The sequence below is a fragment of the Kogia breviceps genome, chromosome 6 (assembly GCF_026419965.1).
Source record: "Kogia breviceps isolate mKogBre1 chromosome 6, mKogBre1 haplotype 1, whole genome shotgun sequence".
In the NCBI taxonomy this organism is placed as follows: Eukaryota; Metazoa; Chordata; class Mammalia; order Artiodactyla; family Physeteridae; genus Kogia; species Kogia breviceps.
This window is the reverse complement of record NC_081315.1, coordinates 145,977,988-146,249,741: the sequence shown is the minus strand read 5'-3', so window position 1 is coordinate 146,249,741 and position 271,754 is coordinate 145,977,988. Positions and strand designations below refer to the sequence as shown.

The 271,754-nt window shown below is 59.1% G+C and overlaps 11 protein-coding genes, 1 long non-coding RNA gene and 3 other non-coding genes across 41 annotated transcripts in view; 9 read left to right on the top strand and 6 right to left on the bottom strand.

The window, feature by feature from the left end:
* SLBP (stem-loop histone mRNA binding protein) overlaps window positions 1-3,663 on the bottom strand; it is a 10,943-nt gene extending 7,280 nt beyond the window's left edge. Inside the window, exons 1-3 of the mRNA XM_059066055.2 lie at window positions 3,495-3,663; window positions 3,273-3,389; window positions 554-658 (exon numbers count right to left, since the gene is read on the bottom strand). Of these exons, the coding sequence (XP_058922038.1) occupies window positions 554-658; window positions 3,273-3,389; window positions 3,495-3,553 (281 nt within the window). The 5' untranslated portion in view covers window positions 3,554-3,663. The remainder of the gene's footprint in view (window positions 1-553; window positions 659-3,272; window positions 3,390-3,494) is intronic.
* Window positions 3,664-4,900: 1,237 nt separating this feature from the next.
* Window positions 4,901-10,458, bottom strand: TMEM129 (transmembrane protein 129, E3 ubiquitin ligase). 2 transcript variants are annotated; one of them, XM_059066045.2, is made up of 4 exons: window positions 9,710-10,453; window positions 7,470-7,944; window positions 6,624-6,783; window positions 4,901-6,504 (listed from the first exon to the last, which is right to left on the bottom strand). In XM_059066045.2, the coding sequence occupies exons 1-4, from the start codon at window positions 9,912-9,914 to the stop codon at window positions 6,256-6,258; spliced, it is 1,089 nt and encodes a 362-aa protein (XP_058922028.1). In that variant the 5' UTR covers window positions 9,915-10,453; the 3' UTR covers window positions 4,901-6,255. The 2 variants fall into 2 exon arrangements, with proteins under 2 accessions (XP_058922028.1, XP_058922033.1); XM_059066050.2 differs by lacking the exon at window positions 6,624-6,783 and having other exon boundaries at window positions 9,710-10,458.
* On the top strand, window positions 10,140-22,127 carry TACC3 (transforming acidic coiled-coil containing protein 3). Of its 5 annotated transcripts, none has more exons than XM_067036839.1 (17): window positions 10,147-10,612; window positions 12,632-12,794; window positions 12,956-13,098; window positions 14,584-15,495; window positions 16,040-16,115; window positions 16,285-16,438; window positions 18,092-18,241; window positions 18,416-18,468; window positions 18,714-18,817; window positions 19,075-19,162; window positions 19,355-19,459; window positions 20,034-20,110; window positions 20,186-20,229; window positions 20,712-20,872; window positions 21,503-21,609; window positions 21,696-21,816; window positions 21,915-22,127. In XM_067036839.1, the coding sequence occupies exons 2-17, from the start codon at window positions 12,633-12,635 to the stop codon at window positions 21,978-21,980; spliced, it is 2,523 nt and encodes an 840-aa protein (XP_066892940.1). In that variant the 5' UTR covers window positions 10,147-10,612; window position 12,632; the 3' UTR covers window positions 21,981-22,127. The 5 variants fall into 5 exon arrangements, with proteins under 5 accessions (XP_058921997.1, XP_066892940.1, XP_066892943.1 ...); XM_067036840.1 differs by lacking the exon at window positions 10,147-10,612 and adding an exon at window positions 12,522-12,548; XM_059066014.2 differs by lacking the exon at window positions 18,092-18,241 and having other exon boundaries at window positions 10,140-10,612.
* Window positions 22,128-22,905: 778 nt separating this feature from the next.
* On the top strand, window positions 22,906-39,627 carry LOC136794386 (collagen alpha-1(I) chain-like). The gene is made up of 16 exons (XM_067036259.1): window positions 22,906-22,998; window positions 23,262-23,411; window positions 24,053-24,120; window positions 25,550-25,866; window positions 26,387-26,469; window positions 26,650-26,739; window positions 29,535-29,653; window positions 29,777-30,074; window positions 31,938-32,453; window positions 33,097-33,336; window positions 33,436-33,717; window positions 35,347-35,417; window positions 36,218-36,344; window positions 36,399-36,467; window positions 38,775-38,927; window positions 39,613-39,627. The coding sequence occupies exons 1-16, from the start codon at window positions 22,906-22,908 to the stop codon at window positions 39,625-39,627; spliced, it is 2,691 nt and encodes an 896-aa protein (XP_066892360.1).
* A 26,869-nt stretch (window positions 39,628-66,496) lies between these two features.
* Window positions 66,497-82,000, top strand: FGFR3 (fibroblast growth factor receptor 3). Of its 2 annotated transcripts, none has more exons than XM_059066005.2 (18): window positions 66,497-66,563; window positions 66,936-67,146; window positions 72,574-72,840; window positions 72,999-73,052; window positions 74,643-74,815; window positions 74,899-75,022; window positions 75,100-75,290; window positions 76,963-77,107; window positions 77,557-77,747; window positions 78,099-78,244; window positions 78,594-78,715; window positions 78,790-78,900; window positions 78,988-79,178; window positions 79,260-79,382; window positions 79,462-79,532; window positions 79,743-79,880; window positions 80,038-80,143; window positions 80,264-82,000. In XM_059066005.2, exons 2-18 carry the CDS (start codon window positions 67,035-67,037, stop codon window positions 80,408-80,410), a joined length of 2,412 nt encoding a protein of 803 aa, XP_058921988.1. In that variant the 5' UTR covers window positions 66,497-66,563; window positions 66,936-67,034; the 3' UTR covers window positions 80,411-82,000. The 2 variants fall into 2 exon arrangements, with proteins under 2 accessions (XP_058921988.1, XP_066892939.1); XM_067036838.1 differs by having other exon boundaries at window positions 78,096-78,244.
* A 3,823-nt stretch (window positions 82,001-85,823) lies between these two features.
* Window positions 85,824-117,059, bottom strand: LETM1 (leucine zipper and EF-hand containing transmembrane protein 1). Of its 7 annotated transcripts, none has more exons than XM_059066015.2 (14): window positions 116,656-117,059; window positions 112,650-112,710; window positions 106,579-106,990; window positions 103,649-103,792; window positions 102,838-102,975; window positions 101,985-102,188; window positions 96,745-96,864; window positions 95,236-95,367; window positions 94,784-94,927; window positions 94,272-94,406; window positions 91,226-91,357; window positions 90,142-90,332; window positions 89,254-89,392; window positions 85,824-88,278 (listed from the first exon to the last, which is right to left on the bottom strand). In XM_059066015.2, exons 1-14 carry the CDS (start codon window positions 116,732-116,734, stop codon window positions 88,129-88,131), a joined length of 2,181 nt encoding a protein of 726 aa, XP_058921998.1. In that variant the 5' UTR covers window positions 116,735-117,059; the 3' UTR covers window positions 85,824-88,128. The 7 variants fall into 7 exon arrangements, with proteins under 7 accessions (XP_058921998.1, XP_058921999.1, XP_058922000.1 ...); XM_059066016.2 differs by having other exon boundaries at window positions 94,272-94,403; window positions 116,656-117,042; XM_059066017.2 differs by having other exon boundaries at window positions 90,142-90,323; window positions 116,656-117,004.
* A 5,908-nt stretch (window positions 117,060-122,967) lies between these two features.
* LOC131758234 (small ribosomal subunit protein uS12-like) lies at window positions 122,968-123,480 on the bottom strand. The gene has a single exon (XM_059066149.1). It carries the CDS (start codon window positions 123,478-123,480, stop codon window positions 122,968-122,970), a length of 513 nt encoding a protein of 170 aa, XP_058922132.1.
* Window positions 123,481-131,970: 8,490 nt separating this feature from the next.
* NSD2 (nuclear receptor binding SET domain protein 2) lies at window positions 131,971-206,936 on the top strand. 3 transcript variants are annotated; one of them, XM_059065990.2, is made up of 22 exons: window positions 131,977-132,128; window positions 155,328-155,953; window positions 158,294-158,456; window positions 166,252-166,418; window positions 166,918-167,400; window positions 176,014-176,158; window positions 178,483-178,601; window positions 180,832-180,913; window positions 181,990-182,114; window positions 191,902-192,033; window positions 192,189-192,312; window positions 192,724-192,924; window positions 193,755-193,934; window positions 194,274-194,430; window positions 194,562-194,767; window positions 195,684-195,787; window positions 197,118-197,387; window positions 198,255-198,371; window positions 203,667-203,808; window positions 204,099-204,205; window positions 205,056-205,260; window positions 206,018-206,936. In XM_059065990.2, exons 2-22 carry the CDS (start codon window positions 155,357-155,359, stop codon window positions 206,269-206,271), a joined length of 4,080 nt encoding a protein of 1,359 aa, XP_058921973.1. In that variant the 5' UTR covers window positions 131,977-132,128; window positions 155,328-155,356; the 3' UTR covers window positions 206,272-206,936. The 3 variants fall into 3 exon arrangements, with proteins under 3 accessions (XP_058921974.1, XP_058921973.1, XP_058921975.1); XM_059065991.2 differs by lacking the exons at window positions 191,902-192,033; window positions 192,189-192,312; window positions 192,724-192,924; ... (8 more) ...; window positions 205,056-205,260; window positions 206,018-206,936 and adding an exon at window positions 184,500-190,126 and having other exon boundaries at window positions 131,971-132,128; XM_059065992.2 differs by lacking the exons at window positions 191,902-192,033; window positions 192,189-192,312; window positions 192,724-192,924; ... (8 more) ...; window positions 205,056-205,260; window positions 206,018-206,936 and adding an exon at window positions 182,540-182,721.
* On the bottom strand, window positions 145,143-145,216 carry TRNAR-UCU (transfer RNA arginine (anticodon UCU)). Its single transcript has one exon. It is a non-coding gene; the product is annotated as a tRNA-Arg (tRNA).
* Window positions 203,436-203,560, top strand: LOC131759035 (small Cajal body-specific RNA 23). Its single transcript, XR_009336369.1, has one exon. It is a non-coding gene; the product is annotated as a small Cajal body-specific RNA 23 (non-coding RNA).
* A 3,029-nt stretch (window positions 206,937-209,965) lies between the features above and the next one.
* On the bottom strand, window positions 209,966-236,462 carry NELFA (negative elongation factor complex member A). 7 transcript variants are annotated; one of them, XM_067036829.1, is made up of 13 exons: window positions 235,185-235,514; window positions 224,795-224,877; window positions 222,553-222,611; window positions 218,905-219,076; window positions 217,440-217,601; window positions 215,691-215,780; window positions 214,096-214,226; window positions 213,929-213,998; window positions 213,659-213,747; window positions 212,804-212,915; window positions 211,758-212,041; window positions 210,765-210,864; window positions 209,966-210,653 (listed from the first exon to the last, which is right to left on the bottom strand). In XM_067036829.1, exons 4-13 carry the CDS (start codon window positions 219,074-219,076, stop codon window positions 210,469-210,471), a joined length of 1,395 nt encoding a protein of 464 aa, XP_066892930.1. In that variant the 5' UTR covers window positions 222,553-222,611; window positions 224,795-224,877; window positions 235,185-235,514; the 3' UTR covers window positions 209,966-210,468. The 7 variants fall into 7 exon arrangements, with proteins under 7 accessions (XP_066892930.1, XP_066892928.1, XP_066892929.1 ...); XM_067036827.1 differs by lacking the exon at window positions 224,795-224,877 and adding an exon at window positions 222,327-222,432 and having other exon boundaries at window positions 235,185-235,257; XM_067036828.1 differs by lacking the exon at window positions 235,185-235,514 and adding an exon at window positions 222,327-222,432 and having other exon boundaries at window positions 224,795-224,868.
* TRNAE-CUC (transfer RNA glutamic acid (anticodon CUC)) lies at window positions 232,062-232,134 on the top strand. The gene has a single exon. It is a non-coding gene; the product is annotated as a tRNA-Glu (tRNA).
* Window positions 235,111-243,734, top strand: LOC131758116 (uncharacterized). Of its 6 annotated transcripts, XR_010841171.1 has the most exons (5): window positions 235,731-236,190; window positions 236,436-236,543; window positions 236,789-237,007; window positions 237,215-237,301; window positions 237,740-237,853. It is a non-coding gene; the product is annotated as an uncharacterized lncRNA (long non-coding RNA). The 6 variants fall into 6 exon arrangements; XR_010841170.1 differs by lacking the exons at window positions 236,436-236,543; window positions 236,789-237,007; window positions 237,740-237,853 and adding exons at window positions 239,162-239,400; window positions 243,233-243,734 and having other exon boundaries at window positions 235,111-236,190; XR_010841167.1 differs by lacking the exon at window positions 236,436-236,543 and having other exon boundaries at window positions 235,111-236,190.
* A 9,990-nt stretch (window positions 243,735-253,724) lies between these two features.
* On the top strand, window positions 253,725-255,565 carry NICOL1 (NELL2 interacting cell ontogeny regulator 1). 2 transcript variants are annotated; one of them, XM_067036831.1, is made up of 4 exons: window positions 253,725-253,824; window positions 254,081-254,239; window positions 254,418-254,506; window positions 255,452-255,565. In XM_067036831.1, the coding sequence occupies exons 2-4, from the start codon at window positions 254,107-254,109 to the stop codon at window positions 255,515-255,517; spliced, it is 288 nt and encodes a 95-aa protein (XP_066892932.1). In that variant the 5' UTR covers window positions 253,725-253,824; window positions 254,081-254,106; the 3' UTR covers window positions 255,518-255,565. The 2 variants fall into 2 exon arrangements, with proteins under 2 accessions (XP_066892932.1, XP_058922046.1); XM_059066063.2 differs by having other exon boundaries at window positions 253,732-253,834.
* A 6,457-nt stretch (window positions 255,566-262,022) lies between these two features.
* Window positions 262,023-270,763, top strand: NAT8L (N-acetyltransferase 8 like). The gene is made up of 3 exons (XM_059066054.2): window positions 262,023-262,479; window positions 263,804-263,968; window positions 265,978-270,763. Exons 1-3 carry the CDS (start codon window positions 262,104-262,106, stop codon window positions 266,343-266,345), a joined length of 909 nt encoding a protein of 302 aa, XP_058922037.1. The 5' UTR covers window positions 262,023-262,103; the 3' UTR covers window positions 266,346-270,763.
* Window positions 270,764-271,754: the final 991 nt, after the last annotated feature.

Below are 271,754 nucleotides of genomic sequence, written 5' to 3'. Positions count from 1 at the left end.
CAACGTTCATTCCCTGGGTTGGATGGCATCTATCATAGGGAAGAAAGGCCCCCAAATACCAGGGAGAACGTAATCCAGGGGGGTGAGCAGTGGTGGAGGGTGCCTCATCTGAACTGTAATGAGCTGAGGAAGAGGAAGTGGCTTGGGGTTGAACCTGAACACACAGTTCTGGGTACGACTGCAAGGGGTTCACAGAGCCCAAGTCAGGGACCCGTCCCCGCACGCACTCTGGCATTTCTGAGCTGTTAGCAGCGCCGCCTCCCACTTACCGCCACCCTGGAAGGATAGCCCCGAGACACCGGCTCTCCAATTTCAGGGAGCAGACTCCTCTGAAGGGCTTTAAGCCAGGGCTGGGCCCCACCCAGTTTCCCATCCGGCAGGCCTGGGGTGGGGCCTGAAAACCTGCATTTCTAACAAGTTCCCGGGAGCTGCTGACGTGGCTGGTCTGGGGCCCACCAGACTTTTAAAAGCCACCACTCTAAGATATGCCTCAAATTTAATATATAATTAAAAACACCAGGGATAACATTTCAAACTGGTCTGAAATGCATACCTTGCGATTTCTTTGTTAACTCTAGTCCTCATTTCATCTTCTTCAACTGCACTTGCCCAGTCTGAACATCTAGAACGGGGCTTAGGGCCTTCGGGAGTGGTAAAGCTGCAAAAAAATGAAAACGCACATTTGGACCACGACACAACTTTCGGTTTCCTTTCAAATAGTGCATCAGGAAATGTTCTGAGGTTGTTTGGAGAGTGCCAAGAAAACGAGCTCCAGAGTAATCTCTGCTCCGTAACTTACTATCTCACCGATTTCAGGCAATTCGTCTGAAGCCTCCTGGGCTCTGTTTGTTAAACAACTTCTGGGCGCTCCCTATGTGCCAGTGCAGGGGAAAGGCAGACAAAGTCAACAGTTATCATCGGCACCAAGAAGTATACCTACCTAGTACAACTTCTTTTATTTCCAAAAAGAGGGAGTTTTTTTAGGATTTTAAAAAAGATTTCAGCTAATACATTTTTAGAGCTAAACAGTGACCAGCACCTAATAAATGTGGCCACAATTTACTTCTGGATGCACACAACTAATGCTTCAGGATGTATCACATCATAATTGAAATGGGGGGGGGATAAAAATGTACTTCAGAGTTCTTACTACATTAGAACTTAGTCTACAGGTAAAGGTGCCCCCCGCCTAGAGTTGGATTAAATTTAATCTAGAAGTTCAGTCCTGTCTAGAGCTCAAAGAAATCTTTAGTGAAGTTCAGGCAATTTGAACTTGATGCCAAGAACTCCGGCAGTTAGAACTGTTGCTACATCTGTTAGTTAAAGATAAGATGTAAACTTACATTTTAACTTTTCCTCCTCAACTTTCTACTGGCCATCACTGGCATATCAAAAGTGGAAACTAGGCTTCCCTGCTGGCACAGTGGTTGAGAGTCCGCCTGCCGATGCAGGGGACACGGGTTCGTGCCCCGGTCCGGGAAGATCCCACATGCCGCGGAGCGGCCGGGCCCGTGAGCCATGGCCGCTGGGCCTGTGCGTCCGGAGCCTGTGCTCCGCAGCGGGAGAGGCCACGACAGTGAGAGGCCCGCGTACCGCAAAAAAAAAAAAAAAAAAAAAAGTGGAAACTAACTCCAACTGCATCAATAAGCGACTTCATACATTCTAGCTGAAAACCCAATGGCATGCTTTGAAAATGCAACAGGAATAAACAAGTAACCTCTTTATGTAATTACCATTTCTCTCCTTATAATTACTCCACCCACAGAAACTCAAATTGGAACCGTAAAAATAAATTCCCACGGTCTAAATATGGTTGGCAGGGTCTGAAATCAAATTAATGGAAAAATTAAAATGACTCAATGACTGTGCCGCACATGCGCGGAACGAATAGCAGGGGGCAATGTGTCTAGGACAGGAGCATTCCCGTCAGAACAAGGAGACCTGCGGGGTTGCTGGGAGCCAGAGGAGCACCCACAGGACACAAAGGAATGTAAAGATTTAACACCTTGTCTTCAGCTAAAACAGACCACTGCAGGGTTCAGAACAGGATCTCAAAGGCAGCATTCGATTACCTGTTCTTCACATCTAGCCCTAGGGCTGTCAGGGCCTCTTCTCCATTCACATCTTTTCCCAGGTAATCTCAAATCTCAAGTCTTTTTTTTTTTTTTTTTTCTTTTGCGGTACGCGGGCCTCTCACTGCTGTGGCCTCTCCCATCGCGGAGCGCAGGCTCCGGACGCGCAGGCGCAGCGGCCACGGCTCACGGGCCCAGCCGCTCCGCGGCACGTGGGATCCTCCCGGACCGGGGCACGAACCCGCGTCCCCTGCCTCGGCAGGCGGACTCTCAACCGCTGCGCCACCAGGGAAGCCCTCAAATCCCAAATCTTTAAAAGCCATGCTATGCTAACTCAACCCCTGTGCCTCCCCGACCGGACTGAGAGATCCCGCCTGCTATTTCCTCCTCAACGTCTTCTCTTTACTCATCTGAAAAGCTTCTTAAGCCGCATCACCAGCTCCGACAGAGGCCTCCCCCGGCCACGCTGGCCGTCACCGGCCGCCCCGTCTCTGACACGCCCCATCTGACTCGCTGGCCCGCCGGTCACCGTGTCAGGGCGCAAGCAGAACGAGAAGGCGACCTGGCTGACACGGTGTCTTGGCCTCCCCGCCGCGCTGCTCAGCAGGCGTGCGAACACGTAAACGCTGCGGCCAAGGCTCGTCAGGGCGGAAGCGCCTGGGAGCACCAGGGTGGAGGAGGGTCGGAGCTTCAGCCCCGGTCTGCATCCTGGCACCCCCTTCTGTGGCTCTGCTGCTGACACCCGACTTTTCTGAGCTGACTCTTAAGGGTTAACCTGATTGCTCTGGAAAGTTCTAAGTTCGTGGTGGCCCCCAACGCCATCCCCGGAACACAGCAGGGCTCGGTGACTGAGACTGAGCCCACTTTCTGTGGACCCCCGTCACCGAGACACCTCACCGGATCCTCAGGAACCTCACCGTCGTAGGGTGATGACTGGTCGGGGGTGGCGACCCAAGGGCGTCCCGACGAGTCAGGGGTAGTGAGGCAAGGCACGCCGACTAGTCAAGGGTGGTGCCCCAAGGGCATCCCCACTAACCACGGGTAGTGAGACAAAGGCACCCTGACTAACCGGGGTGGTGACCCAAGGACGCCCCGGCTAGTCGAGGGTTGTTGGTGACCCACGGGCACCCCCTAGTCAGTCAGGTGCGGGGACCCCACCCCCCCCCCCGCTCCGGCCCCCGACGGCCGCGCCGGGCCCACCTGTCAGGTCTGCGGTCGCCCGGCGGCCTCGAGGGGCCCTCGGCGTCCTCGGGCTTCCGGCGCCTCCCGTCGGCCGTGCGCTTGCGTCCGAGGCTCCATCTTGCGGCGGGCGGCGGGCTGGCGACAAGACACCACGTCAGGGCGGGGCGGCCCGGGACCCCCGCCTGGACCCCGCCCGCCGCTCTCCAGCCCGGGAGCCCTCCGCGCGCGACCCGGCCTCACCTGGCGTCGCCGTCGCGGCGGCTCCCGCACCTGGGGGGACTTCGCAGCCGGCAGGCCATGGCGACGCGGCGGGCAGGATCGTGGGGGCCTGGGGTCCGGCGGTGGCGACGACGACGGCGGCCTCCTTTCCTCGCGACGCTCACTGACTGCGCGCGCCCCGCCCCCAACAGCCTTTATGGGCCGCCGCCCCGCCCCCCGGGCTCCCGCGCGCGCCGAGCCGGTCGAGACCATAGGGCCCGCGCCGGGGGGAGCCGCTCGGAGGCGCGCGCCTCGCAGGCCGCCCAGGCCGGGGCGGGAGCCGCGAAACAGCTGCCCCGCGTGCTTCCATCCGGGAGGCGAAGGGGCGCCGCCGGGTTGACTGGGGCGAGGCCCTCAAAAAAGGTTACCCCCTCCGCCTTGGAGGCGGCCGGGCCGCCGCGACCCTCGGACGCTGATTGGCCGCACCTTCGCGGGCGGGGATAGGGGTATTGGCGGGAGATTCGGACGCTGGCGACGTGGGCGCGCCAAGGGAACAAGGGACGCGTCTCCGATTGGCCCGGCCCCGGTTTCGGGCGCTCTCCGATTGGTCGGCTCGGCGGGGACTGTGTCCGCCCTGGCGGGAACCCGGAACCCGGAAGGGGTGGCAGCAGAGCAACATCGGGCTGCAGTCTTTAGGCACGGAGAAGCCTGGGGTAACTCGCTGCCCGCGACTGATGCCCGGCGCCGCGAGCCTATGTGAAGTTCCCGCCGCTGAGCTCACTTCTGCCTCTTTCAGAGCCGCCTGCTGCGCTAACTGCTCCCCCACCCCGCGCACAGCGCACGGGCCCTCCGTGACCCCCACCGGGTACCCTACCCGGCGGGGCCCTGGGCCAGTCTCCGCGCGTTAAGTGGTGATGCTGTGCGCAAAAGAGAAGGACTGAAGTCGAAAGAACATCAAAGATCTCTGGGATGTAGAAAATTCGAGACCACCGGTGTTTTTTAAAAGGGTTCCATGTACCACTTTCTAAAAACGTTGGGGGGGCCAGCACCAATATGAGAGCAGGAAGCACGTGCCGCTGAGGAGCTCCCCGACCCGAGCTGCTATCCTGGGCCACCAAGGAATCCCATGGGACACAGCGGAGAGCTCAAGGTTGGAGGCCTTGACCAGCAGGGCCCACCACCTTGGGCCATCCGTGTCCCCTGTGCCTGGAGGGCCTGCATGCTGACCCCCCTACAACCCCCAGGACCCGTCAACGACGGTGCCCTGGAAATGGGCTTTCTGACCCCAGCTGGGAAATGAGAGGAAGATTCCTGCATAGTCTGCCTCTCTTCTCTTATTCTGAGCAAAACGTGCACATTAAAGCTGCCACTTCTAAGATGGCATCTCCCCAATTGTTACCAGAGCTTGAATATCAGGAAAAACAAAATATTCCAATCGAGAAAATCTATAAACTCATAGTAACATTTTATTAAATAGTGTATCACTTCACTACAATACGTTTATAAAACTAAGTAAGTTTCTTTTGTAGAAAAGAGAACCCCAGGCCTGGCTCTCCCTTGCCGAGGTTTGAAACTCCAAGCTGAGGCTGGGCATGGCTCCCGCCTGACCCTCTGATGGCCTTCATCTGTGGGCACCCCCGAGGGCCGCAAAGCTGGGCTTCTTGCTCCCAAATCCCTGGCTTTGGTGCAGCCTTGGGTGAGTCGGGCCAGCTGAGTACATCTGCCCTGCTTAGAATGAGCAGGTTTAGGGGGCTCAGGGCCCCTCCAACAGCCCCATCTGTCAGAGCTGTAGCCAGGGACCTGGCACTTGCCTCCCTACTCCCCTCCTGCGCCAGCAGGAATTGGGCAGACGGCTGCCATTGCCTTGACTGCTGGGCACTTCCCTTCCTAAGTGGGCGGCCCCTGCGGGGCTATGGCCAGCCTTGTGCTGAGTCCCAACAAGCTTGTCTTCCGGATGCAGGGCGTTGCTGTGGAGCATGGTCTTCAACTCGGTGCCCTCGCTACCAGGGGTCTGAAACTTGCTCCTTTCCCTGGATTCGCAGCAGCAGCAGCGGCAGCAGCAGGCACGTGGTTACAAGCCCCTCCCAGGGACGGGGCAGCCCCCACAAGCACGGGCTGCAGAATGGCAGCTGGAAGCAGCCAGCCCCCGATGGGAAGCCCAGGGTGTCCCTGGGCAGGGAGCAGGCAGGGGCCACCCCCCCCACCAGGAGTGGGCCCTTGGCTGCCCACAATCACCAGGAGCCCCTGGGCAGTGCTCTCACCCTCCACCAATGAGCTCTGCGCCAGTTCCTCAGAGCAGCCTCCGTGGGGGGAGTGGAGGGTGCCGATGCCACAGGGCCAGCAGCTGGCTTGGGGACAGGAGTAGGACAGACTGCAGCTCGGGCAAATCCGAGTCTGTCGTGTAACTGACAAGCAGTTAAGGTTTATGTGCCCCATACGTTTAAGGCAAGTGGCTTAAGTTAGGGCCATCTGGGGCAGACGACGGGGTCTCCCAGAACACAGCTCAGGGGGCCCCAGAATGCTCTGGAGATGGACCCGACACCACGTTCTGTGTGCCCAGCATCTACCCCTAATCGGAAGCACGAAGAGTGGGGGAGACAAAGGCACTGAAGACCCATCCCGCTGCTGCAGACAGAACTTCAACAGAAAACTTCTTTTTAAAACAAAACCCCAGCCCTACTGCAGCCTCAGCCCTTCTGCAGCGGTGAGTCGCCACACGGGGATGAGCCACCCATGACAGCCCAAACCAGGGCCCAGAGGCCCAACTACTCCCCAAGGCAGTGGCGGGGTCCCTCTGGCGGGCTCAGCGCACGGCACACACGTCCAGGATGCAGAAGCGCGCACGGCAGGTGGGGCAGGGCACACGGCTGGCCAGCCAGGTGTCGGGGCGCTGCGGGTCCTGGCGGCTGGCGAACCACTTGCCCATGCAGGTGAGACACCACATGGGGCGGCAACAGCACTGCTGGCACTCGCCCTCGTCCGCCTCCTGGCAGGTCTTCACCAGCCTCACGCTGGCCCGGGTCTGCATGCAGCCGATGCACGCCTCCAGGTCCTGCAGGCAGCCCAGGCGATCAGAGGGAGCCCTGCCAGGCTGCCCTGGGGCCCCACCGCAGGAGACGCGGTCCATGGGGGCCCAGCTGGGGAACCCGCCACCCCTGCCCAGCCCCCCACCTGGCTGCTGGGGACCGAGTAGGCCGGATTGACCTCCACCAAGGAGGCGAAGGTCTCCAGGAACAGGTCGCCCAAGCTCTGGTGGATGACCACGTCGGCCGCACTGCGGATGGGTGCCCGGAGCTTCTCACACAGCTCACCGTACTCCGTGGAGTGCAGCCTGCACGAGGTGTTTGCTGCTGGGTGGGGACCACCGGGCGCGTCTGCAGGGCAGGGCTGTGGTTCCCAGCGGACTGGCAAGGTCCCCGGGGCGGGCAGAGAGGCCAAAGCTGCGCCCCAGTGCCCAGGGCGCCCATGACCACACAGACGTGGCGGCTCAGGCATAGCCCAGCACCCAGCAGAGAGGACTCTGGGGCCGGAGCCCACAGACCCAAAGCTGCCCACTGGCCCCCCACAACGTGGGAGGGCAGGGGGGCGAGAGGACTGTAGCTGAGAAACAGAGAGCCTAGCCGTCGGCAGGTTCAGGCCCAGGGCGTGTCCCAGGAGGGGCAGCCGCAGCCTGAACTAGACGGGGACACCTGGGCTCGGGCCCAGGCCTCAGAGCCGAGGGAGCCACCGAGCCTCCGTGCTACACGGCGGCCCCTAAACATCCCCCGTGTGCCCCCCCGACATGCTGCGGAAGGCGGCTTGGAGCAGGGTGTGCAGAAAGGCGAAGCGGAGAGTACCTGAGGGGGGCCGGGGGGGTGGGGGCGCTGAGGGAGGGGCATGCTGGAGAGGCGGCTGATAGGACCAGCTCCCACCATCGTCACCTCCTGGAGCGACTCAAAGACCACAACTCGGGCGCTGGCTGGCCACACCCACCCCGGCAAGCCCAGCGTCACCCCCACCAGCCGCAGGCCCGCCTACCGGATGTCGAAAGCCGGCACGGCAGGGTCGGCACTGGCCACGCGGATGGTGAGGAGCTGTACGGGCAGGTTCGAGTCTGGGGAGAGGTCGCGCTGCTGGGACTCCGTCACGGTCAGGTGCACGTCCTGCTGCTGGGCCACGCGCACACGGTACGTGGTCACCTTCAGCACCCACGTGTCCGTCACGATCACACGGGCACCCGGCGCCCCCGTGGCAAACTTGTCGATCCGCCGGAACTCGGTGTCCACGGAGGAAGCGACGGCCCGCCAGCCTGACTGCGGGAGGGCGTAGCGGGCCAGGGTGCGGGCCAGTGGGTGGTGGGCCCACCGGTCCCGGGACCAATAGTAGATCAGGGCGCAGGCGATGGCGGGCAGTGTCAATGCCAGCAGGAGAAAGACCCGCCAGGTCTCCGGGGCCTGGCTGGGGAAGTAGAGCCGCTTTTCTGAGGCTGCGAAGCACATGCCCACGTAGTAGCCTAAAAGGGACAGGGCAAGCCTCAGCAGAGGTGGGGCTCATCCTCCTCAGGTGGTACCCACCAAGGTCCACAGTGCTGTCCCTGACCCTCCGGGGGCAGGGGGGGCACACTTCCTTTAGTCCCCAGCCCTGGGCATGGCCCTCTGCCCTAGTCGGCTCCCAGAGCAAGACCATGGTACCCCAAGGCAGGTGGACCTTGCCCGCCTCTACAGCTGACTCACCTCAGTCCTCGCCCTGTCCGCATAAAACATTTTTATCTTACTACTTTAGTTTTGTACAAATGACATATAACTACCAGAAATAAAACGAGAAAAACCTAGAAAAGCAAAATTAAACACAAGGATCTGGCGTCACCCAATGCAGAGCTGCCCACTGGCCCTCCTGGGGCCGGATCTTGGCCTCTGGACCCCACCTACTCTGAGAAGGCAGATCAGAGCATGGCCCATCCCAGAACTGGGATGTCCTGCGCCAGACAGTAAGCAAAGAATGACAGGAGCATGTCACAAGAACACAGGAGCCAGCTCCAGGGCTCCTGCTGGCCAGACGGGGGCCGATTTGCATGTCGAAATTGATGAACTAGACAGCGACCTGCAGCACAGATTTGAAATTGCAAAAATAATAATAAATATTGTTGATCAAGTTGATATGCTTTAAGTAACTCATCGTGTGGAAATAACACATCTCTAAAGATTCAAAAATATTTCAAAACAAACTAAAAAAAAAAAAAAAAAAAGGACTCCTTGCCTGACCACAAGGCCAGGCTCCACCTTATTTCCTGCTCGAGTGGCCCCATAAGTCACTCGGCTCACCTTCCAGTTTCCCTGTCCATCACGGGATGGTGGTGGCCCAGCCCCCCACAGCCTGGTGGGAAGATGCAGTTAGAGGCTCCGTAAAGCTGCAGAGATCCTTAGTTCCCAGCGCGGAAACCCAACACACGACCCTCAGGAGAACCCAAACTCCTCGTGTGGGAAGCCGGCTGGCGGGCATTCCTGCCTCCCTGGGGGCTCAGCAGAGCTCCCAGCTCACCACGTCGGCCCCGCCTCTACGCTGGCGTGGGCTCTCCTCTGCCACCTTCCACACAAGGCAGGCAGCTCCCACGCACAGGCCAGCCTCAGCCCAGCGCCCTCCTGGCCACTTTCCACGCCCTGCTGCCAGCTGGAAACCCCTCCCTGTGTCCACCGAGCTGCACATGCTGCTGGCCACCGCCACCGCCCTCCCAGACCTACTTCTGACCCCAAGTCCTCAAGAGAACCCCACCTAGTACCCCATCCAACCAGCCAGCCTCCCAGAAGCCAGCTAGCAAGCACCTGGATCACTACCCAGCACAGCCCCTGACAACGTCTGAGCGTCCACCCCCTCCACCCCACCCCCACACACGCCTTCCCTGGTCTCTGCACCTGTGACATTCCCAACTGGCGTCACCCTCTCTGCCTGCCTTTCCCGCACCCACCGTCCAAGGACTGGGGCGGGTCACCCCTATTTGCATCAGTTAGCTCATGCCCCTCTCCTGGGAGCTGCCCCCCCCATGTGACAGCTCACCACCCGCCCCAGTGAGCAAAGCATCCCTTCCCCCTGGGTTGAGCCCGCCTTTCTACCAGGTACCTGCAAGAGGCAGCTGCCGCCAGCAGCGTTCTCCCCACTCCCGGGAGCACACGGGTGCTTGGCCCGCAGCCTCGGCTCTCCCGCACGGGCGCCCTCCGCCGTCCCTCCCCCCTCTGGGGTCCCGGAGCTCGGTCTCGAGCGCCGCCCACGCCCGCCGAGCTCACCCAGCGGCAACAGCGAGTGGCACAGCAGCGTGGCGGCCGTGCGGCGCAGGTGATAGGGCACGAAGGCGGCGTCCTCGCTGCCCAGCCAGCCCGACAGCAGGTTCTGCACCGTGAGCCCGGCAGAGTGGAACTCGGTGGGGGTGAACACGAAGCACACGGCGAACACCACGTAGGCCAGCGTGAAGGTGACCTCGGGGCTGTCCATCGCGCCGCCGTCACCTCCGGGACGCCGTCCCGGCGATGCCCACTGCCCCAGCGAGGAGAGCAGGCCGCGGCGTCCGGGTCCGGAAGACGCGGGGCACTCTGGGAAATGGAGTCCCCACCCTCAGGCCTCTCACGAGGCGCTCTGGGAGATGGCGTCCTGCGGGGTACTCTGGGAAATGAAGTTCCCGGTCCCCTCGCTCGGCCAGAAGTTGTGAGCTGCCGCGACAGTCCTCGCGAGGGTTTGGATGCTCCTCAGGACCCGCCTTGGTGGCGGTGCTGTACTTGGCCCCACTGCACAGCTGGGGAAACTGAGACTCGGGCGAGCGGCTCTCAGGCCCTGACCTTTCCGCGAAGCCCAGGCGCATCCGCAGCACAGCCCGAGATACCCGGGCGACTACGGGCCCCGCAGTCAGTGCCCGCCCGCGAACGGCCTTTCCCCTACGCCCGCCTGGCGAGCTGCGGTTACCGAGAATTCTGGCCTCCGCCGCGCCCAGCGCGCCGTCACCCCGGAAGCGGAACCTCCTCGTGGGCGTGACCTGTGACTCGACCTCCCATTGGCTGGCGATGCCAGTTCATCCCGCCCCATCCATGCGCTGATTGGCCGCGCGCGCCAACCGTCGGTATTTGAATCGGCAGCGGGCAGAGGGGCTCCCGGACTCCTCGCCTCCCGCTCCCTCGGTTCCGCGCGGCGGCCGACAGGTAAGGCGGCGGTGGGGTCCGGGCTCGGGGCTCCGGTCCCGCCTCTGGCCTGGCCTCGGATCTCTGCCTGCCGTGCTGGCGGCCACCCTGGACGTGGGCCTACGCCCTATCCGGCTCGTCCCGCAGCTCCGCCCTGCCCGCCGTCTGGGCCCCTCCTCGGGGTCCCCTCTTGCCTGCCCTCATCCCGCCCGCCCGGGCGCAAACGGAAGCGGAGCCCATGGGCTCCCGCCCCTGCCTCCCGAGACGCCAGGTGGCTCCTATGTCGCCCTCCAGGAGACCCCGGTGGCCCGCTGTGCCGGCCTCTCCTCTTTCTATCCCGGTGACCTCGTCCAGCCGCAAACCACCTGTGGCTGTGACCTGCAGAGACACGTCTCCGCCTCTGAATACCCGCGGGCTTGCAGCTCTGCGCCCAAGGCTGGCCTCCTAATTCCGGCCCCTCCTCTGGGCGCAGCCCCACCTGAGCGCCTTCACCGACTCCTGCAGCACCTGACTCCTGACGCACCTGCTGTGGAAACCTGGGTTCCACACTCCCCGCCCCGCTGCTTCCGGAGAACCCGCTTGCCCCCGGCCACCAGCCCTCCTCCCCGCCTGGCCGGGCTCTCTGCTCAGGAGCCCCCTCCGTGGCCCCATCATTATAGAAGCCAAACACCTAAAGGCTGTCATTGTTCTCCCACCTTCCCCAGGCGAAGGGGGTCTTCCGGCAAGATGCCTCCCTTCTGTGTCCTGCAGCCATCCAGCCCCCTTCCCCGTTTTACCCCGTTGCTCAGGCCAAATCTGATAGTGACCCTTGGCTTAGGCTTATCTTTCCCGCCTCCACACGGCAGGTGCGGGCTGCTGCCGAGCCAGGGCAGACCACTCCACCCCGGTCCAGTGCCAGAGCTCTGACTGCCCCCTTCCCTCCGAGTCCTCCACACGCAGCGCCCTACCCCCGCGCCCTTCAAGGTGGCTTGTCACCCTGACCTCCCACGCTGAGCTCACCTCTTTTCAGGCCACCCTTTCTCTCCCTGCCCCAGCCATCTGGCCTCTCCCAGCCCCAGTCCCCACGGCCCCCACCGCCAGCAAGGACCTGTAGTGCCTCCAAGCAGGTTAATGCCCAGTGCTCTGGTGTCTCCCAAGTTGGGAACGCCACGGTGCTGACCATTATGAGGGCTTCAGAAGGAGGAATGGGATTGTTCTAGAACCTCCTGGGCCCCACTGGAGGCCCCTGCTGCAGAAGCTCCTCGACTCCCCCCAAGTGACTCTGCACCTGCTGCTTGTTACTTTCTCTAGCTCCTCCTCTGAGCCTCGGCCCTCCTGACGCCCTAGTCCAGTCCCTGTTTCCCAGCCCCGCGGGTGGAGAGCAAGCTGCTGTGCCCTCTTCTGCTTTTCTTTTTAAAATATTCTTTCTTCTTCCTTCTCCTCTCTTTTTAAATTTTTTTTTGAAGTAGCATCTTACTGCATTATTTATTCATTTTTCATTTATTTACCTGGGCTGTGCCCGGTCTTAGTCGCGGCACGCAAACTCTTAGTTGCGGCTTGCATGCAGGATCTAGTTCCCCGACCAGGGATCGAACACAGGCCCCCTGCATTGGGAGCGCGGAGTCTTACCCACCGGGCCACGAGGGAGGCGCCCTTCTGCTTCTGTTATGCACTAGCTTGGCAGCTGCCCCACCTCTGATGCCGAGGCCTGTGTGGAGGCCCAGGCTTCCTCTGCCCCCTGCAGTTTTGCCACAGATCAGCCCTTATCTGTCTCCCAACTTTTACCCACAACGTTTGAGTTATTTCGAGCACTTGGGTCTTCCTCCTTGCCCTGTGAGCTGAAAGCCCCTCTAGCTCTTGCTCCTGGGAGGTGGCAGCTCCCCCAGAGCAGGATGGGGACTGCCTGGCAGAGGACACACTGCCTGAGGTGTGACCCACCTGTGCAGGAAGGCGGACGTCCTCCTTGCAGCACTGTGGGGTCAGCTGTCACTTTCACATATGTGCGTCTAGACAACGTGGTGTCACTGCCCTACTCCTGACACAAGACTATCTGCTTTTCAGGATGAGTCTGCACATCTTCAGTGACGAGAATGTCACTGGTGACAAAAGTACACAAAACTGCGACTTCCTGTTTTCACCACCGGAACTTACCGGAAAATCATCTGTTCTCCGTCTGTCACAGAAAGAAAACGTACCACCTAAGAGCACAGCCAAAGCTATGAAGGTAAGCACATCTTGCCTCTGTGTACTATCTACCATGCGTCACACATGAGGTCACCTGCTTTCCCGGTGACTTACTGAGCTGGCAGGGCAGGGCCCGGTGCTGCCAGCGTGGTGCTTGAAGACTTGAATTATTTAACAGGTGCCCTCCTCCCTCCCCGACAGGTTACTTTTCAGACACCTCTGCGGGATCCACAGACACACAGGATTTTAAGTCCCAGCACAGGCAGCAAGCTTGAAGCTTGTTTTGCTCTGGGCGACACCGTTGGATTAGAAAACTGTCATCAAGTCTGGACCCAGAAAGAGAAGTAAGTGCTGGCACTGTTTGAGGTACTGCAGTTTGTAACCTCTCCGACGGAGTTGGCAGGAAAATTCTGTTTCATCCGCCACATCCGGTTGGGCTCCTCCTGGTCTCTGCTCTGGGTTTGTGTAGCGTGCGGCCCAGAGCACCTCCGAAGTCATCTGTTGTTGGAGAAGTGAATAGTAAAACAGGAAGTTTAAATTTCACATTCTGTTCCTCTGTTGTGCTCTTGCCAACAAATTGGCCTTGGTTTTGTTTCTCTAACTTCATGAAATGTCCTGGCCGAATCTCCAAGGAGGGACGCTCTGTGGCTTTGCTTCTTTTTTAGCATTCCACTGGGGTCTCCTGCTTGCAGGTCTGTCTCCTGTCCTCGGGAGCAAGCTCTGGAGAAAGCTTACAGACAGCTCTTACTGCTAAAGGCAGAGGAGCCCGTCTGTTGTGTAATCTGACCAGAACACGTTGTGGCCTCTGATGAAGCAGATTTGAAACACTTGACTTTAACCAGCAGAAGCTTCTTTGCAGCCTCGCCCGGCATTAGGTGGTTAGCGTGCGTGACGTGGTCGACAATGTGAACGCCAGGGCTTTTCCTGCCTCTGTGTGGAGACGAGGACCCTGGTGGTGGCTCTTCACCCCCAGATGAGGCTGAGTTAACCCGGATGGCGCCCCCAGGGGCCCTCTGCATCCAGAGTGGGAAGGGGCCTCGCTGGCATATTTCATTCTGACTTTCGCCGACTTAAGCTGTTTAAAACTTGCTTTTTCTTTTAAACGGATTTCAGATGTGCAGAGAAAGGTATAAAAGCAAAAGGTTACTAACATACCCTTCACCTCGCTCCAGTGAAATGTCCTTGGGCCGAGTATCTCCCCATGGCTGGAAACTCCTCAAACCGGAATCTCCCCCTCTCCCCAGGTTTCCTTGCTACTTTTCAACTTCAATTTTTTTTAGTTTTCATTTTGAGATTCAACTGAATGAGATTAGAGTGACTCAAATACTGTTTTTTGGTAACAATCCTCATGAGGGAAGGGAAACCCAGCCGTTCAGATGCTGCCTCCTGGCCCCCGGGTCTGAGCTGCTCCAGCCACAGAGCAGGGGCATGGAGGGGCCAGGAGGAACCAGAAGCTGGGCCCTGCTCCTTGTGAAGTCAGCGTCCTTGACCTGGCCTTTCCCTCTCCAGCGGGAAGCCTGACGCTGGTGTGCCCTGACTGTCCCTGGCCGTGTAGCTGGTGGTCCCCAACCAAAGGGGGAAAATAGGCCGGCATGGAGGACCTCCACCTTGGCTGTTGTCAGTCAGGTTTCTCCTCTCTCTCAGTCACCTGTGTCTCTAGGTGGCCGCCAGCATTGACGTGTGGGAATGTACTTGTGAAGGTTAATCCTGAGGAGAGGGTTAACCAAATGCTCTTTTTTCCCCTGTATTTAGCTAATGTTTTCACGTGGACTAAAATCTAACTAAAAACCTAACTGATTCCGTAGTGTTAACTAAGTCTTTCCAAAAAGCCAACAGTTCACCAAGGAAACAGACACTAGAACAACCAATGGAGTTCTCCAGAAACCAGCAGTGGCCGATGCCAACCCCCCTTCAGAGGACATGAGACCAGCCTCTGACGACAGGCATTGCAGCGGGCCCTCCTTGGCTCCCCTGGCCTGCCTGGATCCTGCAAGCTCTTCCCAGATGTCCGAACGTGTTGAAGACCCAGAGGCATCTCCAGGACAAACGTCGGGCAGCCCTGAGCACACCCAGGAAGAACACATCCACCCTCATTCCTTAGGGGAAAGTGCTACCTCTAGCTGCACAATTCTAGAAGACCCTCCCGGGGTGGCGCCCCAGGACAGAGCAGAGGACCCGCCGAGAGCCACAGGGGACAACTCGACCGGGGTCCCTGGCCCCTCTGCCGGGGCCCCTTCGGCTCCTAGCACCCACCCCGGGGGACCCCGCGGAGCAGAGCCCCTCGTGGGCCTGCCTCACGAGGCCCCGGCGGGCTCCAGGGTCACTCCCGGCCGCGCGGACACCGCCCCAGCTGGCCCCGTGGAGGCTGGAGGCGCCACGTTCCCCAGTCCTCAGAGGGAGGGGGCTGAAGGCCAAACGGCCGACTCTTTGAGGAGTGAGCCCGTAAGGCTGGAATTTGACTTCTCTGACGCCACCAGCAAAAGGCCGCCCCCACTGAGGAAACGAGGGACCATCCCGGCTCTCAGACCTCCGTCGAGGAGACCAGAGGCGAGGCAGGAAAAGGAGGAAAAGGCCCTCATGGAGGCGGGCGAGGGTCCCGATCCCCGACCCCGCGGGTCCAACAGCCTGGACCGGGACAAGCTAGACGACCCGGACTGTAACCCCGCCGGAGGTGACGGAGAGGCCCGGCCCCCAGAGCACCCCAAGAGCGGGCCGGCCACAGAGGCCTCGTCTCCAAGCCGGTGAGCGCGGGGTGGCAGTGGTGGGCGCGAGACCACAGATGCCACCTGCAGCCCTGAGCGGGGGCCCCGGGCCGGCTGCCACCGCTCTTGGGGAATAGCGGGGAGGGGGCGCCCGCGCTGTCTGAGGTGCGTTGCCTGTGACGCATCCGGAAGGTCTGGCAGGCACCTAGCCGAGAGCCCCAGGATTCCCGCGGCGCGGCTCGGGCAGCCGTCTCCCGGCGTGAGCCCCGCCCCAGGCCTGTCCCCGCTCCCCGGGGACGCCGCTCAGTGGCCGGGGGTGCGCCCGGCTGTCCAGCACCGGCTTCTGTTGCAGCTCCCTGGTAAAAAGGACCCATGGGTCCTTGCTTTTCTTGAGTTGAGATGACCTCAGAGTGCCTTGTCTGCCTCTGAGGAGCGATTCTCTCGCAGGTGAGGGGGGGGGTGGCTTTGCGGGGCCACCCGGCTGGGCCTCGAGCCTGGCTCCTGGGGGAGGGCCGGTGGCAGCTCGGTGCGGGACGGGGGGGCGTGGGGCACGGGCCACGCTGACCTGACCCCGTCTCTTTAGGCAGGTGCCCTTGGCCTCGGCGGCTGACACACCGGGGGCGCAGACCGCGGCAGGGACCGCAGACGCGGCGGGCGAGGTACGGGGGGGGCGGGCGTCCTCCTGCCGTTGCCGCGTCTGCAGATCGTCGTGGGGCAGAGGCGGGCCGGCGGTGCCCGGGGCTGGGCGCTGGGACACGCCGCTCCCCCCGCTCCCCCCACGCCCCTCGTCTTGACGGGCCCCTGCGGTGACCCCGACCTCCCTTCCAGGAGGGGACCGCAGACACTTCGGGGGCACCGGCTCCCACCAGCAGCCCGGGCAGCAAGCCGCCGACGGTGCCCGCTGACCCCACACCCCCGACGCCCCGGGGGCCGGAGCCCAGCCCGAACCTGAGCGGGGAGCACTTCTGGGACGCCGCCGAGGGTACGTCATTCACCCGTCCTCGAGGCCGGGGTGCTAGAACCGTGTTCCGTGGCGCCCGCGGGTGGTCATCTTGAAGGCAACCCCGTCCCCTGACTTTAGCGATTCACACGGAAACTTCTGGCTTATCAAATGATGGGCATTTTCAGGAGAACAGGACTAATATCTGTGATATTTAAAAAAAAAAAAATTTTAGGCCAACTTAGAAAAACAGACAGCAGACCTGATTGACTCAGGCGGTACAGATACAGACACAGGAGGCAGCAGGAACTCGCTGAATCGAAGTGCTGTTTGAAAGGAGGCCCCGTAGAGATAAAAGGAGAAGCCCTGCCCGTCCACGCACCCGGGACGGGGAGGTGGAAGAGTCGTGGGTCTGAGCTGCCTTCAGGGAGGACTTCCAGCTGAGGCGCTCTACAGGACAGGAGGCAGCTCGCCAGGGTCTCCGTTTTGGTTACTTAAAACCCCCAGGCCTAGAGAAGCCAGGAGAGGAGTGTAGGGTTTCTGTGTGGCAGGGCCATCGTGGGGTCCTCCCCGTGTGGGCGGGACCAGGAACCGTGGATCAGCTCCATGGGGCAGCCTGCTCCCCCCACCAGGGACCCTGGAGACACGTGACTCGGGGTTTGTGTCCTGTGATGTTTCCAAGTCCCTCGTGTCACATTGTGTGAGGACTTCCTTTTATGGCCAAGTGATATCCCCCGTCTGGATAGACCGCATCTTGTTTCTTCTTTTACCAGTTGATTTCCACTCTGGCTCGTAGGAAGGAGGCTGCTGGGGACACTCACATGCGTGTCTTGTGTGAGCGCACGTTCCCCGTCTCTTTGGGGCAGACGTACCCTGAGGGGGACGTGGTAACACTGTGTAACTGTTCGAGGAGCCGCCCAGCTGTTCCCCCCGGGGTCCGCACCCTCTACTCTGCCCCCGCGTTGTTTGAAGGTCCAGGTCTGCACCCCACCGTCCCGGTGGGGGTGCAGTGCGGTCTCGGCGTGTCCTGGTCTGTTTCCCTGCTGACTGGCGTTGACCGTTCATGTCTCTTCTTTGGAGAAGCATCTGCTTGGATCCTTTGCCTGTTTTTTAGTTGAGGGTTTTTTTTTATTGAGTTGTAAAGATTTGTTGTATAATCTAGGTAAGAATTCTTTGGGGACGTGACTCACAAAAGCTCTCCCTCTGCTCTCTTTATGGGGCTCGTCGGGTCTTCGTTGCAGTACTCGGGGTCTTCATTCGGGCGCCCGGGCTCTGTAGTTGCGGCGCGCGGGCTTAGTTGCTCCGCGGCATGCGGGATCCTAGTTCCCCAACCAGGGATCGAACCCACGTCCCCTGCATTGGAAGGCAGATTCCTAACCACTGGACCACCAGGGAAGCCCCTCTCTTCACTTCCCCGATGGTGTCCTGGAAGCACAAATGTTAGCTTTCCAGCCCAATGTGTTCTATCGCTGCTTGTGCTTTGGTGTCAATTCTAAGAAATCATTGCCAAATCCAATGTCGTGGACATTTGCCCTCACGTTTCCTTCTAAGAATTTTATGGTTTTAGCTTATATATTTAGGTCTTTGATCCATTTTGAGTTAATTTTTGTCTATGGTGTGAGTTACCCTTAGGTTTTTTAAGCAAAGGTCATGTTATCAGAAATTACAGGGCCCTTTTCGGGTGGTTCTACACAGTGGTTCTCAACCAGGGCGATTTGGACGCCTGGGAACGCTTTTGCTTGTCACGCCCCCGGGGGTGCTGTCAACAGCCTGCGGGACACGGCTCGGCCCCAAGGAACCATCCGGCCCCAGGCGTCCTGAGCCTGAGGGCAGCAACCCCGCTCTGTATGTAGCAAAGGGCCGTCAGGCACGGGTGGACGGGGAGGGGGGCCGCTCCGCGTGCACAGCCCGAGTGCTGGCGGTGGGGTGCCGAGCTGGCCTTGGTTCCCCCGAGCACCCGGGCCCGGGGCGAGGGGGCGGCCCGTGGGATGCGGCTGGCAGCTGGCGCCTCCCTTTCAGTTCTAGGCACGGGGGCCGAGGTGGATTACCTGGAGCAGTTCGGGGCGTCCTCGGTAAGCTCCCGGGCGCCTTCGCGGCGGCCTTTCCTCAAGTGCGAGTCTCTAAGGGGGCTCTTCCTCGAACAGCCCCGGGCCGCGATGCCTCAACCGCGAGCGGTGTCCCCGTCTGACCGGACGTGGTGGGCGGCCCGGCTGCTTCCGCGCTCTTCCCCGCAAGCCACTCGGGTCAGGGCGGATCCCGGCGGGACGTGGAGGCTGTCGTGTCGGGGGCACCGGTGACCCTGCTTCCTCCCCTGCAGTTTAAGGAGTCGGCCCTGAGGAAGCAGTCCTTGTACCTTAAGTTTGACCCGCTCCTGCAGGACAGCCCCCGGGGGCCGGCGCCTGTGGCCCCGGAGCCCAGCAGGTGCGCTGGGGTGGGCGGGAATCCGATCCACGCCGGCCGTGTGACGATGGGAGCGCCCAGCCGCAGGGAGGGGGGCAGAGACAGTGGCCGGGCCCCAGCTGCCCTGGCCGAGCTTGTAAACAAGTGTGTAAGCGGGTCTGTGCTCTTCTGCGCCCGTGCGGCCCCTCCGACAGCAGAGGTGACCCCGTGGCCCTGGGGGAGAGTCTGGGCCGACCCCTACGCACACAGACAGCACGCGTGTTCTCTTCTGGTCTCAGTGCACGGGGCACAGACGCGCATTCCTCGGGGAGCCCCCTGGAGGCCCAGCTGCTGGACCTGGACTTCGCAGGAGCCCCGGACATTCCCGTAAGTGGTTCGTCCCCTCTGTGGTGTAAAGAGACACCTGTTCTAAGGGCCCGGCTTTCACGTGCTGTGGATCTGAAGGCTTAAGGGGTCCATTGGGCCGAGGGGGGCCGCGCTGTGCCATCTGGGGAGCCGACGGGGCGGAGAGGAGTGCCAGGGGAGCTTGCGGCCCAGCCGGTCTCTGTCGCCCTGCAGACGCTCGGCCCGGCTCCTCGTGACACCGGGCCCAGCGCTCCGCTGCTGCCCGTGGGGCCCATCGTGGACGTGCTGCAGTACAGCCAGAAGGACCTGGACGCTGCGGTGAGGGGGAGGGGAGGGGCTGGCTGCAGCCCCGGGGCTGGCGCCTGCGGGCTGCTCTGAAGAGCCTCGGGGAGCTGGGGGTGGCAGCCCTGTGCGCTGGCCTCGCTCACGCCGCGCGGGCAGGACCGCAGGCACCCACTCGCCGACCCCCGAGCCAGGCGCCCAGGCGGCCGAGGGTCCTGCGTCTCCACCCAGTGTCTCTCGCAGAAGCTGCTTGCAAGCAAGGGTCTGGGTGTCCGCTCTGAGCCGCCCAGGGGGTAGCGGCCCCCAAGTCCCCTTGCTGCCTTGGTGATGCCCTGGGTGGCGTCCGGCTGGTCCCCTCTCAGGGAGGCCTGTGCGCCGGACCGCGCTGGGCCCGGCAGCTCCCGGCACCCGCCTGCCGTCTTCGGGCGGGGTCCCCTCTGCCGCGGGGCTCTCTCCCGCACGCTGCTCTCCTGCCCCTTCTGTGTCGGGAGGTGTCTCACCCGCGCACGCACCGCACGCCGACCCCCCAGCACTGCGACGTCTTCTGAGTGGGGTGGGAGACCCCAGCACGGGAGGACACTGGCGCAACTCGGGTGTGTGGTCTGCACAGGTCGGGGCGATGCAGAAGGAGAACGAGGCGCTTAGGGGCAGGTGCGCGGCGCTGCAGGAGAGGATCCTGGAGATGGGGTGAGTGTGCGCGCTGGCTGCCCGGGGCCCCGCGATGCGCTCTCGGGGCTCACGGCGTCTGCCCTCCCCCCACAGGAAAATCATGGACGGGTTTGAGGGGACCGTGTACCAGGCGATGGGTGAGTGCCGGGCGCCCGCGGGCCCCTGGGCTGGGGCAGCAGGCAGTCGGGGAGGCTGGGGGGCGCCGGGCCGCGGGGGCTTATCAGCCCTCAGGTTGGCTGGGCCCCGAGTTGGCATCCGGGGCCGTGGCGGCGGACAGATTGGGTCCCTCCACTGGGCGCTGCACCCGCGGTCTGACCCCCGCCCCGGGGGCCGCGTGACCAGCTGCAGTCCCCGTGGGGGCTGGAGGGCCCCGAACGTGGGGTAGGTGTGGCCTGGGCTCTTGAGTCAGGCCCGGGGTTCATCGTCCGCTGCCTCGGCTTCCGGGTGGAGCTGGTGTTGAGGAAACGGCTGTTTTCTGGGCACTTGGGGCCCCGAGGTCCTGTCCTGGAAGGTCGCAGGGAGGGGCTGGTCGGCGCCCCAGGGGGACCTCCTGACACTGGTCGCCTGTGGCGCCACCTGCTGGCCTCCCGCTAATCCCGAGTGCTGGTCTTCCTTTAAGAGGAGGCTCAGAAACAGAAGGAACTTGCCAAAGCCGAGATCCAGAAGGTTCTGAGGGAGAAGGACCAGCTGACCTCAGACCTGCACTCCATGGAGAAGTCGTTCTCCGACCTCTTCAAGCGGTTTGAGAAACAGAAGGACGTGATCGAAGGCTACCGCACGGTGGGTGCCCGGCGGCGAGAGGCCCCGGGGACGGCGGGGTCGGCCTTGTTGCCGCTGGGACAGCGTGACAGGCATGACGGGGGGAGGCTGGGGGCCCTGCAGGAAGAGGGGGTGAGCTGAGCTTGGTGGTGAAGGAAGGAGAGGCCCCCCGGGGGTGTGGGCCCCAGGCTTAGCCCTCCCCCTACCTGCACTCTCAGCGCTCGGCTTTGTCGCCCGCTGCCGGACGTGAGTGCCCGCGAGGCTGTCCCTGTGTGGCCTGCGCGGAGACTGCTGCGTCCAGATGTTCCCTGCCGCCGCCGTCTCCCTCCTGGGGCAGCAGGGGACCCGGCCCCCAAAGCACAGGGCTGGGGGCAGGAGGGCAGGGGCCGTTCTGTGGACCTGGGGCCCGGCCTGCTTTCCCCTGAGGTGCCTGGACATAGGCACGGGGACCGAGCAGGAGGGCTGTGTGCCAGGCAGGGTCCCCGGGGGGGCGGGGGGACCGCGGGGTGAGGTGGCCCGGGGCTGTGTGAGTGCTGGCCGTCCCCGGACGGAAACGGGAGGAGCTCTTCCCCTGTAGCCTGGTCCCCACCGCTGCTCCACGAGTGACCCAGAGGGCCGGGCCCGGCGCTCGGCGTCTGCTCCTCTTTGCAGAACGAGGAGTCGCTGAAGAAGTGCGTCGAGGACTACATAGGGAGGATCGAGAAGGAGGGCCAGAGGTACCAGGCGCTGAAGGCCCACGCGGAGGAGAAGCTGCAGCTGTGGGTGTCGGGGCTCGGCGGGCGGGGGGCTCCCTCGGGAGGGGTCTGGTCCCCCGTGGGCTCAGCCCAGCCCTGTGCCGCTCCAGGGCGAACGAGGAGATCACCCAGGTCCGGAGCAAGGCCCAAGCGGAGGCCCTGGCGCTGCAGGCAGTCCTGAGGAAGGAGCAGATGCGCGTCCACTCGCTGGAGAAGGTGGTCGAGCAGAAGGTGGGCACGGGACCCGTGGGTCCAGGCGGAGCGGGGGAGGAGCAGCCCTCCCGCTTCTAGAAGCGCTGGGAGCAATCCAGGCATTTTTCCTCCTTCAGGCTAGAGAAAACGATGAACTGACCCGAATCTGTGACGACCTCATTTCCAAGATGGAGAGGATCTGATGTAGCAGTCCCGACCTGTGCCGTCTTCCCCCGTCTGTCTGTGTGCCTGTCTGTCTGTCTGGGCTTTTCTTCTCTGTTAACCTCAACTCGTTTTTAAACTTGGTTGCTTTAGGAAGAATAAATAAAGTTTCCCTTAAGTTCAAGCAATAGAGCTCTCCTGGTCGTCATCAAAGGGACACTTTCCGGCTGAACCGACCACAGCTGCCGTCCCCTCTGTGCCTTTGGCCCTTCCCTGCCCCGCACCTCACAGCTGCCCGAGGGGTAGGTGGGTGGCCGGGCAGGCGGGCAGCCCCTCCTGGGGGTCAGCCGAGTGGGCGCCAGCCCCAGCCCATCTGCCCGGTCGGCTCTGTGGTCGGGGGTGGAGGCCGTGTCTCTGCCTCGGCCGCAGGTCAGAACCCAGACAGACTCCAGTCTCCGAGTAAGGAAGCAAACCAAGGCAGCCACGGCGGCAGCTGGCTTTGTGTCACCCGGCAAGGCCGCAGCCCCGGTAGTCGAACACTCACCGAGGTGCTGCAGGGTGTCTGTAGCCGTGCCGAGTTCACGGCCGCCGTGCTAGCACCGAGCTGTCCCCAGCAGTGTGGAGGCCTCCTCCAGCCGAGGGAGGCGGGGTCCGTCTCGGGACCAGCAACTCCCGCCTGGGTTTCCAGCCTGCCGGCCTGCCCCGCAGCAGGACCCCCCAGTCTCCCGAGAGAGACCCGAGAAGACAGAGGGGGTGAAATATCCGAGGGCAGATGGGTCTCCTCTGGCTGTCTCTCTGGAGAGCCCTCCCTGGACAGACATTCGAAAAGCTCCTGACAAAAGTTCTGCGTCCAAAAGCTCAGAGGTAAGAACGTCTCAGAGTAGCGGGTCCAAGTCTACACCCCCAGCCCCAGTGGGCTGCGTCTCAGACCCTCAGGGCCTGCTCCAGAGGAGTGGTCCGCAGTACATGCGCACCGGACCCGTGGACACTGGCCGGAGCACTGTCCTTGTCTTGATCCCTTGCTCACTGAAGGCGGGGGGGGATGCTCGGAGAGTGGAGGTGAGGCCCTGGCACGGGCGCAGTGGGCGCCAGACAGCCCCCGGGAGCCCCTCTGACCTGGGCAGGTCCCAGCCTGCAGGGCATCAGGGGACCCTGGACACAGGCGGGCAGAGAGCTGGCCAGAGACGGGTTGGTCTCTGAAACTCTGAGCCCCGGAGCCATTCCTGGCTCTGCATGTCCACCCTATTCCTGGGCGGTGCTGGAGCAGGCAGAGGACACCAGCCCCGAGCGGAGCCTCCGACACAAGGGCGCTTTCCCCTCAGGGAGCCCCCATGCCAACCACCGCCTCCACCCCAGCCCTGTACCAGGGCCTGGCTGAGGCCCGCCACCACCCCCCCGCATCCCGCCCCCCCCCCCCCCCCCGCATCCCAGCATCCGGCCCCTGCATCCCGCCCCCCGCATCCTGCCGTCAAGTGAGGGACGGACCGAGGTGGGCCACAGCGACATGCCGGCCACCACCAGGGGTCGCTGCCGGCCATGGGCTGCAGCACGGGGACGGAAACCTGATGACAGTCCCACTGAGGGAAGCCCCGCCTCCGTGGGCCCCCACAGGCACACAGAGCATTGGTCCTCAGCACGTCAGAGTGACAAGAGGCCAGGCAGGAGCCCAGGCTCCAGGCCCCCCACGGCCGCCTGTGCTCCAGCCCCACCATCTCCCCTGTCCCTGGGGCGCCTCCTGCCCGGCCTCCTGGGACCCCTCTGGGTCCCCCAAGTGCCCCCATTCTCAGTACAACTGCCAGAGGGTCATCTTCTAACCAGAGTCACACGCGGTCCTCCTGTGCTCAAGCACGTGTCGTGGCTCCCGGCTCCTGGTGTCAGGGCCAAGCCCCTGGGTGGGCCAGCAGGACCTTGCCCCAGGGCCGTCACCTCTCTGCCTAAAAGCCCCCACTTGGAGGAGCATCCTTGACACCCCCGACCCAGCCAGGTGTGGCTGGGGCACTGGCTCTGGGGGCCCTCCCACCAGCCCCGCCCAGGCCAGCCCCAGGACTGGGCCCTCCGGAGGAGGAGGCTGGAGGCCCTCGAGGCCTTAAGCGAACGTGCTCTTCTTATGTAGAGGCCAGCCCTCAGCCTCCTGCAGGCAGGCCCGCTGCCCGAGACGACGGGCTTCTCTGCCCGGGGCGCGTGCGGGCCCCTCCCCAGACTGACAGGCTCCTGCTCTCCGTGGGCCGCCCCCAAACCCTGGAGCCCCTTCCCCACTCCCACCCCGTCCCCCGCCTCCCTGCACAGGAAGCTCCGTTTCACCCGCTGCCTCAGCACAGGGGCCCCCACCCCGCTCCCGGATAGGCACCCCCCGTCTCACCACCACCCCAGACAGAAGTGGGGCACGCTCCCACCCGGGAGGAGTTGAGAAGCTGAGGGGCCTCCAAAGCCTGCGGAGGCCGTTTCACAGATAAGGACGCTCAGGTCACGGGGACCAGTGGCCAGCGGCAGCATGCAGGCGTGGGCAGCACCTCTCTGCCTGGGGGGCGGGGGAGCCAGAGGGGCCTGGCTGGGCGAGGGGCAGGACAGGGCCCGCAGCTCCCGGGCCCACCCGCCGCCCCGCTGCAGCTCCTCGGCGTGCTTACGTCCCTCGGGTGTGCCTGGCCACGTGGCTACAGGGACACACTGCTGTTTGGGGGGTCAGGGCTGCTCTGACAGGGTTGGGGGGCAATCTCCGCACCCAGCTCAGCCCGCCCGGCCTCTCTGGCCACTCCAAGGGCCGCCCAGGGCCCCGTCCCCAGCTGGGGCCTCTGAGCCAGGCCAGGCGTCTGCCCAGAGAAGGCCACAAGGGGCGGCTGGCCACGCTGAGGACACGGGCCGCCGGGCAGCGTCCTGGGCCAGGAGCCTCGTCCTGGACAAAGGGGCCTTGTGTGGCTGAATGGGTGTTTATCCTGGAGCCCGAGTCGACTTAGGGCTGTGAGGCCGGGTGGGGGCCCTGGCACTGGGCTCCCGAGGGTAAACATGACCTGAGCCGGGCACGCAGCCGCGGCCTGGGCTTCCGCACCCCTGCGCCCCTGCACATCGTCGCCGCGGGCCAAGGGGCCTCCTGCCAGGGCGGGGACGGCAGAAACGGAGCTGCCCTGGGGCCCCCTTGCTGAGCGGGAGGGAAGAGCTATCAGACACAGGGTCAGCGAGCCCCTCCCCGCAGTGTGGTGGGGACCTGGAACCCCACTGCTAAGGAACAGATGTTTGTGTCCCCCCAAAGTTCACACGTGGAAGCACTAACCCCAAGGCGATGGAATCAGGAGGTGGGGGAAGATCAGGGCTGGTCCCCGTGATGGGGCCAGTGTCCTGACACGAAGAGGAAGAGACCAGACCTCTCCGCCCACACTGTGAGGGCCCGGCGAGAAGGCGGCCGTCTGTAGGCCAGAGAGCAGAGCCCCGCCCAGAGCAAACGCTGCCACCCTGATCTTGAACCTCCAGCCTCCAGGACTATGAGGAAACAAAGGTCTGTTGTTTCAGACCCCCAGCGTGCGGTATTTTGCCGTGGCGGCAGAGCAGACCGAGACCCCCACCACCACTGGGGTCGCCCAGCCTGAGGCCCCCCACTGCCCGCCTGTCCTCGGGGCAGGTGTGGCCGCCCCCACCGCGAGCTGGCGCCCCACCTCATGGAGAAACCCAGGCCTGCGGGGCATCACCGCCCACCCCTACGCCCTGAGAGGGCCCACCTGGGACCGCCCTGGTGGGTCTCGGCCCTTTCAGTGGGCTTCGCCCGGGTCCTCTGTGGCCGGGTGCTGCCAGCCACGCGGCTGAGTCCCGGGGGCGATGGGAGCGTGGGAGACTGGCCAGGGCAGGCTGACCACCAGGCTGCCCCCCGAGCCCCACCCTCCGTGCCGCCGCCTTCTGGTCCCCTGGGCTCTCTCCAGCCACGGCCTCCCCTAAAGTCAGGTGACGCCTCCACTCAGTGACCCCCAGCCGAGGCTGAACCCCAAACTCCCCTCGGCCCTTCCCAGTCCCAGCGAATAGGGCTGCGGCACGGCCAGGGGGGCGCAGGAGGTCTTCCTCAGGCCAGCCACCCCGCCCTCTGGGAAGGACCCACAGGTGGCATCCGTGCCCGTGTGTGCCTTTGTGACCCGGGCACGCAGACCCAGAGCCTCCCAACTGGCCCCTTGGGCCGCCCTGGGTGTGCCGGGCTCATCCTATGGGGGGCTCCCAGAGGGGATGGCCCAGCAGAGCCGGGGCCACTCGGGAGGCAGAGCATGCTGGGGAGCAGCCGGGCCGCAGGGGCTGCGCGGGGCCGGAGCAGGGGCGCCCTGACCCAGCTGAGGCTCTCCGGGGCTGCGCTGGGCCGCGTCCGCAAGGCGGATGGCACACCTGCGGGGCTGGGTGTCTGGGGACAGGCATTCACTTCCCGGCGCCGGATCCCAGGCCCCCTGGGCTGCCCTGGCCCGGCTCTCCTGACCCCCAGGTGCCACGACGCCCCCAAACCCCGACCCAGGCTGCCGTGGCCGCCTGGGAGCCGTTGAGCGCAGGCGGCCGGCAGGGGGCGCCGTGGGGCCGGCCTGAGACTCGGGACTAGCACCGACCACGTCGTCGGCTCCGTCCAGCCTGGCCGCCTGCGCCCGGGTCTCCCGGACCCTCACCGTGGGGAGTCGAGGGGCCGCCTCCTTATCGCCCTGCCCAGCTTTGGGGGGGCACCGGTCCTCCCTCCCCCCCCCCTCTGTCCTTCAGACCCGTGTGCCTGGCCCAGCCCTCAAGTTTGTGGAGAGCAAGCCCAGCCACTACAGAGGGGCCGGCGGGCAGGGCCCCGGCCCAGGGCAGGTGGGGGGCCGGCCACCCCAGGCAGCATCGCCGCTGGGGGTCTGGGCAAGCCCGGGTGGGGCCGCGAAAACGTCTATGGCAGGACCTGCCCCCGCTGCCCTCCTCCCCAGCCCAGCCCCTGTCCGATGATTCTTCTGGGCTACGCCACGGTGGGGTGGACGCCGCACCCACCAGCCAGGCACACGGAGCGCCAGACTCATGGCCCTCACGTGCCTCGCGCTCCGGGATGGGCCAGACTCCACGGGGAGACTGCCCTCACCCCAGACCTGGTGGTGGCACCAGCTACACAGCACTCGGGTGTCGGCAGAGAGGACGTGTGCACGCACGGGCGCCCAGGGCCTCCCCCCGCTTCCCTGGCTCCAGGGCAGGGCCGGGGGGAGCGTCAGGGCTCCCGCCCCCCGCGGACGGAACGACGAGACGTGCGCACGAGCAGTGGAGGAGTGAATAAACGCGCAAGTGAGCGGGGAGGCTGCGCCCGGCGTGGCGGCAGCCAGGTCCCCGCGGGTGGTGTCCTCTGAGCGCCCCGTCGTGCTGGGGGACCATCCCTCTCCTGTCCCGCTCTCGCGCCCTGGCTCCCCTCCGTCCACCCCTGGTGTCCACTCCTGAGTGGGGCTTAGGGGCGCTGACCAGGCCCACCTGGCTCGGGGCGGAGATGGGGGCCGGGGGGCTGTGTGGAGGGGCACCCCCAGGTATCCTGATGGGGGCGCAGGCATGAGACCCGGAGCCCGGGCTGGACCTGGCAGGACGTGCCCGCGTGTGGGGCAGGGGCTGCCTTGGCTGTCCGCGGGTGGGCGGCTGGGACACCGCCTGGCCTGCCGTCCGCCCCCCCGGGCCTGCCTGAGGGCGGGTTCCGGCAGGAGCCCCTGCCGGGGGCAGAGTCCAGGGAGGGGTCTGCGGCAGGGAGGGTGCGGGTCCTGCAGAGCGCCGGGGTCACAGCGAGCAGAGGCAGCCCACCAGAGGGCGCCCTTTCCTGGAGGGCCTGGCCTGGCGGGGGGAGGGCCAGGCAAGGACAGCGCCCCTGGCTGGGCTGCAGTGTCTGGGGCGCCCACCGGGGCGCCTCGTGACCTGCCCAGGGCCCAGGGGGAGAGGTGGGGCAGGGGCCGCGGCCGTCAGCTCCGGGTAGACCCCCGTCCAGACCCCTACGAGCCACCAAGCCCGTCATGGCCAGCAGTCAGTGAGGGGGGGACCCCGAGACTCAAAGGCTGCTTCACACTCTTGGCCGTTCGTTCCTTTATTCACGTGACAAACACGTGCTGAGCACCTTCTCTGTCCCAAGCACGCTTCCAGGCCTGGGGGGCAGCCGGGGCCAGACCGGTGCGGTCCCTGCCCTGGTGGAGCCGATCTTCGGGCTGGGCCGGGGTGGGGGGAGCACCGCGATGGAATAGACAAGCAGGTAGGCGACGTGTCGGGGGAGGGGGGGACTGTGCCGCGGCGGGGGACAGAGTAGTGGGAAGGGGGGTAGCGGCGTTGTGGCGGGAGGGGGTTCCGGGCGCCCCAGCAGCCGGTGAGATCCGGCCGCTTCTTCACAGCGGCCCCTGCCCCGTCCCTACTCACCTCTGTCAGGCTTCCCGGCCTGGGGGGCTTGCTCTCCACGCGGGCCGGCGGACAGAGGGTCCCGGGTGTGTCCAAGGCCGGAGCGGCAGGTGGCACAGGAGAGGGACCGGGGTGGGCTCACCTCCACCTGGTGTGGGGTGGGAGGCTGGCCAGGCTCGACCGCAGGGCGCAGGCCCCCCCCACCCCAGCTGGCCCAGCAGCTCCTGTGTCCTGGAGGGCGGTTGGACTGGCACGGCACTGCCCCTCGCCCTCTCCGCACTGCACGGAGGTCATGGGCCAACGACCTGCAGGCTCCTTGGGCCTGGAAGCCGTCCTCACGCCCGGGTGCGGCCACCGAAGACCCCGCAGGACAAGGCCCGGGAGGCGGGCTTAGGGGCTCCCTTCACCGCCCACGAGCAGCTCGTGAGGAACGCGGAGGCTCCCTCCGGGGCGGCCGCCCTGCGCTGCCTAAGAGGCCCAGGACGGCCACTCAGCCCTCCTCTCGCCGGGCGCCCCGCTGTGGGCCCGCCCAGTGTCTGGGGGCTTCCCGGAGGGGCGGGTGTGCCAGGCAGGGACCTGTCTGCCAAAGGAGGTATCTGAAGGCCCACCTGCCCACCTCCAGGAGGGTGGCCGCATCCCCTGGGGAGGCCGCGCCCAGCCCCAGGGCCACCGGGCCAGGCGGGTGCGGCTGGGTGCGCGCCCGCCCCGACGTGCCCACCGCGCCAGGTGCTGGCTCGCCTGCCAGGAGAGTGATCTCATCTCCCCCACGGGGGACGAGACTTGCCCGAGGTCGCGTGGCCACGTCCCCACCCTGCCCCATCATCCCGCCTTCTTCCACTTCCTGAGGGGTCCCGAGCCCACGTGTCCTCACGCGTGGACGGTGACAACCCAAGCAGGGCCCTGACCGAGGAGCTGAGGGCGGTGGGGCGGTTGGCGGGCACGGAGGGCGGGAGTACAGGCTCCGTGGCACCCGAGGACGCAGCGCCCAGCAGTGCCGGGGGCAGGGGACCCGGGGGGCTGCCTTGTCCGGTCCGGATCCCGGAGGGGAGGCCACCCTGAGCCCTGGGCGGAGGGAGGGCCAGGAGGGCGGGCACTTACTGTTGTTGCTGTTGCCGTGTGTCCTCCTGCTAAGCAGGAAGCGCCAGGGGCTCTCCCCGCGGGCTTCTGGCCAGGCCTCCTGGGCGCTTCTGGGAACCCCCTCTCCACAGGCTAGGAAAGCAGGAATGTGCCCTCGCCCTGAGCCCGGGCTTGTCTGGCCCCAGGTGCCCCACCGGGCCCGGCTGACACGCCTCTCTCCCGGCCAGGGACAGCCGAGTGAGGCCAACTTCCTGGAGGAGGCGCCCTGGGACTTGCCAGATGCCCGGCCAGGGGGAGGCTGCGGGCGAGGACTCGGTGGGGGCTGAGCTTGGGCAGAGCGGGAGGCGGAGGGTGCCGGGAACCGGCGACATAGCTCTGGGGCCCAGGCCGGGGCTTCTCCCTCCAGCCGTCCCCTCCTCCATGCCAGGCTCTGGGCCCTCACGCTGAAGTCCGCAGGCTCCTGGCCTCCGCCTGCGGGAGGCCTCGTGTGGTCCCTCCAGGCCAGCGATGGTGACAGGGACGAGCGCCGGGCAGGCCAGCCGAGCCCCCTCTCCTGCCTCCGGTCCCTGCGCGCAGACCCCGTGCCCACACCCCCTCACCGAGCCCTCACCTGCCGGGGACTCTCAGGGGAGCCCCCCCCCCGCCGCCCAGAAACGCTCAAGCGCTTCCTGCTCAGGAGCCCCCGACAGCCCGAGAAACTCGTCCCCACTTGCCAGGGAGGCCCGGTGTGGGCTGAGCGGCCAAGACAGTGCCCTCCGGGCCCGGCCCGTGGAGATGCTGGGAGGGCAGCGGGGACCCCGGCGCAGGGCTGGGGCACGCGGGCTGGGAGCAAGATGGGTGCCAGGGACTGAGGGTCTCCGAGCCCGCACGACCCCAGGTCAGGGGCCGGGTGGCACGGCCACACGGGCCGCGCGCGCTGCCCCACCCCAAACCTGGAGAGACTGCCCGTCCGGGCGGCGTCCAGCCCGCGCTGCCTGGACGAGGGCCAGCGTGCTACCTGCCCCCAGGGCTTCTTCCCGACAGGAAGAGCCTCGGGGCAGGAGGGCAGGGGCCACAGCCAGGCCACAGCCTGTCGCCCATTCTGCGGCTGAGCAGGCAGCTGCCCGGCCTGGGCTCCGGCACCGGCAGTCCAGGGCCAGGTTTCGGGGGGGCCCGGAGCTGGGCCACCTCTCCGGCCCTTGCTGCTCTTCCCCGCGCCCTGAGGGGCTGTGACGGCGGAGCCTGCACAGTGACAGGGCCAGCATAGGCTTTGGGCGGGGCTCTCCAGCATCCTCAGGGTCACCTGCACAGTGACAGGGCCAGCACAGGCTTTGGGCGGGGCTCTCCAGCATCTCGGGGTCACCTGCACAGTGACAGGGCCAGCACAGGCTTTGGGCAGGGCTCTCCAGCATCTCGGGGTCACCCCCATCGCCAGGCCAGGGGGGAGGCAGGCGGAGACAGGGCCTGTGGCTACCTTGAGCCCCCGAGGGGAGCCAGCCTGAGGGAGGGGCAGGGAGGGCTCCCCGGAGGAGGAGGAGCCCCCCAGGGCCCAGCCCACACCTACCCCTCGGGCTCCACCAGCAGGAGCCACCACTACTCGAGGGTTCATCGGGCACTCCTCAGCCCCCGGATCCCTGGAGCCCAGGGGTTTAGCTGACCCACTGGGCTGGGGAAGCAGCCGGCCTCGGCCAGACAGGCCCAGCTCTGAGGGCTCCTCTCACCCCAAATCCACCCTGGGCCACACCAGCCTTGGGGCCAAGATGAGCCTAGAATCTCCCAGATGGGTCGCTTCCCGGGTGGGGGGCGAAGCCTGGCGGATGAAGAAGCAGGAGGGAAAGGTGCTCCCAGGGCGGGGGGGACAGGATGGAGCTGGGGTCTCACTCCACCACTCAGCGGGACACCCCGTCGGGGAGGGCAGGCTCCTCGCCTGGGGCCTGGGAGCAGCCGGTACAGAAGACGCCCTCACGTGAACAGGACCCCTCGGGACAAGGGGCAGGGTCCCAGTGAAGCCCTGGCCTGGAGGGCCTCAGAGAATCCCCCTGTGGGCTCTGCTTCGGGAGCAGCACAGCCTGATGCTCCGGGCCCGACGTCAGAGCGATCCGGTTTCATAACCCGCCTGGATTCCTCCCCAGACTAGGAAGGAGCATAAAAACCCAATATATTTTAATTATATCGCTGAGGGCCACGAGCACAATCGTTTCCAGATGGGGACCCCGTTGGCAGCCGCCCTGCGCTGGGTCTGGGGTGGGGGGAGGAGGGAGGGAGGGCCAGGCCCCTCTGGGGTGACGGTGGCCCCGGTGGCACGGGGCTCACTGCCCGTTCACTGCCCGGATGGATGGGAGCAGCCATCGTCGGTCATGATTTCCTTTCTGTAGATGGGGAAACGGGGGCTTGGACCCGCCGGGCGCAAAGCCTGACCCTGGGGGGTCGGTACCCTGACCCGGGGGCCCTTCCCAGCTGGGAGCCGCAGGGGTGGGTGGACCCAGAGCCCGGAGCGGGGGTGCCAGCAGAAGCCCAGCGCGTCGGGGCCGTGGGCCGCTCACCAAGGCCCGGGGTCGGGGGGGGGGCCTGGACCACACTGCCCAGGAAAGGCCATCTCCTGGCCCCAGAGCGGCACGGGCCTTGCACTTGTCTCCAGCTCCAGCCAGCAGCCTCCTCGGCGGGGAGCGAGAACCAGGGGCCCGGGCAAGGAGCAGGCTGGCCAGGACCTGGCCGAGGGCACTGACGGGCAGCAAGCGGCCCCGCCCCCAAGGGCAGCGCGCGCAGGGCGGGCCGCGGAGGAGGCAGGTCGCTGGGCGCTCAGCGAGGGGGCTTCGGAAGTCTACCAGCTGATGAGATTTGCCCGCTCAGGCTTCCTGGCACTTCCTGTGGAGATGGCGGCCAGTGTCTGCCCGGAGCTCGCCCCACTTTCTCCTGTCTGGCTGCATCGCCCACCCCAGCTCGGCCCTGCCTCAGTGGGCAGGGCAGCCCCGGCCCCGGCTCTCGTGCGGCGATCAGGGGATGCGCAGGGTGCCGAGGGGCCTCAGGGGGCTGAGATTTCACTTCTGCCTCTGTGCCTGCCTGTGGACCCCGGCCTCACCTGCACCCGGCCGGTGGAGGCCAGCGGCTCTGGGGTAGCGGTGGCGGTGAGGGGGTGCGAGGCGGGCGGCCCCCACCCTCCAGGGTGTTGGAGATGGCCAGGCTGGCCCACGCTGGGAGGCAGTCAGCCCATCAAACCAGGGGCTCTGGAGCAGGAGCCGTGGGTAGGCAGTCCCTGGCCCTACCAGTGCCCGGCCTGTAAAACGGGCACCAGGCAGAGGGTCCCTCCCAGAGTGTCAAGGAAGGTACAGAGGGCTTGCTGTGGGACCCTGGCATTCTGGGCACCCAGCTCCGCCGCCTCTGGCCCTGCTCTGGGGGAGGCTCCGCCCTGACCCCCCACCTTCCGCCGCAGCCCGTGCCCCGAGAGGCGACCCAGCCTGGCCCGACGCCTCACACGCCCCCCCAGAGGCCCAGAGTGGGAGACAGGCTTGGCCAGGGCCTCGGGAAAACCGGGTGAGGCTGCCCAAGGAAACGGTGCCCTGCCTGCTCAGTGATGCTGGGGCAACCTGAGTGAGCGGAGGCTGGCGGGGTCGAGGCGGGGACCCTGGGCTGTGCGCCTGCGGCCGGACCCCGGGGCACCCCCTCAGCACACGTGGCGTTATCCTGGGGCCCCGCGCTGGCTTGAGCGGGCACGGCAGGGGCCTCCTCGGGGCCCACTGAGGCCCACTCATCCACGCTGGGCTCCCCCAGGCTGATGACTCGCCCCCTCCCTGCCCCAACTCTGCTCCAGGCTGGGGACTCTGGCGGGGACTCCGGCCTTCTGGCGCTTCCGTCCCCGGGACCCCCGCCCTCACGCCGGTGGCCGCCTCCCAGCGCAAGGCCCGCCCGGCCCAGGCAGGGGCCGCGGCCATGCTCTCCACACTCTGGGCGGATCAGGCCAAGCCTGTCTTCCCCTGGGACTCTCGCACCTTCCTGACAGCTCAGAACACCGTATGCGCTCATCCTCCAGAGATTCGACCTTCCGCCTTCCGTCCACGACCCACCCCCCCCTCCGGGTGCCACCGGCCGCTCCCGCCTCCTCCCCTGCAGCGTGCACTCAGCCACGTGCGCCCCACGCGGCTGCACAGACCTACAGACTCACCAGGCGCCCACGTCCCGCTCCTCTGGCCTCCACTCCTTCACCCCGCAGCCTCCCACCCCGCCACCGGACCCACCGCCCACCGAGGGGTTCCCGGTTCCGTCTGTCCACTTGACAAACACTGGCTGACCGTGCCCGCGGTCCCGGGCACAGCTGGGCACCAGAGTTTCCGCCCTGCGGGGGAGTCGGGCAGGGGGCTTCCGCGGGCAGACAGCGCAGACGGCAGGAGTCAGGTGAGAGCTGGGCCAGGAGCAGGGCGGGAGGCCTGAGGAGGAAGTGGTGAGAACCAGTCCCGGGACAGAGGTGGTGAGCGCCTGCTGCGTACTGGGAGAGTCTGGGACCCGCAGGGAGGTGCCGAGTGAGGGCCCGCCTTGGAACGGCTGGGCCTGGGCTGAGGGAAGGGGACGGTGTTCCTCTCTGCTGGGGGGCCCCGGGCAGGCCTGAGAGGCCCCCCACGGCCTGTGCCTGCCTCCGGCCCCAGCGCGGGGTGGGGGACCCCACGGGAGGCCCCGGCTGCAACGAGGGCAGGCGGCACAGACCCCCGGGCCAGCGCTGCAGCCTCAGGTTCTGGGAAGGCCCGGGCGAGGGCCCGCACGCCCCCTCCCATCCCGCTCCGCCCACGAACGCGAGGACTGACATCTTTATCCACCACCACCACCACCACCCCCACCACCACCGCCCCCCCCGCCTCCCCCTGCCCTGAGCCGCGGGCCTCAGGCCCTCGTTCAGCCCTGCCATCTCTCCCTGCCTGGAACCTGGCCCCCCGGCCCCGAGCTGGAGCCCATTCCCAGAGCCACCTTTCAGGCCGCGCACAGAGGCGAGATTCAGCTTGAAGGGGTCCCCCGAGAAATGGATTTCGAGGGTGCTGGCTGAGGAAAGCTCCCTCCCCTCGGCAGAGCTAAGCGGCCCGGGCGGTAGGCGGTGGACGCCGGGGGCCCTCCCCGTGGCGCACCCGGGCCGGAGCTGCCAACTCGCGCGACCTCGGGGCGCACGCGTGGCTGCCAGGTGGACACGCGGCGGCGTTCGAGGCAGAGGTGGGGTGAGGAGGCCCTTCTCGGGCTTCCTCTGCTCCCAGGCCCGCGTGAGGAGCGGGGAAGAGGGTTAAAGCAAGGACAGCTCGGGAACGCCCCCGGCCTGAGCCGGGACGGGGCCACGTCCCCGGGGACGCGGGCTAACCCGCAAGTTCCTGAGACGGGAAGCGGGGTCCCGGCGAGACCCGGCCGACCCCCGGGCCCGCTCCCCTCCCCTCGTGAGCACGGGGAAGCCCCCTCTCCCACGTTGTCCCCCCCAGGCCGCAGAGCAGCTCCCTGGGGAGAAGGGGGCCCTGCGACCCTCCTGGCCGTCTGGCCCTGCAGGGGCTATGCAGGGGGCTGCCGGCCTTTGGAGCCCACCAGCCTTTTCACCCCTGGGGAGGGCTGAGGCCTGAGAAGGAAGGGCCCGTCCGGGACCCGCCCCGCCCCACCCCAGCCAGGACCAGGACGCTGCCGTGCCCCTCTCCCCGGGCGGAGATAACGCGTGACTGAGGCACAGATAAACGTCCCCGCCCAGGGCCCTGACTACCGGCAAATCCCAGGAAGTCCCCGCCCCGTCCTGAAACCCCATCTGCAGCCTGGCTCAGGCCTGCGGTGGTCCCACCCATCCGGGGCAGGCCGGGCCCCAGAGGCCACCTCCACTGGCATGCCCAGCGCCCTTCCCCGAGGCCCCAGCCCTCCCCGCCCAGAGGGTGTCATGGCCGCTTCGGGGACCAGGAGACATCCCGCAGGGTCCGGGGGCCAACCCCTCCTCCACGGGCCTTCCCCACCCCAAGGTCGCTCTAAAACAAGTGAAAGCCCCCCTGGGGCCACCTGTTCTTTGGAGACCAGAGGGGGTCCGAGATCCTGCAGCAGCTGAGCCAGGGCCCCGTGAATGCCCAGGGAGCTACCGGGCTCCCGCGGTGAGGGGCCGGTGAGGAAGCCGGCTCCTGGTTTCTCGTGTCCTCAGACTCTCCCCGTCTCAGCCGGGGGCCCCGCACCCCAAGGCCCCCACCAGGCTGGACTCGTCCCTTGGGGTGGTGGGGGGCTGTGCAGGGAGGTCCCACGTGGCCCTGCAGATAGAGACGGGGAGGCCCCTCCCCTCGGGGGGGCGCGACGGGCAGAGACCAGCCCACCCGGAAGGCGCCCAGCAGGAGGCGGCGGCCCCTGGGGGATGGCACGGGGGGAGACATCGGGGCCGGCCTTGGGGACAGTAAGACTGGCAGCTGGGGGGCACGTGGACCTCCCCACTTCCTTCCTTTAAGCAAGGCGGCCCACCCACCCATCCCGGCCAGTTCCTAGGGCAGCACCCCCAGCTCAGACCAAGGCTCAGGGTGTGGGGCTGGAAGAGGGTCGGGGGCTTATATGGGCACAGTGCAGCCCTGGCACCGGGCTGTAGGACACATGGGGACACTGAGGCCGAGCGGCCTCGGCTGTGGTCACCTGGGGGTCAGGAGCAGACCTGGGAGGAAGCCACCGGCGCCTGCGCAGTAGAGGCCCCACGGCAGGGTGGGATGGGCTGGGCCAGGCACCCCCGACCATGGCGGGGGACCCCGAGCCTGGCCGGGGGGCAGGGGGCTGGTTGGGCTGCGGTGGCCGCAGGGCGTGGCCGGAGCAGCCCTCAGCTGACCAGGGGACGTGCGTGGCGCCAACGGGCAGATGACTTAATCACAGGCTGGCTCTGTCCACGGGCATCCGCCCCCCTGCCCGGGTCCTCCGCCAGCCGCACGCCCCCACCCCCGTCCAGCTCCTATAGCAACCTTCAGCGGAGCGTGGGCAAACGCGAGGGGGCCGGGGCTCCCCGCCACGGGCCTGGGAACAGCCCAGGGGTGGCCGGGGGTGCGGCCCGGGTGGGTCTGTTCCAGGCCAGGCTTGGGGGACGCCTGCCCATGCCAACCCCCTAGGAGGGCGTCCTGGGCGTGGCTGCGGCTGGCACCCTGGCAGAGGAGGCTCCAGGCAGGGCCGGAGGCTTTGTACGCTGTGCACCCACCCCCTTTCCTGGGCCCCCACCCGACCGATCCTGTCAGAGCCTTAGAAAGTGAGACAAAGGCCCGGGAGGCCCTGGGAGGGCTGGGACCCAAGCAGGAGATGGGGTATTAATGACCCAACTATCACGGTGGGAGTGGAGACAGCTCCTTAACCCTGTCGGACCCTTGCCCGGGGCCACCCACACTGGCCAGGCCCCCATCACTGACCCCATGAGACTGGGAGCAAAGTAAAAAAAAATCTTCTCTCCAAAGAGACCCGAGTCACAGATGCCGCCTGCCTGGGCGACCCGTGCCCAGGCCCCTGCCAGTGGCTCTGGGTGAGACGGAGGCCCCGGACAGCACCAGACAGTAGCCGGCAACGCCCTCCGTCTGAGCTTTCAGCTTTCCTGCTGCCTGACCTCGGATGAGGGGCCGAACCCCAGCCGGGTGTCGCCTGGAGCGTGGGGACTGCCCTCCTCCCACGTGACACCCCTCCAGCGCACACAGGTGGAGGGAGGTGGAGCCCTTCGTGGACCAGAGCCGTGGCGTGACACAGTCGAGATGCCGGCTACCAGCTCATTCCGCGCCACTCAGGGGCCTCTTCGCCACCCCCGCCTCGGTTTCCCCACCTCTACAATGGGCACGTGAGCGGGGAGGAGGCTGGGTGTGGATGGCTGTCTCCGACACTCCTTGGCGAGTGACGGGCTGGGGTCCTGGGGACACCCTGACGACCCTGCCTGTTGTCCTGCCTAGCAGAGCGTGGCCTACCCACGTCTCCCCGGGGCTCCGCCACTGAATAGACCGCGGGGGCCAGGGGGACACAGGGAGAGCGGCCACGCGGTGGCCCGGGAGAGCGTGGAGGGGGCCAGCCGGGGGCCCTGGTGGCTAGAGGGTGACCAGACTCTAAGAGGACACAGGGTCGGGCCTGAGAGCTGGGACGGGAGCCAGGGCCTGAGCTGGGCAGGGCTTGGGGTCAGGAGCTGGGTGTGACACTGACAGGTTCAGGGTGCCCGATCTAGCTGTCCGCTGCAGGCCCAAGTGCAGACACGAGCAGGGGCACATCCGTCTACGTCCACGTGCCTGTCCGTGTGTCCTTCTGTGCACACGCCATGCATGCACGCCCGTGGGCCTGTGTGTGCCGAGCCAGAGCCGGGCCTGGGCCCCCAGACGCCACCATGGGAGGTCTGTGTGGCAGAAGTATGTGTCCGTGCGTCGGGGCAGCAGCCCCCTTTGAGAGAACCGGTCACAGCTCAGGTCCTCCAGGAGAGCCCCTGAGTTCTGCCCACTATAGCATGCCCTGTCGCCAGGTCCTGAGCTTCAGCCTGTCTCTAGGGCCCCCCGATCCCTCTCGAGGGGGGGCCTGGCCCCGTACGGGCACCCTCACCCCTTCCTCCTTGGGCTGGGGGTCCTGGAATGGGCGGGGGGCCTGCACAAACCAGCCATTCAACGAACACACCATGAGTGAAGCCGTGTCCCGGCCGCGGGCAAGCAGGCCCCGGACCTGGAAGCTTCCAAACAGGACAACGTTACCGGGACGTGATCAAGTCCCTCTCCTCCAGGCAGTCCGTATTCCCAGGAGGAAACTGAAGCCCGGCTGAACAGAGCAGTGATGCTGCCCTCACAGTGGCTGCCTGGGCCTCCTCACCCATGGACGGGGCGGGCCGAGGGGTCTCGCCGTCCGGGCGGTGGCCGCGGGCACCCAGAGGCACAAACAGCCCGGCTTGTTTTCACCCCGGGGTTCCGCCGGGTTTCCACACATCTCAACGGGGAAGGCGGCTGGGCGGGGGGGGGTGGGGATAAATGGCCCCAGTCATGCAGCAGCGGCCCAGCGCGAGAGCGCGAAGTCGAAGCTATAAATTACCCAGCCGGGCCAGCGCCACCGCAGCGGGCGGGCAGGGGGGTGCGGCGCTCCGTAAATCGGCCCTTTCACCACTGGAGGCCGCGCACGAAAGAAAAACTTTGTTTTATTAAAGCAACATCAGCGTTGTGGCCGCCCGGCCAGGAGGCGCCGACAGCCAGGCTGGGCACTGGGCGGGTGGGGGGGTTCCGCCGCACCCCGAGCCTTGGAGAAAGGCCCCTTCAGGAGGGACCTCCAACTGGGGGTCCATGCGGCGGCTCCCCGGGCAGCCTCGCCCGCCCTCTCCCCCCAAGCCCTGAGACACGGCCCGGGGCCCCTGTGGTTCCCTGAGCTGGCCCGCGCCCAGCCCGAGGGGTCTGCGCCCAGAGCAGGGGTCCCGGGCAAGCCGCCTCTCGGGGTCCGGGCCGGGTGAGGGCGGAAGGGGAGACACTGGCCCTGTGCTCGGCCCCTGGCAGGGTCAGGCCCCGCTCAGCGGCATGGCAGCACCCGCGGGGACCACGACCACAGGCCCTCGGGTGTCCCCAGGCCCTCGGGTGTCCCCCGACCCCCGCGAGGCCTCCGCCCGCTCCTGGCTGCTCCAGCTCCGGGATGGGGGGAGCCAGGAGGCTGTGGGAGCCGCCTGGAATAATATTTAGACAGTTTAAGTGGAAATGAATGGGAACTCGGGGCTTATCTCCATTCCCTGCACGGCCAGGAGGCACGGGCTCCCACAGACCCTGGCAATGGTGGGCAATCGGAGACCCGGGGGCCGTGAGCGGGGGCTTCTGCTATCACAGTCACCCCTCGAAGGGGGCCCTTGGTGGCCTATGGCCCTGCCACCTCAGGTAGCTTGCCCCTGCAGGGGCTCCCCCCCTACTGTGCTCCCAGGCTCCTCCAGAGCCCCCCAGGGCACCTGTAGCCCCAAGAGCCACACTGGGGACTGCAGCCTGAGGCCCAGCCTCCCCCCGCCTCTCTGCACCGCTGCCGGATGACAGGGCTGAGCTGCCTCTCCTGTCGCTGAGCCCCCACGCAGGACAGCGCCTGGCTCGTCCGGGGTGAGGGGTGGCAGCATCTCTGGTGAAGGGGCCGCTGGTTTTGGTCCGTGCCCTCTGGGCTTTCCAGATACCTCGGCTGAAAACAGGGCCTGGTGGGCTTCCATGTAAGCTGAAGCCCACCTCTCTCCAGAGTCCCGGTCAGGCTGCAGGGACGTCCTCCTGCTTCAGCCAGACGCCCGCCCTCTGCACCACAGGCCTGGCCTAGGACCATCCCAAATCTTGTCACCTCTGGCTTCCCTGACCCCTCTCGTCCTTGCAGCCGGCGGCCTCCTGACCCCCAGCCCCGGCTCTCAGGTGAGTGCACGTTCTCAGGGGCACAGAGAGCTGGATGAAGACGGGGCCCTGCAGGAGGAGGGGCTGCCGGGACCAAAACACGTGCCAGGCAGCTCCTCACCTCCAGGAGCCCCGGAGAGGGCCGGGCAAAGCCCCAGGGACAACCCAGGGTCCCCGAGCCCACCTGCCAGGCTTGGTTCACACTGCCCCCTCCTCTCACCCTCACACCCAGCCCAGAGGAAGCCCCCCTGAATTGACCAGGCCAGAATGGGGCACCGAGGCTCATACTGACCACAGCCCCCCTCTGGGCCTTGTCCCCCCACCCTGCCTTTGGGGGGATGGCAGAGGGGAGGTTCCCTGCAGGCAAACCCCACGGTGGGCCTGGGTGCGGTCCCCATGTCGCAGCCCCACTGTCCTGACCTAGGCCTGCATGGGGCAGCCCGGTGCCCGAATGAGCCCTCGTGGGCCTGGCTCACTAGGGCCTCACTTATTCTCTGTGGGGATTGGGAAATGGGGGGGTGGGCTGCCCAGGGGTCACGCAGCCCTTTGCAGATGCCAGCCCCATGGGGCACCAACAACTGACATCTGCCCTCCTCCTCTGGGTGGGTGGGGGTCCCAGGAATGAGACTGGCTGGGGCCGGGGCCGGCTCCCCAATGGAGACGAACCACAGCGAGTGAGAAGACCCCACGTGAGTACAGCTTCAGGTGGTGATGTGAGGGCAATGAGGGGTCAGGAAGGGCATCCTGGGGAGGGCACTTTCGGGCTGAGCCCTGAATGACGAGGAGGAACCAGGCCTGAGTGCCCGGAGGTGCCGCGGGAGCTTTGGGGCACAGGGCTCCAGGGACCCTGGCCTCACGGGCGCTACAAGGACTTGGCTTTGACTCAGAGGCCCCAGGAGCCACTGCCGACACGGAGGACAGAACCAGGGCTGGGCAGGGGGGCCAAGTCCTAGCAGGGTGCCGGGGGAAGGGCCTGGGGGGTGGCCGCACCCCCGGGACCATCCAGCCCCCAGCCTGCCACCCAGGAGATGAAAGGCCTTTGCCCGTGCAGGCCCCACAGTGCCCTTTGAAGGCTGTGGGAATGCCCTCAGGGCAGTCAGGTGCCAGGCACTGGGGGGGGGGGGGGCTGCTGGTGCTGTGGCCGTGACCCAAAAGGCCTCCTGGCTGAGCCCTGGCCACCGTCCCGAGGCCACACTATCATGCCCTTGTCCTGCCTGAGATGCCAGCAGGCAAAGGGGGTCAGGATGTACCACCCTCCTTGGCCCAGCCGCCAAGAGCAATCCCTATGATCAGCGCCTCGGTCTCCGCATCTGGAATGCCAGGAGAGACAGAGGTTGCAGGAGCTCAAGGGGCAGGCGGGGAACAAGACTGCTCGCCACACAGCCCCGCAGGGCGGGCCGGCCTCGCTGACCACTGGGCCAGGAGAAGGCGGCCCGTGAGGCCCCTCCCTAACCTGCACTCTCAGGTCCAGCGTCCAAGCACGCGTCCCAGGGCCACCACCACCACCAACACACCACTTGGCGGTCACCACAGAAACTCCAGCCAGAACTGGGGGGCTGAGCCTGTCCCCTGCCCTCTCGGAGACAGGCCCTGTGACCCGCGAGGGGATGCCCTGCCCCGCGAGGGTGGGCAGCCTCCACCCTCACTCTGCTCTGACGCCCCGAGGGCCTGACCCAGGCTGCCACCGGGGATGCCGGGCAGACGCCTGGGACCTGTGGGAAGAGGCGGGGCCTGTTGCTCTCCAGGGCTGGGCCAGGGTTGGAATGTTTGCCCGAGGGGGGTGCCCGCGGCCCCTCCTGGGGCACCCCTCCCCTCGCCTCGCCTGGGGGCCCAGGCAGGCCCAGCTGAATCTACAGCTCAGGTCAGCTGGGGAGGAGGAGGGACCCTCTGGCTCAGATGGGGAATGCCAGGCCGGCCCCGATACAAAAGGGTCCTCCTGCCTTCGGCCTGTCTCCTCGCCACCTCCAGGCCCCTTCCGTCCCGTGGACGGGGAGACCCCAGCCCAGAGAGCTGCTCAGCCGTCTCCTCCCCCCGCCCGGGGCTTCCCAGCCCGGCTCGGAGATTATGCAAATCCCCGCCGGCTCCTTAATTAAATCCCTAACGAGGCGCTGGGGCCGGGCCAGGGGCGGCGCTGAAAGCCGGGGTCACGCTCCGGAGGGGCCCGGCCCGTCTGCGACGTGAGGCACCCGCGCCCCTCCCGGGCCTGGGAACCGCCGCGCCGCCGGAGGGGGCGGACCGGCCAGCCCTCCCCGCGCCCGGCCAGCCCCTCTCCCCCGCGCGCCCCCGCCTCGGTCTCCCCAGCGGGTACGGGGCGGCCCGGGACGGCCCTTCTCCCCCGGCGTGCGAGGGCTCCGGGGGCGCGGACGCACCTGCGCCCCGTCTTGCGGGCTCGGGGTCCCGGGGCCGCCGGGGTCGGGGGCGGGGCGGCCGGGGCAGCGGCCCCCGCGCCCCCCTTTCAAACTCCCGTTGTTGGGCCAACAGCCGGAGCCGAGGCCGCCTGAAAGGCCGGGATTAGCGAACATTAGCGGCCCTTTGAGCGGCGCCCTGGGCGCCCCTTCCGCCAGCCCCGCCCCCGCGCAAGCCGGACCGCGGGCCGGAGAAGGGGCGGGGGGCGGGGAAGAATTGGGGGAGGGACGCGGCGAGATGGGGGAGGGGCGGAAGCGGGGGAGAAATGGGGGAGGGGCGGGGAGGGGCGGAGCCGCCCCCGCCGGAGCCCGCGGGCCGCCAGCTCGCCCGCGTTCCCCCTCCCGGCGTCCGGCCTCGGTCAGGGCTCCGGCCTGGTTTGGAGCCGAGGGGCTGCCGGGGCAAGACGCGGACCTGGGTGCCCACCTCGCGGAGCCGCAGCTCCTGCTCAGCGCTGGGGCAGGTGTCGCCGACGGGGAGGGTCCCCCCTTATCCTCCGTGGCTACCAGGGGTCGACGCGGGGAGAGCCCCAGCCACCTTCCAGCCCCAAGCAAAGCCTCTGGATGGTAGAAGGGCCAGGCTGGGCTGGCCTCAGTCCCCACGGAGCTAGGTAGAACTACCGCAGGGCCGTTCCCACGCCCACCTCCAGGCTCTGGCTTCCAAGGTACCCCCACCAGCCCAACATTGCCTCTCCCAGTCGCCTGCCTGGATTTTCCGGGGCAGAGCTCCCCGCCCCTGGGTCCCTGAATGAAACCTTCTCCTACTGGAGTTCCTGCCTCCGCCATCACATGGCTGGGGTGGGCACCCATCTGGGCTCTCAGGCTTTGCTCTGAAAAGAATTCTTGGACCCTGGGGCCAGTGACTCCCGAGGGGCCAGAGAGGAGGCTTCAGAGTAGAGAGGACACTGTCCCCAGATGGAACTCGGGGAGGACACAGTGGCTGAGTGCCATCTATCTGCTAAACCTTATGCCGGACACCTGACTCAGCTTAAAGTACAAGGAGGTGTTACTGTTGTCCCCACTTTACAGATGAGGACACCGAGGTGCAGGGTGGGGAAGCAGCCCCAGGCCACACTGTGGAGCGGGGCACTTGCCCCTCAGCCCCCTCACCCAGGGTCTCCTCCCCGTGCTTACCCAGCCACCTGCCCAGCATGGTGGGGGCCTGGGATGGGGGTCCTGCCGCCCCGGGGTGTGGCCTGGACTGGGCCTCCCCTCTCTGAGCCTCAGTTCCTGCTCATTGCTGGGGGCCAGCTAAAACCCTACCTGCTTCCCGGGACCTGAGCACTGGGGCCCGCAGAGGTACGCACGCACACGCACGCACACACAGGCACGCACACACAGGCACACACGTGAACACGCAGGCACATGTGCGGCAGCGAGCACCCCCGCCCTGGGAAGAGTAAACATTTTCGCAGAGGAAGCAACGGGCCTGTCTCCGGAGAGAAAAAATGTGGCCAAACCAGACCCGGGCGGCCTGTAGGCCCCACTCTTGCCACCAACCCCGAGTCAGGATGGCCTCTCGAGTCTGGCGGTAAAACACTGACGGCCCTCCACCCCCACCCCGCGACGGGCCAAGCACCCACATGGGCGGCTATGGGGCAGACCGTGTCGCTGGGGAGGCGGGCACGGCAGGTGCTGGGGTCCGAGCGTGCCCTGCACGTGGGCCACTGTGAGTCCCTCCCTGACCCTGCTCCTCGAGGGCTGACTCTTGGGGCCTATAGGACCCCCAGGGCCGCCCCGTCTGCTCCTGGGATCCTGCGTGAGAGAAGACCCGGCCACCGGCATCGTGGGCCCACAGCTCTGCTGCTGTGTCTCCCTGGGCGCCCCCCGTGCTGGGCTCCGGGCCCCAGATGGCTCAGAACCAGCTTCGGGCAGGCGTGGGGCCCGTGAGGCTTTATGGGGCGCCCTGAGCTGCGGAGGCCCAAGACAGAAGCTCCCCGGGTCCCGGGCCCCGCTGGGATGCGGCTGAGTCCAGCAGTCCCGCCTTTGCCGCAGAGGTTTCTGACCGGCCCTGAGCCCTTGGCCTCTGGAAAGGCAGGAGGGAGGCAGCCCCCACCCCCCAGGCCAGGACAAGGACGGGCCTGGCCAGATCCTATGACTCTGGAGAAACCACACGGAGCCTGGGGTTTGCAGCGAGAAACCCGATCAAGTAATGACAGGGTTGGCGCGGGGGTGACCGGCCGAGGGGGAGCCACTGCACCACGGGCCCGTCAGCAGCAGAGGACCCCCGGGCCCTCCTCTTCCCACGGGCAGCGGACGCCAGAAGCCAGGCCCCAAGGCCTCAGACACCAGCCCCCCTCCGCCGCCTTTGCCCTCCTTGTGCCCTCCAGCCTCTCAGCCTGACCACCTGCCCGCCTGGGCCAGCCCATAGCAGGGTCCCCCAGGAACCTTCTGGAACTTCTGGAACGGCTCTTACGGCGTCCACCCCAGGGGGGTTGTCCGGCAGAGGGGAAGACGTACCCCTGCGTTGTCACCTGCACCCCTCCTTGGGCCGGTGAGGCCCCTCTATCCCGGCCTGAGCGGCCTCCAGGCCCCAAGGCTCCGAGGTGAGGGCCTGGGACAGAAGGAAACCCAGGCGAGGTCCAGAGAAACCCAGGTCGTGGTGTCCTGCAGCCGCCAGCCCCGCTGGGAGGCACCCCAGCAGCCCAGCCTGGTGCACACATGCACAGGGACCCACGGGGACACGTGCGGGCTCAGGCCAGGCTGAGCCTCAGGGTCTGGTGTCCAGCCGCCTAGCCAGGCCTTTGGGCAGCTGCTGGGAGGCCCGGGGCGGGTCCCCGGCGGGTGCTGGAGCGGCTGGCAGCTCACTCCGGGCTCAGAAGCCAGATCTACTCACGACCCTTGCCTTCCCCGCCACCCTGTGGGAGACCACGTCAGCCCACCTTCCAGACGGGGACACCGAGGCGGGCCCCAGCGTGCAGCCACTCCCCAGCCCTGGGCGCTGGGCACGGGGCGCCCACTACGCTCTGCGGCCGGGCGGGCGGGCGGGCGGGCGGCTTTAATTACCGCTGGCTGCGCCCATTGAGCCGCGCTAATCCGGGCCGCCGCTGCGGGCGGCTCGGGCGGGCGCCCCCTCCCCCCGCGGCCCGGGCACGGGGTCCCCGGGTTCTCACGTCCTGCCGGCCCCAATTAAAGCGAGCTTGGCGGGGCTGCCGCTGTGCTAATGAGCTCCGCGGCCGCTGGGCTTCGCGCCAGGGGGGCGCAGGGGCGGGGGGGGGAGGGGCGGAGCTGGCTTGGGTGGGGTGACTTGGGACCATTCCGAGGAGAGGCCGGGGACTCCCTATCTGTGCCCACCTGCCGAGTGGAGTTCAATGGCCCCCCCGCGAAGGAGAAACACCTGACTGCGGGATGGCGTCCTCCTGGGGCCAAGCCCCCAAGCCCCTGACTCGCTGCCCCCGCACTCGCCGCGCCCCCCCCCCCCCGCCCCCAGCCCACAGCCCGTGGGAAACGCACTCAGAAGTCAGGATGCCCAAGTGCCGGGCAGGGGCAGGGGTGCACAGGGATTAGTGGTGGGGTTGGTGGCCTGACCGGGTCATACTGCCCTGACAGCTCTACCCTTCACCTCCTGGACAGCAGCCTGGGGCAGAGGTGACGGAGGTGCCCACCCCGGCATCTGGCTGACGTCTGACGCCTTGTGCGGCTCAGCCACGGGGGGTGCCACCTCCCTGCATTTCACCCAGAGGAGCGGCCTGGGGCCTGGGGGCAAGGGGCCAAAGGGTCCAAGGCCCTGGCGCTCCACGCTCTGCAGCCCAGGGGAACTAGAGGGGCAGCGTGGCAGGACCAAGGGAATTTGCCAGAAACTTCCAAGGCCCATCTAGGGTGCACGGCTCAGACTGGGTAGGGTGGCCCTGGGAGGTCCCTGGGGGCTCTGTGGGTTTTGCAAACCTCCTCCCACCCAGGGCTTCAGGTCACTCGGGAGCGCTGGTCCAAGCACGGCCCTGGCTCAGAGCTGAGGCCCTCCCCTGGGTGATGGGGGTCCTGGTACGGCACGCGGCTGGGGGGATGGGGTAGTCCCTGGCCAGACTGAGCGCCGGTGGACCGTGAGAGACGGCTGGGGAGTCGCCACCCCGTTTGCCCCCCACCCCGGCGTGCTGTGTGACCTGGGAGGGGCAGCCCCTCTCTGGAGGCCAGGCTGGCTCTGTAGGGAGCCTGAGGTCTGGGGCTGCAGGCCGGGAGCTCTCCTCCCTGTCCCCAGCCTGCCAGATAAGGGGGATCTCAGTGCTGGGGCCTCGCGGCCTGGCTCGCCGTGCAGCCCGCACTCCCTCTCCCGCCCCAGCCAGCTGCGGACCACGGCTGCAGGGCCCAGACTTTGCAGGGGGGTGAACGGGGCCTTGGCAGGCAGAGGCCCCATCTCAGCCCACAGAGGCCCAGAGAGGAGCGACAGGCAGCGCGCGGGGTTGGTTAGGAGCACGGGCCCCGCTTCCCGGCGGCCAGCAACCCGACCCTGCTGACCCAGCCGCTGAGGGTGGCCCTGGGGCCCAGAGCCCGATCAGCAAGTCCTACCAGCGCTGCAGCCTGCTCCCTCTGTGCTCACGGGCGCGCAGGCACACGGGGGTGTGCGTGTGTGAGCTTGGGGCCCCTGGGCAGGCAGAGGCCCGGGGCAGGGTCGTCGGGGCTCAGTGGAGGGTCGCATGCAGCCGTGGAGGAGCCCGAGAGCCTGTGCAGAGGGCTCTGGAGGCCGTACGAGGCCCCCGTTTGCTGGGGGCGCCAGAGCCAGGCAGAGAGCCCAGGATGGGCCCGGGCACCAGGGCGTTGCCAGAGCCAGTTCTAGGCCATGCTGAGCGTGGGCACCCAGATGCACGTGCCAAAGGCAACGATGGTGGGACCCGCAGGGAGAGGCCGGCCCGTCTCACAGGGCGGGAGACTGAGGCTATGGGGGTGCCGCAGCCACTAAAAGGGTCCCGTGGTCCCCTGCTCGCAGGGCCGAGCTGGCGTCACGAGAGCCAGATCGGGGGGCCGGGCCGGGCCCAGGCGCTGCCCACCGGGGGGCCGTGCTGTAGCTGGGCTGGGCACCCCTAGCCTCTCCTCCAGCCTTCTCTCTCCAGCCACTTCATCTAATCTGGGTTTGGGGCCAGCCGGGTGCAGGGATGGTGCGTGTCCTGTAGACGGGGCGACACCCTTGGACCCCCTGCCCCTCCAGGAGGGCCCCTCCCTGCGGTCCCCTCGGGGCGCTGGCATTCGGGGCTCGCCACTCGTGGACCAGAAGCGGCTGAGCCCCTGAGCGGAGGTGATGGGAAGGCGGCAGGCTTCCCATCCCGCACCGCCCCTCCCTGGGGCCCTGGCCCTCTGTGTCCACCTCCCTGCCCAGCTGGGCCCCGGTGCCAGCCCTTGTTCCCCAGACAGCCGGTGAGCGCGGGAGGTGCTATCTGTGACAGCAGCAGAATGGGCCCGTCGCACCCAGGGCAGGTGTCGGCGCCTGGGAGGGGGCCAACTGGAAATCCAACCCCGCCCACCCCCCCACCTGCTGCAAACCTGGCCGGCGGTCCCCGGAGACCAGACTAGCAGGACCCTCGTCCCGGCCCCGCCCGGGTCGATCTGTCCCAGATCCAGGCCGGGGCTGGGCCCAGGGGGCCTCGAGTCAATTGCAGGGTTGGGTGTGGGCTGGGGAGGGGAGGGGCTCTCGGGTCTCGGTCCGCCGTCTGCATGGAGGGGCCCCCACTCTCAGTACCCAAGTTGGGGGGGCCAGCTCACATCCCAGCGCCCTTCCTGCTCAGATGGCAGCGAGATCTGGGTCAGGACGGGGGCCAGGAACAGTGGGGCACAGAGGTGTGGGCTTACTGCTCTCACGCCTGCCCCCCCCCGGCACCCCAGGCCCAGACCGTCCCCGGGGGTGACCGCGACAGGCCAGCTCGCGCTCTGCCTGCCGGGCCGTGGCCTCCGCCTGGGGCCCTCCTCTGTCTTGTATCACCCCTGCTGCCCACCCAGGCCCCGCCCCTTCGCCGACCGTACGCACCCTCGCTTCTGAGACCCCGGCCCGGCTGTGGCCGGCTCTGAACCCCGGACGCCAGGCCCTCCCTCTCTGGCCCGACCTCCCAGGCCTCACTGCGCGTCATGGGGGCTCCCGCGGAAGGCGGCTCCACCTCGGGGTCCCGTGCGTGGGGAGAGTGAGGGCCGTGGGGTGGCGGGCCCGGGGATGGGGTGAGGCGTGCCTGGCGAGGGGCCCCGGCCCACGGGGCTTGTCTTCGTGGAGCCTCCCAACCTGCCCGGCGCCTCCGTCCCCAGGGGCGGCCTCCCCGGGCCGGGCTAGAATGCTCGCACCTCGCCCTGCGTCCGCAGCCCTGCTGCCGGCCCCTGGGTCCGGCCACCCCCCCGGCCACCTGGGTGGCGTGTCAGAGTCTTCCGCTTCTCCGCACCCCGCAGCCGATGAGGGGACGGCCCTCCGTGGGGTCCTGCAGCCCCAGCTGAGTCTTCTGCTTGGGGAGCTGCTCCCATGCCTCCTCTTCGTCCCCAAATGTCACCCCCAACTCAGGCCACGCACCCAGTGGGGGCTTTAGGGATACTGCCCGCCGGGTTGACCAAAGGTCTCCCCTGGGCTCAGCTGACTCTCCCGGACCTGCCCCCCAGGACCCAGGGCAGCGCCACGTGGGGGGCCCCACTGGCTGTCAGCCATTTCTAGGCCCAGGGGACACCCACCTGTGGCCTACAGTTCAGCGCCCTCATCCCCGAGAGCCCCGGCCCACTTGGGCTCTGGGCCTGGATGCCGGCCTGAGCACAGCAAAACCACCCGGCTTTGGTTTTATGAAGGCGCCTCCCGGGCCAAGTCAGGGGATGGGCTGAGGCTGCGCCTGAAGGGGGCAGCCTGGGGCTCCGGGGGCTCCGGAGGGTAGAGGTCATGGCAGGACAGGGCCACCTGGGACCCTCTGGAGGTCACCCAAGGGACGGTGCCCACATTTCCCCCATGGCCCCTGGGGTCTGAGATGGGTTTCTTGGCTACACCATAGCCAGCAGCCAGGCCCTGGGGTGGACGCAGGGCTGACCATCGCTGAAGGGAACAGCTGCGCACGTCAGCGCACCACACGGGAGCAGACACCCTCGGAGAGAGAGCGACCGGGAGCGGGCGGGTCCAGGGGACGCTGGTGCGCGAGGGCTCACCCCCGGAGGTCCTCGGACGGGCCCATCAGCCTCGGCGTCCGCGGGGGTGCAGGGGTGCTCCAAGGCAGCTGACCTCTGGGACTTAACTGGGGGCTCTGGCCTCCGGCAGGGCAGCCCAGCAGGGTCCGAGTCCCGAGCTGTGCCCGCGCCGAGGGCGGTCAGCACCCCCTGCGAGACGGCCGCCTCTACAGGAGCAGGTCCAGCCAGGGACCTAGGGCCTCTTTCCCTGTCCTCCTCCTGCCACCTCCATGCCGCCTGCCCATCCGGAGGACACGGTCACGGCGGCCGAGGTCGAGGCTGGAGTCCAGCCACCCTGCGCCAGCCGGGCCCAGACGACCCACCATGGACAGGATGGACAGGTGGACCCTGGACCGACGTCCCAGGCCCACACCGCTGCCCTCACCCTCTGCCAGGCCAGCCGGTGACGCTGATGCCGCCTGACTCCTGGCCTCTGCTGCCCGTGAATGGGCCGTGTTTGTGACTGGGTGGGAGCAGTGCCTGGGGTGAGGTGGCCAGTGCTGGGTCAGCATCGCAGGCTGCCCTGGGGCAGGCAGGGGGCCCCTCCCACCCCTTCCACCCCTTCCCCACCCACTCTGGGCCACGGGCCCGGGCCCAGCCCGGGAGGCAACACGCCACCCACCCCAGCCTGGCAGCCGTGTTTCTCCATCCAGCCACAGACGCCTCCACCAGGAAGCTCTCCGGGAAGAAGGTGGCCTCAGTGTCCCAGCTTCGTCCGGCGGTCTCCAAGGCCCTCACCTGACGTCAGTCCTGAATCTGAGCAGGCACCGTACGGGGGCGGGTCCTGGCTGAGAGACTCCATTCCACCGGGCAGCCGGGAGGCTGGCAGTGAGGGCTCAGCCAGCCTGCACCCCTCCCCTCCCCTTCTCCCAAACGTGCTCCCATCTCTCTGACACCCCCAGCTAAGCTGGCAGCACTGGGCTCTGCCTTCAAGACGGTCCAGGATCTAACGCCTCTCACTCTCCGAGCCGCCTCCTGATCCAAGACTCCTTCCCCTCCCGCCGGAGCCGTGCACTCACCTCCTCCCGGGCCCCAGAAGCCTCTCCTCCCCACAGAACCCCAGGGCTCCCGTCTCTCCCCAGTGAAAGTCATTACAGTAACCCCGGGCCGCCGCCTGCCCTCCCTGCGCCGGCCGGGCCCCAGCCTCGGGGCCCTGGCAGTCTCCCTGCACACCAGGGTCGTGCAACTAGCGGTCGGTCAGGGGCCGGCCGGGGGCCCTTTGCTCAGTGTCTGCTCTCCCGCCCTCAGCTGGGAAGGTGCAGGCGGCGTGGCTGGCTGGCCCGTGAGCACAGCGGCCACGGGCACGAGGGTTTTGGTCTTCACTATTCTCCCTGGGCCTGTGTCCCCCGCTCGCGGGCGTCTGCCCCGCTCAGAGGGCGCGCGGCCAGGCCTGGGGTGCGAACGCTCGGGGTCCCCCCGCAGGCTCGGCTCTGGCCGCGTGCCCCGCCCCCCGCCCCGGCTGGACCACTCCCCCACAAACACACACTAGACTTTCCTCAAACACAACTTCATTTCCATTCGTGCCATCGATTGTCTGCGTGGACAAAGGCCCCTTTCAGGCACGTCAGAGGTTCAGCAAATAAATAAATGAATGAAGTCTCAGCGGAGGAAGAGGTGGTGAGAAGGGGCTGGGGGGCAAGCCAGCATCCTCCGTCAGCCGGCCCCGCCCTTGGAGGGAGCCCAGGCTGGGGACAGAGAGGATGGTCGGCCGTGCCGGGAGACATGCCCGCCCAGCCTGGGGGCCTTGGGCTGCGTTTGGGAGGGCTGGGGGTACAAGACCGAGGAATCAGGGGTGTCTCACACGGGGGACTCCACAAAGGCTAGGGGCTGGCTCGGTCTGGAGATTGGGGTGTCCTGTGGGTAGGACAGGATTGGAGGCCCCAGGCCCGGGTGATGAGAGTTGCAGGCCTGCATGTGGTCCCCTACGCGTTCCCACGTGCCACCCTTGACTGTGTACCTTCCTGGGGTCCCAGCTTGGACCCGGAGACAACCCTTAGCGCAGAGGAGAGACTCGGCTGGTGGATCTGAGCTTCGTGATTCGGGGCCCCTCACACGCTGCCTTCCAGGGTGGGAGACCGGAGAGGCGTCCCTAATCCTGGGAGTGCCCTCCTCCCCACCCACCGTAAATCCGGAGCCCACGGGACATGTGACTACGCACCACGATGCTGCCAGAAGGGGACTTGTGCACAGAAAGCTGCACCAACTGAGAGCGTGGCCCTGAGCCCTTCTGCCCTCCCGCCGGGACCCCTGAAGCCCCTGGAGTGGGGCCCCGGAAGGGCGAGAGCTGTGTTTCACAGAGGGGCCTGGCTCAGCTGGTCTGGGAGAAAGCAGCCTGTGCGTGAGGCTCCCCGAGGCCAGTAGATGCCACAGTCAGGTCCCAGCACTGGCAGGGACGCTGTAGGGGGTCCTGCTGTCCTGCACCCCAGGACAGACCGAATTGGAGCTGGGCGGCAGGTAGAGAGGGCTAGAGGGGTCCAGGAGGGCTGCCTGGAGGAGAGGGTAAGGAAAAGGGCTGCAGGAGAGAAGGGGCTGGCCTGCTCGGTGGGCTGCTGCTCCAGTCCAGGCCGGGTCCGGGGCCCAGGGCAGCGCTGACTCCTGGCCATTCTGGGGCCGACAATGGCCAACATTTAAATTCCAATTGAGTCGGCCTGAGTGGCCGCGGGCGTGAGAACGGGAGCCCCCACCCCCAGCCTGAGCCCCGCCCGCCGCATTCCTGCCTCCCCGGAGATGGCGGTGGCCGGCCGTCGCCAGGGGGCCGGAACGCAGCACTCAATGGCCGGGGACAAGGGGCCATTGAGCGGTGACGGGCGGGATTGAGCCGTCAGCACCCCTCCACTCGGGACCCCCCTCCTCCGTCCCAGCCCCCTCCCAGCGCCACCGACGTCAGCTGCTGGGATGGACCCCGCTCACGCCCTCCTGGCCAGAACGGGAGTGGGCCTGGGACCCGCTGACCGCACGGCCTTGGTCCCCTCACCCCCTCCCGCCAGTCAGAGAGCCAGCATCTTAATCGGATCATGTCACGCCCCTTCCTAGGGCCTCGGGGCCGCCCTGTGCCCCAGGGAGCAAAGGCCAACTCCTCCTCCATCCACAGGCCAGCTGACCGCCCGCCCCCCGCCTCCACCCCTTTCGCTGCCTGGAAGCACCCAGTAGGCCTCCCCTGCCCACCCGGCCTGTCACCTGCTCTCTTCCTGCCCTGCCATTTCCCTTGTGTGTGCGGACCCGGTTCACGTCTGCCAGCCCCGCAGGTGCTCTGTGCCCAGCACCTGTCCCCGGCCCGGCCCTCGGGGTGTCCACACGCATGTGAGGAATCCAGTTTTCAGTGCACACGGGCTGCCGGCCATGTTCCCAGGACCCCAGACGGGGCACGGTGCCCTCGTGCAGCCCTGCGGAGGGGAGGGCGCAGAGGGCACGCTGGCGGCCCTGGGTGCTGAGGGCTGAGGCCCATCCCGTCAGGCAGCCCGAGGCTCCCAGGAACCTGATCCCATCCCCTCCTTGGATCTGCCACCTGCCCGCGGAGGCGCAGAGGCCAGGTGCTGGCCGAGCGGTGCCCGTCGGCGTCCGTCTCCGGCCAGACAGGGTCACCAGACGGGGCCCCGGTCCCCGCTGTCCTCTGTGGCTGGGCACAGCCTTGCCTCCCTCCAGGCTGTGCCAGGGGCCTTGTCTCAGGCCAGGGCGGGAGGATGTCAGGCAGGATGCCAGGGAACCTGAGCCCAGGAGGGGTGGTCCCAGGGGGCGTGGGTGACCGGGAGGCACAAAGCGCTGGCTGCCGGGCCCCCGCCTCGAGGGGATTTGGGAGCCGGAGAGAGGCTGGCGCGGTGCCACGGGCAGCACGGTGCGGACGCCTCCTTCCGCCCTGCTTGGGAAGATGAGCTCACCCGCCTGTCTCCGTGGTGTGGGGGAGCGGCCGGGGCTCCAGAGAGAGTGTCGGTACCCTTGGCCAGGATGGGCGGCCCGCCAGGCCTGGCGCGTGTCCCACGTGGGTACGGGGAACCCCTCCCACAGACAGGTGTCCGGGGGCCCCAGGCAAGCAAGGTGTGACGGTTCAGGGGGCAGGGTCTGGGCTTCGTGGGCGCCTCCAGGGAGGTACGGAGGGGAGGGTTCCAGGCAGGCACCCCCTCAGGCCCTGGCCACACGGACCACCACCCCTGGGGCTCCCCAGAGTGGCCTGACCACGCCATCCACAGCCTCCAGGCCTGATCCAGGGCCGAAGAGCCGAAGACGGGATAAGGAACCCTGCTGCTGAGGACCGCTGCCTGGGTCACCGCTGGCCCCCCTGCACCACGCATCCAGAATGCAGCCCTCACCCCAAAAAGGCCCTTCCGGCCTCCAGCCTCTGCCCTTGCCCTGAGACCACCCGTCAGCCCCTCCTCAGCTCTAGACGTCCCCACGGCTGCCATCCTGCTGGAAAGAAGCCAACTCCCCGGCTTCCTGGGCCCGCCACTGCCCTGGCCCTGCCCCGCCGCACCAGGGCCCCGGGCCCCCGGCCCCCGGCCCTGCGTCGGTCCCGCTGCGTGGACCTCTGCTCCCCACCTGCGGGCATCCGTGGTCAGCACCGTGTGTCGACCTTCCTTTCAGGCTGCAGCCAGAGCCCCACTCTGCCCTCAGCACCCCGGGGCTCATCCTGCAACTTGCCACCCATGTGACTGTCCATCCCTGCGGGGCGGGCCTTGGTCTGCGTCGCTTGTGTGAACCCCCAGGGCCGTACGCAGTGCTGGGCACACAGGACGTGCTCCGGGGGTAGATGAAGAATGAACGAACGGCTCCTAGTTCACGAGTCTGGAGCTGAGGCTGAGGCAGGAAGTGGCAGGGAGTGGGACAGAGCGGGCAGCTCTCAGTGCCGCCTGGGAGTCCAGGCCTGACCCGTCGCTGCCCCATTGTGCGGGGGGCACCAAGGCCCGCAGCGGTCGCCTCTGCCCTCACCCCGCACAGGCGGCCCAGCTGGCCTCACGGGCCTCACACGGCCAGGGACCCCTCACCAGCTTTTGTTGTTGTTTTTAAATACATATATTTATTAATTTTTAAAATATTTATTTATTTATTGATGGCTCCGTTGGGTCTCCGTTGCTGCGCGCCGGCTTTCTCTAGTTGCGGCGAGCGGGGGCTACTCTTCGTTGCGGTGCGTGGGCTTCTCACTGCGGTGGCTTCTCTTGTAGAGCACAGGCTCTAGACACGTGGGCTTCAGTAGTTGTGGCGCGTGGGCTCAGTAGTTGTGGCTCACGGGCTCTAGAGCACAGTCTCAGTAGTTGTGGCTCACGGGCTTAGTTGCTCCGCGGCACGTGGGATCTTCCCTGACCAGGGCTCGAACCAGTGTCCCCTGCATTGGCAGGCGGATTCTTTTTTTTTTGTCATTTTATTATTTTGTTTTTAATTTTTTTTTTTTTTTTTTTTGCGGCGCGCGGGCCTCTCGCTGTCGCGGCCTCTCCCGTTGCGGAGCGCAGGCTCCGGACGTGCAGGCGCAGCGGCCACGGCTCACGGGCCCAGCGGCTCCGCGGCACGTGGGATCCTCCCGGACCGGGGCACGAACCCGCGTCCCCTGCGTCCGCAGGCGGACTCTCAACCACTGCGCCACCAGGGAAGCCCCGTTTATAATTTTTATCAGAGCATAGTTGCTTTACAATGTTGTGTTAGTTTCTGCTGTACAGCAAAGTGAATCAGCTCTACGTATGCATACATTCCCCGTTTTTGATTTCCTTCCCATTTAGGTCACCGCAGAGCACTGAGTAGAGTTCCCTGAGCTCTACAGCAGGTTCTCCAACGGTTCATTTTAGTTTTTAGGTTTGAGCAGGCAGACTCTTAACCACCGCGCCACCAGGGAAGCCCCTCCAGCTTTGTTTTGGCCGGGAAGCCCTGGACCAGCTGGGCCAGCGGAGTGGGGGTGTGGAGCCCCCAGGAGCCGCTGCCCAGGGGCCCCTGCAGGCCTCCGTCTCTCACACCTCATCGGGCAGGCGGCCGCAGGGGTGGCGGCCGGGTCTCGGCAGTCTGTCGAGGGCGAGGTGGAGGTCGAGGATGGGCTGCCCGCCCCGAGGGGCCCCGGCCTGGTGGGCCTCGTCCTGGGAGCCCAGCAGCCCAAGGCCCATCCGCTGCTCGGGCACCTCAGGATCGAGCCAGGCTCCTTATTGCCAGCCTCTCACCCCTCCTCCCTCCCTCCCCTCGGGGCCACCCCACACCCCCCACACCTCAAGCCCTGCGTCCAGGCTCGGGGGGCAGGGTTAGGGGGCTCTCAGCCCCAAGGTCCAGATAAGGACCCAAGCTCCCCCAGCCCCAGCAGAGCCACTGTGCAGTCCTGGCGCAGTCCTGGCCCTCATCCAGCTGGGCTGGGGGCAGGGCAGCTCTGAGCCATGCCGTGTTCTTCAAGCCCGGCCAGCCCCCAAGCCCCAGGTCAGGCCACCGGCCTGCACAGCTAAGGACCTAGGGGCTTACCTGAGCCCTGAGCTGCCCCCTAGGAAGCGGTGTTCCGTGCAGCGGTGAGCTCCCTGCTCCTGAAGGCTTCGAGTCGAGGCCACCGGCGTCCGAGACATCAGCAGAGCTGCAATGCCGACTGCTGGGCCCGGTGAAGTGTCCCGCCCCGAGGGTGGTGGCCCTGACGCCTGGCATCCCACAGCTCTAGCTGAGGTCCGCCCTGCCTGGGTGCCCCCGGAGGGCAGGGCCCTGGGTTTGAGGGGGCTGGCTGGGGGCTCGGTGGGCCCGGGGCCTGACAGGCGTCCCAGGGAAGATGGCTGCGCTCAGGCCACCGTCAATGGGCCGTTGTGCTCCACTAATCCTGCCCACCTGGTAGGACAGATGTGCCCTTGCCGGCCCACTCCAGCTCCAGCTGGCAGCAGCTGGCAGCCGCACACGGCCGGCCGGGGGGCGGCTGGTGCGCACCCTGGGGGCTCTGGGAGCCCCCCCCAAGCAGAGAGTGAGCCCCGCACTCTGCCTCCCCTGCACCCGCCAGCTGTCCTCAAGGCCACACTCCCAGCCCCGGCGGGAGGGCAGGCAGCGGCTGACTGTAGCCTCACAGCTGCTCCTGGCCTGGGCAGCCCCTGCCTTTTCCTGGGTCTGCAGGTCCTGATTCTCTGGGGCCAGAGCTCTCCTGTCCCCGGTTGAAATCCCCTCCAACGGCCCCAGAGCACCTCCACAAATGCTGGGTTGGGCAGGGGCTTGGGAGACTTGGCCAGTCCCTGGCCCCCTGGCACCCTGAGCTCCCCACCTTGGATAAGGGGGTCCCAGTAGTCTGGGACTGAGGAGAGAGCCCTGGGGGGCAGCCCTAAAGACCTGGGGGTGGGGGCGGGGTGGGGTGGTAGAGGAGGGACTGGCTGAGATCCCCGGAGCAGGACAGACCCTCTTCCAGGGCTGGTCTTGGTAGCTGAACCCACACTTGGCCACAGGTTTCCAGTCCATGGGTGGGTCAGCCATGTGGAGAAGGACAGGGGCCAAGACCACAGCTATGGCAGCATGACTAGTAATGTCTGCCAGGGAACAGGCTGGCACACAGGGGTGGCACGCATGCCATATAACTGCTACCCCCGGGATGGTTTCTCATTCCCCAGACCTAACCCTCTAGGGTCACAGATACACACCCCTGAGACCTCAAAGGCTCTGTCCCAAGGGCCCCTGCCCAGATTCTCCCTGGCCAGGGTCTCTGAGTCAGCCCACCTCATTCTGGGGGAGCCAGCTCTGGGCTGAGGGACGTCCAGGGGTCTCTGGCAGAGGACAGTGTGCGGGGTTTGACCCCACGGGAGCGATCTCTCCAGGGCTGAACTGCAGGGGGTGCAGGAAGGGTCTGAGGCCAGCCCCTGCCCTGCGCGTCCGGTCACTTCGACCTATGGGTCGCCCCTTTACTGTCCCCGTTTCATAAACATGCTTGAGGCCACTCACCAAGTGCCAGCAGAGCACCAGCTCCAGGACGGGAAGGGTGGGGCTGTGGGTGACCAGAGGCGGCGATGCGATGCCGCCGGGGGGCCGGGGCGGGGCCAACGCGCGCGCGGCAACGCGTGCGCATGCGCGGCGACATTCAGAGGTCTGCAGGAGAGCGGCAGGTGGTCACGGCCCGGCTCCCTGCTCCTGGGGGCCATCTCGGGGCTGGGGAGCACTGAGCGGAGAGGCCCCGTCGAGTCTCCACCTGCCCAACCAGCCGGATTTCTGGCACTACCAGTTCTGTGAGCTCAAAGTAGCCTGGAATCCTTTAAGCAATTTACGAGGAGAACGGTGCCTGGGCCCCGTGCGTGTGTGTGAGCGCACGTGTCTGTGTGTGTGTGCGGGTGAACACGTCTTAGGGGAAGGAGCGCCGCTCTGGGCCCCCAGGTCCTGCAACGCCGGGCGGCCAGGGGCCTCCCGGGAGTAGTGAGGGCGCTGCAGAGTCGCAGGGGGCCTGGGCAGGGTCAGCCTGCGAGCGGAGCTGGACGGTGGCCCTGCCGCCCGCCTGGGATCCCTGGAGGGGCTGCCTTAGCTTGCGGGCTGGACAGGGTGAGGGCAGTTGAGGCTACAGCAACTCTTGGTTTTGAAGATTTGCCGCTTTCCCCACCCTCAGCGGGATGGATGCGGCGAGGGTGCGAGAAACCGGAGGGCCGGGCCAAGCACGCGGGGCTGCAGCCACCCCAGCGGGGTTTACAGACAGCCCCCGCCCCTGGCCAGCCGTGGTGAAGTCTGTCCCCCAGCCCCACGTGGCTGTGAGGGCAGGAAGTGTGGGGCCCCAAGTCAGGGAGCAGGGGTGGCACCCCGCAGGGCAGCGGCCGCAGCTCTTCTCCTTCTGCGATCTGGGGCCCAGGACTCTTCACCCAGGTGGGGCTGGCCTCAGGGGCGGGCACCTGGACCTCAGCCCTGACGAGCCTGTGATACTACACCTGCAGCCCTCGCCCCCGGGGGAGAACCCTTGAGCACCAAGGCGAGCCCCAAGGCCAAAGCCCTGGGGACTTCGCTGAGGGCAAGCGTTATCAGAGTGGAATCGGGCAGTGCAGGTCAGGGCAGGGAGTCTGGGAGGAGCAGGAAGTCATGGCCACAGGCATGCAGAGGAGCGGCCCTTCTGGATCTGCTGTGTGCCCCAGGGTGGGTTGCTGCCCTCTCCGAACCTAGTAGATTCCCTCTACCTGAGATCATTCATCTCCTTAGCCCCAGAGATCCAAGGGGCCGGGGGGTGGGGTGGGGGGGATGGCGGGGAGGTCTTTCCCGAACTGGCCGGGTTGGCCACCCTTTGTGGGCTAGTCTGGAGTCTAGCCCACGGGAGCGATCTCTCCAGGGCTGAACTGCAGGGGGTGCAGGAAGGGTCTGAGGCCAGCCCCTCCCCTGCGCGTCCAGTCACGATGGAGCGCACCTATGGCTGAACTGAGCCAGCCTGGAGTCTGCAGCGGCCAAAGGCTGTCCTTGGCCGGGTCGGGGGCCTGTGGGCATAAGGGCACCCAGAGCCCTGAGCCGAGGCTGTCAGCTAAAGCAGAAGACCCAGATCATGCCCCCAGGGCACGCACACGCGGGAGTGCATACATACGTGTAGACACATGTGCGCCAGGCTCGGCCTGGGTCCAGGCTGTGCTGGGATCTGGAGCCCCTGCCCTCGCTGGGTGCGTGCTCGGGCAGGTGTGGGGAGCCTGCCCAGCCTTGCTCTGATCCAGTCTCCCAGGCTTGGCCTGGCCCTCGGGGCCCGGGCAGGCCAACACATAGAGGCCCAGGGCCCACGGGAGCTTGACGGGGGCACCCCTGGCTCGATGGGTTGGGGGCTCAGATCCAGGCTGCTCTCTGGGGAGCCGCGCGCGCACATGCGCGCACACACACGTGCTCGCATGCAGACGTGTGCGAGCGTCCGTATGCATGTGTGAAAAGCCCTGAAGGCTCCAGGCCACAGGGGGAGGACCCGTGTGGTAGGGGACGCCCCTGCCTCACTCAGGCCGCCTCCAGGCCCACCTGTGTCCTACCCTTGCGCCTCGGCCTCCTGCTGTGGTCACCCGCCGTGCTGCCCAGCCGGTCTTCCAGCTGGGGATGAACCGACCCGTGGTCCAAAGATCAAGCCCTGTGGCCCTCCACGACTGACGACTGACGTCGCAGGGTGCTTCCCGGCCACCCGCTCCTGGAGGCTACCCGTGGCCTAGCCAGAGACGGGGACCCTAGGGGGTCGTGGATTTGGGGCTAAGCCAGAGAGCCACAGGGGCTAGGAAGGCCTCCAAAGATGTCCCCGAGGAGGGGCGGGGGAGGGAGGGGCGGATGGACAGGTAGGCGGCAGCAGCAAAGAGGGCTGGGGGCCGGGGTGGGGGGGGTGGGGAATGGCGGCGTGGGAAGGGAGCCCTGGCCCGATAAGGCCCCTTGATCCGCGCTGAGGCAACACAGACCCTCGTGCTGAGATAACCAGGGCCTGGGTAACCTTTCACCCCCAGCCCACCCCCAGGCCTGGGGACCCTGGGGCTCCAGCTTCTGGAGGGCTCCCCTCCCCCACCCACTCTGGCGCTGGGCTGACCCCGGCCCAGAAGGTGACTGTCCTCAGGGCAGGGAGCCCGTGCAGTGGGCCTGGCAGCGGGGACGGGAGCCCGGGCTGTCCCCCCCCCCACCTCAGAGCCTCCTGCTCCTCACGTGGCCCACGAGGCCACCCCCACCCTGACCTCAGGGGACCCAGCCCTCTCTGGCCCCGCCTCTTGCTCAGCTCCACCACTTTCACCCTGAGCCTGCTGGGTGGTCCTGTCTGACCTGGGTTACAGACCGGGGTGGGCACAGGTGTGGACACGGCTCTGTGGGGGGGGCGGTGGTCAGTGTCCCCCGAGTCTCGGGAGCTATCCCGACCATGGGCTCGGTCCCCGCAGGGCAGGCCAGCCGGACAATAAAGCTGTCAGCGGCCTTGGCTCTGGGGCAGACATGCAGGGGAGGGGGGCTTCGGGAGGCCCCTCAAAGACGTCTCTATTAGGGGCCGCAGACCCTGCCCTGCCCGGGGCCCCCGAGAGCTGGCAGGAGTGGACCAACACGGGCACAGGTGGCCCTCAGGCTCAGGGCAGACGGGGGCTCACCGCCCACCAGGGCCCCTGTCGGATCCTAGGAGGGCGGGCCCATTAGGCAGAGGAGCGAATGGAGGCCGGGGCCTGGGTGCTGACTAGGTGTCAGGGCACCTGCTCTCCCTGCCCTGAAAGACCTCCCTCGGAGGGGGACCGCCCTCGGCGCCACCCCGGCCCAGGCGCTGAGCAAACGCTCGGCAGGCAGTGCTGGGATCGGCCCCTCGCGAGGACGCTGTGCCCCAGTGTCCCCGTCTGCGAGACAGGGCGATGCTGACGGCCTGGGCGACTTTGGGGCTGACATCCACATGCCACCCCAGTGCCCACGTGTGCCCAGGCTTCCGGGCATCAGGGTTTGGGGAAGCTCGGGGCCTGGGGGTACCCAGAGAAGCGCCAATGTGCCGGGAGGACGGGACTGGAGCAGCCTTCCTGCAGGACTGCGGTCTCGGGCCACCACTCTGCACGTGCTACCCAAGACCCCGCACGAGCTACAGTCTCTCTCCTTAAAGCCCCAGCAGCTGGGCTCGGGGAGAGGTCCCCAGGGACCGGCCACCCCCCATCTCTCCTGCCAGGGGGCTGGAGGTGGGAGATGGGGTAACACGGGGGTCCGGGATAAGGCCCAGCAGAGGCCAGCCAAGGCCTTCTCTCCCAGATGCCCCAGAGCCAAGCACCCCCCTCTGGGATGCCCAGGAACCCCACGGGCCCCACCCCCACCCCCAGGCCCCCGCTGAGCACTTTCCCAGCACCCCTCCCTCCTTCCAGCCACCCTGGGAGCGGACACTATTAGTGTCCCTGGACAGATGGGAGACCCAGGCCCTGGGTGAGTGGCCACTTGCCCGAGACCGTAGAACTGGGCTGCGGGGCTGCTGGGCCTGGTCCAGGATTCTGCCCCAGACACCAGGCTTTGACCTTTCACCCCCAGCCCACCCCCAGGCCCAGAGCGGCTACAGCCTCCAGCCCGACTGCCCAGCGTCCGTGGTGTCAGCTGGGCCTTGGGGCAGCCTGCAGTGGCCACCAGGCTGTGTCCTCCTGAGCAGGGGGCCCGGCGGGCGGCGGTGGAGGGATCGTGGCTCGTGGCGGGCCTGGCTGAGGGGTGCACACGGAGGGTGGGACCCCTGACGGTGGCTGCTCGGGGAGCCGGTGGTCTCTGCTCGGCGTCAGCAAGTTCGCGCTGCAAACAGCGCCTCCTCCACGCAGCTCTGCGCAGCCTGTGGGCCGGCCCTCCCGACGGCTGCGGGGCGCCTGCCTGAGGCCGGAGGGTCCAGCCTGCTCTCTGGGTGCCCTACACACTGCCGAGAACACCCACCCTTCCCAAGCTCAGCAGAAACCTCCTCAGGACAGGGCAGCTGCTCCTGGTCACAGTGTCCCTGGGCAGGCCGTGTGCCTCGGCGTCCCCACGTGTCACACAGGGCCGATGACGGGGCTGGTGTGAGGATCCGGCCCTGGCGGGGTTCTGTCAGGAGCCGCCGTCACCTGAAAAGTCAGTCTTTCTGTTCCCAGACCCGCAGGATGTGGGTCGCCCCAACCCGAGCCTTGGGGGGACGCCCTGGCCCCAGCCTGGGCTGGATGGTGTCTCCAGCCTCCAGCCGGCAGACGCTGAGGCCCCCACCATCCACTGGACCCTGCTGGCCGCTCTGACCTCGCAGGCTCTGGCTGGGAGCATGGCTGAGCTTTGTCCACGGGTGACCTGTGCGGGGTCTAGCAGGGGCAAAGCGCAGGGGCTCGGGGCCCCGGGGAGGGCATCTGGCTGAGGCTCGGGGCAGAGCTCGCTGGGGTTCCTGGAGCAGGGGACACCCACCCGGAAGGGTCAGCAGGACCCAGAGGAAGGGGCATTCCAAGAAGGGTAAAAGGCTGCTCAGAGGCGGGGAGGAGGGCATGACGCGGGGTTGGCCTGGTGGCCTAGGCCTGGATTCCTGATTCAGCCGGAGCCTGTGGAGTCAGCCTTGTTTATTCTTGGCAGGAAGGCTGGTGCTGAGGGGCGGGGATGGGGGGGGGCGGGTAAAGCCTTTTCAAAAAATAATAATCATAAAAACGCTCATTTAGAAGGCTCCCGAGATGTGCTGAACTCCAAAAGGGTCCTGGAAAAAATGCTGAGAAGGTTTAAGTGTAAATGGACCCAAAACACCATAATTAAATTTCCCTTAAATTTACCAAAGTTTGGGGTCAAAGAAAAAATAAAACTTAGGGAAAATACACTTGAGGTTTCAGGCAAATGCCAAGTGCTTAGGAAAATAGATTTCTGAGCTGCTCAGCGGCTACCGGCCTGGCCCCCGCCAGCCCCGGGAGCTGTAGAGGCCTTAACCCCTCCCTGGCCAGCGGTGGCCGCCTCTCCACTGCCCTCATTCCCAGGCCCACCCCCTTGGGGGTCTCCCCCACACCCTGGCTGGCCCTCCCCACCCAGACTCTCCCCCCACCAGCACCTCCTGCCCTTCTGCACTGAGGAGAAGCCCTCTGTGCCAGGCTCCAGGCCGGGAGGTGGGCCCCCTCCCCCCAGCCTGGGGTGGTGCCCAGGAGAAGCCTGAGCTTTCACCCCCACCTCCCCCACACCACCACGCTCCCGTGTCTACAGACAGCACTGGTCTCCTTTTTTGGCTCATCTGGGAGCCGCCACATTTTCCAAACCTAAAGTCAGGATTTGAGGTCTAGCGATCCGAGTGAACCAAGGGGCAAAAAGGCCAAAACGTTTGGACTGGGGCTGTCAGAGCACATCTGAGAAGACAGGCTCCTGACAGCACATGATTCATTCAAAAAGGTCTTGCCCTTTTTGCTCAGCCTGCCAGGAAGCTCAGAGCTAAAATTAAGGATCTTGTACAGCAGTTAGTATTGGCCAACGGACCTTGGACTATTTTCTCTTCTCCATGTTCTTTAAAATTTCTGTTATAATGAGCAGATCAATTGTGCTTTTTCATTTAATCCTCCTCAGATTTTCTGAGAATGAATCTAAAAAGCGGAAATTACCCACAATCCACAACAGCCACGGTGTCTCTCAAATCTGCTCATTCTTCTTTGGGGGGAGGGGGCTGCCAGCTCAGCCCAGTTCAGCCGGGTGTCCTCTTCCTCCATCCCTTGGTGACCTGCCCTGGTCCCTGGGGCCCAACCCCTGGACCCTGACAGTAGGCAGGAGTAGCAGTGGTTTCCAGAGAAGGTGGGGACATGGGGTGTTGGGAGAAGGTGTTGGGAGATGGGGAGCTCCAGGAAGACCAAGCAGCCCCCACTGTGGGTCCCAAGAGCCTTCTGGAGAAGTGGACTGGGCACAGGAGAACTGAAGCCCCCTTGGGGCCTGAGTCTCCCCCATCTCTACACTGAGCCTTGTGGCAGGGCCGGGAGAAGCTCCCACCAGCGGCCCCTCCCTGGGCCAGGCACTCCATCCTGAGTCCCTGGGGGGGGTGGGCTGAGCAGGAAGCTCTGGCCAGGGCTCCCCCTGCCCCGGTTCCCAGGCCTGGCTCTGGCCTCGACGGGCACCTCTCGGGCACCGTGGCAGCCGCAGCCTGCCAGGAGTGCTGAGGATGGCAGGCGGGGTGGGGACTCAAGTTCACACCGAGAACATCCCCATTGCTGAGCGCACCTCACTGCCGTGATCCCAGCATCAGCCCAGGCCTGGAAGGGGAGGTAAGGAGGGGCATTTGCAGGGCTGGCTGTTGACAGCCTGCTGTGATCCCAGAGCCCAGGGCACACAGCAGCCCGCTCACCAGCACAAGCCCCAGCAAGCCGGGCCACCCCGCTCTGACTCACCGACCAGGCTGGGCTGGGCGGGGCTGCCTGTCAGACCCCCACTCTGGCCTTGCCCTCAGCCTCACCTTCACTCCCCGTGCTGCGGTCCTTGGGAGATGGGGTGGGAGTTCGGGGGGGAGTGGGGGGGGGTGTCAACACCATACCTCGGGCTCCAGTGGGCCCGAGGAGTGCCTACCGCACCGGGGTGCCAGGAGGACTGAGCCAGGCCATTCCAGAAGGGTCTTGGGGGAAGTGCTCTGTCAAGAGGGCCATGATGAAATAGTGGCTACTAACGGCTCCTTTAGAGGAAGCTTGGCCCAGCTCTGGGAAACAGGGCGCAGGCGCACTGAACGACGGCTCGCCCCGCGTCTGGGGAAGGCCCCGCAGAACAACTGGCTCCAGCTGAACGGGCTGACTTGGAAACAATAATTGTGAACAATAAAATTATTTTGTCAAGAATAATAAAACTGCCTTCAAGCGGTTCCCTCCCCCCGGTGGCGAGGGTGGGACAAAATGGGCTGTGACTCCTCCGGGGTTCACAAGAGGCAGTGCTCAGACCCTCTGGAAGCAATTGGGCAGAGTCAGCAGCCAAGAGCCGTGCAAATGCTCCTGAACTTTGACCTAAATGCCACCAGACAGTGCCACTGGAAACAGGTCATAGTGAAGGGACCACTTCAAACTGTGGGCGGCTCCAAAGAAATCAGCTGCTGTGGGGTGTATGAAGGGCAGGATGGGGCCTCCGAAAGGGAGATGCATGTCCTGACCCCTGGAACCTGGGACTGTGACCTTATTTGGAAAAAGAGTCTTTTGCAGTCATTATATTGAGCTCTTGGGATCAGGAGATCAGCTTGGATTATCTGGGTGGCCCTGCATCTGATGACAAGTGTCCTTATAAAACAGCAGAGAAGCCATGTGACTATGGGGGCAGAGATTGGAGCGACGCAGCCACAAGCCAAGGAATCCAGGAACCACAAGAGGCGGGAAGGATCCTCTCCTAGAGCCTGGGGCGGAGCCGGGGGGCGGAGCCGGGGGGCGGAGCCGGGGGGCGGGGGAGCAGGTGGGAGGAATGGCCCCACCTTGATTTCAGACTGCGGGCCTCAGAACGCGGAAAGACTAAATTTCAGGCAACTAGTTCGTGGGAATTTGTGACGGCAGCCCTAGGGAAGGAATCCAGGGTGTCTAGTACCCAGGGGTCAACCGAGGCCTGTCACTGGAGGAAGAGGGGGCTCACGCCCACCCTTCAGGAACAGTGGAAGTGCCCGTCTCCCTCTCCTGCTAGCGCTGCCCATTGGCCAGACCCACACCGAAGCTGATGGCGCCACTCGCCAGTCTGGGGGACATGGGTTTGACCAGAGCAGGCAACGAGAGCAGCGTACAGCAGAGGCGCTCCTCTGCTGGGTGGGCACAGAGGAGTGGGACCTTCCAGGGTCCTGAGGTCTAGCCTCAGAGGCTGGGGTGTCTCCACGCTGCACCTGGAGCTGTGGGATGGCAGGAGCAGCAGTTCACAGAGGGGCTTTCGTTGTCCATTTCCCTGATGAGCAAACTGAGTCCAAGAAGCCACAAGCCAGGTGGGCCAGAGGCAGTTGGCTGGGGCAGTCCAGAGCCAAGCCAGGTCACCCTCTCCCCTGTCTGGCTGCTGCAGGTCCCCGCCCTCCTAGGCTTGCCTGAAAGTGGGTGAAGAGCTCTCTTCCTTGTGAAGGGGGACACAGAAGCCAGAGCCACATTGGGTCCTCCTGCCCTGCAGTGCCCCAGGACCCCACACATCCCTGGCAGCTCAGGCTCTGCCACCAGCTCCCCCCTCGGCCTTCCTCCGAGCCCTACAGTTGGCATCCCCCACCCAGGGCCCCCCAGCGCTGCTCTCCATTCTAAGGTCTGGCGAGTACCCCATCTCCAAACGCTTTCCTCCTGGGGTAGTGGGGGTAAGTGAGCCTCTCTGGCGAGGCACTCACGCAGCTGAGCTCCGCGTGTGCAACAGGCGCTTAATAAACAGAGGGGCGAGCCCGCATCTCCCGGAGTCCCCTAGCGTTTCAACCCCAGGCGGGCAGGCAGAAGTGTCCTTCGCCCCCAGGTTTTCTGTGCTGCTCAAGCCTCCGGGCTCAGCCTGTGCAGCTCCTTCTCTGTGAAGCGGCCCCCTGACACGTTTCACCCACAGAGACCACCTCTCTCTACACCGCCCCCTCCCTCCCGGCCTTCCGGGGCCTTGAGCCCCTGGTGGGCGGCCGGGTGCTAACCGGGACTGCGCGCTGTGCAAATAGAAGCCTGCGCTCGGGCTCTCTGTGCGCCCGCCCCGCGCAGGGCCGCCCTCAGCCCAGGGCCCAGCGGTGCAACTGGAGGCCTCGCCGCGGAGCCGGGCTCCCACGCCCTCCGAGACCGCCGGGCGCCCCCGTCCCGCCCCGCCCCCTCTAATCCCCTCCGCGGGCAGAGGCGAGGCAAGCCGCCGCGGCCCCGCCCCCGGACCGCCCCAGGGGAGGGGCGTGTCCCCGCGCCCGAGCGGGCCAGAGCGGGCGTGGCCGGGGCGGGGTGGGGCGGGGCGGGGCGGGCGCAGGCCGGCCCCCACTGGCTGCCGCGCGCCGGGCAGCCCGGGCTCAGTGCGCGGTGGCGGCGGCGGCGGCGGCGGCGCGGGCAGCTGGCGCCGCGCGGTCCAGCTCGGCCGGGCGCACGGACGCACCGCCGAGCCGACGGCCGGAGGGACGGGGCGCAGGCGCTGGGCCGGCGGGCAGCGAGCGCGAGCCAGAGCCGCGCTCAGTGAGTCGGGCGCCCGCGGCTGCCAGGTCGGTGCGTGGGGACCCGGCGGGCGCGAGGGGTCCAGGCGGGCGCGAGGCAGGTCTAGAGCGCGCGGCGGGCTCGGATCCCGAGCGGTCTCTGCGGCAGGGCCCGGCCGGGGCGCGGGCTTCCAGCTCTGGAAAGTTTGCAGCCGCCGCCGCCGCCGCCGCCCTGGGAGGGCTCTGCAGCAGCCAGGGAGGGAAGGGGGAGGGAGGGACCGCGGCGGGGAGGCGGCGGCCGGCGCCAGGCGGCCCGGGAGCCCTGGGCGGCGGCGGCGGGCGGGGCGGACGGGGATCGGAGGGGCCAGGGCGCAGGAGCCCTGCCACCGCCGCCTCTGCTCCTGCGCGCCCGAGTAACGAGTTGCCTGACTCCTCCAACAGACTCCCGAGTGGCGCCCTCCCGCCGGGGCCAGAACCGGGCCATGGGGGGCAGCATGCTGGCGCGCGCCGCCTGAGGACGTCGTAACACCCGCCCCAGCCATGGGCGCCCCGGCGTGCGCCCTCGCGTTCTTTGTGGCCGTGGCAGTCGCGATGACCGGCGCCGTCTCCGGGTCCCCGGGCATGGAGCAGCGCGTCGTGCGGAGAGCAGCAGGTACGGAAGGACCCGACGGGTACTGGGGAGGGGCACGGGGCCCCGGCAAGCAGAAGCGTCGGGGCCGGGGAACGGGCGTCTGGGTGGGTGTGGGGCGCCGGAGATCTGAGTGGGCCCCAGGGCTTGCTCTGGGCTGGCATAGCGGGGCCAGCGTCCGGGTTTCTGCCGCCCTCCCTCCCCGGGGATCGGGGCCAGAGCTGGCGCGGCAGTTTGTGGGGCGCCTGGAGCCGCAGGGCTGCCACCCAAGTGCGAGGCTGCGGCGGCGAGCCGGGCACCGCGGTGGCGTCCGCAACCCCCGCCCCCAGCAGTTCCCCAGTGGGGCGCAGCCTGCGCCCGGGCGCTGTCGGGAGAGCTCGGGGACTGCGTTTCCACGATTCCCATTGTTCCGCGGGTCCTGCACTGACGGACAGTTTCTGCTGTTGGTGCCTCTGCCCTAGCTCCCTTCGGGCCCCAGTTCGTGGCCAGCTTCAGCCAAAGCGAGAGGTTGGACTTTGGAGGGAGGGTATGAGAGTGCGTCAGCCCGGGGCCGGGGCCCCAGCCCCTCAGTGACCTGCATGACCAGGTGACACCTAGTGCCTCCGTTTCCCCCCACCCAGATCTCATGCCCTCTGAGTTAAGACGACTGCCCCCAGGGGTGCGCAGCGAACTCCAGCAGGGGGCCGGGCGGTGAGAGGGCGAATGTCCGAGCGCTGTGGAGCCGCGGAACCCCGCTGGCGGTCAAGGTCCAGCGGGACGTCGAGGGTCAGCGAGGAGGGCCCGTGTAGAGGCTGGGCAGGGGCGGGGCGGGAGCGCGTCTTGGCACCGGGCCCTGCCCCGCACACGCACAGGGCCCTCGAGGTGCAGCGCTCGCTGCCCCACGCTGCGCCCGCCCGAGCGCTCCGGGTGCCCACGCCCCGCACACGCGCTGCCAGGCTCGCGGCGGCGGCCGGGCGGAGAGGGGAGGCCGGGTAGGAGGCCGTAGGGAGCCTGCCCCCTGGAGACCGCCAACTCCGGGCGCCGACGAGGACCGGCGAGGGCGAGGGGGCTGCGCGCACCCCGGTCCCCAGCCCGGCGGCCGCGCGGAGGGAGGCCTTCGCCCGGTGAGCTCACGCCCCACCCGGGCGAGATCCGAACAGCCGCTCCTTTGTACCTCGGCGCGGCCACAGACCGCGCATTGATGGCGGCCGGGCCTCGCGGGGAGGTGTGAGTCGAACGGCTGCGGGCGCGCAGTGCCAGGGAGGCGGCGGCCGCGGACTGGACGGAGGCAGATGGCGGCCCGCCCCTCCCTGCGTCCCCCGCGCCCCTTCCTCCGGCGGCGGCGGCTGCGGCCTCCAGGAACAATGTCATTTTTTTATGAATGAAAGTGGGCCCGGCGCTTGAATGTGCGTGTCATTCAGCGGCGTGACAGAGGCCGTCGGGAGGTCAGGGCGCGCTTTTAGCGCTTGCTAGGGCGGCCCCCGCTTCCAGGGGCGCAGAATAGGCGGCCGCGGGGGGAGCCCCGAATTAGCATTCGCATTCAGATAAAGATATTACTCCCTACGGCCGGGGAATGTCAACTAGCCCCGGGGGAGGGGGCGGCGGGCGGAGCTCCAGACCTCCCGGACCCCCTGCGGCGCGGAGGGCCCCCTCCTTCCCCGCCTCGGGGAACTGGCAGCGCCCCCACCAGATGCGGGCCTGGGGTAGAGCGTCCTGAGGACCCCCCCAGGGGCTGGGGTGCCCGCGCACCGGGGCCCCTGTCCCCGCAGTAGAGTTGGTGAAACAGGTAGTGAGTTGATAGGTCAATAAACCTAATCCGGTTCCTGAAGGAGCTGGGCCACCGGCCAGGCAGTATAAATACAAAGGCCTCGTGAAATTTACAAAGGTCCCAGCCTGGCACTTTCCTGGGGAACATAAATAACGTAGCCGGAGCTGGCAGGGGTCACGGACACTGGGGAAGGTGTCCGCTGCTGGACGGCTCTGGTCACCCCAGGCCCCGCCAGGGCTGCCTCCATCTCCACACGAAGCCGCTGGTGGGGACCCCTATCAGGCAGGAAGGTTGATGGGGACCCACCCAGCCAGGAGGGGTCTCTGGGTGGGTGCAGGGCACTTCCCAGGAAGGCACTGGCTGCACCCTCCCCCACCTGCTCCTCAGCAGGGCTGGACTTTGAGCCCCACGGGCCTCTGGGTGGTTCATTAACCTGGGCTGAGCCTGAGGCTGGACTTCTGGCCTCTGAGCCCCTGCATTGAGCCAAGGATGCCCCCGCCACCCCCAGGCCCTCAAGTCCCACTTGGGGCCCTATCTGGGGCCTGGTGCGCCCCATTTTACAGTTGAACCTGGAGAGGAGCTAGGGGTGTCCCCTTGTGCAGGTAGGCCGGGCGTCTGCCCAGGCACCGGTTTGGGGGAGCGGGTGGCCAGGCCGGCCTTAGTAATTTACAAGTTACAAGCGAACGAAGGGTGAGGAGCCTCTTCAGGCTGGGGGACCGGGGGGCTCCCTGACCCCAGGCCCTGCTGGGCCCGAGACTGCTGCCTGCCCACCCCGGTTCTGGTTGCTTTCCTGCAGCCTCAGTTTCCTTGCCTGTGCAGGATAACGGAAGGGTTGTTGGAGGATTAGGCTGGATAATCCTGTAAGCCCTCATTAGCCCGCCAGGCCTCCGGATCCCACCCCTTTCTTTTTCTCACTTTGTTACGAAACTTTTTATATTGTTTCCGGGTGGGGAGGTGACTGGGGAGGCAGGGAGGCCATGACTTCAGGGTCCCGTTGGGGCGCGCCTCCCGGCTCTTTAAAGCATGTGCCTGGCATCAGAGAGCTTCAGGCACTTCCAGAACCAGAGGGCTTTGCTCTTCCTCTGTCGTTAGCTCCAGGCGGCTCCTTTGAATCGGGTCTGGATTTGATGCTTGTTCCCTGGGGTCTCCTCCAGGCCCCTCTCATGGAGTGTGGCCTGACCCCCGCACACCCCTCGTGAGTGGGTCTCAACTGTAGTGACCCCAGACCGGGAGTGAGTTTCCCCCAGCAGGGGTTGCGGCCCTCCGGAGCAGACTGGCTCCGCTCCGGCTATGGCCTGGTGGACATCAATCCTGGGATGTAGCCCCAGGGCGCGGGGGGGGGGGTCTCGCGCCCCCTATTTTCACCGGCTCCAGTGCTTTAACTGCTTGTGGTGGCCCCCCTCCCTGGCCCGCCAGTGGGGGAAACTGAGTCACGGGGCCCGTGAGTGGCAGTCAGGAGGATTCTGGGCCTGGGACACGTGCCCGAAGGCCCGGCTCGGCCCCTCCAGGACACAGTACCCCTTGGCGGCCCCCTCACCGAGCTCAGGCCTTTGGCGGGGGTGCAGGCCGGAACAGGTGCTGTGGAACTCACAGGGGCGGACATTCCGCCTCTGCTCACCCCCGCATGGCACGTGGGCACCCTCCATGGCACAGAGAACATTTGTCTTCTGACGTGTGTGGCGCCACTGCCCGTGTGGGTGTGGACGGGCCCCCTCTTGTTGATCAAGAGAGCCTCCTTGCTGAGGCCATTGTGGTGGGAGCTGAGTAGCCCACAGCATGTGCCCCCACCGCCCCTGGGCAGAGTGGCCCCTCGGGCCCTGCCCGTCGCTCTGTGTCCCCCCGCCTGATGCCACCGCCGCCCCCCCCTTCGTGTTGCCTGGTCTCCCCCGGGCCCTCCGTGGCACAGAGTGGATTGGATCTGCAGAAGTGGAGGTGCTACTGCCGTCCCTGCCCTGGTCTGGAGGTCCCTGGCCTCTACGGCCACCTAGTGGGGCAGGGCGCTGGGCAGGTCAGGGGCCAGCCCTCGGCGGAGTGCAGGGCCCTCTGCGCCCCAACACCGGCCAGTGGCTGCCGGCCATGGCTGGCCCGGGGGCCGTGCTGGGTCCTCCCAGCCCCTTGCTGGACCAGATTGAAGCGAATACTTGTGCGGATGGCTTGACCTGCCTTCGCCACCCAGACCAAACCGGAACCAACCACTGTTGCCCTTGGGCCGGGGCCTGGGGCTGAGGCGGCCACCGCCAGCCAGTTCTCGGCCTTCTGGGGGGCCTCAGCCGGCTCCCGGCACTGGGTGGTCCCCGCATAACACCGTGGCCAGGACTGGGGGTCTGGAAGTCAGGCCAGGAGCCCCCTGAGGATGCAGACCCCATGGGCACTTCAGGGGCCCTTCTGGTGGGCGCCGAGCTTATGGGACCTCCTGAGGTGGGGGGCCCGTCAGAGGAGCCAGGGACTGGCGTGGCCAGAACGGGCAGCTGGGCCCTCGAATCTAGGCCGCGCGTCGGCAGAATGACAAGTAACGGTGTGACCAACCCAGCTGGGTCTGCGCGGTGGGACCACCCACCCCTGTCCCGGGCCCAAAGCCCAGGCGGCCTGCCTGCGCCCTGCATTGTCCGGCTCTGGCAGGGAGACCTGGGGGGCCGGTCAGCCCCTGGGTCCCAGGCCTTGTTGGCCCCTTGGGATCTGGGCAGCCTCTGGTCAGGGGAGGGGCGCGGGGGCCACAGTGGACACCGCCCTCGGCAAGGACGCTCCAGCCCGACTTCTCGGCACCTGCGGGGAGAGGTGGGCCGGGCCTCCTCAGCCCGGCCGGACGGTCCCCGCTCTGGCCTCGCCGCCAGCCGAGTCTGCAGTCTTCCTCTCCTCACCTGTGTCCTCACCTGTAAGATGAGGGGTCCTAGGTCCCCTCACCCCACTGGCCTGTGAGGCCCCACTGGCCAGAACTGGCACCGCGTCTATGTATTTCCAGCCTCCTTCTGGGTCTAATTCACTGCTGAGGTGTCGTCCGAGTCGGTCAGGCTGTTCATGCCCCTGAGGGCCTCCACTCTGCGCTGGCCTTGCCTGCGTCGGCTTGGAGCTGTTCTGCAAGGCTTGGGGGTGTTGTCTGTCTGCGACGCTCCCTTCTGGTGCTGGGCAGGTCTCGAACTGGTTTTGGTGACAGCCAAGATGAGGGGTGGGTGGCACCAAGTGGGCACCTCCTCCTGGGATGAATTAGCTTGCAATTACCCCGGTCACTCCGCCCTCTGAGCCTCTGTTGTAGCTGAGGTCGGCCAAACACAGCACGCCCCCCTCCTGCCTTGCTGCTGCCCGTGAGGTCGGAGCAGATGTTGCATTTCTGAATCACTGAAAAGAATCAAAGGAAAATTGGACACTCTGAAACGGGAGCGTTCCGTGTCCACAGACAGTGCTGGACCGGAGCGGCCCCGCCCGTTTCCTCGCGTGTTCTCTACGTAAGCGCTACCACGGCAGGGCCATCCTCGGGACGGAGACCCGTTGGCGCTGGGAACAGTGCCCGCGCCCCGGCCCTGTGGGACAGCCGGCAGGACCACAGGCTCTCCCCTCGCCCGGGCCCACCTCAGCGCCGCCCCCAGGCCCCGCACGGCCCCCGGCTGCAGCCTCCCCCGGCGCGTGCGGTGCCACAGTGCGGGGTGCCGAGCACCCGGCGCCCCTGGTTTGGGGGGCGCCCGCCTCATGAGCCCCCATCTTGCCCGCAGAGGTCCCGGGCCCTGAGCCTGGCCACCAGGAGCTGGTCTTTGGAAGCGGGGACACCGTGGAGCTGAGCTGCCCCTTGCCCTTGGGGGCTCCCTCAGGGCCCACGGTCTGGGTGAAGGACGGCGTGGCGCTGGCGCCCTCAGACCGCATCCTGGTGGGGCCGCGGCGGCTGCAGGTGTTCAACGCCTCCCACGAGGACGCCGGGGCCTACAGCTGCCGCCAGCGCCCCTCGCAGAGCGTCCTGTGCCGCTTCGCCGTGCGCGTGACAGGTAGGGCCTGCTGGGGCCCACGACGCTCCCAGGCGGCACTGCGCCCGAGGGTCCTGGTGGTCCTGGGGAGAGGAGGCCCCGGGAGGCGCCGTCGGAGCGAGGGCCGCCTGCCCGCTTGCAGGGCCACCTCCCACATTTCCCTCTCGCCTGCGCCACAGACGCTCCGTCCTCGGGAGACGACGAAGAGGGGGAGGACGAGGCTGAAGACACAGGTGAGACCCGGTCCCAGGCCCGCGGGGCTGCCCAGGGCTGGGGCCGACCTCCCGCCTGGGGTCCACCCACCGGGCAGGGCAGAGACCGAGGTCTGGGGGCCACCTCCGCGGGCTCCCCTTAGTGTAGGGCGGCGGCGATGCGTGCCCAGGGCTCCCGGGGGGGCGGGTGGGATGGGGCACCGTGCTGTGGGGAGGGGCCCGGGGCTCCAGGAGCAGCCGCGGGGCCGGGGTGGCCAGGGCTGGGGCAGTGAGGCCTGCGGGCGAGGTGGCCCGTCCCACGTGTGGCTGAGACAGGGCCGGCGGCAGCGGACAGAGGGGTCGGGGCCAGTGGGGGGCGACGGAGACAGCGCGGGTGGGCGAGGAGGGTGGCGCTGAGCACCAGGGGCGGCAGGCCCGGGCGTATCCGCTGTGAAGGGGCTGCCGGCGCTGCTTCCCGGTGGCAGCTGAGGGTGACAGCGCCCGGGTACCTGGCCCGGAACCGTGACTGAGCAGCAGCTGGGTTCTGCCCAGCGTGGGGGCCGGTTCGGGGAGGCGGCATCTGGTTCTGGAGGAGCTGAGTCTGAGATGCCCCGAGATGCGGGACGGGGTGAGGGCCCCCGCGGGTGCCCCGCCGCCTCCCACCTGTCCCCTGGGTGCCCCGCTCAGTCCGGCCGTCCAGGCAGGGGGCTGGCGTCCTTCTTCCCGAGTGGGCTCGGGAACCCTGAGCAGGGTTGCCGGCAGAGCTGCCTTCCTGATGGCATCGCCGTCTCCAGTCCCAGGGACTGCTGGGCTTTGTTCCCTGCTGGGCTCCCTGGGCCACCCTGGGGTCTCTGACACCGGCCCCCGGAGCTCTGGTGGCGCCTCCCCCCGGCGCCTGCCCACACCGCCTCCCACCCGGGCTTCAGCGCCCTCTCGGAGACGGCTGCACGGATGGCAGCAGGGTCGTGGGAAAGGGCCCCCCCCCTCCTGGGGGACACCCACCCAGCCTCCCCGCCGTGGGAATGCAGCCTCACCCCAGCCCCAAGGGAGAGAAGCCAGCTGGGCTGTGAGGGTCGGGAGTGGGGGACGGTCCTGGAGAACAGGATGGGGGAGCAGCGCCTCCCAGACACCGTCACCGCGTCCCCGCCTGGGGCCAGGGTGTGGAGGGCGGTCCAGGGTCTCGCAGATCCCAGCGGCTCCTGCCTGGCCTCAAGGCTGCAGGTTCTGCGGGAGGCTGGGTCTTGCCTCCTGGTAAGCTCCCAAGGCCTGGCCCTGCCTGTGCATCCAGCCGGGCTCCCTCTGCGGGCTGCGTCTCCCCTCTGGTGGGCCTGCCTGGGTGGGTGGGTGCTCCCCTGGGAGGACACGTTTGCGTCGTGAACGTTCCTGGGCCGTGGTGTGGCGCCAGGGCCCTCTCGGCTGGAGTAGGCGCTTGAGGGACGTGGACAGGAAGGGAGGGGACCTGGCTTGTGAATGCCGGGAGGTGGCACCGAGGCCACCGAAGGCTCGTCCAGCCCAGGCAGGGGTCTTCAAAAGGCCGACGTTTGCTACACAGGAGGGGGGACTGAGGCTGGAGCGGGGCGGGCAGGCCTCTACCCCCACCCCGGTCACAGCCTTCCCATGCCCCTCTGCCAGCCGGGGCCCCTTACTGGACGCGGCCCGAGCGGATGGACAAGAAGCTGCTGGCGGTGCCGGCGGCCAACACGGTTCGCTTCCGCTGCCCAGCCGCCGGCAACCCCACCCCGTCCATCTCCTGGCTGAAGAACGGCAAGGAGTTCCGAGGCGAGCACCGCATCGGGGGCATCAAGGTGGGCCCGGCGGGGGGCGCTGGGGCCTCAGCGCCGGCCAGCGGGGCACAGCCCGCCGTCCGCTCACCCGTGTCCACCTGCAGCTGCGGCACCAGCAGTGGAGCCTGGTCATGGAGAGCGTGGTGCCTTCGGACCGCGGCAACTACACGTGCGTCGTGGAGAACAAGTTCGGCAGCATCCGGCAGACGTACACCCTGGACGTGCTGGGTGAGGCCCGGGCTGGCGGGTGCGGGCGGCAAGTGGGCGCGGGTCAGGCGGCCTCTGAGCGCCCCCCTGCCCCGCAGAGCGCTCCCCGCACCGGCCCATCCTGCAGGCGGGGCTGCCCGCCAACCAGACGGCGGTGCTGGGCAGCGACGTGGAATTCCACTGCAAGGTGTACAGCGACGCGCAGCCCCACATCCAGTGGCTCAAGCACGTGGAGGTGAACGGCAGCAAAGTGGGGCCCGACGGCACGCCCTACGTCACGGTGCTCAAGGTGGGCCCCGCTGCTGGCTGGGCGGGGCAGGTGGACTGGTGGTGGCGGCGTGGGGGGTTGGGGGTGGCTCCTTGCAGGTGAGCCGTCGGGCCCGGCCCCACGGGGGCCCCCTTCGCCGGCGACAGGGAGGGCATCCCAGGCAGGAGGCCTGTCGTGTTTAAGGGATGGGGGTCGGGGTACAGGCTTTGGACCTGCGGGGAGAAGCAGCGGGGGGTTGCCTCGGGAGGTGGGGCCCGGCCCGGCATGCCAGGACCTACAGTGAGTCCTGTGTCCTTGCGCCCTCGTCTGCCTTCACACGGCCACCCGCCCACCTCGCTGGGCCCTCAGGGCAGGACCGCCTGAGCTTTGTTCCCACGGCCCCGGGGGTGGCGGCCCCCTGAGTTGGGGTGATTGCAACACTTGCAGCCCAAAAAGAAACATCTGTTTAGAGACGAGATGGGCCTTTGGGGCGGGAGCAGGAGTCCAGACTAGCCGTGGGGTGGCGCCGGGTGCTCTCGGCCCAGCGGTGTCGCAGCCGGGGCCCCCGTGGCGGGCAGCTCGAGTGCCCTGGGAGGGCCTCTCTGAGCGCCACCAGCCAGGGCTGCGCTCCGGGCTGTTGGGGTGGATGAGGGGAAGGCGCATCCGCTGAGACGACAGCCGCCGCTGTGAGGTGCCTGCACGCCGCCTCCAGGCAGCCTTCCTAGCCGGCACAGCCTAGTCCGCCCATCCGTTCCTTGGGGGCCTCAGAGCCTGGGGTCTAGACAGGCCCGCCCCTGCGCGGCCACTTCCATGCCCGGCGGGGCTTCTGCGCCTGAGCCGGGTCTCTTGTCCCTGCAGTCGTGGATCAGTGAGAGTGTGGAGGCTGACGCGCGCCTCCGCCTGGCCAATGTGTCCGAGCGCGACGGGGGCGAGTACCTCTGTCGAGCCTCCAATTTCATAGGCGTGGCTGAGAAGGCCTTTTGGCTGCGTGTTCACGGGCCCCAAGCAGGTAACAACTCTGTCCCACGCCTGCCTGGCACGCCGAGCTCCAGCTCCGACGCCCTGGCCCTGCGCCCACCTGCACGCCCCGCCGCTCGTGCCCCGTCCCCGGCTCACACTCTGCTCCTGGCGTGGCCACATCTGCGCCACCTCTGCACCGCCGCCCCTCCGGCCTCCGCTGCGACCGCCTGCTTTGAGCCCCGGGGCGTGTGCTGAGCCGCCTGCAGCCCCGTGCGCACTCCTCCCCGCCCCCGCCCCAGAGGGCCTGAGCCGCGAGGCGGGGCCCTGAGAGCCCGTCCTCCACGGCGCGCGCACGCGCTCTCCGTGCGTGTGGGTGCGTGTGCGTGTGCGCGTGCGCGCGTGCGTGTGTCTCTCTCTCTCTGGCCCCGGCTCCCCGTGTGCTGCTCGCTTCCCGCCGTCTCTCTGTCGCCTGCCCGCCTGCCCGCCCCCTCCTGGTGCGCGCTCACTCCTCCTGCCGTGCTGCTGGTCGCACGCCTGGCTCACCTGGGACAGAGGACTTGCCGGTGGAGGGACTGGCTTCGGGCTCGGTGTGGACGCACGAGGCAGAGGGCCCTCGGCCGCCGTGGCCGTGGCCGTGGTGGCGGTGGCGGCGTTTTCCTTGCAGCCTGGCTGGATCGTCGCCGCGTGGACTCTGGCTGCGGTGCCCGCGGGAGGTGCTGGCGCTCTCCTATCGCGCTCTGTTCTCTCTTTGTAGACGGCGGGCGCTAACACCACCGACAAGGAGCTAGAGGTTCTGTCCTTGCGCAATGTCACCTTTGAGGACGCGGGGGAGTACACGTGTCTGGCGGGCAATTCTATCGGGTTTTCCCATCACTCTGCGTGGCTGGCGGTGCTGCCAGGTACCGGCTCCTGCTGCCCCCGCTCTGCGCCTGTCCTCTCGGGGCCGCAGCTCGGGACACGCCAACGCCGCTGCGGACACGCAGGGGCCTGTGGAGCCCTCGAGCCGGGCCCTGTGCCTGGTATGCGGGCAGAGCTCACAGGGCCTGTCTTGGCCCAGAGGGCCTCCCTCGGGCGCCCCATCCCAACGGGGTCCCCAGCAGCCGATACGGTGGCTTTGGTGTCTCCCGGGTGGCGGGTGAGGGTGCCGCTGGCTCCGCTGGGCTCTTCTCTGTCCTGGGTCTGCCCCTCCTGGCCCAGGCATTTCTGGCTGCTGGACCTTCAACGAGTAGGCCCTTCAGGCCTCAGCACCCGCACCAGGGGAGCTGAGCCCCCGGCCCGGCCCGGCCCAGGGCGGCCCGCGGGGGCTCCTGAGAGGCTGGCCAGGCCCCCAATGCCCGTGTCTTTGCAGCTGAGGAGGAGCTGGTGGAGGCTGGTGAGGCTGGCAGTGTGTATGCAGGTGTCCTCAGCTACGGGGTGGGCTTCCTCCTCTTCATCCTGGTGGTGGCCGCTGTGACCCTCTGCCGCCTGCGCAGCCCCCCCAAGAAGGGCCTGGGCTCGCCCACCGTGCACAAGGTCTCCCGCTTCCCGCTCAAGCGACAGGTAACAGAAAGTAGATACCAGGTTCCGAGCCGCCCGTGCCCCTGCCCCGGCCTCCCAGGCTCCCACGCTCAGTCCCCTTCCTAGTGTCGGGGCCTGCGGCCTGGGGCCTGCCCGGGGACAGCCCTTTGGCCGTGGGGGACTCCGGGCCCTCCCTGGTCTCCGTGGTCACCGCACAGAGCCGGGTCACTCTGAGCACAGAACATTTTAGAAGTCTTCGCTCAGTGCTGCACAGGAGTCGGGCAGCCATCCCAGGCCCGGCCTCGGCCTCCGGTCCGAGGGGGCCGCACCCCCACCCCCGCGCCCCAGTCGTGCGGCCCCGCGGCACCAACCTGCCCCTGCTGACCCAAGCAGGTGTCCTTGGAGTCCAGCTCGTCCATGAGCTCCAACACGCCGCTGGTGCGGATCGCCCGGCTGTCCTCGGGGGAGGGCCCCGCGCTGGCCAACGTCTCTGAGCTCGAGCTGCCCGCCGACCCCAAATGGGAGCTGTCCCGGGCCCGGTCAGTGGTGTGCGAAGGCCTGGGGCCCTGGCCTGGGGGGGCGGGGGGCGCACGCACGGTGGGGGTCAGTGGCGGGGAGGGGCCCCACTCAGATCCGGCCGCATTCAGAGGGGAATCAGGTAGGCCGCTGCCGGAGATGGGGCTGGGGTGCGGTGGGGAAGACCCACCCCGGGAAAAGTGCTCCCACCAGCCCAGAGGCGGGGGGGGCAAGGTCCTCCACCAGCACGAGCAGGGTCACCGGGGCGAGGGTGGCGGGCTTCCTGGAGGCGGTGGCACCACACCTCAGGCTGCCTGGGACAGGGCCTTGAGCGGGCGGGCGAGCTCATCGCTTCTCTGCTTTTGCCGCCAGGCTGACTCTGGGCAAGCCTCTCGGGGAGGGCTGCTTCGGCCAGGTGGTCATGGCGGAGGCCATCGGCATCGACAAGGACCGGGCTGCCAAGCCCGTCACGGTGGCGGTGAAGATGCTGAAAGGTGAGGGGGGGCGTGGCGAGGGGAGCCTGGGCCAGGCGGGGCGGCCCAGCCTGACGAAGCCCCTCCCCACACAGATGACGCCACGGATAAGGACCTGTCGGACCTGGTGTCCGAGATGGAGATGATGAAGATGATCGGGAAACACAAGAACATCATCAACCTGCTGGGCGCCTGCACGCAGGGCGGTGGGTGCCGGGCGGGCGGCGGGCGGCGGGCGGCGGGTCCGCGGCGGGCGGCCTCAGGGCAGCCCCCTGAGACCCCGGTGCTTGCAGGGCCCCTGTACGTGCTGGTGGAGTACGCGGCCAAGGGCAACCTGCGGGAGTACCTGCGGGCGCGGCGGCCCCCGGGCACGGACTACTCCTTCGACACTTGCCGGCTGCCCGAGGAGCAGCTCACCTTCAAGGACCTGGTCTCCTGCGCCTACCAGGTGGCGCGGGGCATGGAGTACCTCGCCTCGCAGAAGGTGAGCTCCGGCGGGCCCGGGCCGGGCGGGGGGCGGAGCGAACGGCCGGGGAGACCGCCTCAACCCCGGTCCCGTCCCCAGTGCATCCACAGGGACCTGGCCGCCCGCAACGTGCTGGTGACCGAGGACAACGTGATGAAGATCGCGGACTTCGGCCTGGCCCGCGACGTGCACAACCTCGACTACTACAAAAAGACCACCAACGTGAGCCCGGCCCCGGGAGGGTGGGGGACTCCAGCCGGGAGGGCGCCTGGCCGTCAACAAGCCCCCTTCCTCCTCCCAGGGCCGCCTGCCCGTGAAGTGGATGGCGCCCGAGGCCTTGTTTGACCGCGTCTACACCCATCAGAGTGACGTGTATGCGGCCCCCAGACGCGGGCGGGGGTGGGGTGGGGAGCTGGGCGGGGCACAGGCCACACCAGGGCAGGGGCCGGGGAGATGTGGGGCAGAGCCGGGCACCATCGTAGCCCCCTGCGCCCCGCTGGGGTCTGTTCTGGGGCTTGCACGTGCACGGGGGACCGCGGGCGGAAGAGCGGGCTGACGGTGCCGCGCCCCCGCCGCCCACAGCTGGTCCTTCGGGGTCCTGCTCTGGGAGATCTTCACGCTGGGGGGCTCGCCGTACCCCGGCATCCCCGTGGAGGAGCTCTTCAAGCTGCTGAAGGAAGGCCACCGCATGGACAAGCCGGCCAACTGCACGCACGACCTGTGAGTGCGCGCGGCCGCCTGTCACCCCGGGACCCCGCTGGGCCCCCACTGAGCCCCGCCCCCCGGGCAGGGGGAGGGCCGGCCTCGAGGCTGATCCCGAGGGAGGGGGACTGGCGCCGGTGTGCGGGCGCAGGGCCCACCTGAGTGCCGCCCCCAGGTACATGATCATGCGCGAGTGCTGGCACGCCGTGCCCTCCCAGAGGCCCACCTTCAAGCAGCTGGTGGAAGACCTGGACCGCGTGCTCACCGTTACATCCACCGACGTGAGTGCGGGCCCCGCTGCCCCCCTCCCTCTCGCCGCCCCGCCCCGCCCCGGGCCTGGACGTCTCAGGGCGGCGTTGGAGGTGGCGTGGCACTGACCACACCCCCCGGCCCGCCCACAGGAGTACCTCGACCTATCGGTGCCCTTTGAGCAGTACTCGCCGGGCGGCCAGGACACCCCCAGCTCTGGCTCCTCAGGGGACGACTCCGTGTTCGCCCATGACCTGCTGCCCCCGGCCCCACCAGGCAGCGGGGGCTCGCGGACGTGAAGGGCCACGGCTTGCGGGCCGAGCCCCCTTCAACGTGAGAGTGGACCCCAGCCCGCCGTGCTGCCGCTGGTGTGACCAACGCGTCTCACCGGCCTGGGCTCAAGACCTGGAACTGGTGGACAGATGGACAGACAACTTCCGCGTGTGTGCACGCGTGTGCACGCGTGTGCGTGTGTGCACGCGTGTGCGCTCTGGGGTCCCCGGCGTGCCCACCCTGCTGTACGGTGACCTCCTGGCCACCTGGGCCGGCAGCGCCGGTGGACCGGATGTAGAATGTAAGGGGTCCTCCCGTGGGGCCCCCCTCCCCAGGCTCCCCTGACCCCTGCTGCCTCCCCACAGGGAGCAAAGGGGCGGGCCGGGCTCCGGTGTCCAGGGTGGGCTGAGGCCCCCCCTCCAAGTGCCCAAGCTGAGCCTACAGGGAAGCCCCCGTGTGGCACACCTCCCACCCAAGTGGGATGAGTGTTAGGGGCTCCCCACCTCCAGGCCTCCCCGCGTCCCACCCTGCCCCTCAGAGACTGAAATTACGGGTACCTGAAGGCGGGAGCCTTTAACTTCTATCCGAAAGGTTTATTCCAGAAATGAGTGTACGTTTATATAAATAGATGCTGTGTATATGACATACACATACATATATATATAAATATCTATATGGAAGAAGGAAGGCTGGTACAGCTGAGGCACGGGACCCTGAGGGTGCAGGGGCGGGGGTGCCCTAGTCGAGGGAGGCCCCCTGGGGGGCTCGCTGTGGAGACACACACAAAACCCAGCAGCAGAGGTCGGAGGGCTTTTTTGGCACCACAGTTTTGTTTTAAAAATTGTTCCTGGACCTGTACGTTTGTAAAGCTATTTATCGACCCCCAGAGCCCGGGTCCCCGTCACTCCCCGGGCTCCTGTGTTCAGCCAGCTGCACGGCAGAGGTTTAAGTTTTAACTTATTAACAGTGAGATGGTTCATGCTTTGTTTAGGGGCACTGCTGAGGGTGTGTCCAGCCCACGCCCCAAGGCCAGAGCCAGCCCCCTGGCACCCCAAAGGGTCGTTAATAGTTTGAGATGATTCCGTGAGGCTATTTTATTTCCTTTGGCCTTCTTTTGCAGGAGAAGTAGATTTCTATAGGATTTTTCTTTAGGAGATTTATTTTTTTAGACTTCAAAGCAAGCTGGTATTTTCATATAGGTTCTTCTAATTGCCATGTGTTCCAGGCGGGGAGGCAGTTTCGGCGGTAGGGGGCGGCCAGCCCTGCATGCAGGTTCAGATGTTATTAGATGTTACAAGTTTATATATATCTATATATATATAATTTATTGAGTTTCTACAAGATGTATTTGCTGTAGATTTAACACTTCTTACGCAATGCTTCTAGATTTTTGTAGCTCGGACTGCTACCTTTCAAAGCTTGGGAGAGAAAGCCACAAATTCAGTTTTGTTACTTTTTGTGCTGTTAACGGCCCCGAGTTTGGGCGGCTCTTCTCTGCTTGTCAGTGGGCTCAGGGTGGTCTCGGTTCTCAGGGCCCCCAGCCTTGTGGGGGCCAAAGGTGTCGGCCTAAACCAGCAGACGTGCTTTCCAAAAAATAAACAGACAGCTGGTTCCGATCCATGCTTTCTTGTCTCCTGGAGCCCCAGGCAGCTCCCGGGTGCTCAGGGCCCACCTGGGACAAGTCCTGTCATCTGTCCCCCGAGGAGGGAGGGGTCGCTGGTTGCTGCTGGAGCAACAGCTGCAGGGGTGGGGGCCCCAGACTAGACTGGCTGCCTGCGTCTTGCACTCTCCAAGGCTTTCCAGCCCAGGTCTTTGGCTCAGAGAGGATGTGTCCTGGGCAGAGCCAGGGTGAGGGTGATCCGGTGTGCCCAGCTACACGGGGGCCCGACGCTGGCAGGGCGGAACCTCAGGGTCACCAGTGGTCTTCACTGCCTTGGTCGGGGATCTCCACGGGCAGGGAATGCAGGTGATGTGTTTGTCGGAGGGGGCATTGGGGAAATGCTCTGGTCCTGCCCCTCCCCCATCTGCCCCCAGCTCGCGCAGTTCAGGGGCCCTGAGGGTCCCGTCCAGGTACCTGTTGCTGGTTCCAAGCCCCCCCCCCCCACCCTGCCCCCTGGTGTCTGCCTATCCTGTCAGCTGGGGAGGGGACGTTTCTAGGTGGGCCCCCCCCCATGGAGCCCCATGGGGACAAAGCCCTCACCTGGCGCCCTGATTCAACAGCCTGCACTCCTGGCCACCCCTGCTCCCGGCTGGCTTCCCACCCCCTCCCAGGCCTTGCAGCCGCCTTGGGCCCCACCTCTGCCCCCTGCGCTCCGCCGCCGCCGCCACTCCTTCAACTTTGAGCGGGTGCTGCGTGCTGATGCGGCTCGTTGGGGTGCTGAGGGCCCAGCGACAGCATCTGGGCCCATCTACTGCACAGTTCACAGCCTGAGGGAGAGGGAAGACGGGGCAGGGCACCCACCCAGCGGTGGTGGGAGTAAGCCTGGGAAGGCTTCGCGGAGGAGGCAGCAGTGCCCAGGCCAAGTGGGGGACCAGGGTGGATTCAGGGACAGGTGGCTATGCAGACTCATGTCCTCCCTGGGACCCAGCGCTGCCCAGGGCTGGCTGTCGTCCCCGCCCCCCGCCCCGCCAGCCCCTGCTTTGCCACCCGGTGCCCCTCCCTCTGTCCCTCGTGCCTCAGGGTCTTGAGGGACTAACCAGCCTCTGCACGGTGTGAACTTTTACTCTGGCTTCTAAGAAACTCGCTCCACTTATTGCTGTGTCCAACTCACCTTCCAACTGAGGGGGTTTCTGGGGCCTCTTTCTGGAGAGGAGGAGAGGTCGCTAAGGGCTTGGTTCTGCATAACGATGCCACCCAATACCTGACCCCACTCGGGAAAGCGCTCCCGGCCCCCAAGCCCCTCCAGCCTGCCAGAGACCCCCGTGCTTGTGTCCAGCGCTCGGGAGACACGCGGCGGTAGTGACAGGGATGGCAAGGCGGCCAGCGAAGGCCAGAGCCTGGAGGGAGGCCAAGGCCGGGAGGCGGGGAGGCGGCGAGGCGGCGAGGCGCGCGCAGTGCGGGCGTGGTGCGGGGCCCTCTAGCGCCGGCCGGGCCGAGCCCCAGCTCTGCCCCCGGCCTCTCTCCTGCCTGGCCCCGGCTGGGCTCCGGGTGCGCGCTCTGGAGACGGAGGGGACTGGCTCCCGACGAGGCGTGGCTTTCCGGGACACCGGACGGGGACCCGGGGCGGGGCGCTGGCCGGAGAGGGACGGGCCCAGGTGGGCAGGTTGGAGCGCCCGACAGGGGAGCTGCTCAGTCCTCCCCGGAACCTCCCCGCCCCTCCTCATCACTGCCCCGCCCCTCCTCATCACTGCCCCGCCCCTCCTCATCACTGCCCCGCCCCTCCTCATCACTGCCCCGCCCCTCCTCATCACTGCCCCGCCCCTCCTCATCACTGCCCCGCCCCTCCTCATCACTGCCCCGCCCCTCCTCATCACTGCCCCGCCCCTCACCTCGGCCCCGCCTCCACCCGCGGCCCAGCGTCTTCTCTGAACCCCGGGGCCGGTGGGGTCCGACCCAGGCCCGGGGGCGGGCTGCTGCGGGGCTTAGGGAGCAAGGCGCCGACACCCCGCCCACCCTCAGAGGGTCCGGAGCCCGCATTCTCGGACCTCTAGGTCCGGCCTTGCCCTCTGCGTTCCCCTCGCGGCCTGGGGTGACTCACCTGGTGAGTGCGTCTGCACCTCCGTCCTGGCCCCCTGGCCTCCAGAATCTTGTTCCCACCCTGTAGTGTCGCCAGGCTGGACCGCGACTTCTCGGTGTCCTCTTCCCCAGGCGGGTGCCTGAATACACTCGCACGCAGCTGTCTTACCTCTCGGCCCCATGCTCTTCATGGGGGCGCATCACCACGTGTAAAAACAAGTGCCACCACCCGGAACGGAACGTCCCCAGTCGCCCCCCCACCACAGTTGACGCAGGTTTTAAAGGTTTCAAATCAGGACCCCATCTGGCTGTCCCTCCTCCCCCTGCGTGTGGCTTTTGGAGGGGGACGGCCACGGACACGCCTCCCCGGCTGGGTGTCTGGGGCAGTGCCTGGGGCACACAGCCAGTGGCCCCGCACACCCAGCTCCCCGCCCCCGTGACCCCAGGGCAGCCATCTGGGTGGGTTCCAGCGTTTCTCCCGACCGTCCACCAGCTGGAATTCTCCCTGAAGAGCTTCCTGGGATGGGCTCTATTTCCTCCTGAGAAGACAGGGTGGTCCCCAATTCTCTCCTGCCACCTGTTCTTGCTGTTTAAGAAGCTCCATCAGCGGGGGCTTTCCTGAGATCAGCTGGGTGTGGGGATTTTTGTTTATGATCGATTTTGTCTTTGCTGTTTCTACTACTCATTCTGTCCTCGCTTTGGCCGGAAGTGTCCCTTCAGGTTGGCTGTGGTGTCCCTGGACTATATGTAGCCACCCCCTCCCGCCCCCGCCCTGGGTCAGCCTTGCCGGAGCCCTTGGTGACCCTCGATGTGACCTTCTGAACCACAGAAGTGAGAAGCCTCGAATCCTGGGGCACCGGCTTGCACCTGAAGACTCGCGCGGCCCCGACCCCGGCCACCTTCTCCCGGGGCCCGGCCTGTGGAGGGTCCAAGTGCAGTGGACACAGTCGGTCCTCAGCATGGGGGCGCTGGGTGCCTGCCGGGGCCGAGATGAACCTGGACAGGAGCCACTGAGGCCCAGCAGCCCCCTGCCCGTGCCTGCCCGTGCCTGCCCCGGGAACGGTCTCTCTTCCACACGGGTCACACCCACGCGCGAGCCCGCAGAACCCCTGGGGCAGACTGTGGCCAAGGCCAGGCCCGGGGAGAGATGGGGTACAGGTGAGGACGTCCCTGGGCAGGGGGTCGGGGCTCAGCAAGGGTAGAAGGAGCCCCCACGGGACCTGGGGCCGGTGCAGGGGTGAGGCCGCCTGAGGCAGGCTGGACATCCCAGCTCACGGGGGGCGGTCTGTCCACACTGGGAGGATGGGGAGGTAGGACGCTGTGCCTGCCCTGCTGCTCGGACCCTCTGCCTGGCGGCCCTCGCAGCTGGGCCTCAGCTCTCTGCCCAGGGTAGCCCCCCACCCGCCCCCTGGAGCCCAGAGATGAGGGCCGGGGAGGCAGTGGGCGAAGGGGGGTGGCGCTGCGGGCTGGCCCCCGGTCCACACACCCCATCGGCTCTCTGGGCCCTGCCCCAGTGTCGGGGAGCCCGCAGCTCGTCAGGCCCCCTCAGACAGTGGAGGGCACGGCCCTTAGGCAGTGCTGTCCCTGATCCCAGGGGCCCTCAGTCTCTCAGAACAGAATTCCACCCCCCAGTGCCGGCCAGGGTCCCAGCCCCGCCCACCAGGGACCACCCCCCACCCCAGGGCGACTGAGGGTCGGGGAGAGGAGAGCCTGGCCAGGCGGTGGCTGCCTCGCCGACCTGACAGACAGACCATCACAGGGCAGACAGGCCGCCACGACAGCGCTTTATTCCACCTTCTCCTTACATCAACTCGAGTGCCTGGTCACCAGCACAGTCGGAGGGGACGGGCAGGGCACGCGGTCACAGCACAAGGGGACCCCAGAGGCCAGGGCCAGAGCGCCGGGAGGCCCTCTCGTCACACTCTCCTGCCGCGAGGCTGGGACCCGACGCTCAGACAGCTCTGCCGTGTCCCGCCCTGACTGCCGGTGGGCCACGCAGTTCACAAGTCTGGCTTTGAGCTGTTGCAGGAACACGAATTCGATATTTTAATAAAAACACTATTTCTAAAAAAGGTGTTTCCACACAGCCCGAGGTGGCGGCCCCGGGCCCGCGGCGGACACGGAGACAGAGCCGCCAGAGGCCCAGGGCCCGCTGTGAGGATCAGCGCCTGCAGGTTCTTCTTTGCAAATGACGAGGCGCCCTTCCTTTTTAGAGACTGGATTCTGATATTCCACAACGACTCTGGAAGCCACGTGCCAATTTCCTGAACCCCTAATGAAAAACCGGCTGTTTAGGTGGAGCGAAGGAAGAACTCCCATTCGGCGTCACAGATCCCGAGGACGCAGGCGCGCCCTTTGAGGAAGCTCGGGGAGGCCGGGCGCAGGCACCGGGCACTCAGTCAACACACGGCGGCCCTGATGCCTCGCCTGTCACACACGACTCTCGCTCCCAGAGCCGCGTTCCTTACACCTGCACCCGGGCACCCCTCTCGGCGGCAATAAATAAAGTTCAGGGCGGTCAAAACAAGCAGCGCGCAGGGGGAAGCCTGCAGCGGATCGTGGCCCGCGGTACGAACGGCAGCGGAAGGTCCGCTGCACTGGGGGCGCAGACACGCACGATCCGGGAGGGCGGGGGCGGCGGGGGTGTGCGACGGCAGCGAGGTGAGGACGGAGGCGGCACGCCGGCCGCCACGACGCCCACGAGCAGGCACGCGCCCGCAGCGGAAGAGCAGGCCGCTCAAACACGCGGGAGACAGCTCATAAATACCAGTTAAGCGCGGGGAATGTGCCTCCGGAATAACGGAACTAGGAACCCTTTAGAACCCACCGTCCCTGTACGAAGGTTTACATCCGAGAACACAGAATCTTAATTTTGCCTAGTTTCTTCTTCAGCGGCTGGGTAAAAAGTTTCAAGTAACTTGGAAGCTGTCATCCCGTCGTCGTCATCCTCCCTCAGCTCACCTGGCCACTCTAGGCCCACGTCTTCCGATTCCTGTTTGTTTTCCCCCAAAGAGCGTTCTCGCCATACCTGACCCGGCCTTCGTGGGAGCAGCCAGCCAGAGCTGGGGCCACAGGCTGCCCAGCGCCTCCCCGACCCTCCCGCCACGGAGCACCGGCCTCCCCCAGCTGCCGGATGTGGACCCGGCACCGCACGCGCGGCGAAACCCACTCCGAACACCCACGGGGGCGGTGAGGTGCTAACACCCCAAATGAGGAAACTTTCTAAAAGCACAACAAATTACTGCACGTGAGATGCTTCACTTTCCAGGGCTTCATTAGCACCTCTCCTGGCGTAATACGGCGGATTTACCCAGGTGGGCAGGCTGTCACGTGAGGAAATTCCGTACCAGTTAAGTGGTTAGGGTTAGGTGAGAATCAAAGGGAACTCGAGAAAGAGCTCGGATACACACGTAAGAGCGAACTTGCAGGAGACCGGACATCCCCGTCAGAGAACGCGGCCCTCCAGAGGCCACGGAGACGACGGGCGTGTTCGCTCACCCGCTACAGGTGTGCGCTTGGGAGCACGCACGAGTGGCTCCTAGTCACACTGATCTGTGGGAATCCACGCCCACGACTCACGAAGCGTCTTCTCCAGGCCGAGGCGGCTGTGTCTGCACGGCTCCAATCCCACGCCTGGGGCCCCACGGGCACGGGGCGTCCACGCGGCCGGTCCTCTCTCCTCCCACAGCAGACACCGCCAGGGGACACGCAGGGAGGCCCGAGCCGCCTCAGGAGCCCAGGGGGCTGTGCAGGGCCACGGCGCCCCGCCGCCGGCAGGCCGCACGCTTGCCTGCCACAACAGCCGGGGCCACGACAGCTGGGGCCACGACGGCACTGGGCCACCGCGTGAATCCAGAGCAGACTCCCTGGAGGGGCTCAGGGATTCCAGACTGACTGAATCTTCGTGGAATGATAAAAATTTAAAATTACTGATTACGAAGTTTCTGATTTATTCCAGACAAAATATTAGATGTCTCTAAGAATCACTTCAAAGCAATCACCGTCACGTTAGGACCGCTGCGGCAGACGCACGAAGGGCCACCAAGGCACCTGAGAGCCGGGCGGGCCCTAATTCTTCACTTCTGCGGCCTCCTTCTCGGCTTTCTCCTTGGCCTTCTCCTTCTCCTCCACCTTCTCCTCCTTTTCCAGCATGGCCATGATCTCAGCCACCTGGCTGGTGGAGATGTGAATGTCTTCTTTGTCCACCAGCTCGATCACCTGCACACACGGGAAGGGGCAAGGGCCTCAGAGGTGGCTCTGCCCTTTCACAGCATGAAACCTCCCCTTAGGACACGGAGGGCAGACGGCACACGGCCACCAGGCTGGGATGGCCTTTGGCACCCGTATGCCACGCTGTCCCGCTGGGGGCCCTGGGTCCTCCACCTGCCCAGGTCTTCTGAGGGCCGACCCCCACCCGCACAGAGCCAACGGGCTCCACATCCCCAGGCCAGGCTGTGAGCCGCCAGGGAGCGGGGCTCGGAGAGCAGGAGGCCCACGGTCCGCGGGCCCAGGCGAGGGCGCCGGCTGTGCCTCCCTCAGCTCCCAGGGCTGCAGGAAGGTGGGACGGACGACACAGAGAGGCTGCCAGGCTGGGCCCTGCTGGGGCAGAGCGCTGTGAGCGCCAAGGAGGGGCCCCAGATGACGGGCCCCGCCCAGCCACTGCTGCCGCTGAGGTGACGGCGCTCGGTCCATGAACGGGGAAGGCCGTGCTCCCGACCAAAGTGACGTCTGCTGACATTCTGGGTAGACGTTTGAGTGGAAAGTCCCCGACGGGCTGGAGACGCTGGAGCCATGAGAGCCACCGGCGAAGGCGTGCTCGCCACAGCAACGCCAGAGCCCACAGCCATCCTTGTGAACGCGGGGCCCCGTGCAGGCCTCCTGGGCTGCCCGAGCTCCCGGCACCCTCTCAGGCCTCCGCGGCCCCCAGGGATCCCGAGGCCCAGCCCCGAGGACCACACGCGTTCCCTCCGGGCTGCCACGGCCCAGCCACCCCAACACCGTGCTCCGCAGACCCGGCCAGGGCTGGGCCAGGGGAGGCCAGGCATCCAGGCAAGAGCAGGTGGCCTGCTCCGGACGGACGGCCTCACGCCCTGACTCCACTCCGTGTTTGCGGCGAGGGCGAGACCAGCCCCAGGGGCCTCTCGGGTGGACGCACAGGTGGAAAAGGCTCCCGGCAAGACCCCCATGACCCACCTTGACAAGGTCGTCGATGTTGACCTTGCCATCCTTATTTTCGTCCAGTGCCGAGGCCAAGCTGATGAGCTTGTTTTCAGGAATGTGCTTGATTTGCTTCATGGCACTGATGAGCTCAGCGACGCTGATGACGGTCTCCCTGGGGGACACAGCCCGCGTGCGGCACAGCTGGAGCCCCCTACAGCCTCACTGGGGCCCCGTGGGTCAGACCTGCCCCGGACGGCCCCTCCCTCCAGGGCTCCCTTGCCCCGGCCTCTGGGAACACCCAGCCCACTTGGACACAGAAACAGAAACCACCGCCCCATCCAGGGTCTCCTGTGCGTGCGCAGCCGCCCAGCGAGCCCGGCCTCTCCAGTGGGTCCCTCGGGCCTGCCTGCGCCCTGGTCAGGGTGGGAGGGGCTGAGTGTGGCCACACTGCCCTCCGACCAGTGAGGGCAGGTGGGCCCGCACAGCACAGCAGGTCGATCCAAGAGGGGACACTGGCCTCGCCCGGGGGGGAAGGGCCGCTGACCTGAGCACGGCAGGGGCCCTGCAGCCAGCCTGCCCGCCTGCCCCCCGGAGACGCTGGCGCTCGCGGTGCGGTGCCTGGTCCATGGGAGCGCCGAGCGTCAGCCGCTGACGCCTGGGGGGGTTTCATTCGCCCGGCAGCCACTCACACGACGCTGGCCCCCGCCGGCCACCGTGTGTGCGTGTGCCTGTGTGTGTGAGCACGCGCGCGTGCAGGGAAGACCCAGCTTGGGGCCACCTCAGCGACAGTGTCACGGAGAAGAGGGGACACCTGGGTTCTGGCTGCAGCCGCAGGTCAGAGGGGCGGGGCGGCTGGTCAGCAAAGCTGAGAAACGCGCTCCGGTCAGAACGGCCCCCGGCGGCCGCGTCGCGCACACTCACCCCGCAGGCGAGCCCTCGGCGGCCGGGCCCAGCTTGCCAGCCTTCTGGTCGGCCTCCAGCTGCGCGAGCAGGCTGTCGATCTGCCCGATCATCTGCTGTACCCGCTTCGTCAGCCTCCTGCTGGCTTTGGACTCTTCCACGTAGATTTCCTTGCCAGTCTTTGAGAGTTCCTTCTTGATCTCCTGCAAGTCCTAACAAAATTATTTGGTTGTAAAAAACTGCCTTAAAACTAAAAAGGAACCTTAAGTTCACCCTGTAGAAGTAACTGGATTAACCCAGACTCCATCATCAAGGTGCAAAGGTCTAGGCTGTGCGCGGAGCAGCCCCGTTAACCCGAGCCACAAAGCAGCGGGCTTACTGCTCTCTATCGTGCAAATTGGTTCTTAGCCTTGCAAACTCAAGCACTGTTTTTGTAGCAAAGGAAATGAACTCTGTCCTGAACCCCGACCTTCTTCCTGATGGTGAAAGAATCCTGGAATGGTGAGGGCCTTCTTAAATTCCAACTTGTGGTTCTCCCTATGAGCAAGCGTTACAGGGAAGAACGGGAGGTGAGGTGGGGACCAGAGAACCCACATGAGAGGGCTGCCATGACAAAGTTCTGAAAACAACAGATTTTTACCAATCTTAAAATAAATAAATAAATAAATAACTTGTATGTAAGAAAGAAGTCTCTTTTGGGGAATCAGGAACAAAAGTAAGATTTCGTATACCAAGTGACCAGACTGTTCATGGGATACCTTCACGTGTTTAGAAACTAAAAAGATACATGCGTGTCACCGACAAGGGTGAACGGCCAGCACTCCAGGGGAAAGTGACCACGTGGGATGACTGGAAAAACTACTGAATAAGATTTACTTAAATTCCGTTTTCTCTCCAAAGACCATTTGGCCAGCTTATCCCTTCTCTGATGGAGGCGTCACTGAATACTCCGGGGCCCAATGCAGCCTGGGTTTACTCTGTCTGCAGCCTCAGCCCCGACCCCGCCGTCCCCGCCGACCCCGCCGACCCCGCCGACCCCGCCGTCCCCGCCGTCCCCGCCGTCCCCGCTGTCCCCGCCGTCCCCGCTGTTCCCGCCCTGCCGCACCTCGCTGTAGTCCTGGACGTCCTCCTTCAGCAGCTCCAGCTCCTCCTTCTCTTTCGTCAGGGACTTCTGGCCCTTCAGTTTCGAGCAGGCATCGCTAAGTATGTCAATTTCCTCCTGAGTTATTTCCTCTTCCTGGAAAGAAAATAAACAAGCAAACCAAAACCCTACATGAAGGGGAGTAACTGGCCTTCCCCCGAAGGCTCGGCCACTTTTCCATCCGCGTCCCGTGTCCACATTGCGCTTGCCGGTCTTGGGCTCTGGGCGAGGCGACAGGCACGTGCAGTCGCCGTCTTCGCCCTCCGGGGGGCCTCCTGCACCCTCTTGCACACCTGTGCAAACGTGTCCGGCAGACGTGCATACCCGCAGAGCCACCACCACCCGACAGAGAAGTGTCGTCACCCTGAAGGTTTCCTCGTGCCCACGTCCCCACCCCCACTGGCCTGCCTCCTGCCACGACCGCCCTCGTCTGCTGGAATTCTGACCAACGGTGTCACACGACTCGAGCTCCACCACCCTGAGATTCACCCACGTGACGGCGTGTTCCTTCTGACCGCCGTGTACGATTCCCTCCGCAGATACACCAAATCTGCTTCTCTCCATCGTCGTGGCTATTCTGGGTCCTCTGAATTTCCATATATGTTTTAGAGTAAGTGTGTCAATGTCAACAAAGCCTGCTGGGATTTTGATGGTGTTGAACCCACAGACCGGCTGGGGAGAATTAACATCCTACCAACACCGCGTCCTCACTTCCACGAGTGCAGTGAAGCCCTCCATTTCCTTACCGCTTTAATCCGCCTCAGCGACATTTTACAGCGTCCTGTACAGGTCTTCACGTCTACTTGCAAATTTATCCCTAAGTAGTTCCCTTTCTGGATACTGTTGTGTGGTACGCTTCTCAGAACTTCAACTTGATTGTTCATTACTAGTACAAAGAAGCACAATGACCTTTTCAGTGCCCACGTCATCCATGAATAAAGAGTTTCCCTTCTGTGTGATTTTACTTGTTTTTTTCTAACCATCCTGGCCAGACCCGCAGTCCGATGCTGAACCGGTGGTGACGGCGGACGCCCGTGCCACCGTTAGGGATCCTGTGGCCACAGGTGCCACTCTGGCTGCTTTAAGTGGGGTTGGGAAGGTTCACTGCCACGGGTTTGCCGAGAGACCTTTTTAACGGAGAAGAGATGCTGGATTCTGCCAAGTGCTTTTTGTGCATCCACTGAAATGATCATACGTGGCTTTTCTCGAGGCTGTTAATGTGCTCCTTACATTGAGTAATTTTTTTGTATTCCTTGGACAAACCCCACGAGGTCACAGTGCATTTATTATCCTTTCTACAGAAAAGCTGCATTTTACTCACTAGAACCTTGTTGAGAACTTCACACCTGTGTTCAGGACAGACACTGGTCTGTAGCTGTCTCGTATCCACCTGGTTTTGGCATCAGGGGACACTCATCTCAGAATACCCTCTTCTCCTCAACTTCCTGCCAAGAGTTTGTGTAACACGGGAAGGCTTTATTCTTCACATGTTTGGACTCCCCGGCCACGTCACCCCTGAAGCCATGTGGGCCTGGGGCTTTCCCTGTGGAGAGGGAGGCTCTTCAGCTACAAACTCAATTTCCTAGAGCTATTCGGGTCTCTGTCTGAGTAAATGGTCGACACTGATAAGACCCAGGCTTGTGCTGCAAATAGGAAAGGGCGGTGCCCGGACTCTCCGTGGCATCTTCCCAACAAACCAAGGTTCTCCACTGTAGTTTTTAAACGTTTGTGCTCCTGGCTAAGAAATCCTTGGCGACCCTTAGTTCATAAGCTCTCTGGGGAGCGTAGATGTCCTTTCACGTCTGAGTCTTCAGCCCACTGGAAACGGGACGCCTCTGTCTCCACGCTGACGGGCGGTCCCTTCTCCCAGACCACTCCCCATGGGCCCACCGGGCACCGCCTCTGTCCGGCTTCCCGGCCTCAGCCCCAAACTGCCTTCAAAACGACCCTGGTACCCAGGTTCCTGCCCCTTCCCAGGGTCACCCTTCAGGCCTACGTCCGCCCGGGCTCCCGGGACCCTCCTCCTCCCAGCCTCCTGTCAGTGAGAGAGTGCGGGGGTCTTCATCTGTCTCCTGGGCCAGCACCGGACGAACAGAGGCTCAGCGGGCCTGTCCCAGCCTATGCCAGCCCCTGTCCACCACACCACACCGGCCCTGCAGCCCACAGCTCCCTTCAGCAAGAACCCTGGTGTGGATGCCTTATGCTTTCTCTTCTCAAATGAACAGCCTGGCTCCTCCCCGAGACCTGAACCCCCGCGCTGCACCCTCTTCAGGGTCCCCTCCTACGCACAGGACTGGAGGAGGCTCCTCGCGGAGGCCCTGCGGTGGGGCCTCCCCTCTACCTCCAATGACCCCGAGGGCCCATCAGGGGTCAGTCCCCAGGCCGCACCCACCCGGCCCTCAGGACTCGTGACGAGGCCCACCCCTCCACCCAGGTACCGGCACACCCGACTTCACACGCACCACGGCCTCGTCCCCCCCCGCCCCCCCGTGACCACGCTGGGGATCCCCAGGCATGAAGCTGCCGTCCTGGTTTCTGTCTCCTACTCCAGCTGCCCGGCGCTGCCGCCGCCCGTCTAAGTTAACACGCCTCCACCCGACACGCCTTCAGAAGCTGCTCTGCCCCTCATATGCTCCGTGTGCCAGGGGCCACCTGGCGGTTCCCCCGGCAGAAGGCATCTCACGAGGAACACGGGCTACGACCACGACGGCGAGGCTGCCAGAAGCGAGCACCCCCGGCGCGCACGGCACCCCGGGTCCCCTGCACCGGGCGGCTGGGAAGCGGACAGCGAGGGGGCTTCCCCGCTGGGCGCCCCGCCCCGCAGAGCACAGGGGCCGGAGCCAGGGCAGGGCCGCCTCGCCCTCCTCGCCCCTCCACCGTCCACCGTCACCCCGAGAAGCCAGGCTGCGGCCTTCTGGCCCAGCTTCCCCGGGAGCCCCCACCCTGCAGGCGGGCCCGCTGGCCCTGCGGCGCGGCTCCACCAGCGCTCCCCCCAGGCGGGTGCCGTCACCTTCAAGCCCTCCAGGATGGGCGCGCTGTCCGTCAGGGCCTCGGACGGCAGGGTCACATCAGGTTCTTTCGGCTGCGGCTCGACCACCAGCCTCCCAGGGGCACCTTCTGCCACCGCTTCGGGCTCCACTTCCTTCTGAAATGCAAGGCCGCTGCCGGCTCAGCACCACCCGTCAGACCGCGGCCCTCTCGGGCATCCACACCGGCGGACGTGCCGCTGGCCAGAGGGCCGCCAAGCGAGGGGCAAGGTCTACAGAGCCCGGCCGGCTGGTAACGGGGTCTGCCTCCGCCAGGTTCCGCCACAGGACCCTCCACGCGGGCGCAGCGCGTGATGAGCACAGTCACGCAGCGCCTGCATCCACGGCCCGGCGTCTACGGGCCGCCAGAGCCTCGAACCTCAGCCTCAGGGCCTCGGGGCCGGGCCGGCCGCTTGCACGGACTGGCGCCCGAGCCACAAGAGCACGAGCACGCACCTGCTCACCGGGCCCCCCCCGCCGCCCGCCGCCCACTCACCGCGGCCTGGGACCGCCTCTGCAGCTCCTTCTCGCGGTGCTCCTGCCGGATGGCCGCCTCCTCCTGCAGCGTGGCCTCCAGCTTCGCCTGGTTGTCCACTGGCTCGCCCTCCACCTCGGCCACCTTCACCCGGGCCTCCTTCGCCTTCAGGGAGCGGACACCCGTGAGCGCGCCTGGAAGCGGGGCAGGCGTGCCCCCGCCAGAGCAGCCACGCGGCACGCGGCCCGGGGCTCGGGGCGTCGCGGCCACCAGGGCTTGCTCTCTGAGGAGCAGGACCCGCGGCTGCTGGGAAACGCCCTGAGGACCCCAAGAGCCACCTTCTGCATGCACCGCGGGGCCCTCGGCGCACAGAGGACAGACAAGAAAGAAGGGGGGGGGCGAGCGGCGGGTCTGGGGGCTCCCCGGAAGGGAGGCCCCGGAAGAGCGAGCAGCACAGGGGCCTCGCAACGCACCACAGTCTCCGGAAGGGTCTGCAGGGTGGACTTGAGTTGGTCGGCGGGCGAGAGGGTGTCGGGAAGGTACATGGCCCGGGACAGGATGAGCAGCGATGTCGGAATCTCCTGGTGCAGGTGCAGCTCCAGCCACTGGAAGCAGAGGTGGAGACCCAGACTCACCCGCCGGCCTCACCCCCACATCTCCTGTGAGCTGGCGAGGGCTTCTGGCCCTGGAACCTTCCTCGCTGCTCTGGTTTGCGTAGGGGAGGGGAGGAGGAGGCGACAGGTGCCAACAACCACAGCGGCGCCTGAGCGGGCGGACCCGTACGCCCCCCAAGCGAGCTCTCCCGGGAGACACCGCCAGCTCCGAAAGGCCTCTTTCTGCTGTGCTGACGCCCACTGTCCACCGCAGTCGAGTGAGCGGGGACAGCCCCGCAGCGAGGCCGCAGGGCTTGCAAAGCACTGAGCGAGACGGCCAGGTCCTGCTCCCAAAGTTCTTCACTCAGCAATGGCACAGAAGCACCAAAGGGGGCACTGGTGAATTCCTTCGGCGTTTGAGGTCTGCTCAACTACCGTGAGCTAGCTGGGCACTGTTTGAGGCTATTTCAGTGACACAAAGACAATGTTCAAACTGACAAAAAGGACCCCGACAATGCCTGGACACACAGTTGACACAGGACAGAGGATGGGGCGAGAAGAACTCTCAGAACGGGGAGAAAATGCTGAGCACAGGTTAAACGACGAGAGAAGGAAGACAGCTGAGCCCCTGGAAACCGAATCACCCCGATTCCTGACACCGCTCGGCACAGCGCCCCACACTCGAGCGCCCCCACCAGGAGTGCGCCAGCCCGGGCGGACCCAGGGCACCCCCCAGAGGAGGGTCTGCGCGGGGACCCTGTCGGAGACAAGGTCAGTGAAGACAAGGGACAAGAACGTACTGCCCACCGGGCGCCGTCTGTGTCAGCGGGGGGGCAGCGGCGGCCAACGATCTTCGTCCACCCCGGGAAGACAGCCCGAGGGGTTGCCCAGCTGGCGCCCTGCTCCTTCTGATCTGAAGGCGGAGGTGCTGTGACCGTTGCCCACCCATCGTCGCATCCACTCAGACCCACGCCGGCAGGGCAGGCCTGTGGCCCCGCAGCGCCGGCCCCCGGCCTCTGCCCGAGGGCCCCTCTGAGCGGCCGGAGAAGGCAGGGTCACTCAGACCCAGGCTGCCAAGAGCAGGGGCTTCGGAGGTCGGCCTGGCCTGGGCCCTGCTTCCCCGAACACCCCTGGCCTCAGCTGAGAGTCGTACTGGAATTTCAAAGGGAGCTGACCTCGTCCTCGTGTGTCCACAGAGGACCGGGCAGAAGGAACAGGAAGCCCACCCACGGCAGCCGAGAGCCGGCGAGGGCGAGCAGAGCGGCACCCCGGGGCGGCAGGCGGCCACCGCGCGTGGAGCGCACGCGGGCCGCGGCCCGGCTGCGAGCTGAGCCGGAGCGGCCTCCCACCCCCGCTGGCACGGGAGCGCCCCCACCGCGCCGCACGCACCTGCTTCAGCTGGTCCCGCAGACGGTCCTCCGTGACACCCAGGGCCCGCATGCCTCGCGCCCGGCACGCCGCCTGTAGCTCCTTGACGTTGAGGCTGTCCACCCCCTCCTCAGCGATCAGCTGTCAAAGGAAGCCAGCCGGTTACCTCCTGAAGGGTCACCGCGGGTCTGTGCTGTCTGCATTCACGCGCTTGGAAACTAAGTGTCTGACTAGAAGCCATCTTCCTGGGCTTCCCTGGTGGCGCAGTGGTTGAGAGCCCACCTGCCGACGAAGGGGACACGGCTTCGAGCCCCGGTCCGGGAAGATCTCATATGCCGTGGAGCAGCTGGGCCCGTGAGCCACAGCCGCTGGGCCTGCGCTCTGGAGCCCGAGAGCAACAATGGCTGAGCCCGCGTGCTACAGCTGCTGACGCCTGCGCGCCTAGAGCCCGTGCTCCGCAACCCCCCGCTCACTGCAACTTGAGAGGGCCCGTGCGCAGCAATGAATACCCAGTGCAGCCAAAAATAAATAAATACATTTATTAAAAAAAGGAAAGAAACCACCTTCCTATTATGCATTGCCAAACACAAGATAAACCCCCACTACCAAGGCCCCGATTCCAGCTTTGCAGTGATCAGGCCGTCTGACAGAGGGTGGGACCCTAGGGCCAACAGCCAGGACCCACCCCGAGATGCGAAGACACCCACTCAGAGCCTGCTCTCTGCCCAGGGAGCGGCCCTGCTGCCCGAACCCCATGCTTCTCTCATCCTGCACCGTGCAGGGGTGAGGGGAGGGGAGAGGAGGGACAAAGGGCAACAGTGCCACCTGCTCCCCTCCCCCCATTTAACCCCCCCAGTGACCCTGTAAGGAGGACAAGACCGCTACCCGTATCAATTCTGAGACAACCGCAGGTGGACATGCAGTCACACGGTTCCTCCCCGTGGTTAACACCTCACAAGGTACAGTATCAAACCACCGCCGGGATGCAATGCCGAGCCAGGCCAGGCAAAAACACCTCTGTCCCCACGAGGACCTCACGACGCCCTTATAAAGAACACTCCCACCCCCTCTTGACCCCTGGGAACCAACCACCAATCAGCTCTTCACCCCTGTAATCCTGTCATCTGAAGAGCACTGCAGGAATGGGACTGCACAGAGCAGAAGCTTCTGGGGCTCCGTGAGGGTCCACACAGTGTGTGTGGTAACGATCCACTCCCTCCATCAGTGAGCACACTGCACGCTCCAAACGTCCTGGTTTTACCGTCCGCCCTGTGAAGGACAGCTGGCTGTTTCCTCTCCCCAGCTTCCCGTGGGGCACGTGGGTCCCATCGGCACTTGTCTCCTGTGCTTCTGAGCACATCTCTGCGTCCACTTTCAGGGGCTGCTCTGGTATCACACGACGCACCGACCTCGTCACGCAGGGAACGCGGTGGCCTCCCCCCTTTATCCTCCCCCACTTGTCGAGCTCGTCCTAACGTCACCTACTGACACAGAGCCACATCACACAGTGCCCCATTGCTGCCTCCACCACCGCGCTTCACTTAGAAGACACACAAGCAGAAGGAAAGCCTACAGTGCTTGTCGCGTTCCTCCTCCCTGACGCCCCAAGGTCCTTCTACGGCGGCTCCGCTGGTGGCAGATTGTCGTAGTTTTCCTTCACCTGAGAATGTTTTGATTTCTCCCTCGTTTTTATCTTTGGTTTTTGCTGAATCTAGGATTGAATTGACACACGAAAAATACTTTCCAGTTCCTTCTGTCCTCCATGGTTTCTGATGAGAAATGCACTGTCATTTGAATTGTTTTTCCTGCAGGTAAGATGCCATTCTCTTACACTGCTTTCAAAATAATTGCTTCTTCTTTTTTTAAAAATAAATTTATTTATTTTTATTTTTGGTTGCGTTGGGCCCTCGTTGCTGCGTGCGGGCTTTCTCTAGTTGCAGCGAGCGGGGTCTGCTCTTAGTTGCAGTGCATAGGCTTCTCACTGCAGTGGCTTCTCTTGTTGCAGAGCACGGGCTCTAGGCGTGAGGGCTTCAGTAGTCGTGGTGCACGGGCTTAGCTGCTCTGCGCCACGTGGGATCCTCCCGGACCAGGGACCGAACCTGTGTCCCCTGCACCGGCAGGCAGATTCTTAACCACTGCGCCACCAGGGAAGTCTCTCAAACTTATTTCTTTGTCCTTCACGTTTGTTCCTTTGACTGTGTGTCTTTGTGTGGACTTCTTTCTTTGTGTTTATCCTGTTTGAGGTTCACTCAGTTTCTTCAATCTGTAGATGTATGTCTTTCACTGAATCTGGGAAGCGGCCAACGGTCAGAATGATCCCTTTGCTCGGCCCTCTCAGCACTGGCACCCACTGGCTGTCTTTCTTTCATTCACTTTGGGGTCCTCCTGGTTCTCAGCGTGAGGAGTGATTTTCAACTGAAGCTGGACGTTTTGGGTATTATGCTATGAGATTCTGGAGCTCACTTCCATCTTCTATACTAACTGGCTTCCTCTTGACAGTGCTCTGGCATGGGGGTGTACTACCCAACGTTTACAGGTTGTGTAATTGACAATCTGGCATCTATTAATCCAAACTAAGGGACACAGTTGTTTACATCTCCCCTGCAGCCTGGCTCTCCTGGCAGGCTAAAATCATATTTCAAGTCCTCCAACCACAAACTCTGACCTCTGCTTCACGTCCTGCCCGATCAAAAACGTCTCCCACTGCACCACTCCCGCCGCACCAGTGATGAAGGCTGAGTCTCGATTCCTCCTTCCCCTCACTTCCCGGTCCCTGTTTCTGAGGAACCGAGCACAAGTTCCTTCCAACGGCCCTGAGCTCTCTGTGGCATCGCTCAGTCACTGTAAATTACATCCCGGGTACGTTCTGGAACAGGTGAGATCTGACCTCCACTGGGGCCAGGGGGAGAGGTACCTCTGAGTCTGCTGGGAGGGGTGGGTGGAGTCTGGGCTCCCCGCTAGGCTCTGCGTGCCTCCCTGGCTGGGAGGGCAGGGGAACCTCTCACGGGCCCCTCCTGACACCACTCCAGCAGGGAAGGATGGAGAGCGTCTCGGGACTGTCAGATGCGGGTGGAGGCCAGGCCCCCTGCTGGTCTGTACTGACACCACAGGGGGCAGAGGGCCGGGGATGAATGAGCCAGCTCCTCACGGCTTCCCAATACCATCCCAGCTGCTACAGCCCGAGGGTGGCTGTCCCAGCCCCACCGCCACTGTGTGTGTGTGTGTGTGTGTCTGTGTGTGTGTGTGTGTGTGTGTCTGTGTATTGGGGGGAGGGTCGGGGTGGGGAGACACTGTTTCCTGTGGCATCTGGCTGGAGCAGAGCAGTCACTCTCTGAAGTCTTCTGTCCTGCTAGGTGGTCCCGTTCCTTTCCTTTGACCACAGGATGGGATTCTAAAGTCTGTCCTTGTTGGCGATTTTGGCTTCTTCAGCCCCATGGCTGGATCTATGAGGCACAAAGACCTCCTATGTCATTCCTGGGGTCCCAGGGGCTTCTCCCCACTTTTCAGAATCTTCTTATGTATGTTTTTTTACCATTTAACGACCACGGGAAAATATGCCCTCTCCACCTTAACAGCAGAGGTCTGGCCACCGGCCCGCCTCACAGGAATCTGAAGCACTGAGGTGAGGTGACTTGTTCAAGGTCACAAAGCCAGTGAGTGGCCAGGACACAACACAGGCCTCCTGCCTTCATGCTGCCTCTCCCGAGGAGGGGCAGCCGCACGGCAAATTCTCCAGCAGAGCAGAGAGACAACCCCTCTTCATGCTTACAAAATGCAGTGATGATGTGCTCCTGGAGAGCAAGAGACAGTTGTACCTGCAGAGGGAAACCTTGGAGGATGGGTTTAAGAGCGATCGGACCAAGAAGAGAGGATAAGTAAACCAAACGTACACAAGGATGTAAAATACAGGAAGAGCACGTGTGACGCAGCGCCCGTAAGCGGTCTAAGGGGGACACAGAGCATGTCGGGGGGGGGGGCATTTAATGAAATGATGGAAGCACCACAGCCAGGAAACGGGATAAGCACAGACACAGACATGCCTAGGGACGTTATTGTATAGCTGCTAAAATCCAAACAAGATGTGACAAAATCCAAACATCTCAGATGCTGCTGGAGAAAGATGGACACCTTCAAAGGAACAATAATAGGCCTGCCAGGTAACATGCACTCCATGGCATCTTTAAATGTAGAAAAAAGAACTGCAAGCCTGGAGTCCTATACCCAGCAATACCCCGCAGAATGGAAGGTTAATACAGACAAATGCATACAAACAGGAACTGAGGAGACTCCTCAAGTGGAGGAAACGGTCTGGGTGGAAATGCAGGAAGGAAGGAAGGGGGTCAGGAGGGTAAATACGTGGTGCACACCCATCAACTCAGGAGCAAAAGCGCGTGCAACGCAGAGGCGGGGGACGGCGAGCGCAGCTGGGGCGTGGCGCGTGGCAGGAAAAGCACTCACTCCCGTTAGACTCCTGTGTGTCGGGGAAGCTCGTTGTAAACTCTAGAGAAACCGCTAAAACAATAAATAAGGAACAAGCTAATGGAGAGGGGATGGAAGAGTAAACATTTGATCAATCCAAAAGAAGGCAAGAAAGCAGATTAAGTGGAACATAAAACACACAGGACAAACAGGAAACGAGTATGAACTCAATACTCCAACTGTGAGACAGAGGGCCGTCAGAGCAGAGTAAAACAGTAACAAACACCAGGCAGAGAGGGTTCAGGAAGCCTGTAAGTAACAAGAGGGAAGATCAGCCCAGAGGCAAGCTGGCTCAGCCATCAGAAGACCAGACGCCACAGACGTCAAGGCAAGACGCGTCACTAGGGAGAACGCGGGACACTTCGTGACTTCTGGAGACACACACACACTCGGGGTGCGCGCTGCACGGGGGCAGGCAGGCGGCACAGCCCCGGAGCGATCTGGTCACGGGCCAGGACTTGCTTTCGGCCTCCTGCCCTTGTTACTCAGCAGCCGCAATTCTAGGTCACTATTTTTATCGGACCTATCGAAGATCTGGGGCGAAATTCACGGTAACAGGTATTTATTAGAGGGTTCTTTAGGGTAGCAGATTAGCTAAAGTGACGGCTAATAAACTAGGACACGTTCATACAGTGAAACATTAGGCTGTCTTTAGACTCCACCTTCTCAGCGACCACGTCCCCCCACGGGAAGGTGCGCCGCCACGGCGGCTGGAAAGCGTGGGACCCCAGCCCTCACCCCAGGAGACACAGACGAGCCCCGAGCGGGCCGTGGGCGCTCACCTTGTCGTCGGCCTTGATGGAGCGCAGCCTCATGGTGAGCTGGAAGCGCAGGAAGTTGTTGGTGCCCATGGACTGCAGCTCCAGCAGCTTGCACAGCGCCACCAGCTGCAGACGCGTGAGGTTGTCCAGCGTCAGCTCGTCCTCAAACAGTTTGGAAAACCGCAAGATTTCCTCATTGCTGGGCCTCTCACCCGTCTCTCGGATCTGCGGGAGCCACGGCAAGGGTCACCACGGGTGGGCTGTGTTCCCCCGCACCCCCGTGGCCTCGGGTCCCACGCCTCAAGTCAGGAAACAAAGCAGAAGGGGCCACCCACACCCTCCCTCAGCTCTGCTCACATCTCCTACCGCGAATGGCCCCTGCGGCCCAAAGCCCTGAGCGCTGCCTGGCTGGGCTCCTGCGAGCGAGGCGTCCGCGCAGGGGACGGCATCCAGTCCCTGGACCTTGTCTGCTACGCCAGCGGAGCCGAGGCGGCTGGCCGGGAGGAGGCCGGGGCCTCTCCACGCTGGGCTGGCGGGCGGCCTTGCCTTCCTCCTGCACTGTGGACGTGGCTATGGGGCAGCCTGCCCCTCCTTCCCAGCCCAGCCCCCTGCTGGGGTCTCAGGTTCCTGCCAAACTCTACCTCCCCCAGGGCTGCTGCAAAGTCTGGAGACCCAGGCCGGGGCTTGTGAACATAAGTTCAGGTTCTCGGGACAGCAGGTGTGACCTCCAGGAGCCCCGCCCCCATCGTGCACAGTAAAAAGGAGGGAAGAAGGAGACAAGGCAGGCTCCCCAGAGAAGGCGGGCAGCCCCGAGGCGCTAACCAGCACTGGGGACCAACGGGGCAAGGCCTCAAGGGACGACGCATCACAGCACCTTCTGGAAAAACGCGGAGAAGTCTTTGGTGGCATCTCCCTTGGCGGCCTTGTTCTTCAAGGCCATCTCCTCGATGGTGTCCTGAAGGAACTTGGCCAGCTCCAACTTGACCCGCAGCTGCTTCTTCAGCCTCTCTTCCTGCGGAGTCAGAGAGGGCACCGCGCTCCTGGGTTCCGCCCCGCACGGCTTCCTGGACGGCGCCGGTCCAGCGGCTGCTTCGAGCCCCAGCACGAAGTGCACGTACACCCGACCCAGCGCCGCCAGATGCCTCCTGAATGGCGCTTCCTCCACCCACGAGCTCTGCGTTCGGAAACTTTCTATTTCACAATTTTTAAAAGTCTGTGTGACCCTCCCCCCACCCCCGCCGGAGAAGGGGCCAGCGAACTCCATAAAGAGCTGGCCTGTAAAGCTTTTAGGCCCCGTGGGCTGAGCCACGTGGAACGCGAAGGCCACCAGACAATACATACACGACAGGCACGCACGTCCCCAGAAGGCCTTACTGACCACAACGGTCAGGGCTGGCACGGCCCGTGGGCTGTACGTCTGCCAACCCTGCCCTAGACCCGTCTCGTCCCCCACGAATGGGTCTTGACCTGTGGCTCAAGGAACACTGGTCTAGAGAAGCTAGAATTCAAGACACATTTTAAAGGGAAGCAAACCTGAAACCAGCACCTATTAAACAATCATAGCACAGCATGACTGACTTATGGAGAAAACATACAATTTACAGACATCTGACATCGGAAACGTCAGTCGTAAAACCACGCAGCCTTGGAGCTGCTTTCAAAGCGGGCTGGAACGAGCCGGTCACCTTGACGGACTGGGTCTCGAACGTGGACGGCAGCATGTTGGGGAAGAGCTTCACGGCAACAGGGAGCAGGAACTCCATGAAGGGCACCACGACGAAGACCAGGAAGGGCACCAGGCGGAAGAGGTCGGCGCAGATCCGCAGGAACTGGAGGGGTGGAGGGGCCACGGGGTGACTGGGGAGCAGCGCTCGCAGAGTCGCCCGCGGGCCACCAGCAGGCGCCGGGCGGGGAGCGGACAGGGCTCCGGAGGCACCGAGGCCGAGCCGCGAGGCGGCGGCCCTCAGGAAAGCTGCGTGGGGTGGCACCCGTCACCGGGTGCTGCCCATGGGCCGCCCCCCAGGGCGTCTGCCAGGTGCCCACCGGCCTGGCGGACAGCCGGGCAAGACTGACGGACGGAGGACTGGTCACTGCTGGCGGCGGTGCGGACCCCCAGGGGAGGCCGTGGCCACGCCCCGCGCCCCGCGCCCCGCGCGCTCTGCAGAAAGGAGGGCCGAGCGTCAGCGGGGCGCTTCTCTTGTGCTCCCTGACGCGATCGGTTAGATCTGAGACTATGCCACACAGCAACGACCAGGGAAAACATCCAAGTGCCTCACTGATGCAAACAAACCACTGCTGAAGACATTAAAGACATGTGCGGCTTGAAGTAACCGACAAGCCGTGAGGACGGTGGACAATCACCGCCGGCTCCCCAGCAGCCCACCTGCGCCCGCACCAGCGGCCACTCAGCACGTGCTCCCGCCACTCGGGACTGCCTGGCTGCACAGCAGCCCAGACTACACGCCCCGCGTCACCGGCTGTGTTTCCACCGTGACCGACGAGACTGTCTTTGCAGGAGCGACATCGTTTCTACTAAGGGCCTCGTTTCTGGCTGGAGCGCCACTTTCCACGATGGCTGCCCTCCCCGGGGGTCGGGTGTCACCTACCCTGCGACAGTGGTCAGTCACTGTGATCACCCGGACAGGGTGTTCTCTCCACTTGTGAGGGAACGCCCCGAGAGCACGCAAATAGACACCCATCTCCCTCCCTAGACACACTCACCACGGTTCCTCCGAAACCAGCCTCTACTCCGACGGCCACAAAACAGCGACTTCCTAACTCAAGCCCACCTCCCCGTTTATCAACCTTGCTTTGCACCTTCATTTTTCTATTTATTATCAAAACAGACTCAAGGATTCCCATGGTTTTCATTTGTTTATAATTATCATTTATATTTTTATGCTCAAATGATCCCAGATATGACCCTTCAAGTTGGTGCCAATGTTTTTTGACATTCCTCCATTAAATTATTTTTAGCAGTTCTATCAAGGTTTAATTTACGTACCATAACACTCGCTCATTGTAAGTATGTAATTCAATAAATTTTGGTAAATTTATAGACTGAAACCATCTCTAAAATCCAGTTTTAGAACATTTTCATCATGACACAAAGTCCCACTGTGTCCATCTGCAGTTAACCTCCATTTCCACTCTGGGGTCTAGGCAAACAGGGATTTGATTTGTTTCTACAAATTTGCTTCTTCTGTAAATTATCCACGCATGGAGCCAGCGTCCAGCTTCTGTTACCAGCGTGTAAATGTCTAGGAATATCAAGTCCTCTTGGCAACCTGACCCTCTCGTCACCATGAGTGACCTCTTCTGCCCTGGTAATCCCGGCTCTAACATCGACTTTGTCTGATATTAACATTGGCTTTCCTGGACTAGGGTTAGCCATTTACCTTTCTCCATTCTTTTACTTTTAGCCTATTTGTGTCTTTACATTTAGATGTGTTCCTTGTAGAGTACACAGAGTTCAGTCTTGCTTTTTTAATCTGACAATATCAACCATTTAGTTAATAAAACTACAAAAAGAAAAAACCATACGACCATCTAAAGAGACACAGAAAAGAAACAACAAGAATTTACTGTATAGCACAGGAAACTATATTCAATATCTTATAATAACCTGTATCATGAAAAATAATCTGAAAATATATATACATAACTGAATCACTTTGCTGTACACTTAAAACTAACACAATATCGTAAATCAACTATACTTCCAAAAAATTAAAAATAAATGGTAAAAAAAAAATAGATGGGGCTTCCCTGGTGGCGCAGTGGTTGAGAGTCCGCCTGCCGGTGCGGGAACACGGGTTCGTGCCCCGGTCCGGGAAGATCCCACATGCCGTGGAGCAACTAAGCCCGTGTGCCACAACTACTGAGCCCGCGCTCTAGAGTCTGTGAGCCAGAACTACTGAGCCTGCGAGCCACAACTACTGAAGCCCACACACCTAGAGCCCGTGCTCCGCAACAAGAGAAGCCACCGCAATGAGAAGCCCGCGCATCGCGAGGAAGAGTAGCCCCCGCTCGCCGCAACTAGAGAAAGCCACTCGCAGCAACGGAGACCCAATGCAGCCAAAAATAAACAAATAAGTTTATTTTTAAAAAACCAAACAAACAGGGCTTCCCTGGTGGTGCAGTGGTTGAGAGTCTGCCTGCCGATGCGGGGGACACGGGTTCGTGCCCCGGTCCGGGAGGATCCCACGTGCCGCGGAGCGGCCGGGCCCGTGAGCCGTGGCCGCTGAGCCTGCGCGTCCGGAGCCTGTGCTCCGCAACGGGAGAGACCACGACAGTGAGAGGCCCGCGTACCGCAAACAAACAAACAAACAAAGAGACAAAACCCCCCACAAACTCCAAAGGAGGAGCCGTGAGCACGCCTCAGGCAGAGAGCAGAGCCCCGGGGAGCCCCCAACGCGGTTATGGCTGCACCTGCTCCACAGAGCTGCGCCGGCCACACACCGTCCCAGCGGAAAATCAGGAACCCTGAGGCGTGTGAAAGAAACATTCAGCTAACTCAGGCGAGAACTAAAGCCACTGTGGGACAACCTCTTATCGTGACTTTAGACCCTTAGAGCAACGGTCGGGTGACCCCAGCAGGGCGCACGCCCATTACCTGCCTGCGCTCTCGGCGGGTCAGGCTGTGGCCGTGGAGGATGCGCCAGAGCATGCGTGCGGCGATCTTGGTGTCGATCCAGAGCAGGCGGAAGCCGTGGTAGTAGTGCTTCAGCTCATCCAGGAGCCGCTGCCCCAGGGGCTTTCTCACGGCCGCCTCTGCGGGCGGGCTGTACACGGGGCCTCCTTCTTCCAGCTTCTTGTTCTTGTCCTTCAGGGACCGGAGGGACTTCTCCACCACAGAGTCATCGCCCAGCGGGGGCGACGAGTGCCAGCAGCGCACGGGAAGGAGCCTCGGCCCTGCGACCACCACGCACGTGTGCTTGGGCCTCAGAGTCCAGCGGCCGAGGGGATCGCCTCGCAAGGAAAGGTACACGGGGTGGATGGGACTGCAACCGCCAAACGCAAGTTTCCTTGAAGAGGAAAAAAGAAGCCAGTGGTGAGGGGCCAGCCTTGCCGTGACCTCCCGGCAGCAGCCCAGACCACAGCCAGAGCAAAACCGCACACGCAGCATCCCAGCGTGCAGAGGACTCCCTGCCCCTTCCTGACGCCGGAGAAACACACCCAGGGGAGCCAGTCCCCACCGTCGGAGGTGAAGGCGCCGCCCGCAAAGGTCTTGTGAGAGAGGCCAGTGGGGGCTGGCCAGTGCCCATGGCCTCGGAGGAGCGGGTCAGACACAAACAACCAGCAGAGGCTTGACCTCCAGACAAGACAGACCCAACCTCTGGGGGGGCCTCCCAGGCCAGCCCTCTCCGCCGGCAGGTGACTCTCTACAAAGACCTGCGGTTCCCGAGCAAGTCAGTCATGAAAACCAGGGAGGGTGCTCCAACCAACAGGGCCCCGGATCTGTGCATCAGCTGACCAAAGGCCTCCGTGCAGAAGGACACAGACCCGGCGAGCACAGCCCAAGCCCAGGCCTCCCTCTCCTCCCCGCTGCTCACTCGGCTCCCACACTGGCCTCCTTGCCCACGCGCAGCAGCAGACCCCAGGCCCGGAGCCTCCGCAGCCATGCCTGCCCGGGCGCCCCACAGGGGCTGGCTCGCACTGGGCCTCCTCGGGCCGCCCGACCTGCAGGGCTACCCTGGGGTCCACCCCTCTCCAATCCTCACACGCGGGCCGTCTCCCACTGGACCATGGGCCCCATGGGGCCCAGTGGGGAGCCACCTCCACGCCACAGCGGGAAGCGGCAGGGGCTTCTGGAAGTGGGAACCTCAGAGCCCTCTCCGTCGGCACCACATCAGGCCTACAGGGCCGCCCAGACCCCTGGCGGCCAGAGCAGGCCAGTCTGCTCTTCCGGGCCCCAGGCAGCTGTGTCCTCAGGGTCTCTGCCTGCAGGAGAGCCGCTTGAGGAGGGCCACTCGCTGCAGCCTGAGTTTCTGGGGCCTGGACCTGGCCCTCCCCAGCTCCCGGTGCCCACTCGACCCGGCACAGCCCAAGGCCTGGGCACGACGAGGAGGTGCCCTTCCAATGGCAACGCGTGACAGAAGGCCGTTTACAACCCAACACTGGAACACGATTCTCCTTCCATCTTCTCCTCTCACGCGTCCCTTCAGAAACCTCTCCCTGCTCACGCACCAATCCACTACCGAGCGCCAAAGGCCCACTCCCCTGAGGGGCTGTTTACCAGGACACACCGCAGCTTCCTCCCCCCTGTCCAGGCAGCCCTGTGCACGTGGCCCGCTGCCAGCAGCGAGGACCGAGCTCTGAGCAGACCAGCCCAGGTCAAACTCCAGCTCCACCGCTGACCGCTGCGTAACCTTGGACAGGCGACCTCTCCGCTTTAAGAGCATCCCTAGCGGATGTGTGCGGCTAACACACAGGCAGTACCCAGAACAGTGCTGGGGCACAGCAAGCCCCATTAAAGCAGTCGAGAAGCCACCAGTCAGGGCTGGAAGAAAGCTGGGAAATGTCTAGTTTAGCTGCTCCCTTCAGGCACGGGGAACACTGAAGGACAAGCAGGGATGGCCTGTATGGGCGGAGACAGCTGGCAGATGGCCCCCCGCCGGCCCCGCTTCTGTCCCGAGCCCCTCGGTCCCACCCTGTCCTGAGCCCTGGCAGCTGGGGAACAGCCTTGCCTAGGACACGGCGGCTCCGCTGGCTCAGCCATTACCCTCTGTGCCCAGTCTCACCCCTCCAAGCGGGAGATGACCATGCCCACGCCTCCTGTCTTCATCAGGCTGAATTATCCAGTTTTCCAACCCAGTTACCAAGGAAGCAAGTGGCTTCCTTGAGGTATGATGTCAGTCATGAGGGGCAGCCAAGAGGCAAGGACAGAGACCCGTGAAAACAGACCAAGCGGAGAAACGTGGGGCACATCCAGTGAGGGCCATCAGGGCCCCGAAATCTGGCTGCCTTCACGCATGTTAAAGAGATTATTAACAATCTAGCCAGAGAGATTTAGCTCTATTCCAAAAGCACAAAATTGCTTAATTATTAAAATATTTCCATCAAAACAAAACTAACGTGGGCACTGCTGCCTTTCCTCGGGGAGCTGGAACAAAGGGTATCTTCGAGAAAGCAGCTCCTGCTCTGCCCTGACCCACCAGAGCCCAGGCGTCAGCATCCCGGAAGTGCGTGCTCCCCTCACCTGCCAACACGTGGGAGCGTCCCTTTCCCAGGGGGACAGCAGCCCGAGGCTGGGCCAGGGAGGGCGCCAACCCTCCGTGTGCTCCTCAGGGCCAACAGGAAAGGGAAGGCGGGATGGAGCGACAGGCACCGTGGCCCAGAGGCTGCTCCAGGAGCGCAGGTGCCCAGAGACGAGAGGACCCCACGATCGCCCGCGGGACAGCGCGCCCCTCGGCTGGGACCTGGAGCCCTCGGGGCCGCAGGACATCCACGTGAGGGAAGCACCATCACCAGCAGCTCCGTGTGTCCGCAACGAATCTTACACGTGCTCCCGCTAAGGCAGACTTAAAAGCAGAAGCAGCTCGTCGGCTCAGGTTTTCCCACTGAATGGGGTTCGGCGCTTGCAGGGGTCTCAGAACCGCCTGCTGTTTTACATCTGACGGCTCATTCAAGTTGTGGGTGCTTCCTCTCTGCCTCTGTTTCTATGACAAGGGAGGTGAGAGCAGCTAGACAATGTCCATGATGTTATCTTGGATCAGAAACTCTCCCCCACTCACCCTTCAGGGGTCTGGACCATTTCAATTAAGACTGAGATTGCAGGGCTTCCCTGGTGGCGCAGTGGTTGAGAGTCCGCCTGCCGGTGCAGGGGACAGGGGTTCGACCCCTGGTCCGGGAGGATCCCACATGCCGCAGGGCAACTAAGCCCGTGCGCCACAACCACTGAGCCTGCGCTCTAGAGCCCGCGAGCCACAACTACCGAGCCTGCGTGCCACAACTACTGAAGCCCACTCACCACAACTACTGAGCCTGCGCTCTAGGGCCCGTGAGCCACAACCACTGAGTCCGTGCACCACAACTACTAAAGCCCGCACGCCTAGAGCCCGTGCTCCACAAGAGAAGCCACTACAATGAGAAGCCCACACGCTGCAAAAGTAGCCCCTGCTTGCCGCAACTAGAGAAAGCCCCAGTGCAGCAACAAAGACCCAACACAGCCAAAACTTAAATAAATAAATTTATATATTAAAAAAACCCCTGAGATTGCAAAATGACTGTTAAAAAAAACTAATACAAATGAGTACCACTTACAAGTACTTCTCTGTGTGACTCAAGATTTCTTATACTGTGCGATCAACATAAAAAATAAAAGTCCTGGATGCTGAGACTCACGTAAGACTTCAACTCTCACCCATAATCCCTAATCTGAAGTGTGTGAGTTCAGGACAACAGCTTTACAGTTCTCACTGTTTCACTTTCTAAACAAAGTGTTTAACTTTCTAAACATTGTGAACTTAGAAAACACTAGAGTCTCTGTTTTTTGCTGCCGTGATAATGCGTGAATGACTACAGCTCTCTGATAACAGATCTGGCTACCGAGATGAAAAAAAACTGAAAAACTGAAGCAAACGCACTGGGAAGGAAGAGACAAAAAGTCACTACTGTGCACTAGGCAGCCAATTAACTAAAACTGTGCTGCCTTGCCAGCTCACACAATCCACAGAGCTGTGTGAAGTGGCCAGGCCCAAGAAGCCGTACCCCAGCCAGGAACTTCCACGCTGCCAACAATCACTTAGAAAAGATAATGAGGAGCGAGCCCCCTCAACCCCACCAAATACGGCGCATCTGGGGACTGTCTTAAAGGCCGTGCACGTGGCCTACATGAGGAACACGACAGACCCTTTTCCAAAAGAGGGAAAACAGCTTACAGGTGGAAAGACCACATGTGACTTTGAAAGTTAATATTCCCAAATGATGTTATGGGTTTAACGACATTCCAGTTACAATCCTCAAAAGGCCATTCGAGAATGGAAATAATTCAAAAGTTGGTCTAGAAGGACTGTGGAGAAAGGAGGCAGGCGAGGCCTGGCCCCCGCCAAGTAACAGGTGCAGACTGTCCCCTGCAGGAGAGGCAGGCACGCCAGCCCCACAAGCAGCGGGGGTCACTGGCCCATGCGTGGCGCCGCCCCACCACCTGAAGAGCCAGGCCACACAGCAGAACGAACCTGCCTCAGCGCTTACTACTTTAAAACCAGAGACTTCACACCAAGACCCAGACTTCCAGCTTCTCCTGAAAAACCCTGACAGCTGACCCTGCGGGACCACATCCTTCACGGCAACCATGACCACACCACCAGGTCACTGGTCACCCGTTTCCAGACACCCACTGGGCCCCAAGCCCCTGAAACGCCAGCCGCTGATTACAGAGTTCACTTAGAACTCTGAAATCCAGAAAAGCACACTTCAGCAAGAGTAAAGGTGTTCTACACTCATACGTTAATGCCTCCACATCACAAAAAGAGGTGTCGTGGCGACAAAGCCTGGTGACTATGAGAAGAGGAACCTAATTAAAATCAAAGCCCAAAGCTGGCTGGGAGCACCCTGGCAGCAGGTGGGGGCCTGCAGAGGCCGCTGCTGGGAGGGGCTTTTGAAACTACTTTGTCGTGTCCCTGCCACACGTTGCCCACGTGCCCATTCCCCTCCACCTGCTCACAGGTGGAAAGGCTGGGCCCGGCCACTCATTTTAGGACTGTACAAGAGCCAGAAAACTGGAAATACGCTTACACACACTTTTGCTTTAACAGCAATCAAGTTTTCATGTACAGCTCGTGTACTGTTTGTTTTAGGGAATTAAATCTGTCCCAGGTAGCATCCTCCAGAAAAGTTTCGTAGCCAAGATGAGGCAACAAATCAACAATCTCAAATGAATAAGAAAATCCGAAGAGCCCACAGCTCTACGGACAAGGGGTCAAAAGGGTCCAACACTCACACAGGAAGGATCGGGCGTGTCGAGAGGCGCGAGCTCCACTCCGGGCACCCGGGGCAGGTGGACGTGGAGCCGGTGCTGACAGCAGTCTGGGCGCCCCACCACACAGGTGGGGGAGTCAGGAGACTAAGCTCAGGGGTGTGGGCAGGGATGATGGCTGGCGAGGAGAGTACAGCAGCCCTGCGGGAAGCTCAAATCCATGGGCAACAGTGGACAGGGGAGTGTGGGCGCCACTCCCTGCAGGAAGCCCTCCAGCCTCTCAGCAGTACCACACACCTCCCGCCACACTCCAGATATGTCCCCAGGACCAGCAGGGCAAGCCCCGTGGCCAGCGATCGATCCACATGGTCTTCTCTGAAGGACCAAGTGCAGTGCAAGGGAGGCTTTGTCTGTGTGTTCACAAGAAAAGCCACTGGAAATGGCAGCTGTGTGAGTGTGGAAAAGACTCAATACCGTATGCAGACTGTGGTTACCACTGCACGTTTCAAAAAACAGGTACATAAGGGAAAAAGACCAGAATAAAATACACCAAAAGGCTAATAATTTCTGTAACAGGTACTGGGATTACGAGTGTTTATTTTCCAAGTATTCACTAAGGCATGTGGTTACACGAAAAGACACAGGTTTAAAAGGACAAAGAGCAGGAAGGCAGACCATAGCACCTCCCCAAACCGAGATTCGCACGTCACTGGAGGACGTTCAAGCCCCCACCGTCGAACAGGCAGCGGCGACGTGAGTCTACTTACACGCGGCTCGTCAACCCCATGGCGCTGGCACAGCTGAGACAGGCACGATCCCCCGCACGGCCTGCGACGAAACGGAAAGAACCAAGTCAGCCTCAAACCAGGAGCTTCACGCTGGCACCACCCCTTGGAGGCTAAGTCTCCGGAAGCTGAGCGAAGGCTCTGCCCCAGCGGGAACGCGGTGTCTTGCAGTCAGTCCCTGGGCCCACGCACCCCACCTGGGGGCCCGGGCCCTGGCCGCCCTTCCGGCCTCCCCAGCTGGGACCACCCACCAGCCCTGGCTGCCTCTGGCGGGCGGACGCAGGGCACACGTGATCCCCAGCACACAGAGCAGGCCAGGGCCCCGTCCAAATGTCCCTACACGCCCCCTGCCCACACGAGCGGCGGGGGCCGTGAGAGCTGCCAGCACGACCGAAGCCGAGAGGGAGCCAGTTCTTGGATAAACAGTACTGAGGAGCGCGCGGCACGTTTTCAGGATTTTCACGCACCCTTGATGCTTTTCCCTAACGCTGACTCTCAAGCCCTTCCTCCGGCTGAGGCGGATCCACCTTCCTTGTCCCCCCAACAGAAGCCCCCCACCTCGAGACCTTAACTCAGAAACGGGCCCCGCGGCAAGCAAACCAGCTGCCGCAGTGCCCAGAGCCCCCTGGCCTGCCTGCCCCCCGCACGCCGCCCTGCCGGCCCCTTCCCATGCCCTTCCACTCTGAAGGCCTGCGGAGCAAACCCGGGGGTGGGCTCCAGCCTCCGACCGCCCCCCGCCCTGGCACAGAAGGAGGCGGGTGCGCCACCCCCTCCTCCTGAGGCCCTTCTGTGTCTCTTTCCCGACCACCACCCTGAACTCTGACCCCAGCTGGGTCTCCTACAACTCACTCACTGCTACCCTAACTCCCCATAGTCCTGGGCCCACAAGACGGCCCCCACTTCAAATGCCAGTTGCAAGTGGGGTCCCCAGGCTACCCGCACTCCTGCTGACTACAAATTCGGGGTATCCATGACGCTCTCACTTTTGATAATTTGCTAAAATGGCCCACAGAACTCAGGGAAGTACTCTATTCACTACTGCAGTTTATTATAAAGGATACAGATGAACCGCCAGATGGAAAAGTATATAGTGCAAGGTCTGGGAGAGTCTTTGGGCACAGGAGCTTCTGTCCGCATTGACTGGCATGTGCCACCAACCCAAAAGCTCCCCAAGCCTCCCTGTTCAAGAGTTCCTATCTTCACTGCCTAGGCATGACTGATTACATCCTTGGCCACTGGCAACTGAACTCCATCTCCAGAGCCTCTCCCCTCCCTGGAGTTTGGGTGTGGGTCTGCAAGGTCCAACCTTCTAATCACAGCTACCTCATTAGCATAAATTCTGGGGTGTGGGAAAGGGACTCATTATGAATAACAAAAGATAATTCTTATCATTCAAGAAATTCCTAGGGTTTTAGGAGCTCTGCCAGGAACCCAAGATGGGGCAAAAGAGACCAAACTTATTTCTTCCTATCCCATACCTTTCTTAACCTGGCTTCCAGGACACCAGGCTCTCTGGGTTCTCCTCCCTAAGCTGCTCCAGGCAGGATCCTCCCTGCCCCACCTCCAGATCCTCCCCAGGCACTCCGTACCTGAACACCTGTGGATACACGAGACCCAGAAGTCCGATGGGCACCTCGCCCTCAACGGCTCCAAGAACACTCCCGGCTCCCCCAGCCTGCTGCTCCCCAGTGCTCCTTTGTTTTCAATAATGGCCAGAGGCCGGGCCCTCTGCTCTCACACCCAGTCCTTGGCAAATCTGGTCAGCCCACCTCTACAAGTCCCAGCCCACTCTCAAGTCCGTACCACACACAGCAACTTCCTCCCAAAGAGTACAGTGTGCGAAGGGCAGGAAGTAACTCTGGAGAAGATACCACCTTAGCCCAGTGATCAAGGTCAGCACAGCCATGGTCTTACACCTGCAGGCACCCTTGACAGATGTGATGAGAAGGACACACTTCACCTCTGGGGTCTTCCTCCCCCACACCCTTAACCCCGGTCTAACCATGACAGAAACATCAGACAAATCCCAATAGATGGGCATCCTACAGTATATCTGACCAGTCTTCCTCAAAACTGTCAAGGAGAGTCTGAGAAACTGTCATAGCCAAGAGACCAAAAAGAAACGGTGACTAAATGTAATGGGGTGTCCTGGATGGGGTCTTGGGACAAAAAAAGGACATCAGAGTAAAGTATGTGCAGAATAAGGGAAATCTGAATACACTGTGGACCTCGATTAATAACAATGTATTAACATTAGTTTACTGATTGTGACAATGACCCAAATTGATATAAGATGTCAATAATGGGGGAAATATTCTCCAGAAAAGGGCTGCCACACCCAGCTGGGAGCATCATTTCCAAGGGTTCAGGGACTGGCTCCCCATGGTCCAGCCCTGGGTCTTGCAGGCTCTGGACGCCCTGTAGGTCCTACAGCAAATCAGCCGTCTGACCAACACTCAGCCCCTTAGTGTCTGTATAAAGAACAGTGCTAACTATGGGACACACCTGTGTTCCTGGAATGATACAACCACAAAACAAATTCAGTTGATTTTTAAACTGTAAACATGCTACAGAAACCTGTGTGGCGGGACTTCCCTGGTGGCTCAGTGGTTAAGAATCCGCCCGCCAATGCAGAGGACATGGGTTCGAGCCCTGGTCCAGGAAGATCTCACATGCCGCGGAGCAACTAAGCCCGTGTGCCACAACTACCGAGCCTGCGCTCTAGAGCCCACGTGCCACAGCTACTGAAGCTCGCGTGCCTAGAGCCCGCGCTCCGCAACAAGAGAAGCCAGCGCAGTGAGAAGCCCGAGCACAGCAACAAAGAGTAGCCCCCGCTAGCTGCAATTAGAGAAAGCCCGCGCAGCAACGAAGACCCAATGCAGCCAAAAATAAATAAAATAAAATTTAAAAAAATATATATCAGAAAAAGAGAAACCTGTGTGGCCAAAGTATTTTTATCACCATACTCAAGAGGCAAGAGATATAGAGAGCGCTGACAGCAGAGGGAAGGACTAAAAGCTGGACTGGGCACCCAGACTATCGTTCATACAGGAGTGCTTGGTGTTTCATGCTCTTCTCCTGGCTCCAAAGGTCTAAGCAGCTGATCAACCATTATTGTTAAAAAATGACAAGAACCGTGTTTTCCAGGGTGCCTTTACAAATTGTGAACACCTTGAAATACATAATTTTACTTGACAATCTCAATCTCATAGGACAAATAACAAGCCACAAACTCAGAAAGGTTAACGTAAAAAGAGACATGGAGTGAGGGTCACTGCAGGCACCCTACGTGCGGGCCCCTAAGAGCCCCCCGTTATGTGTGATCTCCGTGTCACAGCTAGGGTCACTGAGGCTCCAGATACAGCGGGACCTGCCTGAGGCCACGCGAAAAGGCCTGGGGACCCTGCACGACGCCCGTAATACCATAAAGGTATCGGTCCCACGGACGTCCGTCCTGCAAGCCGGCAGGGCCTGCTCGCCAGTGTGTGCCAGACCCCGCCGTGCCCCCCCCCATCTCTAGAGCCCCGAACGTGGCCCGAGGGCAAGAGTATCCTCGCGAGTGGGCGCCAGGTCCACAGGGCTTAACCACGAGAGGAGCGCCGACACCGTCCCAGGGCTGGTTGTCAGCGCGCTCCCTTCAAAACTTTCCCAACCTCGCTCCCGAAGCAGCGGCCGGCGGCAGGGCGACTAAGGTCACGGCGCGAATGAGTCACACGCGGTCCCCGCGGGCACCCACGGCCCGGGCGCTCCCCACCCCCGGCGACCGGCCCGCCGGCCAGGGCGGGGCGGACGGGCAAGGCCGCGCAAGGCCCCTCCCGGCGTGACCCCGGCTCCGGGCTGGGTCCGAGTGCCGCGATCCACCCAGCGGGGAGTCTCCCGGACCTGGGGGGGGGCGGGGGGCGGGGTGCCGGCCCCGAGGCCCTCCCCGGTCCTCCCAACACGGCCCCGGCCCCGGCCCCGCGTCGTCGGCTCAGCGCCGGGCCCTTACCCCTCGGAGCGGCGGAGCGGGGCGGCGGGAGGCGGGCGGGTCCCCGGCCGCGGCAACTTCTCAGTAAAATGGACGCCATGTGCCCTGCGCGGCGGCCACCTGCCTTCTGAGGCTGCTGCTCCTCCCACGCGGCCGCCGCGGCGCCTCCGCCCGCCCGCGGAAGGATAAGAGCGGCAGTTGGCTGCAGGCGGCAGGCGTTCAGCTCAAGGACCCGGCACCGGCGGCGGCCATGTCCCGGCGCCTACGTCCGGTGGTGCGGGGCGGGGCGGCCTGGCCGCCGCTCCCATTGGACCCTTAGAGGGCGCCCGGCGCCGGCCAGGTGAGGGGCGGGCCCGCGCCGCCGCGGACTGCCCGTCCCGGCGTGCCACGGGCGGCTGCCCCTTCAGCGCGCTGCATTCTGGGTCACGGCTCAACGCTCGGCCCCGCGTGCCGGCCGCAGGGACTTGGGGAGCCGGCGGCGCATGCGTGCTGGGCCCTTCCGTGTCCGAGCGGCGGCGGCTGCGTGACGCTTGGCGTGCGGCGGGATCGAGCCCCGCACCGACTGGCGGCAGATACCTCCGGGACGTTTGGGGTCCGTTCCCGCCGGGGGCTGAGGGGCGTCGGCGGTCGGGCCTCTCTGGCCGAGCCCCCGGTCGGCCTCCGACCTGTCCCGGGCCGCTGCTCGTAACACCGAGGGCCCTGGCTTCCGGGCGGCGCCCCCAGTGCCGCTGACCGCTCGAGCGTCTGCTCCCGGGCGGGAAAGACCCGGCAGCCGTGATCTTTGGGCCCCACCTTCCCCTTCCCTAAATGCGGTCAGTTGGTCGTGGAGGGTCGATGAGGTGACGCAGGGAAAGCAGGCTGGGGGAATGTGGGGCTCGGCGGCTCCTGGGGCCTCCGTGGTCGCCTCTCCAGCAGGTCATGCCCATCAGCCTGCACCTCAGTCCTTCCCCGGGACTCCCCACCCCGCTTCCCAGCCCCCGGCCTTTGCCGCTCTCAGGCACTGCTCCGCCTGGAAGTTCTTTGCAGTCCTTCTCACGCCCTCTGCCTGTCTGTCTTGTTCGCGGATGTGACCCCAGGGCACTGCTTGGCGAGGTACTGCGGTGCACACTCAGCGCGCATCTGTGTTGTGCGGTGCAGGAGTGCGGAACTCCTGATCGCAGTAGGCGCCCGTCTTCAGGGGCTGCTTGGATGGCAGTCTCCCTAGGAGACTCCCGCAGCACTCAGCCCTCACCGTCTGGAGGAAATAGCCTGCCTGCGGTGGTTTTCCTGAACCTCCCTGAGCCAGAACTGCCAGGTGCCGGACCAGGATAGGCCTCGAGTCCCCGCCTCAGGTGGCACCAGTCAGTGCAGGGCACTTTAAAGATGACATGAAGTGCCTGTATTGGCCCTGGGCAGTGAGCGCTATAGACTTAGAATGCAGGGCTAGTCTAAGCTCACAGATGCCTGAAACCCCGACGCCCACTGCCAATAAAGCCAGGCTCCTACCCGTGCTTCGGGAGAGGGAGGGCAAGGGGGTGGGTCACAAGGAAGGACAGTCCTTGGGCTGGGCCTGAGCCAGGGCCAACAGGCGCTCAGGGTTGGATAGGACGGGACCTTTAATGCCCAAAGTGTAGGAGTATGCTGGTCTTAGTACTAGTAACTGACGTTAGCCCTGAGCTCCTGAGGGCTCTGTCCCAAAGCTGTCGAGGGGCAGAGAGGGAGGCCCTACAGGGGGCCCGAGGACCAAAGCTGGTCCCTGATAATACTTCAGGGTTCCAGCTGGCTCGAGACAGGGCAGAGCAGGAGGCAGTGACCGACTAATGGGCATGAGTGTCCATCTGTTTGCAGGACTTTGAATAGCAACACTGCTCACTGCCCTTGGGTGACTCACCCCTGGCCCAGCCAGGTGGGGTGGGAGGGAGAAACCAAAAATCGGGTCTTCATAGAGCGGTGAGGGTGCTGTGTCTGGGGCTGCTGGGCAACCTGGGCAGGGTGGAGTTTTAGAGAAAGTCATTTCTCAACAATCAATAACTTTATTGGGTTTCCTGGTTATCAGAAGAACATATGCTTGCTGTAGCCATTCAGGTCTATAAAAATAAGTATAAAGAAACGAGTAGAAATCTGGCATCCTGCTGGCTTGCCACGCACACCCTTAAAGCCCGATGAAAGGCTGCCTTCCTGCCCTGTGTCCCTTCGTGCAAGAAGAACGCAGTACAAGAACGCAGAATCATGGTGCAGCGAGTTTATTTTAAAATTATGAACTCTTTCTGCCTTTTTTTCCCTCTCTTTTTGGGGGCTCTCCCTTTTCCTCTTCCCTGTGCTCCCCACATACTGTACATAAACTTCTATAGTCGCTGCTCATTTACACAAGTGACAGAGTCGAGAGAAACAAGGTGGGATGTCCAGGCAGCACAAATGCCCCAGTTAGGGAGGTTAGAGAATCAGGTTAGGAATCAGGTTAAGGAGTCAGGTTAGAGATCACGTAAGGTTAGGGATGAAATTAGGGACCCGATTAGGGAGTTCAGATTATAGATCAGTTTAGGGAATCAGGTTAGGGGTCAGGGTACCAGAGGAGGCCTGGGCAGGGCTGTGTGCTGTCCCAGCCACGCCTAGGTGCAGGGCAAGCAGAACTGGATTGGACCATGTTGGGGTTTGGCCCAGAGGTGTGATGAAGGAAGAAAGGGACAGTGGGGTCAAGGTGTGTGTGCAATAGAGTGGCTTATATAAAGCTTGATCAGGAAGCTCAAACTGGGGAGGAGGGGAGGGGGGAGGAGGGGAGGGGGGAGGAGGGGAGTCGGGGAGGGGGGAGAAGGTGGAGGCGGCTTGGGACGGTGGGAGGTGGCAGGATTATCGGCCTGTGGGGCCTGCTGGGCCTGAAGGGAGTTTGGAGTCGGGTACCAGAGCAAGTGAGCTGGCCAGAGAGGGATGCTTACAACAGGGGTGGTGGGCGTGGCTTGAACCTGTGGGCTGAGGCGAGGGGTAGGGTGTGAGCCCAGGAGAAGAGCCTGAGGTGAGGCTGGAGGGCAGGGTCCTTGAGGAGAGGGGCCAGGTGCCTTTGAGCACCACGGGGAGAGGCATGCCTTCCCCCCGCAGCCTCAGCCACGTTCGTGCATGGAGCGCCCTCATCAAGCAAGATGGTGGCTGTGGGCTGGATATGGGAGGGACGTGCATTGGAGTCTTGAGAGCCCAAGGGTGGGGCCCACGGACCAAGGTTGTGCCTACTGGTTCCTCACAGCAACACCCACCATCTCCTTGCCTCTTCGTAGCGGAACCCTGGGTTTACTGAAAAATCTTTGCAAACCTTTGGAAGTTTTAATATGAAAATTAATGTTACTTCAATGTGTGTGTAGTGAAGCGGCCACGTCCCAGGTGTACAGTCGGAAGCGTTTTTCCACTGTACACACACCCATGCCGCCCTCACTCCAATCAGAACAGAGGGCTGCCAGCCCTCCAGCAGCCTCCCCATAGCCCCCACCCACGTCCCCCGCTTCTCAGAGATCAACTCTACTGCGACTTTCACCTCAAAAATCACTTCTGCCTGTGCTTTCACTCTATACAAATGGAATCAAATCGTGTGTACTTTTCTTTTAATCTGGCTGCTTTCACTTAGCATCATGTCTATGAAATTCTTCAGTGCCGTGGGTAACGTGAGTTTGCTGGTCGTCATTGCTATGCAGGGTCCCCCCGTATGACGGTACCACAGTTTATCGGTGCTGTGGTTGACGGACCCTCCGTTTTGGGCCATTCTGACTAACGTTGCCAGTAATATTCTCACACGTGGCTTTGCTGCACACACGTATGCCTTTGATAGTAGAACTGCTAGTCAGAGGGTGTGCTGAAGTTCAACGTTAGTGAGTACGGACAGGTGGTTTCCAGGGTGTCCCTAGCAGCTTAACCGGCCCCCGGCAGAGCGGGACCAGCACTCGGCCACGTCCCCGCAGACCCTGGCGCTGTGGTTACCGTGGTGCTAATCACTCCCGAAGGTGGGGGCCTAGGGTGGCTTCGTTTTGCATTCCTTTCATGACTAAGAATTCGGAGGCACTTTTTCATGTGCGTTTGAACATTTGGACCTCCTCTTTCATGGAGTGCCCCGTGTAAGGCTAGTTTCTTATCCCTTTCTCCATTGGGTCATCTGCCTTTTCCTTTTTGATTTGTAAGAGTTCTTTGTATACCCTTAGATTATATGCATTTCAAGCATTTTCTCCCATTCAGAATTACCTTTTAAATTCCTAATGGTGTCTTTTGATGAAGAGAAACTCTTGATTTTAATGCTTTAATATCTTTTTTGGTGAATTCTTTTTGTTTCTTGGTTGGGGGGTTTATTTATTTATTTATTTATTTATTTATTTATTTATTTATTTATTTATTATATGGTGAATGCTTTTTGTGACTGAAGAAGTCTTTGTTACCCCAAGGTCCTGAAGATATTATCATGTTTTATTCTAGAAACTTAATTGTTCTCTCGTTCACATTTATTTAGGCTTATGGTAATTTGGAATGGTGTTTGTTTTGTGTGTTGTGAGGCAGGGATCAAAGATTGTTTTTCCCCTATGGTTACAGAATGGATCCAGCACCGTTTATTGAAAAGACCATCTTCCTTCCCCTTCTGTAGGCACAATAACGGCCCTCAAAGATGCCCACATTCCATCCTAATTCTGGAATTTGTGATTATGCAACTTTACACAGAAAAAGGGATTTTGCAGAAAAAGGGATTATATGAAGGATCTTCAGATGCAGTTTGCTCTGGATTATCCAGCTGGGCCCAGTGTAACCATGAGCATCCTTAGGAAGGGAAAAGAGGGAGGAAGAAGTGAGGGGCGGAGGGGCGTCTGACCACAAGGAGGAGGTCAGAGTGACGCGGTATCAGGGGACTCAAGCAGCTGTTGCCAGCTTTGGAGGTGGAGAAGGAGCCTTGAGCCAAGGAACGCAAGCAGCCTCTAGAAGCTGCAAAAGGCAAGGAAATGAATTCCCTCCTAGACCCTCCAGAAAGGAATGCAGCCCTGATGACACCTTGCCTTTAGCGGATTTCTGACCTACAGAACTTTACGATGATAAATTTGGGTGGTTTTAAGCCACTAAGTTTACAAGAATTTGTTACAGAAGCAAATAACTAATCTGTCCCACTGAATTACACTTGCACTTTCGTTATAAATCAGGTGGCCACGTGTGCATGGGACTCTATTCTGTGGCTTTTTGATACTTGAGCCAATACCAAGTGGTTTTAATTACTGTAGTTTATAACTTGGCTTGAAATGTGCTGTCAGACCTGCAGCTTGTTCTTCTTCAAGCTTGTTTTGGATGTTCTTTTTTTTTTTTTTTTTTTTTGTGATACGCGGGCCTCTCACTGTTGTGGCCTCTCCCGTTGCGGAGCACAGGCTCCGGACGCGCAGGCTCAGTGGCCATGGCTCACGGGCCCAGCCGCTCCGCGGCATGTGGGATCCTCCCAGACCGGGGCACGAACCCGCGTCCCCGGCATCGGCAGGCGGATTCTCAACCACTGCGCCACCAGGGAAGCCCGGATGTTCTTTTTTTTAATCAGTTTTTAGAAATTTAATTTTTAGAACACATATTAATAGCATTCATATATGCAATATAACTTAAGTGTAGTATTTGTTGTGGTGGTGGTTTTTTTTTTGGTTGCGCTGGGTCTTAGTTGCCACAGGCGGGCTCCTTAGTTGTGGCATGAAAACGCTTAGTTGTGGCATGCGTGTAGGATCTAGTTCCTTGACCAGGGATCAAACCCACATCCCCTCCATTGGAAGGTGGATTCTTAACCACTGCACCACCAGGGAAGTCCCGCAATATAACTTTTGAAGTTTTATTATCACTTATTTGAGAATGCTTCCCTGTAATCTAACATGCCAATTAAGCTTAATTAGTTTAATATCTCTCTTTGAGACATTTAAGGGGCCCTCTGAAAACTGGATGTCCTTGATGTCCCTTGATGAATGGAAGTTCTTCATTTTAGTACACTCACATCTCTCCTTTGATAGCTAACAGGTTTCCCCCGTCCTTTTAGCAAAATCTTCCCTGACCTAAGGTCAGAAGGGTATTCACTTACATCTCCTACCAAAAGATTTAAAGATTTTCTTTTACTATTTAATACCTTGATCCATCAAGAGTTTCCAGGAAATTTTGCATGTAGTGTGAGGTACAACCCCAACTTCGTTTTTCTTACCCTACAGATAACGCAGCCTTTTCCCAGGCCTCCATACTGAATGGTCTCTCCTTTCCCCCAGTCGGCCATTGCCCTCTGTCATGTACCCAAGTTCCATCTGTCCTTCTCTTTCTTTCTTTCTTTTTTTTTTTTTGGCATAGGGAAATTTATTACTGTCCTGCTTTCATCATCAGAACTTACGATGTTGGTCTTTCCTTCCTGCCTTTGTATAAGGCCAAAAGGGAGACATTGGCCACTCTGACAGCCTTAAAGCAAACTCCAGGAATGTCACCAACAGCATGACCTTTGTGGCCAAATCCGGCAACCAGAACTTCATCATTTTCCTCAATAAAATTCAAACAACCATCATTGGGTACAAAGACTGTTATTTTTTTTTTTTTGCCATTCTTGATTAGCCGAACCCTGACATGCTTCCTGATGGCAGAATTTGGCGGTTTGGCTTCAACCCCTACTTTTTCGAGCACAATTCCCTTGGCCTGAGAAGCACCTCCCAAAGGGTTGGCCTTCAGGGCTGTGCCCAGATGGGCTCTCTTGTGCTCATGCCACTTCTGGTCTTGTCGGTGGCTGTGGAGCTTCCTGGCAGTACGGAGACTGGGACGCTTGCCCTTCCTATAGGTACCACGGGCCTGAGCGAAAGCTGTCCTTCTCGTCCGTCGCTCAGCTGTTCCCTGCACCACTACACCGCTCATGGTGGGTCCCCATCAGAGGCACAGCCACCCAGAAGCTAAGGAGGCCCCTGCATGAGACCCAGACGAGTCAATTCACACGGCTCTTTTCTTTTTTGGATAAGTGGGCAAAAGAGTGATATTTGGATGGCTATTGTTTAAGTCCACTGTCTCTTTCCTTCCTGCCTGGTTTCCTTCCCTCTGGTTTGACTATGAAGTGCTTACGTGTGGTTTGCATCCCAACAGGCTGAATCCTGCTTGGGGCTCACTGAGCTTCTTGGATGTGTAAGTCAATGTTTTTGTCAACTTTGGAAAACCGTTGGCCATCATTTTGGCAAATTTTTTTTTTTGGCCCATTTCTACCTTTTTCTCCTCAGATTCCAACACACATATGTTAAACCCTTTAATATTGTTTGCCAAGTGCCTGAGACTTTATATTCTTCAACGTTTTCCTCTCTGATCGGATAATTTCTTCTTCAGATTGGATAATTCCTGGGACTTCCCTGGTGGCACAGTGGTTAAGAATCCGCCTGCCAATGCAAGGGACACAGGTTCATTCCCTGGTCTGGGAAGATCCCACATGCCACGGGGCAACTAAGCCCGTGCGCCACAACTACTGAGCCAATGTGCCACGACTACTGAAGCCCACGTGCTACGTGCCGAAAAAAGATTGGATAATTACTATTGGTCTGTCATTTTTTTTAAAAAATTTATTTATTCACTTATTTATTTTTGGCTGCATTGGGTCTCTGTTGCTGAGCACAGGCTTTTCTCTAGTTGCGGCGAGCGGGGGCTACTCTTCGTTGCGGTGCGCAGGCTTCTCATTGCGGTGGCTTCTCTTGTTGCAGAGCACAGGCTCTAGGCACGCGGGCTTCAGTAGTCGTGGCACATGGGCTCAGTAGTTGTGGCTCACGAGCTCTAGAGCACAGGCTCAGTAGTCGTGGTGCACGGGCTTAGTTGCTCCACGAGGCATGTGGGATCTTCCTGGACCAGGGCTCGAACCCGTGTTCCCTGCATTGGCAGGTGGATTCTTAACCCCTGCACCACCAGGGAAGTCCTATTGGTGTGTCCTTAAATTCACTGACTCTTTCTTCTGTCACCTTCAGTCGTCTGTCAAGCCCATCCAGTGATTTTGTCATTTCAGTTATGTACTTTTCATTTCTAGAACTTTCTTTTGTTTTTTTTTAACAGTTTCCATTTTTTTCTATTGAGATAGATTCCTTTTCACTCACTAGACCTTTTCACTCACTCACTAATTTTCTTTGAATTATTGAATATCTCAAAACAATGACTTTGAAGTCTTTATCTGTCAAATCTAATAACACTGGGCTCAGGTGTGGTTTCTATTGACTGCTCTTTTCCCTTGATTTTGGCCACATTCTCTCTTTTCTTTGCATGCCTAGAGACTTTTTATTGTATTTTGGTTTTTGTGGATGATATGTTACAGTCTCTAGATTCTGTTATCTTCCTCTGAAAATGAAAACATGTGCTTTCCAAGGCCAGATCACCAGAGACTGAAGCTTCTGCCTTCCTCCCCTTTGGATTCCTGCTCCGGGGGAGGGCGGCCTCCATGGTAGGAGGACACTCGAGCAGTCCCAGAGAGGCCCAAGTGGGGAAGAACTGAAGCCTCTTGCCAATGACCAGCACCACCTGAGTAAAGCATCTCAGCAGCCCATCCACAGCCCCAGTGAAACCTTTATTTCTTTTTTATTTAAAAAAAATTTTTGGCCTCACCGCGTGGCATGCGGGATCCTAGTTCCCCAATCAGGGATTGAACCCGCGGCCCCTGCAGTGGAAGTGTGGAGTCCTAACCACTGGACTGCCAGGGAAGTCCCCCCAGTCAAGCCTTTAGATGATGGAAGCCCTGGGTGACATCTTGTCTGCCACCTCATGGGAGACCTTGAGCCTTGAGCCAGACCTTCCAGCTCCCCCACTCCCGAATTCCTGACAAAGCAATTGCATGCGATAATCAGCGTTCACTGGTGTTTTGAATCACTGGGTTTTGGGGTCATGTGATATGCAGCAGTAGGTAGTGAGACAGGGTGAGACCGGAGGATGTCTTGCTCCAGGGTGCAACCCCAGTTCCCAGGGCATGGATCCTGGTGTCTCGGCTGCTCAGGCAGGGACGTTCACAGGGCCTGATGAGGCCCCCACTCGGGCCAGGCCAGAGATCCCACAGCAGTTGTTTTCTTGTCCGTCCAGGGCCCTCACCCCAGCCAAGGGCAGTGGAACATCTTAGACTCCCCTCTACACACTGGCCTCTCCTCCAATGTCCTCCCCACAGATTCCAGCCACATCACTGGCCCTCGGCTCAGTGGTACGGGCTGCCCCACTTGGACTCTGTCCCTCTGTGCCAGGAGGGGTAGAGAGCTGGGTGGGCGGGCAGGGGGCGGTCAAGGCGTGCCTCATAAAGTTCTCCTCCCTGGGGAGCTCAGTCGTGCTCTCCCCTTTCCCCACCACCTGAAAACGGTTGCCTCATCTCTTTTGTCCATGTTATGGTTGTTTACAGTGGGGGGTGCAGGCAGGTCCCAGCTTCTCTGGTACAGCCCACAGCAGAAGTCTCAATCAGATTTGCTTTTTAAGAGAGTCTTCTACATTTGTGGGAAAACTGGTGGGCTCTGACTCAGGTCTGGGATTTAGTTAACGGTATTGACCAATTTTGGTGTTTTAGTTTTAACAAAGCTGTGGAAATGGAAGGTGTTGACACTAGGGGAAGCAGATGGGGGGAACTCCATACTATATCTGCCTCTTTTCTGTAAATGTAAAATTGTTCCCGTAAAATAAAGAAAAAGGACCTGTCTGGCTGGGCGGCAGGGGAAGGAGAGTGGCTCCTAGTGATCATTCCCAATGTTCCTGGTCAGTCCCCAGCTCAGGCTGGTGAAGCCCCTCATCTGTCCAGAACAGAAGCGGTCCAAAGCTCTCTGAAAGCTGTGACCGGCGCTTATATCTCTCGCTGCAGGCCCAGGACTTAGGAAGAACTTTTATTTTCTCCTTTCTGCTGTTCTGGGTTTTAATTTCATGCAATTTTCACAATTAGAAAAAGAAGCGCTGCTTTAGCACAAAACAATGTTTCTTTAGCCAAAGCCTGAGCGAGTGGTGAGCGCTGGCGGAGGGCCCTGCCCTGGCTGGTCCTGGATCTGGGCAGTCCCTGGAGAAAGGGGGTGCAGGGGCCGCAGGCGGGGTGTGGGGCAAGGTGGAGGTCACCCGTCTTCTCACCATCGCTCTCCGTCCTCAGGTGTCCTTTCCTTCCCTCCGAGAGACCCGGAACTGCAAAAACCGAGCAGCCCGGCTGGCCGCCGGGTGGAGTGAGGTCGGGGGCGGCGGGCGTGGCTTCGCGGCGAGTGGCCAATACGGGGGCGGGACTACGGGGGCGGGACTGCGGGGGGCGGGGCCAGGGCGGAGGGAGCCCTGCGGCCGGCCCCGCAGGTCCCTAACCCTGGAGCCCCAGCCGCTGCCGCGCCCTTCTCCCACTGTCCCCACCCTGCGGGTTCCGGAGGAGGGCAGCCTGGCAGGTGCGAGCCCGGGCCCTCCGGGGAGGCGGGCTCTGACCCGGCGCAGCCATTCCTGCCTAGCAGCCTCTCCCAAAGGGGACACTGCCCTAGTAGTGTCACCATTTCACACACACGGGCCTTACAACCTGCCCAAGGTCATGCAACTAGGAAGAGAAGGGCTGTGGGTTGAACTGTGTCCCCCCAAAAGGTGTGTTCATAAACTTCCGCCCTGTGAATGTGACCTTACTTGGAAACAGGGTCTTTGCAGATGTCATCAAGTTAAGGCGGGGTCATCAGGTGGGCCCTAATCCAATCACTGGTGACCTTACAAGAAGAGAAAACAGAGACCAGTGGACACAGGAAGAAGGCCCTGTGAAGACAGAGCCTGGGAGTGGAGTGATGCTGACTCAAACCAAAGAACACCAAGGACTGCGGCATCACCAGCAGCTAGGGACAGGCAAGGAGAGATTCTTCCAAAGAGCCTTTGGAGGGCGCATGACCGTGCATTCACCTTGGTTTCAGGCTTCTGGCGTCCAGAACTGTGAGAGAACAACTCTGTGTTGTTCTGTGGTACTTTACCAGCAGTCCTCAGGTACCAGCGCAGGGGGAACCAGGACCGGAGGCCGGACAGTCCATCCCAGGCAGCCCTGGCACCTGGAGATGAACATGGGCTGTGTGTCCCCCCAGGGGACTCAGCCAGCCTGAGAGGGGATCAAGGAAGGCTTCTGGAGAAAGTAGTATCCCTGCTAAAACCTGGCATGGGGATGAGAAGGGGAGAAGTTCAATTTGGTAACTGTCCAGGGGTGGGTCCATGTGGCTGTCCAAGGGGACACATCCAGTGAGGAGTCAACTTTGTTGGCCAGGAGCTCTGGGGTGAGGGCTGGGCTGGAGAGGCAGAGCTGGATGGCCTCCGCATTCCTGAAAGTGGGATGCAAGTCTCACTGAGGAGTGGGCTTGGTGTGAGGGTCGCTGGGCAGCCATAGCAGAATTTTAAGCAGGTGGGTGACATGGTCAATCTTGTGGTTTAGAAAAATTCCCCTGGCTGGGTGCGGAGAATGAACTAAAGGGGGAGAAAGCAGGCGGGGAATCAGTGAGTCGAAAACTGCCACTTTAAAAAAAATAATTAATTAACTTATTGTTGGCTGCGTTGGGTCTTCGTTGCTGCGTGTGGGCTTTCTCTAGTGGCGAGCGGGGGCGGGGGCTACTCTTCGTTGTGGTGCGCGGGCTTCTCATTGCGGTGGCTTCTCTTGTCGCAGAGCACGGGCTCTAGGCGCGCAGGCTTCAGTAGTTGTGGCTCGTGGACTCAGTAGTTGTGGCACATGGGCTCTAGAGCGCAGGCTCGGTAGTTGTGGCGCACGGGCTTAGTTGCTCCGTGGCATGTGGGATCTTCGCGGACCAGGGCTCGAACCCATGTCCCCTGCATTGGCAGGCAGGTTCTCAACCACTGTGCCGCCAGGGAAGCCCGTGAAAACTGTCTCTTATTTCCAAGTAAGAAGCTGAACCAAGGCCCTGGTCGGGGGTGGGGGGCGGGGGCGGGGAGAGTGACAGGGGAGGAGAGGCTGGCTTCGAGGAGGGTTTAGGAAGTGGGATCCTGAGGAGGGGTGAGCCCTAGGCTGGCTTCGGTGGAATCTCCAGGAAGCAGCCTTTGGTGGGGGCGGGGGAGGTGGGGAAGATGGTCCTGAGGTTGCCCTCAGGACCCGACCACGGTCCTGGGCTGTGGTTTGTTCCTGCAGGCGACTACCGAGACTGATGACAGACACCTCAGGCCTCTCAGGGGCTCCTGTAGGTCAGCCCCAAGGCGGATGGAGAGAGGGTGGGCAAAGAAGGTGGGGAGGCCTCCTGCTCAGGCCTCCCAGCCAGCACTTGGACGGGGGGGCTTCTCAGCAGGGCTTCAGTCTCCAGGTGTATCTCCCAACCTGACAGGGAGCCCTGCTGAGGGGAGGGTTGGCCCATGTGACCCGAGGGGCCTTACAGCCTGCTGGCTCCTGTGGACTGGCCCGGTGAACTGCAGTGGTCCTTGGGCTGGGCAGGAGCTGAGGCAGAGCTGGGCCTTTAGAAAGGCAAGTTTCCAGCCTGGAGAACAGAGCGGTCTGGGCTGGGAAGGGGCTGCCGAGAAAGTCTGGGGGTGGGAGTCCCCTGCCACTGCTCGGCCTGGCTCTGGGCCTGTCCTGGGCTGAGAAGGGGGGCCCCTCTCCTCCCCCACTTGGAGAGAGGGGCCACCTGGGGCATGGGAGGAGGGGCCACTTGAGACGGCTGGTTTCCACTTGGAAGCCCTCTTTATTTGGCCAGGGATGGAGAAAGGCTGGGGTCAGAGTGCACACATCCCCATGGAAACAGCAATGAGCCTGGCCCCTGGGGGACCCCGGCCCTGGTGGGGGATGTGGAGGCCAAGCCGGGGCTTGGGGGCTCCTTTTGCTGAGGGGCCTGGGTTTTGCCTTGGCAGCAGCTCTTACAGGGAGGTCTGGGCCAGTAGCTGCAGGACCTGTGTTGACGGGGAGCAGGGCAGTAGAGTGGGCTCCAGCCTGGGCCACACAGAGACCATGGAGTGGGCCGTGCCTCCTAGAGCCGTGTACCCCGTGGGTGGTAACAGACCGCAGGCAGCCAGAGGCGGCACGGCTACAGACCTTGCGGCCAGGGCACTCCCAGCTCTGCTTGACCCCTTGATCTGCGGCTGCCAGGCTTGTCCTCGAGCTAGCAGGCAGGCCTGGGATACCCTGGTCCTAAATGCCTTGCCCAGTCCAGCCTCGGCTTGAGACGCTGGGTGGGGGGCAGCAGGGGGGAGCTGAGATGGAGGGCAGGTGAACCCCAGCAGGCTGCCCTTGCACCCTGAAACGCCTCTCCTCTGTGCTCGCTACTTTATACCGGGAGTAGACTCCCAGTCCCTTGGTCTTCTGCAGTCTCTCCTCTCTGAGTGCAGAGTTTCATTTAGAGAAGTGATAAGAGCCTCAAAGAGACGGAAACAAGGTTCAGCCCCAGCTGCTGATGTCTTTGAGTGCCCCGCAGCCCTCTGGGCCCACCGGACTTGGGGCTTCCACTCCCATGGCCCTCCCCAACCTGCAAGGGGCACAAACATGCAGATGAGGGCCTCCCCACCCAGGAATCTACGTGCCCAGGACTTCCTTCAGTCCTGTGAGGGCCTCTTTTTCCTATGCACTGAGGGAGACCCAATCATCAGAAATCCACTCTCCACGGGAGAGGCCCCCAGTGTGTGCGGGACTGGGGCTGTCCAGCTGGCCGACTCGATGAAAAGGACTTAGAACCCCACAAGACAGCAGGGCTGGGCTCAGGGAGGCCTGCACTGGGCGGGAAATCAGCCTGCCCCAAATAACTTTCTTCAAGAAAATCCAAACACACACTTTCATGTTTTGAATAAATTTACATGTTGATTGCACTATTCTAAATGCAGATTTTTTTGGTTTTGAAGAGGAGTCCTAATTCCAAATCTGTGAAATCAAATGAGATATGGTGGTATTTGTCTTGCACTGCAGGGATTTAAAGGTACTGGGGAGGTAGGCAGTTTTCAGACTTGTGCCCCAGAGGGATCCTGGGCCCAGAGAGGGCACCTGTTCTCCCCACAGCCAAGAGATATGGCAAAATGCAAATGTGAATGGGCCAGCACCCAGCTAGACACCTTCAAGGGGCTCCTGGTAGCCAGAGGTGAGTCCTGGCAGTGAACGATGGGGGAAGGGCGTCTCTTCTGGTTGCTCAGGCTCCCCAGAATGCTGCAAGGGTGCAGCACACAGTAGGACCTCACCATATAGCTCTTGGATGGAAGGGTGAACAATTCTGTAATCCCTTTCAGCTGGACACGGGGGGAGAGCCTCCCCCTTGCTCTAGCGTCCGCTAGGTCCGCTAGGCCACCCCCTGCTCTGGTGGGAAGCAGCTGAAGCTTGCAGCTGCTGGCACTCTTGGGCCTGCCCTATCCCTGTTCCCCACCCCAGCCTCACTAGAATGGCACAAGCCCCAGCAGTTTCGGGGCCTGGGAGTCCTGCCTCTGACCACGGTTACCACACTGCTCCCAGATCCAGGCCAGACCGGAGCCTGGGAGGTGGGGAGAACAGCTGAATCCTCGCCCTGCAGACATTCTGCAGAAGACGCCCCCCCTCCCTGCCCGCACCGCGCCGGCCAGTCTCTCTCCGGCCTGCAATCCCCGCTCCCTGTTGTTGTTTGTGACCATCTATGCCAAGTTTGTACTGTGCGTTCCAGGAGCACAGACACGGCGGGGACCTCTGCACCCTGCTCGGCAGTCCCTGGAGCTCCCTCCACAGTGCTCCCCTGCGAGTTCCAGCTGGGCCTCGCGTGCAGGGCCAGTTCAACCTGACCTCCGCCTTCCCGGATCCCAGTGGCTCGACCAGGCCCCGCGCAGAGCGCCTCCTGACCCGGGAGCCTTCTCTCCGCCCCGAGGCAGGGGCGTGGGTGACCACTTTGGTGAGGGCCCTGCGGCCAGCGCGGGCTGACCCTGCGCGTGGTGCTACGCCGGGTGGCCAGCAGGGAGCCGCCTCCCACTTCCCGGCTCCAAGGCCGCGCGGCCCAGGCTGGAGCCGCGATCGCGCGGGGCGGCCTCGCCGGCGGCGATTGGGCGCGCGGCCGTGACGTCACCATGCGCGCGCGCTCCGGACCCTGGCTCCAGGCTCCGGGCTTTCGGTTGAGCCGCAGCCTGGCGCGCGCCCGGCCGAGTAGCGGGAGCGGGGCGCGCGCCCGGCGCTGGTCTGAGGCGGCTCGCGGGGTCCCGCGCCCCTGGCCCCGGCCCGTGCCCTCGATCACCGGCCCCGGCCCGCGCCCCCGACTCCCAGCCTCCGGCCTACGCCCGCGCCCCGGACCCGCCACCACCGCCCCGCCCCGCCCCGCGCGGATTTGAAAAGCCCGGCCGCAGCCCCGCGAGCGCGGCAGCCAATCAGCGGCGCGCACTTTCCCGCGGCTTCTGCGAGGCGGCGGCGGCCCGGCGGCGGCGGCGGCGGGCGGGAGGCGCGGGGGCGGGGTCGGCGCCGCGCGCGGAGAGCCTCGGCCTGGCCGCGCTGCGCCCGCCGCCGCCGCCGCCGCCGCCGCCACCGCCCCCTCCCCTCCCTCGGCCCTCCCTCCCTCCCTCCCCCGCGGCCCCGGCCCCGGCCCCCTCCCCGGCCGACGCCGCCGGAGCCACTGCACCGGAGAGCTGCCGCCGCCGGAGGATGAGCCGCACAACAGGTCACTGGCGCCGCCGGCCCAACCGCCGCGGGCCTGAGGGGCGGAGGGCTGAGGGGCTGAGGGGCCGGGCGGGCGGGCGGGCTAACGGGGCCGGGCGGGCGGGCGGGCGCGGCCATGTTGGGCCCGGCGGCCGGCGGCTGCACCTGTGCCGGCCCGCGGGCCGGCGGCCTTTGTTCGCTGCAGCGCCCAGCGGGCCGGGCCGGCCTTTGTGAGGCGCTGGCCGGGGCCGGGGCCGGGCGGCGGTGGGAGGGGCGGCCGGGGCCGGGGAGGCGCTTTTTTGTTTGCGGAGGGTCCGGGTGACACTCGGACGCCGGCCGTTGGTCAGCGCGGGCGCCCGGAGCCGCGGGTCTTGGCAGGTGGAGGCGCGGGGACCCCGCCCGGGGCTGCCGGCCCTCGGCCCCCGCGCTTGGCCAGACGGCGGCCCCGAGGCCCCGGACGCGCAGCGGAGCGGCCCGGCCGCACGGCCGACTCTGCCCCACTCGCCAGAAGGGCGGTTTAAAATCTCGGCGTTTAAGAGATGCTGGTCTCGACTCTGGGCAGAAGGCGCAGGACCCGGTGCAGCCTTAGTTTTTTCTCCCTCTCGCCGGTACCGGGACGTGAGTGGTCACAGGTTTGACATGCGGGGGGGAAACTTGGTCTCACTGGGACGTTAATCATTCTTAGGCAGGTAATTAGGGCTCCGGGGTGTGCGCGCGTGTGCGCGTGTAGCAGAACGGGGGACCCCATTCGGTTAGGGTGACTTCAGAGCGAGGTTAGGGAAGTTCTTCAGGAGTGACAGCCGCGCTCAGACTTTCAAGGCCTTGACTTTTAAATGACTTAAACGCCAAGATGTGTGTTCCCTAATCACTAAACAACTTAAAAACCTCACGTTGCTACCACGCGTTGATTATACCGATTCTTCCTTAAGTATTTTAAAATGAGATTATCAAGATGGAAAATAAGTTAGGAGCCATCTCATGTATGAAGCTGGGAATTTAATTCTTTTATTTTCCCAAGTGTTTTAAATATCCTCGTTACATATTTAAATGTGACGAGAGCACCATTTAAAAAGCACAACTCTAATCAGTACCACGAAGGAAACAAGTCCTGGGAGCACAGCCCTTTCCTGGTGTGCTTGGTGTGTGCTCCTGTGCCTCACCACCGACCGTAGTTCAAATCTAAACTGCCGACTGGAAGTGAAGAGGACTCATGCCTTAAGCACGATTACTTTGAGTCATTTCCTTTCCTTTTCTTCCATTTTCTCAGACGCCCAGCAGCGTTCATTTTTGGGCCAGTGGTTGGTAAAGTGAGGACTTTCTGCAGGGTTGTGAGTTTGCATAAGCTTTTGTGAAGAACTGTGATCTATGTAGTACAAAAATCCTCCCCTCCTGACAGTATTACTACAGATCAGGCTGGCCTGGGATTCCAATGGTAAACATTCCAATTTAAGAGTATTAGAAAATAAGCTTCTGAGTTTCAAACAGTGATGGACAGGGGACTCCCCTGGCGGTGCAGTGGTTAGAACTCCACGCTTCCAGTGCAGGGGGCGCGGGTTCGATCCCTGGTCGGGGAACTGAGATCCCGCATGCACTGTGGCACGGCCAAAAAAGTAAATAAATAAAAAATAAAAAGTGATGGGCAGTTTATTATTCTGTGTGCACTTTTATGATATATTCATATGTAACGTCTAAACTAACATAATTTGAAATTTTTGGAGACAGAACAAAACAGTAAGGTAAACAGGCTACCACGTATGGCTACTAGGCTTATGGTTTTTATTCAGCCGATTTAAACAGGGCCGTTAAAATAGTGCCTGCTCAAATGTGAGGAATCAAATGGGAAGAATAAGTCAGAATTGTGAGAATTAGAAGTTAGGAATTAGAGACCCTGTGACCTAGTTATGGAAGAGTGGGTCAAGCCTTCCATTTATTCGGATGACTTCTCCTCCTACAAGTAGTACAATTTTAAAAGGTTTACTCATGGCAGAATGTAAACTAATTAGTTACTTTTTTACGGCTTAACGCTTCAGTGTAAAGCGGGTAAAAATAGGTGGAATTATACATACTAAGAAGTGCTGGTGAGAGGCTAGAAAACACGAATAAAATGTGTGCTATATGAGATATAGGGTTGTCACTGAGCACACACAAATGGATGTGCTAAGATGATGCTGAAGTTCCAAATTTATTTTGTCCTGCCCTTTTTAATCTACACAAATAACCTAAGTAAACACTTTAATTAATCAGTGGGAACTGAAGATATAAGGCTTTTTACATACATATTCTAATATACAGTTTTTGGTTGGTTTTTTGTTGTTGTTGTTTTTGGTTGGACTGCTTGGCTATAGAATATACACAGATTTGGATAAGCATCTTAGTCTTCCGAGCTTCGCTCTAATCTCTGCTGGACTGCACTAAATGTGTCCTTGTCCCCCAAATACGTGGTGCTCTATCCTGACCCAGGCCTCTGCGTGGACTGTTGTTGGGTGTGGACCACTGCTTGTCCTCCCTTTGGCGCACAGAGGACCCAGCCCTTCAATGGCCATATGTGTCTTTTCTCCCCTGTTGGAGAGCTCTTGAGGTAGGACTCTTATAGCCTTGGGCAGGCTGGCCTCTGCTGGTGCCTTCTCATGGCAGGCACTCAGTGAATGCTGAATAAATGGGCATATGACTTGGGATAAACAACCCATTTTAATGCCAGCATGTGGCCTGTCTGCCTCTCATTTTTGTAAGTCATGTTGGAGCAGAAAGGGACCCTCTGGAAGAAGCTGAGTATGGAAAGTAAGGGGCTGGCCTAAGGTCACCCTACTTTTAATTGGGGAGTTAAGACACTGTTTGCTAGGCAGGCTGTTTCTTTTCCTTTTCTCATTATAGGTAACTCAAATGTTAAATAATTAACTATGAAATATTGCAAACAAATAATGGAGTAGACCTGTATCCACCACCAGGATGGATCAAGCAGTGATGTTTCTACTGTACTTCTCTGTATCCCTGGGCAAAGTAAAAAGAGTATAAAGCACACAAAAGCAAGGGGTGACGCGGGAATTCCCCAGGATTATGCTTATGCTTTACAAACTGCCTTTATGTGATTTGTTAATTTCATTTTTTTAGGAACTGTTATTTACATAAAACATATTTCTTTTGGGGAGAAAAAGACTTAAACTAGTTACCCCAGGGACTCGTCAGCATTTTGCATTTGTCTGTTGGTTGCAATATAGCTTTTGAAGGAACTGATTGATTTGATGAGATTTGGTTTTGGTACTTAAAAAATTCAAGCTGTCTTGAAGGAGTTTTGTTCTTGAGTCTTTCTTCCAGAAAACAAACAGCCAAAGATGAGTTTTCAAAGCATCTTAATGTCTGTAATACCTAATAGTTTCAACAAGACATACAAGGATGGAAACTGCTAAGTAGTGGTTGAGCTGAGTGCTGGCCTGCTCAAAAGCCCCAGTAGTGAGACTTCCCTAGTGGGTGTGTAGAGAAACAATGTTTTATCTTACTGGAGGAGTTGGGAGCTCAATTTTTTAAAAAGATTTATTTATTATTTATTTATTTTGTTTACTTTTGGCTGCCTCAAGTCTTAATTGTGGCACATGGGATCCTCGCTGAGGCACGCGGGATCTTTCGTTGTGGCGTGCTGGTTTTCTCTTCTCTAGTTTTGGTGTGCAGGATCCAGGGCGTGTGGGCTCCAGAGTGCGTGGGCTCTGTAGTTTGTGGCTCACGAGCTCAGTAGTTGTGGCGCGCGGGCTCAGTTGCCCTGCGGCATGTGGGGTCTTAGTTCCCTGACCAGGGATTGAACCCACGTCCCTGAATTGTAAGGTGGATTCTTTACCACTGGACCACAGGGCAGTCCTGGGAGCTCAATTTTTAAGTTGACTGGGTTGTCATAGAAAGAATGGATGATCTGGATGAAGTGTGTCATGCTGTTAAGGGTATGTTTATGTCAGCAGTTTCCACATCTTGGTGAGTTTTTCCCATGGGCTGTACTGCTGGTTACATAGGCAGACAGATCAGAAAGCGTATCTCTGACTCCAGTTGTGCGACCTTCGCTCAGCTCTCCACACCCTGCTTAGTCTTTCTAAAATGCACGTGTGATCATGTGAGGCCCCTCCTCCAGGAGCTCCAGTGCCCTTTGGGGTTCAAGACCAATCTCTCACTGGGTTTTCTGCCTCTCACTGCACTTCTTTTTTTTTCTGGCCATGCCGTGCAGCTTGCGCCACCTCAGTTTTCTGAGCAGGGATTGAACCTGGGTCCTCGGCAGTGAAAGTGTGGAGTCCAGTGGTTAACTGGACAACGGTGGGAATTCCCTCACTGCCCTTCTTTTCTTTTCTTTTTCTTTTCTTTTCTTTTTCTTTTTTTGCTGTACGTGGGCCTCTCACTGTTGTGGCCTCTCCCACTGCGGAGCACAGGCTCCGGTCGCGCAGGCTCAGCAGCCACGGCTCACGGGCCCAGCCGCTCCGTGGCACGTGGGATCTTCCCGGACCGGGGCACAAACCCGTACCCCCTGCATCGGCAGGCGGACTCGCAACCACTGCTCCACCAGGGAAGTCCCCCCACCTTTTTTTTTAAGATTATGGTTTTTTAAAAACTTTTATTGTATTTTTTATTTTTGGCTGTGTTGGGTCTTCGTTGTTGCGCGCAGGCTTTCTCTAGTTGCAGTGAGCGGGGGCTGCTCTTCATTGCGGTGCGTGGGCTTCTCACTGTGGTGGCTTCTCTTGTTGTGGAGCATGGGCTCTAGGGTGCACAGGCTTCAGTAGTTGTGGGTCGCGGGCTCTAGAGCACAGGCTCAGTAGTTGTGGTGCCCGGGCTTAGTTGCTCTGCGGCATGTGGGATCGAACCCGTGTCCCCTGCATTGGCAGGCGGATTCTTAACCACTGCACCACGAGGGAAGTCCCCTGCACTTCTTATTTGATCTCACCTGACCTCTTCAGCCCATCTGTTGCTGCCATGCTTTTTCCTTGGGCCTTTGCATGGTCAATTTTTGCCCCTGCTCTCCCCTGTGACGCCCATACACACACTTCAGTGCATGTATTAATTCCTTCTCATTCAGCTCCCAGCTTGCACTTGGCTCCGAGAAAGCGACCCCAGACTCCCGGCCAGCCCTGGGAGCCCTTGTGGTATGTCTTGAGCACTCTGTGCTTCGCTCAGCTTCACGCACTGCAGCCTCACTCTGCTCCAGCCGTTCTGGCCTCGGGCCTGCCTCACGTACCGCAGCCGTGCTGCTGTACCTGCTGTTCCTTCTACTTGGACACCTGCCTGGCTTCCTCTTCACCTGCCTTTACGTCTGTGCTCAAACTTCCCCTTCTCGGGCACCGCCCCTGACCACTGATTTAAGACACCCTCTTGCTGTCTGGCTCTGCCCGTCTGCCTTAGGTGCTTTGCCATAACTCTTGTCCTCTGACATTCTGGGTGTTTTCCTTATTTGTCTGCCTGCCCGACGGCATCGAGGTGTCTATAAGGGTGGAGATTTTTCTCCTTCTGGCTTTAATTCTGTGATACCCCCAGTGCCTAGCACAGGGCCCGAGCGACTGTCAGACATTGAGCGACTGCTTGCGTGAGCAGACTCTCAGCCCCTTGTGTGTGGCTCACGTATAAGAAGCGGTGTGGATAAAGGGGCGCGGCGTAGGCGTGCTTGCCCCAGTGTGAGGTTGGCAAGGTGGAGGGCCATGGGCAGGTGAGAGAGGTCAGAGAGGAGGCTCGTAGGCCACTGCTAGAAAATGGTGGCCTTACCCAGGCACAGGAGGTGGGGTAGGAAGAGTGGACAGATGCAAGAGAGAGGGCTGTAGCAGCACTGATAGGCTGGGGTACAGCACCGGGGCTCAGAATAAGAGGGGAGGGTTGGGGGCTTACTGGGGGCTTACTGGTGGCTCAGTGGTTAGGAATCGTCCTGCCAACCCAGGACACATGGGTTTGAGCCCTGGTCCGGGAAGATCCCACATGCCAAGGAACAACTAAGCCTGTGTGCCACAACTGCTGAGCCTGTGCTCTAGAGCTCGAGAGCCACAACTGCTGAGCCCATGAGCCACAACTACTTAAGCCTGCGTGCCTAGAGCCTGTGCTCCACAACAGGAGAAGCCACCACAATGAGAAGCCCGTGCGCGGCAAGGAAGACCCAACACCTCCAAAAAATAAATAAATAAAATAAAATTAAAAAGAGGGGAGGGTTGGCTCAGGTGATCCTAGTATTCACAATTTGAAAGATTGGGTGGAGAGGGCACCATTTTTATCTCCCTGTGAACTAGTGAAACCGAAGGTGGGCCTCGTTTCTGATCCACCTTGGTTCCTTCCAAAAAGAAACTGATGTCACCTACCAGCTGAAAATGTGTCTCTGGTGCCTTCCTGTTCACCCAGAAGAGGAAACCTTAGGTCTTGAGTGTGGCGTGTGGCCCCTTTGTGTTTTCTAGCATCTTTGCTGCCTGGCCCCTTGTAGCTGCTCTGAGATCTCATTGCCATGCTGCTGCCCCTCTGGGATGAGCTGTGCTCCATCTCACGGTCCTTGCATTGCTGTGGCTCCTTCCTAAGGCGTCCCGGTTGGCCTTGCTGAGCTGCTCTCACAGCTCCACCTTCGCTTGTCTCCTCCAGAGTTGCCGACGCTGCGCCCATGGCACTAGGTGTGTGGTTTTCTGTTCCCAGGCTGTTGTTCCTCTGAGCACCAGGCCCTGTCATGGCAGCATGTTGCACTTAAGACGGGCTGTGCTGTCTCTATACGAATAGGAGGGTGGGCCAGTGTATTTTATTAGTTAGTATGGCAGTGTACTTCTGGCGACATTTCTTCATTCACTGAGAATTAAGAAATTAGCTGTGTTCCAGTGATGAGCCGAAACACCCATGTCCTTGGTCTCATGGACTTGACAGACCTGTGAGAGGGATGAAACAGGAGAGATAGTGGACAAAAGATTGCATCTTTGAAAAACTTGTAACAGGGGACACGGGTTTGATCCCTGGTCCGGGAAGATTCCACATGCTGCAGAGCAGCTAAGCCCGTGCGCCACAACTACTGAGCCTGTGCTCTAGAGCCCGCGAGCCACAACTACTGAAGCCCGAACGCCTAGAGCTCGTGCTCCACCAAAATGAGAAGCCTGCGCCCCACGACGAAGACTAGCCCCGCTCGCCGCAAGTGGAAAAAACCCGTGCGCAGCAACGAAGACCCAACACAGCCAAAAATAAATAAATTTATTTTAAAAAATAAGAAAAAGAAAAAGAAAGAAAAACCTGTGAAATAGTCTTGCTAAATAACTGAACCCGAAACTGATCAGGCCTTTATCTCCCACAAGCAATTAACAGGAATTCGGGGTGGGGAAAGGAGCACGTTGAACTGCGCTGTGGGATTTGCCGCTGGCGGAGCTCAGACCATGCGAACCTGCAGGGCCCGGGGCCAGGGCTCTTCCGCAAGGAAGAAGAAGGGGGTTGTGGATAAGAGGCTGACTGCACTACGGAGGGCTTATGCGCATCCAAGGCGGGCCAGTTAGTTAGAGGTGTGACTAAACACTGTTTATCATATTTGGGACAATTAGAAATTGGAACACTGACTCAACTTGTCATTAAGGAATTCTTATTTTTTTTTAGCTGCCATAGTGGTTTGGTTTTGTTTAAGAAAAGAATTTGTACCGTGTGGAGATGCATACAGAATTTATCAAAGAAATGATACAGCATCTGCGATTTGCTTCACAGTTCTGTGGAAAGGGAGCCATGAGGGTGTGGCTGGATCAGGGCTGGTGTGGGGTGATGGTGGTGCGGTACCTGGGCCCTGCTTGTTCTCTCTACCTTTATGTGTATTCAGAATTCTCCATAACGAAGGAAGAAAAGTCACGAAGGAGAGGTTGGGTACGTTTAGTACATCTATAAGGAGATTATGCCTAACCGTGGGTTGGGTGTCAGGAAGGACTTCCTGATGGGACTGAGGCTGGAGCAGAGAGCAGAAGAGGCCTTGGTAGAGGGTGGGCTTGGTGAGGGTGTTGTGGCTGTTCTAGATGAGGGAGCAGGCAGTGCAGAGTGCCTGTGACGGGAGTGGACGGAAGGCTGACGGATGAGGCTGGAGCAGAGGGTGAGGGAGCTGTGTAGACCCAGCTGCAGGGGTGGGCGGGGCAGGCTCTCGGAGGCTGTAGTAAGGCTTTCCATCCGGAGAGCAATGTGAGGCCCTTGAGGGTTTTAAGCCCGGTGCGTGCGTGTGCGTGTGCGTGTGCGTGTGCGTGTGTGTGTGTGTGTGTGTGTGAGAGAGAGAGAGAGAGCGCACGCGAGAGGGAGACTGACATGAATCTATTTGCTTTGGAAAGTGCGTTTCTTGGAGTCCTCTGTAAGTTGGTGGTGGGAGGATTTGGGAGAGGGAAGAGGGTGCAGGAGACAGGCCTGTGCTCATTGTGTGTTCGGGTTAGAATCTTTCCAGCCGTCGCTGCTTTGGGTGCCTTGTAGGACTGAACGGCTCTGCCCCCTTGAAATTTGGTGTGGCCATGTGATTTGCTTTGGACAATGAAAAGTGACGCGTCATCTCTGACTGGGTGCTCTAAGAGTCGTGTGCTTTCCTGATGTTCCCTTTTTCCTTCTCGTTGTGGAAGTGCATAGATACACACTATGAGCAAGAGGGAAACCTCTGGGGTGAGCCAGGTTATGGCCCCATAACCTAGTCCAGTGGTCTCGATGGTCCCCAGACTGACAGCATCTGTCACTTGGGAACTTCTTAGGAACGTGCATTCGGGCCCACCCTAGACCTACTGAGTCCTAAGCTCTGGGGTGGGGCCAGCGGCTTCCGATGCCCCCGGAGGCGTGGGGCACATGCCCCCGGAGGCGTGGGGCACTGCTGCCTCGGGTCTGCTGGTTGGTCAGCTGGTTCGGGGCCTGTGGTGCTGGTGAGAGGTGGAGGTGGCCCGCCAGCGATGGGTTTCTGGCTGTGACGAGGACGGGGGAGAGCTCTGCAGGAAAAGGGCTGAGGCCTGTGGGTTGGGGTGGGAGGGACGGCATAGGGAGGGTGTTGGTGACGGCCCTGAGTTTTGTCTGACGAAAGCAGACAGGTAGAAGCGCCACTCACTGTCTAGACAGTATCTTTGTAAGCGTTACATTCACTTGGGTTTTGAGGTTCGGGAGCAAGGAAAAGCCTATTGAGGAATTTAAAAAATTTTTCATTTGAGTCCTTGACTCACATATCAGTTTCTCACGTTGATTGCCCCACTTGTCACTGTGCCCTTTCTGCTCTCCTGACCCCCTGTGTTGCTGTCCCCCACCTGCCCCCCCACTCGAGTGGAAGCTCTTGCTCCTGGCGGTGCCCCCAGGACTGCGCGGTGCCTGCCCGCGCTCCCCCGCCTGGACTGGCTCGCCTGTCGGCACCGCGGCCGCCCCTGTGCCGTGGCGGGGAGCAGGCAGCGCGCTCCAGGCCTGCGGGTGGCGTGGAGGGGTGTGCAGTCCATCCTTGTGACCCCGGGGCTGGGCCCTGCCCCAGGCCCCTGGCTTCTCAGCTGCTGGATTCCTTCTGGGGCGGGGTGGGGGGGTGGGGGGGTGGGGGGGTGGAGGCGGGACCTGGCCTGAGCGCCGGGAGGAGCTGGCGGGCTTCAGGCTGCTTCTTCTTCTTCAGGTGCGGAGGGAAGGCTTGTTTTGGGGGAGTGGCCCCGCCCAGAAGGAGAGCCGCAGGGGAGGCATGGAGGACGGTGTGTGTTAGGGTTTTCTCCCTTTTGTTCTGCATCTGCAATTGTGTGCCTTATTTGTGGAAGATGAGTTGGGCTTGAGCATCATCACGTTAACAGCTTATTGGATTCTTTTCTGTTGAGTTCTGAAATCTATATAAAAAAGTATTTATTTCTTAAAATTCAACCTCTTATAACTTCTTCGAAAAAAATATTAGTGGTTCTTGTTTGTCCAATGTGGAGGCTAAGCTTGTGTGCATTTCTCAGATACCAGTATGCTCTTGGCTGCTTTGGGGATTTCTGTGAATGAGCAGTTATATCAGCAAAGGGTCAGAACACATCATAGGTAATTACCCTCTCTACTTCCTTTGGAGAGGGGCCCTGTTCATTTTTGTAGGTTGATAGACCTCTGAGATAGAGGAAATCTGTGTCTTGATGGCCCACTAGGAATGAAACGTGTTTTCATAGGACCTTGCCCTGGCTTTACAGCTCTGCCTCTCTAGGACTCCAAGGTAACTCCTTGGGGCCGGGCACAGCACCCTGGGTATTTGGGTGGAGGCTGGCCCCTGTTCTTGGCTGTGCCCTCTTTGTGGGCTGTCCTTGCCTCCTAGAAGCCATTGCTGCTTCCCTGGGCCTGTACCAACTGCTTCTCTTGTTCTCTGCCATTGGCTGGAGGTCTCAGAGATGGTCCTTCAGCCGGTGCCAGATTCTGGCACCTTCTCACCTCTCTCCTCCCTTTGTGAGTTCCCAGCACGGGAATGATGTAGTAGAAACTGAGTTGTGAATTCCAGCCTAGAGTTTATAGAAATCTTATTTTCAAGGATGTGCAGTTTCCTGATACATCAAGGCAAAATAGAAAGCTTAATTATTATTAATTTTATAATCAGAAAGTACATGTTATGGAAAATCTGTAATAACTACAGTCTTACCAACCAAATGTTTAGGTATATTTCCAGTTTACCTTTTCATTCATCAGACTGAATCAGGTGCCCTAAAGACAGTTTCCTCTGTGAGGGTCATAACAAAAGGTAACAGTCTAGGTAACTATTCCAAGGAGACAACTGCTTTACTCTTTCAGCTGTTTCTTGTGGTATCTATCTGTACTTAAAAAAAATAACTTTCTAATTTTGCTGAGTTGAGAACTTTGCGGTTTATATATTATGTGTTAAGTTCTATCTACAGGAGATAAGGATTTAGCTTTCTTTCCCCCTGGCCTCCCACTTCCCCTTCCCCAGTTCTTCCCAATATTGTGGTGTCTGGGTTATCTATTCCTCCCTGATAAGCTATTCCGGAACTTAGTGGCTGAAAGCACAACAACATTTATTTGTTTACAGTTTTGCAGTTTGGACGTCGTTTGCCAGGGTTAGCTTGTTGCTGCTCTTGTGGTGTCAGTTTGTTTCATTCCTGTGGCTGTGTGTTGGAATTGGCTGTTGGCCACGGTCCACCATTCTCCCCAACATAGGCCTCCCGTGAGGCTGCTTGGGCCTCCTCATAGCATGGTGGCTGGTTCCTGAAGGAGGAAGTGAAGCTGCCAGTCCTTTTATTTTTTTCTTATTTTTATTTTTTTACTATTAGGCCGCACCGTGCAGCTTGTGGGGTCTCAGCTCCCCGACCAGGGATTGAACCTGGGCCATGGCATTGAAAGCCTGGAATCCTAACCACTAGGTCATCAGGGAACTCCCTGTCTGCCAGTCCTTTTAAAGGCAAGGCTGGCTCTCATCTGGCATCACTTTCGCCATATTCACTTGGTGGGAGCAGTCACAGTCCCAGGCCAGAATCAAGAATGTGGAGAAATAGATTTTATCCCTTGGTGGGGGAATTACAGTGAATTTTTGGCCATCTTTATTTTAATTTTTTTATTTTTCAGAATTTCCAGTTGCCTTTCTTCTTGCAACATCTTTTTTTTTTTTAACATTTATTTATTTTGCTGTGTTGGGTCTTAGTTGCGGCATGCGAGATCTTTTTGTTGCGGCATGTGGGCTCAGTAGTTGTGGCTTTCAGGCTCTAGAGCACAGGCTCAGTAGTTGTGGTGCACAGGCTTAGTTGCCCTGCGACATGTGGGATCTTAGTTCCCCAACCAGGGATCGAACCCGCGTCCCCTGCATTGGAAGGTGGATTGTTAACCACTAGACCACCAGGGAAGTCCCTGCTTTTAAATTCTTATCTCTCATGGTAGGCTTTCCTCACACGTCTGATGGCCTTCGACTGCAGGCCCACTGTTGAGACGGAGGTCTGGGAGCTGACGGCAGGTCCTGGGTGGAGGCTTCCCTGAGGGCCGAATGGTCAGGACCCACCATCAGTATCAGCCGGTGTTTTCCCTGGATCTTGGCAAGTGTCCTCTTGCTGGCTGTGTCTTGTAGTTCACTGCCTTGAGCGCCCCCTCCGGTGTGCCCTGTCCTTAGACTACACTCCAGTTCTTCTCCCGCTGGGGTGGGGCTGGTTGCCAGGCCGTGGGTGGGGCGGGTCGGGGACTGCACGTTATGTGGACTTGGATCCAGTTCTTTTGACTTAGGGTTCCCAGCGTGTGCAGCACATGCCCCTGCTATGTGCACTGACTTATCGTTATGCGTTAGGCATGTGTTAGAATTAAAATAGGAAAATACCTTACAGACATGTGAATGATACAACTTAATATGTTTAATACCTTTCCTATTCAACAGAAGATTTGATAGGTTACAAACTAAGATAAGATTAACATAAAGTTCATCAGTTAAACTGTTTTAAAGTATAATTCATTGGTTTTGTAGTACATTCTCAGTGTTAATGCAACCATCACCACTATCCAATTCCCCAATATTTTCGTCATTTCAGTGAGAAGACTGGTACCTTTTGGGCAGTCACTCCCTGGTTCCCCTTTTCCCCCAACCCCTGGCAACCACCATTCTACTTTGTCTCTGGATTTGCCTATTCTAGACATTTTATATGAATAGAATCATGTAGTATGTGGCCTTTTGCGACTGGCTTTTTTCTCTCAGCACAGTGTTCTCAAGGTTCATCTGTGTCGTATCATGTCTCCCCATACTTCATTCATTTTTAAAATGTTTCGCTACATTGGGTCTTTGTTGCTATGCACGGGCTTTCTCTAGTTGCGGCAAGTGAGGGCTACTCTTTGTTGTGGTGCATGGGCTTCTCATTGCGGTGTCTTCTCTTGCTGTGGAGCATGGGCTCTAGGCACGCGGGCTCAGTAGTTGTGGCTCACGGGCTCTAGAGCGCAGGCTCAGTAGTTGTGGTGCACGGGCTTAGTTGCTCCGAGGCTTGTGGGATCTTCCCGGACCAGGGCTCGAACTTGTGTCCCCTGCATTGGTAGGCGGATTCTTAACCACTGCACCACCAGGGAAGCCCACTTCATTCATTTTTATGACTGAATATCCCATTGTACGGATAGATCACACTTCTTTTTTTTCTCTGTCGCGCGGCATGCGGCATTTTAGTTCCCTGACCAGGGATTGAACCTGGGCCCCCTGGCAGTAGAAGTGCGGAGTCCTAACCACTGGACCACCAGGGAAGTCCAGATCACTTCTTCTTTTATCTGTTTATCAGTTGTTGGACATTGGGTTGTTTTTTGCTTTTTTGAATAATTTTGTGAAAATTCTTGTACAAGTTTTTGTGTGAACATGTTTTCAATTCTGTCTTGGGTAGATCCTAGGAGTGGAATTGCTGGGTCACATGGCAGTTAAGGAACTTCTCGATTGTTTCCTGCTGCAGCTGCACCACTTTCCATACCCCCGGCAGTGTGTGAGGGGTCCAAAGATTTGCCATATTACACTGAGAAGATAGAGAGAACAGACAGGCATGGAGTCAGGGAAGATACCAACTCATGCATCATCATAAGGTTAAGGTTGGGGCCGCGGGGAGAGAGCCACACAGGTGGTGGGCCCGAGGTTGACCTTGAGCTTGTCTGTGGTTCCAAGCTTCTTTGCAGTGAAAACAAAACAAAACAAGGAACAGGTCAGTTATAAAGTCTTTACTGTCATAGGTGCATTTCTGCAGAAGCAGCAAGACTGCTGCTGTGAGTCAATTCTAAATTCCATAAAATAAAGCTTCTCAGTAGAGAGTTCTTACGGAGTAATGGAGCCGTCACTGCCCTCAGCCCCTGTTCTGTAGCAGACTCTGTGCTGATCTCATTGTTCTTCACAGAGAGCTCTTTGCTGTAAGACTGGAGGTCCTGTCATCATTCATTGAAGGTGGGACCAAGATCTATTCCAGGTAGATTAGTGTGAAATGTTGGAAACAAAGGGAATGTTAGGGAATGCGTGTGTGTGTTTTAACCATACTTGCCAACTTGACTTTTCCATCTAAGTCTCTCTTCTGCCTCTGGAAGAAGGACTGGAGCTTGGTCCCTGTCCTGGCTGGGCTCTGGGGGATGTCCTGAAGCCCTTCCTGCTGTCCCAGCATTGAGACTTCTCCCTGGTGACTGTTCAGATTCACAGAATGGACTCAGTGGGCTGCAGCTGGATTTCTGAGCAGCTGAGAGAGTGGGGCCTCGTGTGCCCGAGGTCGGAGCCCCGGGGAAAGGAGTTTGAGGGTTGCTCCAGTGACTCTTCCTGCCCCTTTTCCATCCTCCACCCCATCTTTCTCCTTCCTCTTTCCCTAATGTTATATCTGTATTTTAAAATCTCTGTCTCTCCCCTCTGGAATGTTAGCTCCACAAGAATAAGGTACACGCTTTGTTTACTGCTCTGTCTCCAATTGCTGGGACGGGGCCTGTGCTCATTGACTAGTTTTCAGTGTTGAGTGTTGTCATTCAGGTCACCTTTCCCTTCTTTTGAGAGTGGTGCCTTTCTCTTTATGTTGGAGACCCCTCCTCTGTTCCATGTGGCCCTGCAGGGGCTGCCTAGCCTCCCCAGCCACTTACTGTGTCAGCTCATGTTGTAGGAGGCCTGTGAAATGTAAGGGATTAATTATATAGTTCTTAAGGCTTATTACAGGAAGCAGCAAGATGATGCTCTGCTCTCCCCACCCTGTTCCTGCTCCCCTTGGAAAACCACTGATAACTCTGAGCTGTTACTTTCTGTTTTAACTTCCACATTTTCATTTTTTACTGTGTCAGTGTTTTCTTTCCTTTTCACAATGATTGTATGTTACATTTTGTTATAGTTATTTTTTAAAAATCAATTAATGTATTCATTTTTGGCTGCTTTGGGTCTTTGTTGCTACACACAGGCTTTCACTAGTTGTGGCGAGCAGGGGCGACTCTTTGTCGTGGTGTGCGGCGGGCTTCCCATCGCGGTGGCTTCTCTTGTTGCGGAGCACGGGCTCTAGGCGCACGGGCTTCAGTAGTTGTGGCACACGGGCTCCGTAGTTGTAGCTCGCGGGCTCTAGAGCGCGGGCTCTAGAGCACAGGCTCAGTAGTTGTGGCGCACAGGCTTAGTTGCTCCGCAGCATGTGGGATCTCCCCAGACCAGGGCTCGAACCCGTGTCCCCTGCACTGGCAGGCGGACTCTCAACCACTGTGCCACCAGGGAAGCCGCACCTTTAGTTTTTAAAAAATATTTATTTATTTATCTTTGGCTGCATTGGGTCTTTTAAAAAAATTATTTATTTTTGGCTGTGTTGGGTCTTCGTTGCTGCGCGCAGGTTTTCTCTGGTTGCATCAAGCGGGGGCTACTCTTTGTTGCTGTGCGCGGGCTTCTCATTGCGGTGGCTTCTCTTGTTGCAGAGTACGGGCTCTAGGTGCATGGGCTTCAGTAGTTGTGGCACGCGGGCTCAGTAGTTGCGGCACACGGGCTCTAGAGCGCGGGCTCAGTATTTGTGGCACATGGGCTTAGTTGCTCCACGGCATCTTCCTGGACCAGGGCTCGAACCTGTGTTCCCTGCATTGGCAGGTGGATTCTTAACCCCTGCGCCACCAGGGACGCCCCCACCTTTTGTTATTTTAGACATTTTAAAAGGGAAGGGCTTTGTGGACAAGAGGAGCCCTGAGCCATGGGCCGCACCCCTGCAGCAGCGTACCTCTTGCTGAGGGACTCTTCCCGTTTGGCGTCTCTAACTCATTCCTCCGTTGTCTTTGTCCTTGGGGGTTTACCCTTCCTTTGAAATTCCTTACTGTCATTTAAATTGGGGTTTCTGCATGGAGTGGAGGTAAATGTGAGAAAGGAGGCCTCACATTCTTTTTAAATATAAAAGTTGTTTTAGAATTACCACTCTCCCCTTATTTTTTGCATCCTGTTCTCCTTCTGGGTTTATATTCTTGCTCTAGTACCTCTTTTAGCATTTCATTTGTGAAAGGGATATGTATATTAAACTCCCTTAGTTTTTGCATGTCTGAAAATATATTTTGCCTCATGTTCAGTGATAATTTAGATGAGAAATTATTTTTTCCCTTAACACTTTAGAGAGGCTCTGTCATCTACTCCTATCTGTTGAGGCTGCACAAAGGTCTGTGTTTCTGTTTCTTTTCTCATGCTAAAGTCTGTGAATTAACTTATTCTTTATGGGTACTTAGGTTTTAAGATTTTCTTTTTACCCTTCATGTTACGTGTTTTCAGAAATGATGTGTCTAGGTATTGATTTGCTTTTATTTATCTTGCTCAGAACCCTGGGTACCCTTTTAAATCTGAATACTTGAGTTTCCTTTCATCTCTGGAAAATTTCCATTATTATCCCTTTGAAAATTGCCTTTCCCCCATCCTCCCTAGTTTCTCCTGGAACTCTATTGGAATGTAAACTCCCTGAGGGCAGAGTATTCTTCGTGTGTGTGTATGTGTGATAACATATACATAACGAAAAATCACCATCGTGACCATTTTTAAGTGTTTTAGTTCAGTGGCATTAAGTACGTTTACATTATTGTGCCGCCGTCACCACCATCCACTCCAGAATTTTTTCATCTTGTGAAACTGAAACTCCCCATTAAACACTTAACTCTTCATCCTCTCCTCCCCATTCCCTTGCAGCTACCTTTCTACTTTCTGTCTCTATGAATTTGATTACTCTTGGGATCTCATATAAGTGGAATCAGGGAGTTCCCTGGTGGTCCAGTGGTTAGGACTCCACAGTTTCACTACCGAGGGTGTGGGTTCAACCCCTGGTCAGGGAACTAGGGTCCCACATGCCATGTGGTGAGGCCAAAAAGAAAGAAAGTGGAATGATACACAATTGTCCTTTTGTGACCAGATTCTTTTACTCAGCATAGTGGATTCAAAGTTCATCCATGTGGTAGCATGTCTCAGCACTTCATTCCTTTTTAAGGCTGAACAATATTCCAGTATCTGGAGGTACCACCGTTTATCAATTCATTCATCTGCTGAAGGACAGCTTGGTTGCTTCCAAGTTTTGGCAATTATGAATGAAACTGCTATAAACCTCTGTGTGCAGGTTTTTGTGTGGACATAAGTTTTCAGCTTCCTTGGGTAAATACCAAGGAGTGGGATTGCTGAATCGTATGGTGAGAGTATGTTTAGTTTTGTTGTGAGAAACCACCAACCTGTCTCCCAGTGTGGCTGCGCCATTCGGCGTTCCCACCGGCAGTGATGAGAGTTCCTGCTTCTCCATATCCTCGCCGGCATGTGGCGCTGTCCGTGTTGTGGATTCTGGCCGTTCTGACAGGTGTGGAGTGACTGCCTTAATTACCGTACCTTCACAGTAGGTCTTGCAGGAGGGCTCTGGGTTGTAGAACCGCCCCCAGAGCAGTTTCCCAGCTGCCTTTGCAGGGCTCTACCAGCGTCACTCATGCTAGACCCATTTTTACATATGTTTCTTGGCTCAGGATTTGGGGCACCACAGCCTCTGAGGCAGAGTTCTTGAGGGTGATTCTGTCTCCCCAGTGGTCTCTGGTGGGTGTTTGCTGAGGGCCCAGTCCTGGGCTGGCTGGAGGTGTGGCTCAGGTGACAGCGCTGTCACAGCTGACACTCTGGTCTGCTTTGGGTGATGCCTGTGAGCTGGAGTGTGGGTGAGAGGGTGTGGTCATTTGCCGCAGTTGGTAAGTGGTAGGGCCAGATTCCAGCCTCCACGCTCTGTGCTTGGGACCCTGCAGCTCTGCACGCCCTCCGACCCACTGCAGCTGCGCGGGAGCCCGGGCAGGCCAGGCCCTGGCTTGGCCTCAGCTCTGCATTCTGGCTGCCAGGCCCAGCTCCTGAGGCTCGTTGTCCTGTCCTGTGCAGCTCGTGCCCTGGAAGGCTGACTGCTCTTCCCTCTTCATCTCTGGACCTGGAGATTGCCCTTTCCTCTTTTGAATTAAGTGATGTAGCTGACTTTCTTTGTTAAAAATATAACTTGGCTACCTTCACCAGAAATCTTCTGAAATGTGTTAAAATGGTGACGGGATGTTAATAGAGTCCCTCGTGTTGAATCATCATTTTTGGATACACCCTCTTTAGCTGTGATATCTTATTTTAATATGGTAATGACTGGGTTTGATTTGTTTCTATTTTGTAATTTTTTTTTTTTACAATCATACTCCACTGATCTTGGTCTGTAGTTCTTTTCTGTACTCATTTTTCTGATTTTGGTGTGAGAGTTATGCCAGCCCTATATCATGTTTGGGAAACTCCATCATTTTCCATGTTCTGGAATAATTTAAACAATAGGAATGCTGTATTTATGTGATGAATAATACACAGCAGTTGGAAAGACCCAGCGACACTTGTTTATATCAGCGTGGGGGAAATCAAGCTGCGTTGATTGATGAAACCGCAGAGCACAAGTCCAGTGTGGTAGCGTTGCTGCTTGGCGTGCAGACTCCATACAGCAGTTCTCTGTTGCTGGGTACGTCCCATAGACTGGAAGGATGCGTAGTCAACTGGCGTGGGGGAGAGTAAGGGGAACTTCGGGTTCCTGAAAGGCAGACGTCGTCTTCGTTTTACTCATTCACCCTGAGCAAGGCTTGTGGGAGGTGGGGGCTGCAGCGGGAGCTTGTGTTTGGCTTCTCGCTGTTGGGCTTGGGGCTCCGGTGGGTGCTGTGGGCGTGGGGAACCAGAATCCCGGGGTGCTGCTGCGGGCGTGTGGTGGGCGGCCTGTGGGCTGAGCCTGGCTTCTCCCGTCTGGGGGCCCTCGGGTGCCGTGCGCCCGCCCTGCCCGTCCTTGGCTCACGCGTCTGCAGTTGGCCATTGTCCGGAGGTCTTCTCTTTTTCATGTCAAAAAGACGTGAAGCAAATGTAGCAACATGCTGAAAACTGTCATTTTGGAGTGGTGAGTATGCACCTGTGTTCTGTTGTTCTTCGCACTTTTCTGCTTTTGAAACTTGCCCCCACCCTCCGCCAGCCCAGTATAAGAACGATTGGCCATTGAGGGATCATCACATGAGCCTAGTGAAGCTCTCTGGGCCTTTCTTCTATGGTTATTGTGGGCTCTGTAGTTTTTCGACCTCTTTGGTTAGGTTTTATATTTTTCTAGAAATGTTAGACAAAGTGAAAGATTTTCTAATTTATTGGTATAACCTTGATTTAAAAACCCCAAAACTCCTAGAAAGATCAAATTAATGGTCAGTGACGTGCAGTGCCGTGTTGGAAGTCCAGGTGGACCCTCTCTGCGGGGCCGCTGCCTTCAAGGCTTGTCCCAGGTGGAATCCTGGGAAGTAAGCAGCCCACAATCCGATTAGGAGGGGAAAAAAGACCAAACGCCCAAAGAAACAGGTACCGTGAATGAAAATACAAGCAGCAACAGTAGACACAGGCCTGCAGAGACCAGATATTTAAAACAGTTACGTTTAATATATTCAAAGATTTAAAAGAAACCTGAAAATTCCAACAGGAACAAGCAATCTTGAAAATGTGGTTCACGTACACGTCATGATTACCACGGACCTAGGCCTGGACTTAGATCCGAACCCCATGACCCTGGGTATGTTTAAAGAGAAGCCAGAAATCCGAATTTTTGTGTAAAATGTCCCAAACTTTAATTGTTGGCAACTAAAACGTCTTCTTTATCTGTCTACTGGCTCTACTTCTTAATATTGTTTTCTTAGCTGTTGCTCTAACTAGGGCTGCAGTTTGCATCCTTAACTCATCACAGGCTACTTAGAGTTAATATACCCCTGGGTATAAAATACAAGAACCTTGCAACTGTCTAGATTGATTTACTCCCTTCCCCATGCTACAGTTGTCATATGTATTATATCTATTAAGTTATAACTCCAGTGTTATATATTTTGCTTTAATTATTTGAATTTTAAAGAAACTAAGAGGAACAAATAGTCTTTTATATTTACTCATATATTCACCATTTTTGGTGCCCTTCATTTCTTCCTAAAGATCCCAGTTTCAGTCTGGTGTCATTTCTCTTCAACCTGAAGAACTTCCTTTAGCATTTCTCAATAGTGAAGATCTGATGGCAACAACTTCTTAGTTTGTATTTCTCTTAAAATGTATTTTGTCATCACTTCTGAAGGATATTTTTTCTGGATATCAAATTCCGGTTGGACAGTTGTTTTTTTTTTTTTTCCCCATTACTCAAATCATATCTGGCTTCTGTTTCTCATGAGAAGTAAATGATCATCTGTATCATTGTTTTGTATGTAATGGGTCTTTTCTCCCTCTGACTGCTTTCCGGGGTTTCTCTTTATCTTGGTTTTTCGGCATTTCAACTGATGTGCACCTGGGTGTAGGTTCTTTTATATATATCCTGTTTGAGATTTGCTGAGCTTCTTGAATCTGTGAATTGATGTCTCACTGAATTTGGGAAGATTTTCTGGTTATTTTTTCCCAAATATTTTTTCTTTTTTTCTTTTAAATGACTAACTTTAAAAGGAATATTTATTTAATTTATTTTTTATATTATTTTTGGCTGCATTGGGTCTTAGTTGTGGCGTGCGGGATCTTTTGTTACAGCATGCAGGCTTCTCTCTGGTTGCGGCACATGGGCTCCAGAGTGTGTGGTCTCTGTAGTTGTGGCGGGTGGGCGGGCTTCGTTGCTCCGTGGCATGCGGGATCTTAGTTCCCCTACCAGGGCTCGAACCTGCACCGCCTGCATTGGCAGACGGATTCTTAAGCACTGCACCACCAGGGAAGCCCCCCAGATATTTCTTCTGTGTCATTGTTTCTCTCCTTTCCTTCTGGGTGGGAGTGGGAACCCAGACCTTTTGATGCTGGTCTACAGATCATTGAGGCTCAGTTTCTTTTTATTTTTAATAATTTTTACTCTGTTTTTTAGATAACTTTTACTGATCTATTTTCAAGTTTCCTAACTCATATCTAATATGCTTTTAAGGCCATCCAATGATTTTTTTTTTAATTTCAGGTACAGAGTTTCCATTTGACTCTTTTCCATAGTGTTTGTTTCTCTGTTGCCATTTCCAGTTTATTATTTTATGAGTATATTTTCCTTTTTGTCCTTGAGCATGGTTATAATAGATGCTTTGAAATCCTGCTGAATTTCAGTATTTGGGCCATCTCGGGGTTGGTTTCTGCTGTTTCCCTGTTTCATCATATATTTAGTAATTTCTTTCTTGGATAATGTGAATGATGCTCTGTAGACACTCTTTATTCCATTATGTTCTTAAGAGTGGTCTTTTATTATCAGTTGTGTTAAAATACACGTAACATTTACCATCTTAACCATTTTTAAGTGTGAAGTTCAGTGGTATTGAGTACACGCACGCTGTTGCGGCCATCACCAGAACTCTTCGTCTTGCAAATCTGGAATGTTGCCCCCATTAAAACACCACCTCCCTGTTCTCCCCTCCCCCAGACCCTGGCACCCCCACCACCCTACTTTCTGTCTTTATGGATTTGACTGCTCATAAAAGTGCAGTCTTGCCGTATTTTGTGTCTGGCTTATCGACTCCCTGAACCGTCCTCAGGGCTCATCCGTGTCATAGCAGGTGTCAGGGTCCCCTTCCTTGTTAAGACTGAATCGTGTCCCACCGTGTGGATTCCACCTTTTGCCTGTCGTGAACGTGCTGCTGTGAACATTGGGTACACATACCTCTGTGAGTCCCTGCTTTCAGTTCTTTGGGGTGTGTATCCAGAGTGGAAGTGCTAGGTCCTTTTGATTCTTTGGGGAACACCCCCCCCCCACCGCTATTTTCCAGCAGCCACACCGTTTTGCATTCCCACCCACGTGCATGAAGTTTCCAATTTCTCCACGTCCTCGCCAACCCCAGTTTTCTGTTTTTTGTAGTAGGTAGCCATCCTCAGGGGTGTGTGTGAGGTGGCATTTCGTTGTGGTTTTGATACTCTTGTTTTTGGCCTTGCCGTGGGGCTTGTGGGATCTTAGTTCCCGGACCAGGGGTTGAACCCAGGCCCGGCAGTGCGAGTGCCGAGTCCTAACCGCTGGCCAGCCCTGGAAGTCTGCTTCTCATCCTCAGAGCGGTGTTGCGGTTTGTTTCTGTCTCGCGTCAGCTGTCTTGTAAGCTGGGCTGCGTGGACTCCAGGGTTCGGCGGGGAGTCTGTGGAGCACGGGGGCCCCCCCCGAAGGCTCTCCTTTCCCTGTTCATCCAGTGCCTGGCCTGCTGGGTGCTTTCCCGAGCTGCCCGCACGCCCCCTGCTCTGGGCTCTCTCCAGTGCCTTTAGGTCATTGTCTTCTCTTTTTGTCCAGTTGGTCTGATGCAAGTGGGACTGGGAACCCACTCTGATTTACCTGAAAAAAACGCCGTGTGGGGCACACCGAATTCTCTGGTGTGTGCCCGGTGCTCCAGGTGTCCGGGGCCAACCCTCCACCACTGCCTGGCTCCCGCCCTGGTCTGGCGTCCTTGGAGACTGGGCCCTTTCCACCGAGGCTCTCTTGGGAGGGTTGTCCTGGGCTGCATCCTTGGCCCCTCCCCAGGGAGTGTAGCCAGCGGCCCCCAGGCGGTGACAGTGGCTAAGCACTTACGTCCTTGGGCTCCCGGTCCCGGTGCCCCACTTCTCCCTGGTCTCTCACCATTGGCCCCCTCGGGGCCGTGGTGCACTCTTGGGACGTCTTCCCAGCGGAGTGGGCGCCTGCCCGTTCCCTGTTCCGAGCCACCTTCACGGGGCGTCCCCAGAGAGGGGCTGCGGCTGTGTGGGGAGGAGACCCCTCTGCACGCGGACCTCGGGCCGCCGTCCCGTGGAGGGCGCTGTGGGTGGTGCGCTATGGCCCGGCCCTGCTGCCCGACTAGCGCAGTCCTGGTGAGCTGACTCCACTTGATGACGCTGCCCTGCTGCTTGTCACCGGCAGTTAACTTGGGCCTGGGTGGGGAGGGGAGGGGGGGGCGGTAGAGGTCCAGCTGTCACCTTCCCTGGCCGTCTGGGCTGAAGCTTTGCCTACCGGTAATCGCGGGTATGTCCCGAGCCCCTGCCCGGAGTCCTCTTCAGCTGTGTCTCAAGTGCTTCCCTTTTGTCCTTTGCCCGGGCCTGGCTTTGTGCTGGCCACCTCGGGCGCTGCCCTCGCGGCAGGGGGCAGGGGGCGACCTCCGCTTCTGAGGGCTGAGGTTGAGGGGGGCACGGCCACACAGCTTATTAGTTGCGGCCCCTGCTTGACTCTTGTGCTCTCTCGTTAGAAACTAGTCCTGTTCCTTTCACTTTATCACTTTGTGATTCCTGTCATTTTTGTGATATTAGAACTGCCTCTTGTGACCTAAAGCATTATAGGAAACATCATAAATTGCCTCAACCTCCCCCGCCCAAACTCTACAAACTGACAGAGAGCTTCATTGGCATACTCATCTTAGGTTTGAAATGTAATACCTTTCTTTTCTTTCTCTTTTTCTAATGCTGCAGTGTTCTAAGAACGGAGGCATCTAGGCTGAATGGAATTCAGCATCAGAAAAAGTCCTCTTTCTGTTCCGAAGGTTGTAAAGTGCGTGAAGATGAAGCAGGCACCGGAAATCCTTGGCAACACGAATGGAAAGACTCCGAACTGTGAAGTGAGTCGTGAGTGCTCCGTGTTCCTGAGCAAAGCCCAGCTCTCTGCCGGTCTGCAGGAGGGAGTTGTGCAGAAGTTCAATGGCCATGACCCGCTTCCTTTTATCCCAGCCGAGAGGCTGAAAGACCTCACCTCCCGCGTCTTTAATGGAGACCCCGGTGCTCATGATGCCAAATTGCGTTTGGAGTCCCAGGAAATGAAGGGACTTGGGACACCACCTGACACTACCCCTGTCAAAAATGGCTCTCCAGAGATCAAGCTGAAAATCACCAAAACATACATGAACGGGAAACCTCTCTTTGAATCTTCCATATGTGGCGATGGTGCTGCTGCTGTGTCCCAGTCAGAAGAAAATGGACAAAAACCAGAAAATAAAGTGAGGAGGAGCAGGAAGAGAAGCATAAAATATGACTCCTTACTGGAGCAGGGCCTTGTTGAGGCTGCCCTGGTGTCCAGGGTCTCAGGTCCCTCAGAGAAAAAGGTATTTGTGAGTGAGGAGTTCTGGCTGGGCGCGGTAGAGTGCAGCCCCAGCTCCCAGGCACAGAAGGGCCACAGAGGACACGCGGTGTGTGAGGGGGCGAGAGGAGGTGGGCTCAGCTCCCCGAGGCCTGATCTCCAGCTCGGGCCCCTGGCTGTGACAACGGTAGACACTCACAGCAGCCTGCTGAGCAGTGCTGAGGCCTAGAGATTAAACATAAACATTAAACAAGGGGACCTCCCTGGTGGTCCAGTGGTCAAGACTTTGCCTTCCAATGCCGGGGGTTCGGGGTCGATCCCTGGTTGGGGAGCTAAGATCCCACATGCCTCGGGGCCGAAAAATCAAAACATTAAAAAAAAATCAGAAGCAATAGTGTAACAAAGTCAATAAAGATGTCAGAAAATGGTCCACATCCCCAAACAAAAACTAACTAAAAAAAACCACCAAAAAACCAGAAAAGATTAAATGAGTGTCTGACCCCAGGCCTGGCCCATTCCAGAGCACTTGACCTTCAGGCTGTCCTGTTGTCACGGATCTCCTCTCCAGGGATGCCCTTTAGCCTGAATCTGGTCAGTGGGGAGTGTGGGGATCCAGGGGGGCCTCCTCGGTCTGTGCTGCCCGGGAAGGGGAGCAGGGCTGTGCTGGGCAGGTGTGCTCCTACCTCCTGCCCTACGGTTCACCGTCCACGCCCAGGTCTCCTCTCCCGGTGGTCCTGTAGGTGGGCCCTGCTGCCTTGAGGGTTGGGGCTGTGCCTCGGGCCTTCACGTTCTGGGTTCCAGGGCAGAGCCCATCACTCGAGCGCGCGTGGATGAGTGTTCACTCACCAAAGGCTGGGGTGGAGACCGCTTAACGTAGGATGACAAGCGTGGTGGTTTATGCCACCACGTCTTAAATGACACTCGGGAACCTTGACCTTGGCAGAAGGAACTGGGGAGGGCTCTGTAGCCGCCCTTGTTCACCGAGGGGCTGATGGTCTAGATGAACAGCGTCTGGAACACGTCCCGTGCTCACTGGTCAGCCAAAGCTCCTGGCCCACTTGCGGGAGTGGGGAGAGGGGATTGAGACCAGTTTGGGTTGTATCATCACCAAGGTTGGAATAATCAGTGTAACATTATAGTTGAGGAATCTTGGTTACAATCCCACAGGTAGGAAGGGAAAGGACCAAAATTTCCCTGAAATAGTTAAAATAACGAAGAACTTTGAGAGTTTAAAAAAATGTCTTTTGACTGCTCAAGGGCTCTAAAGTAATCATAATGGTGAATTGTTTAAAAGCCTAGTTGAGTGACCTGGGCTGATACAATGGTTTTTCTGAAGCACCCATGGTGTGGGGAACCTCACTCTTTTACGGGGAAAGAGGCTGGTGCAAGTTATCCCTAGCTCTCTGCCACTTGGTTTTGGTAAAACCTGGGCAAATCACCTGATTTTGACTCTCAGAGTCTCATTTGACTCTTCAGAGTGGGGACGATAATATTATACTTGTCCTGATAGGGTTGGCGTGTGGCTTTGATGACACCGTCAGTGTAAAACTGGGATGTTGTGGAACAACGTGAGAGCCAGCATTTTTTCAAAAGCATGTAATGAGTTCTCGCTTTGGCAGCACATATACGAAAGCGTGTAATGTGACAGCTCTGTGTCAGCCCTCACCACCTGATGTGTGTAACAGCCGGGGTTCTCCTCGGTTTACAGATGTGTAAACTGAGGCCCAGAGAAGTTAAGTGATGTTGCTCACGTAGGTGGCGCTCTTAGGGGGAGGCCTGGGGCCCTGCTGCCTGGGCTCGTCCTCCTGGAGAGGAGGCTGTTCTTGCCGGCCTTCAGCCTCCTAATTGGCCTGGGCTCTAAGACAGAGAGACCGAGACTCCCAGGGGCCCCAGGCCTTGGATGGTGGGTGGTGGGGCTGAGACTTGCTGCCAGACCCCCATGTCCTCACCACCCCAGGTCCTCTCTCCAGCAGGTTAACTGTCAGACGAGGGCTCAGAAGGGGCGGGAGGGTCAGGGTATGAATTCCATGACAGTTCTTCTCCGGCCTGCGAATAAGCTCCATTAAAGATCACCCACCAGGCCAAGGAAATAGATTTATGTGGAGATCTTTGTAATGTTGTGCACCTACAGTATGCTAGGTACTTGCTGACCTTTTAGCTGAGGGCAAGAGACGAACGATTTTGATGAAGTGATATCAGGGCTGTTACCTGAAAAACAGTGAGGGAAAGCATGCTTCTTTTTAGGGGTGTGTGTGTGTGTGTGTGTGTTGAATCTCTTGTCTGACTAAACCTTGGTCTTCTATGGATAGGAAGCTGGATTTAGGGGTAGGTACTAGATGTATCTTTTGTTGTTATTAATTTTCAGATTCCAGCTAAGAAAGAATCCTGTCCAAATAGCAGCAGAGACAAAGACCAGCTGTTGAAGTACAATGTCGGGGATTTGGTGTGGTCCAAGGTGTCCGGTTACCCCTGGTGGCCATGCATGGTCTCCGACGATCCACTCCTGCACAGCTACACCAAACTGAAAGGTATTGTGTTTTGGGGGCTGTTTTTCCATCTTTATCTTCTGCACTTAGTTATTTTCATATCCAAACTTCTTTATTACTCTTCCTTAAACAGCTCTACTGTGGTTCTTTTTTTTATTGTGTTAAAATACACAAACATAAAACGTACCATCTTAAGCATTTTTCCGTGCACAGTTGAGTGGCATGACATACATTCACATTGTTGTGCAGCTGTCGCCGCCGTACATCCCCAGAGTCCTTTTCATCCTGTAAATCTGAAACTCTGTCCCTGTTAAGTAGCAGGTCCTCAGCGCGCCCTCCCCAGCCCCTGGCAGCCACCGCTCTCCTTTCTGTCTGCTGCCTGTGGTTTTGACTTGCATTTCCCTAGTGATCAGTGATGTTGAGCATCTTTTCATGTGCTTAGTGGCCATTCATACAACAAGGTTTGAATGGGCTTGCAGGTGGGGATGGGGTGGGTTGTTATTAAGTTTTTTGTGGTTCATTTTGCAACTTTGCCTAAAGTTAGTGATTCACACGTGACACATTGCCTTTTCTTTTTATATCCAAATTAGATCTGTACTTTATCTGATTGAATTAGTATTAAAAGAGAAGCAGTCTTTGCCTTGTATTGCTTTTCAGGTTTTATGATAAATAATTTATTATTACTTAGATATACAGTGACTGTTTCAGCATGATTTTCAGAATTAGTATTTTATACTAAGTTTTAGTTTAAAAAAAAGTCCCAGTTTATTTTATTAGGTCTGTGGGAAGAAGGAAAAAACCTAGAAATGCTCATCTTTGGTGTCATGAAACTTGGGAATACAAATCCGTACACGGAAGAGTTAAGGACATGTTAAGGGTGCAGAGTGTGTTATTGGTACAGGTGAGAGCAGGTGCTAATTTAAATAATAATTGGACAGTTCACGAAACACATACAAACTCATGTTTCTGGAGGGAAAAAACCCCCAAAGTCAGGTGGTTTGAGATTCTCCTGAAGAGTTGCTCTAAAGTTTGAATTTGGTCTGAGGGAGGTGAGAGGTGGCGACACAGAGCTGGAGGTGACCACGTTGGTGCCCAAGTGACCTGTGCCCCCCAGAAGCGTGGGTGGCCGGAGCTGTGGGCTGGTGTTGCATGGCCTCAGCGTGAGTGCGTGGCCTCTCTTGGCCTCTGGATGGAGGCCTGAGCTCTCGCCGGGGCAGCGCTGCTGGGAGTGGGGTACACTGGTGGCTCCCTGGCAAACGGGCTTGCGGGGGTGCAGGTTCGGGATGAAGAGGACCTCTCCTCAGCCCCAGGCGCCAGGCCTCCCGCCCCCTGGGTGGTGGGACCCTCCCCCGAGGCCCAGGCATGTGCATGCACTCTGCTGGACGGTGGTGGCTGGGGAGGAGCCTGTGGGCTGGCTTTGGCTGTGACTCGGTGGGGGACATGTAGCATCCTCAGCTCGCCAGCCTCAGGGAGTCCCTGCCAGAGGGCTTCGGGGGTCCTAGGTGCCCCCCTGCTCTTGCGCTCACCCTGAGTCTGGATCAGGGCGCCCTTCCCAGCCTCTGCAGTCTCGAGCAGCACCCGCCGCCCAGCCCCACTCTCGTAGGCTGCTCTGGCCTCGTGATCACATTCAGGGCGCACGGCCAGGCAGGAGTTGTTGTGGGAAGGTGCCCAAACTTGGATGGAGGGGTGCAGCCCAACAGTGTGCTTCTCTAGGAATGGTTTTGGGTTGCCGGGAGGCACAGCCTCCGTAATCACAGATCATCTTCTGAAGACTGATGATGTGCATTTGAAAAGCAGCTCAGTGGGAAGAGAGCCAGGATGCAAGCCTTGCAGCTGGAAGGGGATTCAGATGACCTTTGACAAGCAAAGGGTCAGAGGAACCCATGAGAACCTGGGGGTGGTGGAAGGACACGTGTAGCCGGCGCCCGCCCAGGAGGTGGTGGCCAAGAGCTCTCCAGTGGGAAGGCACGGCCCTGCTTGTCATTGGTGAATGATCAGTGGCCATGCTTGGGACCGGGCTCCCTGACAGCCTTGCTTGCTCTGTGGTTTTAATCCTCCCTGAGGAGCCATGGGCTTATTGAATGCTAGCTCTTCATTTTTACCATGTGTTTCATGGTTAAGGAGCTGGCGTTTTTCTGTGAAGGTGAGCTTCCTCCTAAAAAATTACTTATGTATTAGTCTTCACTCTTTTTTTTTTTTTTTTTTTTTTTTGTGCGGTACGCTGGCCTCTCACTGCTGTGGCCTCTCCCGTTGTGGAGCACAGGCTCCAGATGCACAGGCTCAGCGGCCATGGCTCACGGGCCCAGCCGCTCCGCGGCACGTGGGATCCTCCCGGACCAGGGCACGAACCCGCATCCCCTGCATCGGCAGGCGGATTCTCAACCACTGCGCCACCAGGGAAGCGCTAGTCTTCACTTTTTAATGCGCAAATCGTCCCAGATTTGGCCGGTGGGAGCCCATGAAGTCCCTTTCAGCCGTGTCCTTCTGACACGTCTCCATGCATCTTGGAGCACTTCCTTACGTGTCGCCCAACTAAATACACTCCAGGCTCATTTTGAACTTTCTTTGCCCCAGTCCTGGAACCAGCTGTTTCTGAGAAGAAACCTGAGTCCTTTTAGTAGAGAGTGGTGTATGGAAGCTCGGGTCTGGGCTCTGGTTGTGTCCAAGGCCGCGGGAGACAGAGGGGCACCGGGGCATGCGGCAGGTCTCCTGGCAGTGCTGAGCCCAGCTCCCTGTGCAGCGCCCCGTGCTGGGCGTGCCTGAGGGGTTAGACGTCCTTGCTGGGGAAGGACGGGGCTATGGCCGAGGGACAGCTTTTGGCATGGGGCTGGCTGCGCAGGGGGTCTTGGGAAGCAGGAACTTTTTCTTCCCTGTAAGATGGAACTCCCTCACCCTACCCCTGATTCCCACCCCCGATTTTCTTTTTGTCCTTTTGTGTATGTGTACTTCTTTTTATTTATCATACTTGGGATTACTTGTATCTGGATCAGTAATAATGCACTTAAGCTCTAAAAATTGAAGTGTAATCTATATGCAGAAGAGAACACAGCTCTTTGGAGAGTTCAGGTTTCCTTTGAAAATCTAATAGCATTTTCGTGATTTGTAGCAGCAGAACTTGTCTTGGTGACCATCGCCCAGGGCATCTAGATGGATTAAGCAGCAGCTTTGAGGCCTAACCCCTTAAGCTGAGAACAAGATAAATGTGTGTTTTGGGTATTATACTATGAAGAAGACAGGATTCTTTTGCAGCTGGGAATGTCACCACCTCCCTGGTGCACCTGGATCCTACTAGTCTTCTCTTTAGGTACAAGGGTATTGAGTTAAATTATCTTCTGTTGTGGAGATTTTTGTTTTCACCTTTCCTGTGTTATGGAAAGGAACCCTTATTGCTTTTTTTTTTTTTTTCTAAATTCTAGCATTTTCTAAAAATATTATAGGTACTCTCACTTTCTCATGTTCTGGGTTATTAGACACTGTAATACGATTTTTTCCTTTTTGCTTGTTCTGTTGGCTATGAAGAGAGTTGTGTTAAGCTCTCCCACTGTGATAATGGATGTGCCTTTTTCTACTTGAAATTTTGTCCGTTTCTGCTTTACCTATTTTGGGGGCTCTGGACCCCCAGGGACTGAACCAGGAAACTCAGGCGGTGATCCTTGTTCTTTGTTTCCTGTGGAATTCTGTGGCCTTTTGTCCTTGTGGTTTTGTCCCTTGCTTCTGTAGACACCTGGCCTCCTCTGCATTGTGTGGCTTCTCTTCCTCTCTGTATCTGCAGCGCCGAGGCAGCCTTATCTCTTTGTGGGGTCCATTCTGCATGCATGAATGGCTGTTGTCAACTCAAAGGCCCCACAGAATCTGGACAGAGACTCTGGCTCAGTCTAGCCCGGGGGTCAGGGGCCACCTTGCGTCTAACGTGGGAGGAAACGAACATAGTACAAAATTAGGTTCCTGGGCTATTGGTGGAGGCCACATTCTCTTAGAAGGGAGTGTGGGTGGGGCATCAATGATAAATGTTTTCATACTGACCGTGATTGATGAACATCAGAAGTCACAGGAAGGAAGGGTTACTAATAAATGGTGCTGGGACAGTTGGTTAATTACGGTGGTAAAAATGAGTAATTCACCTGTCAATTTTGGACCAAAAGAAAATTCATATGGATTAGAAAAAAAAAAAACCTTAAAAATACAAGAAAGTTGGGTTATATTTGTTACCAAATTTCCAGGCAGGAAAGAACTTCAGAAACGTTTAATTAATTTTATAAACTTAGGATCAGCCTATCATGTTCTCCTCTGCTTTTTTTTCCAGCTGACATGTAAGGAGCATTTTTTCTGTGTCATTAACTATTTATTTTTAAAAAATGATGTGCGTTCATATTATTTCATCATATGTACTGTAATAGATTTTTCTTCATTATGCAAATGCTATGACATATATTTATATTCATTTTTATGACCAAGGGAAGTTCTTTCAAAGTATTAAAATAATTGAAGCAGACACAAATCTCTTGACATATTTTTGAATCTTAGCTGTTTTAAAATCAAAGAAGTATACACACTTATAAACAAGTCAAATTGTACTGAGAGGTAAATAGTGAAAAATAATCAGTCCCCGTCCCTCCCCAGAAGTAATTATTTTTAACTGTAAACATTTTCTTCCAGTTTGAACTATTTTTTTTTTTTTGTGGTACGCGGGCCTCTCACTGTTGTGGCCTCTCCCGTTGCGGGGCACAGGCTCCGGACGCGCAGGCTCAGCGGCCACGGCTCACGGGCCCAGCCACTCCGTGGCACGTGGGATCCTCCCAGACCAGGGCACGAACCCGTGTCCCCTGCATCGGCAGGCGGATTCTCAACCACTGCGCCACCAGGGAAGCCCTGAACTATTTTTTGATGTATCATTTAGATGTTTTCTGTTGACTTTCTGTTATGGAAAATGAAGATTGATCTCTTCAATCATTTCCTGTTTCTTTCCCTTTCATCCTCCCCATATAATTAACTCACTGTTTTTATTATATCAAATGTAGTTGTTCACATAATTTTGACTGTGTAAGTATCATTCAGTGAAAAACTGCTGTGTTCTTTAATTGCATTTTCTTTCTTATACAACCTTTTGTTTTTCCTGGAGTTAATTATTGCCTTTCTTTTGAAATTGTATACTTTGCTGTCCATACAGCTTTAATTTTTTTCAAGTATTTATTTCTCTGTCCTTAAAACTCATCCTATTATGTAGTTACTTTTTCCGATGGGGGAAAAAATGAAAACCTATGTTTGATTCCCATTTTCCTTTTCTGCTTCTTGGATCTCATTTTTTAACCTTTTTCCTTGCTGCCAAGATTTTCTTTCAGTGTGGAAGAATTCTTTCCTCTCATCTTTTCTTCCCTTGGAGCTCTCTGCTAGAATCTCCCTTTCTCCTACCTAACTCTGTATTACTGGCCCTCTGTCTTTTGCAGAGTAGTAACCTTAGACTTTCTTTAAGATGCTTTGCTGAGTTACATGCATTGTTTTCCATGGTGCCACATTGTGCTCTTCCTTGGTCAGTTTTGCCTTTTTTGTTGGAGTACATTTTTGGCATCCTAAGAAAGTGTAAATGGCAAGTATTGATAAATTTGAGTTCCTGTGGTTCGGAGGATGCTACTTTGCTCTCCTCACACTCGATTAATGATTTGGCTAGGTGTAGAATTTTATGTTGAAAATAATTTTTCTCGGAATTTTGAAGGTATTACTCCATTTCCTTCTAGCATCCAGAGTTGCTCTTGAAGTACCTTGCCATTCTGTTTCTCATTTCATGAACATGGAAGCTGTTCTCTTCGCCTCCTCCAATAGCTTGAATGTCACAAAGATGTGCCCAGATGTGGGTCACCTATTGGATGAGGCACTTGGCGGGGGGGGTGGGGTGGTGCTTAGTTCTGAGATGTGCTCTTGTGTTGTTAATTCTCTGATGAGTTTCTCAGTTTCTGTCTCTAGAAGGCCAGTTATTTGGGTATCATACCTCCTGGATTGATCCTGTGGGTTTCTTATGAGAGTAGATTTTTTCATTTTAATCTTTTTATTCTTTCTGGGAGATTTCTTAACTTTTTTTTTTGAATTTTATTTTATTCTTAACTTTCCATCCAAGCTTTCTTCTTTTATCCCCTTAATTAATTAATTAATTAATTTTTGGCTGTGTTGGGTCTTCGTTGCTGTGCGTGGGCTTTCTCTAGTTGGAGCAAGCGGGGGCTACTCTTCGTTGCAGTGCACGGGCTCTAGGTGCGTGGGCTTCAGTAGTTGTGGCACACGGGCTCAGTAGTTGTGGCTTGTGGGCTCTAGAGTGCAGGCTCAGTAGCTGTGGCGCATGGACTTAGTTGCTCTGGGGCGTGTGGGATCTTCCCGGACCACGGCTCGAACCCGTGTCCCCTGCATTGGCAGGCAGATTCCTAACCACTGCACCACCAGGGAAGCCCCAAACTTTCTTCTTGAGTTTTATTTTCATGACTGTGTTTTAAAATTTTTCATAGCGCTTTTTCTTTGTTCTCTTCTCATAGCAAACTAGAGTTCTTCTTTGTCAGGTGTCCTCTCTTCCTGGCATAGTGTCTGTGGTCCTGCAGAGACTGTTTATTTCTGTGTATTTCGGAATCATTCATGTTAGAGGCTTCTCTGGGTCCTACGGGGGCAGACCTTGGTGCTGTGCTTGTGTCTGAGAGGGCTGCACTCAGCTGCCTGCAGCCCGTGTGTAGGGAGACTGTTAGCTTATCTTACAGGGTCTGGCTGGCTGGTGGTCGCTTAGTTGGGGGGATCTCCAACTTTTGGAGAAAAGACACAGTGGGGAGGTTTTTCCTCTGGTGTGTTGGTTCTCTAGGGAGTGTCCTGTGATGTTTTGTGGCCAGTGCTCTGTGTGAGGGAACAGGGACTGGCATTTCCCCAGTGGAGATCTGCCTTTCTCCCCCAGCTTGGCACAGAGATCTGACCTTTGAACCAGCTGTTTTCAACCTCACTCCACCCCAGCCGAATCTGGCCCTCCTCCTTTTGGGTTTGGGGACCAGGTAGACACTTTCCTCACTCAGATTTCTTCTGTCTGCGCTGAGGATGTGGCTTCTTTTTCCTGCTAAGAGTAACAGCAGTGCACACATGAGGGGTTACTCTGTGGCCTCATGGCTGCCCTGGGAGGTCATTGATGCCCTTATTCCCCCTCTGAGCGCTGTGAGTGAGTGGCTGGCCCAGGGCCACCCGGCTGGTATGTGGGAGGGCTGGGATTTGAACCCAGGCTGTGAACAGTAGCCAGTGTCCCCTCACTGCTGCCTGGTCCCCTTTTCCTGTTGTCCTCTCTCGTCTTATTTATTTGGGGTCTTCTTCAGTGGCTCTTGGCGGGGGGGGATGAGGAGTGAATCCGGTCAGCATTCTTTCCCAGTCGTGGTTTTTTTTTTTTTTTTTTTTTTTTGCGGTACACGGGCCTCTCACCGTTGCGGCCTCTCCCGTTGCGGAGCACAGGTTCCAGACGTGCAGGCTCAGCGGACATGGCTCACGGGCCCAGCCGCTCTGTGGCACGTGGGATCTTCCGGGACCGGGGCACGAACCCGCGCCCCCTGCATCGGCAGGTGGACTCTCGACCACCGCGCCACCAGGGAAGCCCCCTCCCAGTCGGTTTTGAACCTCATCTAAGTCTCGTAAATGTGTTTCCCCTTTTGGGGTGGAGTGTGTTGGGGAGAAAAAAGAGCAGGATTTATTTTGAGGTTAACGGATTCCAACAGCACCCAATAAAACAACTTCAAAGCAGCTCCTAACTTTATATCAGTAATTATTAATAGGTTTGCCTAATTTCATCCCAAATTCCAACTTTCAAGTTCTAACATTTTATTTTAAAAACTAGGTCAGAAAAAGAGTGCACGCCAGTATCACGTACAGTTCTTTGGTGATGCCCCAGAAAGAGCTTGGATATTTGAGAAGAGCCTTGTAGCTTTTGAAGGAGAAGGACAGTTTGAAAAATTATGCCAGGAAAGTGCCAAGCAGGCACCCACGAAAGCTGAGAAAATTAAGGTGATAGATGTTCCTTAAGTATAATTTTAGACCAAAACTTTTATTTTTATTCTTAATTATTTATCTTGTTTTGAACTTGTGGTTGGTTGAAATGTTCTAACGGCTTCTTATGTCTGTCATTGTTTACTTTTGCCAAGTGTGCTGTGTTATACAGTATGGCAGGTTTCTTTAGAGACACAGGTTATCCTTTTTACTCCTTTGATGACTCCCAGAGATAATTTGTTTTATAATGTTTGTTTTCCTTTATATATATCTATATATAAACATGTATATAATATTATATATGAGTGTTAGTTAAATGTAATTGGAATTGATTTCTAGTTTAAAGAAACAGTAGAGTTCTACTGGTCTGAACTCTGTCAGAAACCTTCGAGTTAATGAGTTTTTGTGGTTTTTGATTTCTATATTTATCTGAAATTCTAAAAGTATTCTTCTTTAAAGTGGGTTAACATTTATGTTTATATAATGAAACTGACAATGTCCTATGTTCTCTTTTCAGCTGTTGAAACCTATTTCAGGGAAATTGAGGGCCCAGTGGGCAATGGGCATCGTTCAGGCAGAAGCAGCTGCAAGCATGTCAGTAGAGGAGAGGAAAGCCAAGTTCACCTTCCTTTACGTGGGGGACCAGCTCCATCTCAACCCCCATGTGGCCAAGGAGGCAGGCGTTGCTGTGGAGTCTCTGGGAGAAATGGTAGGGTCCTCAGGAGTCAGGGAAGAAGCTGCTGACAGCCCCAAGTCCACGAGGGAAGAGGGCGTTCCCGTCAAGAGGAGACGGAGAGCCCAGCTGTCCTGCTCTGCTGAGAACCAAGACAGTATCCTGGGCACAGGAAAGAACACTCCTCAAAAGACGGCAGAGGTCGAACCCAGGCGAGGAGTGGGGTCTCCTCCAGGGAGGAAGAAGGCCGTGGCCTCCACTCCAAGAAGCAGGAAGGGCGATGCGGCGTCCCAGTTTCTGGTCTTCTGTCAAAAGCACAGGGACGAGGTCGGTGTTATGATGGCTTCTAAGTTGTTGTGTTTTCATTCTGGGGAGTTTCTGCATTTGAGGGACACCCCTTTCAGTGCATAATCACTTGTGTCTCAGCATTTTCAGCACAGTCTGTAGCAAGCCTTCTGTAGATTTTAGATCTAATAAGTAAGTGTTGTTAGGGAACGGCCATTTTGTTTTTTGGTTTTTTTGTGTGTGTGTGGTACGCGGGGCTCTCACTTTTGCGTCCTCTCCCGTTGCGGAGCACAGGCTCCGGACGCGCAGGCTCAGCGGCCACGGCTCACGGGCTCATCCGCTCCGCGGCACGTGGGATCCTCCCGGCCCGGGGCACGAACCCGTGTCCCCTGCATCGGCAGGCGGACTCTCAACCACTGCGCCACCAGGGAAGCCTGGGAACAGCCGTTTTAACTCTTGGGAGCAAAGATATTTGCCTTTGTACTCCAGGTTACTAAAAATATTCCCACAGGGACAATGGGAGCTGGGCTGCTCTTTGCTAGGAGCTCGGCCTTGTCCTGAACATCTGGTCCTGGGCTAGCATCTTCTCCAGGAGGTGGTTACAGAACCTAATGCAGCCCCTGGCCCCATGGTGTTTGAAGGGCAGTACTATGTCAATGACTAAAACATTTGACTAGTGTTCTTCATCATTTTTGTAGACTAAACCATCTCTTTGGACATGATCTGAGCTTGATTCCATTGTAAAGAACTAAAGGGATTAGGCCGCCATCTTTGGTTCTTCACTGTTACTTGAAGTGAGTGGGTTGGTGGGACATTTCTCAGGAATGTAGGGCAGGTGTAACGTTAGAAAATCTGTTATTGTGATTTGCTGTCGCACACTAAGTGATCATCTCAGTAGGTGGAGAAGAGGCATTTGATAAAAGTCATTGCTTTTTTTGCCATGCCACGCAACTTGTGGGATCTTAGTTCCACAACCAGGGATTGAACCTGGGCCGTTGGCAGTGAGAGTGCAGAGTCCTAACCACTGGACCACCAGGGAATTCCCCAGAAGTCGTTGTTTGTTTGTTTGTTTGAATTTATTTATTTTTGGCTGCATTGGGTCTTTGTTGCTGCGCGCAGGCTTTCTCTAGTTGTGGCGAGCGGGGGCTACCCTTTGTTGCGGTGCACGTGCTTCTCCCTGTGGTGGCTTCTCCTCTTGCGGAGCACAGGCTCTAGAGCGCGGGCTCAGTAGTTGTGGCGCACAGGCTTAGTTGCTCCGCGGCATGTGGGATCTTCCCAGACCAGGGCTCGAACCCGTGTCCCCTGCATTGGCAGGCAGATTCTTAACCACTGCGCCACCAGGGAAGTCCCAAGTCATTGCTTTTTGATACAAAGCAAGCCAGGATTAAAAGGGAACTTCCTTTAATCTGCTGAAGAGTGATTATCAGAAACTTTAAGCATCACACGTATTGAAGGAACTGTAGAAGCATTCTCTGTCTAATCATGAACAAGGCAGGATACCCTTCTGTCACCACTGACATTAAATGTTGTAGTGAAAGTACTGGCAGTACAGTAAGAGGAGAAAAAAATAGAGAGGCCTGACTGTAAAGGAGGCGGTCCATGTGGAGGCTCAAGGGGAGTGTACAGGAAACCTCGAGACTCAGGAAGAGTTCCCAGCACTGGGAGAGACGAGAGCAACACACAGAGAGGAAGTGGAACGGCAAAAATGTAGTGTCTGTGATAGTAGCAAAATAAGGTACCAAGGGATAAATATGACAAAATATGTATAACTTTGGAGAACAATGGCTGATATTGTAGCAGACCTAAGCAGAGACAAATAGGAGGCATCACAGTGTTCAGCAGAACAGTATTCTGGAGTTGAAGTTGTCCTCTCTCCTCTGTTAAACTGTAAATCCAGTATCATCCTGGGAGAACTCCCGACAGGAATTTCTTTGCCTTCTCAAGTAGCTGCTAGCGTAGCCACGTTGGAGAGAGTCTCAGCCGGAGGACTTGCCCTCCGCAGAGGCAGTTCTGTCACTGAAAAGTGTGCAGAGCAGCGCCCGGAAGCAGGCTCGCAAGCGTGTGGAGGCAGATGGGGAAGGGCTGCTGGCCGGCTGAGTGGGCCGGCTGCTCAGGGCAGGTACTGGGACCACAGGGCTGAGGTCAGAACTCGGCCGCCATGGGAGAGGGGCTTTGTCTCTCTGTGGGGGAGGGGTTCTTAAGGCAGCCTGATCATAAAGGAGCTGCGTTAAAGCGAGATGTAAGCTGTGTGTGCAGAGCTCAAGCGACCCTGAAGGACAGGATGGAAAGGCTTTGAGGAGGACAGTTTACAGAAGAGCCTGGATGGCCAGTGAGTTCACAGAGAGGCTGCTGAGCCTGGGAACAGCAGGGAACCATGTGTCACAGTCACAGTGAGGCGAGTGGACACAGGCCCGGCGCCTCTGTGGTCAAGGAGGTGAAGCCGCGGTGGGAATCCCCGTGCAGGGCTGGCAGAAGATCATTCCTTACACCTAGTTTCAAGAGAAATTTGGCAATATCTAGTGAAATTGAAGACGCACATTCTCTTTGTCTTGTCATTTCACCGCAAGGTATTTACCCTTGAGGAGTTTTGCCCTCGTGCCCAAGGAGGCAGCGCAGTGTTCAGAACTGTAAGACGCTGTGGAAGGAATGACAGATAGTGGCATGTCCTGCCGCGTAACTCTAGACTTCCTGCACGTCCAGCAGGAGAGTAAGTTGCTGAAGGATGTGCAGATCCCGTCACTGAAAGTGTGAAAAGTGCAACATGCCCACTGTTTTGTTTTGCCTACCTGCTTACCTGCATCCATGCAGAGTCCGGGTGTAGCTCCAGGCCTCTGTCCAGGTGCTGACACCTGGTGGGGAACTGTGGGTGTGAACCAGCCGGAGCACAGAGCAGTGTGCACTTACCGCGCCGGGCCTGCTGTGGGTGAGGTGCGAGCTGTAAGCTCCGGCTGTGCAATGCCCGTGTTTGAAGCTGGGCCCCCATCACACCTGGGGAGGAGCCCCTGCTCTCAGACGCCGGGACCAGGGCATGGCTGTGACAGCCCAGCACTGCCAGCCAGCCGCACTCCGGCCTCTTCCTAGTTCATACGTATCTCCGTGGAATGTCCACTCGTTTGAAAGTGTGAAAGAGAATTCAGACCACTCTCCAAAGACTACCCTTTTTACTTTGGCGGAACCAACTTGCTCTCCATCAACCCTTCCAGCCCTGCTGGATACGTACCAAGAACAAACAGAAGTTTATCGCTGCAGAGATTGCTGATGAGCTGTACACCAGAGGCGGCAGCGTGGGGCTGTGCTGTGCGCCCAGACCTCCAGCGGCTCACAGCACAGCCTCTCTGCCTCTGAGCATCCCTCCAGAGCCCGTTCTGCACAGCTGTGCCGTGGGCATCACGCTCAGTGCCAACAGCAAACCGCAGGTGCACGGTTACAGCCCAGTCCTGCCGCCTGTCCCTGGTGTTTGTGGGGGGTGAGCCTCGTGAGCCCTTCCCCTCCCAGCTGGGTTTGGGTGCTGGTGGGCTCTGATAATTCCATGTTGTCAGAAAAGTGATGGCTACTAGGGTGTTCTTTACCTGTTATTAACAAGTGTGTTTGTGCGGGTTCTGTAATGAGTAATTCTAGACTTGAACTGAGGGAGCTGCTCCCTGATTCCATCCTGTAGAATAATCTGGGTCTTTCTAGGGTTTTCTTTCTTTTTGGAGAGTGGTGGTGCACCCAAGGATGGTTTTTGTTTGGTTGTTAATTGGTCAATCAGTGGCCAGCCCTTGAGGGACACAGTGGATGGAGCCTCCTTTTCTGGGGTCACTAGCTAGAAGGCTGTGACTGTCAGGGACATTTGGTTGCCACTTGCTGACTTTTTTTGCTGCACACTTCCAGCTTTCTTCTTGCAAATGAAGACAAGTATCACGCTTCCTGAAACGGGTTGAGCCCTTTGTTAACGCACTCCGCCCATCTGTCTCCGCCCAGCAGCTCAGCTTGGACGCACAGCTCCCTCTCTGCTCCTGAACCCGCTCCCGGGGCCGGGGCCGGCGGGTCGTCGGGTTGTCGCGGGGAGGCGGGGGCCCGGGGCCGGGTCCAAGGCCCATGTGTGTGGTTTGCACGCGAGGAGGTGAGAGTGGCTGGGTGAGGCCTCCCGCGAGGGACAGAGTTTACTAAGGCACCTGTGTTGGTAGCACTTTTATCAGCAGATGTTTTCCGCCTCAGTTTCCGATTTCTGAAGCCTCTTCCCACTTTCTCTGGCCCTGATTTTTACAGCTTCATGCGAGTTGCACCACTGTTTTAGGTCTCAGCTCTGCATGAACGTTTGTATTAGGTGTCTGTTGCCGTGTAACAGGTCACCGCAGAGCTTAGTGCCTTAAGACGCCAACACACGTTGCTTGTCTTGGTGTCTCTGGGTCAGGAGTTTGGGAGCAGCTCAGCTGGGTGGTGCTGCCTCAGGGTCTCTCATGGGGTCGCAGTTAGGGTGTCAGCTGGGGCTGCAGCCTCATCTGAAGGCCGGAGTGGGCCAGAGGACCTTCCTGCGAGGTGCTGCGCTCCACTCGGAGGCCAGCCGTGCCCCCAGCAGGTGGTCCCAGGGGGCAGGGTGGAGGCCTGCTACGCTCTAGACTCGGAAGGCCTGTGTGGCCGTGTCTGCACTGTCCAGCGGCTGTGCCGGACAGCAGGAGGGAGGCCTGAGGACTAGGAGGCGAGGCTCGCGGGAGGCTCTCAGAAGACGTGTGAGGCCGGGGGTAGGGAGAGCAACCTCTGAGGAGCCCACGGAGTCCCAGGTTGTGCTGGTGACAGTTTAGCTGTGTGGGTTTGTGGGTATTTGGTTTTCCATATTTTTTTTTTCCCAAGGAATGGAAAGGCTTTAATGAACATTACAGAGGGACTGGGTGAGGGGGACACAACCCCCAAATCCAGCCTTTGTTGCCCATTTCAGTGGCTGAGGAGGAGGGAGGGGCTGCACCCTGCTTAGCTGTTCCCCGGCCCAGAGGCAGCTGGAGGGTGGTCCCTGCAAGTCTCCCCTCCCCGCGGAGGGGCTGAGTGCTGCCGGAACGGGGAGGCCTGAGGCAGCCAGCCAACCCCCGAGGCCTGGGGAGGCCCAGGATCAGGCAGGGGAGTCACAGGTTGGAGGGGTAGATGGACTGAACCAGAGGGGCAGCTCTTGGGTCCCCAAGCAGCATTTTCACAGAGGGGCCAGGGCCTGCTGGCTCCAGGGACCGAGACCCTCACAAGGGACAGCCCCCTCCCCCTGTTCAGCAATGGTCAGGAGCAGGTCTGAGGGACAAGAGAGGTTAGGGGCCTGGGTGGGCAGAGGAGGCTGAGGGGGAGCCGAGGAAGAGCGGTGGCGCAGGCACGGTGGGACGCCCGGGTCCTCCGGCTGCTGCCCCGCGGCTCCCGCTGGCGATGAGGTTGGCGGTGGGGCTAGTGATGCTGCCTGGCAGGGCCCAGGGCTCGTCGAAGCGGATGCGCCGTCGCAGCTGGTGTTCACGTTCTGGGTGAGGTGCGCGCGGCCTTTCGGTCCACCGAGTCCGTCGGCGTGTGGTTGAGCTCTTCCTGAGGCATCTTCCGGGAGCGGCTCTTGCTCTTGACCGGGCTGTGCTTGGACACCTACCTGCAGAAGCGTTGCGTCAGCATAGCCGCGCGTGGGCGTCGCCCCGCCTCGCTCCACGCAAGGCCTGCTTCCTCCGACCCCCTCCTCCCCTGCGGGGCGCCGGGCCTGGGCTCGGGGCTGCCAGGCGGCTCTCCCCGCGCCAGCCGTAGTGCCTGCTGCTTTGTCCATACTGTCGTGTGTCTGAAACGGCTTATCAGAAACACAGTGGTGGCCGCGGTGGAGCGCTCCACGTGTCGGAGACCTTGCCAGTATGCTGTCGTGAGGAACCGTTCGGTTCTCGTGACAGCACAGCGAGCCCTGTCTCCTGGCTGAGCGCGAGGAGGTGAAGCCACCCCTCCACAGTGAAGTGACACAGGCGGGAAGCAGACCGGGACCCGGCCCCGGCTGTGCCCGTGTGCAGAGCCTGCAGCGGTTGTGCTGGGTGGCGTCCTCGTGAGACCTGTGCATTGGGGTGAGCGGTCGTGACCCTCGTGGGCCCAGCAGAGAGGAGGGTGAAAGCGCCTGGGCACTCCCAGGAGGCGGGCACCGTGGGCCAGCGGCGGCTGTGGCCGGCGCATCTCCTGTCCTGGCGGAGCGCTGCTTGCGTGGGTGCGAGCGGGCAGCGCCGGGCTGAGAGCTGAAAGGACGCCTGCAGGCGGCCTGCAGAGGGGGAGGTCTCCGGGAGCGTGGGCCCGTGCAGTCAGGGGGTCCAGCCTGCTGTGTGCCCAGCCTGCGGGGGGCCGTGCGGCGTGTGGCTCAGGGGCACGGGTGCGGGCTGACGGGAGTGGCAGGAGTCCCACCCCCGGCGGCCTGGGCCGGGGGCCCTCTGGCTGCGAGAAGGAGGCCCTCTGGGATGGAATGTCAGCAGTGAGCTGACGGGGTGGAGAGCCAGGAAGGGTGGGCGGGCACAGGACGTGCAGGAGCGGAGCTGGCCAGCCTGGCACGGGCTTAGGTGCGAGGGGAAGGGTGACCTCTGGGGCTTCGGAGTCCTGTTTGGGGAAGCAGCTGCGAGCACTTAACATTACACTTCATTCTGATTGGTGATGCTGTGGCCTGGGCGGGGCGACAGCCCCACAGACACACGTGCCATTCTCCAGGAGTCTTGGATCTGCACCTCTGCACGGAAGCCTTTGCCACGAGGGTCTCAGATCCTTGATGCTTGAAGTGTTGGGGGCTGCGGATGGGGTGGCAGGCAGGCTGGGTGGGAGGGGAGGGTGCCCCAAGTTGAGAGGAGGGAGCAGGCGTGTGTGGGGCTGGAGACACCCAGGCAGGCGCAGGGTGGGAACACGGACGCCGAGGAGCCCCCGGACGTGCAGAGTTGGTTGGGTGCTGGCGTCTGGCAGGGCCAAGGTGGATGTGGTGAGGCGCGGGGGCCCTGGAGGCTGTACAAGGCCATCTGTGGGGCGGAGTTGTGGATTGGGGCTTGCGTTTGGGGGCAGAGGTTGCCCTGTTGGCTGGGCAAGTAGTAGGTCCAGGTGGTGACAGGAACCCACTGATGAAGTGTCACGTTAAGTCCATCACAGAGGGCAGTGGAGACACACCTTCCCTTACCCAAGTTACTTCTCAAAGCTGTGGTGTGGGCGTCCCCGGTGGCGCAGCGGTTGGGAGTCCGCCTGCCGATGCAGGGGACGCGGGTTCGTGCCCCGGTCCGGGAGGATCCCACGTGCCGCGGAGCGGCTGGGCCCGTGAGCCGTGGCCGCTGAGCCTGCGCGTCCCGGGCCTGTGCTCCGCAGCGGGAGAGGCCACAACAGTGAGAGGCCTGCGTACCGCAAAAGAAAAAATAAATAAGTAAACTAAAAATAGCTGTGGCGGATGAGCCACATTGAACCTGGGGTCTGGCTCTCAAGCCAGCAGCCAGTGCTCTGGCTCAGTCGGCAAAGCTTTCTTGGAGGGGGTCCTGGGGCACAGAGGTCCCTGTTGCACTTCCTCAGCTCTGCTGTCGTGTGTCGAAAACAGCCACGGAGGACTTGGGAGTTCATGCCGGCGGCCGAGTTCAGAGAAAACTGTACTGTGGACACTGATGCTCGAATTTCCTCTTAATTACTATGTGCTATGAAATATTTTTCCTCTGATTTTTTTTTTTTTTTTTTTTTTTTGCCATGCTGTGTGGCTTGCGGGATCTTAGTTCCCTGACCAGGGATTGAACCCACTCCCTCAGCAGTGAAAGCGCTGAGTCCTAACCATTGGACCATCAGGGGATTCCCTGATTTTTTTCAACACTTAAAAATGTAAAGTCAATTCTTAGTTCATAGGCCGTACGAAAACGGGAAGGGGGTCAGATCTGCTCTGTGGCTGTGGTTTATGGACCTCGCACCCTGCTATTGGTGGTCCTCAAAGTCGGGGCACATTAGAAACCCATGGGAAACCTTTAAAATAGCAGAACCGGGCCCGCTGGGTTGGAGTGACCTTGGCAGGGACCTGAGCACCATAGTTTTATGCCCCCCCGCCCCCCGACAACGGCCCTGATTATCACAGTGCATGGCCCTGACCCACTCCTCACAACCCGGTGCCGGGGCTCTTCTGGAGACCTTGTGAAGATGCGCGTCCCCGGAGTGGGGCCTGAGGATCTGCAGTTCCCGTGTGCTGCAGGGCCGGGGAGCTCTGTGTCCTGGCTGTAAGGAGTGGCTGTCTCAGGGCACAGCGGGGCGGGGCTCCTTGGCCACGTCTACACCCCCCTGAGCGCGGACCCGAAAGGAAGGAGGGTTGGTGCTATGGCTGGCGAGAAGAGCAGTCAAGGGCTCGCCCCTGTACCCAGAGGTTGTGTTTCCTCCTGCTGGCTTCTCAGGGGTGCCTAGGAAATTGCAAGTTTCCAACAGTTTAGTGATTTTGGAAAAGTGTGCTTTTTCTCGTACCACGTATCATTTCCTACATTTACACAAATACAGCTGGAATTCTTTCCACCAGTGCTGTTTTCAACGAGTTACAACATCAGTTAAACACTACTTTGTCTTTGAAGCCTTTATGGGACGCAGTTTCATGACGGGGGAGTGAGAGCACCGCGTGCTTAGTAGCCAGGGGCTGTGCGCCACGTTGTGTGAGTTCGGGCGTCCGGCCTTCCTATCGCGCCTTTCCTGTGTCGGCAGGTTGTCGCTGAGCACCCGGACGCCTCCGCCGAGGAGATTGAAGAGCTGCTTGGATCCCAGTGGAATATGCTCAACGAGAAACAGAAAGCACGCTATCACACCAAGTTTGCCCTCGTGGCCCTGTCCCCGTCTGAAGAAGACGCTGGTAACCGTAGTTTTGTGCTCGTGTCCTCTGCGTAGCCGTGGTGTGTGTCGTGTGGCGGCCTGCGCTCCGGCTCTGACCCGAGTGCAGCGGTCACAGTAAAGCAACCTCTGCTGCCTGGCCTCCTTGCTCGTTGTCTCCAGAGCTGTTCCGTGGGGACCTCTGTGGCCCTGCGGGCCCCTTGCCCTCCTGCCCCTGCAGCCAGTTGGGGAGGTGCGGTGAGGGAGCAGAAGGGAGGCACGGAGTCCAGGTGGCCTCCAGGGCCGGAGGCTCACGTGACGGGCCGGGGTCAGACCTCAGGCCTTTGTCCTGCAGCAAGGCTGCCGTCCCGGCCAGGGCTGCACCTGCACCTCGTGGGGGGCTTCCCACCGAGGGCAGGGGCTCTGGCCCTGGGGCCAGCCGTTCGTGGCCTGTCGGCCTGAGAGCTCGCAGGGTGAGGAGGGTGACCGTGGACTGACGTTGAATGGGTAGCCTCTGGTTCTTCTTAGGCCTTCAGGGTGAGAAAACAAAAAGTGCCTCTTTGCCCTGGGCTATGGTAAGAGAAGGGAGGCTTAATGCTGTGAGCTCGGAGGAAGACAGGTCACCATGTTTGGGTGTGTCCTCTGTGCCTGTGGGAAACTGACACCTGTAATGGGAAGATAAGTGTGACGTGTTTGGGTATCAGTTTGGGTATACAAAAGAATTCTGCATCTCTCAAGGCTCGTCACTGAAGAGTTGTGGAGAGGCCTCCAGGCTCACCTGACAGGGTGCTTCGTGGGCACGAGCTTCGTGGGCGTGAGCTCGGTCAGCACCGAGGTGGCCTGCCTCCGTGTTGCCTTCCTGTTCTGTTCACACGTGTTCCCATCTTGATTTTAGGGCTTTCTAGAACTCCACAGCAACCATCTAATGATATCAATAGTGAATTTCATTCAAGGTGTTCAGGATTTGTTGCGAATACTACAATTTAGAATAGGGAGGATGTTTAGGATTTGTGCATTTTCTTTAGAAGGCAACAGTTTACCAGACTCTTCATCAGAACGCTAAATCTAGAAAAGTGTCCCTTCTCAGTGACTGCTGATTTGAGAATAGTCAGGTTTCATTGAAGCCAGATGCAACTTGCCCCTGAAGAGTGAGTGTGACTTGACTGTGTGTCCCGCTTTGTCACCGTCCCGAGTACTTGGCAGACAGGAGCACGGGTGGTCCCTGCCCCCAGTGTGTGTCAGGTGTGTGTCTGCTCTGCAGGCCTCGAGCCCTCCCTCTCCCGGACCCCAAGAGGACGGGCCAGGCCACGGTGTCAGCTGTCCCAGCCGTTCGGCGTTAGGAATTCAGACAGATGCCCCTCTCGCTCATCTCTGTAACAAGCGACCACTGCTTCATCCTGGCACAGGGGGAGGTCCTTACGTAGAGGGCAAAGGACTGCAGCGTCGCCTCCCCTGGGGGCTCTACCTAGTGCACGTGTGCCGAGGTGGTGCTGGCAGGTCCGTGGATCCACAGCCACCGCTCCACAGGCCTCTCCTGGTGTTCCTTTGAGGCCGGCCCAGAGCTTAGTGAAGGCCAACTCTCAGGCCGGCTTATGCCAGTCTGGTACTGGCAGCTGGTGAGGCCAGCGCTACGGTTTGGCCCTTCTCTTGCAATGTTGGGCCTGGACCTGAGGCGGAGCCCCAGGCCCGTGTCAGCCCAGGGCTGCTGGATGCAGGGACCCGAGCCTCCTGGCCGGTGTGCTCAGCCCCCCTCTGTAGGGTCTGAGGACAACACTGCCCTCCCAGGAGATGCTTGGTGAACAGTCCAGGAGCAAACCCTGAACCTCTGTAAAGCAGTCCTGCAAATGGAGACACTGGGTTTGTATTGAATAAACCTTGGCCTGTTCAAATTAGTTCTCTCTCTAGAATCTGCATTCTTACTTTACGTCTTGTTTTTCTGTCAGCACCGTTCGGACACCTTAAGTCTCAGATGAGGTGGTCTCCCTGAGGACACCTAACGTGTGGTACAGTTAAGCAAACACGTGGAAGGCGCTTAGTTTGCAGATGCACATGGACTGTTTCACTTAAGATGCTTCTTTAAGGATTTTGTAAAAACACTGGGTTATATTTAGATTTAATGCTGTAGTACATTAAAATGTAACAGATACCAATATAATAATCCCTAGATGAGATAAGGATTTTCTACTTGCCATTTGGAAAGTGCAGAGAGGTTTGACCTGTGGTCCTTAGGCCCTGGAAATGAACAGGGTTTCAGGAGGCCCATCACCGCTGGATCTACACGCTGAAGGCGCCGGGCAGCTGCTCAGTGCTCTAGAGGGCAGCTTGTAGAGGGTTGTTCATGTAAGTTTCCCCCATCCCCCTTCCAAGGTAACTTAAATGGGAAAAAAAGAAACCACGCGAAGAGGACACAGGACCCTGTAGAAGATGCTGAAGTTGAGGACGCTCCCAGGAAGAGACTCAGGACCGACAGGCACAGTCTTCGGAAGGTAATTGTGTCCTGGGTGGGCCTAGCTGCCCTGGGGAACCAGTTCCCCTGGGCCGGGCCGCAGGCGGGATGCGGGGAGGCGTCCTCTGCAGGTGTCAGCTGGAGGCCAGGGCTGGCTTTCCCCTTGGAGCTTCTTTGAGGAGGCCGCTGAGGAGAGCGAGCTTTTATCTGCCAGGGAATTTAACACATCCCAACACTGAATAATTCTTGATGTTTAGATTCAACAAAATTGTATACTTAAAATTGCTCTTAAATGTAGGGCATGTTATTCAGTGTGTAAATAATGAGTTGACAGGAGAGCATCAAAATCCACTATATGTTATTCTTCATAAGAAGTTTAAAAATCCATTAAAGGCATTGATAGGTTTTATGAGCTCATTCCATTTATTAGTAATTCATATTATTATTTACTTAATGTGAATACTAAGCAGGCTATATAGGCCTGTTTGATACCACAAAACAGTATTGATGTAAAGACCCCGCTTTTGTAAAGGCAGCCACAGGACCTCACAGCTCTGGCCGGTGCCAGCCGGTGTCAAGGGGCAGAGCTTGCCTGGTACCTGGAGGAGCATGAAACTGACCAAGGCTCAGACACTCAGAGGACCTGTATTGTTGTGTCTGGCGCGCATGCTCGTGCGTGTAGAGAACGTGGGCTCTGCCAGTGTGCTCTGCGATTTGGATGCCCGGTTAACCTCTTCATGAGCTGAGAGGTTAGACTTCGTACCTTACATTTGAGTTTATGTTTATTTAATAGTAGTTCTGGCAGTGTAGCTGTACTCTGATTTATGATTTGATTATAACTTCAAACTCCCCCCCCCCTTTTTTTTGGCTGCACCATGCGGCTTGCGGGATCCTAGTTTCCCCAACCAGGGATCGGACCTGGGCCGTTGGCAGTGAGAGTGTAGAGTCCTAACTACTCGACAGCCAGGGAATTCCCCGAACTCTCTCTTACTGATCAAAATCGAGAAGTTGTTCTTTTTATTTATTTCAAAGAATGGAAAATAAATCTCACATATTGCTCAAGCATAAATATGTGGCCAACACGTCATCTGTCTTATTTCTTTAAAGGTATATTTGCAGTTCAGGAGAGCAGGCAGGCCCTGCCCCATTTTCATGGACAGGAGAGCATTCTCCTGGCGCACCTGTCAGGTATCGAGCAATGAGCTAGGTAACACTGACGCATGCAGTTACCTGCGAGCACATATTCAGTTTCTCCTCTGGCCACCTTCTGTTGAAGTGGTCCTTTCCTGACAGTCATGCTGACACTGGTTGCTTTGAAATACTCGTATAAAGGATTTACCTAAAAAAAAAAAAAGGGTGTGACCCTGGACATTTGAAATATCAAAATTCACATTAAGTAGCTAGACAGAAATTTTACTAACTAGTAGCTCAGGAAATAGCAGATGATTTTTAAAGAGAGTAGTGTTTGGTTTGGTTTTTATAAACCTAAGTTTATAAGCCATATCGGGTGTAATTCCTAATATGCTTTGAGCACTTGGATGGGCCAGGTAGCATTCCCAGTGCCGGGCGCCTGTTACTCCGCCCCTGGTCTTGTGACCACCCCTGCTGGAGTCGGGGGCAAGCTCGGCCTCCTGGGCGGCAGGGCGGCTGTGAGGCAGTGGCGCCCCAGTGCTGTCCAGACGACATTATTTGAATTCTGAGCGCTAGACCAACGCTCGTGATATTTTTGTGTGTGTGCTATTTTTCTGTTGTGAAATGTGCTTTCGGATGATCTTTGTTTGTGAGCTTTGTCTGGGGCTTATCTCAGGATTGGAAATGGTCCGCCTGGTGGGCTGGAGTTAACCAGGCGCACTTTTCATGGACTGGGCTCCCTGAGGGTAGAAGTGGCACTCCCTCCAGTTCACTGCACTGTGAACCCAGAGGACGGTCGGTAGCATATTGAGGAGGCTCATTTGAGGTTCTCAGAGTGACTGGTTAGGTCAGGTTTGGCCTGGCCCCTGCCCCTCCCTCCCAGCAGTTGTCAGAGTGGGGGTGGGGTGGGCAGGGGAGAGTCGGCCCAGTTACGGAGAGGGTGTCAGTCGAGTCGGGCAGCCACCGCCGCTGACCGTCTGTGCAGAGCACGCTTCCGCAGGAAGACGTTTCTGTCACACGGCTTTTCAGCAGCCTGTGTTAGTTCACATTGGAGACTTTGCCCCTTTCTTTCCTTTTTCTTTTTCTTTGTTCTCCCTTCCTTCTTTCCTCCCTCCGCCCCCCCCCCCCTTTTATAACAGAGAGAGACGTTCACAGACAAAACATCCCGCACAGCCTCTTGCAAGGCCATCGAGGCAGCCTCCTCGCTCAAGAGCCAGGCAGGTAATGTGGTCAGCACTCCTTCCAGGTCCCCTGGGCTGGCGGTGGGCGGCCGGCCTGCCTGTCCTTGGGGAGCCCCCCCTGGGGGCAGGGAGGTGGAGCCAGGGATGAGCGGGTGAGCAGGAAGCTGGAACCTGGAGGGTGAGGTGGGGAGGAGGTTCTCATGCAGTTAAAGGTGAACTGCTTTAGTGTGAAGTTGCTTTCATGGTCAGCTAAGTGTCATTGAAGTCACTCTTCTGTTGACTTCTACTTGGCTTTATTGCTTTCAATTTAAATTATATTAGAGAAGTGATTCGAATCAGAAATGTCCTGTAAATTCCACTATTTTTAGTACCCAATTCTCCATGTATATTAGCTAAAAAGTAAAAGTAATGACTGGTTATTTCTGTTTTACGTGTTGAAGAAACTAGCTTTAAAATGTTTGTGAAAAATAACTGTCAAAACAATGACGGGGGAATCAGGTCACTTTTTACCTTTGCATTATCTTTTTGATGTATCTGTCTGGTAGTCCATTAAAGAAAGCTTACCATCTCCAAATCGTAATAAGAAAGGAAAATAAAATTCAGAGTAAGTGAAGATTGGAAATGGCTCTGTTTCCCCTATTTTGCATAAAGAGCTGTACTGGTTTTTAAAAATTAATTGAACAGACTGTTTTAAAAAAACAGATGTTTGTGAACAATTTGAACACTGAGTGGACATTTGATGATAGAAAGCGCTGTTACTTTTAAGTGGGATAGCGCTGTTGTGGCTGCATTCACACCTTGAGTGCAGAGGTGCTCTAGCTTCCTTCCCGTGGGCAAAATGACATGCCTGGGATTCGCTGCAGGACAAGCGGCAGGGGGGCGTGGCGCCAGGCGTGGCTGGACTGGTGTGGCCCACGCGGGGCTTTGGGGTCTGGCCAGGGGGACGTGGGAGTTTACTGTCCGGCTCATCAGCCCTGATTTTTCCACAACAAAAAGTTAAGCCCAGAAAATCCATCTTTAGAAACTCCATTTATTAGCGGGGTACTTTTAAAGCAGGAAAGAGATTGAGGGTTTAAGGTTTCAAACTTTACTTTATAAACCAAAATTATCTTACAGCCACAAAACATCTGTCTGACGCCTGCAAACCCCTGAAGAAGCGGCACCGGGCCCCCGCAGCGGCGTCTGCGTCGCTCGCCTTTAGCAAAAGCTCTTCTCCTTCTGCATCCTTAACTGAGAATGAGGTAAAATCATAATAATAGTGATCATCACGCACTCACACAAAGGCCGTTTAGTTACCCACATTGAAGTGTGATAAAGGTGAGACTTAATCAGCGTGACACGGGTGTTCTCCACAGACGCAGGGAGGTTAGGTGCTCTGAGCCGGGTCTATTTCAGAGAGAAATACACACGCACACGGTGTATGCGTAAATGTACGTGGCTGTACTTCAGTATTGATGCTTTTAATTGTGCTTGAAATCTGTCTTCAAGATGTTGGTTCTGTGATTTTTCACCCGGTCCTACCCTGACACAGCGTCAGCGGGGCTGCCCGCGGGGCTGGTGTGCTCACGCAGTGGGATGGCGGGGCCCACACGCTGTGCACATGCCTTGTGCATTCCGTGACTTTGGGTCCACAGCTTTGGTCCTTTAAATTCTGGCATGTTTTTAGGTCCCTGAGTGTCGAGGTGAGTCAGGACTGCGGTGGTAATGTGACTCCTCTTTTCTGGACTCGGAAAGTATCCGCTAGTGAAATTGTAGCTGTTTGAGGCTCTCACACATCACTGTATCATGACATCTAGAGCATCATCAAATCTGAAGTCTTTGCTGTTAATAAAAACAAAATGTAAAACAGCCTCAGAATGTAGATATGACCCTTTTTTGTCCAGAGGGAGTCTGGGGTCCCCGGCTTTAGAGGCTACCCAAGGAGCTTATTGTTGAGTCTTGATTTCTTGTTACTTTGTTCCCTGTGATTTTTCTCATTGTAGACGTGAGTCCTGGTTTTAGACTATCTGTGAAGAGATGCTCACCTTGGGCTTTTTCGGGACAGGGCAGTGAGGCAGGGCGTGTGGGTCAGAAGGTGGCACTCCTGACGCGGCCTCCACTGTGGTCCGTGGTGGGGCGGGGCGTCCCCTGCCCTCTCAGCATCAGGTGCTTATGCCCATTAGAGGGGGCCGGGCCTTCGGGGGTGGGCACCTGCTCTTGCAGGCGTGCAGGGGCCTCGGGGCGGTGTGGGGTGGGGCTCTCGGCCAGTCTTAGTGGGCGTGTGTAGGTAACTGAACATTTCTTACATTTGAGCACGGTCAAGACAACGCAGGAAGAATTCTTTGCTGAGCTCCTGGGAGCTTACTGAAACATGAAAAGGCCAATTCTGTACAGAACATTGTTCCTATTTGTCTTGTCCAAGTTCAGATTAGCATCCTAAAAAGTCAAATAAAAGGTGGTCTGCAATTCTAAAGAAGAGGAATACTAAAAGTTTCAGTTCCATAGACCCTTTCACTTAAGGCAGTTTGTTTAAAACACTTTTTAATGAATTTTTCTGGCATCATATTTTGGCCCACTCATTTGGTGGAGTTTTCACTTCCACTGTTGTCAGATACCATCAAAAGAAAAACACTGAGGCCACTGAGATCTTGTCTGTTGTTCCTGGTCATGAGTCGTGGGGGTTAGAGGTGTGGATCTGGAGCAGCCCCCCGCGGGGCCAGGATGGCAGGTAGAGGGCAAAGCATGTTTGTCAGACGCACCTGACGGTCTGACATTGGTTTTGACCGGGATGAGTTTCATCTTCCTGGCTTAGACATTTGTTCTGAACTTGGGAAGACTTAGATGAGGCATTTTACAATCATTAGGCTTAATTGATATTTAATTCTTTAGAGCTTCAGAAATAGGTTATTAACTACATTTGTATTATATATTAAATACATTAAAATTATACACCTTTTTGCATTTTGAAGTTGATACATAGATTCCATAGTGTGCATTCTGTTTCTCACATAAGAAACATTTAAATTACGAGGCTTTTTCTATCAGACCACTTCTGTGTGGCTCATATAAATCTCACGTTAGAGTTCATTTTTATTAAAACCGCTTTAGGTGAACAGGAAGGCTTGTCTGTTTCTGTGTTAACACTACTGAACTACAGTGCACATTTACGACTTCTGCCAGGCTGAGTGCCTTGTGGCACGAGAGACAAAGCGCAGTGTTATAAAGAAACATTCTAGAAGCCACTAGGTCCAGTTCTGGTGGGCTCTGGGCGACCACGGGGCTGCTGTTTGCAGGGCTCAGACTGGCCCCTTATTCGGGGTGAGTCACATGCCCTTTGCATGTTTACATTCTCTCCTTTCAATACCATTGATTAAGGAATTTTCATAGGGTTGGTGTTTGAAGACATTTTAGGTCATGTTGTGGTCTAAAGTCCTCTCAAACAAGGTATATGTGATCAATAGAACCTTACATTAGAATAGCTGTTCCCTAGTAGTACTGCATCCCCTAATGAGGAGGACAGATTAAAATCACACACTTGCATGACAAAGGCCTGGGAAGTAATTAATGTGATTTAAGTGTTTTGTAATTTCATTTCTTATTCCCTTAGTAGAGCAAATTCTTATTTTTTTCGCCTTCACTGGTAACAGCTTTTATGGGAGCCCACATCAGCCAAGCTGGATTTGAACTCAGCTGCTCTGTGCTGCACTTAAACTGATGTAATTTTCCAAGATGTCTGCTGCAGGCGGCGTGTCGTCGTGCGCACTCAGCGGCAGCGCTTTCACAGTCACTTATGGAGGATGTGTGATAATCTGTTTTTACTGGTACCATAGCACACACAGTGGAGAGAGCAGATAACAAATGTTAAGACCAAGGTAAGATACCGAGTCAAGGCCATTTACCCAATCACAGTCATCTCACAGCAGAAACACATTCATACTCCAGGGGTCAATGCAGATTTCAAGTCGAAAGGGTGCCCTCGATCAGGGGCTGTCCTGGGCGTGTGACAAGGACAGCACACTGAAGAGGCTCATCCTGTTAGAGGTCGTTTTTCTCCTCTAGTTCATAACTTACCGGATTTTTATTGAAAAAAATGTCAGCACCTGTACCTTCAAAAACAAAGAACAAACAGCACACATTAAAAAGAGTCCTCCTCGACTGTTCTCATTGCTAATGGAATGTATTCAATGCTGTAGATAGTAAACTAATTTCCAACATAAAAGGCAGGAAGACTTTTGATTCTGTCTTTTTTTACTAAACAGTTTTACTATGACACTAGCTATAGTAAATTTGTAGGAAAAAAATGTCATTTACAGTATCATTGTGAACCATTTAACTCTTTTGATTCAATAACCCTTATCTACCGGGGGTCCTATAATCAGGTTATTTACACCAATCTCTTCATTGGTTGCTTTTGTAGAACATGAGCCATTATATTAAATGTCTCAATCTTGGGTGACCACCTGGTGTGCCCCAGGGTGTCCGCATGTTTGCATGGTGAGGAAAGGTCTCGGTGCCCTTCAGGTCATAGAGGCGGGAGGGCTCTTCACGTTACCAGGCCGGTAGCACTCGGTTCATTCCGAGCGGACTCTTCAGGTGTGTTTTTCCTTTAATGAGAGTTTCTCACTAATACTTGTGTTCTAAACCATTAAGTAGTGTAACGCATGTAAAACACTTGGGGTGCCTGGCGCCTTGCAAGGACTTAGTGGTTCGCTATTGTGACAATAATGGTTATAACAATAAAAATAATAAAATCACCATCATTCCATTTTTATCCAAAAGTATAAATTTTGCTTCGGCATGAAAAGCAATCCTCTTGACTGCACTGTGCGCGTGGGGATAAAGTAACCCTAGAAGCGGCACATGCTGGGCTTGACTGACGCTTCCGGGTACTGGACTGTGGCTGGGGGCGCAACTCTGCTCCGACTCAGTGGACACGGGGCCTCCGGGGTGGCCTCAGTCACGCTGTCCCTAAGGGACGTGGAGGAGCTCAGGACTGATGTAGGATGCTCAAAACACCAGTCACTAAATTTTAAAATGTGAAAAGACGGTGGTGTAAAAATGACCCTGGTTCAAGAAGTCATTACCCAAAGTCAAGACTCGAGCCTGGAAGGCCTTTGACAAGGACTGAGAGACTTGTTTGAAATTGTGGCATGATGGATTTTGAGTTGGTAGCCAGCCAGCGACCGACACGTGGTGGGTGCGTTAGGAGCCAGCAGAGAAAGGGGTGCCTTCCTTTCTGATGGGGTGACTCGATGCTGTGTCCACGGGAGCAGCGTAGACTCGGCCTCAGCTGAGTAAATGGGGGTGCGTGCAGGAGAGGGGGAGGGGGCCTCATGCCACGGGAGGGAGGCGGGAAGGTGCCCAGCAGGCAGAGGCAGATGTAGTCAGCATTGCTGTGGTCTTGCTGAGGAGCGCTGGTGGGGGGCAGAGGTCCCGAGAGGGCCTGCCCACAGCTTCCTGAAGGAGGGGAGTGGAAGGGGCTCCTGTTTCGAAAGAGCTTGGGGTCAGGCAGTAGTTTGTCTGCAGGAGTACGGATTCATTATGCTGCTGTTTATCGCGGAGTGTCTTCATTTCCTGAGGTCAAAGTAATGCTGACGCACCCTGGTCTTCATAGTCATTGGAGCTGACAGTCGTTGAGGTGACTCTGGCTGTACCGTGCGTGGAGTCGCTGCCGTGACCGCCCCTTCCACGTGCCACACTTGGGCCTGGTGGGGAGGTGGCTGCGAGGAGGGCCTCTGGAACGAGGCCGGAGGCCACAGGCGGACACTCGGCTGAGCGAGCAGAAGCTGAGGTGGTAGCTGTTCCAGAGATGACGGTGGCCCGCGGTACCGGAGCGGCACCCCCGGGCCCCATGCCGTGTCGGGTAGAGCTGCTCCCACTATACCGCCCACACTCCCGTCTCCTTGTGCGCCTTCCCCAGAGTCTTCGCCGTGTGGGAACTTAGGTGAGGTTGCCTCTCGGGCCTCTCCGTAGTATCTCGCACATTTATACCTCCCAACTGAAAGTAACCTCACTAGTTTAAAGAGGATGTTCCTAAGAACCGACAAGAAACCGAAGTGAGGTTGCACAAGGAAGCCAGGTCTCAGAAACGCGAGGCAAAGGGCGGCTCTTTGCTGTGTGGCAGGGTTAGCCCGCTCCAGGGCGGTCCCTGTGAGGCCCCCGTCCCGGCGTTAGCTGTGCCTGACGGCGTGGTTTTCGTGGGAAGGCCACGCGGAACCGCAGCGCCGTTTCAAGTGGAGCGCTCAGGGCCGGGCAGTGGGATGGCGGGGGCGGGGGCGGGTTTGGCCGTTTCAAGAGGTGGCCGTGGTAGGGGACGGGAGCAGCTGCACAGCGGAGGAGAGGACGGCGGAAAGGCGGGGTTTGCTGCCCCCCTCGGTCTCCTGGGCCCTGCTCTGCTCGCCCAGGGTTAGGTCTGGGGTGTGTGAGCGTGGCCAGACTGGGGCGACTCTTAGAAATGTTCTAACGAAAAGTCAGACTGTAAATTAGCACCTCCTTCTGAAAACATTAAAGGTGCCCACGTGTGGGCTGAAAATTAGGGCTCTCCACCAAAAGCCTGGACCTTGGGCCCGCTGTGGCAGGTGAGGAGCTGAGACTTTGTTCAGTAGCGGTGTAAGTGTTTCAAATAAAGGAGCGTCCCCTGTCCGTGTGACGAGTCCAGTAGAAGGAGCAGTGCTTGCTTGGCGGGTGACTCTTAGCTGGCTTGGGTGAGGGCTTGTGCGGGCCCAGGTGGGCGAGAAGGCACCCCGCCCAGGAGGGGCTCCTGTCTGCAAGGGGAGCTGGAGAGTACGGTCACTGTGACTTTGGCAGGTGTGCCTGCTCCCTTTTCCATTTGGTTGTTTCTAACTCGGCTCCTTTCTGAAGCGCATCCGGTGCCTTTCAGTTATCAGTTCACGTTACGCTCGTTCCGGTCAGATAGTCGTTTGTATGTGGACTGGCTGAGAGCTGCCTTGACTTAGTGTGAAACTAGCGTTTATGCTTTTAAAATCAATAGCTTCATCACCTCAGCTTTTAGAAATCTGTGAACAGAAGTAATAATTGTTGAGGACTCAGTTTTATCTTTTAGATTATGAATCTAAATTATAGTCTTCTGCTGAAAGAACCGAAATATCACTATCTTATTAGAAAAGGTTTCTCAAAATGCTCTCAAATCTATGATTGGCTTTCAATTTTTTTTTTTTTTTTTTTAAGAAATACGCCGACTCCCGTATATTTTAGGATTTTCGGTCAGTGTAATTGATTTTCATCCTTTTAAGTACTGTTTTTGCTGTTTTACCTAGAATATTAGAAATTAGTACTGATTTACTCGCCAGTGATGGAAAGTTGGGTGTCCTTTGCAGGTAACAAACACATGCCTTGCATCCCTCCATCTTGTTGCTTGTACTGCCGGGGTCAGGGGCCACTCGCTTTGGGCATTTCCACCAGCGGGGGCACCCTGAGGGGACCCTCCCGCCTGCTCAGTGTCTGTTTAGGAGCCAGATAGGCCTCATCTTGTGAGATGCCTTTGTAGCTACCTGGTTACCTGGTAGATCCACGGCTACAGTTTTTTCTGGCCGGAATGTAGGTGTTGGGGTTTTGCGTATAATCCTTTGGCATGTGTTTTGAAGCATGTGCTAACCGTCCAGGGCATATTGCACCTTCCAGAAACGGCTGAGGTGGGGGAGGGCAGCCCAGCCCATCAGCGGGGGTGGGGTGGGTCGCTCCGCACTGCACCTGCAGCCACCGCAGGCCCCTCCCCGGCTCCCCTCTCTAGCCCACTCTCTGTGGGACAGCCCCACTGGGGACACAGTTGGGACGACACTGGGTTGCCAGGACATTTTAGAGACTCGTTTCATCTGGGACCAGAGCCGGCCTTGCAGCTGGAGCAGCAGCCCCACCGCCACGCGCTTCTCACTGGCACCTCCTGGGGCTGTTGGTTCCCACAGGAGCTGCCTGGTTAGAAGGTGGGTGTGAGGATAGTGCCGGGGTGCGCTCCCATGACTCGGACTTGGACTTCAGGGGCAGCTAGAGGGGTTGCTTTAACACAAACAAGTTCAATAACTTTTGTTTGAATTGTAGTATTCCAGGTGATGAATGACTAATTTACAAATTACTTTAATTCCACCCTAATAGTTCACTGTGATATTAACTTGGAAGACCTGTTTGAGATTTTAGTCTGTTGACTTTAAGCTCATTAAATCTCCTGGGCACAGGATTCGTCTCATTTGTCAATCCAAAATCCTATGTGAACACACCTCTAGTTCTCTATTTCTTCCTTTACAAAAGCGTAACTAAAACATAAAAGTAATGTTGGTTCATAGAAATATCTGTTGTTCAAGGTCTGTAATTGTATTTTTTAAATGATGTAGTGTTCAACTTGTGAAGGGATGTGTTTTGTGAAAAGATTTGAACCTCACTGTAACTCTGTCCAAGGCGTAGGGGACTGCTCTCCAGCCCCGGCAGGGAGGGCCCTGCCTGGGATTCGCATAAGTCGCTTCTCGAAGTCGGTTTAAATGTGTTCACTAGGTTACATTATGTTCGTTAATATCATCCTGAAAAATCCCTGTAATGATCACGGACACCACATTCTCTGCCCGTAGAGGAATGTATTTCTGAGGCAAACGGGCAGTTCCGTGCTGTCACATTCTGAGTAGAGTAGAGTATTTTCAGACTGGAGGAAACTGGAAAGTCAGGAGCTGAGCTGCTGGTCGAGCAGCCGCAGGCATGGCTCTGGTGGATTCGGGCGCGGCGGGAAGTGCCCCCGGCAGTCCGCGTCCGTCCACTCAGTCGCTGCGTTTTTCTCTTTCCGAATGCATCCTATTGGATATGGAATAGACCGTAGAGGTCGTAGCCTGAGATTTGGGACTGTGTTGGGACCGTGCAGGTGAATGTGTCGCTTTCACAGACGCATCTCCGAGTAAGTACCGGCCCCTGGTGCCCATGGAGGTGGAGCCTGCAGCCGGAGCCAGGCGCCCGCCCACTCTGCCCTCCGAGCCCCGGCCGGCCGTGTGCTAGGGCCCCGCGGAGTCGCGGGGAAGGGGTGCGGTGGGATGGAAGCTGGACCCTCCCGCACCCGTCACGGACTGTGCTCGTGTAAGGTCTGACGCTGTGTGTGTATCTTAGACCCATCGGGACACGCGCCTTGCGTGTGTCGCGAACATTTATGCTTCCATTCAAAATATGTATTCAGTGTTTATTTCCTCAAACCAGACTTTGTTAACTTAGGAAATATCTCCAAGTGGAAACGTGCTCACTTTTTCTGTAAATCTTAAATAAAAGGTGCTGTTCCTTCCTTTGACCCAGGACTGGTCTGTGTTTTCTGTCTTTCTCTCCGTGCATTTTTTCTTTTTCCTTTTTCTTTTTTTTTTTCTTTTTTCTTTTTCTTTTTTTTTCTTTTTTTTTTTTTTTTAAAGCTTTTAAATTTGTTGCAGCCACGTTGAGGGAAGAACCTGGGTTGGTGGGTCGGGCGCCGGGCTCTTCCCTGGAGCCCACGCGAATTCAGGCCCTCTCCTCGGGCTTTGGTTCTCAGGCGGCCTAGTGGGAGCGGGGCCAGCGGGGCTGCCGTCCTTCCCGGGGCCTGACTGTCCCCCGCACGAGCTGCAGACTCGCCTCAGGTGCGCGCCCCTGTCTGTGACCCTGCATCTGACGGACACGTTGAATTGCGGTTTGAACTCAGAGCGTTCTTCCGGTTAGCTGCCTTCTTTCGGGTGTCAGTGTGGAGGGTTAGGAGGTGAGCCGCAGGGGAGGGGCCCCACTGGGCAGCCTTGCAGCAGCGGGCTGAAACCTGTGCTTCAGTGCTGTTCGTGCTGTCAAGCCTAGGAGGGCGTCCAGGCTGGCACGGTGGCCCACACACCCGTCACCCTGCCACCGGTGCCCGTCAGCCAACACAGCCCTCGAGAAGGTCAGCCCACTTCAACACCAGGTCTTAAGTCAGCAGAGGCCCCTCTGTTTATCGGGGCGTTTCCCCTGCTGCTCCCTGTAATCTCAGGGAGGCAGATCTGGGAGAACGTCACCGGTGAGGCTACAGAGAATTGGGTGAATGGCCCGCCGGGGTTTCTTTTGATTTTTGGTGGTTTCTTTTCAAAAGCCACACGTGTGGCCCGACTCGATTTCTAGCTTTGTCTCCACTGGCGAGCGGCAAGCCTCGAGCAGAATTACTGGTTTTGCTGTGACTATCGAGGCGCACACGAAATGCAGCTTATACGCCTGCTCTGTTGGAAAATTCAGTTTTCAACGTTTATTTGATAAACATCAGATAAATACCAAATGTGTTTTTAGGCTTTAAAACAAACCTGAACTTGATATATGAGAAAGTTTTCTGACTAAAGATCTATTGATTTCTATTTAAAGATTTGCTATTGCTGGTCAAGTGAGGGAAAAAGCTGTGTACAGTGATGGGGGGAGGCTGTAGCCCGGCCTCGCTCACAGCTGGTAAATGACGGCGAGACGGACGGAACACGGCCCGTGAGTCACTGCATTTGCTCCGAGTCCCCGTCTCTCCGCCTGTCGCGCGGGCTGCCGCGGGCACAGGCCGCAGCTCGTGCCCCCTCCCCACCTGGCCCCGTGGGGGGGAGGCGAACGGGCGGGCGGTCAGTTACGGGTGCGATGAGTCTGGAAGACCGGCTCCTGACCTCGGTGAGCACGTGCGTCCCGAGTCGCCGACCGTCCGACCACGGCCGGAGTGACACGATCGCGCCACCAAGGCTGCACTTGACGCAAAAGCGTGTTGGGGGTTAACGTGTTTCCCTCCCCTTGAGGTAGTCGAACCTTTAGCAGATCGGGTAAGAAAAGCCAAGACTCTGGGTCCCCAAGCCCGTCTTAGGTCACCTACTAGACCAAATTGGGTTTTCATGAAAGTTACTTCACTCTTAAGGAACGGGGAGAGGCTGTTAAGCCTTGTGCCCCTTGCGCACATTGTGTACCAACAATCAAGCGGGTTGGAGCCCGTTTCCGAACTTGTACACAGCTTATCGGCAAGCGTGTCGTCACGGACACTGGTGGTGCCGCGTGTGAGGGGAGCTGGCGGGGCTGCCGGCGGCCGCTGTGAACTGTCGTCCGCCTCGTTCCTCCCAGGTCTCGGATGGCCCCGGAGACGAGCCCCCGGAGTCCCCAGACGAGAGTGCGGACGAAACCCAGACCGAAGTGTCCGTCTCGTCTAAAAGGTCTGAACGAGGAGTGACCGCCAAGAAGGAGCACGTGTGTCAGGTGAGGGGCGGGCGGCCTCCGGGGCAGCCGGTCGGGGAGCCCGGCCTCGTCGGCCCCCTGACCTCCCCTCAGCCGGGGCCTCAGAGCCCCAGGGGTCGGGGGGCTGTGTGGAGTTTTGTTTCTCACACCTGGTCTCACGCCCCTGTCGCCCGCAGCTGTGCGAGAAGCCGGGCAGCCTGGTGCTGTGCGAGGGCCCCTGCTGCGGCGCCTTCCACCTGGCCTGCCTGGGCCTCTCCCGGAGGCCGGAGGGGAGGTTCACGTGCAGCGAGTGCACCTCAGGTACGTCCCGCCCCGCCCCGCCCCGCCCCGCCGTGGGCTCCGGCTCTTGGCCGAGGTCACCGCCCACCTCCCGTCCCCTGGCCGGACTCTTCACAACTGGTGCCGTGTCGGGAGGACACCCGGAGCCTTCCCGGGAGCCCCCAGGGCCAGCCGTGGGGCACCTCCGCAGTTGGTTTGCTGCCCTCGGAGGGAGGGTGGGAGCCTTTCTTGGGAGGAGCCCCTTCCCCAGAGCTCCTCGCTCGTTCGAGGACGTGCCCCGCCTGGGCCGCCTGGTCAGACCGGCCTGTCCCTGCGGCAGAGCCGGGGCTCAGATCCCAGTGGCGTTGAAGGAGGAGCCGGTGCTCCAGCCACGAGGAGCTGCAGCTCAAGTCCTGTTCTGTGCCCCTCTCTCCACCCCTCCGACCCCGTCAGGGATTCACTCGTGTTTCGTGTGTAAGGAGAGCAAGACCGACGTCAAGCGCTGCGTCGTGTCACAGTGCGGGAAGTTCTACCACGAGGCCTGCGTGCGCAAGTTCCCGCTGACGGTGTTCGAGAGCCGGGGCTTCCGCTGCCCTCTGCACAGCTGCCTGAGCTGCCATGCTTCCAACCCCTCGAACCCAAGGCCGTCGAAAGGTACAGACGCGAGCGAGAGCCTCCGTGCCGGTTCGACACGGTCCCGGGCGCGGAGAGGGCAGGCAGGGGCTGTCAGGCTTGTCACCAGAGAGCTTTGCCCCTGATGTGGATTTGGAGGAATGGTTGGTGGTTCTTCTGTCACTGACTCCACATGGGGTGGGGATGGTGGGGGGGGGGGTGGTTAGGGTCTTTCTTGATGTTCTGCTTCCTTCCTGCCCTAAATGTCATCTTAAAGATCCCTGACTTTAGGAGCGGGAGGCCTTTGAGGCATTTTGATAGATTCTATTTGTTCTGGCTTTAATGGTCCTTCACGTGCGAGAAAAATATTTTAAAATCCAGTCACGTCTACGTTACGTCACGTTAGGTCTGTGGGATTGGGGGTGGTGGGTTACCTCTGCTTCCTGAGCCCAGCGGTTCCCAGCCGGCACTCCAGGGGACACACGGCCGTGTCTGGAGACGCTGCGGGGCTATCTGCTGGTGCCCAGCGGGTAGAGGCCGGGGTGCTGCTAAACACCGTCCCGTGCACAGGACGGCCCCGCGGGCCCCCGCTGGGCCGGCAGTGCCCAGGCTGAGAAACCCTTGACCTCATTTTAGAAAACAGCGTTTTAAATGCCTGGCGGTTTTCTGACATCGTTTTAAAGCACCGTCGCCTTAAGGAAGTGCGTTTTCATGACATCTAATAAATATCCTTACCCTCCCACTCCAGTTATTTTCTTCATCAACTGCTTCCAGTGTATTTCCGAAGCTGCCTTGCAAACCCCTGGAGGCTTCGTTCCTTGGGGGTGCCCTGCTCAGTGTCTTGGGCTCTGGGGGGGTCTCTCCTCCTCCAGGTAAAATGATGCGGTGCGTCCGATGCCCGGTCGCCTACCATGGTGGGGACGCGTGTCTGGCGGCGGGCTGCTCGGTGATCGCGTCCAACAGCGTCATCTGCACAAACCACTTCACCGCCCGGAAGGGCAAGAGGCATCACGCCCATGTCAACGTGAGCTGGTGCTTCGTGTGCTCCAAAGGTGAGGAGCCCCCTGCGTCCAGCCCTGCGATGCCATCGGGCCCGTCTGGACGGTCAGAGTGCTGCCCCCGCCAGGCGCTCCCAGGGCCGGGGGGCGGGTGCCGGCTGCCGTGCCCCTGTGCCTGCACATGTACCCGCATCCGTGGTGTCTCTCAGTTAACCGCGACCGTTTCACAGGCTTATGGGACATCGGTAGTGGTGAAAACAAAACGTGCTTTGTGTTTGCATGCAGGTGACCCTTTTTAAGCTACTGTCTGAGGGTCAGAGGGTAAGAGCTATAGACCGGGAAGGCCGTGGGGCCGAGCCGGGCGGGCGGGGCTAAACGGCGCCCTCTGTGCAGGGGGGAGCCTGCTGTGCTGTGAGTCCTGCCCGGCGGCCTTCCATCCCGACTGCCTGAACATCGAGATGCCCGACGGCAGCTGGTTCTGCAACGACTGCAGGGCCGGGAAGAAGCTGCACTTCCAGGACATCATCTGGGTGAAGCTGGGGAACTACAGGTGTGGGAGGAGGCGCCTGCTCCTCTTTCCTTGTTCAAATGTCTTCTTTTACTTTACAGAACTTAACGCACTGAGATTACTGTCACTCTCTCTGAAGAGTCTGTGAATCCTGTTTTTAATATTTATAATAGATGGTGGCCGGCAGAAGTTTGCCATCCCAAAAATGTTCCCCCAAATATTCAGAAAATGAAGCACGAGATTGGAGAATTCCCTGTGTTTTTCTTTGGGTCTAAAGATTATTACTGGACGCATCAGGCGCGAGTGTTCCCGTACATGGAGGGGGACCGGGGCAGCCGCTACCAGGGGCTCAGAGGGATCGGAAGAGTCTTCAAAAACGGTACGAGGTTGGTTCCCAGGTGGTCGGAAACCGCGCGCGGGCGCCTTTGCTAGTCCTGTCTCTGCTTCCAAATGTTTGACCTCTGTAGAGAACGATGGACTCGGCATTCTAGCTATACTTTACATTAGGAACAAGTAGGTCCGTAGACTGGTTTGTTGAAGCCGAGGGTAAGAGGTAACGCTTGATGACTTTTCTAACATTGGTCTGTGGTGACTTTCACTGACACGAATTAAAACTGTTTTTAAGAAATTATACGCGCACTAATTTCCAGGAATCCCTTACCGCTCGCCTTTACGTGAGATGGCGGCGCGCGGGAAGCTGGCCTGCGGTCCGGGCCTCGCGCGCCAGCTTGCGGGCTCCCTTTGCCCGTGAGCAGACACTCAGGTTCCCCGAGGGGGCGGGTGTGGGCGGGTCGACAGGACGCCCTGCCCCCGACTCCACAGCCTGGGTGGGGACAGAGAAGACCGCGCACAGGTCTCGTTCGGGCGGCAAGTGAGGACGGCGGGGAAGTGGGGCCTGTGCCCTCGCCCCTCCGGGGAGGTGGCCGCAGGCCCTCTGCTCGCCTGGGGCCTCCGCCCAGCTGACCCGTCGGCTTTCTCAAGGATTGTTACAAAAGAGAGGTCACCGGACGCGGACGCGTGGGGGCTCAGGGTCGGCTGGCAGGTGCGGAGTCCCGACGTACCGCGCTCCCTCGCCGAGAGGCCCCGCCGAGCTGCTCCCGGGTTCTCGAGCCAGCGGGCGTCCCCGCGCTCCCGTCTGTGTGGACGCCGTGTGGCCCACCTCTGGTCTTAAGGAAGCTGCAGACAACACTTAGCAGTGAGATGGAAGCTTAGACCAAACCGTTAAAATACAGAGCGTCAAGGGCGGATGTGTTGATTTGCTAAAATCTTTCACTCACACTTTGTTGACTTTTTAGCACTGCAAGAAGCCGAAGCTCGTTTCCGTGAAATCAAACTTCAAAGGGAAGCCCGAGAAACGCAGGAGAGCGCGCGCAGGCCCCCGCCCTACAAGCACATCAAGGTGACCGTCCTGGCGGGGCTGGGGCAGGGCGTGGGGGTGAGTCGCTCTCAGGCCCACGGACTCTTCCTTCCCAGGCTGGGCTCGGCGGCCAGGAGGCTGGCCACAAGCAAGGGCCTGTGCCCAGGACAGCTGCACGAGGCGTCCTAGGCAGGGAGAAGATGTCGTCGCCACCCGGCGTGTCTGTCCTTTGCCACGCGGGGGAACGGGGTGTGGGCAGGGGTTTCTGCCCAGGGCGGCTCTCTGCTTTGCCTTCGGGTGAGGCTCAGCCTGCTGGTCAGCGGGGGCGAGAACCACAGTCCTGGCCAGGCTGCCTGGAGCAGGAGGGGCGGGGGGGACAGGCCGACCCCCCGGACCACGCACGCCGCCACCAAGTGCCGCAGTCAGGCTCAGGTGGGAGGTGGTCCCCCAGGCCAGTGCGCGGCCGGGTCCCCGACAGAGCACTCTTCTGCTTCGGGCTGTGGGGAGCGCAGGAGGGCGGGCAGGGGCCGTGTTCCCCAGTGCGTGGGCCTGGCGCCCCGCAGCCGACCGCGCTCGGCAGGCCGGTGCACCCGCACCCTGTTGCCCGGGGCCCCGCGGCCTCTTGACGCGTGCTGGCCACCTTCTGGCCGCTCAAGGGCTCAGTCCTTGCTCCCAAAATCTGGACTGCGGTCAATGTCTGTGTGAAGGAAGCATTCCCTGTACGAATGTGTGTTTAGTCTTTTCTTTGGGATGAGTTCCCAGCAAGGCAATTACTGGGTCAGAGAGCATGAAACTGGGATTCCTGAGGCCTAGTCCAGATTTTCCCCAACGCGCTGGCATCACTGCAGTTTCTCCCTCGGCGGGGGAAGAGGGCGTCTCTCACCACGGTTTCCCTAGAGCTGCTCATTTCATTTCTCTCTGCTGCTTTATCGTTTGCTCTGGTTTCTTAACAAGGAGCTGTGAGTTGACGAGGGTGGGGCCGCCGTGTGCCCGCCTCCTCGGGTGCCTCTGTGCGCTGGGTGAGGGGGTCTGCGAGGGGAATCAGGTCTCGTGGCGTTGGCTGGGCGCCCCGCGTCACTGAGCGGTCCCACGCGGCTCTCTCTCCTGTGACCACGGCCTGGCTCTCGGATGAACGAAGAACGCAGCGCTAAGATGAGCCGGCACGGGGTGTTGGGGGGACTGCCCTGCAGCCCACCTTGCGAAGCTCCCAGGGCAGGGCTGAGCCCGCCTCCGCCCGCCTCCCCGCCGTGTCCCCACTTGGCCTGAGTCCGAAAGGCCGCCGGGAGGCCTGGGTGGGTGGGGCAGGCGCGGCAGCCGGGCCGCTGGAAGAGCTCGGGGGCGAGTGGGCTGAGGCGGCGGCTCTCGCCTGCAGGTGAACAAGCCTTACGGGAAAGTGCAGATCCACACAGCGGACATCTCCGAGATCCCCAAGTGCAACTGCAAGCCCACCGACGAGAACCCCTGCGGCTCCGACTCGGAGTGTCTGAACCGCATGCTGATGTTCGAGTGCCACCCGCAGGTGTGCCCCGCGGGCGAGTCCTGCCAGAACCAGTGCTTCACCAAACGCCAGTACCCCGAGACCAAGATCATCAAGACGGACGGCAAAGGCTGGGGCCTGGTGGCCAAGAGGGACATCAGGAAGGTGTGTGTGTGTGTCCGTCCGTCCGTCCGTCCCTCCGTCCGTACCCAGGGCTCACTCGCCGCTTCCTCGGACTTGGCTTTGCTTGTGGTGCTTTTGCACTCGTGTGAGAACAGTATTTCAAAAACGGTTTTGGAGTTGTTAGAATTGAAGATTGTAAAGTGTTACATGAAAGATTCCTATCAGAGTAAAACCCTTCAATTACCTGAAACGTGCCTTCAGTCAGAATTCTGACGGCTGCCGCGGCGAAGGGAAAGGTTTGCTTAGAGGGGCAGCCGGAAGGGTCGCCAAGCAGAGTGCCGTGGACGCGGCTCCCGTGGCGGCCGTCCTGGGACGGTGCGGGACCCGGGTGTCGGGAGGTGACAGGGACCACGGGCACAGCCCGTCTCCGCTTGCAGGCTGAGTGGCGGAACTGCGTGCTTGTCGCAGCGAGCGCGAGCAGCCTCAGACCCAGGACTGTTCTCGGCTGGCCCCCAGCAGCGTCGAGAAGGCTGCTCTGGAAGAGAAAAACCCCAGCATCCCTGTTCCTGCACCTGCCTTGCCTGCTGGTTCAGCCGGGCTCTTGCAGGAGAGCTCGTGGGAGTGTTTCCACCCCTGCTCTGTCTCTGCCGGGGAGGTCGAGCGGTGAGGGCGGGTTCTGGGGGAGCCGGGGGCTGGCGGTTACGGCGCCCCCGAGACGCGGGAGTGCTGGGAAGCAAGGGTTAGCGCGTTGCTGCTCCCGGAAGAAGGCTCAGGTGCAGGCTTCACCGACAGCCTTCACGAAACGCGCGTAGACTCGCCCGACGCCGGCTCCTGGCGCGGCCTCTGGGCCCCGGTGCGGGGGCTCGGCCGGGCCGTCGGTCATCAGCAGCGCGCCCTTCTGGTTTCCAGGGAGAGTTTGTGAACGAGTACGTGGGGGAGCTCATCGACGAGGAGGAGTGCATGGCGAGGATCAGGCGCGCGCACGAGAACGACATCACCCACTTCTACATGCTCACCATAGACAAGGTAACGCGGCGCGCCTCCAGGCTCCGCGTGCGAGGCACGGGGCTTTCCGGGCTCGGGCTGCACACCGGGCGGTGCCGGCACGGCGTCCGCGTAGGCGTGTCTCAGGCGCCTGTGCTTGTCTCCTCGAGCTCAGTGTCTTCTGGCCACCGCCTGAGGGCCAGGGTAACCGGCTCTTGGCGTGGGGCTTCCTGGAGCGTCACGTGTCCCTGTGACGCGTGACGGGCACAGTGAACGGTCTTCCCCAGGGTCAGGGAAGAGCAAGATTAGGGGAGTTGCACGTCCTTCCAGGTACATAGTGGAGGCTTCTGGGTGCTCGTTAGGCGTCTGAGGCTCAGGTCTGTGAACGTTTGTCTGCTGGAGGGGTCGGCGTTCTCAGCAGGTGGGTGAGATGATCTGTCACGAGTGCGGGCGGAGGAGAGCGGGCGCGTCTGGGACGCCGGGTGCCCAGCTGACAGGCCCCTTCTGGCCGCTCCAGGGAGACACAGCCCCAGGAGGTGGCGAGTTTACGTACCCTCTGCCGTCCCCCCTCATTTGTGGGTGGTGGTGGTAAGGGGGGTTATTTGATTAGAAATGGGAACCCTAGGCCCACGCCTTCTTGTGTTTAGGCGTCTAAATGTGAACTACTTACATGTTGTGAAAAATGCCAGGTTGATCACTTAACATACACATTAGTCCCTGAAATGCTTATTCACGGAGGGCACCTGGCTGAAGCCAATGTAAAGTCCATGATGCATGAGACGTTGAAACGATTCATACCTTGTCCATTTCCCGCAAGAGGAAAAGATAAGCCATACCTCCCTAAACGTGTACAAACGCAGCAGAACAGGATCTCCGTAGGCAGACCCTCACATAGAAGGCTTAGCTTTTGGTGAGAATCTGAGGGAATAAGATTAAATCTGAAAGAAAGGATTAAATAAACATGTTACAGATGGTTAGAGCCATAAAAGGAGATTTAGAGACACAGGAACAAGACATTGAGGGATAAATCAGGCAGATTTGAACCAACAGTTAAAACTGGGAGTTAACATACACTCATCGAAAATAACCCAGTGGACGCGGGTTAAGCAGAGTTAGACGACGGCGGTGGGGCAGCGACCGCAGGGGAAGGAGCGCCGAGGACCGTGGACGGACGCGCTGCACAGGGAGACAGGGCGGTGAGGCTCGGGCAAGGAGGCCGGAGACGGGAGGGCAGGCGCTCAGTAGACGCTCCAGAGGGGAGGCGGGAGGCCTGCGGGAGAGGCAAGGTGCCAAAAGAATTTTACGGAATCTCTGTGACCTGGATCACCTCATGGGTGAAGCCGAACAAGTTTTGAGCAGGATCGGTAAAAATGAACCTGCACCTAGGCGTGCTGTCTCACAAAAGAGCCCGCAAGGTGCCATACACTCCAACGACGAAAAGCAACAGAGAGGGGCTTCCCTGGGGTCCGGTGGTTAGGACTCGGCGCTTTCACAGCCGAGGGCCCGGGCTCCACCCCTGCTCGGGGACCTGAGATCTTACACGTTGGCACGGAGCGGCCAAAAAAGACCAAGGCAACAGAGGAGAAAAAGAGCGTGTTCCGGGGAACGCCAGCTGGATGGCCAGCCTCCTCCAGGTACGACGGAGGCCAGGGGCGCCTCGACTCCTCGGGGGGACTCGGCTCTCAGCGCCCCGGGCCCTGCACCTCACGCCCTCCAGAGCGGGACCAAGCGGGCTGGCCATCCGCGCCGCGCGGCGGAGGAGATAGTAAAGGAGGTTTCTTCAGGGGGCTTCAGAAGTTACACGCGAGGCGCGAGAAGGATGGCGGACGAGAGGTGGCGCGCGGGCGGCTGTGGGTGTCCCGGGCGCTGAGTGCTGGTGAATGTGGGGCAGCGGGGCCCGGGTGGCGGTCACAGAGGGCGTCAGAAGAGAGACGAGGCCGGTGTGAGCTGCGTGTTTAGTGTGGATGGAGGGGAGACTTCACTAACTCGTGCTTGGTCAGGCATACGCAGGAAATGACTGAGTAGGAACGGAAAGTGTCACTTGCACCTTGTGAGAGAGTGGAAAGGGGCATAAAGAAAAGTCTCAATCACTAGAAAGTGAGGGAGGAGGGAGGAAAAAAGAACAAAAGATAGTAATCAGAAAACATGAGGCAGGGAGTTCCCTGGCAGTCCCGTGGCTAGGACTCAGCTCTCAGTGCCCCGGGCCCTGGTTCGATCCCTGGTCGAGGAAGGAAGATCCCACAAGGCGCTGCCAAAACCCCCTGATCTGTAACAATTAAATTAAAAAATCTATACGTCGGATTTTGGTAGAAGATGGTGGTGCTCAATTCCAAAGCGGCAACAAAAAGATACACAAAGTACATCTTCGGTGAAACTAAGGCCCTCATCACCCACAAGCGGACGGAAGACCGTGTCCGAGAGCAGGGGACTCGGAGGCGGAGCTGCCGCAGAGTTGGCACCTCTGGGCCCCCCGCGCCCCGCGGTGCCACTCCCAGCAGAACCGCGCCGCCGCGGCTCGCCTCCTTCCTGCCCACAGCCGCACAGAGGATGAGCGAGCACATGTATCTCCAGCGGCCTCAGAAGGGGGCCTCGGAAGGACCGTCTTCCACAATAAGTTAGCTTCCTGTGAGGCAGAGAGAGGGGGCCCGAGGCTCTGGAGCCTGGGGAGCTGTGGGCCATCAGGTGGCCACAGAGCAGGGAGCCCGGACGCAGGACACCCAGAATCCAGCCGACAGCTGCTCCAGGACCCCCAGCACGTTTCGAGAAGATCTGATGATAAAGAGCGGAGAGCCTCCCTGTGGGGGGGAGACACGGCCACAGAGCTGGGAACGCCGTGCCCCGCAGTCAGCGTGCATTCTAAAGGCCAAGGGTTAGAGACGACCGGTCAGCAAGCTGAGCTGGATTTCGAACTCGGAGACCTGAGGAGTGACACGAGCAGCGGCCAGAGCGTTTCTGAAGCTGAAACCGCCTGGAGCGGCGCCCGAGCGGACACGGCGGGAAGAAAGCGTAGCCAGGGGACAGGCCAAGGCGGGTCTCTCTGCGTGCATGACGGAGTCTAGGTATTGAAAGGATACCTTGTATTTCAGGGGCAATCCATCCAAGGTGGTCAACATAATAAATAGCTTATTAAAATTACTGGACATAACAAGGAACCCTTTGGCTAGCTCGGCCAAAAAATTGAGTTACTTGTAAGGGGAAGAAAGTGAGGCCGTCTCGAGGCTTCTCATGGTGGAATCCAGTGCCCGAGCACAGAGGAGCAGCGCTGATAAAGTTTTCAAGGAGAGAGTGAACTGGAGACTTTCTCTCCAGCCGACTGGTTCTTTGTAGACGTAGATGTCAGAGTACAGGTATGGACATGGGAGCTAAGGGCACCGGTCCTTTGGGGGAAGATGCTGAAGGACGGATTCCAGGCGACCCCCGCAAAGCGACTGGTGGTGGTACAGGTATCGGGAATTTGGGCCAAACTGTGACTCCCCACAGTGACAGAGAGGGGAGGCCAGAGGGGGGTAGACTCACCTCTGATTCTGATGCCCAAGAGTCAGAGCTGAATAGCCAGGTAGGAGTAGTTTTCGGCATTTTTAAGTATTAAGGTAAGAATGCTACTGAAAACTGGCTTGTAAGGATGGAGGTGGGTCAGGGGAGACCACTGCAAGAGGAGGCTATGGGCGTTGCATGCAGGCAGAGATGCCCTCGATAAAGGGCAGCCAGCAGGGAAAATAAAGTTCCCAACATAACAGGAAAATCAGTATTTTAAAACCCCCATTACTTCATAGTGAAAGGCTTAAGACCCAAATAAACGAGCACATTAGACTGATAGAACTGTGCCCGGCATATGAGTCATGTTTGCGAAAGAGAGCTGGACTAACTCATCTGTTAAAAGATTTCCAAATTGGTTCATAAAGCGAAGCCTACTTCTCTGCTGTATCTAAGAAACAGAGAGGTCCTGAAAGTTGAAAATAAAATCGTGCACAAAGGTGTGTCAGGTGAAGTCAAATTAAAAGAGAATTGTTCTCAGACAAGGCAGAACTTGGGCCCCCGGCGCATTCAGTGAGACAGAGGAAGGCCTTTTAACGTCAAAAGCGCCGCCAGGAGCAGGATACATCCTGCAGGGTGTGCCCCAAATGAGAGAGCGGCAAACCCCCAGAGCCACAATTCGGGGAGGCACAGGAGATGGCCAAGCGAGGGAGGGTCTGCTGTGGATTCACCTTGGAGCGAGAGGTCCCGGGCGGAGGATCAGCACGGGCCGAGCACCAACTAAAAAGAGAAGCAGCCGTGCCGAGAGCCTGTGACCGCGGAAACGGGAAACGGCGTCAGGTTCACCCGTAGAGGGACAGCTGGGCACCGGCATCTCGGCACTACGGAGCCAGTGCAGCTGCTCGGGGCGAGCTCGGCGGTTGCTGCGAGTGAGGCGGGAGCACGCCGCAGAGCAGGCACTCTGAGATGTGTCCACCTTGGGAGGGGCAGCTAGCGCCTGGGGCTAAGCGCGTGGCCGAGGCCCCCGCCCGGGGCCGCCCAACAGGCGTCTCGATGCCACGCCCCCGGGGCGCCTGTGTTGACAAACGTCCTGTCCCCCACTCACAGACCCCGGGTGGCGTTACCGCGTGGCCGTGGTGCTTTCTGTGGCCCAGTTTTAAGTGCCCTCCCGCCTCCGGTGCGTCTTCTGTCCCTTCTGGTCGCGCGGTCGATGAGAGACCCTTGGGGCGAGGAAGCCGAGGCCACCGCTCCCTGATGCCGGGCGATTGCATCGTCCGGGTTTTGCCGCTATGGGAGTACGTCTCCGCGTACACGTGGGCGCTTGCCTTTTGGGGGGTCGAGTCCTGGGAGCACGAGGGCGGGACCCTCGTCGCTTTGGCCCGAGTGCGTCTCAAAAGACTGCTGCGGCCGCGGGGGCTGGCCCCCTTCCCGTCAGCCAGCGTGGCCTCGTGGCCTCAGGACGTTCTCCCTGCTACCTCCGCCGCTGGCCCGTCTCGACTTGCTGGCTGGTTTGTGTCGTCAGCGGTCAGTCTTGTCCTCTGTCAGGCTGGTGGTGTCCGGCTCCCTCGTTTGCCATGTGCCGTCGGGGAGCTCGGCTCACTGCCCCCCCCCCCCCCCCCCCCCCCCCCCCCCCCGCTCACCAGCGCTCAGTCTGTCCATGTGGTGCTGACCTGCCTGCCCTCCGTGAGCCAGAGACGGGACTGGTTTGGGGGCTCCCATCTGAGTGGGCCTGGGAGACCACGGTTCTCCGTACACCACCAGTTGTCCAGCACCACAGTGACAGTTCCCTCTGAATGAGAACGCGATGGCTGAGAGTTGACCACGTACGTAGATGCTGCTTGAAACTTGAGTTGTGCCTTACAGGACCGTATAATCGATGCCGGCCCCAAAGGAAACTATTCCCGGTTCATGAATCACAGCTGCCAGCCCAACTGTGAGACCCTCAAGTGGACAGTGAACGGTGACACTCGCGTGGGCCTGTTTGCCGTGTGTGACATTCCTGCAGGTACGGTGCCTCCGGGGCTCCCCGCGGGACTCCCAGCCGCGCGGGCAGGTGGAGGGGCCCTCGTCCGATGCAGCGTATGGCCGGACCACCGGGCTCGGGGAGGGCAGGCGGCTGGCGACCTGGCAGTTGTGTTTTGTTTGGAACGTGCACACCTTGCAGCGTGGACTCGAAAGCCGTGCGGGGACAGTGCGGGTGCGCGGCCAGGCGCAGGGCTCGTAGCCCTGATGCAGGCTTCTTGGCAGGGTCGGGAGAAGGGCAGTGTCCCAGTGTGGCTTGTCTCCCTCACCCAGGGACAGAGCTGACCTTCAACTACAACCTCGACTGTCTGGGCAATGAGAAAACGGTCTGTCGGTGCGGGGCCTCCAACTGCAGCGGGTTCCTCGGGGACAGGCCCAAGGTGAGTAGTGGCGGGAGGGCGGCGTCTGCCGGGCGGGGTGGGGCGGGGGCGGCCCGGGCGCCGGGCGTGGGACTCGCTGGCTCCTCACTGTGCTCGCGGGCCGAGGCTGCCCCTGCAGAGGCCACAGGCTGCCGGGGCTTCACGGCCTGGAGCCCGGGAATCCGAAGTCAGAGCGTCCTCGCTCCCCTGGGGCGGCTCCGCCCCCAGCGCCTGGCGGCACGTGGCCTTCTGCCTGTGTGTCTCTTCCCATGTCTCTTTCCCTCTTTCAACAAGGACGCCGGTTGGTCACACAGGGTTAGGGCCCACCTGCTCCACTGCGACCTCACCCCCTCTGCTTCACATCTGCAGCAACCCTACTTCCAAGCAAAGTCACATTTGAGGTTCCAGGAAGGACATGGCTTTGTGTGTGTGGTGGGGGGGGACGTGGCTCCGCCCAGCACACTTACACCCTTCCCTGTGCTGGGTAAAACCCGGGCCCGAAGCCTCCGGACGGCCGCAGGCATCCAGGCCCAGAGGTGGGATGTCCACAGCGGGCCTGCTGCTTCACCTGGCTTTTTTCATTTGTTCTCACAAGACGCGCCGCGTGGAAAAGAGGCTGCCCTGGGCCGCATGTCCGCTCAGTGGTGCTGCGGCCGGCAGCCTGTGTTGTTTCCTACAGGCAGTAAACGGGGACAGGTCGGCCCCTGCCTTTTCCCTGTCGGCCGCAGACCCCCACTCTTCTCCTGGGAGACCATCCTCAGGGGTCCCTGGCGCTCCCGACCTTGACTTTGGCCCTGGTAGACCCCTCGGGACAGCTGGCCTCAGTGCACGCAGTTCCCTTGAGTGAGCTGCATTTATCTCTTCATTCTAGACCTCAGCATCCCTTTCCTCGGAGGAAAAGGGCAAAAAGACCAAGAAAAAAACCAGGAGGCGTCGAACGAAAGGCGAAGGGAAGAAGCCCTCTGAGGACGAGTGCTTCCGCTGTGGTGACGGCGGGCAGCTGGTGCTGTGCGACCGCAAGTCCTGCACCAAGGCCTACCACCTGCCCTGCCTGGGCCTGGGCAAGCGGCCCTTCGGTGGGTCCCCGGCCTGGGCAGCCGAGGCCGGACCGCCTGGTGCAGCCCCTGTGGGCCGGCAGGGGCTGGGGGAAGGCACCGGGAGGGGCTGCTTGGGAGCGAGGGGCCCGCACCCCCGGGTCTCGGCTGGGAAGACGGGGAGGGGCTGGGGCTGGGGCTGGGCTCTGCCCTTCAGAGAGATGACGGGCTCCAGCGTGCACAGAGCAGCCGTGTCACCTCGGGAGGGAAGCCGAGAGGCTCTCACCCGGAGACGGACGCGGAAAAGCTAGAAAAGAAGTCAAATGTGTTTGACTGTAAAACAGAAACAGAAACACTGTGTGTGGCACAGGACGATGCGGCAGGGCCGGCAGGCAGGCGGCAGAGAGGCTCACGGCGGGCGCGCTGGCTCTCCCAGACCGCACTAAGAGCCTTTGCAGGGGGACGCCAGAAAGATCCCAGAGAGATTGGGGCCCCAAAACACTCGGCCCGGCCGCACACCCGTCGCCGGGGAGCGGCCGGGGCGGCAGGGCCCCCGGTGCCGCTGGGCCATCTGGGCTCGGAGGTGGCGCCTGCTTGCCTCCCTCCACCCCCCGCCCCCCAGGCCTCTGAGCACCAGCGTTAGCTTCTCTTTACCTTTTGAGACTTGGGTGGAAAGCGGTGTCTTATTTTAGTTTGTGTTCATCTGACTAGACTGAGTTTTAAAGTTAGTTTTCGACCATGAAAATGTTACAAGTTGCCATTCCTCTCTTCTGTCTGGTGATACTTTGTTTCCTTGCAGGGAAGTGGGAATGTCCTTGGCATCACTGTGACGTGTGTGGGAAACCTTCCACTTCATTTTGCCACTTTTGCCCCAATTCGTTTTGCAAGGAACACCAGGACGGGGCAGCCTTCAGCTCCACCCAGGACGGGCGGCCGTACTGCGGCGAGCACGACTTGCGCGCAGAGCCTGCCGAGCAGCCCTGCCCGGAGCCCAAGTCCAAGGGGAGGAGGAAGAAGAGGAGGTGCTGGCGGAGGGTCCCAGAGGGCAAATAGCGCCAGGCTGGGGCGGGGTGAGATCGGGCGGCCCCGGGGGGCCGGCCCGCCCTGCGGCAGATGGCCGGAGGACGCCGCCCGCAGCCCCGGGACGCACGCACGCACACGCCTCCTCGGGAGGGGGCGCCTCCCGCCACTGAGCCATCCCCGCAGCGCCCGCTGCGCCGCACTGACCGTCCGAGCCGCGTGGTTCCAGCCGCGAGGTGCGGACGCCCCAGGACAGACAAGCCTGACTACGCAGCATTACAGCTACACTTGAATCTCAGAACGTCAAGGTGCCCTCCCGCTCTGCTTTCCTAGGTTAAAGTTACGATGGAAAAGTAATTGGCATATGAAACGTTTTTGTCCCCCCTGAGATGTATAGCGTAGTGTTTTTTCGGAGGCTCACTCTTACCTCTTTTAATCTTGACAACGTCACCCAGCCTGCTTCCCCCGCAGCCATCACTCAGGAGAGGAGACCAGGGCGGGCCTGGGCAAGGACTCCGGCCCCGAGTGCCCTGGGAACCGTGGTTTTGATGAATTCGCTCTTACGACGCAGCTGTATGACTTCTTTTTTGTACTAATGTGAAGTTTTTCCTCAGCACGCTTCTCTTCCACCCTAGTGAGGAGCCGGCCCCGGGACGGGGGCTCGAAGCAGGCGCTGCTGCCACGTCGGCCTTTAGAGCACGGGCCCGTGCGGCAGCCCCCCCGGAGGCTCTCGTCACGTGGGGGAAGAGTTTGTACATTTTTTCGGGTGGCTTTTCTTTACCGGTTTCTGGCTTTTATTCTCAATATATTTTTGCTAAACTTGTTTCACAAATTACCACCGACTGAGATGCGTGTTTACTGATGCGCGTGTGACCCGCTGCGCCGCGTGACGCGGCAACTTGGGGAGACGGTCTGTCCGGCGCTCCGCCCGACGGCATCTCGGGCGACCGTCGCGAAGCAGGACGCTGCTGGGCGCCCGCCCCGCCCCCCTGGGACGCGGAGCTCGCGCGAGACACGTGCGCCCGGGCGCTCCTCTCGCGCCGAGGAGAGAGCGAGTTCAGGAGCCTCGTCACCGCAAGTGAGTGCACGCGTGCTGCGGGCCCGGGCCCTTGGAGGAGCGCCCGTCCTGGGCCTCGGGCCGGCCCGCCGGGCGGTGGGCACCCGGCCGACACTGTGCCCTGGGAGCTTGGCGTGGACCGTTCGCCCCGCGCGGGGAGGAGCTGCCGCGGAGCGCGGCGTTCCCCGTGGAGCCCGGGACGCTGCGAGCGCCCCGCCGGGAGCCCGTGCGCCCGCCTGTCTCCGCTCGCCATGGGAGGGAAGGGGACGCTCGGCAACAGGTGCTTTTTTCTGGCCTTTTCTTCTTGAAATAACCCGAGGAGAACATCTACTCTGCAGAAAAGTTTACACAACTGTTCTTGAAAACTGCCTCCGAGGTCCCCCGTGTGTCTCTCTTACCGTTTTCGTCTTGGAGAGTCGCAGGATGTACCGGCGCTGGGACCCCAGGTCACCACTGCTCCGCGGTTCTGCGGCGCGCGCTGTGGGCGGAGGGGGCGGGCTCGGCCAGGCCGGGGGCCCCGGGCAGCGTCCGCGCCTCCCGCGAGCACGGACTAGGAGAGCCGGCCGACCGAGGCCGTCCTGCTGGCCCTTCCCCGGCGACCCCGGGGCAGGTGACGTGGGACCAAAGGAGAAACAAGCCGGGTCCTCCGCTGGTGCCCCCACGGGCGGCTCGGTTCTCTCTGGACACGCGCCTGCTCGGTGAGCCGCAGGGGCCGTGGGGTATTTCAGTTCAGAACTCTGGTCTCTCTCGAACGGTCTTTGAAGAAGATAACTGGATTGACGTAGATCTACGCTCCTCAGGCCCTGCGCCCGGCGCCCGCGCGCTCTGCGGCTGGGCACGAGGGGCGCCGGGGCCTGGTGCCAGCACAGCGGCCGCGCTCGCGGCCTCGCCCTGCGGAGCCAGGGGCCTCGGCGCGGGCCGACGTCACGTGCCCTTTCCTGCCAGTCAGGGACTTCTTGCCTAAGTCAGAACATCAGAATCGGTTTTGCAGTGCACTTTGGGGGAGCAGATTAACTTATTTTTGTATTTGACGGTAGTAAAAATTTTGTGTGATTTTTGAGTCACTTTGATATTACTTCCAAATTCTTTTATAACCTTTCTGAAGGAAATACTGGAAAACTTATTTTAGACGTGGTTGCCCTCTTTCCAAAAACTGTTAAACTAATGAGCGAATAACACTAACTCAGAGTCTCCAGAAGACCAGCGTATGGACCTGAGCACAAGGCGGCGGAGGCGCGGCAGAGCCGGAAGGGCCGCCCCCGCCGGCCGAGGCCTTTGCTCCGAGTCTGAGGGCAGCTCGCTTTGGGGGAGTCGGTCTTCGCCCAACATCGGCTTCAGTCCTTTGTCGTTACCGTGAAGCAGAAACACAGTGCAAACCACCCAAACACCTCAGGATTCCTCAGCATCAGGAGCCGACCAGGACCCCTCGCGTGTTGTCGACGCCAGCGCGGGCCTCTGGACACGGGGACGCTTCTCTCCGTGGGGGTTGCGGGCCCACGTCCAAAGCGGGTGATCAGCTGCAAGCACCACGGGGAGGACGCCTGGCGCCCCCGCCCGGGGCCCGTCCTCCGAGGATGCTCGGGACGGACCCCCTGCCTCACCCTCAGGTCTGCGCCCCGGCGCCTTCCCAGTGGTTCCCTTGACACGCGAACTGCAGCGCGTGCGGCGCCACCTCCGAGAACTGCCGTATGTCCAGAAATGAGAAAAGATAAGCCTGTTTTTATGAAAGGTAACACAGACGACTGTCAGTTGCCGAACTCTTGATCCTGTGAGACGTGTAGCGTTTGACGAATGAGTCAAGGGCTGTGTCCGCGGGCGTCGTGTCCACCGCACCCTGTTGAGATGTGAAATTAAACAGAAACCTCCACGTGCCTACTGGTGTCTCAGCGTCACACGAAACGAGGCCAGGCTCCGCCTTTGGGGGGGGGGGTGTACCAGGTGCTACCGCCAATTTTGACAGACTTAAAAAACTTGAAATTTACTTCTGGTGGAAGATACTGAAATGTAGATTTGAGAATTGCCGGTTGCGGGAAAATAGGATTTAAGGTCGGAAGTTGTGTTTGGAAGATTGTGTTATGAGTATTTTTGTATTAAAAAATTTAAAGGCTTTTTTCTTTATGTGGGATTGCATTTTGAAGTTTGGGGCTCTCTTCCATTTCCCCAGTCCCTTTTCTTTTTCTTTCTTTCTTTTTTTTTTTTTGGTCGCGCTGTGCCGCACGCGGGATCTTAGTTCCCCGACCAGGGATGGAACCCACGTCCCCTGCGGTGGAAGCGCCAGGGAAGTCCCGTTCCCAGTCACTCTTGAGTTGTCTGTCAGTCACTCTGAAGCATCTGGCACAGTCCCCCGACATCTGGGGAGAGGCCAGCGTGGCCTTGGAAGTGTAACAGGTATTGTAGATAGTGTCGTTCTGATCCGGGGAAAAGGCTTTTTTTCCTGTAAATTATAATTTGGTTCCCAAACCCCCCTTAAAGGTGACAGAGTCGGGAGAGGAAGCTGCAGACTCTTCTCAGCCCCGCAGGTGGTTGAGCCCCAGGCCCCTCTGACGTGCTCCCCACGCCCGCATCCTCCAGGAGTGACCCCTGGGCTGACCCCAACGTCACCCACCCCGGAGAGGAGCCGGGGCCCCAGAGCAGAGAGGTCGAGCTGGCTGGAAACACAGCTCCGGTGGGTTTTCTTTAGAAAAGCTAAACTTTAATTAGGTAGTTTTTACAATGAAAACAGGTACCCAAGGACTGGTCTTAAATGCTCACAACGGTACAAAAGACAAATACAAAACCTGCGGGTGGTGAGCGTGTCCTGGCATCCCCCATCCCCGGGCACGGGCGGCCGTCCGCGCCCCGTTCTCAGGCACACCAGGCGCCCCCTTTGGTCCCTCAGCCGCGCGGGCGGGGAGCGGGCTGCACGAGCAAGAAAAGCCCTCGCTCGCGGTCAGCGGGGCTGAAGAAAAAATGAGGAAACGCAGAAGCCTACCAGGCAGAGCCGGTGCCGAGATTAGGAAGTTACGCCTTTCGGGGCGAGGTTTAACGTTCAGAACCGTAACACCGAATGCAAAAAGGCGTCTTAAATCACGCAAAAGGGACCCATATTAAAATTTAGAAAATAAGTCCAAAACACCCCAGAGAAACGGAATCTAAAGCTCCAGTGGGCTGGGGCCCGGCGGCAGGTCGGGGCCCTAGGACGCGTGGGCCATGGGCTTGTACTTCTTGAAGCGCGTCCACTGGCCCGTGGCGTAGTTCATCTCGAAGACCGTGTCCACCAGCATGGTGGTGCTGCCCTGGCCGTCCGACTTGGGCAGGTCCTCGGTGTGCTCGCTCAGCTTGATCTGGATCACGTCGCCCTGCTCCTGGCACGGGTTCTCTGGGGGGGCAGGGGCCGCTGGGCGGGGGCCTGGGGGCGCGGGGCCGTCCCCCAACCCCCGCCGGACCCAGGCCCCCCCGCCCCCCATCCCAGGGCCGCCTGCGGACCTACCTCGGGAGCCGGCCATGAAGCCCAGGATGAGGGCCTTCTCGGGCCGCGTGACCTTGTTGGCCGTCTTGAACATCTCCTGCGCGGCGAACATCTGCTCCCGCTGCGGTGGAGGCGACGGCTGGGTGCAGGGCCCGCCGGCGCCCCTGACGCACATACACACACCCACCACGCACACACACACCCGCCACGCACACACACACCTGCACACACACACCCGCCCCGCACACACACACCTGCACACACACACCCGCCCCGCACACACACACACCTGCACACACACACCCACCACGCACACACACACCCGCCACGCACACACACACCCGCCCCGCACACACACACCTGCACACACACACCCGCCCCGCACACACACACCTGCACACACACACCCGCCCCGCACACACACACCCGCACACGCACACACACACACACCCGCCCCCTCACCCCCCACACTTGTACACACACCCGCCCAACACACACACACACACCTGCACACACACACCTGCACACACACACCCCCTCCCTGCACACACACACCCGCCCCCCTCACCCCCCCACACCTGCACACACACCCGCCCCGCACACACACACCTGCCCTGCACACACACACACGCACACACACACACCCGCCCCCCTCACCCCCCACACACCCACCCAGCACACACACACACCCGCCCTGCATACACACACCTGCCCTGCACACACACGCACACACACCCCCGCCCCCTCACCCCCACACACCTGCACACACACACCCGCCCTGCACACACACACACACGCGCACACACACACCCGCCCACCCCGCACACCTACACCCACACACACCCGCCCTGCACACACACCCGCCCGGCCCGCACACCCACATCCCCCCACACACGCACACACACACCCACACACCCGCCCCGCACACCTACACCCCCCCACACACACCCGCCCCGCACACCTACACCTACACCCCCCCCCCCCCCCACACACACACCCGCCCCTCACACCTACCGTGAGCGACAGGTTCTTCTTGGGCTGCTGCTGGGCAGGGGGCTGGGCCTGGGCCTGGGGGGCCACCATGGCCACCGGAGGCGTCTGGGTGGAGGGCGCGACGGCCGGGGGCGTGGTGGGTGTCAGGGGCGAGGTGGGCGCCGCGGGCGTGGGCGCCGCGGGGCTGAGGCCGCTGTTGTACAGGGGCGCCCTCTGCTTGAACTGTGCCGGCAGCGCGGGGCTGGGGGCGCTGGGCTCCTCGGGGGGCCGGCTGGCCTGCAGGTTGGCTTCCCGGGCAGGCGGGGCTGCAAGCAGAGCGAGGCCTGGGGGCAGCCGGCAGGGCCAGGGACCCCGCTGCCCCGGAGAAGTGCCCGGGCTCCACCCGGCCCGGCCCCGCCCCGCCCCGGAGCCCACACGCAGCCCGCGGGGGAAGGGCAGGGGGGGGGGCCCTCCTGCCCGCAGCTGGGGTGCGAGCGGCGCCTCTGGGTGTGGCGCACACGCCCCCGAGAGCCCCAGCCGGGAGCCAGAGGGCTCAGGCCTCTTGAGACCAGCAGGTAAGACGTCCAGGCGCTAGTGGGCTTCTGGGCGCTGGCGAGGGGACGGAGGGCTGCTTCCTGAAGCCCAGCAAGCCTGCCTGACCCCCAGGCCCTCTCTGGCCACCCCCTCCCCGAGGCCAAGCTCCCCTCCGGCAGGCGACGCTGAGCCCGGGGAGCAAATGCCTCGGAGCAGAACCCACGGATCCCCCTCTACCCTTCCTTCGGCACCTTCCTTCTCAAATTATAGGGCTACGTGAGGACCCCTGGACCCGGAGGCGCTGGAACCTCAGCAGCCCCCCTCCCGCTCACAAACTAGGCCTCACACCTGGCACCGCACAAGGGGCGCTGCCTGTCTGGCCCCGGGGAGGGAGAAGCAGCTGAAACCCCTGGGTTTCACTTCTCGAAGCTCGTGCTGGGCAGGAGGGGCTTCCGGCCCCGGCGGCACCAGCAGAGGTCCTGACGCCCAAGGAAGCACCACGCGGGCGAGTCCCTGCCCCGTGGGGGTGCTGCCCACTCTGGGTGCCCGCTCACCTGGCGGGGCCTCGGAGCTGGGGATGTAGGAGGAGGCAGGGACCACGCTGGGCGTAGCGGGCAGGTAGCTCGTGGATGGCAGCGCGGGCTCGTTGTTCAGAGACCCGAGTTTCTGGAAGACAGAGGCCATGGCTCCTCCCAAAAGCAGCCCGGGGGCTCAGTGTGAGCCTCCCCCATTCCCGGATGGGGCCGGCTCCTCTGTGGGCCTCGGCGTCTCGGCCCAGCGCGAACGCGAACCTCCAGCCCCACAGGAGGGCCCCCACCGCCGGAGCAGGCCCGGGGGCACTGCTGTCCCCAGGGATGGAGCCTGCTCCAGGCCAGGGACCCCAAGCGTCCGGCCTGCCGCCGCCCCCATCCTGGAGCTGCCTTGTTGGGAGGGCGCGGGGCGGGGCTGTCCCTGTTGGGTTAGGGACCCTCCCAAACCCGCCATCTTTGAGGTAAGAAAAGGTTAAACTTTTTTTTTTTTGAAAACCACAAAAGCATGTGAGAAAAGGAAGACACTCCTTTCAACAAAGAGGAAACACAGCTCTGCAATAAAAAGTTTCCCACCACCCAGAAATGACCGATGGAGACAAGGCGACACGCGGTGCCTGGCTGCCCGGCCCCTCCAGGCAGGCAGCACGGGCGGAGAGGGGCCTTCCAAGCGGCACGCCCTCCCGCAAGGCCGCCCCACCACCCCTGCGGGACCGGGGACGCCGAGGCGCCGTCCAAACCGGGGCCCACGGGCACACCGGCGCCCCGCCGGCGCCACCTCTCCTGCGCGCGTCCGCGTCCGTCCGTTTGCGTCCGCGCGCGGGCTCCCACACGACGCGCCTCCGCGGCTAACGACGGGGGCGGGGGCACGCGCAGCCCTACCTGCGTGGACCCCAGGCCGGCCGCGTAGTCGGGGGTGGCGTTCTCCACGACCGTCTCTTCCTTGGCCGGCTTCTCCACCGCCTCCGCGTCTGCAGGCAGAGCACGGGCCTCAGCGCCCCGGGCGGCGGCCCTCCCGGCGCCAGGCCGCGGCCGCGGCGACTCTGAGGACAGGGCCGCCCCGCAGGCTCGCCCCTCTCCAGCCGGAGGCGGTCGCGGCCTCGGCGGACGGGAGACCAGGGCCTCCGCGGGCGGACGGCCCCCAATACGCACCCAGGGTCTTCCTCCTCCTCTTGGCCTCCCGGCCGGCCCCGACCATGTCCAGCTCGGAGATGTCGAGGAGCTGCGACACAGACAGAAGCCCACCCTCAGCCCCGAGGAAGGAGCGCAAGGGGCGCGGCTGGTCCCGCGCGGGCGGGGCTGCCAGGGGACACGCCCACCTTCACGCCCCTCTCCTTCCGAAGGGGCGTCCTCGACGGCGGGATGGAAGTGCGGTTCCCCGCGGGGCTGAAGACGCTGGGGGCGGTGGGGCTTCGGAAGGGCGCCTGCTTCGGGATGCCTTTGAGCGGGGCTGCGGAGAGGACGGGCCGTCAGCGGGCCCCGCGAGGCGGCTGCTCCGCCACCGCCGCGGACTACGCCTGCCCGTCTCCGCCAGAGGCGCCCCTGCCGGCCTGCCAAGAGCTCCCGCGGATGTGCTGCGCCTCCGCGAGGGCAGGTGCCGGGGACGCCCCCGGGCCAGGGGCCTGCCCTCTCCCTGTGCCCAAGCACCGGGGCATCGGGTCGGCCTGCCCAGAAGGGCACACCGTGGCAACCAGCGACACCACAGCCAAACTGACGTCTCTGCCCAAGACGACAAACCAACGAAGCCGCCACACCTGCATCCATCGACCCTAACCGAGTCCTTTCTCGCCACACACAGGACTCTCGGCTCGCACTTCTTTCTTGCACCTCGGGGTTAACAGACGTGTTACAGGATAGAGGCCCACATGCCGCAGCCAGAATCACCCTCTTCCCCGGGGCCTGGTCCCTCATCTCTCAAAGGGAAGGCCCCTGACACACGGGGAACGGGGGGCCTGGCCCCTTCCCCAGGCATCCAGTGCCCCCCCCGTTCCTGCCACTGGGACCCGCCCCAGTGCTCAGCGTGCAGACACCAGGGCTTACTCACACCAAGACCATGTACAGCGTCCCAGGCCCGGTGCACAGGCGGCCCCTTGGCACGGCCAACGGGACAGGGCAGGGAAGCAGGAAGTACCCCTGAACCGCACCGTGGGCATGCTGGGTCGGGGCGCCCGGCCAGGTTGTGGAAAGGAAGGTGAGGGGAGCTTTGTCGGGGGGCCTGGCACGTGGGGGCCAGGCAGGGACATTACAGTGAGGGCCCCATGTCACCCTGATGCACTTCCAGGGCCACCCGGGGCGACAGCCGGCCCTGAGGTGACGGGGCTGGGCCTCCCCGCCACCCCACAGTGCCGAGTCGGCCGACACCAAGACGGCAGCTCCCACACGAGTGCTGTGGGCCGTGGGCCCCGCAGGGAGGACCCCACGAGCCCCCTCAGGCTCCAGTGGCAGCCGGGCCGCTGCTCTCACCGACGCACCTGCCCTGTCCGGTCGGCCCTGGGCCCGGGCAGCGTGGGGTGGGCAGGGAGCAAGAGGTGAGCTCCGGCCCCGAGGGCGGTACGAGGGACGACACGACGGTGGCCCGGCCAGCCCCGAGCTTGCAGAGCCCTCGCCCCACGGAGAACCTGGGGCCGGCACGGGGCCGGCAGGCGGCAGGACCTGGGGCGGAGGCGGCGGCCCGTGCCCTCCACGGCCATAAGGACGAGCAAGAACCGAGACTGAGCGTGTCCCTCCAATCCCGGTCTTTCCTCATCTCAGGCGGAGCCTTCCGGACCCTCCGTAAGCGGAAGAGCCCCCCTCATTTCACACAACAGAGCCGGCAGCACCGCAGGGCCCGCGGCCCGGTCAGGTCAAAGTTCAACGACTGTGCTCCCGAGGAAGGGCGAGCCCTCCCCTCCGACCCGCAGCGGCCCGGCCTTACTCGTGGTGTCCATCTTCCGGAGCAGCCCGCGGCCCTTGGCGTGGAAGGGCACCCCCGCGCTCCTCTTCAGCTGCTGCGCGGTCTCGGTGGCTGTAAGACAAGGGGCCCCGCGTCAGCGCCCACCCGACGGCAACGCCTCCATCCGTGGGATTTACAAAGAAGGTTGAGTTGTGAGGATTTGAGCACAAACAGTCGCTCGTCTGCTTCTCAACGTCACAATGATGCTGTCTGTGCAGGGCGGCCGTCGCCAACCTTTCTGGCACCAGGGACCGGTTTCGTGGAAGACAGTGTTGGCGCGGACCGGGGTCGGCGGGGGGTGGTTCAGGAGGTAATGCAAGCGGCGGGGAGAGGCGGGAGCGGCGGATGAAGCTTCGCGCTCTCCTCTGCCCGCCGCTCACCTCCTGCTACGCGGCCCGCTTCCTAACAGTCCACGGTACCAGTCCGTGGCCCCGGGGTTGCGGACGCCTGGTGTAGAGAACTACACTTGCAGCAAAAGGGCCCTGGCAGCCGCACCTCCCGGGGTGGGGGGGCGGGAGGGGCCCCGATGAAGCGTCCTCACTGGTGGGTGGTCATCTGGCACAACCTCACCCTTCCCTTCACAGAAGCATCAACGCGAGGCAGGAAACAAGCTCAGGGAGGGACAGAGCCCCACGCCCACCCGGCACCAGGTTCTGCCGTGGGGGGCTGGGGGCAGGTGCCACTGCTGACGGCACGGAGGGGCCTGGGAGCTGCCCAGGGGGCCGAGGGCCCGGGCCGCGCACTGCCAGCTCGTGAAGCCCCAGCGCAGTGCTGACCCCAGGACGCTGTCCACTTGGAGCCGAGAGTCACGATGGCTGCTGTGTTTTATTTGGATTCTTTGAAAACAGGGCATTTATATAGGTTATTAATACCAATACCATAACCACTTAAAATAAAAGTTCTGCTATCAGTCAAAGGAATCAATTTCTTGGCCTTTTTCGGAGCAAGTATCTTCCATGTACATTTTAGAAACCACTACTTAAAAAAAAATTAATAAAATGACCAGGGCTTCCCTGGTGGCGCAGTGGTTGAGAGTCCGCCTGCCGATGCAGGGGACGCGGGTTCGTGCCCCGGTCCGGGAGGATCCCACGTGCCGCGGAGCGGCTGGGCCCGTGAGCCATGGCCGCTGCGCCTGCGCGTCCGGAGCCTGTGCTCCGCAGCGGGAGAGGCCACAGCAGTGAGAGGCCCGCGTACCGCAAAAAAAAAAAATAATAATAATAATAATAAAATAAAATGACCAAACATCTCTGAAGTCAAATTGAGAGCATGTGCGAGAATGAGGCAGGGCTGCAGGAGTTCGGACGCGGCCTCTCCAGTCTCTGCCAGGCTGCCTGTCTCATCACCTGTGTGACTCAGCCGGTACAGACTTCACTTTTGAACAAAGATTACAAATACTTCAACCTGAAAATTCAGAAGTTTCTGAAGTAAATTTTTAGAACACACAGTTTAGCGTAGCAATCAATAAATTTCTAATAAAAAAAGAAAAAAACTACGTAGAACTCTGTCTTTAAAAGACAGTTAGGTACCATAAAACCTAAAAGAAATCTAAAAATAAAAAGTACAGACATAGGACAAAAGCGTGATTTGCTCGGCAGTCCGTTTTCCCAAATCTGCTGGACCTTCCAGGCCGGACAAGGCAGCCCCCGCTGAGGAGGGTCCCGACGAGTCCCACTGCGGCCCCGAAGCCGGGCGCGCCCACCCCCAGACCGCACGCGGACGGCGGGCACTCACATTTCTGCAGGAGCTCCGCCCTCAGTGTGGCACTCTTCGGTTTCCTTTTCAGCTGAAAATGTTTCACTGGGGGAGTGAGGGGCCCAGCGAGCGTCGTCAGGGCGTTTTTATTCAAGTACTGGCACTCCAGCGGGAGCATGGCCGACGCCTCACACTCGTTCACTGCTCGTTCGAGAACCAACATGTTAGGAGGTGCATTTCCCTTACACAGGCCCAATTTTCACCGCTAATATGAAACCACACACTGTTTCCTATTTGTAGCGGTGGAGCTTCTGCTTTGCTCTCAAAACAGAAAACAAGTATCCACTGCCTGCCTGCCACAGGCCAGCAGTCAAGGCCACCAACCTGGGCCAAAGGTCAAGGACAGGACCCCTGTGGCGCTTCTTAAAGGCAGAAGCACCGGGGCCCCGACACGGATGTCTGTCAGCACAGCTTCGTCTGGAAGATGCTCTGTGCATCCCTAGAGCAAGCTGTTGGAAGGGGCAGCCTGCGGCCGTCCCGGGTCCCCCCCTCAGTCCCACAGCCCCCGTGGATGGTTCCTCTTGGACCCTCCGAATCCTGGCCCTCACAAGAAGCACCCAGGCCTGTCCCCCAGGTCTGCGGGTTGACCGGGCACTTGGAGCTCGGGGGAAGGCCCTGGGTGGGGAGCAGAGACCAGTGCCACCGCCGTTCTTCCTGCCCCGGGGAGGCCCGCCCGCAAGCCCCTGGGCGGAAGACAGAGCAGGCCCCTCCCACCGGAGAGAGGACACCCAGGAGGGCGTGGACCTGTCTGGACCCTCATCAAGCTGGTCACCAGGACAGAAACATCCTGGCTCTGCGTTCCAATGCTCTGGAAGCATCCATGTAGCCTGTGGGCAGTTACACGCCAAGCAAAAGCCTGTAGGAGCGGTCGTCTCGCAGTCGGGAAGAGGCACCGGCGGCCACCCCTGGGGCGGCCAGGCCACCGGCCCTGCGGGACCGCAGGGGCACAGGTCCCATCTTTGAAGGGCTGTGGCTCCAATTCTCCAAGCTAGGAGAGGAGATCAGGGAGGAACAGACCTTCCCGTCTTGATATGTTCTTTTACTCCGTTTGCAAATATTTTCTAAGTGGTTTCCAGTTCGTGTTCTAGACAAGTAAACTGCCGATGTTTTCAACACACAGTTATGAGCGTCTACTCCGTGCCAGGGAATGTTCTAGGCTCTGAATGGGCAGAGCCTGTGCCCTCATGGAGCTGAGTGGGGAGAGGGGGGCGTGAACGTGAAAGCCAGTAAGTGACACACTTGAGATGAGCACGTACAGTGAGGAGGGAGCCTCTGGGCTGCGCCGAAAGCCAGCCAGCAGCGCACGGGCAGGGGTGTACGGGCACAGACAGCACTACGCAGTGCAGCGTGCAACACTCTCAAAGTCAAACACATGTTACGAAAGAGGGTTTAAAGGAAGACCCACCTCCCTCCTCCCAGCATAAACCAAAGACACTCAACCTACCCTTTTCTCTAAGTTCTCCTAAAATATCTTGAACGTTGGGATTCTGCTCTTCAAGATCAAGGTTAAGAGATCCGGTATCAGGAAAGGACTTCAGAATGTCGGCCACCATGAGAACCCAGGGGTCCGAGTCCAGGGTGGCGAGCTGGATGATCTCGGTGAGGGCGCCCTGCATCTGCCGGGAGAGGAGAGATGGCAGGTCCTTGTCGCCCGACCGCGCCCGGCCGCCCCTGGTTCGGGCCTGCAGGGCTGGAGCTCAGCACACCTTCGCTGGTTCAGACACAGAGAGGAGCCCCCTTCAAGCCCTGCCGAAGCTTCTGGGCGCACGGGGCGGGGCCCAGCCTCTTCAGCCCCCGCCCCCATGCCGGCCCCGCCCTCAGGAGAGCCCTCCCCCGCCGCAGTGCCCACACCTCGCTGGCTGCCTCCGCATCTCCCCACCGCCTCCCTGTGCACCGGCCCGCGGCAAACAGAAGGGCCGCCCAGGACGGGGTTGGGGGGGTGGGGCGCATTCCGGCCCCCTGCTGGGGAACCTGCCACCGGGGCGTCTGGGGTGTGGGAAGAGCCGCACGCCCCACGGCCACGTGACGGGCTCACGTGACAGAGGAGAGCCCGCAGGGGGCCGGCCCCCCCGACGACCAGGGGGACCTGGCTCCCCGGGACAGGCCGTGGCCGGCATGTCTGCCGCGCTCAAGGGGCCGCTTCCTCCCACGGGTGCGAGTGGCCACAGCGGCCGGCGGTCACCGCTGCTTGAGGCCCAGACGCGGGCCCAAACCTGAACACGGTCCCCCTCACACCCGCCCTCTCCCACCCAAGCTCCTGGTCCACCTGTCACCCCTCACCTGGCAGCTCCGCCTCGCCCGCGCCTACCCAGCCAGCCCCTCCCGCTCTGGAATCAGGGTCCCCTCACCTGCCCCCGCGGCGGTGCAGACAGACTGCCTGGCTGAGCCCCGCATGCCCCCAGGCGCACGGCGCGCGCAGCCCAGGCGGAAGGTCAAGGCTCTGGGGTTCCCGCCTGCGGCTGGGCGCGCCGCTCCCTGGCCAAGCACTGGGCCCAGTGCCAGCTGACCCAACTCTAAAAGGCTGTCTCTTGAAACACATGGAAATAAGTTCTTCTGACGTGTGGCAAAAATGGTAAACATTTATTTTTTAACATTTGTGCTGGGGGCTTTTTTGATGTTTTAGAAGAATGAGCCCGTCTGCCACCTTCCCCCTTGTATTTAGCTGAGCTATCAACTCTTTCCTACATTAAAAACAAAAGGCACGAAATGAAAAACAATTTCATCTGTCACTTACTATGATTTAAAGAGTGAAAACGTGGCCCTGGCAAACTAAAGTTACGCAAAACAAAGAAGCCCTCCCTCATACCTAAGCCTCAAATTAAGTAGCTCCACACAGAAGGCAGTCAGCGGAGAGACACTCTGTGTGTGAGGGGACGCCCAGGTGATGGGGAGGAGAGCCTGCAAATGGAACTGAGGTGGCCCAGCAGGAGGTGCCACCTCCCACACCCGAGCCCAGAACTGAAGAGACGGCCAAGGGGCAGGGGACCTGGAGCCCTCTGACGCTGCCCAGGGCAGGGCGCAGGCTGTAAAATGGTGCGGCCATTAGAGCAACCATCTGGCGCTTCCCCCAAAAGACAAACAGGGCTTTCCTGGGGGCTCAGGGGTTGAGAGTCCGCCTGCCGATGCAGGGGACGCGGGTTCGTGCCCCGGTCCGGGAAGATCCCACGTGCCGCGGAGCGGCTGGGCCCGTGAGCCGTGGCCGCTGAGCCTGCGCGTCTGGAGCCTGTGCTCCGCAACGGGAGGGGCCACAGCGGTGAGAGGCCCGCGTACCGCAAAAAAAAGAAAAAAAAAAAAAAAAACAAACCCCCAAAACAGGCAGCTCCCTGGTGGTCCAGTGGTTGGGACTTTGTGCTTTTGCACAGCTGAGGCACGGGTTCAAGCCCTGGTCGGGGAACTGAGATCCCACAAGGCCGTGCGGCCAAAATTAAAAACAAAAAAGACAAACATTACCACGTGAGCTAACAACTCCACTCCCAGGTACAGACCCAAAAGAACTGAAAACATACCTCCACCCAAAAACTCATACGTGAATGGCTGGCTGTATGTGTAACAACCCCAAAGTGGAAGCCACCCCAAGGCCACTGCCTGACGGATGGATGTGGCCAGAGCGTGGTTTATCTATACGATGAAACGCTATTTGGCCATCAAAAGACACACAACGTGACGACGTGGCGAACCGTGAAAACACGAAGCCCCGTGAGAGCCAGACCCGAGAGAGCGCACGCCGTGCGGCTCTGTGCATGGGAGACGTCCGGCACGGGTCACCCACAGGCCCAGGAGGTGGGACAGCGGTCCTGGGGCTGGAGCGGGGACCGGGAGTGACTGCCAGCGGGCCAGGGGTTTCCTTCTCAGTGAGACGAAGACGTTCCGCTATCAGATAGTGGCACTGACTGCACAGCACTGTGATGTGCCATAACCACTGATGTGTAAACTTTAAAAGAATGAATCCTATGTGAATATCTCAGTCTGAAAAACTGTATGAGGAAAAAAACAGGGGGCCATAAGGCAAGCTTAGCCAAGGCCTGCAGACGTCTCCAAAGCTGGCATCACACCTGGGCTCCTGCCTGGAGGCGGGGGTGTCCCTGGCCCTGGTTGGGCACCACGTTCCCAGATGTTAGAAGTCCGGCTGCCCAGGAAGCACAGCTGAGCTGTCTCTGGCAGTGGGCAGGCAAGGACAGGGACTGGGCAGGACAAGGACAGGCCTGTGTCCAAGGGATGGTCCTTGTGACCTGGAACACGGCTCTGGCCCTCCCTGACACGGAGCTCCTGTAAAAGTTGGGCCAGGGGCTTCCCTGGTGGCGCAGTGGTTGGGAGTCTACCCGCCGATGCGGGGGACGCGGGTTCGTGCCCTGGTCCGGGAAGATCCCACGTGCCGCGGAGCGGCTGGGCCCGTGAGCCACGGCCACTGAGCCCGCGCGTCCGGAGCCTGTGCTCCGCAACGGGAGAGGCCACAGCAGTGAGAGGCCCGCGTACCGCAAAAAAAAAAAAAAAAAAGGCTGGGCCAGGAAGCATGTGCTTCAGTCCAGAGGAGTGACAACAGTGGAGGAACCAGCAGACAAGGAACCAAGAGTCAAACGGAAAGAGGACAGGACAGAAAACACCAGTATCTGCTAGACATGCTTCTACTAAGCACATGATGTTTATGACCAGGCATAGCGCCATGAATTTTTTAAACTCTCTAAAATAAGGACATGAAGCAGAGAAATGAGTTCAAGACACAGCAAGACAACAAGAGGTAACAAAATCAATACAAAGACCATACCTCAAAATAAACTTAAGACGTCATTAAATCTCTAAGAATGCATGACAATGACGAGCCCCCCAAAATGCTTGAATGGATGACAAGGTGTAGGGTGCTTGCAATACCATAAAGACGGACACTTTCCCTCAGTAATCTGTAAGTCTAGGGTGACCCCACTCAAGTTGCAGAAATATTTTCTTCACAGAACTGGACAATCTGATTCTAAACTTCCTATGAGAAAAGCAATAAACAAAAATAAGAAAAAATAATTTTTTTTAAGGTAACAAGAGAAAGATCAATTTTACCAGATATTAAAATTACAAATGCCACATGATTAAATACGTTCCTTACCTCTCACTTTATTCCCAGATAAACTTCAAATGGATCAGATTTCAATTTGAGAAATGAGACTGTAAAAGCACAAGAAGAAACCATAGAAGTCTTTCTTTTGTATGACTGCTAAGGAAGAAGTCCTCTGTAGTTATGATTCTAAACCAAGAAGCCATAAAAGACATGAATTTGAATTTTACTACTTAAGTATTTTTCCCATGGAAAACCACCAAAAAGCTCCAAATCCCATATATTAAATCAAGAGAAATGGCAAACTGGGTGAAAAAAATACTTTGCAACTCCTATCACAGGCAAATGCACACATATATATGAGTGTGTGTATTTTATAGATGTCTATATATATAAAGAACAAACACACATATAGAGATTGATCTTACATGTCAATTTTTTAAAAGTCTACCATTAGAAAAATGATTTAAAACTTTAAGAAATGCAAAGGATGCTCAGCCTCATTCAACATAAGAGAAATGCACGATAAGCGTCGGAGGAGATACAATTCCCACTTCAGGGGTGGGCAGGGCGGAGCGGGGTGGCCCCGCTGGCCCGCCGGGGAGGACGGGCAGGACGGCGAAGGGCTCTGTGGCACACGCTCCGGAGCCCAACCATCTCAGGCCAAACCCCGAATCTGTCACCAGTCCCAGGACCGCAGCAGTGGCTCTCAGTCCTCGCGGGGGGGGGCTCAGCACTCGGAACGGTGTCGGGCAGGAGCGAGAGCACCTCCCGGGGAGCAGGCGAGCGCACGCTGACAAGAACGTCAGTGGGCATAGCCTCTACTAAGTTTATTTTATTTACTCTTCTAAATGTTTGGCTGCACCGTGCAGCTTGCAGGACCTTAGTTCCCCGACCAAGGATCGAACCCATGCCCTCGACAGTGAAAGCATGGAGTCCTAACCACTGGACCGCCAGGGAATTCCCTCTACTAACTTTATTTTAGTGATACTCATCACAATTTATGGCGTATGTGCTTTTTGCCTGAGCAATTAGCGCTTCCAAGAATTTATCCTCTGGATTAGAGACCTAAATGTAAGACCCGATACTATAAAACTCTTAGAGGAAAACACAGGCAGAACACTTTTTGACATATATCACAGCAATATATTTTTGGATCCATCTCCTAGAGTAATGGAAACAAAAACAAAGATAAAGGAACCATGAACAAAAAGACAACCTACAAAATGGAGAAAATATTTCTAAATGATGCAACCAGCAAGAGATTAATCTCCAAAATATACAAACAGCTCATAAAACTCAATATTAAAAAAACCCAATCAAAAAATAGGTAGAAGATCTAAACAGACATTTCTTCAAAGAAGACATACAAATGGCCCAAGGGCACATGAAAAGATGCTCAACATCACTAATCATTAGAGAAATGCAAATCAAAACTGCAATGAGGTATCGCCTCACACCAGTCAGAATGGCCATCAGCAAAAAGTCGACAAGTGATAAATGCTGGAGAGGCTGTGGAGAAAAGAGAACCCTCCTACACTGTGGGTGGGAAAGTAAACTGGTGCAGCCACTATGGAGAACAGTATGGAGGGTCCACAAAAAACTAAAAAAGCTACCATGTGATCTAGCAATCCCACTCCTGGGCATATATAAGAAGAAAACTCTAATTCTAAAAGGTACACACACCCCAGTGTTCACCGCAGCACTACTTACAAAAGCCAGGACACGGAAGCAACCTAAGTGTCCACCAACAGAGGAATGGATAAAGAAGATGTGGTACATATATACAATGGAATATTACTCAGACATAAAAACAATGAAATAATGCCATGGATGGACCCAGAGATTATCATACTAAGTGAAGTCAAAAAAAGACAAATATTATATGATATTATTTATTTGTGAAATCTAAGAAAAATGATACAAATGAACTTACACACAAAACAGAAATAGACCCACAGACATAGGAAACAAACATGGTTAATTACCAAAGCAGGGGAGGGAGAAATAAATTAGGAGTTTGGGATTAAAATATACACACTACTATATATAAAAGAGACAACCAACAAGGACCTACTGTAGAGCACAGGAAACTATACTCAATATTTTGTAATAACCTATAAGGGAAAAGAATCTGAAAAAGAACATGTATGTATGTGTGTATGTGTAACTGAATCACTTTGCTGTATACCTGAAACACAACACTGTTAAGTCAATTATCAATATATTTCAATATAAATAAATTAAAACTACAAAAAAGAAGAAGAATTTATCCTCTAGTTACCTTACACACCTGAGAGAATTCACTGCAGCAAAAGACAGGAAACAGCTGCATGTCCACCAACGGGACGGGAGACCAAGTAGATAAGGTAGGTCCTGTGAGGCAGGAAAAAGAATGCAGCTACAGCGTGGGCACTGGTATGGAAGCATCACCAAGACGGATTTGCAATTAGTGTGAATCTCTATAACTCATCCATCCTACAGACACGGGGGCCCCCTCCACTAAGGGCCAGGCAAAGCGGGGTATTAGGGATACAGAGACACACAAGACACAGGACCTGGCCTCAAAAAAGCTCACAGGTGAGCACTAAAGAAACTGAGAACTCACTTGTGTTCACAAAAACCTACTGCTACAGGTTGAACTGTGCCCCTTCAAGAAGACTGGTTGGAGTCCTAACCCCAGGACCTCAGAATCAGACCTTATTTGGAGACAGGGCCTTTACGGAGGTCATCGAGTTAAAATGAGGTCCTTCAAATGGGTTGCAGTCCAACACAACTGGCATCTGGTATAAAAAGGGGACATCTGGACAGAGATGCACACACAGAGGGAGGACGACGTGAAGGCTCCTGCGGAGACGCCAGTCGCGGGCTAGAGCAACGCCCCTACCAGCCAAAGGACACCTGAGGCCACCAGGAGTTCGGAGAGAGGCATGGATTTGACTTCAGAGCTGTGAGACAACACGCTTTTGTTGTTCTAAGACATCTACTCTGTGGTACTTTACTGCAAACTAATACAACTACCATGAGGCAACTGGACAATATTATATAAAAACGTTTGAGGAGAAAAAAAGGGGGTTAAAGACAAAGAAGACCACTGTTATGAGCTGAATGTTTGTGTCCCCCCTCAAGTTCATATGCTGAAACCCTAATCTTTGGGAGGTGACTAGGTGTAAGGGCTGGGCCTTGATGAATGGGATTGGTTTCCTTATAACAGAGCCCCCAGGGCAGGGCTCTCTCTCCTGCCACAGCTAAGCTCACAGCCAGAAGGCTGCCGTCTGCAAGCCAGGAAGAGGGCCCTCACGTGAAACTGAATCAGCCAGCTCAGACAAACAGCTCATCGCCGGCTTTCTCTCCATCATCCAGAACTGTAAAAAAATAAATGTCTATCATGTAAATCACCAAGTTTACGATATTTTTGTTATGGCAGCCCCAGCCTTTAGATTAAATAAAATCATCAGTGAGAATCCTGCCTTCAGCGCTCTCATGGTAATAAGCTTTTATGAGTCTCTGGGGGGAGACAGATGCAGAGTAAGTGAGGGGCTTCCAGTTCTCGCCAAGAGGGCAGGCCGGCGTGGGCTGCTGGAACGTCACACACACACGGCACCACAAATCCACAAGAAAAGGAGAGGTGGCTTGCGTTTCAACTCATGGCTGGGAACCCTGGGCTCAGAAGAGAGAAAAATAACACCTTGTCCCCATCCAACCACACAAATGAGGTGTAGTACTGAGGCATTAGAGATGGATCTCTGAACAGGAGAGCTACAGAGTGAAGAGAAACACAAGAAGCACATTTAATGACTTCTTAAACAAAACTTCACAACACAAACCATGAGCCAAAAAACGTATTACTGTGCATTAAAATGAAAGGTGATGAGCAAATGGAAAATTTAGCAGGCAGATGCGACGTGTAATGTTCAAAACCAGCAGTGTTTAACATTAAAATATACAAAGAGCCCCCGCAAATCAACAAGAGGATAGCAACCCCAATAAAACACAGGCAGGTGTTATTGATGGGCAACATACAAAGAGGAAATCTGAGAGGGCAACAAAGCCAGCCACAGACACCCCAAATGAACTGGGAAAAACCCAAAGGAACACACGGCAGCACTTTCCAACCACTGATTTGCAAAAGCAGAAAGGTGGACGAGGCCAAGGGCTGGGGGGTGAGGGAGACGGCACAGGTGCCCACAAGCACTGCACACGGGAGCGTGGGCACCTCAGCGCCACCACTTATGCGAATACCCTCTATGACCCGACAGTCCCACCCCTGGGCATAGACTCCAGGTAAGTGTTCACAGCAATCCACGGGTAAGGAGCTCTGCGTCATAGCACGATGGCTGCGGCTGAGCTGGGAGCAGCCTGCTATCGGTGCTGGGGGGCGGCGTGCATGGGGGTGGCAACAGTCGGGCCGCGGCTGAGCAGGTCAGGAGCTGGCACTTCTCTGTAAAGGGCCAGAGACTGACTATTTCAGGCCCTGGGGGCTACGCAGCTCGGTCGCATCTTTTTTCACTAACCCTTTAATAACGCTCAAAACATTCTTAGTTTACAGACTGTACAGAAAACAAGTCACAGGCCTGTTTGCCAACCCTAGGGTTATAGACGAACAGCAACACAAGTGAATATTAAAATCACATTTTGTTTACAAAAACTGAGATGTAAGACAATAGAATTTATAACAATTAAAAATACATGCACCCCCCCACCCCAGTTTGAGCAAACACTTTACCAGAGAGGCTCAACACCCTTAGTCACCATGGAAACGTAAACTGAAACCTACTAGAATGTTTGCATTAAAAAAAAAAACACCACGACCTTCACACTCCTCTCGGGATATTGAAATGATACAAGCACCCTGGAAAGCAGTTTGGCAGTTTCCCATCGGGGGACCTGGCCATCCTCTCCCAGGTGTTTCCTCTAGAGAAATGGCCACAGTCCACACAAGGACCTGTCCATACATGTAAACATGTCCATTCAGAGGGACACTACTCAGCAGGAAAAGTCACGTGCTACTAATACACACAGCACGAGTGTGAACTTCAAGATAAGGGTGCTGAGTGAAAGCCAGACAAAAAAGGCACGATTCATATAACATTCCAGGAAACGCCGACTAAGCTATGGACACAGAAAGCAGGTCAGTGATTACTCAGCACAGGGAGAGGAACAGGAGGGTTACAAAGAGGCAGGAGGAGAATGTTATCTTCATTGTAATGGTTTTACAGGTGGGCACATGTCACACTGTACACTTTCAATATGTTTATGTCAATTATACTTCAAATTTGAAAAAGTCCCTAAAAACAATACACATTTTTAAAGAACACTCACAAAAAACATGTAATAGAACAGAACAGGGAAAGTTGCTACCTATGGGGAAAGTGGAGTAGGATGTGGGAATAAAACAGAGACGTTAAACAGAAGAGACTGTGAGGGAAATCAGTAAATAAGTTTAACAACAGAGTAAGAAGAGACGCAATAAGTCCGATGCTACCCAGATCATAACAGGCAGGGAAAAAATGGTTTGAACATACCAAAGAGGCTGCACAGAAAACAGAGGGAAGTCTCCCACACACCTGACTGGAGATTCAGAGAACGGGAACAGAAACTGGGACCAAGGTAAGGTCTATAGAGGAAATGGTTAAGAATTAACAGATGAAAGATAATCACAATTTCAAGAAGCCCAACAAACTTTGTAGGATAAAGTAAAAACAATGTATTCACCAAAACACATCCTAGGAAACTGCAGAACTACAGAGTGAAGCCACTGTCCTGGGCCAATGGGCCCAAGGCCCTCAGAGGCAACCCTTATGGCCTGACGTCAAGTTACTGACTCGCTGGACCACAGAGGCCACCCCAGAGGCACTGTGCGCACCTGACCACAGGAAGGAAATGACCGAAGTACCTGACTCTGGGGGACGGCGGAGTTCAGGTAAAATTCCAACGAAGTGGCGAGTCTGGGTGTAAAAGGTCAGTGTCAGAACTGTCAGGTGGACCTGGGTCCAGTTTCCTTAGAAACAACAACAGTGAGAGGCGTGGGTGTCATGCTCACACACTCCTTATCTGAGCCTCTGCACCTGGGCTGGACACTGAGACTGCTTCTTTGTGTCAAAGCGTCTTAGATGCTCCAAGCAAAAGTGGGATGTTTCACTCTTACTGATATGACTTTAAACAGCAGTTTCTGAGAGTCTGTGATTTTCATTTTTTAAGAAATTTATTTATTTATTTTTGGCTGCGTTGGGTGTTTGTTGCTGTGCACGGGCTTTCTCTAGTTGTGGTGAGGGGTGGCTTCTCTTGTTGCAGAGCACAGGCTCTAGGCGCATGGGCTTCAGTAGTTGTGGCACGTGGGCTCAGTAGTTGTGGCTCACGGGCTCTAGAGCGCAGGCTCAGTAGTTGTGGTGCACAGGCTTAGTTGCTCCGTGGCACGTGGGATCTTCCCGGACCAGGGCTCGAACCCGTGTCCCCCGCGTTGGCAGGCGGATTCTTAACCATTGCGCCACCAGGGAAGTCCAAGTCTGTGATTTTTAGACAACAGAGTTTCTCAGTGAATAAGGCAGCCATAGTGATTAAAGGGCAGGCTGTGACAATTCACAGCTGTGACATGTCCTTGGGGAAACACTTTCTTACTCACTTGGCAGCCGGCCTGATCTGTTACCCCAGGAGGTAAATATGTAGCTACCTCAGTCTCTGTTCACTGGAATCTCTAGGCTTCCCACAGCAGTCTCAGGAGTTGGATAATTTTACACATTAAGGAGTTACCTCAGGCAGCCCTAAAACTTCCTTGGTGGCCATGTTAAGGATTTGGACAAGAAGGGTCACTGGTTTTATCAGTAGCAGCATTTACAGTTTCCTCAAAGCCCTATCAAATATAGCTAAAACATTATGAAGTCAGTATTTACATTTTACGACACTCTGTCGTTAGCAGAACACCTCATGTACATTGCCTCCTGACATCATTCTTACTTCCTGGACCAAATTCTAAATTCTTTGAGAGCAGGGGCCCTAATTCACTTCTGTACCCCTCACTGAATAAACTGAAATACTGGACCATTAAAATCTCTTTTCCTCTTCCCTCCTATTAGTGAAGAACTGTTGCTGACTTAGCTTTTAAGAGAAACAGACACATCACAAAACAAGTGAACTGGTTTCGAGATTTCATTAAGAAACACAAGTTGTAGCAGACACTGTGCACGATGTTTACTTTTACATGTCCCGGCCAAGGGGTCCAAAGTTACTCTTGGCGTGTCTGTGATGGTGTTTCTGGATGAGATTAACACCTGAAGTGCACAGACCGCCCTCCCCAATGGGGCCTGTCCCTCACTAACCCAACTGCAGACCCACCCACAGAACAAAAAGACGGAGGAAGATGGAACTCCTCCTGCCTGACTGCTGAGCTGAGACTTTGGTCTTTTCCAGTCTTGAGACTTGGATGAAATACTGGCTCTTCTTGGGTCTCTGACCTGCTGGCTCTTTAGACTGGAACTACACTTCAGCTCTCCCGGGTCTCAAACTTTCTGGCTGCGGCTCCTGGGACTTTTCAGGAGGCTTTTGTGAGCCAATTGCTTCCAATAAAAACCAGTATCTCTCCCCCTGCCCCCATATGTTATATATAGGTATACACAAGGTGCACATGCGTCCTATCTGTTCTGTTTCTCTGGAGAACCCTGGCTAATGCAGTGCAGAACACACGCGGCCCAGCCACCCAGTCCCCCTGTATCTATGGTCCTATGTAAAAAAGCTTAATCTTCAGAATGTTATCCCCTAAGGTATCAGACCCTTAAATAACTAAAGAAAGATCATTAAAATAGCTAAGTGAATTGGGATGTTTTGGAAAGTTTTTTTGTTTTGTTTTGTTTTTTAACACTGAATATATAATAAAAATGCCTTTCAGAAAACTAAAGTATCGGGCTTCCCTGATGGCACAGTGGTTGGGAATCTGCCTGCCGACGCAGGGGACACGGGTTCGAGCCCTGGTCCGGGAGGATCCCACATGCCGCGGAGCAACTAAGCTCGTGAGCAACAGCTACTGAGCCTGCGCGTCCGGAGCCTGTGCTTCTCAACGAGAGAGGCCACGATAGTGAGAGGCCCACGCACCGCGATGAAGAGTGGCCCCCGCTCGCCACAACTAGAGAAAGCCCTCGCGCAGCAACGAAGACCCAACACAGCCAAAAATAAATAATTTAAAAAAAAATAAAAAAAGAAAGAAAGAAAACGAAAGTATCCAGAATGGCCTAGTTCATTTTCAACCTAGCTAAGCAAGTTCTTCACTATAATTTCTTGTAATACAGACAAAATTCAAGAACAAACTATATATTTAAAAAAAAATCAATGAAAGAAAGCTGGTATATCTATATCAATGCTGGACAAAGTTAGACAAAACAGGGGCTTCCCTGGTGGCGCAGTGGTTGGGAGTCTGCCTGCCAATGCAGGGGATGCAGGTTCGCGCCCTGGTCTGAGAAGATCCCACATGTCGCGGAGCAACTGGGCCCGTGAGCCACAATTACTGAGCCTGTGCGTCTGCAGCCAGTGCTCCACAACAAGACAGGCCGCGATAGTGAGAGGCCCACGCACCGCGATGAAGAGTGGCCCCCACTTGCCGCAACTAGAGAAAGCCCTCGCACGGAAACGAAGACCCATCACAGCCAAAAATAAATAAATAAATAAATAGCACTCTTTCTGCACAAGGATCAGTGAAATAAAATCTCAGTAATAAATGCAAAGTTGAATTTAAAAAAAAATAGACAAAACATTACCAGCTATAGAGACCGCTATATAAAGATCCATGGTTCAGTTCACAAGGCAACAATAACAATTCTAAACTTGTATGCACCTAATAACGTAACCTCAAAATGTAGAAAGCAAAAGTTGATAAAACTATAAGGACTAGACAAATCCATGATCATAATAGAGATAAACATACTCCCTCATTAACTGATAAATTTTTTTAAATCAGTAAGAATATAGTAGACCTGTACAACACGATTAAACAAATTTGACCATGAACATATACTGGGCAATGGATCACAAAACTAGACCATCAAATGCTTCTGAAACTCACTTGCAATGCTTACAAAAACTGACCATATATTTCACCATTAAGCAAATCTTAAATTTCAAATGACTGAATACTATAGACTATATTCGATGACAAGCACTCAATCCAGCTAGAAATCACTAGTAAAAACATAACTAAAACCTCCCTCCCTCCAATGTATGGAAATTAAGAAACATCTCTAAATTACAAAGGGGTCAGTGAGGAAATCATCATAGAAATTACAAATATTGTGACTTGGTAATGAAAACACTATCAAAACTCGTAGGATGCAGTGATTAGAAAACAACCAGGACTTCACTGGTGGTGCAGTGGATAAGATTCTGCGCTCCCAGTGCAGGGGGCCTGGTTTTGATCCCTGGTCAGGGTTCAAACCCTGGGTTCGATCCCTGGTCAGGGAACTAGATCCCACATGCATGCCGTAACTAAGAGTTCGCATGCCACAACTAAGGAGCCCGAATGCTGCGACTTAACTCCCAGTGCAACCAAATAAATAAATAAAATAACTCGTGGGACCTCCCTGGTGGTCCAGTGGGTAAGACTCTGCACTCTCAATGCAGGGGGCCTGGGTTCAATCCCTGGTCAGGGAACTAGATCCCACAGGCATGCCGCAACTAAGAGTCTGCAAGCCACAACTAAGACCCAGCACAGCCTAAATAAATAAATAAATACACATTTTTAAAAAAAGATAAGAGAATGTTATTATCTACTACATTTGAAGTTTTAACAGAAACTGCCAAATCACTAGAAAATAGATAATATCCAGAAAATTTTACTTATGAAGAACATAAAACCAAGCATTATCTACATTTGAAGTTTTAACAGAAACTGCCAAATCACTAGAAAATAGATAATATCCAGAAAATTTTACTTATGAAGAACATAAAACCAAGCATCAATACTCAAATATCTTCCCACAAAGAAAATCCAGGTCCCCTAGATGGCTTTATTACTAAGTTTTACCAAACATTTAGAAAGAAATAATTCCATTGTTAAACAAACTTTCCAAAAAAGAGGAAAATAGAAGCTACATTACCACTTCTTTTATAAGGGTAGCATAACTTCAACACCAATATCTGACAAAGACAGTCTGGGAAAGTAAAATTAGAGGTTAATCTCACCCATGAACACACATACAAAATTCTTACACAAAGTATCAGGGCAACATAATTCCACATATAAAATGACCAAGTTAGAAATGCCAGGTTGGTTAACAGCTAATGCTATTCTGGGACCTCCCTGGTGGTGCAGTGGTTAAGAATCTGCCTGCCAATGCAGGGGACACGGGCTCCATCCCTGGTCCGGGAAGATCCCATGTGTCGCGGAGCAACTAAGCCTGTGCGCCACAACTACTGCACCTGTGCTCTAGAGCTCGCGAGCCACAACTACTGAAGCCCGCGTGCCTAGAGCCTGTGCTCTGCAACAAGAGAAGCCACCACAGTGAGAAACCCACGCACTGCAACAAAGAGTAGCCCCTACTCGCTGCAACTATAGAGAGCCCGCCCATCAATGAAGGCCCAAGGCAGCCAAAAACAAAAAACACAATGCTATTCTGTAAATGTGGCAAACTATATGTCAATAGATATTATAAACATTTGATAAAATTCAATATTCATTCATGTTCACGTCTACTACGACTGTTACCCCAAAACTGGTTTCATCTCTTGATGAGTGCTGAGTCAAAAGACACAACGAAGCCAAAAAGAAGGATGTATTCCTTGCAGCCAGTAAGGGGAACAGCAGGATCTTTCCCAAAGCTGTGTCTCCCCAACGCCAAAAGTGGGGAAGTTTTAAGCTAAGGGTACGTGCATATTCATGAGGGGGCTTTGGTGGTTGACAGAGTCCAAGCTTTAGTTGACTGAAGTCACATGGGTCAATATCATCATTCCATCCTTCGCCTGGGTGGGGCTCTTAGTTCTTGCAGAACTCAAAAGATGTGTATCACATTGTTACGTACATCCCTGGAGGAAGAATTGGGACTCTGCTTTATCGCCAAACTACCATTTCTTAACTGCTTTTCCTCTGTTCCTGCATTCCCTCACTTCCCTTCAGATCCTTCATTACTGAGACCTGTTCAAGGCAAGCACTGTGGCCAGGCTTCGATCCCAGCACGGCTTCGGACAAAAATGGCTTCTTTAAATTTCAAGTTTGGGCCACGAACTCGGGACAAGTATGGTTAATAAACCGGTTATGAGGGAGACAAACTTCCACCCACCCCAGGCCAGGTTCTTGGAGGACTCTGCACAGGAGAAAGACTCTGTATAGGCGAAAGGCAAAACTGGACCTCTCTGACAAGACGACAGGGAGTTCCCTCCCCCGGCCCCCCAGCAGGGAAGCATATCCTAAGAGGAGTACACCTGCTTAGATACAGCTAAGAGCTTCTGTGACTCTGACGACTCCATGGAGAAAGCTAAATCAAGACACAACTGGAAGAAATCTGCAACATACACAACTGAAAAAAGACTGCTATTCAAAATCTATTTTTAAAAAAACTCCTACAAAGTGGGAATTCCCTGGCGGTTCAGTGGTTAGGACTCCACGCTTCCACTGCTAGGGTTCAGTCCCTGATCGGGGAACTAAGATCCTGCAAGCCGCACAGTGCAGCAATAAATAAATAAATAAATAAATAAATAAAACTCCTACAAAGCAATGAAAAAAATACATCGGGGGAAAATTTTTTCTTGAACAATTAACAAAAAAGAACATCAAATAATGAATAAGCACATGAAAAGATGCCCAACCACATGCATACTCACAGCATGGAACGCTATTCAACAGTGAAAATTAAACGACAGCGGGGCTGCAGGTTGGATGAATGTGTCAAGGTGTCAACATGAAAAAGACAGACACACCCACATCACTCACGCGAAACACACGATATGATACCGTAACATTAAGTTCAAGCCAGGCAAAAGCAAACTGTACTGCTGAAAAATGCCTATACAACTGATAAATCACAAGGAAAGGCAGAGAAATGATCACCTCCCGAAGTGAGCGAGGGGAGAGGGCAAGGGTTGTGATCCGGAACAGGTAGGGGAGGCCTCTGGACACAGCTTTATTCTGTTTCTTTGGTACACGTTATATATAAAAAGCAACTATCAACTCTAATAACGGGGCAGTCGCTGCGAGAGTAGTGGGGGAACGTTGAAACAACTACGGCGCCTCAACATTTTGAAAAACTTATTTTGCGCGAAGAGCGACACAATTGACCGTTAAGGAAAACAGGCAGAGAACAAGTCGGACAGACCCACTGATGAGAACGATGCAAGAACACGAGCGTGTGGCAAGAACCCAAAGCGCAGGGTGACCGAACCGGGTGGGTACCCCGACAGGTGAAAGTAACAAAACCGAGGTGGGCGCTGAGTCCCAGGCGGGCCCCCGACATCCCGACCCACCTCCCCCCGTCCGGGCACCTCGCCCGCGGCTCTGACAGGTGCAGGCAGGCAGCTCGGGCTCGCGTCCACCGCGTGGGGGCGGTGAGGAGGGGGAACGGGTCCGCGAGCTGCGAGGGTCAGAGGGGCGGGAGGGGGGAGGGGAGGGAGCGGGGTGGGAGGGTCCAAGAGGGCCGGGGTCTCGGGTCCCGGGGAGCACGGCCCCGAGGGGGAGGCCGGCCCCGCGTCCGCACCGCCGCCCGCCTCACCTCGTCCACTGTGCGGCGAGGGAGGTGCAGCGTTCCAAGCAGCAGCTTGAGCTTCACGGCCGACGAGAGGCCGTGGAAACAGAGGCGGATGTTGTCGATAACCGCGGCCGTGAGCAGGGACGCGATGCTGGGCGGCGCCCACAGCTCGTCCGTGGCCCCCAGCTTGTTGTGCAGCCACAGGCCCGTGTCGCTCTCCCGCATGGACGCCATTTTGAAGGGGAAAAAGCCGGCCACCGCCGAGCCGGCATTTTATGAGGACAGCTACGCGCCCGCGGTGAGGACCCTCAATATGGCGGCGCCCGCAGGGCGAGCGGCGGTGACGTCACCAGAGGGGCGGGACCTCGGAGAGACGCTTCGCGGCGGCGCGAGGACCGGCCGCCGGCCGCCGTAACGTAACATGGCGGCGCCCGTGGCTGGCTCTCGAGGGCCGCGGAAGATGACGTCAGCAGAGGAGTGGGCTGGCTCGGCCGAGCTGCTCCCCCTTCGGCCCTGAAGTGGACAGAACCCCGACGCACCGGCTGGGGAGGGCCCCCCCCGGGGAGGGGAGGGCCCCCCCCGACTCCACGGACGGGCGCCGGGGGGCGGCCAGGACGCCGGGGTCCCGCGTCTCTGGGAGCGAGGTTGTCGAGGTTAGAAAGACATTTAGGGAAATATTTGCCAAAGAGAGTCGGGTGGGATCCAGATCTCGTCCGTTCCCTAGACAGCCCGCTTGCGCCAACCACCTAACACGTGCCTGGCACTGTTCCAGTTGCTGGGGACACAGTGGTGAGCGAGTCGGGCCCAAACCTTCGCCCTGGCGGGGTCGGCGATCCAGAGGAGGCGGGCGGGGGGACCGAGTGACGGCAGTGCCGCATACGCTGCACATCAGGCTTGCAGGCTCTTGGGCGAGCTTTCTCAAGCCTGGCAGTCTCTCTGGTCCCCAGTGCTTTGTCCCAAGACAGGACTGAGTGATGATGCCCGCGGCTGCTCCACGTCGTCGGGCTCAGCTGCAGGCAGCCTTCTCCAGGTACCGTGGCCCCGCATCTCCCGGGTCTGGGTCTTCCCTTTCCAGATGCCAGAAGCGGGGGTGACCAGCGGTCCGGCCCCCAGGGAGTCAGCCCTGCCTTGGGGGGCGGTTCTTACCAGCCACAGACCCCAGCCAGGCTTGAGCATAATCAAGGACAGCACAGAACTGGGGCTTTAGCCCACAGCGGGTGCCCTTTCCCTGGAGGGAGGGAGCTCCTGCCTGGCCGACCCCTTTGTTCCCCGCAGGCCGGCTTCCTTGCCTGCGCCCAGTGATCTGTGTCGTAGCGTCCAGAATCGGGCCAGCGCCTAGAGTCGGGCTAGCACCTCTTGTGGATGAGGACAGCAAACTTGGAGGTGCTCCCAAGCTTGTTGGCCGACCGAGAGGGGTGGGGACTGGTGTACCAGGCGTGGCCAGGGCCCTTTTCCGAGGAGGGCACGCTGCCCCTCAAGTTAAAACAAGTCGCATACAGCGAAAAGGAGGAAGGGTGCCCCAGACAGGGAGCAGCTCAGTGGTGCAGGAGGAGCCGCCCAGCCCCGGCCTCCTGGCTCCTCACGTGCCAGCCGGGATGTCTCTTCCTCTGCCCCTCTCCCGCTCACAGCTTGGAGCCAGACGTCATCATCTCCGGAAAGAGTACCTGTGCACGAGTCCCCCTTCAGATCCCCCTCTGCCACCAGAGCCACGGGGCTCCAGCCTTTCCACTTTATCCCGACCTGTGAGGGGAGAGGCCAGTGCCGCACCCATCTTCAGGCGCCTGGGCGGTGGCGAGGCCCACAGTCCAGAGCCTTCCCATCAGGGCCTGCTGTCCTCCGGGGTTGGAGTGAGGCCCAACTCTGCTTTTCTTTTACTTGAGTCAGGTTTTCTTCCTTCCACCACCATTCCCGAAGCTTAATACTAAGATGTGTTGGAACTGTGTCCTGATGTGTGTGTCAGACATAAAGTATTGTTACCTGTATGTTGGTGTCTTTGGTGGACAGGTGAGATTGTGCTGATCTTGTATCCACATTTTAGCTTTCTGTCCCCCTAGGATTCAACCCTCACCTTGCTTCCAGTTGCCCCACCCTATGGACAGTCTACAGTGAGGACCCTCCTACAAGACCCTCTCGGACTACGTGTAAGAGTCTGGGAGGTGCACGCCCCAGAGTCAGGGTGTTGGCCAAAGGTCACCAGGTAGTATTAAAGAGGGCTGCTAAAAGTTCTCTAGGCAGGGGCTTCCCTGGTGGCGCAGTGGTTGAGAGCCCACCTGCCGATGCAGGGGACACAGGTTCGTGCCCCGGTCCGGGAGGATCCCACATGCCGCGGAGCGGCTGGGCCCGTGAGCCATGGCCGCTGAGCCTGTGCGTCCGGAGCCTGTGCTCTGCAACGGGAGGGACCACAGCAGTGAGAGGCCCGCGTACTGCAAAATAAATAAATAAATAAATAAGTTCTCTAGGCGGACTGTGCTGGTTCACCTCCCACAGTTGACACAGGCTTGCAAGAGCCAATTGCTAAATTTTCAGGAATTTTATAAGCTTGTCATTAAACACTGCCATTGTTAAAAATGTAACTTCAGGGCTTTCCTGGTGGTGCAGTGGTTGAGAATCCGCCTGCCAGTGCAGGGGACACGGGTTCGTGCCCCGGTCTGGGAAGATCCCACGTGCCGCGGAGCGGCTGGGCCCGTGAGCCATGGCCTCTGGGCCTGTTTGTCTGGAGCCTGTGCTCCACAACGGGAGAGGCCACAACAGTTAGAGGCCACAACAGTTAGAGGCCCACGTATGACAAAAAAAAAAAAAAAAAAATCCTAGATGATATGATCCTGAAATTCATTTAGGTTAGTCTTATATTTCTGAGTACTTACATAAGCACTTAATTTCCCTTAAGCTAATTAAATAGAGCTCTTTTACAAATTAGTTTTGGCACTACCACACATCTACAAAACACACATGCATAGATACATACAAACAGAGACTCTGCACTTCTGAAACCAAGCAGGACCCTGTGGGGCTCCTGGGCATGAAAGCCTTTCTGTGTCCCTCATTTCTTGTTTGTGAGAAATAGACTTCAGCCTCCACCACCTTCCCTGAGTCCTAAAAGGCAGGTCCAAAGAGTTGCTTTTCAGGGAAGGGAGGGGATGCAGAGACAAGGGAGGAGCGGCCAAGAAACAACAGTGCAGCCTTGGGGCAGGGTCCTGGTTCTGCCTCAAGGGATACACAGAACAATATCTTTGGGCTTCTTACAGAACTAAACCCCCCAACAAATGGAAGATGTTAACTACCTGATGAAGTGTTCTTCATTCGAGAGAGAGGGTCACAGTTCAATAAACTCGAGATCCACAGAAGCCCATAATGAGACGCCCTAATGCCAGATGGTCTCTGGATTGAAGGAATGCAGGCCCTGCACGCACCCTGATCCTTATCAGCAATCCCACCCCTTGACTATAAGATGCCTCACAATCCCCCCCCCCCCAGGGATGGGACACACAGTTTTGAAGGCATTAGCCCACCGTGGCCCCCTTTGCCTGGCAAAGCAATAAAGCTATTCTTTTCTACTTCACCCAAAACTCTGTCTCCGAGATTCAGTTCAGTTCCGGTGCACAGAGACCGAGTTTTGGCATCACTTCCCATCCCCAAATTTCAGCCACGAATCAGGTATAGTAATACAAAACCCATCAGTTACAGGAGAGGTTGGATTCAGGGGAGTTCCCTGGTGGCCTAGTGGTTAGGATTCTGGGCTTTCACTGCTGTGGCCCAGGTTCAATCCCGGGTCAGGGAACTGAGATCCTGCAAGCCACATGGTGCGGCCAAAAAAAAGAAAAAAAAAGAGGTTGGATTCTAATTGGTTTTCTGGCCAATGGAACAAATCGAAGTCACCCGTTTAGTTGGCTAAACACTTTTTACTAATACTTACGGAGAAGACACTTAAGATTTGTCCTGGCCTTGACAAGTTCCAAATAATTACCTAGCCGCCCCCCCTTTTTTTTTTTTGCATCACACAGGCCTCTCACCATTGTGGCCTCTCCCGTTGCAGAGCACAGGCTCCGGACGCCCAGGCTCAGTGGCTGTGGCTCACAGGCCCAGCCGCTCCGCGGCATGTGGGATCCTCCCGGACCGGGGCACGAACCCGCGTCCCCTGCATCGGCAGGCGGACTCTCAACCACTGAGCCACCAGGGAAGCCCTGTTTTTCCTTTTGATGAGTTACCTTCCTGAAATTTGCAATTTCAAAAGATGGCCTAGGTAAGTGTTCCTGGAGAAGACCAGGTGGAACATTTACATCTCAAAAGCATAGGAGGAGAGAGGCAAGTTCTCCTAGGAGGAACTTCTGTTTCCTTAAGGCCAGATCTTTTAAATATATATGTTCTTATAAGCCTCAAGATAAATAGGGGAGGTCTGGGGAGCGTTAAAAGGATTGGTGGGCTTCGGGTTGTTTCTGGAGCCACACCTCTGGTCCTGTAAAGACTAGATTTGTGAAACAAGGACAGCTGTTTTCAATTCCTCAAAGAATTGGGTGCCACCTCCATGACAATATCAAAGGACTGACATACCCATTCACCTGTTGGAATGTTTTACTTTCCTCCATCTAGCTTAGGGGAGAAGGCAAAAAAAAAAAAAAAATCCCACCAGGCTCTGAATATCAGCTATGTTCAGTTTCATCAGACCAGTGGGCTTTAGTCTTCATAATCCATTTACAAACACTTCGGAGGATCCTACCTGGGTTTAAGAAATTCTTTAACTGTGGCCCTCAGTTCCACCTTTGACTCAAAGAGGCTCGCCTACAGCCTCAGGTGGTCCCATTTCTAAAGGTGACCACTAAATAGCATCTTCAGAGTGGAAAGCATTTCAGACGGAGGGTGAGAAGGCACTCAGATAAAGGAGCACGGAGGGGGCCAGTAGCCAGCGGAGTCAGAGGGCTTTGTTTGTTTGTTGTAGGCACGTGTTATATCACTAACCTTTCATTAGCCTTCTACAATATCCTTCATTGGAGCTATTTTGGAAATTTGAAGGCTTTGGGGGCTTTTGCATACCAATTAAAATAGGTACGATAATAAATTGAGAGCCCTCTAAAATTTTTAACAACTTAGAAGTCTTTCCAATTCAAAAGATTGAAGAAGCCAGCCCTACAAGCATTTTCTCCTGCTCATCTAATTTTAGAAAAGAGAAAAGCTTTTATCACCCTTGTTTCCAGTAGACGCTTCGGGCAGGGGTCCAGGAAACTGATTGACAGGGAAAGGACTTACCCTCTGCCGGCTTTCTCTGTGCGCGCAAAAATCAGTTTGGGAGTGCCAGAAGAGCCCCGGCGTGGCCACTTCAGAGCCCGATTTCCTTTAATTCCTGGTCAAGGATGCAGGCATCCATAACCCAGCTGGCATCCCCCCAGGTGGCTGTCTGCACAAGAGCTGTTTGGCCTTTGAGTCACAATGTCCCGTGACCGATTCGGTCGCCTAACGCAGAGATGAGGCGTGGCCTGAACAACTCTCTGAGGACGGTGTGGTGGACTTGCGTGTGTGCTGCTGCTGAGCCCAGCTCCCCAAGGAGCGACCCTTGGGTCGGTTGACCACCTTACGCGTCTGGGTTTCTCTCTCTGGGTGCTCAGGCCACCGGGCCACCCGTCTGTATTGTGTGTCCCCGGCCGAGCGGTGCTCACCTGACGGCTGTCGTGGGAGCCCCTGTGGGACCGATACACGTCTGCAGGACGGATCCCCAGACACTTCCTCGAAGTTCTCAGTCACCGGGGAGCACCTTGTGGCCTCACGGAACGGATGTCCCTTGTTTTGGGGAGCTGGATTAATTCAGCCTCTCGCTGCCAAAGGGTTTATTCAGACCATATATCAACTAGTTTTTTTGGTTTTCTGTTTGTTTGTTTTAAGCCAAATTTAACAAAAACCCAGCCACCTATGTTTCCCTGGACCTCCCTTCCAGATCCTCCTAGGTCCCTCCCTGCCTGGGAAATGTACTGGTGTCCCTTAAGGCTCCAAGTCAAGTAGAAACAGGTTGAATAAAATTTTTAGGATCATCCCTTAAAAGCAGTGAGATCTGGATATCAGGAGAACTCACCAGAACACCTGAGGAGTACGGAGAAGCCAGTGGGGTCCATAGGCCCAAGCCGGTCCTGAGCACGGGTTTGGGGGAGACTCCAGGCGTCCTCTGGTGGGTGTCTCTGTTACATCATGCTAACGTTGACAAAAAAATTCATCGATAGTTGATCTAAGAAAGAAAGGGAAATTGAGCCAACCTGACGATTACAACTTGGGAGACAGTCTTTCAGGAAGTTCTCAGCACTGCTCCTCCCATTAGAGGTCAAAGCACAGGTGTATAAGTTTTTGAGACAAAGGGCTGTACGTCAAACGACATACAGTTTACACAATCCAGGTCTGCACATACAAAGCGAATAGTGGGTCATCGTGACTCCTTACTACAGCGAGAAGGAAGGTTCTCTCCTGAGGACGTCTGGTTAACACAGACGCTCAGCCCACACTCAAGGGGAGGGAGGAGGCCCAAATGGGCAGAGAAAAATTTTATGTTTAGATATTTCTTGTTTCATCCAGAATCACGGACAGAGAGAACAGACTGGTGGTTGCCAAGGGGGAATGGAGTGGGAGGTCGGGGTTAGAGATGTAAGCTTTTATATATATATATATAGAATGAATAAACAATAAGGTCCTACTGTATAGCACATATCAATATCCTATGATAAGCCATAATGGAAACGAATATTAAAAAAGAATGTATGTATATGTATAATGGAATCACTTTGCTGTACAGCAATAATTAACACAACACTGTAAATCAACTATACTTCAACAACAAAAAGCTAAAAATAAATAAATATTTCTCGTTTTGTCATAAAATACAAATTTTATTTTGTCACATTGATTTTCTCTATTATTTTCTCTTTTCAATTTCATTAATTTCTGCTCTAATTTTTATTATTTGTTTTGCTTTTTAAAGTTATTTATTTATTTATTTTTGGCTGCATTGGGTCTTCGTTGCTGCGCGCGGGCTTTCTCTAGTTGCGGCGAGTGGGGGCTACTCTTCGTTGTGGTGCGTGGCCTTCTCATTGCGATGGCTTCTCTTGTTGCGGAGCACAGGGTCTAGGTGCATGGGCTCAATAGTTGTGGTTCGTCGGCTCTAGAGCGCAGGCTCAGTAGTTGTGGCGCACGGGCTCAGTTGCTCTGCTGCACGTGGGATCACCTGGACCAGGGCTCGAACCCGTGTCCCCTGCATTGGCAGGCGGATTCTTAACCACTGCGCCACAAGGGAAGCCCCTCTTTTGCTTACTTTAGATTGCTCTTCATTTTCTAGTTTCCCAAGGTAGAAGCTTAGATTGTTGATTATAGAGCTTTCTTCTTTTCCAGTATATGCAGTCAATGCTATAAATTTCCCTCTAAGCACTGCTTTTGCTGAATCTCACACATTTTGATAAGTTGTTTTATTTTCATTTAGTTCAAATTATTTTTAATTTCTCTTGAGATTTCTTCTTTGATTCATGTGTTATTTAGAAGTGTGTGGGGTTTTTTATTTGTTTGTTTTTTATTGAAGTAGAGTTGATTTACAATGCTGTGTTAATTTCTGCTGAACAGCAAAGTGACTCAGATATACACATATAGACATTCTTTTTTTATATTCTTTTGCATTATGGTTTATTACAGGATATTGAATATATTTCCCAATGCTCTGCAGTAGGACCATGTCGTTTATCCATTCTCTATATGATAGTTTGCATCTACCAACCCCAAACTCCCACTCCATCCCTCTCCTTCCCCCCTCCCCCTCGGCAACCACAAGTCTGTTCTCTACGTCTATGAGTCTGCTTCTGTTTTGTAGATAGGTTCATTCATGCCATATTTTAGATTCTGCATATAAGTGATATCATATGGTACTTGTCTCTCTCCTTCTGACTTACGTCACTCAGTATGATCATCTCTAGGTGTATCCATCGAAGTGTGTTTTTAAATTGCCAAGTATTTGGAGATTTTCCAGCTATCTTTCTCTTACTGATTTCCACTTTAATTCCATTGTGGTCTGAGAGCAGACACTGTATGATTTCTATACTTTTACATTTGTCAAGGAGTGTGTTATGGCCCCGAATGTGGTCTGTCTTGATGACTGTTTCCAGTGACTTTGAGAAGAATGTGTATCCTGCTGTTGTTGGATGATGCAGTCTATAGATGTCCCTTCTAAGCAGTTCATTGATAGTGCTGCTGACTTCACCACGTCCTTACTGATCTCTGCCTGCTGGATCTGCCCGTTTCTGATAGAGGGGTATCGAAATCTCCAACCATTATAGTGGATTCATCTGTGTTTCTTTTGTTCTTGCCTTAAAATCTATTTTATCTGATATTAACATAGTGTTACCAGGCTTGTTTTTACTGAGTATTTACATAATATACCTCTTATCCATTCTTTCACTTTCAACCTTTCTGTATCCTTATGATGTAGTGTCCCATATGAACAGCATATAGTTGTGCTGATTTTGTTGTTGCTGTTGTTGTTTAGGGTGACAATCTTTGTCTGTTAAGTGGAACATTTTGTCCATTATTGTTGAATAAAAATCATTGATATGTTGGTTCTCTCTTTTTGTGTCTTCTTTTGGATTGATTCTTCTTTTTTAAAAAAATTTACTTTTGGCTGTGTTGGGTCTTCATTGTTGCGCGTGGGCTTTCTCTAGTTGCGGAGAGTGGGGGCAAGGGAGGAGGACAGGGAGGAGGAACCCAAATAAAGCTGGGTATGCCCGTGGCTTGAAGAGACAGAGTTCAGCATCTGGGGAGCCCAAGGTGACTAGAACTTTTCTGGCAGAGCTGCAGAGGGAAAAGGCAAAGCTCTGGGGCTCTGCAGTGTGTCCCCTCCAGTTCTCAGCATGCACAGAAGTGCCCAGAGGAAGATCCAGGGAAAGACCCTGGAACAGGGAAAGTGGAACAATTCTGAGTTCACACGGGCCAGAAAGAGGTTCCCAATGGCCACGGGGCATTGAGTAGAGCGCTCAGAAAGCTGTTGCTTAGTATTAAGTTCAAACTGGCTCAGACTAAGGAGTTTTCTGAGCCCACCTAACAAAACCTAAAAGGAAGACCCAAAAGGATCAAATTATTTCCATGTAACTAACTGCATTCCAGAACAAAGCTCAAAAACATATAAAAAAGAAAAAAATCCCAATGACCCAACACTATAAAAGTTACAATATCTGGCATCCGATAAAAATCACCATAAACGTAAAGGAGCAGGAAAATACAACTCATAATGAAGGGGAAAAAAAAATCAATCGGAACAGAACCAGAACCGAGACAGATATTAGAATCAGCAGACAAGAGCATTAAAGTTTATTATAACTATCTGAAATATCCAGGAAGGTAGGAGAAAGATTAAAAGACGTTAAGTAGGGCTATAAAAGCCCTCAAATGAAAATACATGTCCAAGGACTTCCCTGGTGGCACAGTGGTTAAGAATCCGCCTGCCAATGCAGGGGACACGGGTTGGAGCCCTGGTCCAGGAAGATCCCACATGCTGCAGAACAACTAAGCCCGTGTGCCACAACTACTAAGACCGCGTGCCACAACTACTGAAGCCTGCGCGCCTAGAGCCTGTGCTACACAAGAGAAGCCACCGCAACGAGAAGCACGTGCACCGCAACAAAGAGTAGCCCCCGCTCGCCGCAACTAGAGAAAGCCCGCGCGCAGCAACGAAGACCCAACGCAGCCAAAAATAAATAAATAAATAATAAAATAGAAAATACACGTCCATACAAAGACTTGTATGTGAATATTCAGAGCAGCTTTATTTGTAATAGCCATATACTGGAAATTATCCAAATGTCTATCAACAAGTGAATGCACAAATTGTGTTTTTTCCACACTACTCACCAATAAAAAGAACGCACTATTGACGCACCCAACGACATAGACAAATCTCAAAATAATTTTACTAATTTAAGGAAGACAGACAAAAAATAGAATATATTGTATGATTCCACTTACATAAAATTGTAGAAAATACAAACTAGCAACAGAAAGCGGATTGGTGGTTATCTTGGGGGGAGGTGCCAGTGAGAGGCAGGAGGGGAGATTGCAAAGAGCGATGAGGGTGTTTGGGGGGCAGTGGGTATGTTCCTTATCTTCATGGTGGTAATGGCATCACGGGTGCATGCTGACCTTCAAAATGAAACAGTTGTCTTACCAGAAAAAAATGGGTTTACTCGGGAACAGCAGAGAATCGCGACTTGGGACAAGCATGCTATACAAAGGCCAAAGGCAAGTCTGACAAAGGAGAGGAACATTATTTTATAGAGAAAAAGGAGGAAGTTGGGAGGGGTTGTTTCGAACCAAAGTCCACTGGAGAAAAGTGAGAGTTCAGAGTGGTGATAGAGTGTGGCTGAGATTCTGGGGAAGTGGATTTCTTGTAGGAGGTGCCCTGGACTTCTTTTCCTGTGGGGACCTGTAATTGATGACTGTTACTACAAAACAGTGACCAACTTTGAGTGGTACTGCATGAGAGCTCCCCCTTCTGGCCTCCTGACTCCATTTCAGTGAGGTTTCCCTTTATTAATTTTCACATGTATACATCAAAATCGATCTAATTGTGTATTGCATGTCAATAACACCTGAATGAACCTGTAAAAGAGTGACAAAATAAATTTAATAATACTTTCACCCTCCTACCAGAAATACAGATCCTTTGGGTATTTTATCCAGAGCACTTTAACTCTATTAACCCCTTCCTGATTTATATGTTGCCACATATTTTACGTCTATCTTTTTATTGTTGTTTAGTGGAGTCGTGGTTTCTTTATACTGTGTTTACCCCCAGATTTTCCTCTTACTATGCTCCCCAGTTAATTCCAGATCTTCTATCTAGGAGCTCTTTGTCTCAGCCTGAACTACATCCTTTAGAATGTCCTTCCTAAGGACATTCTGTCTCTGAGTAAACGTGTTTATTTTGTCTCATTCTTTGTTTAAAAATATAAGTAATATTTTGTTTTTAGTAAATACTTACAGAAATGTGCAGAAATCATAAATATACAGTTGAACTTCCACAAAGTAAACACACTGTGTCTCCAACGTCTGAATCAAGAGTCAGAGTACTACCCATGCCTTGGAATCACCCCTGCACCCCTCCCAATATAATCCTTTTCATATGCTGCTGGTCAGTTTGCTTGTATTTTGTTGGGGGTTTTTGCATCGACGTTCATGAGGACTGTTGGTCTGCAGTTTTCTTCTGGTGCCTCTCGGCCTTGGTGTCAGGTAATGCTCGCTTTATGGGATGAGTCAGGAAATATTTCATGGTCTTCAATTTCTTGGAGAAGTTTGAGAAGGATTGGTGTTAATACTTCTTTAAATGTTTGCTAGAGTTCACCAGTGAAGCCATCAGATCCAGGGCTTTTCTTTGTTAGGAGATTCTTGATTATTGATTCAGTCTCCTCACTAGTTATGGGTCTATTCGGAATTCCTATTTCCTCCTGATTTTGTCTTAGTAGGTTTTGTGCTTCTAGGAATTTGTCCCTTGCATCTAGGTTATCCAGTTGGTTGGTGTTCACTCTCTTGTAATCCTTTTTATTTCTGTTGAACTGGTAGTGATGCCTCCACTTTCATGTCTGATTGTAGTAAACTGAGTCTTCTCTCTTGTTCTTAGTCCATCCAGCTAACGGTTTGTCAATTTTGTTGGTATTTTCAAAGAACCAACTTTTTGTTTCATTGATTTTTCTCTATTGTTTTTCTATTCTCTATTTCATTTATCTCCACCCTAATCTAACCTTTATTTCTTTACTTCTGCTAGTTTTTTGTTTTGTTTGGTTTTGTTTTGGCTGTGCCCCGCAGCTTTTGGGATCTTAGTTCCCCAACTAGGGATCGAACCTGTGCCCTCGGCAGTGAAAGTGCCAAGTCCTAACCACTGGACCACCAGGGAATTCCCTCCTTCTACTAGTTTTAGGTTTAGTTTGTTCTTCTTTTTCTAGCTCCTTAAGTTGTAAAATTAGGTTGTTGATTTGAGATCTTTTTAAAAAATGTATTTATAGCTCTAATTTCCCTCTTATCACTGCTTTCATGGTGTCCCATAAGTTTTGGTATGTTTTGTTTTTGTTTTCATTCCTCTCCAAGTAATTTCTAAGTTCCCTTTTGATTTCTTCTTTGATCCTTTGGTTCCGTAATGTTCTACTTTTCCTTCTGTTATTGATTTCCAGCATCATCCTGTTGTGGTCAGAGAATGTACTTTTTATGGTATCTACCTTTTAAAATCTATTGATGGGAATTCCCTGGTGGTCCAGCGGTTGGGATTCTGTGCTCTCGCTGCCGAGGGCTCGGGTTCAATATCTGGTCAGGGAACTAAAATCCCGCAGGCCACACAGCGCGGCCAAAAGAAAAAAAAAAACTATTGAGACTTAATTAGTGACTTAATAGATGGTCTCTCCTGGAAAGCATCCCATGTGCACCTGAGAAGGATGTGGGTACTGCTGTCACTGGGCGGAGAGTCCTGGGCATGGTTGTTGGATGTGGTTGGTTTACTGTGTTGCTTAGGTCCTCTGTTTCCTTACTTATCTTCTGTCTGGTTGTTCTATCCAATATTATGAGTGGGGTATTGAAGTCTCCAATTGTTATTGTAGAACTGTCTGTTTCTCTCTTTAATTCCATTAGTTTTTGCTTCATATATTTTCATGGTCTGTCATTAGGTGTGTAAACATTTATATTTGTCATATCTTTTTGTCGTACCCAACCTTTTATTAACATGTAATGTCCTTCTTTGTCTCTTGTAAACTTTTTTGATTTAAAATCTATTTTGCCTGATATTAGTTTAGCCACCCCTGCTCTCTCTTTTGGTTTTTATTTGCAGGGAATACTCTTTTTCATCCTTTCACCTTCAATCTATTTGTGTCTTTGGATTTAAAGCAAGCCTCTTGCAGACAGCATAGAGGTAGATAATGTGTTTTTATCCATTCTGCTTGGGTTTTCCAAGGCTTAAGATGAGAATGCTTCCTGCTAGGGATCATTTGAATTTTCTTCTGCCACTTGCCACAAGAATCATCATGAGTCCAGAACCATTTCCAAACAATTTCCCCGTCTACACTTTCCCGGCATATCCCAGAGCATATGGACTTTGCAGCTTCACGCCGGAGCCAGCTCTTGTGTTACAACCCTTCTTCCCTTCACCCTCAATATCAAGACAGCTCACTGCCAGGCCTGCAGGCCAGGAGAGGAGGCCCGGGCTTACTTCTGGTGTCCCTTCCCTGCTGAACGAGTGGTGTGTGTGTTTCAGACTCACTCTGGACCTAAACCGCTGACCCCGGAGCCATGAAGCTCAGACCCTCATGCCTCTTCTCTCAGCTCTGTTTGCTGGCAGGGCCTGGGCAGAGTTAACCTGATGACCTCTGCCCCTTGAACCCACCCCTGCCAGTCCCTCCCCACCTCCTCCGGGGTCACCGGCAACTCCCCTGGGCTCCACCTCCACATCTGGGTTTTCCCTTGGCGGGGGGAGGTAGGTGGAGGGGGGAGGTGAGGGTTGGCGGGGAAGAGGTGAGGGCAACCTGACTGCTGAGAGCTGGGGGCGGTGGGCAGATCCGCTCTGGACGGGGGAGAAGGTCCCCGAGAGGCTGTCCTGGGCAGGGCCCACGGCAAGCACGAGCAGCCTCTTCCCGTGCCTGACGAGACGCCCCTGGACCCACACCTCTGCCCCACAGTGGTGGCGGCCGGGGAGAGTCTGGAGGGGATGGGGGCTCTGGGGCGGCAAAGGGGTTCGTGCCCAGAGCGTCCCGGCGTCATCGTGCAGGCCACGTTCATGCTGACTTCTGTGCTCCAGTCTCCAGCTGGACAGCGGCTTGGAACCCAGGCCCCACGAGGCGTTCACCCTGCACCCTTTCACTTGCCCACCCCAAGGGCTGCTCCTTTCCCCAGCTGCCCACCTGGCCCCGTCAGCACGCCGCTCCTCCCGCTCCCTGCCCCCTTTGTCACATCTGGCCCAAGCCCTGGCGAAGCAGCTCCTCCCTGCCTGCGCAGGCCCGGCTCCTGCTCACCTGGGCCCGCGCTCACGCTGTCACACTTCCCACGCATCTTCTGAGCACCCGGTAGGGAGGGCCTGGCCTTCTGGCGAGAAGATACAGACCGGGGCTCCTCAGCTGCTGGATCATCCTTTGTGGGGTCGTCTTGCTTTGCAGGATGCTCCACGGCACCTTGACATCTGCCCAGTGGGTTCAGTAGCGCCTCTCCTCCCGGCTGCGACCGGCCAAACTGCCTCCAGGTATTGCCAAGTATCCCTGAGGGCAAAACTGCCCCCCACCCCCCGAGAGCTCTGGATACAAGGAACGATCACCGTATTTAATGAAGTACATAGTGAGTCAGGTGAGAGTGTAAGGAAAAGGAAAAATGTGGGATGGGGTAAGAGGGACTGGAGAGGCTGGGATGGTGTTATGGACTGTCCCCACCCCCACCCCCATTAATGTGTTGAAGCCTTAATCCCCAGGGTGGCTGTGTTTGGAGATGTGGCCCCTAAGGAAGAAAACAGGCTAAACGAGGTCAGAGGGGTGGGGCCCTGATCTGATAGGATTAGTGTCCTTTTAGGAAGAGGCACCGGAGGCTTGCTCCCTGGATGTCTCTCCTCTGCTTTCTCTTCCTCTGCGTGCACACAGGGAGAAGGCCAGGAAGACAGTCAGAAACCAAACTGGTGAGAACCTTGACCTTGGACGTCCAGCCTCCAGGACTCTGAGGACGCTTAAGCCACCCAGTTTGTTTTTGTTACGGCCGCCTGAGCCCATTAAGCCATGTGGGGTAGGTTGGCAGCTATAGTACACAGGATGGCTGGGCTGGCTCTCACTGAGAAGGAAATACTTGAGCAGAGCCTCAAGGGAGAGAGGAAGAAGGCTGTGGAATCCTTGGAAACAGGTGGGCCCAGCTCGAGGAAAGGCCCTGCGGCAGGGGCAGCAGGAGTGTCCCCAGCGGCCTGGCAAGGAGGTTACGCAGCTGGGATGGTGTGGGCAGGTAAGCGGTGGGAGGGAAGGTTGGCAGGCAGACAGCCTCCCAGCCACATCAGGGTTTGGACAGTCACTGGGGTGGGACGGGATCCGTGGAGGGCTGTGAGCAGAGAGGCAGCAGAATCTGATGATGATTTAAAAGGTCCCTGTGTTGGGGCTTCCCTGGTGGCGCAGTGGTTGGGAGTCCACCTGCCGATGCAGGGGACGCGGGTTCGTGCCCTGGTCCGGGAAGATCCCACGTGCCGCGGAGCGGCTGGGCCCGTGAGCCGTGGCCGCTGAGCCTGCACGTCCGGAGCCTGTGCTCCGCAGTGGGAGAGACCACAACAGTGAGAGGCCCGCATACCACAAAAAATAAATAAATAAAATTAAAAAATAAATAAAAGGTCCGCGTGTCATAGCAGCACTACTCACAACAGTGAAAGCATGGAAGCACCCGCACGTGAATTGAAACAAAATGTGGTTCACACACACAGTGGAATATTATTCAGCCTTAAAAAGGAAGGGAATCTCGACACCTGCTAAAATGTGGGTGAACCTTGAGGACATTCTACTCAGTGAAACAAGCCAGTCACAAAAGGACAAAATACTGTGCATTTCCACTTATATGAGGTCCCTGGAGGAGTCAAATACACAGAGGCAGAAAGTAGATGGTGGATGCTAGGCGCTGGGGGAGAGAGGAATTAGTGATGAATGAGGACAGAGTTTCAGTTTAGGAAGATGAAAAAATTCTACTCATGGGTGGTGCTGACGGCTGCACAGTACGGTGAATACTGTGAACCATACTTAATGCCACTGAACTGTACACCTAAAAACAGTTAAGATGGTAAATTTTATGTTATATTTATTTTACCACAATTTAAAAAAGAAAATAAGAAAGGTCCCTCTGGCTGTTTTAGGGCAACTGGACCACAAGGAGGTGAGCTACACAGAGATGGTGAGAAGGCTCAAGAGTCCAGGTGAAGGACTTCCCTGGTGGCGCAGTGGTTAAGCATCCGCCTGCCAATGCAGGGGACGCGGGTTCGAGCCCTGGTCGGGGAACTAAGATCCCACATGCCGCGGGGCAACTAAGCCCGTGGGGCAACTGAAGAGCCCGCATGCCACAACTAAAGAGCCTGCACGCCACAACTGGAGAGGCTGTGCCCGGCAACTAGAGAAGCCTGCGTGCCGCCACGAAGATCCCGCTTGCTGCAACTAAGACCCAACACAGCCAAAGATAAATAAATAAATAAAATATTTTTTTTAAAAAAAAGAGTCCTGGTGAGGGGCAATGTGGACCAGCAGCCTGGAGCCTGGAGCCTGGCTCGGAGAACGATTCTGGTGGCTCTGAGAGTGGAGTGCACAGAATCTCTAAAAGGGCTGCTGTGGGTTTGGTCTGAGCATCTGCCAGGACGGACTGCCCTCACCAGAGATGGGGAAGGCTGTGGGCAGTTGTTGGGCTTCGTTCTGGGAGGAAGAGGGACACAGCAGATGGAGGGTGAAGTCGGCACATCAGATTTGGACGTGCTGGTCTTGAGAAGTCTATTCTCCAAGTGGAGGTGTCCAGGGCAGCTGGATGGGGCACCTGGAACTGCATGGCTGGTTTTTAAAGCTGCCATTGGACAAGGTCACAAAGGACGTGGCCCTGAGGAGGGGACATGAAGAGGTTGGGGGTGAAGATGGAGCAAGGAGGGGAGGGGCCACGGCGCCACTGACGGCCAGTGGGGAGGCCTGAGGACTGGTCCGTGGATGCTTCAGGTGAGTCAGGGCGGTGCCAGGACGCTGGCTGGGCAGGTGTGGGCTCAAGAGAGCAGGGGAGGAACTGGACAGCCAGGAGAGGTGATGGCGGGGGCGAGGGGCTCACGAAGTTTGTCTTATCTGGATATGACAGAAATCACAGCCTGCTCTCTGAAGAGCCAGTGGGGAAGGAAAATCCGTACCCCTGGGGAGGGGAGAGGGAGGAGGAAGCAGGCTAGGGTGAGGGAACAACGGCGCCGGCAGGGGGGCGGAGAAGCGTGTGGCCGGGCACTCAGGACCCGGGCAGCCCCGAGGCTCCGCCCGGCGGACCGGTGGCGCGGTCCCCTCGGTAGGGAAGCTCAGTTGCGGGGAGGACGCGGCCAGGAGCTCCAGGGTGTGCGGGGCAGGCTGGGCCGCGCCGGGGAAGCGGGAAAAGGGACACTTCGATGCATCCAGGAGTCCGCAGCTGCGCCTCCACCTCACTGCCGCCGAGGTCGCCCCGAGCCTTGCCCGTGCGCGCGCAGGGACAGCGGGGCAGGAGCCGGCCGCGATCCGGAGGCAGCGGGACGGGACGACAGGCGGAAAAAGCCCGAGCCGTGTGGCGCCCTCCGGCCACACGTCCCTACCCAGTGGCCCCGCGGGGCTGCTGCTCAGGGCCGGCCGCCGCGCCCCGCCCCACTTGGTGCCTGTGACCTTGCGACCCCGGCCCTGGGCTCCGGATAAAGGGCGCGGAAATGCGCACGTCCGGGAACGCCGACCGCCGGCCCCCCAGCCCCTGCGCCGGGCCGGCCCGCGTTCCCGGAAGCCCCCAGCCCAGGCCCGGGCCGCAGCGCGAGCCTGACCCTGAGCCTGACGGGGAGGAGAGAGGGGCGCCCACGAGCACCGCCCCGCCCCTAGGTCAGCAAGCCCTCGTCAGGTCGGGGCTGCGGTCATCCCATCCCGAGGCGGAGCGACACCTGACCCAAGGCCCGGGGATGGGGCAGAGGGCATCTGGCCCGGCGCTGCCCACCAGCAAGGGGGCCGGGCGCTGCCCCGCATAGCGCGGGCTTCGGCACTCAGGCGGGGACGCGGGCCTGGGCGCACTCTCCGGAGGTCGCGGCCTCTGCATCAGTGCTGCGCCTCGTAGAGACCAAGGAGACGCCAAGTGGAGACCATCCCTCTCAGAGGGAACGGGTCTCCCCCGCACGCGTGGGCCTGGCGGGGACCTGAAACCCGCGCGCATCGAGGCGCCTGCGGGGGCCACACTCGGCTCTTTACTTCCAACAACCTTGTGTGGTCACGAGAGAGCAAAGGGCATAGAGAGGCCAAGTGACCCCTCCGAGGTCACGCAGCGGGGGTGGGGGTGTGTGGCAAATAGGTGTCAGGGCGCGGAGTGGCGGAGGGGAGACCCGGCAGGCCGACGGGCTTCTCACCTGTCCCTTTCCCCTGAAGCGCAGGGGCAAGGCTGGGCCCGAGTCAGGAGCGGAGAGAGCGGATCCCGCACCGGCCCACGGGCCTGGGTCGCTCCTGGCCCCGATCTCCCCCGAGCAATCCGACCCGACTGGGCCCCCCTGGCCCGGGAGCAGAGGCCGCGCCTTTGCATTCACTGGCCCCTAGTCCCTGGCGTGTCTCGAGCCCCTCCTTCAGGATCGGCCCAGGGACACCCCAAGCCCCGGGACCGCAGAGCTCCCGCGGCAGATTTCCCGCTTCCTTGGCTTAATTCCGGCCGGCAGTGGCTCTGGAGGTGTTATACAGGCGCCGCCTCCTCCAAGCAGCCCTCCCCACGCCGTGGCCTGTGGGCCTGACGGTGCTCTAGGCGCAGATCCCGCCCGGGGCTGGGCACACGAAGCCCAGGAGCCACCTCGGTCCCTTTAAGCTAGCTGTTCGCGCAGTCCCGGGGTTTCCATGACGACGACGTCCGATGGGGGACCCGGGCGGGGTCGGGGCGCATGCGCGGTGCGCGCCGGACGCCGCAAGTCTTACCGAGTCGCTGGCGCTGCTGTCGCGGCGTCCCCAACTCTGCGGTAAAGGCTGGCTGGGGGTTCGCTGGGCCGGGGTTGGGGAGAGGGAGAGGGAAGGGGTCGTTGGGCCCGGGGGGCGTGGCGGAGGTGGAGGGACCGGGGTGGGGAGCCGCGAGACCCGGTAGGGGGGTTCGCTCGTCCCGGGGGGCGGGCCCTGGTCCGCGGAGGTTGGGGTGGGGTAGGGGTTCGCGAGGCCGGGTTCCGGGGTGGGTGTTCGCTGGCCGGAGGTGCGGGCGCTGCTGACCCTCGGCTGCTGCAGGGCGCCCGGGCTCCCTCTGCTCGGCCATGGCCCCCTCGCCGCCGTGCAGGCCCCCGAGGTCGCCGCCGCCGCCGCTGCTGCTGCTGCTGCTGAGCGTCGCGCTGCTGGGCGCCCAGGCCCGCGCGGAACCCGCCGCCGGAAGCTCCGTCCCCGCGCAGAGTAGGTGCCGCGCGCGTCTGCGGAGGGCTCCTCCCTGGCCCTGACCGCACCCTGGCGTGCGGGAGGGGCGTGGCTCGCCTTTGTTCCTCGGGTGGGAGGTGGGGGGCGTACGGAGGCCGCTGCTCCGGTGGGTCCGGGCTGGGAGCGCGCCCCGCGTCCTGACCCGCGTCTCCCGCAGGCCGCCCGTGCGTGGACTGCCACGCTTTCGAGTTCATGCAGCGTGCCCTGCAGGACCTGCGGAAGACGGCCTGCAGCCTGGACGCGCGGGTGAGCCTCCCGAGGAGAGGGGGGTGGGGAGCAGGGATGCCCGTCTCAAATAAGCGCCACACTCTGTTTCTGGTCCCAGTGTGGGAGGGCGGGGCAGTCCAGTTTCCCTCCTCCCAAGGGCCTCGCTGGCACTTTCCGCGGGGGTCACCGGGAAGGACAGCCAATCTCAGTCCAGCCTGTCCCGGGTGGAGTGCCGAGGCCCAGTGGGAGGGGAGAAACTGAGGCCGGGGAAGAGGTGGTCGGAAGCGGGGTGCGTGGGGCTCGCTGGGCACGAAACGTGAGCTTGGGCGCAGCTGTCTGGGGGGTTCCTTGCTCCCGGCCTCACCTGGGGAGGGACGGGTGCGTGCACAGGGGCCAGGGGTCAGCCCCGTCAGCCGACGGAGTTTCCATTTGTGACAGATATATGCACTCCTTCTGAGAAAGGGAGAGCATTCCTAGAAGTAGAAAGAAAGGGAGACCCCACTCTGCTCCCCTTTTCTGGCCAATTCCCAAGGGCCCGGCCTGTGGCGCCCCCTGGGGGCCAAGGGGCCTGAGTTTCATTGAGTCTGTAGCTGGGTTCCTGAGAGGACCAGCCCCAGCCCACGCTGGCGGTCGGGGGAGGGGTGAGAGGGGCCCCTGAGAGCCGGTGTATGTGCTGAGCCGAAGCTGGGAAAAGTCGTCCCGGTGTGGGGCTGAGGAGGGCAGGACTGGCCCAGGACCGCAGAGGCTCTGGGCCGGGAGGGGGTGCGTCTGGAGGGCAGCAGAGGGTCCCCTGCCGTCAGAGTCTGCAGAGCTGGGGCTGGGGGTGTCCTCACATAGTCCAGTTCAGGCTCGGAGAGTCTTGGGAACGGGTGGAGACAGGACTGCCAGTGGGTTTTGGGGGGAAGCCAGGAGCTGGAGGGCCCTCGGGAGCTGGGAGGCGGGGGGCAGCGGGCGGCGCCCTGACGGCCCCTTGTTGCTCTTCAGACGGAGACCCTCCTGCTGCAGGCCGAGCGCCGGGCCCTGTGTGCCTGCTGGCCGGCCGGCCGCTGAGGACCCTCAGCCAGACTGCCTCCTCACCAATAAACACCTGGCCCGGCACGCCTGTGTCCTGTCTCCCTGCTCTGGCCACCAGAGCCCACCATCGCCGCCTCCTGGAGCGCCCAGTTAGGACTCTCTCTGGGCCTAGGTGTCTGCAGCTGTTCCGTGAGGGCTGAGGCTCTCGGGACACCTGTCACTCACCAGTGCCAGAGCTGAGGGTTTGCATGTCTGGCCACACTTGTGAACCTGCACCCACGGGCATGGTGGCCACGGCGAGTCCGCCTTCCAAGGACCTCTTTCCTTGCCTGCCTGCACTTATTCTGAGGCGGGAGAGGGGGGTGGTGTAGAGGCGGCCTGGTCCCTGGAGCAGCTGCCCCAGTGCCAGCCCGCCCCAGGCTCTTCTGCACCGCAGTGGGGATGCCTGTGGTCAGGGTCTCCCTGGTGGTCCAGCCGGTGGACCCCACCCGGCAAGGCCGCTGTGACCAAGGAGCCTGAGCGTGTCGGGAGAGGGGTGATTGGGCAGCGGGGGAGGGCTCCTCTGGGAAGACAGGGCTGGGCCCTCCCCCCAGCTTCCACCCTGCCTGCTGGGTCCCTCTTGCGCACCCCCGCCCGGCCCCTGGGCACCAGGAGCTCCTGGCTCAGACACGCATCCACACACAAGTGTGCGCGCAGCACCGGGTGGCAGGCCTCCCTCCCTCCCTCCATTCATTCTGGGAATGTTCTTTAAAGTAAAAATCAATACCTTTTTTTCAAAGTAACGCATGCACACTGTAAGAAACATCCAGGAACGCGGCAGGGCTGTGATTGGAAGTGACCACTATGGGACACTTGGCCTCTCAAGGGCTTTAGTTCCCTGGCTGTGACCACCTCAGTGCAACGTGCCCCTCCCCGCCCCACTTCTGCTGTCTCAGGTGGGTGGAGCTGGCCACTGCTGGTCCACTGCCTGGAGGACAGCACCTGTCCCCAGCCCGGCCCGGCCTGTCTTTGTGATCTGAATGCACAGATCTGTTCAGACCCTCTGCCCCAGGCCCTGCCCTGCCCCAGCGGGCTTCCCCACCCTTGACCTTGATCTCTCTGTCCTCGGTTCTCTAATGCTGGAAGCGCCCGGTGTGCAGGTGCCAAGCCAGGTGTCAGGATCACAGTGAACAAACCAGATTCCTACCTTGGCCGTGGTGGGAGGCCGAGCTCTAGGTGTCTGGTGGCGAGGACGCCTGTGAGCTTTACATCCGGCCAGAGGAAGCCCGCGGTGGGGGCTGCTGAAGCCACGGCGGGCCTAGGCCGGCCACAGGGCCTGGCTGTGAGTGGGGTGCAGTGGTGGGGCTCAGGATCCACCTGTCCTGGGGCCCCAGAAAGGAGCAAAGGGTAGCAGAGGCGGGCGCCTTCGCATCAGGGCACTGCCAGACGGTGCTCACGTCCCACTGGCTGGCCTCTGTCACGTGGCCACTCCTGGCTGCTGGGCAGGCGGGATGCAGCCTGTGTTGCTGGCCTGCGGCCAGATTCACAAGCACAGAGGACCAGTGAGCGCCTCTCAGTATGAAAAGTACAAGTACTTATACTAGTATAAGTACTTCCTAGTATATGCACGTCCCACGCAATACGTGGGACGTACTTAAATTAAAAATGACTGGTTTATCCAAAATTGAAGTTTAACTGGGCATCCTGCATTTTGTGGGCAGCCACGCACCCTTGCTCAGCCTGGGGTTCCTGTTACCATAAATGACGGGGGCAGCCGAGGGTGGCCGTATAAAGCCTGTTAGGGGAGCGGGCCTCCGGGAGGGGGTAGGGGCACCGCCCAGGTGGACGGCTGTGGAAGCACAGGCAGAAGGGCGGGGGACGCCGCTGCGTAGCGTCTCCCCAGCGGAGTCAGGCAGGAGGGCAGGGGCAGCAGGAGGGACGGAGCCCCCTCGGAGCCCTGAGGGGTCTGGGCAAGTCCGCGTCTGTTCGGACGGGACGGTTCTGGCTGCTGGTTGAAGGTGGACTCAGGGTCAGGGCCAGAATCAGGGCCCGTGGGGATGTGACGCAGCCATCAGAGCTGAGGAGGGCCCGGGGCTGGGTGGTGGCGGCAGGAGCGCCACCTGAGAAGAGCTGGATTCCAGCTGTATTTGGAAGTAGAGCCAGTGGAAATGGCGGGTGTGTTCTGAGAGAAAGGGGTGAGGGGGTGAGGGGATAGAGGGGTGGAGTTAGCGGAGGGGTCCAGGAGGCTGCCGGACAGACACACCTGGGAGAGGGGCTGGAGAGGGAAGGCTGGGACACAGGTGCTGGCTGAGAGCCCTGCGGTGAGTGTGGACGGGGGAGCGATGTGTGCTGAGGGGGCAGGGGGCTGAGAGACCCCCAAGGGGATGGGCTCTCATGAGACAGGAAGAGGACCGAGACTGGCCAGGGCTTAGGAAAGAAGTCAGCGTGTCTCATGCTCCTGAGGTCAAGCAAGGCCCAAGGCTGGCCCCCTGGACTGGGCAGCCCTGGTCATCGTCACCCTTGACAAGAACGGGGTCGGTTGGGGGCGGGGAAGGCCTGAAGGGGGTCGTCACTAGAGAAGTAGACAGGAGAGTCAGCACAGATGACTGTGGCAAGGAGTTCAGCCTTGCGTGCGGTCAGGGCCCGTGGCATCAGGTTCTGTCCTGGAGCCGTCATGCTGCTTTCTGGCTGATTGGACCAAGAGCATCTTTCATGCTGGCAATGCGTCGTCCTTGGGACAGCGTTTGTTCTCCCTAGAGATTGTGTTTGCCTTATTGTTCCCCTCGTCTGCTTTTATCACGGTCTCACCTTCTCTGGCGGTCGAGTCTTTCCCGTTACGTCCCCTCCCTGGCCCGTGCCCTCCTCCTCCCAGCCAGCTGGGCATGCCCACTGCTCACTGCCCACCTTGCACTCTTCCTAGTTTGGAGACAGTGTTTCCTAGATTCCATGCTAGATAGCATGGAATCGAGCATGGATCCCTGTGGCATCCCTTCAGGTAGCTTCCTAGAAAACAGTGTGGTAAGTAAACTTTCTGAGCTGGCCTGTCTCAAAGTACGTTATCTTCTGCTGGCACATTCAACTCGTAGCCCCTGCCACCCCAGGGCCTTTGTACATGCTGTCCCCTCTCCATGGGGTTCCCCCCTTGGCCTCCACCACCCACCTCACTCTTTAGCCCCTTATCCCAACTTATTTTTCTTTGTCCCAAAGGGATACTGGAGTGTTGATCTCTGTTATTGGTTTATTTTCTGCCCCACCCCACCCCCTGGCTTGTAAAGTGCCAGGAGAACGAGCTTTGTTCTTTTCAGGGCCCAGTAGAGGGTAGGCACTCACCCAACCTGTGTTGAAGGGAAGGCTGGGGGGTGGGTCACAGACTCCCGGTGAGGAGGTGAGCGGCTTGGGTCCGGTGGCCGGCAGCTGCCCGCAGCACGTGGGTCTCGGGAGCCTCGCTCCCTTCCTGCCCTCAGGAGGCCCTCAGAACTGCAGGTCCACTCGAGGTGCTGCACAGGTTCTAATCAGGAGTTTTTGTCCCTTGGCTGGGGAAACAGTAATGATAATAACCTGTATTTTCTTGCTTCCTCCCCTTCATGTTCTCTTGGAGGAGCTCCTGTGAGCCGCCTCTGATCTGGCCCTGGTTCTTTCTCCTTCCCATCCCCTGGCCTTCTGGTCCACTCCCTCCTGCACTCCCACCGTCTCTGCCGTCCTTCCCCGTCCCCCCTCGACCTGTGACCCCAGAGGCCCTTTCTGCCCGCGGGTCCCTTTCTTCACCTGGGGAGGAGGGCTGTTTTGCTAAATGAACCGGCCCGTGTTGGGTGCCTCCTCCCCGCAGGAGCGGTGGAGGCCCAGGGCGCCCTCCCCACTCTGGCCTCTGGAATCTGGGGGCGGTGGTCTCGCTGCTGCGCGAAGGACCCCCGCCACCCCTGTCGGGGGCCTGCGGGGCTCTGGCGGTGGTATCAGGCCAGGGAATCTCGGGGTGGTTGGGGCAGCCAAAGCGAGAGGAGTGGGCGGAATTTGGCGGGGCAGGGTGGGGTGGGCACCCCAGCACTGGGAGGACAGTCCAGACCCCTGACTTCGCCCCCCAGGTTTTCTGTAAAATGGGCTCCTGACGGCAGCACAGGGCCTGCTTCCCGGCGCCCCCACTCTGCCTGGGTCCCTGGGCACATGACGCCGCGAGGGGCAGTCCCCCTCCCGGCCTCTAGGTGACTGCAGCCACCTCCCTGGGCCCCAAACTGAGGCTCATCGGAGGGGCTTGGGGCCACCCTGTTGCCCGCACCTCTTCCCACTCAGGCCGCCCCCAACTCGCAGCCCCTTGGAGTCCAGGACCGAGACCTCCGAGGGCTCCCAGGTGGCCATCCCTGGGGCCCAGCCCTGGCCCTTCCGAGCTGGGTGTGGCTCCTCCTCCCCACCTGGTCTTGGCACTCTCCAGGACCCTCTGGACCAGGGGCTGGACCACTGCCTCGAGGCCTCGGGGGCTCTCAGGGGCTTCTGGGGGCTGAAGGGTGAGGTCAGGCCACCTGGACGGGAGGGGGGCCCACAGGGTCAGGCTGAGTGGGACCCCAGGCCCCTCCCTCCGTCTTTGGGCCCGGCTTTGGGGGTAGAGGAGGGGCAGCCTCCCGCTCAGGGCTGGGGATTAGGTGGGGTGGGTAATAGCTGGCAGAGGCTGTGGCCCTGTAGGGGCTGGGCCACTCTGCTCTGAGGGACCCCTTCACACCTGGATCTGGGGTCAGGATGCTGCCCAAGAGCTCCTGGACAGTGGGCCTGGTTCTCTTCCCTCCTGGCCCGCATCAGGGAGCATGATAAGAGTGTCCTCCTGATCCCTGGTCTGGCACTCGAGCCCAGCCTCGCCTTCTTGGAAGCCCCTTGACCCCTCCAGGCCACCAGCTGCCATCACCGCCCCTCCCCCACCCCCCTTCTGGGTGTTGCCTTCTTGGACCCCTTGCATGCTGTCCCCTCTGCTCCGACGTGCTTCCCGCCATCCAGCTGGCCATCCTCGGGATGCCTCGGAGCCTAGCCCCGCTGTGTCTGGCCAGTGGCACTCGGCCCCCAGGCAGCACGTGGAGGGTTTCTGAATGGATGGATGAGCGCCTCTGAGATTTTCCGTGGTCCCCCTTGGCTCTCCTGGGAGGTCACCATCCGGGCCGGACAAATCCTGGCATCTCCGGAGCACAGCGCGGGGGTGACTTCCCAGCTTGGCCGGCCCTCCCCCTACGACTTAGCGCTCGGTCCGGCCTGTGGCCCAGATCAGCTCCTGGGTCCGGGGTCCTTCCTCTTCTCACTCCGCCTCGGTCCCTCAGCGCGACGCTGCGAGGGCTAGTCCCTTTCCTGTCCTCTAGGTGACCACAGCTGCCTCGCTGGGCCCCAACGGGGGCTGAGGGTCCCCAGGCCTGGACCCCTAAGCCTCATCTCCACCTGCGCGGGTGTGAACTCAGCTCCAGGCTGCCCTGTGGGGTCACCTGCGGAGAACTGGGGCGACGCGGGGAAGGGGATTCTGAGGTGCAGGGGGCTGGGTTCGTAAAGTGCTGGGGGCGGGCCTGGGACTACCTGTCCTCCCGCTTCCACCTTCCCCCTCGCCCCCGGCCCGCAGCTTCAGCGGGTAGGGCTCGCAGGGACCCGGAGCACGCGCCGAGAGCCCCCCCTGCACCTGCACCGAGATCGTGGGGCGCATGCGCGGACCGAGGAGGGCGGGGGCCGAGCCGGGATGGGTCCTGTGGGTCCCGCATCCCCGCGCCGGAGGTGGGGATCCGGTATCCGAGTGGGGCGTGCTGCGCTGCGCGGGGACGCGCTGGGCTGCGGGCGACGTGGGCACCAGACCCCTCTCTGACCGCGTCCCCGCGCCTGCAGCCCGTGCGGCCCCGGGCGCAGGTTCCCAGGGGCGCCGGCCGGGGGAAGCCGGGGCGCCCCTCCTCAGGACCCCGGCCAGGCGCCGCGTTCAGACAAAGGGGCGGGAGATGGAGATGGAGATGCTTCCGTGACAGCGCCCGCCGGCCGAGGAGAAGGAGGAGGAGGAGGAGGAGGAGGAGCAGGAGGACGAGGGCTGCGGGCTCCGGTGGCGCGGCCCCAGGTCCGGGCGCTCACAGGCCCGCGCTGAGCGGCGGCGGCGCGGGGACGCAGGGGCCAGGCGGGAGGCGCCCAACCCAGAGCCCCGCGGAGCGCCCGTTCCGGGCCGGGACCCTGGCCGCACGCTCGCTCGCTCGTCCCCGGCCACCTCGCGGGGCTCGGCCGCTCCGTCGCGCCCCGGGCCGCCCGCGCCTCCCCTGCCCGGCCGCCGCGCAGCGCCCAAGTGTGCCATCGGGCGGGCGCGGAGGCGGCGTCTGCTCCCACCCTCGAGATCACATGGTGACCCTCGGCAGCCAATGCAGTGGACGCTAGGACCCTGCGGGACCCCGGGCGCCGCGACTGCACCGGCGCCGCTGCATTATAAATACTTCTCCAAAATGCGGCGTAGCTCCCTGCGCGCGCCCCGGCCGCCCGCCGCCTCCGCCCCGCGCTCCTGAACAGCCGCCGCCGCCGCCGCCGCCGCCGCTGCCGCCGCCGCTGCTGCCGCCGCCGCCGCGGGTCCGAGGGCGCCGCGCCCTTGCCCTGGGCCCGGGCTGAGCCCGCCCGCAGCCCGGCCCGCGTCCCTGCGCTGCGCCGCCCGGCCGGGTGCATGCATTGTGGGCCTCCCGACATGGTCTGCGAGACGAAGATCGTGGCCGCCGAGGACCATGAGGCGCTGCCGGGGGCCAAGAAGGACGCGCTGCTCGCCGCCGCCGGCGCCATGTGGCCCCCGCTGCCCGCAGCTCCTGGGCCGGCCGCCGCCCCCGCCGCGCCCCCGCCAGCGCCGGGCCCCCAGCCCCTCGGCGGCGCGGGGGGCGCGGAGCCGCCGGAGGGGCGCGGCGTGTACATCCGCGAGATCCGCGCGGCGGAGCAGGAGGCGGCGCGCCGCATCTTCTACGACGGCATCATGGAGCGCATCCCCAACACGGCCTTCCGCGGCCTGCGGCACCACCCGCGCACGCAGCTGCTCTACGCCCTGCTGGCCGGTCAGTGCACGGGGACCCCACGGGGACGGCGGGGTCGGGGCCGCGGCCGGCCGGGCGCACCCCCGCCTGCCGCAGTCTGCGCCCGCCCGGCCCTCTGGGGACGCGCGCGGGACTTCCTCCGGCCCGCTCGCCCCCGCCTCGGGCCCGGGCCTCGTCCTGGGACGGAAGCGGACCCCCGCCCCACCTCGCACGCGCGCGGACACGCACCCGCGCGCTCTGCGGAGGCCCGGGGCGAGGTGGCCCCCAGCGCTGGGGCCGGCCCGGGCTCCCGGCCAAGGCGCGCCGGGCGGGGGCGTGGGAACCAGTGCGGGCCGGGTGCAGGGGCCGCGGGCGGGGAGCTGGGGTCTCCACCTGCCTCCCTTTCCTGGTCATCCCGGTGGGGGCGGGGCGGCGGCAGGTAGCGCCCGCTGCCGAGGCCCAGCGCCTGGCGCGTGGAACTATATATAATCCGCGGGGCGGGGGAGGCTGCCTCGGCGGCTCCCAGCGCTAATTTATGAGGGGAAGACAGGCGGCTCCCTGGGGTTCCGGGGGAGGGTGTGCGCCGAGGATGCAGAGCGAGGGGGCAGTGGGCCCTCACGGTGGGCGGCCCCGACGGGGGCCTTGGGGCTTTGCCCCGTGAGGCTCTGCCGCGGGAGGGTGGTTCTCCCCACTTCAGAGGTGAGGCGCTTGAGGCTGGGGAGTGGGGCTTTCCCAAGGTCACGCAGCAGAGGCACTTTCACTGCAGGCACGTCTGCGTCCCGGTCGCCTAGGCTGGGCTGGAAGCAGTTTCTCCCTGGTCGCTGCCCTCGCAGCACCCAGAGGCTGGCCCAGGGAGGGCTCTTGGCCGGGGCCCTCCTGCTGGAAGGCGGGGCCCCCACTTCCCAAGGGTGGGACGGCCTGCAGCTGCCTGGCCAGGCGGCTCTTTGGCACCCTCCCCTGCCCCGCCCCGTGTGGGCCAGGCTGTGGACAAAGCCCCTTCCCCAGCGAGCGGGGCCGGGTCGATGGGCAGGGCCCACCCCTCAGTAGCCCTGTGCTGGGCTGTGCCCGCCAGCTATTGAGGGCAGCCTGCCCAGAGGCCACTGCGGTGCTCAGCATATTAAGAAAGCCTATGATGTCAGGTTACAGAGGTAACGTGTCCTAGGGCGAGAAGTTTGATAATAGGGAAAAAGTGGAAGGGGCGGCTGTGATGTTCTTTGCCTCCAGAGAAAACAGGCCTGGCCTATTTGGCGTCGTCTCTCCTCTGCGCGTGTCCCTGACTGGCTTATTTACCAGGGGGCTGGCGGGCCCGGCTCCGTCTCACCCGCTGCCCCGCGGACCACTCACCGGATGCCTCCTCTCCCCGCAGCGCTCTGCTTTGCCCTGACCCGCTCGCTGCTGCTGACGTGCCTGGTGCCAGCGGGGCTGCTGGCCCTGCGCTATTACTACAGCCGGAAGGTGGTCCTCGCCTACCTGGATTGTGCGCTACACACAGACATGGCCGACATCGAGCAGTATTACGTGAAGCCCCCTGGTGAGTCCCTGGGGGTCTCTGGACTCCTCCTCCCCCCCTTCCCCCTCCGGCCCTCCTCGCCAGCCCTCCCTTCTGGCAGAGCTGCCCCCAGCGCAGCAACCTCGGGGCGGGCCTGGGGCAGGGGCTTGGGCACGGGTCAGCCTGGGCTGGGGCGCCCCCGTGGCCCGAGCCTTCTGGGTGCTCACGGGCTCCAGCCGCAGGCTGGCAGGCGCTGGGGTTGGCAGGGCTGGGCCCTCTCCCCTGAGTATGGCCGGGCTTCCGTCCGGTGTCTTCTGAGGACAGGGCTCTGCGTGGCCCGAGCTGGCCCTGGGCCATGCTGCCCCGGCCCTGGCGTTTGTGCTGCCCTAGTGCTTCATGGGGGGAAGGGGGTCTTCCTCACCTCTCTCCGGTGCTGTTTGCCGTGCCTTGTTGGATCCGGGGCCGGCCTGGAACGCTAGGCCCTGTGTGGCAGAGGACCACATGGAGGGCAGAGGTCACTGGGGGGATGAGGACCCTGGGAGAACAGGGGTCCCACTTCTGGCCTCTGGGCCACTTAGTAAGCCCAGGGTCTGGCCCCAGCCCTGGCCTTCTGTAGAGGGAGGGGCTGGGAGCTGGTCTGGAGCCATTCTTTACTCTCCAGGCTGGCCTTGAGGCAGGGTGGGTCCTGGGAGGTAGGGTCCTGCCTTTCTCCACTCCTGGAGCTGGGGCACGAGGGCCTTCCAGGTGCAGGAAGGTCCCTGAGGAGAGGGACAGAGCGCGCCTGGTTGGCTAGGGTCTAGCAGCATCCTGATGAGTGCCAGGGGAGGGCAGCGGGGACAAGAGAGGCAAGGCGTCCCGGGGCCGGGCGGTGACGCGCTCTGGCCCGGCCAGCTCCTGCGCGCTGGTGGCTGGTCCTTTCCCCGCCCCGAGGCTGCCTGGCTGGCCTTGGGCACCTTTGGTTCTCCTTGACCCTTTCTCAAACCCAAACAAAGCATCTTATCAGCCTCCATGGAGCTCTGGCTTCAGCCTGGCTGCCCCCAGGACGGGAGGGGACAGAAGCGTGAGACCCACCTGGCACCAAAGCCCAGGCTGCGGGAGCAGAAGAGGGGTTGGGGCCCAGCGTGGCCCTGCCCTCTTTGGAGTACAGTGTCCTTGGGTGTGAGATGGGGGGCTGGGCCCTGCTCGCCCCTTCCGAGATGTCTGGTGGGTGTGCAGGAAGATCCCGCAGGGGCAGAGAGGCTGGACAGCGGCCGGTGGGGCCGTGCTGGACTCGTGGGAGCTGCTCCCGCAACGGGGAGGCACGAGACTCCCAGGACTGTGCCGACCTCTGACCTGGGCCCTGGCGGGTGGGGAAAGCCCAAACTCCCGGACAGTGGGCGGGTCAGCCCGTGGAGGGGGCAGTCAGCTCGTTCCTGAGCTCGGGCCACGTGCCCGGGCTCGGTCTCGGGGTCTGACGGCGAAGGAGACAGGAGACTGCCCGGCAGAGCTGGCGGGCTGATGGGGGCCGCGCTGGCAGATGAGGTAGTGGGGTCACCCCAGGCGCAGGGCGGCAGAGTGAAGAGTTCTTCCGGGTGGGGGTCCGGGGAAGGAGCGTTAGCGGGGGAGGGTTTGGCCGCTGCAGGAGGGAGGCTGGGGCGGGGGCCTGGGGGGTGGCCGGCAGGAGGACACGGCGGTGGAGGCTGGTGTGGCCGTGGGTGGGGCGTGTGCAGCCTGGGCTCCTCGGAGCAGGCGCCGCCCCCTGGGTTGGCCTCCCGTAGCCCCTGGGCCTCGGGTCCCCAGGGGGATGGCTCTGCCCGTGGCCTGTGCCCTGCAGGCCTCTCTCCTCTGGCCTTCGTGCCCCTGTCCCACTTGCTCCCTCATCTCCCTGAGGTCCTCCCCCTCCTCCTCCTGCCCTGCGTGGGGCCGTGATTGGTCTGGGCCGGGGGTGGGGACGGCTGGCCTGACCACAGGGCTGGCTGCCCGGCCTCAGGCCCAGGCTCAGGCTCAGGGCAGCTCGGGGCGGCCGTGTCGTGCAGTGGTGCCCGTGGCCCTGACCGCCCCGTTCCCCACAGGCTCCTGCTTCTGGGTGGCCGTGCTGGACGGCAACGTGGTGGGCATCGTGGCAGCGCGGGCGCACGCGGCGGACAACACGGTGGAGCTGCTGCGCATGTCGGTGGACTCACGCTTCCGTGGCAAGGGCATCGCCAAGGCGCTGGGCCGTAAGGTGCTGGAGTTCGCCCTGGTGCACAACTACTCTGCGGTAGTGCTGGGCACGACAGCCGTCAAGGTGGCCGCCCACAAGCTCTACGAGTCGCTGGGCTTCAGGCACATGGGCTCGAGCGACCGCTACGTGATGCCCGGCATGACCCTCTCGCTGGCCGAGCGCCTCTTCTTCCAGGTCCGCTACCACCGCTACCGCCTGCAGCTGCGCGAGGAGTGACCGCCAGCCTCCTGCCCTCTGCCCCGCCCGCCGCCCCGTCCGCCTGTGCCCTCCCGCCCGCCGCCCGGGCCGCTTGCAGACGCTCACCTTGGCGTTTGTGTTGGGTTTTTCCTTTTTCGGCACCACACGGTTCTTTGGCTGGTTCTTGGGGGGGGCGGGGCCGTTGCTCCTCCGTGACCCTCGGGGAGGCGCGCCCCTCGCCGTCCCCAGTCTGCGGGGGCCGCACCCTGAAGAGTGACAGCGTGGACCACCGCGAGCCCACGCAGCTGCCCGGCCCTGGCGCGAGGGGCCCCTTCCGGCCCAGCCCCGGGGTGGGGGCGGGCCCAGCCTTGCCCACCAAGCACAGAGCCTCCGCGGTGAGGCCCGCGCCCAGCAGACCCCTGGCCAGCAGCCAGGCGGTGGCTCGGCCGTCAGTCCCCAGCGGGCGTGGCCTGCTGCACCGGTCGGCCGCCGCCCCACGGGGCGCCGAGCTGGCTGCGGGCCCGCTTTGCTCTGTGCATGCTGAGGATGTGGCCTGGCTGCAGCATGCCGCATGCCCGCAGCCTCCCGCCCCCCGCCCTGCCTGGACCGGACCCAGACTGGTGAGCGCCCCCAGCCCCGGCCCAGCCTCTTGGGAGGCCTGACTGTCCACCTTGCCCCTTGCTTCACCCAGTTCAGCTTTGCTTTGACATCGGATCACCTGTCTTTCCTTTTGGTACCTGCCCCTCCTCTGCCCGGGCTTTGCTGGTGGGTGGCATCGTCCAGGTGTGGTTGCCATGGCAACGTGTTGTCCAGCCGTGGGCGGGGCCCTTCGGGAGAGCAGGGTAGGAGGCAGTCATGGGGTCATCTCTCCCCCAGTGCCAGCTTGATCCTGGTGGCCTCCCCCAGACCTCCTGCCTTGCGGCTGATGGGCTCTGTCCTGTGAATCTCACCGACCCAGGCTGCTGCCTGCACCACCGAGCCCGCAGCTTCTCCCAGCCTGAAGCCGACCTATTTTTTAATAAGTTTAGACAGAATAGCACTCTGCATGACTTTAATTCTTGGGACGAAACGGTAGTTTATACCTTAACACGCACACGCGCACACACACACACACACGCACACACACCTGTGTGGTCTAGAATGCACTATTTCTGGCCCAGTTTGGTGGGGGTGGGTGGCCGGGTGGGTGGAGGGTTTCAGTTTGGAATCTGGAGGGAGACCCTGACTTAACATAATTTCCTCCAAAGAGCATTCCTGCTTTGTGAGGAGGCTCCGGGCCACCCCTGTCGAGCTCTCATGTTGCGGGACAGAGGGCAGGCTGGGAGCAGGTTCCTGGCAGCCTCCCAGTGCAGGAGTTCACCCTGGGCTCTGGGGCACCTGTGCCTCCACCCTCTCCTTCTTGAGGTCTCAGGCAGCGGCCTTTGGGTGCGGGGGTGGTCCAGAGGGGGAGAGGAAGGTGGTGGTTGGCAGTGCCCGCATGTCCAGCTGTAAGCCCGGACCTCGCCTGGTGGCAGAAGGGCAGAGATGCCCGCCAAGACCCCCTTATTTGGGGACATGGGGGAGGGGAAGGTGGCAGGCGTTGCAGGCCACTGAGCTGGGTCCCACGTGCGGGACCATGGAGGGAGCATTCTTAAAGAGGCGCTTTGGAAATAAGCAGATGGATGGAACAAGCCTAGTTTCCTGAGGGGCCTTTCTGTGCTGTCGGCAACCGAGATATTTGCAGAACATTGTACAGACCCCGTGCTCCCCTGTACATTTCTCCCTGGTGGCGCCCGGTCCCTACTCGGGGATGGGAATTTTGTAGACTGTACAGAAATCGGCACCCTATTTTCTTCAGCTCTCAGATTTTGTTAATCTGGATTATACAGACAGACGTAAAGTGTTTTAGCAAAATGGAAAACAAACAGTTGTGCCTTTTTCCTCTTTCTGTTTGGTTTGGTGTCGGCTTGGGGTGGCCTTAGTTGGCATGGGGCGAGTTGGGGCTGCAGCTGGCCTGAGGCCTGGCCGGGTGGGAAGGGCAGGTGGGGGCCCGTGAAGTCCACGTGGTGGGTCGTGTCTTGTCAGGTGTCAGGTGGTGGCACTGGGACGCTGCCAGCTTCCTCTGATCCTGTGCCTTTGGACCTCCCGTCCCTGGTGTGGGGCACGTGGGTGGGGCCGTTGGAGCCCCCCGGGGGCTGCCCACGTCGTTGGCATTGACCAAAGTGCCTCGCTGGTGTTGCTCCTGGCAGTGGTGCGGCCCCTCCCGTCCCGCTGGTGTCTGTCGATGCTGTGTCCTCCCCACGCCTCAGCCGGTGGCCCAGAGGGTGGTGGGTGCTGGCTGGGCTCTTGGCCTTTCCTTATGCCCTCTTGCTGCTGCCAGGAGAGATGCCAGGAGGGGTGTGGCAGAGTGGCCATGTGTCCGGAACTCTGCTGTCCAGCTGCTGCCTGGCCCCTGAGGTGGGCAGAGTCACCTGTGTGCCCCAGGCCGGGTGCACATGCTGAGCCCAGGCCAGGACCCTTGCCCGGCCAGCGTGCGGCTCCTGGGCTCCTGAGGACCACGGGGGGCAGGTCTCCCGTCCTTCCCCCAGCCTGGGAGCTAACTGCTCCACAAACATGCACTGAGATGTGAATTTTATACCTTTGTAGAAATTCTGATGTTACTTCTTCTACCTCTGTGAAGCGTCCTCCTGGGGTCCTGCCCAGTGACGTGTCTGGGCAGCTTCTCTGCACTGGGCGGCCCTGCCCCTCCCCCCCCCGCTGGCTCCTGGGCCGCCCCAGACTGGAAAGCCAACCCTGGGCCCGGCACCCGTGCTCAGGGCTCGGGCTTCCAGGGCGTCTGTTGTCTGTTTCCGGAGCGGAAAGTGGAAGGCAGGGCGCTCAGGATGTCTACGTTAGATGAGCCTGGAACACAGGCCCGATGGCCACGTCCAGGCAGTGAGATCCAGGGCAGCTGAAGGCTCCAGCACCTCTGGGTGGCCCAGTGCCACCAGGGTCCTGGCATGTGGCTGGTGGGCCGTCCCGGGGTAGCTCCGCCTGTCCAGGTATGGGCTCTTCAGACAGCTGGCCCCTGACGGGGGGCAGCCGGGGTGGGTGGTGTGCGTGTGTGGAGGCCAGCCAGGTGGCCCGGCCCCAGGAAGGACTGTGGCAGCGTCTCCCACCCGGTACCTCCATCGTGTCTGCCTGGCCTCCCCCTGCTGCCCTTGGGTGGAGTGGGGGAGGGACAGGGCGCCGGAGGCTTGGGCTGGGAGGCCACACGGTCCTGGAGCGGCACCCCCTGCTCTGGGTGTCCTTTCTCAGGTGGCCCCTCTGGCGTCAGGCGGGTGCTTGGGAGGCCGTCTGGGCCACGGGGCCTGGCTCTGGCCTCCGGGAGGCCTGCTGACACTGTGGGTGTGGGTCTCTGCCCGTCCTCGGGTGCTGGGCGCACCCCTGGGGCCGCCTTCCTGCCAGCGTCGGGGACGGCTGGACAGGGGCCCCCAGGCCTTGGGAGCCACTGCCTCTCCCTGGCCGTGTCCTCCGTGTTCCCGCTGCTGTGTCTGTTTGAAGCCGCTTCTGTGAATCATTTTGGCCTCAGGCTGTGTACCCGCGCTGGTGGCCCTCTGGCCGCGGCTTTTGGGTTCGAGTTCTGGGCTGGGTGTGGGGCAGATGCTGGACTGTGTTTGCTCCATGGAACCAAGGACAGGCTTTCGGTGATGGCGTGAGGTCCACTGACAAGTGGGCTGCCCGCCGGGGTCAGGGAGGGGGAGCCCCAAGCTACTGTTGTTGGACGTGGTTTTTTAACAGCAATAACTAGCTGTTTTGGATGAGGGGTGTGCCTGCGTGTGTGCGTGTGCGCCTGTGGGTACGTGCACAGGTGTGTGCCTCTGCGTGTGTGCGTGTGTGCGTGCAGGGAGGGAGCCTGGTGGCCGAGGGCCCGCTCTGGCTGAGAAGGGGAGGCCGGGAGGTGCTCGGCGGGCGGCTGGCCTGAGGCCTCGTTCATGCTCCTTCTCCGGACCCGGTGGACCTTGAATCTAGCGCTCCTTCCTCCCTGGCCGAGGGTGCTGGATGGCCTGTGTGAAGTGGGGTGACCAGGATGAGCTTTTGCCCAGCTCTCTGGCCGTGTGGGGAGGGTGGCAAGGGCAGTGACACTCAGCCAGACTGGCCGAGATCAGATTTGTTTGACCACAGCTGCCATGGACGCGGTGTCCTTGGGCAGGCAGAGCCCAGAACGTGTCATGGTGGCTGGTTTCACTTACTGTGTTTACCGTTTGTGAGCCCAGGACTGTGGCGTCTGTGCTGACACCCCAGGATGTACCAAAACAGCCCCCGAGAGGTCCCGGAGGGGCCGTGCACTGCGTCCAGAGGAGACGGGCTGCAGGGCTGGGGAGAGGGTCGCAGGCTTCCTGTGCATGTGTGAGCGACGGGAGGGGCCGGGTGCAGTGTCCCTCCACCTGCCCAGCCCCCAATGCTGCTGTTTTTCAATAAAACCCGAGTTGATGGAACCGGGCTCCATGCTTTCTTGAGGTGTCGTCTGCGCGACGCTGGGCCAGGAAGGGCTGCTTTCCTGGAGATGCTGGGCCCCTCCTCCTGGAGGCCAGAGCAGGTGCCTGGGCGAGCTGTGGGCTGCTGTGTCAGCAGCCCCGGCCGGGCTCTCCTGTGGGCCTGGGGGTCTGCCCAGCTGTCTGATGCCTCCTTGGAGCAGGTCTGCTCTGAGGGACGGCATGAGGTGTGGGACCCAGGTGGGAGGGGCAGGACCCCCAGTGTCTGCAAGGAAGGGAGGGCGATGGAATGGGGGTGTCAGGCTGGAGAGCAGGCCACGGGGGTGGGGCAGGGACGCTGGGGCTCAGGGTGGACAGACACCCAGCCGTGTCCACAGGCTCCTGCAGCCCACCCAGCGTGGACGGCTCTCCACAGCAGGCCATCCCCTGGCTGCACTCTCCTGCCCTGGCCCGGCTTCTGGGCGGGAGGGAACCTCCTCGCAGGTCCGTCCACCCCTCAGCCCCGAGGGTGTCAGGCGTGTTCCCTTCTCGCGGGTCTGGCTGGGACGCCCTGGGACGTGCCCACCCGACGTGGCTTCCCCCCACAAGACCCGCGGCGGCCCGCGCTGGCCCAGAGATGTCAGCTCCCAAAGACCGTCGTTTGCTTGAGTGAGACGCTCCTTGTGAAGCCCGGCAGTGGTCTTGCTTCTGAGGCGACAGAGCACGAAGACAGGCTGCCACTCAGACACACGGACACACAACAGAGGCAGTGGCGTGGAGGGGCCCGGCAGCTCTCCAGGTTCTGGAATGTTCTATCACACGGTGGTCAGGCCTGGCCATCTGGACCCTGCACACCCCATGAGACCGGTGACAAGATCTTGAAGCCGTGAGAAAAACGGGCCTGGGCGTGATAAACTGTGACAGTCTACGTCACTCAGAAAAGACGACGCCATGTCCCGTGGGCTCTAGTTGCCATGAAACAGGAGCAGAGTCCACAGCCGGCGGGGTGGGGGGA

Bases quoted from the DNA above. Each gene is read 5' to 3' on its own strand.
- TMEM129 (XM_059066045.2), bottom strand. From the start codon at position 9,914: ATGGACAGCCCCGAGGTCACCTTCACGCTGGCCTACGTGGTGTTCGCC. The intron at 7,945-9,709 runs GTGAGCTCGGCG...TGTCCCTTTTAG, and splicing joins CCACTCGCTGTTGCCGCTGG to GCTACTACGTGGGCATGTGC. The intron at 6,505-6,623 runs GTGGGGGGCTGG...GGCTGCCTGCAG, and splicing joins ACTCGGTCCCCAGCAGCCAG to GACCTGGAGGCGTGCATCGG.
- TACC3 (XM_067036839.1), top strand. From the start codon at position 12,633: ATGAGTCTGCACATCTTCAGTGACGAGAATGTCACTGGTGACAAAAGT. The intron at 12,795-12,955 runs GTAAGCACATCT...CCTCCCCGACAG, and splicing joins GCACAGCCAAAGCTATGAAG to GTTACTTTTCAGACACCTCT. The intron at 13,099-14,583 runs GTAAGTGCTGGC...CTTTCCAAAAAG, and splicing joins GTCTGGACCCAGAAAGAGAA to CCAACAGTTCACCAAGGAAA.
- LOC136794386 (XM_067036259.1), top strand. From the start codon at position 22,906: ATGCGCACCGGACCCGTGGACACTGGCCGGAGCACTGTCCTTGTCTTG. The intron at 25,867-26,386 runs GTGACGCCTCCA...CCTGACCCCCAG, and splicing joins ACGGCCTCCCCTAAAGTCAG to GTGCCACGACGCCCCCAAAC. The intron at 33,337-33,435 runs GTATGCGCTCAT...CCTCCCCTGCAG, and splicing joins TCCTGACAGCTCAGAACACC to CGTGCACTCAGCCACGTGCG.
- FGFR3 (XM_067036838.1), top strand. From the start codon at position 67,035: ATGGGCGCCCCGGCGTGCGCCCTCGCGTTCTTTGTGGCCGTGGCAGTC. The intron at 72,841-72,998 runs GTAGGGCCTGCT...CCTGCGCCACAG, and splicing joins CTTCGCCGTGCGCGTGACAG to ACGCTCCGTCCTCGGGAGAC. The intron at 78,245-78,593 runs GTCAGTGGTGTG...TTTTGCCGCCAG, and splicing joins TGGGAGCTGTCCCGGGCCCG to GCTGACTCTGGGCAAGCCTC.
- LETM1 (XM_059066015.2), bottom strand. From the start codon at position 116,734: ATGGCGTCCATTTTACTGAGAAGTTGCCGCGGCCGGGGACCCGCCCGC. The intron at 103,793-106,578 runs GTAATGGGCGTG...CCACCCCTCCAG, and splicing joins CCCGCCGAGAGCGCAGGCAG to TTCCTGCGGATCTGCGCCGA. The intron at 94,407-94,783 runs GTGAGTGGGCGG...CTTGCATTTCAG, and splicing joins AGAGGCGGTCCCAGGCCGCG to AAGGAAGTGGAGCCCGAAGC.
- LOC131758234 (XM_059066149.1), bottom strand. From the start codon at position 123,480: ATGAGCGGTGTAGTGGTGCAGGGAACAGCTGAGCGACGGACGAGAAGG.
- NSD2 (XM_059065990.2), top strand. From the start codon at position 155,357: ATGGAATTCAGCATCAGAAAAAGTCCTCTTTCTGTTCCGAAGGTTGTA. The intron at 197,388-198,254 runs GTGTGTGTGTGT...TCTGGTTTCCAG, and splicing joins CCAAGAGGGACATCAGGAAG to GGAGAGTTTGTGAACGAGTA. The intron at 205,261-206,017 runs GTGGGTCCCCGG...GTTTCCTTGCAG, and splicing joins CCTGGGCAAGCGGCCCTTCG to GGAAGTGGGAATGTCCTTGG.
- NELFA (XM_059066032.2), bottom strand. From the start codon at position 235,394: ATGGCGTCCATGCGGGAGAGCGACACGGGCCTGTGGCTGCACAACAAG. The intron at 219,077-235,184 runs GTGAGGCGGGCG...CTCTCCCGGCAG, and splicing joins CTCGCCGCACAGTGGACGAG to ATGCAGGGCGCCCTCACCGA. The intron at 210,654-210,764 runs GTAGGTCCGCAG...CTGCCCCCCCAG, and splicing joins CTTCATGGCCGGCTCCCGAG to AGAACCCGTGCCAGGAGCAG.
- NICOL1 (XM_059066063.2), top strand. From the start codon at position 253,750: ATGCGCGGTGCGCGCCGGACGCCGCAAGTCTTACCGAGTCGCTGGCGC. The intron at 254,240-254,417 runs GTAGGTGCCGCG...CGTCTCCCGCAG, and splicing joins AAGCTCCGTCCCCGCGCAGA to GCCGCCCGTGCGTGGACTGC. The intron at 254,507-255,451 runs GTGAGCCTCCCG...GTTGCTCTTCAG, and splicing joins CCTGCAGCCTGGACGCGCGG to ACGGAGACCCTCCTGCTGCA.
- NAT8L (XM_059066054.2), top strand. From the start codon at position 262,104: ATGCATTGTGGGCCTCCCGACATGGTCTGCGAGACGAAGATCGTGGCC. The intron at 262,480-263,803 runs GTCAGTGCACGG...CTCTCCCCGCAG, and splicing joins GCTCTACGCCCTGCTGGCCG to CGCTCTGCTTTGCCCTGACC. The intron at 263,969-265,977 runs GTGAGTCCCTGG...CGTTCCCCACAG, and splicing joins GTATTACGTGAAGCCCCCTG to GCTCCTGCTTCTGGGTGGCC.